Source organism: Giraffa tippelskirchi, chromosome 14 (assembly GCF_054371585.1).
Source record: "Giraffa tippelskirchi isolate mGirTip1 chromosome 14, T2T-mGirTip1v1.2.pri, whole genome shotgun sequence".
NCBI classification, from domain to species: Eukaryota; Metazoa; Chordata; class Mammalia; order Artiodactyla; family Giraffidae; genus Giraffa; species Giraffa tippelskirchi.
This window is the reverse complement of record NC_137288.1, coordinates 899817-1178016: the sequence shown is the minus strand read 5'-3', so window position 1 is coordinate 1178016 and position 278200 is coordinate 899817. Positions and strand designations below refer to the sequence as shown.

The window sequence follows — 278200 nt, the reverse complement described above, 5'->3', positions numbered from 1 at the left end:
GGCCCCATGTGCCATTGCGGTCTTCCTTGGGGATCTTTGGACTTGGGGCCGGAACTGCTGTCTTGGGGCCTCCTCTGGAGCATCAGGAGAAGGGACAGGCCTCCTCTTCAGGTGCGAAGGAAAGTAGGAATTCCAGTCGAGTGGAGGCAAAGCCGGCGGCCCCCCTCTCGAGAAGAGGTGGCGTAGGAGAGGCGGGGTCGCTGTCGAGCCGCGCCGGGAGACTCGGGGTTGCACTCGCGTGGGGACACGAGGATCTCGGGGAACCTTTGGGGCTGCCTAGACGGAGTCCAGCCTGCTTTGCAGGGCCAGAGAGCACTCAGGATGGCTCTCGAGTCGTTGCAGATACAAAGTGCCCCTTCTCGCAGGGAGGGGGGCCCACGGGACGCTCTCGCGCTGTGGCGGGAAGCCCTGCCTTCTTGGCGGGTTGGTACGGGTATCTCGGGGGAAACCTGGTGCCACCCGCACGGAGTCAAGCCCCGTTCTGAGCCGGGAGAGGTGCCGGGGCATGCTCTCCATGCCCTGCACGGGAAAAGTGCCTCCTCACGCAATGGGCGTGGCATCACGTGGGTTTTCTCGACTTGCGGTGGTGGGTTCTTGAGTTGTGGCGGGGCCCTGGCTCGTCTCCCCTGTTAGCCCACTGGGGTGGTGTTGCCTCCTTTGGAGCGGCGAGGGGAGGGAGCTGCCTCGGGATTCCCCAGGAGGCGCTGCAGCGCACAGGGTCCGCGGCACGGCACGCATAGGGCTAGGACCCTCGGGGTGCCCCTCGAGGTCGGATGGGCTTCTCGGGGCATCTCTGGGGTGGCATCAAGGGAGCCGCGGGGACTCAGCCTTTCTCTCGGGTCACAGTAAGGGGAAATCGGGCTTCATCTCGAATGCAGGGTCGAATGTCGTGCTTTTCCTGGAGTCGCAGCGGGAGGCGGGGGTTGCCTCTCTGGATCCCATGCCAGGCTCCTCAGGGAGCATCTCTTGTTGCCTCTGGGAAGTGCCGACCTCCTTTGCCATTGCCAGGGGCAGCTGGGCTTCCCGTCGATTCGCTGCGATGCAATGGGGCCCCATGTGCCATTGCGGTTTTCCTTGGGGACCTTCGTTCTTGGGGCCAGAACTGGTGTCTTGGGGCCTCCTCTGGAGCGTCAGGAGAAGTGACAGGCCTCCTTTTGAGGTGCGAAGGAAAGTAGGGATTCCAGTCGAGTGGAGGCAAAGCCGGCGGCCCCCCTCTCGAGAAGAGGTGGCGTAGGCGAGGCGGGGTCGCTGTCGAGCCGCGCCTGGAGACTCGGGGCTCCGCTCTCGTGGGGACACGGGGATCTCGGGGAACCTCTGGGGGCGCCGAGAGGGAGTCCAGCCTCCTTTGAGGGCCAGAGAGCACTCAAGATGGCTCTCGAGTCGCTGCAGATACAAAGGGCCCCTTCTCGCACGGAGGGGGGCCCACAGGACGCTCTCGCGCTGTGGCGGGAAGCCCTGCCTTCTTGACCGGTTGGCACGGCTATCTCGGGGGACACCTGGTGTCGGCCGCACGGAGTGAAGCCCCGTTCTGAGCCGGGAGAGGTACCGGGGCATGCTCTCCACGCCCTGCAAGGGAAAAGCGCCTCCTCACGCAGTGGGCGTGGCATCACGTGGGGTTTCTCGACTTGCGGCGGTGGGTTCTCGAGTTGCGGCGGGGACCCTGGCCCGTCGCCCCTATTAGCCCAGCGGGGTCGTGGTGCCTCCTATGGAGCGGCGAGGGGAGGGAGCCGCCTTGGGTTTCCCCAGGAGGCGCTGCAGCGCACCGGGTCCGCGGCAAGCATTGAGCTAGGACCCTCGGGGTGCCCCTCGAGGTGGGATGGGCATCTCGGGGCATCTCTGGAGTGGCATCAAGGGAGCCGCGGGGACTCAGCCTTTCTCTCGGGTCACAGTAAGGGGAAACCGGGCTTCATCTCGAATGCAGGGTCGAAGGTCGTGCTTTTCCTGGAGTCGCAGCGGGAGGCGGGGGTTGCCTCTCTGGATCCCATGCCAGGCTCCTCAGGGAGCTTCTCCTGTTGCCTCTGGGAAGTGCCGGCCTCCCTTGCCATTGCCAGGGGCAGCTGGGCTTCCCGTTGATTTGCTGCAATGGAATGTGGCCCCATGTGCCATTGCGGGCTTCCTTGGGGACCTTTGGCCTTGGGGCCGGATCTGGTGTCTTGGGGCCTCCTCTGGAGCGTCAGGAGAAGTGACAGGCCTCCTCTTGAGGTGCGAAGGAAAGTAGGGATTCCCGTCGAGTGGAGGCAAAGCCGGCGGCCCCCCTCTCGAGAAGAGGTGGCGTAGGGGATGTGGGATCGCTGTCTAACTGTGCCTGGAGACGCGGGGTTCCACTCGCGTGGGGACACGGGGATCTCGGGGCACCTCTGGGGCCGCCTAGACGGAGTCCAGCGTGCTTTGCAGGGCCAGAGAGCACTCAGGATGGCTCTCGAGTCGCTGCAGATACAAAGGGCCCCTTCTCGCAGGGAGGGGGGCCCACGGGACGCTCTCGCGCTGTGGCGGGAAGCCCTGCCTTCTTAGCGGGTTGGCACGGGTATCTCGGGGGACACCTGGTGTCACCCGCACGGAGTCAAGCCCCGTTCTGAGACGGGAGAGGTGCCGGGGCATGCTCTCCATGCCCTGCACGGGAAAAGTGCCTCCTCACGCAATGGGCGTGGCATCACGTGGGTTTTCTCGACTTGCGGCGGTGGGTTCTCGAGTTCTGGCGGGGCCCTGGCCAGTCTCCCCTGTTAGCCCAGTGGGGTGGTGTTGCCTCCTTTGGAGCGGCGAGGGCAGGGAGCCGCCTCGGTATTCCCCAGGAGGCGCTGCGGTGCACCGGGTCTCCGTCAAGCATTGAGCTAGGGCCCTCGGGGTGCCCCTCGAGGTGGAATGGGCATCTCGGGGCATCTCTGGAGTGGCATCAAGGGAGCCGAGGGGACTCAGCCTTTCTCTCGGGTCACAGCACGGGGAAACCGGGCTTCATCTCGAATGCAGGGTCGAAGGTCGTGCTTTTCCTGGAGTCGCAGCGGGAGGCGGGGGTTGCCTCTCTGGATCCGATGCCAGGCGCCTCAGGGAGCCTCTCTTGTTGCCTCTGGGAAGTGCCGGCCGGCCTCCTTTACCATTGCCAGGGGCAGCTGGGCTTCCCGTCGATTCGCTGCGATGCAATGGGGCCCCATGTGCCATTGCGGTCTTCCTTGGGGATCTTTGGACTTGGGGCCGGAACTGCTGTCTTGGGGCCTCCTCTGGAGCATCAGGAGAAGGGACAGGCCTCCTCTTCAGGTGCGAAGGAAAGTAGGAATTCCAGTCGAGTGGAGGCAAAGCCGGCGGCCCCCCTCTCGAGTAGAGGTGGCGTAGGAGAGGCGGGGTCGCTGTCGAGCCGCGCCGGGAGACTCGGGGTTCCACTCGTGTGGGGACACGAGGATCTCGGGGAACCTTTGGGGCTGCCTAGACGGAGTCCAGCCTGCTTTGCAGGGCCAGAGAGCACTCAGGATGGCTCTCGAGTCGTTGCAGATACAAAGTGCCCCTTCTCGCAGGGAGGGGGGCCCACGGGACGCTCTCGCGCTGTGGCGGGAAGCCCTGCCTTCTTGGCGGGTTGGTACGGGTATCTCGGGGGAAACCTGGTGCCACCCGCACGGAGTCAAGCCCCGTTCTGAGACGGGAGAGGTGCCGGGGCATGCTCTCCATGCCCTGCACGGGAAAAGTGCCTCCTCACGCAATGGGCGTGGCATCACGTGGGTTTTCTGGACTTGCGGCGGTGGGTTCTCGAGTTGTGGCGGGGCCCTGGCCAGTGTCCCCTGTTAGCCCAGTGGGGTGGTGTTGCCTCCTTTGGAGCGGCGAGGGCAGGGAGCCGCCTCGGTATTCCCCAGGAGGCACTGCGGTGCACCGGGTCTCCGTCAAGCATTGAGCTAGGGCCCTCGGGGTGCCCCTCGAGGTGGGATGGGCATCTCGGGGCATCTCTGGAGTGGCATCAAGGGAGCCGAGGGGACTCAGCCTTTCTCTCGGGTCACAGGACGGGGAAACCGGGCTTCATCTCGAATGCAGGGTCGAAGGTCGTGCTTTTCCTGGAGTCGCAGCGGGAGGCGGGGGTTGCCTCTCTGGATCCCATGCCAGGCTCCTCAGGGAGCTTCTCCTGTTGCCTCTGGGAAGTGCCGGCCTCCCTTGCCATTGCCAGGGGCAGCTGGGCTTCCCGTCGATTCGCTGCAATGGAATGTGGCCCCATGTGCCATTGCGGGCTTCCTTGGGGACCTTTGGCCTTGGGGCCGGATCTGGTGTCTTGGGGCCTCCTCTGGAGCGTCAGGAGAAGTGACAGGCCTCCTCTTGAGGTGCGAAGGAAAGTAGGGATTCCCGTCGAGTGGAGGCAAAGCCGGCGGCCCCCCTCTCGAGAAGAGGTGGCGTAGGGGAGGTGGGATCGCTGTCTAACTGTGCCTGGAGACGCGGGGTTCCACTCGCGTGGGGACACGGGGATCTCGGGGCACCTCTGGGGCCGCCTAGACGGAGTCCAGCCTGCTTTGCAGGGCCAGAGAGCACTCAGGATGGCTCTCGAGTCGCTGCAGATACAAAGGGCCCCTTCTCGCAGGGAGGGGGGCCCACGGGACGCTCTCGCGCTGTGGCGGGAAGCCCTGCCTTCTTAGCGGGTTGGCACGGGTATCTCGGGGGACACCTGGTGTCACCCGCACGGAGTCAAGCCCCGTTCTGAGACGGGAGAGGTGCCGGGGCATGCTCTCCATGCCCTGCACGGGAAAAGTGCCTCCTCACGCAATGGGCGTGGCATCACGTGGGTTTTCTCGACTTGCGGCGGTGGGTTCTCGAGTTGTGGCGGGGCCCTGGCCAGTCTCCCCTGTTAGCCCAGTGGGGTGGTGTTGCCTCCTTTGGAGCGGCGAGGGCAGGGAGCCGCCTCGGTATTCCCCAGGAGGCGCTGCGGTGCACCGGGTCTCCGTCAAGCATTGAGCTAGGGCCCTCGGGGTGCCCCTCGAGGTGGGATGGGCATCTCGGGGCATCTCTGGAGTGGCATCAAGGGAGCCGAGGGGACTCAGCCTTTCTCTCGGGTCACAGGACGGGGAAACCGGGCTTCATCTCGAATGCAGGGTCGAAGGTCGTGCTTTTCCTGGAGTCGCAGCGGGAGGCGGGGGTTGCCTCTCTGGATCCGATGCCAGGCGCCTCAGGGAGCCTCTCTTGTTGCCTCTGGGAAGTGCCGGCCGGCCTCCTTTACCATTGCCAGGGGCAGCTGGGCTTCCCGTCGATTCGCTGCGATGCAATGGGGCCCCATGTGCCATTGCGGTCTTCCTTGGGGATCTTTGGACTTGGGGCCGGAACTGCTGTCTTGGGGCCTCCTCTGGAGCATCAGGAGAAGGGACAGGCCTCCTCTTCAGGTGCGAAGGAAAGTAGGAATTCCAGTCGAGTGGAGGCAAAGCCGGCGGCCCCCCTCTCGAGAAGAGGTGGCGTAGGAGAGGCGGGGTCGCTGTCGAGCCGCGCCGGGAGACTCGGGGTTGCACTCGCGTGGGGACACGAGGATCTCGGGGAACCTTTGGGGCTGCCTAGACGGAGTCCAGCCTGCTTTGCAGGGCCAGAGAGCACTCAGGATGGCTCTCGAGTCGTTGCAGATACAAAGTGCCCCTTCTCGCAGGGAGGGGGGCCCACGGGACGCTCTCGCGCTGTGGCGGGAAGCCCTGCCTTCTTGGCGGGTTGGTACGGGTATCTCGGGGGAAACCTGGTGCCACCCGCACGGAGTCAAGCCCCGTTCTGAGCCGGGAGAGGTGCCGGGGCATGCTCTCCATGCCCTGCACGGGAAAAGTGCCTCCTCACGCAATGGGCGTGGCATCACGTGGGTTTTCTCGACTTGCGGTGGTGGGTTCTTGAGTTGTGGCGGGGCCCTGGCTCGTCTCCCCTGTTAGCCCACTGGGGTGGTGTTGCCTCCTTTGGAGCGGCGAGGGGAGGGAGCTGCCTCGGGATTCCCCAGGAGGCGCTGCAGCGCACAGGGTCCGCGGCACGGCACGCATAGGGCTAGGACCCTCGGGGTGCCCCTCGAGGTCGGATGGGCTTCTCGGGGCATCTCTGGGGTGGCATCAAGGGAGCCGCAGGGACTCAGCCTTTCTCTCGGGTCACAGTAAGGGGAAATCGGGCTTCATCTCGAATGCAGGGTCGAAGGTCGTGCTTTTCCTGGAGTCGCAGCGGGAGGCGGGGGTTGCCTCTCTGGATCCCATGCCAGGCTCCTCAGGGAGCTTCTCTTGTTGCCTCTGGGAAGTGCCGACCTCCTTTGCCATTGCCAGGGGCAGCTGGGCTTCCCGTCGATTCGCTGCGATGCAATGGGGCCCCATGTGCCATTGCGGTTTTCCTTGGGGACCTTCGTTCTTGGGGCCAGAACTGGTGTCTTGGGGCCTCCTCTGGAGCGTCAGGAGAAGTGACAGGCCTCCTTTTGAGGTGCGAAGGAAAGTAGGGATTCCAGTCGAGTGGAGGCAAAGCCGGCGGCCCCCCTCTCGAGAAGAGGTGGCGTAGGCGAGGCGGGGTCGCTGTCGAGCCGCGCCTGGAGACTCGGGGCTCCGCTCTCGTGGGGACACGGGGATCTCGGGGAACCTCTGGGGGCGCCGAGAGGGAGTCCAGCCTCCTTTGAGGGCCAGAGAGCACTCAAGATGGCTCTCGAGTCGCTGCAGATACAAAGGGCCCCTTCTCGCACGGAGGGGGGCCCACAGGACGCTCTCGCGCTGTGGCGGGAAGCCCTGCCTTCTTGACCGGTTGGCACGGCTATCTCGGGGGACACCTGGTGTCGGCCGCACGGAGTGAAGCCCCGTTCTGAGCCGGGAGAGGTACCGGGGCATGCTCTCCACGCCCTGCAAGGGAAAAGCGCCTCCTCACGCAGTGGGCGTGGCATCACGTGGGGTTTCTCGACTTGCGGCGGTGGGTTCTCGAGTTGCGGCGGGGACCCTGGCCCGTCGCCCCTATTAGCCCAGCGGGGTCGTGGTGCCTCCTATGGAGCGGCGAGGGGAGGGAGCCGCCTTGGGTTTCCCCAGGAGGCGCTGCAGCGCACCGGGTCCGCGGCAAGCATTGAGCTAGGACCCTCGGGGTGCCCCTCGAGGTGGGATGGGCATCTCGGGGCATCTCTGGAGTGGCATCAAGGGAGCCGCGGGGACTCAGCCTTTCTCTCGGGTCACAGTAAGGGGAAACCGGGCTTCATCTCGAATGCAGGGTCGAAGGTCCTGCTTTTCCTGGAGTCGCAGTGGGAGGCGGGGGTTGCCTCTCTGGATCCCATGCCAGGCTCCTCAGGGAGCTTCTCCTGTTGCCTCTGGGAAGTGCCGGCCTCCCTTGCCATTGCCAGGGGCAGCTGGGCTTCCCGTCGATTTGCTGCAATGGAATGTGGCCCCATGTGCCATTGCGGGCTTCCTTGGGGACCTTTGGCCTTGGGGCCGGATCTGGTGTCTTGGGGCCTCCTCTGGAGCGTCAGGAGAAGTGACAGGCCTCCTCTTGAGGTGCGAAGGAAAGTAGGGATTCCCGTCGAGTGGAGGCAAAGCCGGCGGCCCCCCTCTCGAGAAGAGGTGGCGTAGGGGAGGTGGGATCGCTGTCTAACTGTGCCTGGAGACGCGGGGTTCCACTCGCGTGGGGACACGGGGATCTCGGGGCACCTCTGGGGCCGCCTAGACGGAGTCCAGCGTGCTTTGCAGGGCCAGAGAGCACTCAGGATGGCTCTCGAGTCGCTGCAGATACAAAGGGCCCCTTCTCGCAGGGAGGGGGGCCCACGGGACGCTCTCGCGCTGTGGCGGGAAGCCCTGCCTTCTTAGCGGGTTGGCACGTGTATCTCGGGGGACACCTGGTGTCACCCGCACGGAGTCAAGCCCCGTTCTGAGACGGGAGAGGTGCCGGGGCATGCTCTCCATGCCCTGCACGGGAAAAGTGCCTCCTCACGCAATGGGCGTGGCATCACGTGGGTTTTCTCGACTTGCGGCGGTGGGTTCTCGAGTTGTGGCGGGGCCCTGGCCAGTCTCCCCTGTTAGCCCAGTGGGGTGGTGTTGCCTCCTTTGGAGCGGCGAGGGCAGGGAGCCGCCTCGGTATTCCCCAGGAGGCGCTGCGGTGCACCGGGTCTCCGTCAAGCAGTGAGCTAGGGCCCTCGGGGTGCCCCTCGAGGTGGGATGGGCATCTCGGGGCATCTCTGGAGTGGCATCAAGGGAGCCGAGGGGACTCAGCCTTTCTCTCGGGTCACAGCACGGGGAAACCGGGCTTCATCTCGAATGCAGGGTCGAAGGTCGTGCTTTTCCTGGAGTCGCAGCGGGAGGCGGGGGTTGCCTCTCTGGATCCGATGCCAGGCGCCTCAGGGAGCCTCTCTTGTTGCCTCTGGGAAGTGCCGGCCGGCCTCCTTTACCATTGCCAGGGGCAGCTGGGCTTCCCGTCGATTCGCTGCGATGCAATGGGGCCCCATGTGCCATTGCGGTCTTCCTTGGGGATCTTTGGACTTGGGGCCGGAACTGCTGTCTTGGGGCCTCCTCTGGAGCATCAGGAGAAGGGACAGGCCTCCTCTTCAGGTGCGAAGGAAAGTAGGAATTCCAGTCGAGTGGAGGCAAAGCCGGCGGCCCCCCTCTCGAGTAGAGGTGGCGTAGGAGAGGCGGGGTCGCTGTCGAGCCGCGCCGGGAGACTCGGGGTTCCACTCGTGTGGGGACACGAGGATCTCGGGGAACCTTTGGGGCTGCCTAGACGGAGTCCAGCCTGCTTTGCAGGGCCAGAGAGCACTCAGGATGGCTCTCGAGTCGTTGCAGATACAAAGTGCCCCTTCTCGCAGGGAGGGGGGCCCACGGGACGCTCTCGCGCTGTGGCGGGAAGCCCTGCCTTCTTGGCGGGTTGGTACGGGTATCTCGGGGGAAACCTGGTGCCACCCGCACGGAGTCAAGCCCCGTTCTGAGACGGGAGAGGTGCCGGGGCATGCTCTCCATGCCCTGCACGGGAAAAGTGCCTCCTCACGCAATGGGCGTGGCATCACGTGGGTTTTCTCGACTTGCGGCGGTGGGTTCTCGAGTTGTGGCGGGGCCCTGGCCAGTGTCCCCTGTTAGCCCAGTGGGGTGGTGTTGCCTCCTTTGGAGCGGCGAGGGCAGGGAGCCGCCTCGGTATTCCCCAGGAGGCACTGCGGTGCACCGGGTCTCCGTCAAGCATTGAGCTAGGGCCCTCGGGGTGCCCCTCGAGGTGGGATGGGCATCTCGGGGCATCTCTGGAGTGGCATCAAGGGAGCCGAGGGGACTCAGCCTTTCTCTCGGGTCACAGGACGGGGAAACCGGGCTTCATCTCGAATGCAGGGTCGAAGGTCGTGCTTTTCCTGGAGTCGCAGCGGGAGGCGGGGGTTGCCTCTCTGGATCCCATGCCAGGCTCCTCAGGGAGCTTCTCCTGTTGCCTCTGGGAAGTGCCGGCCTCCCTTGCCATTGCCAGGGGCAGCTGGGCTTCCCGTCGATTCGCTGCAATGGAATGTGGCCCCATGTGCCATTGCGGGCTTCCTTGGGGACCTTTGGCCTTGGGGCCGGATCTGGTGTCTTGGGGCCTCCTCTGGAGCGTCAGGAGAAGTGACAGGCCTCCTCTTGAGGTGCGAAGGAAAGTAGGGATTCCCGTCGAGTGGAGGCAAAGCCGGCGGCCCCCCTCTCGAGAAGAGGTGGCGTAGGGGAGGTGGGATCGCTGTCTAACTGTGCCTGGAGACGCGGGGTTCCACTCGCGTGGGGACACGGGGATCTCGGGGCACCTCTGGGGCCGCCTAGACGGAGTCCAGCCTGCTTTGCAGGGCCAGAGAGCACTCAGGATGGCTCTCGAGTCGCTGCAGATACAAAGGGCCCCTTCTCGCAGGGAGGGGGGCCCACGGGACGCTCTCGCGCTGTGGCGGGAAGCCCTGCCTTCTTAGCGGGTTGGCACGGGTATCTCGGGGGACACCTGGTGTCACCCGCACGGAGTCAAGCCCCGTTCTGAGACGGGAGAGGTGCCGGGGCATGCTCTCCATGCCCTGCACGGGAAAAGTGCCTCCTCACGCAATGGGCGTGGCATCACGTGGGTTTTCTCGACTTGCGGCGGTGGGTTCTCGAGTTGTGGCGGGGCCCTGGCCAGTCTCCCCTGTTAGCCCAGTGGGGTGGTGTTGCCTCCTTTGGAGCGGCGAGGGCAGGGAGCCGCCTCGGTATTCCCCAGGAGGCGCTGCGGTGCACCGGGTCTCCGTCAAGCAGTGAGCTAGGGCCCTCGGGGTGCCCCTCGAGGTGGGATGGGCATCTCGGGGCATCTCTGGAGTGGCATCAAGGGAGCCGAGGGGACTCAGCCTTTCTCTCGGGTCACAGGACGGGGAAACCGGGCTTCATCTCGAATGCAGGGTCGAAGGTCGTGCTTTTCCTGGAGTCGCAGCGGGAGGCGGGGGTTGCCTCTCTGGATCCGATGCCAGGCGCCTCAGGGAGCCTCTCTTGTTGCCTCTGGGAAGTGCCGGCCGGCCTCCTTTACCATTGCCAGGGGCAGCTGGGCTTCCCGTCGATTCGCTGCGATGCAATGGGGCCCCATGTGCCATTGCGGTCTTCCTTGGGGATCTTTGGACTTGGGGCCGGAACTGCTGTCTTGGGGCCTCCTCTGGAGCATCAGGAGAAGGGACAGGCCTCCTCTTCAGGTGCGAAGGAAAGTAGGAATTCCAGTCGAGTGGAGGCAAAGCCGGCGGCCCCCCTCTCGAGAAGAGGTGGCGTAGGAGAGGCGGGGTCGCTGTCGAGCCGCGCCGGGAGACTCGGGGTTGCACTCGCGTGGGGACACGAGGATCTCGGGGAACCTTTGGGGCTGCCTAGACGGAGTCCAGCCTGCTTTGCAGGGCCAGAGAGCACTCAGGATGGCTCTCGAGTCGTTGCAGATACAAAGTGCCCCTTCTCGCAGGGAGGGGGGCCCACGGGACGCTCTCGCGCTGTGGCGGGAAGCCCTGCCTTCTTGGCGGGTTGGTACGGGTATCTCGGGGGAAACCTGGTGCCACCCGCACGGAGTCAAGCCCCGTTCTGAGCCGGGAGAGGTGCCGGGGCATGCTCTCCATGCCCTGCACGGGAAAAGTGCCTCCTCACGCAATGGGCGTGGCATCACGTGGGTTTTCTCGACTTGCGGTGGTGGGTTCTTGAGTTGTGGCGGGGCCCTGGCTCGTCTCCCCTGTTAGCCCACTGGGGTGGTGTTGCCTCCTTTGGAGCGGCGAGGGGAGGGAGCTGCCTCGGGATTCCCCAGGAGGCGCTGCAGCGCACAGGGTCCGCGGCACGGCACGCATAGGGCTAGGACCCTCGGGGTGCCCCTCGAGGTCGGATGGGCTTCTCGGGGCATCTCTGGGGTGGCATCAAGGGAGCCGCAGGGACTCAGCCTTTCTCTCGGGTCACAGTAAGGGGAAATCGGGCTTCATCTCGAATGCAGGGTCGAAGGTCGTGCTTTTCCTGGAGTCGCAGCGGGAGGCGGGGGTTGCCTCTCTGGATCCCATGCCAGGCTCCTCAGGGAGCTTCTCTTGTTGCCTCTGGGAAGTGCCGACCTCCTTTGCCATTGCCAGGGGCAGCTGGGCTTCCCGTCGATTCGCTGCGATGCAATGGGGCCCCATGTGCCATTGCGGTTTTCCTTGGGGACCTTCGTTCTTGGGGCCAGAACTGGTGTCTTGGGGCCTCCTCTGGAGCGTCAGGAGAAGTGACAGGCCTCCTTTTGAGGTGCGAAGGAAAGTAGGGATTCCAGTCGAGTGGAGGCAAAGCCGGCGGCCCCCCTCTCGAGAAGAGGTGGCGTAGGCGAGGCGGGGTCGCTGTCGAGCCGCGCCTGGAGACTCGGGGCTCCGCTCTCGTGGGGACACGGGGATCTCGGGGAACCTCTGGGGGCGCCGAGAGGGAGTCCAGCCTCCTTTGAGGGCCAGAGAGCACTCAAGATGGCTCTCGAGTCGCTGCAGATACAAAGGGCCCCTTCTCGCACGGAGGGGGGCCCACAGGACGCTCTCGCGCTGTGGCGGGAAGCCCTGCCTTCTTGACCGGTTGGCACGGCTATCTCGGGGGACACCTGGTGTCGGCCGCACGGAGTGAAGCCCCGTTCTGAGCCGGGAGAGGTACCGGGGCATGCTCTCCACGCCCTGCAAGGGAAAAGCGCCTCCTCACGCAGTGGGCGTGGCATCACGTGGGGTTTCTCGACTTGCGGCGGTGGGTTCTCGAGTTGCGGCGGGGACCCTGGCCCGTCGCCCCTATTAGCCCAGCGGGGTCGTGGTGCCTCCTATGGAGCGGCGAGGGGAGGGAGCCGCCTTGGGTTTCCCCAGGAGGCGCTGCAGCGCACCGGGTCCGCGGCAAGCATTGAGCTAGGACCCTCGGGGTGCCCCTCGAGGTGGGATGGGCATCTCGGGGCATCTCTGGAGTGGCATCAAGGGAGCCGCGGGGACTCAGCCTTTCTCTCGGGTCACAGTAAGGGGAAACCGGGCTTCATCTCGAATGCAGGGTCGAAGGTCCTGCTTTTCCTGGAGTCGCAGCGGGAGGCGGGGGTTGCCTCTCTGGATCCCATGCCAGGCTCCTCAGGGAGCTTCTCCTGTTGCCTCTGGGAAGTGCCGGCCTCCCTTGCCATTGCCAGGGGCAGCTGGGCTTCCCGTCGATTTGCTGCAATGGAATGTGGCCCCATGTGCCATTGCGGGCTTCCTTGGGGACCTTTGGCCTTGGGGCCGGATCTGGTGTCTTGGGGCCTCCTCTGGAGCGTCAGGAGAAGTGACAGGCCTCCTCTTGAGGTGCGAAGGAAAGTAGGGATTCCCGTCGAGTGGAGGCAAAGCCGGCGGCCCCCCTCTCGAGAAGAGGTGGCGTAGGGGAGGTGGGATCGCTGTCTAACTGTGCCTGGAGACGCGGGGTTCCACTCGCGTGGGGACACGGGGATCTCGGGGCACCTCTGGGGCCGCCTAGACGGAGTCCAGCGTGCTTTGCAGGGCCAGAGAGCACTCAGGATGGCTCTCGAGTCGCTGCAGATACAAAGGGCCCCTTCTCGCAGGGAGGGGGGCCCACGGGACGCTCTCGCGCTGTGGCGGGAAGCCCTGCCTTCTTAGCGGGTTGGCACGTGTATCTCGGGGGACACCTGGTGTCACCCGCACGGAGTCAAGCCCCGTTCTGAGACGGGAGAGGTGCCGGGGCATGCTCTCCATGCCCTGCACGGGAAAAGTGCCTCCTCACGCAATGGGCGTGGCATCACGTGGGTTTTCTCGACTTGCGGCGGTGGGTTCTCGAGTTGTGGCGGGGCCCTGGCCAGTGTCCCCTGTTAGCCCAGTGGGGTGGTGTTGCCTCCTTTGGAGCGGCGAGGGCAGGGAGCCGCCTCGGTATTCCCCAGGAGGCGCTGCGGTGCACCGGGTCTCCGTCAAGCAGTGAGCTAGGGCCCTCGGGGTGCCCCTCGAGGTGGGATGGGCATCTCGGGGCATCTCTGGAGTGGCATCAAGGGAGCCGAGGGGACTCAGCCTTTCTCTCGGGTCACAGCACGGGGAAACCGGGCTTCATCTCGAATGCAGGGTCGAAGGTCGTGCTTTTCCTGGAGTCGCAGCGGGAGGCGGGGGTTGCCTCTCTGGATCCGATGCCAGGCGCCTCAGGGAGCCTCTCTTGTTGCCTCTGGGAAGTGCCGGCCGGCCTCCTTTACCATTGCCAGGGGCAGCTGGGCTTCCCGTCGATTCGCTGCGATGCAATGGGGCCCCATGTGCCATTGCGGTCTTCCTTGGGGATCTTTGGACTTGGGGCCGGAACTGCTGTCTTGGGGCCTCCTCTGGAGCATCAGGAGAAGGGACAGGCCTCCTCTTCAGGTGCGAAGGAAAGTAGGAATTCCAGTCGAGTGGAGGCAAAGCCGGCGGCCCCCCTCTCGAGAAGAGGTGGCGTAGGAGAGGCGGGGTCGCTGTCGAGCCGCGCCGGGAGACTCGGGGTTCCACTCGTGTGGGGACACGAGGATCTCGGGGAACCTTTGGGGCTGCCTAGACGGAGTCCAGCCTGCTTTGCAGGGCCAGAGAGCACTCAGGATGGCTCTCGAGTCGTTGCAGATACAAAGTGCCCCTTCTCGCAGGGAGGGGGGCCCACGGGACGCTCTCGCGCTGTGGCGGGAAGCCCTGCCTTCTTGGCGGGTTGGTACGGGTATCTCGGGGGAAACCTGGTGCCACCCGCACGGAGTCAAGCCCCGTTCTGAGACGGGAGAGGTGCCGGGGCATGCTCTCCATGCCCTGCACGGGAAAAGTGCCTCCTCACGCAATGGGCGTGGCATCACGTGGGTTTTCTCGACTTGCGGCGGTGGGTTCTCGAGTTGTGGCGGGGCCCTGGCCAGTGTCCCCTGTTAGCCCAGTGGGGTGGTGTTGCCTCCTTTGGAGCGGCGAGGGCAGGGAGCCGCCTCGGTATTCCCCAGGAGGCACTGCGGTGCACCGGGTCTCCGTCAAGCATTGAGCTAGGGCCCTCGGGGTGCCCCTCGAGGTGGGATGGGCATCTCGGGGCATCTCTGGAGTGGCATCAAGGGAGCCGAGGGGACTCAGCCTTTCTCTCGGGTCACAGGACGGGGAAACCGGGCTTCATCTCGAATGCAGGGTCGAAGGTCGTGCTTTTCCTGGAGTCGCAGCGGGAGGCGGGGGTTGCCTCTCTGGATCCCATGCCAGGCTCCTCAGGGAGCTTCTCCTGTTGCCTCTGGGAAGTGCCGGCCTCCCTTGCCATTGCCAGGGGCAGCTGGGCTTCCCGTCGATTCGCTGCAATGGAATGTGGCCCCATGTGCCATTGCGGGCTTCCTTGGGGACCTTTGGCCTTGGGGCCGGATCTGGTGTCTTGGGGCCTCCTCTGGAGCGTCAGGAGAAGTGACAGGCCTCCTCTTGAGGTGCGAAGGAAAGTAGGGATTCCCGTCGAGTGGAGGCAAAGCCGGCGGCCCCCCTCTCGAGAAGAGGTGGCGTAGGGGAGGTGGGATCGCTGTCTAACTGTGCCTGGAGACGCGGGGTTCCACTCGCGTGGGGACACGGGGATCTCGGGGCACCTCTGGGGCCGCCTAGACGGAGTCCAGCCTGCTTTGCAGGGCCAGAGAGCACTCAGGATGGCTCTCGAGTCGCTGCAGATACAAAGGGCCCCTTCTCGCAGGGAGGGGGGCCCACGGGACGCTCTCGCGCTGTGGCGGGAAGCCCTGCCTTCTTAGCGGGTTGGCACGGGTATCTCGGGGGACACCTGGTGTCACCCGCACGGAGTCAAGCCCCGTTCTGAGACGGGAGAGGTGCCGGGGCATGCTCTCCATGCCCTGCACGGGAAAAGTGCCTCCTCACGCAATGGGCGTGGCATCACGTGGGTTTTCTCGACTTGCGGCGGTGGGTTCTCGAGTTGTGGCGGGGCCCTGGCCAGTGTCCCCTGTTAGCCCAGTGGGGTGGTGTTGCCTCCTTTGGAGCGGCGAGGGCAGGGAGCCGCCTCGGTATTCCCCAGGAGGCGCTGCGGTGCACCGGGTCTCCGTCAAGCAGTGAGCTAGGGCCCTCGGGGTGCCCCTCGAGGTGGGATGGGCATCTCGGGGCATCTCTGGAGTGGCATCAAGGGAGCCGAGGGGACTCAGCCTTTCTCTCGGGTCACAGGACGGGGAAACCGGGCTTCATCTCGAATGCAGGGTCGAAGGTCGTGCTTTTCCTGGAGTCGCAGCGGGAGGCGGGGGTTGCCTCTCTGGATCCGATGCCAGGCGCCTCAGGGAGCCTCTCTTGTTGCCTCTGGGAAGTGCCGGCCGGCCTCCTTTACCATTGCCAGGGGCAGCTGGGCTTCCCGTCGATTCGCTGCGATGCAATGGGGCCCCATGTGCCATTGCGGTCTTCCTTGGGGATCTTTGGACTTGGGGCCGGAACTGCTGTCTTGGGGCCTCCTCTGGAGCATCAGGAGAAGGGACAGGCCTCCTCTTCAGGTGCGAAGGAAAGTAGGAATTCCAGTCGAGTGGAGGCAAAGCCGGCGGCCCCCCTCTCGAGAAGAGGTGGCGTAGGAGAGGCGGGGTCGCTGTCGAGCCGCGCCGGGAGACTCGGGGTTCCACTCGTGTGGGGACACGAGGATCTCGGGGAACCTTTGGGGCTGCCTAGACGGAGTCCAGCCTGCTTTGCAGGGCCAGAGAGCACTCAGGATGGCTCTCGAGTCGTTGCAGATACAAAGTGCCCCTTCTCGCAGGGAGGGGGGCCCACGGGACGCTCTCGCGCTGTGGCGGGAAGCCCTGCCTTCTTGGCGGGTTGGTACGGGTATCTCGGGGGAAACCTGGTGCCACCCGCACGGAGTCAAGCCCCGTTCTGAGACGGGAGAGGTGCCGGGGCATGCTCTCCATGCCCTGCACGGGAAAAGTGCCTCCTCACGCAATGGGCGTGGCATCACGTGGGTTTTCTCGACTTGCGGCGGTGGGTTCTCGAGTTGTGGCGGGGCCCTGGCCAGTGTCCCCTGTTAGCCCAGTGGGGTGGTGTTGCCTCCTTTGGAGCGGCGAGGGCAGGGAGCCGCCTCGGTATTCCCCAGGAGGCACTGCGGTGCACCGGGTCTCCGTCAAGCATTGAGCTAGGGCCCTCGGGGTGCCCCTCGAGGTGGGATGGGCATCTCGGGGCATCTCTGGAGTGGCATCAAGGGAGCCGAGGGGACTCAGCCTTTCTCTCGGGTCACAGGACGGGGAAACCGGGCTTCATCTCGAATGCAGGGTCGAAGGTCGTGCTTTTCCTGGAGTCGCAGCGGGAGGCGGGGGTTGCCTCTCTGGATCCCATGCCAGGCTCCTCAGGGAGCTTCTCCTGTTGCCTCTGGGAAGTGCCGGCCTCCCTTGCCATTGCCAGGGGCAGCTGGGCTTCCCGTCGATTCGCTGCAATGGAATGTGGCCCCATGTGCCATTGCGGGCTTCCTTGGGGACCTTTGGCCTTGGGGCCGGATCTGGTGTCTTGGGGCCTCCTCTGGAGCGTCAGGAGAAGTGACAGGCCTCCTCTTGAGGTGCGAAGGAAAGTAGGGATTCCCGTCGAGTGGAGGCAAAGCCGGCGGCCCCCCTCTCGAGAAGAGGTGGCGTAGGGGAGGTGGGATCGCTGTCTAACTGTGCCTGGAGACGCGGGGTTCCACTCGCGTGGGGACACGGGGATCTCGGGGCACCTCTGGGGCCGCCTAGACGGAGTCCAGCCTGCTTTGCAGGGCCAGAGAGCACTCAGGATGGCTCTCGAGTCGCTGCAGATACAAAGGGCCCCTTCTCGCAGGGAGGGGGGCCCACGGGACGCTCTCGCGCTGTGGCGGGAAGCCCTGCCTTCTTAGCGGGTTGGCACGGGTATCTCGGGGGACACCTGGTGTCACCCGCACGGAGTCAAGCCCCGTTCTGAGACGGGAGAGGTGCCGGGGCATGCTCTCCATGCCCTGCACGGGAAAAGTGCCTCCTCACGCAATGGGCGTGGCATCACGTGGGTTTTCTGGACTTGCGGCGGTGGGTTCTCGAGTTGTGGCGGGGCCCTGGCCAGTCTCCCCTGTTAGCCCAGTGGGGTGGTGTTGCCTCCTTTGGAGCGGCGAGGGCAGGGAGCCGCCTCGGTATTCCCCAGGAGGCGCTGCGGTGCACCGGGTCTCCGTTAAGCATTGAGCTAGGGCCCTCGGGGTGCCCCTCGAGGTGGGATGGGCATCTCGGGGCATCTCTGGAGTGGCATCAAGGGAGCCGAGGGGACTCAGCCTTTGTCTCGGGTCACAGGACGGGGAAACCGGGCTTCATCTCGAATGCAGGGTCGAAGGTCGTGCTTTTCCTGGAGTCGCAGCGGGAGGCGGGGGTTGCCTCTCTGGATCCGATGCCAGGCGCCTCAGGGAGCCTCTCTTGTTGCCTCTGGGAAGTGCCGGCCGGCCTCCTTTACCATTGCCAGGGGCAGCTGGGCTTCCCGTCGATTCGCTGCGATGCAATGGGGCCCCATGTGCCATTGCGGTCTTCCTTGGGGATCTTTGGACTTGGGGCCGGAACTGCTGTCTTGGGGCCTCCTCTGGAGCATCAGGAGAAGGGACAGGCCTCCTCTTCAGGTGCGAAGGAAAGTAGGAATTCCAGTCGAGTGGAGGCAAAGCCGGCGGCCCCCCTCTCGAGAAGAGGTGGCGTAGGAGAGGCGGGGTCGCTGTCGAGCCGCGCCGGGAGACTCGGGGTTGCACTCGCGTGGGGACACGAGGATCTCGGGGAACCTTTGGGGCTGCCTAGACGGAGTCCAGCCTGCTTTGCAGGGCCAGAGAGCACTCAGGATGGCTCTCGAGTCGTTGCAGATACAAAGTGCCCCTTCTCGCAGGGAGGGGGGCCCACGGGACGCTCTCGCGCTGTGGCGGGAAGCCCTGCCTTCTTGGCGGGTTGGTACGGGTATCTCGGGGGAAACCTGGTGCCACCCGCACGGAGTCAAGCCCCGTTCTGAGCCGGGAGAGGTGCCGGGGCATGCTCTCCATGCCCTGCACGGGAAAAGTGCCTCCTCACGCAATGGGCGTGGCATCACGTGGGTTTTCTCGACTTGCGGTGGTGGGTTCTTGAGTTGTGGCGGGGCCCTGGCTCGTCTCCCCTGTTAGCCCACTGGGGTGGTGTTGCCTCCTTTGGAGCGGCGAGGGGAGGGAGCTGCCTCGGGATTCCCCAGGAGGCGCTGCAGCGCACAGGGTCCGCGGCACGGCACGCATAGGGCTAGGACCCTCGGGGTGCCCCTCGAGGTCGGATGGGCTTCTCGGGGCATCTCTGGGGTGGCATCAAGGGAGCCGCAGGGACTCAGCCTTTCTCTCGGGTCACAGTAAGGGGAAATCGGGCTTCATCTCGAATGCAGGGTCGAAGGTCGTGCTTTTCCTGGAGTCGCAGCGGGAGGCGGGGGTTGCCTCTCTGGATCCCATGCCAGGCTCCTCAGGGAGCTTCTCTTGTTGCCTCTGGGAAGTGCCGACCTCCTTTGCCATTGCCAGGGGCAGCTGGGCTTCCCGTCGATTCGCTGCGATGCAATGGGGCCCCATGTGCCATTGCGGTTTTCCTTGGGGACCTTCGTTCTTGGGGCCAGAACTGGTGTCTTGGGGCCTCCTCTGGAGCGTCAGGAGAAGTGACAGGCCTCCTTTTGAGGTGCGAAGGAAAGTAGGGATTCCAGTCGAGTGGAGGCAAAGCCGGCGGCCCCCCTCTCGAGAAGAGGTGGCGTAGGCGAGGCGGGGTCGCTGTCGAGCCGCGCCTGGAGACTCGGGGCTCCGCTCTCGTGGGGACACGGGGATCTCGGGGAACCTCTGGGGGCGCCGAGAGGGAGTCCAGCCTCCTTTGAGGGCCAGAGAGCACTCAAGATGGCTCTCGAGTCGCTGCAGATACAAAGGGCCCCTTCTCGCACGGAGGGGGGCCCACAGGACGCTCTCGCGCTGTGGCGGGAAGCCCTGCCTTCTTGACCGGTTGGCACGGCTATCTCGGGGGACACCTGGTGTCGGCCGCACGGAGTGAAGCCCCGTTCTGAGCCGGGAGAGGTACCGGGGCATGCTCTCCACGCCCTGCAAGGGAAAAGCGCCTCCTCACGCAGTGGGCGTGGCATCACGTGGGGTTTCTCGACTTGCGGCGGTGGGTTCTCGAGTTGCGGCGGGGACCCTGGCCCGTCGCCCCTATTAGCCCAGCGGGGTCGTGGTGCCTCCTATGGAGCGGCGAGGGGAGGGAGCCGCCTTGGGTTTCCCCAGGAGGCGCTGCAGCGCACCGGGTCCGCGGCAAGCATTGAGCTAGGACCCTCGGGGTGCCCCTCGAGGTGGGATGGGCATCTCGGGGCATCTCTGGAGTGGCATCAAGGGAGCCGCGGGGACTCAGCCTTTCTCTCGGGTCACAGTAAGGGGAAACCGGGCTTCATCTCGAATGCAGGGTCGAAGGTCCTGCTTTTCCTGGAGTCGCAGCGGGAGGCGGGGGTTGCCTCTCTGGATCCCATGCCAGGCTCCTCAGGGAGCTTCTCCTGTTGCCTCTGGGAAGTGCCGGCCTCCCTTGCCATTGCCAGGGGCAGCTGGGCTTCCCGTCGATTTGCTGCAATGGAATGTGGCCCCATGTGCCATTGCGGGCTTCCTTGGGGACCTTTGGCCTTGGGGCCGGATCTGGTGTCTTGGGGCCTCCTCTGGAGCGTCAGGAGAAGTGACAGGCCTCCTCTTGAGGTGCGAAGGAAAGTAGGGATTCCCGTCGAGTGGAGGCAAAGCCGGCGGCCCCCCTCTCGAGAAGAGGTGGCGTAGGGGAGGTGGGATCGCTGTCTAACTGTGCCTGGAGACGCGGGGTTCCACTCGCGTGGGGACACGGGGATCTCGGGGCACCTCTGGGGCCGCCTAGACGGAGTCCAGCGTGCTTTGCAGGGCCAGAGAGCACTCAGGATGGCTCTCGAGTCGCTGCAGATACAAAGGGCCCCTTCTCGCAGGGAGGGGGGCCCACGGGACGCTCTCGCGCTGTGGCGGGAAGCCCTGCCTTCTTAGCGGGTTGGCACGTGTATCTCGGGGGACACCTGGTGTCACCCGCACGGAGTCAAGCCCCGTTCTGAGACGGGAGAGGTGCCGGGGCATGCTCTCCATGCCCTGCACGGGAAAAGTGCCTCCTCACGCAATGGGCGTGGCATCACGTGGGTTTTCTCGACTTGCGGCGGTGGGTTCTCGAGTTGTGGCGGGGCCCTGGCCAGTCTCCCCTGTTAGCCCAGTGGGGTGGTGTTGCCTCCTTTGGAGCGGCGAGGGCAGGGAGCCGCCTCGGTATTCCCCAGGAGGCGCTGCGGTGCACCGGGTCTCCGTCAAGCAGTGAGCTAGGGCCCTCGGGGTGCCCCTCGAGGTGGGATGGGCATCTCGGGGCATCTCTGGAGTGGCATCAAGGGAGCCGAGGGGACTCAGCCTTTCTCTCGGGTCACAGCACGGGGAAACCGGGCTTCATCTCGAATGCAGGGTCGAAGGTCGTGCTTTTCCTGGAGTCGCAGCGGGAGGCGGGGGTTGCCTCTCTGGATCCGATGCCAGGCGCCTCAGGGAGCCTCTCTTGTTGCCTCTGGGAAGTGCCGGCCGGCCTCCTTTACCATTGCCAGGGGCAGCTGGGCTTCCCGTCGATTCGCTGCGATGCAATGGGGCCCCATGTGCCATTGCGGTCTTCCTTGGGGATCTTTGGACTTGGGGCCGGAACTGCTGTCTTGGGGCCTCCTCTGGAGCATCAGGAGAAGGGACAGGCCTCCTCTTCAGGTGCGAAGGAAAGTAGGAATTCCAGTCGAGTGGAGGCAAAGCCGGCGGCCCCCCTCTCGAGAAGAGGTGGCGTAGGAGAGGCGGGGTCGCTGTCGAGCCGCGCCGGGAGACTCGGGGTTCCACTCGTGTGGGGACACGAGGATCTCGGGGAACCTTTGGGGCTGCCTAGACGGAGTCCAGCCTGCTTTGCAGGGCCAGAGAGCACTCAGGATGGCTCTCGAGTCGTTGCAGATACAAAGTGCCCCTTCTCGCAGGGAGGGGGGCCCACGGGACGCTCTCGCGCTGTGGCGGGAAGCCCTGCCTTCTTGGCGGGTTGGTACGGGTATCTCGGGGGAAACCTGGTGCCACCCGCACGGAGTCAAGCCCCGTTTTGAGACGGGAGAGGTGCCGGGGCATGCTCTCCATGCCCTGCACGGGAAAAGTGCCTCCTCACGCAATGGGCGTGGCATCACGTGGGTTTTCTCGACTTGCGGCGGTGGGTTCTCGAGTTGTGGCGGGGCCCTGGCCAGTGTCCCCTGTTAGCCCAGTGGGGTGGTGTTGCCTCCTTTGGAGCGGCGAGGGCAGGGAGCCGCCTCGGTATTCCCCAGGAGGCACTGCGGTGCACCGGGTCTCCGTCAAGCATTGAGCTAGGGCCCTCGGGGTGCCCCTCGAGGTGGGATGGGCATCTCGGGGCATCTCTGGAGTGGCATCAAGGGAGCCGAGGGGACTCAGCCTTTCTCTCGGGTCACAGTAAGGGGAAACCGGGCTTCATCTCGAATGCAGGGTCGAAGGTCGTGCTTTTCCTGGAGTCGCAGCGGGAGGCGGGGGTTGCCTCTCTGGATCCCATGCCAGGCTCCTCAGGGAGCTTCTCCTGTTGCCTCTGGGAAGTGCCGGCCTCCCTTGCCATTGCCAGGGGCAGCTGGGCTTCCCGTCGATTCGCTGCAATGGAATGTGGCCCCATGTGCCATTGCGGGCTTCCTTGGGGACCTTTGGCCTTGGGGCCGGATCTGGTGTCTTGGGGCCTCCTCTGGAGCGTCAGGAGAAGTGACAGGCCTCCTCTTGAGGTGCGAAGGAAAGTAGGGATTCCCGTCGAGTGGAGGCAAAGCCGGCGGCCCCCCTCTCGAGAAGAGGTGGCGTAGGGGAGGTGGGATCGCTGTCTAACTGTGCCTGGAGACGCGGGGTTCCACTCGCGTGGGGACACGGGGATCTCGGGGCACCTCTGGGGCCGCCTAGACGGAGTCCAGCCTGCTTTGCAGGGCCAGAGAGCACTCAGGATGGCTCTCGAGTCGCTGCAGATACAAAGGGCCCCTTCTCGCAGGGAGGGGGGCCCACGGGACGCTCTCGCGCTGTGGCGGGAAGCCCTGCCTTCTCAGCGGGTTGGCACGGGTATCTCGGGGGACACCTGGTGTCACCCGCACGGAGTCAAGCCCCGTTCTGAGACGGGAGAGGTGCCGGGGCATGCTCTCCATGCCCTGCACGGGAAAAGTGCCTCCTCACGCAATGGGCGTGGCATCACGTGGGTTTTCTGGACTTGCGGCGGTGGGTTCTCGAGTTGTGGCGGGGCCCTGGCCAGTCTCCCCTGTTAGCCCAGTGGGGTGGTGTTGCCTCCTTTGGAGCGGCGAGGGCAGGGAGCCGCCTCGGTATTCCCCAGGAGGCGCTGCGGTGCACCGGGTCTCCGTCAAGCATTGAGCTAGGGCCCTCGGGGTGCCCCTCGAGGTGGGATGGGCATCTCGGGGCATCTCTGGAGTGGCATCAAGGGAGCCGAGGGGACTCAGCCTTTCTCTCGGGTCACAGGACGGGGAAACCGGGCTTCATCTCGAATGCAGGGTCGAAGGTCGTGCTTTTCCTGGAGTCGCAGCGGGAGGCGGGGGTTGCCTCTCTGGATCCGATGCCAGGCGCCTCAGGGAGCCTCTCTTGTTGCCTCTGGGAAGTGCCGGCCGGCCTCCTTTACCATTGCCAGGGGCAGCTGGGCTTCCCGTCGATTCGCTGCGATGCAATGGGGCCCCATGTGCCATTGCGGTCTTCCTTGGGGATCTTTGGACTTGGGGCCGGAACTGCTGTCTTGGGGCCTCCTCTGGAGCATCAGGAGAAGGGACAGGCCTCCTCTTCAGGTGCGAAGGAAAGTAGGAATTCCAGTCGAGTGGAGGCAAAGCCGGCGGCCCCCCTCTCGAGAAGAGGTGGCGTAGGAGAGGCGGGGTCGCTGTCGAGCCGCGCCGGGAGACTCGGGGTTGCACTCGCGTGGGGACACGAGGATCTCGGGGAACCTTTGGGGCTGCCTAGACGGAGTCCAGCCTGCTTTGCAGGGCCAGAGAGCACTCAGGATGGCTCTCGAGTCGTTGCAGATACAAAGTGCCCCTTCTCGCAGGAGGGGGGCCCACGCGACGCTCTCGCGCTGTGGCGGGAAGCCCTGCCTTCTTGGCGGGTTGGTACGGGTATCTCGGGGGAAACCTGGTGCCACCCGCACGGAGTCAAGCCCCGTTCTGAGCCGGGAGAGGTGCCGGGCCATGCTCTCCATGCCCTGCACGGGAAAAGTGCCTCCTCACGCAATGGGCGTGGCATCACGTGGGTTTTCTCGACTTGCGGTGGTGGGTTCTTGAGTTGTGGCGGGGCCCTGGCTCGTCTCCCCTGTTAGCCCACTGGGGTGGTGTTGCCTCCTTTGGAGCGGCGAGGGGAGGGAGCTGCCTCGGGATTCCCCAGGAGGCGCTGCAGCGCACAGGGTCCGCGGCACGGCACGCATAGGGCTAGGACCCTCGGGGTGCCCCTCGAGGTCGGATGGGCTTCTCGGGGCATCTCTGGGGTGGCATCAAGGGAGCCGCGGGGACTCAGCCTTTCTCTCGGGTCACAGTAAGGGGAAATCGGGCTTCATCTCGAATGCAGGGTCGAAGGTCGTGCTTTTCCTGGAGTCGCAGCGGGAGGCGGGGGTTGCCTCTCTGGATCCCATGCCAGGCTCCTCAGGGAGCTTCTCTTGTTGCCTCTGGGAAGTGCCGACCTCCTTTGCCATTGCCAGGGGCAGCTGGGCTTCCCGTCGATTCGCTGCGATGCCTTGGGGCCCCATGTGCCATTGCGGTTTTCCTTGGGGACCTTCGTTCTTGGGGCCAGAACTGGTGTCTTGGGGCCTCCTCTGGAGCGTCAGGAGAAGTGACAGGCCTCCTTTTGAGGTGCGAAGGAAAGTAGGGATTCCAGTCGAGTGGAGGCAAAGCCGGCGGCCCCCCTCTCGAGAAGAGGTGGCGTAGGCGAGGCGGGGTCGCTGTCGAGCCGCGCCTGGAGACTCGGGGCTCCGCTCTCGTGGGGACACGGGGATCTCGGGGAACCTCTGGGGGCGCCGAGAGGGAGTCCAGCCTCCTTTGAGGGCCAGAGAGCACTCAGGATGGCTCTCGAGTCGTTGCAGATACAAAGTGCCCCTTCTCGCAGGGAGGGGGGCCCACGGGACGCTCTCGCGCTGTGGCGGGAAGCCCTGCCTTCTTGGCGGGTTGGTACGGGTATCTCGGGGGAAACCTGGTGCCACCCGCACGGAGTCAAGCCCCGTTTTGAGACGGGAGAGGTGCCGGGGCATGCTCTCCATGCCCTGCACGGGAAAAGTGCCTCCTCACGCAATGGGCGTGGCATCACGTGGGTTTTCTCGACTTGCGGCGGTGGGTTCTCGAGTTGTGGCGGGGCCCTGGCCAGTGTCCCCTGTTAGCCCAGTGGGGTGGTGTTGCCTCCTTTGGAGCGGCGAGGGCAGGGAGCCGCCTCGGTATTCCCCAGGAGGCACTGCGGTGCACCGGGTCTCCGTCAAGCATTGAGCTAGGGCCCTCGGGGTGCCCCTCGAGGTGGGATGGGCATCTCGGGGCATCTCTGGAGTGGCATCAAGGGAGCCGAGGGGACTCAGCCTTTCTCTCGGGTCACAGGACGGGGAAACCGGGCTTCATCTCGAATGCAGGGTCGAAGGTCGTGCTTTTCCTGGAGTCGCAGCGGGAGGCGGGGGTTGCCTCTCTGGATCCCATGCCAGGCTCCTCAGGGAGCTTCTCCTGTTGCCTCTGGGAAGTGCCGGCCTCCCTTGCCATTGCCAGGGGCAGCTGGGCTTCCCGTCGATTCGCTGCAATGGAATGTGGCCCCATGTGCCATTGCGGGCTTCCTTGGGGACCTTTGGCCTTGGGGCCGGATCTGGTGTCTTGGGGCCTCCTCTGGAGCGTCAGGAGAAGTGACAGGCCTCCTCTTGAGGTGCGAAGGAAAGTAGGGATTCCCGTCGAGTGGAGGCAAAGCCGGCGGCCCCCCTCTCGAGAAGAGGTGGCGTAGGGGAGGTGGGATCGCTGTCTAACTGTGCCTGGAGACGCGGGGTTCCACTCGCGTGGGGACACGGGGATCTCGGGGCACCTCTGGGGCCGCCTAGACGGAGTCCAGCCTGCTTTGCAGGGCCAGAGAGCACTCAGGATGGCTCTCGAGTCGCTGCAGATACAAAGGGCCCCTTCTCGCAGGGAGGGGGGCCCACGGGACGCTCTCGCGCTGTGGCGGGAAGCCCTGCCTTCTTAGCGGGTTGGCACGGGTATCTCGGGGGACACCTGGTGTCACCCGCACGGAGTCAAGCCCCGTTCTGAGACGGGAGAGGTGCCGGGGCATGCTCTCCATGCCCTGCACGGGAAAAGTGCCTCCTCACGCAATGGGCGTGGCATCACGTGGGTTTTCTCGACTTGCGGCGGTGGGTTCTCGAGTTGTGGCGGGGCCCTGGCCAGTCTCCCCTGTTAGCCCAGTGGGGTGGTGTTGCCTCCTTTGGAGCGGCGAGGGCAGGGAGCCGCCTCGGTATTCCCCAGGAGGCGCTGCGGTGCACCGGGTCTCCGTCAAGCATTGAGCTAGGGCCCTCGGGGTGCCCCTCGAGGTGGGATGGGCATCTCGGGGCATCTCTGGAGTGGCATCAAGGGAGCCGAGGGGACTCAGCCTTTCTCTCGGGTCACAGCACGGGGAAACCGGGCTTCATCTCGAATGCAGGGTCGAAGGTCGTGCTTTTCCTGGAGTCGCAGCGGGAGGCGGGGGTTGCCTCTCTGGATCCGATGCCAGGCGCCTCAGGGAGCCTCTCTTGTTGCCTCTGGGAAGTGCCGGCCGGCCTCCTTTACCATTGCCAGGGGCAGCTGGGCTTCCCGTCGATTCGCTGCGATGCAATGGGGCCCCATGTGCCATTGCGGTCTTCCTTGGGGATCTTTGGACTTGGTGCCGGAACTGCTGTCTTGGGGCCTCCTCTGGAGCATCAGGAGAAGGGACAGGCCTCCTCTTCAGGTGCGAAGGAAAGTAGGAATTCCAGTCGAGTGGAGGCAAAGCCGGCGGCCCCCCTCTCGAGAAGAGGTGGCGTAGGAGAGGCGGGGTCGCTGTCGAGCCGCGCCGGGAGACTCGGGGTTGCACTCGCGTGGGGACACGAGGATCTCGGGGAACCTTTGGGGCTGCCTAGACGGAGTCCAGCCTGCTTTGCAGGGCCAGAGAGCACTCAGGATGGCTCTCGAGTCGTTGCAGATACAAAGTGCCCCTTCTCGCAGGGAGGGGGGCCCACGGGACGCTCTCGCGCTGTGGCGGGAAGCCCTGCCTTCTTGGCGGGTTGGTACGGGTATCTCGGGGGAAACCTGGTGCCACCCGCACGGAGTCAAGCCCCGTTTTGAGACGGGAGAGGTGCCGGGGCATGCTCTCCATGCCCTGCACGGGAAAAGTGCCTCCTCACGCAATGGGCGTGGCATCACGTGGGTTTTCTCGACTTGCGGCGGTGGGTTCTCGAGTTGTGGCGGGGCCCTGGCCAGTGTCCCCTGTTAGCCCAGTGGGGTGGTGTTGCCTCCTTTGGAGCGGCGAGGGCAGGGAGCCGCCTCGGTATTCCCCAGGAGGCACTGCGGTGCACCGGGTCTCCGTCAAGCATTGAGCTAGGGCCCTCGGGGTGCCCCTCGAGGTGGGATGGGCATCTCGGGGCATCTCTGGAGTGGCATCAAGGGAGCCGAGGGGACTCAGCCTTTCTCTCGGGTCACAGTAAGGGGAAACCGGGCTTCATCTCGAATGCAGGGTCGAAGGTCGTGCTTTTCCTGGAGTCGCAGCGGGAGGCGGGGGTTGCCTCTCTGGATCCCATGCCAGGCTCCTCAGGGAGCTTCTCCTGTTGCCTCTGGGAAGTGCCGGCCTCCCTTGCCATTGCCAGGGGCAGCTGGGCTTCCCGTCGATTCGCTGCAATGGAATGTGGCCCCATGTGCCATTGCGGGCTTCCTTGGGGACCTTTGGCCTTGGGGCCGGATCTGGTGTCTTGGGGCCTCCTCTGGAGCGTCAGGAGAAGTGACAGGCCTCCTCTTGAGGTGCGAAGGAAAGTAGGGATTCCCGTCGAGTGGAGGCAAAGCCGGCGGCCCCCCTCTCGAGAAGAGGTGGCGTAGGGGAGGTGGGATCGCTGTCTAACTGTGCCTGGAGACGCGGGGTTCCACTCGCGTGGGGACACGGGGATCTCGGGGCACCTCTGGGGCCGCCTAGACGGAGTCCAGCCTGCTTTGCAGGGCCAGAGAGCACTCAGGATGGCTCTCGAGTCGCTGCAGATACAAAGGGCCCCTTCTCGCAGGGAGGGGGGCCCACGGGACGCTCTCGCGCTGTGGCGGGAAGCCCTGCCTTCTCAGCGGGTTGGCACGGGTATCTCGGGGGACACCTGGTGTCACCCGCACGGAGTCAAGCCCCGTTCTGAGACGGGAGAGGTGCCGGGGCATGCTCTCCATGCCCTGCACGGGAAAAGTGCCTCCTCACGCAATGGGCGTGGCATCACGTGGGTTTTCTGGACTTGCGGCGGTGGGTTCTCGAGTTGTGGCGGGGCCCTGGCCAGTCTCCCCTGTTAGCCCAGTGGGGTGGTGTTGCCTCCTTTGGAGCGGCGAGGGCAGGGAGCCGCCTCGGTATTCCCCAGGAGGCGCTGCGGTGCACCGGGTCTCCGTCAAGCATTGAGCTAGGGCCCTCGGGGTGCCCCTCGAGGTGGGATGGGCATCTCGGGGCATCTCTGGAGTGGCATCAAGGGAGCCGAGGGGACTCAGCCTTTCTCTCGGGTCACAGGACGGGGAAACCGGGCTTCATCTCGAATGCAGGGTCGAAGGTCGTGCTTTTCCTGGAGTCGCAGCGGGAGGCGGGGGTTGCCTCTCTGGATCCGATGCCAGGCGCCTCAGGGAGCCTCTCTTGTTGCCTCTGGGAAGTGCCGGCCGGCCTCCTTTACCATTGCCAGGGGCAGCTGGGCTTCCCGTCGATTCGCTGCGATGCAATGGGGCCCCATGTGCCATTGCGGTCTTCCTTGGGGATCTTTGGACTTGGGGCCGGAACTGCTGTCTTGGGGCCTCCTCTGGAGCATCAGGAGAAGGGACAGGCCTCCTCTTCAGGTGCGAAGGAAAGTAGGAATTCCAGTCGAGTGGAGGCAAAGCCGGCGGCCCCCCTCTCGAGAAGAGGTGGCGTAGGAGAGGCGGGGTCGCTGTCGAGCCGCGCCGGGAGACTCGGGGTTGCACTCGCGTGGGGACACGAGGATCTCGGGGAACCTTTGGGGCTGCCTAGACGGAGTCCAGCCTGCTTTGCAGGGCCAGAGAGCACTCAGGATGGCTCTCGAGTCGTTGCAGATACAAAGTGCCCCTTCTCGCAGGAGGGGGGCCCACGCGACGCTCTCGCGCTGTGGCGGGAAGCCCTGCCTTCTTGGCGGGTTGGTACGGGTATCTCGGGGGAAACCTGGTGCCACCCGCACGGAGTCAAGCCCCGTTCTGAGCCGGGAGAGGTGCCGGGCCATGCTCTCCATGCCCTGCACGGGAAAAGTGCCTCCTCACGCAATGGGCGTGGCATCACGTGGGTTTTCTCGACTTGCGGTGGTGGGTTCTTGAGTTGTGGCGGGGCCCTGGCTCGTCTCCCCTGTTAGCCCACTGGGGTGGTGTTGCCTCCTTTGGAGCGGCGAGGGGAGGGAGCTGCCTCGGGATTCCCCAGGAGGCGCTGCAGCGCACAGGGTCCGCGGCACGGCACGCATAGGGCTAGGACCCTCGGGGTGCCCCTCGAGGTCGGATGGGCTTCTCGGGGCATCTCTGGGGTGGCATCAAGGGAGCCGCGGGGACTCAGCCTTTCTCTCGGGTCACAGTAAGGGGAAATCGGGCTTCATCTCGAATGCAGGGTCGAAGGTCGTGCTTTTCCTGGAGTCGCAGCGGGAGGCGGGGGTTGCCTCTCTGGATCCCATGCCAGGCTCCTCAGGGAGCTTCTCTTGTTGCCTCTGGGAAGTGCCGACCTCCTTTGCCATTGCCAGGGGCAGCTGGGCTTCCCGTCGATTCGCTGCGATGCCTTGGGGCCCCATGTGCCATTGCGGTTTTCCTTGGGGACCTTCGTTCTTGGGGCCAGAACTGGTGTCTTGGGGCCTCCTCTGGAGCGTCAGGAGAAGTGACAGGCCTCCTTTTGAGGTGCGAAGGAAAGTAGGGATTCCAGTCGAGTGGAGGCAAAGCCGGCGGCCCCCCTCTCGAGAAGAGGTGGCGTAGGCGAGGCGGGGTCGCTGTCGAGCCGCGCCTGGAGACTCGGGGCTCCGCTCTCGTGGGGACACGGGGATCTCGGGGAACCTCTGGGGGCGCCGAGAGGGAGTCCAGCCTCCTTTGAGGGCCAGAGAGCACTCAGGATGGCTCTCGAGTCGTTGCAGATACAAAGTGCCCCTTCTCGCAGGGAGGGGGGCCCACGGGACGCTCTCGCGCTGTGGCGGGAAGCCCTGCCTTCTTGGCGGGTTGGTACGGGTATCTCGGGGGAAACCTGGTGCCACCCGCACGGAGTCAAGCCCCGTTTTGAGACGGGAGAGGTGCCGGGGCATGCTCTCCATGCCCTGCACGGGAAAAGTGCCTCCTCACGCAATGGGCGTGGCATCACGTGGGTTTTCTCGACTTGCGGCGGTGGGTTCTCGAGTTGTGGCGGGGCCCTGGCCAGTGTCCCCTGTTAGCCCAGTGGGGTGGTGTTGCCTCCTTTGGAGCGGCGAGGGCAGGGAGCCGCCTCGGTATTCCCCAGGAGGCACTGCGGTGCACCGGGTCTCCGTCAAGCATTGAGCTAGGGCCCTCGGGGTGCCCCTCGAGGTGGGATGGGCATCTCGGGGCATCTCTGGAGTGGCATCAAGGGAGCCGAGGGGACTCAGCCTTTCTCTCGGGTCACAGGACGGGGAAACCGGGCTTCATCTCGAATGCAGGGTCGAAGGTCGTGCTTTTCCTGGAGTCGCAGCGGGAGGCGGGGGTTGCCTCTCTGGATCCCATGCCAGGCTCCTCAGGGAGCTTCTCCTGTTGCCTCTGGGAAGTGCCGGCCTCCCTTGCCATTGCCAGGGGCAGCTGGGCTTCCCGTCGATTCGCTGCAATGGAATGTGGCCCCATGTGCCATTGCGGGCTTCCTTGGGGACCTTTGGCCTTGGGGCCGGATCTGGTGTCTTGGGGCCTCCTCTGGAGCGTCAGGAGAAGTGACAGGCCTCCTCTTGAGGTGCGAAGGAAAGTAGGGATTCCCGTCGAGTGGAGGCAAAGCCGGCGGCCCCCCTCTCGAGAAGAGGTGGCGTAGGGGAGGTGGGATCGCTGTCTAACTGTGCCTGGAGACGCGGGGTTCCACTCGCGTGGGGACACGGGGATCTCGGGGCACCTCTGGGGCCGCCTAGACGGAGTCCAGCCTGCTTTGCAGGGCCAGAGAGCACTCAGGATGGCTCTCGAGTCGCTGCAGATACAAAGGGCCCCTTCTCGCAGGGAGGGGGGCCCACGGGACGCTCTCGCGCTGTGGCGGGAAGCCCTGCCTTCTTAGCGGGTTGGCACGGGTATCTCGGGGGACACCTGGTGTCACCCGCACGGAGTCAAGCCCCGTTCTGAGACGGGAGAGGTGCCGGGGCATGCTCTCCATGCCCTGCACGGGAAAAGTGCCTCCTCACGCAATGGGCGTGGCATCACGTGGGTTTTCTCGACTTGCGGCGGTGGGTTCTCGAGTTGTGGCGGGGCCCTGGCCAGTCTCCCCTGTTAGCCCAGTGGGGTGGTGTTGCCTCCTTTGGAGCGGCGAGGGCAGGGAGCCGCCTCGGTATTCCCCAGGAGGCGCTGCGGTGCACCGGGTCTCCGTCAAGCATTGAGCTAGGGCCCTCGGGGTGCCCCTCGAGGTGGGATGGGCATCTCGGGGCATCTCTGGAGTGGCATCAAGGGAGCCGAGGGGACTCAGCCTTTCTCTCGGGTCACAGCACGGGGAAACCGGGCTTCATCTCGAATGCAGGGTCGAAGGTCGTGCTTTTCCTGGAGTCGCAGCGGGAGGCGGGGGTTGCCTCTCTGGATCCGATGCCAGGCGCCTCAGGGAGCCTCTCTTGTTGCCTCTGGGAAGTGCCGGCCGGCCTCCTTTACCATTGCCAGGGGCAGCTGGGCTTCCCGTCGATTCGCTGCGATGCAATGGGGCCCCATGTGCCATTGCGGTCTTCCTTGGGGATCTTTGGACTTGGTGCCGGAACTGCTGTCTTGGGGCCTCCTCTGGAGCATCAGGAGAAGGGACAGGCCTCCTCTTCAGGTGCGAAGGAAAGTAGGAATTCCAGTCGAGTGGAGGCAAAGCCGGCGGCCCCCCTCTCGAGAAGAGGTGGCGTAGGAGAGGCGGGGTCGCTGTCGAGCCGCGCCGGGAGACTCGGGGTTGCACTCGCGTGGGGACACGAGGATCTCGGGGAACCTTTGGGGCTGCCTAGACGGAGTCCAGCCTGCTTTGCAGGGCCAGAGAGCACTCAGGATGGCTCTCGAGTCGTTGCAGATACAAAGTGCCCCTTCTCGCAGGGAGGGGGGCCCACGGGACGCTCTCGCGCTGTGGCGGGAAGCCCTGCCTTCTTGGCGGGTTGGTACGGGTATCTCGGGGGAAACCTGGTGCCACCCGCACGGAGTCAAGCCCCGTTCTGAGCCGGGAGAGGTGCCGGGGCATGCTCTCCATGCCCTGCACGGGAAAAGTGCCTCCTCACGCAATGGGCGTGGCATCACGTGGGTTTTCTCGACTTGCGGTGGTGGGTTCTTGAGTTGTGGCGGGGCCCTGGCTGGTCTCCCCTGTTAGCCCACTGGGGTGGTGTTGCCTCCTTTGGAGCGGCGAGGGGAGGGAGCTGCCTCGGGATTCCCCAGGAGGCGCTGCAGCGCACAGGGTCCGCGGCACGGCACGCATAGGGCTAGGACCCTCGGGGTGCCCCTCGAGGTCGGATGGGCTTCTCGGGGCATCTCTGGGGTGGCATCAAGGGAGCCGCGGGGACTCAGCCTTTCTCTCGGGTCACAGTAAGGGGAAATCGGGCTTCATCTCGAATGCAGGGTCGAAGGTCGTGCTTTTCCTGGAGTCGCAGCGGGAGGCGGGGGTTGCCTCTCTGGATCCCATGCCAGGCTCCTCAGGGAGCTTCTCTTGTTGCCTCTGGGAAGTGCCGACCTCCTTTGCCATTGCCAGGGGCAGCTGGGCTTCCCGTCGATTCGCTGCGATGCAATGGGGCCCCATGTGCCATTGCGGTTTTCCTTGGGGACCTTCGTTCTTGGGGCCAGAACTGGTGTCTTGGGGCCTCCTCTGGAGCGTCAGGAGAAGTGACAGGCCTCCTTTTGAGGTGCGAAGGAAAGTAGGGATTCCAGTCGAGTGGAGGCAAAGCCGGCGGCCCCCCTCTCGAGAAGAGGTGGCGTAGGCGAGGCGGGGTCGCTGTCGAGCCGCGCCTGGAGACTCGGGGCTCCGCTCTCGTGGGGACACGGGGATCTCGGGGAACCTCTGGGGGCGCCGAGAGGGAGTCCAGCCTCCTTTGAGGGCCAGAGAGCACTCAGGATGGCTCTCGAGTCGTTGCAGATACAAAGTGCCCCTTCTCGCAGGGAGGGGGGCCCACGGGACGCTCTCGCGCTGTGGCGGGAAGCCCTGCCTTCTTGGCGGGTTGGTACGGGTATCTCGGGGGAAACCTGGTGCCACCCGCACGGAGTCAAGCCCCGTTTTGAGACGGGAGAGGTGCCGGGGCATGCTCTCCATGCCCTGCACGGGAAAAGTGCCTCCTCACGCAATGGGCGTGGCATCACGTGGGTTTTCTCGACTTGCGGCGGTGGGTTCTCGAGTTGTGGCGGGGCCCTGGCCAGTCTCCCCGGTTAGCCCAGTGGGGTGGTGTTGCCTCCTTTGGAGCGGCGAGGGCAGGGAGCCGCCTCGGTATTCCCCAGGAGGCACTGCGGTGCACCGGGTCTCCATCAAGCATTGAGCTAGGGCCCTCGGGGTGCCCCTCGAGGTGGGATGGGCATCTCGGGGCATCCCTGGAGTGGCATCAAGGGAGCCGAGGGGACTCAGCCTTTCTCTCGGGTCACAGGACGGGGAAACCGGGCTTCATCTCGAATGCAGGGTCGAAGGTCGTGCTTTTCCTGGAGTCGCAGCGGGAGGCGGGGGTTGCCTCTCTGGATCCCATGCCAGGCTCCTCAGGGAGCTTCTCCTGTTGCCTCTGGGAAGTGCCGGCCTCCCTTGCCATTGCCAGGGGCAGCTGGGCTTCCCGTCGATTCGCTGCAATGGAATGTGGCCCCATGTGCCATTGCGGGCTTCCTTGGGGACCTTTGGCCTTGGGGCCGGATCTGGTGTCTTGGGGCCTCCTCTGGAGCGTCAGGAGAAGTGACAGGCCTCCTCTTGAGGTGCGAAGGAAAGTAGGGATTCCCGTCGAGTGGAGGCAAAGCCGGCGGCCCCCCTCTCGAGAAGAGGTGGCGTAGGGGAGGTGGGATCGCTGTCTAACTGTGCCTGGAGACGCGGGGTTCCACTCGCGTGGGGACACGGGGATCTCGGGGCACCTCTGGGGACGCCTAGACGGAGTCCAGCCTGCTTTGCAGGGCCAGAGAGCACTCAGGATGGCTCTCGAGTCGCTGCAGATACAAAGGGCCCCTTCTCGCAGGGAGGGGGGCCCACGGGACGCTCTCGCGCTGTGGCGGGAAGCCCTGCCTTCTTAGCGGGTTGGCACGGGTATCTCGGGGGACACCTGGTGTCACCCGCACGGAGTCAAGCCCCGTTCTGAGACGGGAGAGGTGCCGGGGCATGCTCTCCATGCCCTGCACGGGAAAAGTGCCTCCTCACGCAATGGGCGTGGCATCACGTGGGTTTTCTGGACTTGCGGCGGTGGGTTCTCGAGTTGTGGCGGGGCCCTGGCCAGTCTCCCCTGTTAGCCCAGTGGGGTGGTGTTGCCTCCTTTGGAGCGGCGAGGGCAGGGAGCCGCCTCGGTATTCCCCAGGAGGCGCTGCGGTGCACCGGGTCTCCGTCAAGCATTGAGCTAGGGCCCTCGGGGTGCCCCTCGAGGTGGGATGGGCATCTCGGGGCATCTCTGGAGTGGCATCAAGGGAGCCGAGGGGACTCAGCCTTTCTCTCGGGTCACAGGACGGGGAAACCGGGCTTCATCTCGAATGCAGGGTCGAAGGTCGTGCTTTTCCTGGAGTCGCAGCGGGAGGCGGGGGTTGCCTCTCTGGATCCGATGCCAGGCGCCTCAGGGAGCCTCTCTTGTTGCCTCTGGGAAGTGCCGGCCGGCCTCCTTTACCATTGCCAGGGGCAGCTGGGCTTCCCGTCGATTCGCTGCGATGCAATGGGGCCCCATGTGCCATTGCGGTCTTCCTTGGGGATCTTTGGACTTGGGGCCGGAACTGCTGTCTTGGGGCCTCCTCTGGAGCATCAGGAGAAGGGACAGGCCTCCTCTTCAGGTGCGAAGGAAAGTAGGAATTCCAGTCGAGTGGAGGCAAAGCCGGCGGCCCCCCTCTCGAGAAGAGGTGGCGTAGGAGAGGCGGGGTCGCTGTCGAGCCGCGCCGGGAGACTCGGGGTTGCACTCGCGTGGGGACACGAGGATCTCGGGGAACCTTTGGGGCTGCCTAGACGGAGTCCAGCCTGCTTTGCAGGGCCAGAGAGCACTCAGGATGGCTCTCGAGTCGTTGCAGATACAAAGTGCCCCTTCTCGCAGGGAGGGGGGCCCACGGGACGCTCTCGCGCTGTGGCGGGAAGCCCTGCCTTCTTGGCGGGTTGGTACGGGTATCTCGGGGGAAACCTGGTGCCACCCGCACGGAGTCAAGCCCCGTTCTGAGCCGGGAGAGGTGCCGGGCCATGCTCTCCATGCCCTGCACGGGAAAAGTGCCTCCTCACGCAATGGGCGTGGCATCACGTGGGTTTTCTCGACTTGCGGTGGTGGGTTCTTGAGTTGTGGCGGGGCCCTGGCTCGTCTCCCCTGTTAGCCCACTGGGGTGGTGTTGCCTCCTTTGGAGCGGCGAGGGGAGGGAGCTGCCTCGGGATTCCCCAGGAGGCGCTGCAGCGCACAGGGTCCGCGGCACGGCACGCATAGGGCTAGGACCCTCGGGGTGCCCCTCGAGGTCGGATGGGCTTCTCGGGGCATCTCTGGGGTGGCATCAAGGGAGCCGCGGGGACTCAGCCTTTCTCTCGGGTCACAGTAAGGGGAAATCGGGCTTCATCTCGAATGCAGGGTCGAAGGTCGTGCTTTTCCTGGAGTCGCAGCGGGAGGCGGGGGTTGCCTCTCTGGATCCCATGCCAGGCTCCTCAGGGAGCTTCTCTTGTTGCCTCTGGGAAGTGCCGACCTCCTTTGCCATTGCCAGGGGCAGCTGGGCTTCCCGTCGATTCGCTGCGATGCAATGGGGCCCCATGTGCCATTGCGGTTTTCCTTGGGGACCTTCGTTCTTGGGGCCAGAACTGGTGTCTTGGGGCCTCCTCTGGAGCGTCAGGAGAAGTGACAGGCCTCCTTTTGAGGTGCGAAGGAAAGTAGGGATTCCAGTCGAGTGGAGGCAAAGCCGGCGGCCCCCCTCTCGAGAAGAGGTGGCGTAGGCGAGGCGGGGTCGCTGTCGAGCCGCGCCTGGAGACTCGGGGCTCCGCTCTCGTGGGGACACGGGGATCTCGGGGAACCTCTGGGGGCGCCGAGAGGGAGTCCAGCCTCCTTTGAGGGCCAGAGAGCACTCAAGATGGCTCTCGAGTCGCTGCAGATACAAAGGGCCCCTTCTCGCACGGAGGGGGGCCCACAGGACGCTCTCGCGCTGTGGCGGGAAGCCCTGCCTTCTTGACCGGTTGGCACGGCTATCTCGGGGGACACCTGGTGTCGGCCGCACGGAGTGAAGCCCCGTTCTGAGCCGGGAGAGGTACCGGGGCATGCTCTCCACGCCCTGCAAGGGAAAAAACGCCTCCTCACGCAGTGGGCGTGGCATCACGTGGGGTTTCTCGACTTGCGGCGGTGGGTTCTCGAGTTGCGGCGGGGACCCTGGCCCGTCGCCCCTATTAGCCCAGCGGGGTCGTGGTGCCTCCTATGGAGCGGCGAGGGGAGGGAGCCGCCTTGGGTTTCCCCAGGAGGCGCTGCAGCGCACCGGGTCCGCGGCAAGCATTGAGCTAGGACCCTCGGGGTGCCCCTCGAGGTGGGATGGGCATCTCGGGGCATCTCTGGAGTGGCATCAAGGGAGCCGCGGGGACTCAGCCTTTCTCTCGGGTCACAGTAAGGGGAAACCGGGCTTCATCTCGAATGCAGGGTCGAAGGTCGTGCTTTTCCTGGAGTCGCAGCGGGAGGCGGGGGTTGCCTCTCTGGATCCCATGCCAGGCTCCTCAGGGAGCTTCTCCTGTTGCCTCTGGGAAGTGCCGGCCTCCCTTGCCATTGCCAGGGGCAGCTGGGCTTCCCGTCGATTCGCTGCAATGGAATGTGGCCCCATGTGCCATTGCGGGCTTCCTTGGGGACCTTTGGCCTTGGGGCCGGATCTGGTGTCTTGGGGCCTCCTCTGGAGCGTCAGGAGAAGTGACAGGCCTCCTCTTGAGGTGCGAAGGAAAGTAGGGATTCCCGTCGAGTGGAGGCAAAGCCGGCGGCCCCCCTCTCGAGAAGAGGTGGCGTAGGGGAGGTGGGATCGCTGTCTAACTGTGCCTGGAGACGCGGGGTTCCACTCGCGTGGGGACACGGGGATCTCGGGGCACCTCTGGGGCCGCCTAGACGGAGTCCAGCCTGCTTTGCAGGGCCAGAGAGCACTCAGGATGGCTCTCGAGTCGCTGCAGATACAAAGGGCCCCTTCTCGCAGGGAGGGGGGCCCACGGGACGCTCTCGCGCTGTGGCGGGAAGCCCTGCCTTCTTAGCGGGTTGGCACGGGTATCTCGGGGGACACCTGGTGTCACCCGCACGGAGTCAAGCCCCGTTCTGAGACGGGAGAGGTGCCGGGGCATGCTCTCCATGCCCTGCACGGGAAAAGTGCCTCTTCACGCAATGGGCGTGGCATCACGTGGGTTTTCCCGACTTGCGGTGGTGGGTTCTCGAGTTGTGGCGGGGCCCTGGCCAGTCTCCCCTGTTAGCCCAGTGGGGTGGTGTTGCCTCCTTTGGAGCGGCGAGGGCAGGGAGCCGCCTCGGTATTCCCCAGGAGGCGCTGCGGTGCACCGGGTCTCCGTCAAGCATTGAGCTAGGGCCCTCGGGGTGCCCCTCGAGGTGGGATGGGCATCTCGGGGCATCTCTGGAGTGGCATCAAGGGAGCCGAGGGGACTCAGCCTTTCTCTCGGGTCACAGGACGGGGAAACCGGGCTTCATCTCGAATGCAGGGTCGAAGGTCGTGCTTTTCCTGGAGTCGCAGCGGGAGGCGGGGGTTGCCTCTCTGGATCCGATGCCAGGCGCCTCAGGGAGCCTCTCTTGTTGCCTCTGGGAAGTGCCGGCCGGCCTCCTTTACCATTGCCAGGGGCAGCTGGGCTTCCCGTCGATTCGCTGCGATGCAATGGGGCCCCATGTGCCATTGCGGTCTTCCTTGGGGATCTTTGGACTTGGGGCCGGAACTGCTGTCTTGGGGCCTCCTCTGGAGCATCAGGAGAAGGGACAGGCCTCCTCTTCAGGTGCGAAGGAAAGTAGGAATTCCAGTCGAGTGGAGGCAAAGCCGGCGGCCCCCCTCTCGAGAAGAGGTGGCGTAGGAGAGGCGGGGTCGCTGTCGAGCCGCGCCGGGAGACTCGGGGTTGCACTCGCGTGGGGACACGAGGATCTCGGGGAACCTTTGGGGCTGCCTAGACGGAGTCCAGCCTGCTTTGCAGGGCCAGAGAGCACTCAGGATGGCTCTCGAGTCGTTGCAGATACAAAGTGCCCCTTCTCGCAGGGAGGGGGGCCCACGGGACGCTCTCGCGCTGTGGCGGGAAGCCCTGCCTTCTTGGCGGGTTGGTACGGGTATCTCGGGGGAAACCTGGTGCCACCCGCACGGAGTCAAGCCCCGTTCTGAGCCGGGAGAGGTGCCGGGGCATGCTCTCCATGCCCTGCACGGGAAAAGTGCCTCCTCACGCAATGGGCGTGGCATCACGTGGGTTTTCTCGACTTGCGGTGGTGGGTTCTTGAGTTGTGGCGGGGCCCTGGCTCGTCTCCCCTGTTAGCCCACTGGGGTGGTGTTGCCTCCTTTGGAGCGGCGAGGGGAGGGAGCTGCCTCGGGATTCCCCAGGAGGCGCTGCAGCGCACAGGGTCCGCGGCACGGCACGCATAGGGCTAGGACCCTCGGGGTGCCCCTCGAGGTCGGATGGCCTTCTCGGGGCATCTCTGGGGTGGCATCAAGGGAGCCGCGGGGACTCAGCCTTTCTCTCGGGTCACAGTAAGGGGAAATCGGGCTTCATCTCGAATGCAGGGTCGAAGGTCGTGCTTTTCCTGGAGTCGCAGCGGGAGGCGGGGGTTGCCTCTCTGGATCCCATGCCAGGCTCCTCAGGGAGCTTCTCTTGTTGCCTCTGGGAAGTGCCGACCTCCTTTGCCATTGCCAGGGGCAGCTGGGCTTCCCGTCGATTCGCTGCGATGCAATGGGGCCCCATGTGCCATTGCGGTTTTCCTTGGGGACCTTCGTTCTTGGGGCCAGAACTGGTGTCTTGGGGCCTCCTCTGGAGCGTCAGGAGAAGTGACAGGCCTCCTTTTGAGGTGCGAAGGAAAGTAGGGATTCCAGTCGAGTGGAGGCAAAGCCGGCGGCCCCCCTCTCGAGAAGAGGTGGCGTAGGCGAGGCGGGGTCGCTGTCGAGCCGCGCCTGGAGACTCGGGGCTCCGCTCTCGTGGGGACACGGGGATCTCGGGGAACCTCTGGGGGCGCCGAGAGGGAGTCCAGCCTCCTTTGAGGGCCAGAGAGCACTCAAGATGGCTCTCGAGTCGCTGCAGATACAAAGGGCCCCTTCTCGCACGGAGGGGGGCCCACAGGACGCTCTCGCGCTGTGGCGGGAAGCCCTGCCTTCTTGACCGGTTGGCACGGCTATCTCGGGGGACACCTGGTGTCGGCCGCACGGAGTGAAGCCCCGTTCTGAGCCGGGAGAGGTACCGGGGCATGCTCTCCACGCCCTGCAAGGGAAAAAACGCCTCCTCACGCAGTGGGCGTGGCATCACGTGGGGTTTCTCGACTTGCGGCGGTGGGTTCTCGAGTTGCGGCGGGGACCCTGGCCCGTCGCCCCTATTAGCCCAGCGGGGTCGTGGTGCCTCCTATGGAGCGGCGAGGGGAGGGAGCCGCCTTGGGTTTCCCCAGGAGGCGCTGCAGCGCACCGGGTCCGCGGCAAGCATTGAGCTAGGACCCTCGGGGTGCCCCTCGAGGTGGGATGGGCATCTCGGGGCATCTCTGGAGTGGCATCAAGGGAGCCGCGGGGACTCAGCCTTTCTCTCGGGTCACAGTAAGGGGAAACCGGGCTTCATCTCGAATGCAGGGTCGAAGGTCGTGCTTTTCCTGGAGTCGCAGCGGGAGGCGGGGGTTGCCTCTCTGGATCCCATGCCAGGCTCCTCAGGGAGCTTCTCCTGTTGCCTCTGGGAAGTGCCGGCCTCCCTTGCCATTGCCAGGGGCAGCTGGGCTTCCCGTCGATTCGCTGCAATGGAATGTGGCCCCATGTGCCATTGCGGGCTTCCTTGGGGACCTTTGGCCTTGGGGCCGGATCTGGTGTCTTGGGGCCTCCTCTGGAGCGTCAGGAGAAGTGACAGGCCTCCTCTTGAGGTGCGAAGGAAAGTAGGGATTCCCGTCGAGTGGAGGCAAAGCCGGCGGCCCCCCTCTGGAGAAGAGGTGGCGTAGGGGAGGTGGGATCGCTGTCTAACTGTGCCTGGAGACGCGGGGTTCCACTCGCGTGGGGACACGGGGATCTCGGGGCACCTCTGGGGCCGCCTAGACGGAGTCCAGCCTGCTTTGCAGGGCCAGAGAGCACTCAGGATGGCTCTCGAGTCGCTGCAGATACAAAGGGCCCCTTCTCGCAGGGAGGGGGGCCCACGGGACGCTCTCGCGCTGTGGCGGGAAGCCCTGCCTTCTTAGCGGGTTGGCACGGGTATCTCGGGGGACACCTGGTGTCACCCGCACGGAGTCAAGCCCCGTTCTGAGACGGGAGAGGTGCCGGGGCATGCTCTCCATGCCCTGCACGGGAAAAGTGCCTCTTCACGCAATGGGCGTGGCATCACGTGGGTTTTCCCGACTTGCGGTGGTGGGTTCTCGAGTTGTGGCGGGGCCCTGGCCAGTCTCCCCTGTTAGCCCAGTGGGGTGGTGTTGCCTCCTTTGGAGCGGCGAGGGCAGGGAGCCGCCTCGGTATTCCCCAGGAGGCGCTGCGGTGCACCGGGTCTCCGTCAAGCATTGAGCTAGGGCCCTCGGGGTGCCCCTCGAGGTGGGATGGGCATCTCGGGGCATCTCTGGAGTGGCATCAAGGGAGCCGAGGGGACTCAGCCTTTCTCTCGGGTCACAGGACGGGGAAACCGGGCTTCATCTCGAATGCAGGGTCGAAGGTCGTGCTTTTCCTGGAGTCGCAGCGGGAGGCGGGGGTTGCCTCTCTGGATCCGATGCCAGGCGCCTCAGGGAGCCTCTCTTGTTGCCTCTGGGAAGTGCCGGCCGGCCTCCTTTACCATTGCCAGGGGCAGCTGGGCTTCCCGTCGATTCGCTGCGATGCAATGGGGCCCCATGTGCCATTGCGGTCTTCCTTGGGGATCTTTGGACTTGGGGCCGGAACTGCTGTCTTGGGGCCTCCTCTGGAGCATCAGGAGAAGGGACAGGCCTCCTCTTCAGGTGCGAAGGAAAGTAGGAATTCCAGTCGAGTGGAGGCAAAGCCGGCGGCCCCCCTCTCGAGAAGAGGTGGCGTAGGAGAGGCGGGGTCGCTGTCGAGCCGCGCCGGGAGACTCGGGGTTGCACTCGCGTGGGGACACGAGGATCTCGGGGAACCTTTGGGGCTGCCTAGACGGAGTCCAGCCTGCTTTGCAGGGCCAGAGAGCACTCAGGATGGCTCTCGAGTCGTTGCAGATACAAAGTGCCCCTTCTCGCAGGGAGGGGGGCCCACGGGACGCTCTCGCGCTGTGGCGGGAAGCCCTGCCTTCTTGGCGGGTTGGTACGGGTATCTCGGGGGAAACCTGGTGCCACCCGCACGGAGTCAAGCCCCGTTCTGAGCCGGGAGAGGTGCCGGGGCATGCTCTCCATGCCCTGCACGGGAAAAGTGCCTCCTCACGCAATGGGCGTGGCATCACGTGGGTTTTCTCGACTTGCGGTGGTGGGTTCTTGAGTTGTGGCGGGGCCCTGGCTCGTCTCCCCTGTTAGCCCACTGGGGTGGTGTTGCCTCCTTTGGAGCGGCGAGGGGAGGGAGCTGCCTCGGGATTCCCCAGGAGGCGCTGCAGCGCACAGGGTCCGCGGCACGGCACGCATAGGGCTAGGACCCTCGGGGTGCCCCTCGAGGTCGGATGGGCTTCTCGGGGCATCTCTGGGGTGGCATCAAGGGAGCCGCGGGGACTCAGCCTTTCTCTCGGGTCACAGTAAGGGGAAATCGGGCTTCATCTCGAATGCAGGGTCGAAGGTCGTGCTTTTCCTGGAGTCGCAGCGGGAGGCGGGGGTTGCCTCTCTGGATCCCATGCCAGGCTCCTCAGGGAGCTTCTCTTGTTGCCTCTGGGAAGTGCCGACCTCCTTTGCCATTGCCAGGGGCAGCTGGGCTTCCCGTCGATTCGCTGCGATGCAATGGGGCCCCATGTGCCATTGCGGTTTTCCTTGGGGACCTTCGTTCTTGGGGCCAGAACTGGTGTCTTGGGGCCTCCTCTGGAGCGTCAGGAGAAGTGACAGGCCTCCTTTTGAGGTGCGAAGGAAAGTAGGGATTCCAGTCGAGTGGAAGCAAAGCCGGCGGCCCCCCTCTCGAGAAGAGGTGGCGTAGGCGAGGCGGGGTCGCTGTCGAGCCGCGCCTGGAGACTCGGGGCTCCGCTCTCGTGGGGACACGGGGATCTCGGGGAACCTCTGGGGGCGCCGAGAGGGAGTCCAGCCTCCTTTGAGGGCCAGAGAGCACTCAAGATGGCTCTCGAGTCGCTGCAGATACAAAGGGCCCCTTCTCGCACGGAGGGGGGCCCACAGGACGCTCTCGCGCTGTGGCGGGAAGCCCTGCCTTCTTGACTGGTTGGCTCGGCTATCTCGGGGGACACCTGGTGTCGGCCGCACGGAGTGAAGCCCCGTTCTGAGCCGGGAGAGGTACCGGGGCATGCTCTCCACGCCCTGCAAGGGAAAAGCGCCTCCTCACGCAGTGGGCGTGGCATCACGTGGGGTTTCTCGACTTGCGGCGGTGGGTTCTCGAGTTGCGGCGGGGACCCTGGCCCGTCGCCCCTATTAGCCCAGCGGGGTCGTGGTGCCTCCTATGGAGCGGCGAGGGGAGGGAGCCGCCTTGGGTTTCCCCAGGAGGCGCTGCAGCGCACCGGGTCCGCGGCAAGCATTGAGCTAGGACCCTCGGGGTGCCCCTCGAGGTGGGATGGGCATCTCGGGGCATCTCTGGAGTGGCATCAAGGGAGCCGCGGGGACTCAGCCTTTCTCTCGGGTCACAGTAAGGGGAAACCGGGCTTCATCTCGAATGCAGGGTCGAAGGTCGTGCTTTTCCTGGAGTCGCAGCGGGAGGCGGGGGTTGCCTCTCTGGATCCCATGCCAGGCTCCTCAGGGAGCTTCTCCTGTTGCCTCTGGGAAGTGCCGGCCTCCCTTGCCATTGCCAGGGGCAGCTGGGCTTCCCGTCGATTCGCTGCAATGGAATGTGGCCCCATGTGCCATTGCGGGCTTCCTTGGGGACCTTTGGCCTTGGGGCCGGATCTGGTGTCTTGGGGCCTCCTCTGGAGCGTCAGGAGAAGTGACAGGCCTCCTCTTGAGGTGCGAAGGAAAGTAGGGATTCCCGTCGAGTGGAGGCAAAGCCGGCGGCCCCCCTCTCGAGAAGAGGTGGCGTAGGGGAGGTGGGATCGCTGTCTAACTGTGCCTGGAGACGCGGGGTTCCACTCGCGTGGGGACACGGGGATCTCGGGGCACCTCTGGGGCCGCCTAGACGGAGTCCAGCCTGCTTTGCAGGGCCAGAGAGCACTCAGGATGGCTCTCGAGTCGCTGCAGATACAAAGGGCCCCTTCTCGCAGGGAGGGGGGCCCACGGGACGCTCTCGCGCTGTGGCGGGAAGCCCTGCCTCCTTAGCGGGTTGGCACGGGTATCTCGGGGGACACCTGGTGTCACCCGCACGGAGTCAAGCCCCGTTCTGAGACGGGAGAGGTGCCGGGGCATGCTCTCCATGCCCTGCACGGGAAAAGTGCCTCCTCACGCAATGGGCGTGGCATCACGTGTGTTTTCTCGACTTGCGGAGGGTGGGTTCTCGAGTTGTGGCGGGGCCCTGGCCAGTCTCCCCTGTTAGCCCAGTGGGGTGGTGTTGCCTCCTTTGGAGCGGCGAGGGCAGGGAGCCGCCTCGGTATTCCCCAGGAGGCGCTGCGGTGCACCGGGTCTCCGTCAAGCATTGAGCTAGGGCCCTCGGGGTGCCCCTCGAGGTGGGATGGGCATCTCGGGGCATCTCTGGAGTGGCATCAAGGGAGCCGAGGGGACTCAGCCTTTCTCTCGGGTCACAGGACAGGGAAACCGGGCTTCATCTCGAATGCAGGGTCGAAGGTCGTGCTTTTCCTGGAGTCGCAGCGGGAGGCGGTGGTTGCCTCTCTGGATCCGATGCCAGGCGCCTCAGGGAGCCTCTCTTGTTGCCTCTGGGAAGTGCCGGCCGGCCTCCTTTACCATTGCCAGGGGCAGCTGGGCTTCCCGTCGATTCGCTGCGATGCAATGGGGCCCCATGTGCCATTGCGGTCTTCCTTGGGGATCTTTGGACTTGGGGCCGGAACTGCTGTCTTGGGGCCTCCTCTGGAGCATCAGGAGAAGGGACAGGCCTCCTCTTCAGGTGCGAAGGAAAGTAGGAATTCCAGTCGAGTGGAGGCAAAGCCGGCGGCCCCCCTCTCGAGAAGAGGTGGCGTAGGAGAGGCGGGGTCGCTGTCGAGCTGCGCCGGGAGACTCGGGGTTGCACTCGCGTGGGGACACGAGGATCTCGGGGAACCTTTGGGGCTGCCTAGACGGAGTCCAGCCTGCTTTGCAGGGCCAGAGAGCACTCAGGATGGCTCTCGAGTCGTTGCAGATACAAAGTGCCCCTTCTCGCAGGGAGGGGGGCCCACGGGACGCTCTCGCGCTGTGGCGGGAAGCCCTGCCTTCTTGGCGGGTTGGCTCGGCTATCTCGGGGGACACCTGGTGTCGGCCGCACGGAGTGAAGCCCCGTTCTGAGCCGGGAGAGGTACCGGGGCATGCTCTCCACGCCCTGCAAGGGAAAAGCGCCTCCTCACGCAGTGGGCGTGGCATCACGTGGGGTTTCTCGACTTGCGGCGGTGGGTTCTCGAGTTGCGGCGGGGACCCTGGCCCGTCGCCCCTATTAGCCCAGCGGGGTCGTGGTGCCTCCTATGGAGCGGCGAGGGGAGGGAGCCGCCTTGGGTTTCCCCAGGAGGCGCTGCAGCGCACCGGGTCCGCGGCAAGCATTGAGCTAGGACCCTCGGGGTGCCCCTCGAGGTGGGATGGGCATCTCGGGGCATCTCTGGAGTGGCATCAAGGGAGCCGCGGGGACTCAGCCTTTCTCTCGGGTCACAGTAAGGGGAAACCGGGCTTCATCTCGAATGCAGGGTCGAAGGTCGTGCTTTTCCTGGAGTCGCAGCGGGAGGCGGGGGTTGCCTCTCTGGATCCCATGCCAGGCTCCTCAGGGAGCTTCTCCTGTTGCCTCTGGGAAGTGCCGGCCTCCCTTGCCATTGCCAGGGGCAGCTGGGCTTCCCGTCGATTCGCTGCAATGGAATGTGGCCCCATGTGCCATTGCGGGCTTCCTTGGGGACCTTTGGCCTTGGGGCCGGATCTGGTGTCTTGGGGCCTCCTCTGGAGCGTCAGGAGAAGTGACAGGCCTCCTCTTGAGGTGCGAAGGAAAGTAGGGATTCCCGTCGAGTGGAGGCAAAGCCGGCGGCCCCCCTCTCGAGAAGAGGTGGCGTAGGGGAGGTGGGATCGCTGTCTAACTGTGCCTGGAGACGCGGGGTTCCACTCGCGTGGGGACACGGGGATCTCGGGGCACCTCTGGGGCCGCCTAGACGGAGTCCAGCCTGCTTTGCAGGGCCAGAGAGCACTCAGGATGGCTCTCGAGTCGCTGCAGATACAAAGGGCCCCTTCTCGCAGGGAGGGGGGCCCACGGGACGCTCTCGCGCTGTGGCGGGAAGCCCTGCCTTCTTAGCGGGTTGGCACGGGTATCTCGGGGGACACCTGGTGTCACCCGCACGGAGTCAAGCCCCGTTCTGAGACGGGAGAGGTGCCGGGGCATGCTCTCCATGCCCTGCACGGGAAAAGTGCCTCCTCACACAATGGGCGTGGCATCACGTGGGTTTTCTCGACTTGCGGCGGTGGGTTCTCGAGTTGTGGCGGGGCCCTGGCCAGTCTCCCCTGTTAGCCCAGTGGGGTGGTGTTGCCTCCTTTGGAGCGGCGAGGGCAGGGAGCCGCCTCGGTATTCCCCAGGAGGCGCTGCGGTGCACCAGGTCTCCGTCAAGCATTGAGCTAGGGCCCTCGGGGTGCCCCTCGAGGTGGGATGGGCATCTCGGGGCATCTCTGGAGTGGCATCAAGGGAGCCGAGGGGACTCAGCCTTTCTCTCGGGTCACAGGACGGGGAAACCGGGCTTCATCTCGAATGCAGGGTCGAAGGTCGTGCTTTTCCTGGAGTCGCAGCGGGAGGCGGGGGTTGCCTCTCTGGATCCCATGCAAGGCGCCTCAGGGAGCCTCTCTTGTTGCCTCTGGGAAGTGCCGGCCGGCCTCCTTTACCATTGCCAGGGGCAGCTGGGCTTCCCGTCGATTCGCTGCGATGCAATGGGGCCCCATGTGCCATTGCGGGCTTCCTTGGGGATCTTTGGACTTGGGGCCGGAACTGCTGTCTTGGGGCCTCCTCTGGAGCATCAGGAGAAGGGACAGGCCTCCTCTTCAGGTGCGAAGGAAAGTAGGAATTCCAGTCGAGTGGAGGCAAAGCCGGCGGCCCCCCTCTCGAGAAGAGGTGGCGTAGGAGAGGCGGGGTCGCTGTCGAGCCGCGCCGGGAGACTCGGGGTTGCACTCGCGTGGCGACACGAGGATCTCGGGGAACCTTTGGGGCTGCCTAGACGGAGTCCAGCCTGCTTTGCAGGGCCAGAGAGCACTCAGGATTGCTCTCGAGTCGTTGCAGATACAAAGTGCCCCTTCTCGCAGGGAGGGGAGCCCACGGGACGCTCTCGCGCTGTGGCGGGAAGCCCTGCCTTCTTGGCGGGTTGGTACGGGTATCTCGGGGGAAACCTGGTGCCACCCGCACGGAGTCAAGCCCCGTTCTGAGCCGGGAGAGGTGCCGGGGCATGCTCTCCATGCCCTGCACGGGAAAAGTGCCTCCTCACGCAATGGGCGTGGCATCACGTGGGTTTTCTCGACTTGCGGTGGTGGGTTCTTGAGTTGTGGCGGGGCCCTGGCTCATCTCCCCTGTTAGCCCACTGGGGTGGTGTTGCCTCCTTTGGAGCGGCGAGGGGAAGGAGCTGCCTCGGGATTCCCCAGGAGGCGCTGCAGCGCACAGGGTCCGCGGCACGGCACGCATAGGGCTAGGACCCTCGGGGTGCCCCTCGAGGTCGGATGGGCTTCTCGGGGCATCTCTGGGGTGGCATCAAGGGAGCCGCGGGGACTCAGCCTTTCTCTCGGGTCACAGTAAGGGGAAATCGGGCTTCATCTCGAATGCAGGGTCGAAGGTCGTGCTTTTCCTGGAGTCGCAGCGGGAGGCGGGGGTTGCCTCTCTGGATCCCATGCCAGGCTCCTCAGGGAGCTTCTCTTGTTGCCTCTGGGAAGTGCCGACCTCCTTTGCCATTGCCAGGGGCAGCTGGGCTTCCCGTCGATTCGCTGCGATGCAATGGGGCCCCATGTGCCATTGCGGTTTTCCTTGGGGACCTTCGTTCTTGGGGCCAGAACTGGTGTCTTGGGGCCTCCTCTGGAGCGTCAGGAGAAGTGACAGGCCTCCTTTTGAGGTGCGAAGGAAAGTAGGGATTCCAGTCGAGTGGAGGCAAAGCCGGCGGCCCCCCTCTCGAGAAGAGGTGGCGTAGGCGAGGCGGGGTCGCTGTCGAGCCGCGCCTGGAGACTCGGGGCTCCGCTCTCGTGGGGACACGGGGATCTCGGGGAACCTCTGGGGGCGCCGAGAGGGAGTCCAGCCTCCTTTGAGGGCCAGAGAGCACTCAAGATGGCTCTCGAGTCGCTGCAGATACAAAGGGCCCCTTCTCGCACGGAGGGGGGCCCACAGGACGCTCTCGCGCTGTGGCGGGAAGCCCTGCCTTCTTGACTGGTTGGCTCGGCTATCTCGGGGGACACCTGGTGTCGGCCGCACGGAGTGAAGCCCCGTTCTGAGCCGGGAGAGGTACCGGGGCATGCTCTCCACGCCCTGCAAGGGAAAAGCGCCTCCTCACACAGTGGGCGTGGCATCACGTGGGGTTTCTCGACTTGCGGCGGTGGGTTCTCGAGTTGCGGCGGGGACCCTGGCCCGTCGCCCCTATTAGCCCAGCGGGGTCGTGGTGCCTCCTATGGAGCGGCGAGGGGAGGGAGCCGCCTTGGGTTTCCCCAGGAGGCGCTGCAGCGCACCGGGTCCGCGGCAAGCATTGAGCTAGGACCCTCGGGGTGCCCCTCGAGGTGGGATGGGCATCTCGGGGCATCTCTGGAGTGGCATCAAGGGAGCCGCGGGGACTCAGCCTTTCTCTCGGGTCACAGTAAGGGGAAACCGGGCTTCATCTCGAATGCAGGGTCGAAGGTCGTGCTTTTCCTGGAGTCGCAGCGGGAGGCGGGGGTTGCCTCTCTGGATCCCATGCCAGGCTCCTCAGGGAGCCTCTCTTGTTGCCTCTGGGAAGTGCCGGCCGGCCTCCTTTACCATTGCCAGGGGCAGCTGGGCTTCCCGTCGATTCGCTGCGATGCAATGGGGCCCCATGTGCCATTGCGGGCTTCCTTGGGGACCTTTGGCCTTGGGGCCGGATCTGGTGTCTTGGGGCCTCCTCTGGAGCGTCAGGAGAAGTGACAGGCCTCCTCTTGAGGTGCGAAGGAAAGTAGGGATTCCCGTCGAGTGGAGGCAAAGCCGGCGGCCCCCCTCTCGAGAAGAGGTGGCGTAGGGGAGGTGGGATCGCTGTCTAACTGTGCCTGGAGACGCGGGGTTCCACTCGCGTGGGGACACGGGGATCTCGGGGCACCTCTGGGGCTGCCTAGACGGAGTCCAGCCTGCTTTGCAGGGCCAGAGAGCACTCAGGATGGCTCTCGAGTCGCTGCAGATACAAAGGGCCCCTTCTCGCAGGGAGGGGGGCCCACGGGACGCTCTCGCGCTGTGGCGGGAAGCCCTGCCTTCTTAGCGGGTTGGCACGGGTATCTCGGGGGACACCTGGTGTCACCCGCACGGAGTCAAGCCCCGTTCTGAGACGGGAGAGGTGCCGGGGCATGCTCTCCATGCCCTGCACGGGAAAAGTGCCTCCTCACGCAATGGGCGTGGCATCACGTGGGTTTTCTCGACTTGCGGCGGTGGGTTCTCGAGTTGTGGCGGGGCCCTGGCCAGTCTCCCCTGTTAGCCCAGTGGGGTGGTGTTGCCTCCTTTGGAGCGGCGAGGGCAGGGAGCCGCCTCGGTATTCCCCAGGAGGCGCTGCGGTGCACCGGGTCTCCGTCAAGCATTGAGCTAGGGCCCTCGGGGTGCCCCTCGAGGTGGGATGGGCATCTCGGGGCATCTCTGGAGTGGCATCAAGGTAGCCGAGGGGACTCAGCCTTTCTCTCGGGTCACAGGACGGGGAAACCGGGCTTCATCTCGAATGCAGGGTCGAAGGTCGTGCGTTTCCTGGAGTCCCAGCGTGAGGCGGGGGTTGCCTCTCTGGATCCGATGCCAGGCGCCTCAGGGAGCCTCTCTTGTTGCCTCTGGGAAGTGCCGGCCGGCCTCCTTTACCATTGCCAGGGGCAGCTGGGCTTCCCGTCGATTCGCTGCGATGCAATGGGGCCCCATGTGCCATTGCGGTCTTCCTTGGGGATCTTTGGACTTGGGGCCGGAACTGCTGTCTTGGGGCCTCCTCTGGAGCATCAGGAGAAGGGACAGGCCTCCTCTTCAGGTGCGAAGGAAAGTAGGAATTCCAGTCGAGTGGAGGCAAAGCCGGCGGCCCCCCTCTCGAGAAGAGGTGGCGTAGGAGAGGCGGGGTCGCTGTCGAGCCGCGCCGGGAGACTCGGGGTTGCACTCGCGTGGGGACACGAGGATCTCGGGGAACCTTTGGGGCTGCCTAGACGGAGTCCAGCCTGCTTTGCAGGGCCAGAGAGCACTCAGGATGGCTCTCGAGTCGTTGCAGATACAAAGTGCCCCTTCTCGCAGGGAGGGGGGCCCACGGGACGCTCTCGCGCTGTGGCGGGAAGCCCTGCCTTCTTGGCGGGTTGGTACGGGTATCTCGGGGGAAACCTGGTGCCACCCGCACGGAGTCAAGCCCCGTTCTGAGCCGGGAGAGGTGCCGGGGCATGCTCTCCATGCCCTGCACGGGAAAAGTGCCTCCTCACGCAATGGGCGTGGCATCACGTGGGTTTTCTCGACTTGCGGTGGTGGGTTCTTGAGTTGTGGCGGGGCCCTGGCTCGTCTCCCCTGTTAGCCCACTGGGGTGGTGTTGCCTCCTTTGGAGCGGCGAGGGGAGGGAGCTGCCTCGGGATTCCCCAGGAGGCGCTGCAGCGCACAGGGTCCGCGGCACGGCACGCATAGGGCTAGGACCCTCGGGGTGCCCCTCGAGGTCGGATGGGCTTCTCGGGGCATCTCTGGGGTGGCATCAAGGGAGCCGCGGGGACTCAGCCTTTCTCTCGGGTCACAGTAAGGGGAAATCGGGCTTCATCTCGAATGCAGGGTCGAAGGTCGTGCTTTTCCTGGAGTCGCAGCGGGAGGCAGGGGTTGCCTCTCTGGATCCCATGCCAGGCTCCTCAGGGAGCTTCTCTTGTTGCCTCTGGGAAGTGCCGACCTCCTTTGCCATTGCCAGGGGCAGCTGGGCTTCCCGTCGATTCGCTGCGATGCAATGGGGCCCCATGTGCCATTGCGGTTTTCCTTGGGGACCTTCGTTCTTGGGGCCAGAACTGGTGTCTTGGGGCCTCCTCTGGAGCGTCAGGAGAAGTGACAGGCCTCCTTTTGAGGTGCGAAGGAAAGTAGGGATTCCAGTCGAGTGGAGGCAAAGCCGGTGGCCCCCCTCTCGAGAAGAGGTGGCGTAGGAGAGGCGGGGTGGCTGTCGAGCCGCGCCTGGAGACTCGGGGCTCCGCTCTCGTGGGGACACGGGGATCTCGGGGAACCTCTGGGGGCGCCGAGAGGGAGTCCAGCCTCCTTTGAGGGCCAGAGAGCACTCAAGATGGCTCTCGAGTTGCTGCAGATACAAAGGGCCCCTTCTCGCACGGAGGGGGGCCCACAGGACGCTCTCGCGCTGTGGCGGGAAGCCCTGCCTTCTTGACCGGTTGGCACGGCTATCTCGGGGGACACCTGGTGTCGGCCGCACGGAGTGAAGCCCCGTTCTGAGCCGGGAGAGGTACCGGGGCATGCTCTCCACGCCCTGCAAGGGAAAAGCGCCTCCTCACGCAGTGGGCGTGGCATCACGTGGGGTTTCTCGACTTGCGGCGGTGGGTTCTCGAGTTGCGGCGGGGACCCTGGCCCGTCGCCCCTATTAGCCCAGCGGGGTCGTGGTGCCTCCTATGGAGCGGCGAGGGGAGGGAGCCGCCTTGGGTTTCCCCAGGAGGCGCTGCAGCGCACCGGGTCCGCGGCAAGCATTGAGCTAGGACCCTCGGGGTGCCCCTCGAGGTGGGATGGGCATCTCGGGGCATCTCTGGAGTGGCATCAAGGGAGCCGCGGGGACTCAGCCTTTCTCTCGGGTCACAGTAAGGGGAAACCGGGCTTCATCTCGAATGCAGGGTCGAAGGTCGTGCTTTTCCTGGAGTCGCAGCGGGAGGCGGGGGTTGCCTCTCTGGATCCCATGCCAGGCTCCTCAGGGAGCTTCTCCTGTTGCCTCTGGGAAGTGCCGGCCTCCCTTGCCATTGCCAGGGGCAGCTGGGCTTCCCGTCGATTCGCTGCAATGGAATGTGGCCCCATGTGCCATTGCGGGCTTCCTTGGGGACCTTTGGCCTTGGGGCCGGATCTGGTGTCTTGGGGCCTCCTCTGGAGCGTCAGGAGAAGTGACAGGCCTCCTCTTGAGGTGCGAAGGAAAGTAGGGATTCCCGTCGAGTGGAGGCAAAGCCGGCGGCCCCCCTCTGGAGAAGAGGTGGCGTAGGGGAGGTGGGATCGCTGTCTAACTGTGCCTGGAGACGCGGGGTTCCACTCGCGTGGGGACACGGGGATCTCGGGGCACCTCTGGGGCCGCCTAGACGGAGTCCAGCCTGCTTTGCAGGGCCAGAGAGCACTCAGGATGGCTCTCGAGTCGCTGCAGATACAAAGGGCCCCTTCTCGCAGGGAGGGGGGCCCACGGGACGCTCTCGCGCTGTGGCGGGAAGCCCTGCCTTCTTAGCGGGTTGGCACGGGTATCTCGGGGGACACCTGGTGTCACCCGCACGGAGTCAAGCCCCGTTCTGAGACGGGAGAGGTGCCGGGGCATGCTCTCCATGCCCTGCACGGGAAAAGTGCCTCCTCACGCAATGGGCGTGGCATCACGTGGGTTTTCTCGACTTGCGGTGGTGGGTTCTTGAGTTGTGGCGGGGCCCTGGCTCGTCTCCCCTGTTAGCCCACTGGGGTGGTGTTGCCTCCTTTGGAGCGGCGAGGGGAAGGAGCTGCCTCGGGATTCCCCAGGAGGCGCTGCAGCGCACAGGGTCCGCGGCACGGCACGCATAGGGCTAGGACCCTCGGGGTGCCCCTCGAGGTCGGATGGGCTTCTCGGGGCATCTCTGGGGTGGCATCAAGGGAGCCGCGGGGACTCAGACTTTCTCTCGGGTCACAGTAAGGGGAAATCGGGCTTCATCTCGAATGTAGGGTCGAAGGTCGTGCTTTTCCTGGAGTCGCAGCGGGAGGCGGGGGTTGCCTCTCTGGATCCCATGCCAGGCTCCTCAGGGAGCTTCTCTTGTTGCCTCTGGGAAGTGCCGACCTCCTTTGCCATTGCCAGGGGCAGCTGGGCTTCCCGTCGATTCGCTGCGATGCAATGGGGCCCCATGTGCCATTGCGGTTTTCCTTGGGGACCTTCGTTCTTGGGGCCAGAACTGGTGTCTTGGGGCCTCCTCTGGAGCGTCAGGAGAAGTGACAGGCCTCCTTTTGAGGTGCGAAGGAAAGTAGGGATTCCAGTCGAGTGGAGGCAAAGCCGGCGGCCCCCCTCTCGAGAAGAGGTGGCGTAGGCGAGGCGGGGTCGCTGTCGAGCCGCGCCTGGAGACTCGGGGCTCCGCTCTCGTGGGGACACGGGGATCTCGGGGAACCTCTGGGGGCGCCTAGAGGGAGTCCAGCCTCCTTTGAGGGCCAGAGAGCACTCAAGATGGCTCTCGAGTCGCTGCAGATACAAAGGGCCCCTTCTCGCACGGAGGGGGGCCCACAGGACGCTCTCGCGCTGTGGCGGGAAGCCCTGCCTTCTTGACTGGTTGGCTCGGCTATCTCGGGGGACACCTGGTGTCGGCCGCACGGAGTGAAGCCCCGTTCTGAGCCGGGAGAGGTACCGGGGCATGCTCTCCACGCCCTGCAAGGGAAAAGCGCCTCCTCACGCAGTGGGCGTGGCATCACGTGGGGTTTCTCGACTTGCGGCGGTGGGTTCTCGAGTTGCGGCGGGGACCCTGGCCCGTCTCCCCTATTAGCCCAGCGGGGTCGTGGTGCCTCCTATGGAGCGGCGAGGGGAGGGAGCCGCCTTGGGTTTCCCCAGGAGGCGCTGCAGCGCACCGGGTCCGCGGCAAGCATTGAGCTAGGACCCTCGGGGTGCCCCTCGAGGTGGGATGGGCATCTCGGGGCATCTCTGGAGTGGCATCAAGGGAGCCGCGGGGACTCAGCCTTTCTCTCGGGTCACAGTAAGGGGAAACCGGGCTTCATCTCGAATGCAGGGTCGAAGGTCGTGCTTTTCCTGGAGTCGCAGCGGGAGGCGGGGGTTGCCTCTCTGGATCCCATGCCAGGCTCCTCAGGGAGCTTCTCCTGTTGCCTCTGGGAAGTGCCGGCCTCCCTTGCCATTGCCAGGGGCAGCTGGGCTTCCCGTCGATTCGCTGCAATGGAATGTGGCCCCATGTGCCATTGCGGGCTTCCTTGGGGACCTTTGGCCTTGGGGCCGGATCTGGTGTCTTGGGGCCTCCTCTGGAGCGTCAGGAGAAGTGACAGGCCTCCTCTTGAGGTGCGAAGGAAAGTAGGGATTCCCGTCGAGTGGAGGCAAAGCCGGCGGGCCCCTCTCGAGAAGAGGTGGCGTAGGGGAGGTGGGATCGCTGTCTAACTGTGCCTGGAGACGCGGGGTTCCACTCGCGTGGGGACACGGGGATCTCGGGGCACCTCTGGGGCCGCCTAGACGGAGTCCAGCCTGCTTTGCAGGGCCAGAGAGCACTCAGGATGGCTCTCGAGTCGCTGCAGATACAAAGGGCCCCTTCTCGCAGGGAGGGGGGCCCACGGGACGCTCTCGCGCTGTGGCGGGAAGCCCTGCCTCCTTAGCGGGTTGGCACGGGTATCTCGGGGGACACCTGGTGTCACCCGCACGGAGTCAAGCCCCGTTCTGAGACGGGAGAGGTGCCGGGGCATGCTCTCCATGCCCTGCACGGGAAAAGTGCCTCCTCACGCAATGGGCGTGGCATCACGTGTGTTTTCTCGACTTGCGGAGGGTGGGTTCTCGAGTTGTGGCGGGGCCCTGGCCAGTCTCCCCTGTTAGCCCAGTGGGGTGGTGTTGCCTCCTTTGGAGCGGCGAGGGCAGGGAGCCGCCTCGGTATTCCCCAGGAGGCGCTGCGGTGCACCGGGTCTCCGTCAAGCATTGAGCTAGGGCCCTCGGGGTGCCCCTCGAGGTGGGATGGGCATCTCGGGGCATCTCTGGAGTGGCATCAAGGGAGCCGAGGGGACTCAGCCTTTCTCTCGGGTCACAGGACGGGGAAACCGGGCTTCATCTCGAATGCAGGGTCGAAGGTCGTGCTTTTCCTGGAGTCGCAGCGGGAGGCGGGGGTTGCCTCTCTGGATCCGATGCCAGGCGCCTCAGGGAGCCTCTCTTGTTGCCTCTGGGAAGTGCCGGCCGGCCTCCTTTACCATTGCCAGGGGCAGCTGGGCTTCCCGTCGATTCGCTGCGATGCAATGGGGCCCCATGTGCCATTGCGGTCTTCCTTGGGGATCTTTGGACTTGGGGCCGGAACTGCTGTCTTGGGGCCTCCTCTGGAGCATCAGGAGAAGGGACAGGCCTCCTCTTCAGGTGCGAAGGAAAGTAGGAATTCCAGTCGAGTGGAGGCAAAGCCGGCCGCCCCCCTCTCGAGAAGAGGTGGCGTAGGAGAGGCGGGGTCGCTGTCGAGCCGCGCCGGGAGACTCGGGGTTGCACTCGCGTGGGGACACGAGGATCTCGGGGAACCTTTGGGGCTGCCTAGACGGAGTCCAGCCTGCTTTGCAGGGCCAGAGAGCACTCAGGATGGCTCTCGAGTCGTTGCAGATACAAAGTGCCCCTTCTCGCAGGGAGGGGGGCCCACGGGACGCTCTCGCGCTGTGGCGGGAAGCCCTGCCTTCTTGGCGGGTTGGTACGGGTATCTCGGGGGAAACCTGGTGCCACCCGCACGGAGTCAAGCCCCGTTCTGAGCCGGGAGAGGTGCCGGGGCATGCTCTCCATGCCCTGCACGGGAAAAGTGCCTCCTCACGCAATGGGCGTGGCATCACGTGGGTTTTCTCGACTTGCGGTGGTGGGTTCTTGAGTTGTGGCGGGGCCCTGGCTCGTCTCCCCTGTTAGCCCACTGGGGTGGTGTTGCCTCCTTTGGAGCGGCGAGGGGAGGGAGCTGCCTCGGGATTCCCCAGGAGGCGCTGCAGCGCACAGGGTCCGCGGCACGGCACGCATAGGGCTAGGACCCTCGGGGTGCCCCTCGAGGTCGGATGGGCTTCTCGGGGCATCTCTGGGGTGGCATCAAGGGAGCCGCGGGGACTCAGCCTTTCTCTCGGGTCACAGTAAGGGGAAATCGGGCTTCATCTCGAATGCAGGGTCGAAGGTCTTGCTTTTCCTGGAGTCGCAGCGGGAGGCGGGGGTTGCCTCTCTGGATCCCATGCCAGGCTCCTCAGGGAGCTTCTCTTGTTGCCTCTGGGAAGTGCCGACCTCCTTTGCCATTGCCAGGGGCAGCTGGGCTTCCCGTCGATTCGCTGTGATGCAATGGGGCCCCATGTGCCATTGCGGTTTTCCTTGGGGACCTTCGTTCTTGGGGCCAGAACTGGTGTCTTGGGGCCTCCTCTGGAGCGTCAGGAGAAGTGACAGGCCTCCTTTTGAGGTGCGAAGGAAAGTAGGGATTCCAGTCGAGTGGAGGCAAAGCCGGCGGCCCCCCTCTCGAGAAGAGGTGGCGTAGGCGAGGCGGGGTCGCTGTCGAGCCGCGCCTGGAGACTCGGGGCTCCGCTCTCGTGGGGACACGGGGATCTCGGGGAACCTCTGGGGGCGCCGAGAGGGAGTCCAGCCTCCTTTGAGGGCCAGAGAGCACTCAAGATGGCTCTCGAGTCGCTGCAGATACAAAGGGCCCCTTCTCGCACGGAGGGGGGCCCACAGGACGCTCTCGCGCTGTGGCGGGAAGCCCTGCCTTCTTGACCGGTTGGCACGGCTATCTCGGGGGACACCTGGTGTCGGCCGCACGGAGTGAAGCCCCGTTCTGAGCCGGGAGAGGTACCAGGGCATGCTCTCCACGCCCTGCAAGGGAAAAGCGCCTCCTCACGCAGTGGGCGTGGCATCACGTGGGGTTTCTCGACTTGTGGCGGTGGGTTCTCGAGTTGCGGCGGGGACCCTGGCCCGTCGCCCCTATTAGCCCAGCGGGGTCGTGGTGCCTCCTATGGAGCGGCGAGGGGAGGGAGCCGCCTTGGGTTTCCCCAGGAGGCGCTGCAGCGCACCGGGTCCGCGGCAAGCATTGAGCTAGGACCCTCGGGGTGCCCCTCGAGGTGGGATGGGCATCTCGGGGCATCTCTGGAGTGGCATCAAGGGAGCCGCGGGGACTCAGCCTTTCTCTCGGGTCACAGTAAGGGGAAACCGGGCTTCATCTCGAATGCAGGGTCGAAGGTCGTGCTTTTCCTGGAGTCGCAGCGGGAGGCGGGGGTTGCCTCTCTGGATCCCATGCCAGGCTCCTCAGGGAGCTTCTCCTGTTGCCTCTGGGAAGTGCCGGCCTCCCTTGCCATTGCCAGGGGAGCTGGGCTTCCCGTCGATTCGCTGCAATGGAATGTGGCCCCATGTGCCATTGCGGGCTTCCTTGGGGACCTTTGGCCTTGGGGCCGGATCTGGTGTCTTGGGGCCTCCTCTGGAGCGTCAGGAGAAGTGACAGGCCTCCTCTTGAGGTGCGAAGGAAAGTAGGGATTCCCGTCGAGTGGAGGCAAAGCCGGCGGCCCCCCTCTCGAGAAGAGGTGGCGTAGGGGAGGTGGGATCGCTGTCTAACTGTGCCTGGAGACGCGGGGTTCCACTCGCGTGGGGACACGGGGATCTCGGGGCACCTCTGGGGCCGCCTAGACGGAGTCCAGCCTGCTTTGCAGGGCCAGAGAGCACTCAGGATGGCTCTCGAGTCGCTGCAGATACAAAGGGCCCCTTCTCGCAGGGAGGGGGGCCCACGGGACGCTCTCGCGCTGTGGCGGGAAGCCCTGCCTTCTTAGCGGGTTGGCACGGGTATCTCGGGGGACACGTGGTGTCACCCGCACGGAGTCAAGCCCCGTTCTGATCCGGGAGAGGTGCCGGGGCATGCTCTCCATGCCCTGCACGGGAAAAGTGCCTCCTCACGCAATGGGCGTGGTATCACGTGGGTTTTCCCGACTTGCGGTGGTGGGTTCTCGAGTTGTGGCGGGGCCCTGGCCAGTCTCCCCTGTTAGCCCAGTGGGGTGGTGTTGCCTCCTTTGGAGCGGCGAGGGCAGGGAGCCGCCTCGGTATTCCCCAGGAGGCGCTGCGGTGCACCGGGTCTCCGTCAAGCATTGAGCTAGGGCCCTCGGGGTTACCCTCGAGGTGGGATCGGCATCTCGGGGCATCTCTGGAGTGGCATCAAGGGAGCCGAGGGGACTCAGCCTTTCTCTCGGGTCACAGGACGGGGAAACGGGGCTTCATCTCGAATGCAGGGTCGAAGGTCGTGCTTTTCCTGGAGTCGCAGCGGGAGGCGGGGGTTGCCTCTCTGGATCCGATGCCAGGCGCCTCAGGGAGCCTCTCTTGTTGCCTCTGGGAAGTGCCGGCCGGCCTCCTTTACCATTGCCAGGGGCAGCTGGGCTTCCCGTCGATTCGCTGCGATGCAATGGGGCCCCATGTGCCATTGCGGTCTTCCTTGGGGATCTTTGGACTTGGGGCCGGAACTGCTGTCTTGGGGCCTCCTCTGGAGCATCAGGAGAAGGGACAGGCCTCCTCTTCAGGTGCGAAGGAAAGTAGGAATTCCAGTCGAGTGGAGGCAAAGCCGGCGGCCCCCCTCTCGAGAAGAGGTGGCGTAGGAGAGGCGGGGTCGCTGTCGAGCCGCGCCGGGAGACTCGGGGTTGCACTCGCGTGGGGACACGAGGATCTCGGGGAACCTTTGGGGCTGCCTAGACGGAGTCCAGCCTGCTTTGCAGGGCCAGAGAGCACTCAGGATGGCTCTCGAGTCGTTGCAGATACAAAGTGCCCCTTCTCGCAGGGAGGGGGGCCCACGGGACGCTCTCGCGCTGTGGCGGGAAGCCCTGCCTTCTTGGCGGGTTGGTACGGGTATCTCGGGGGAAACCTGGTGCCACCCGCACGGAGTCAAGCCCCGTTCTGAGCCGGGAGAGGTGCCGGGGCATGCTCTCCATGCCCTGCACGGGAAAAGTGCCTCCTCACGCAATGGGCGTGGCATCACGTGGGTTTTCTCGACTTGCGGTGGTGGGTTCTTGAGTTGTGGCGGGGCCCTGGCTCGTCTCCCCTGTTAGCCCACTGGGGTGGTGTTGCCTCCTTTGGAGCGGCGAGGGGAGGGAGCTGCCTCGGGATTCCCCAGGAGGCGCTGCAGCGCACAGGGTCCGCGGCACGGCACGCATAGGGCTAGGACCCTCGGGGTGCCCCTCGAGGTCGGATGGGCTTCTCGGGGCATCTCTGGGGTGGCATCAAGGGAGCCGCGGGGACTCAGCCTTTCTCTCGGGTCACAGTAAGGGGAAATCGGGCTTCATCTCGAATGCAGGGTCGAAGGTCGTGCTTTTCCTGGAGTCGCAGCGGGAGGCGGGGGTTGCCTCTCTGGATCCCATGCCAGGCTCCTCAGGGAGCTTCTCTTGTTGCCTCTGGGAAGTGCCGACCTCCTTTGCCATTGCCAGGGGCAGCTGGGCTTCCCGTCGATTCGCTGCGATGCAATGGGGCCCCATGTGCCATTGCGGTTTTCCTTGGGGACCTTCGTTCTTGGGGCCAGAACTGGTGTCTTGGGGCCTCCTCTGGAGCGTCAGGAGAAGTGACAGGCCTCCTTTTGAGGTGCGAAGGAAAGTAGGGAATCCAGTCGAGTGGAGGCAAAGCCGGCGGCCCCCCTCTCGAGAAGAGGTGGCGTAGGCGAGGCGGGGTCGCTGTCGAGCCGCGCCTGGAGACTCGGGGCTCCGCTCTCGTGGGGACACGGGGATCTCGGGGAAACTCTGGGGGCGCCGAGAGGCAGTCCAGCCTCCTTTGAGGGCCAGAGAGCCCTCAAGATGGCTCTCGAGTCGCTGCAGATACAAAGGGCCCCTTCTCGCACGGAGGGGGGCCCACAGGACGCTCTCGCGCTGTGGCGGGAAGCCCTGCCTTCTTGACCGGTTGGCACGGCTATCTCGGGGGACACCTGGTGTCGGCCGCACGGAGTGAAGCCCCGTTCTGAGCCGGGAGAGGTACCGGGGCATGCTCTCCACGCCCTGCAAGGGAAAAGCGCCTCCTCACGCAGTGGGCGTGGCATCACGTGGGGTTTCTCGACTTGCGGCGGTGGGTTCTCGAGTTGCGGCGGGGACCCTGGCCCGTCGCCCCTATTAGCCCAGCGGGGTCGTGGTGCCTCCTATGGAGCGGCGAGGGGAGGGAGCCGCCTTGGGTTTCCCCAGGAGGCGCTGCAGCGCACCGGGTCCGCGGCAAGCATTGAGCTAGGACCCTCGGGGTGCCCCTCGAGGTGGGATGGGCATCTCGGGGCATCTCTGGAGTGGCATCAAGGGAGCCGCGGGGACTCAGCCTTTCTCTCGGGTCACAGTAAGGGGAAACCGGGCTTCATCTCGAATGCAGGGTCGAAGGTCGTGCTTTTCCTGGAGTCGCAGCGGGAGGCGGGGGTTGCCTCTCTGGATCCCATGCCAGGCTCCTCAGGGAGCTTCTCCTGTTGCCTCTGGGAAGTGCCGGCCTCCCTTGCCATTGCCAGGGGCAGCTGGGCTTCCCGTCGATTCGCTGCAATGGAATGTGGCCCCATGTGCCATTGCGGGCTTCCTTGGGGACCTTTGGCCTTGGGGCCGGATCTGGTGTCTTGGGGCCTCCTCTGGAGCGTCAGGAGAAGTGACAGGCCTCCTCTTGAGGTGCGAAGGAAAGTAGGGATTCCCGTCGAGTGGAGGCAAAGCCGGCGGCCCCCCTCTCGAGAAGAGGTGGCGTAGGGGAGGGGGGATCGCTGTCTAACTGTGCCTGGAGACGCGGGGTTCCACTCGCGTGGGGACACGGGGATCTCGGGGCACCTCTGGGGCCGCCTAGACGGAGTCCAGCCTGCTTTGCAGGGCCAGAGAGCACTCAGGATGGCTCTCGAGTCGCTGCAGATACAAAGGGCCCCTTCTCGCAGGGAGGGGGGCCCACGGGACGCTCTCGCGCTGTGGCGGGAAGCCCTGCCTTCTTAGCGGGTTGGCACGGGTATCTCGGGGGACACCTGGTGTCACCCGCACGGAGTCAAGCCCCGTTCTGAGACGGGAGAGGTGCCGGGGCATGCTCTCCATGCCCTGCACGGGAAAAGTGCCTCCTCACGCAATGGGCGTGGCATCACGTGGGTTTTCTCGACTTGCGGCGGTGGGTTCTCGAGTTGTGGCGGGGCCCTGGACAGTCTCCCCTGTTAGCCCAGTGGGGTGGTGTTGCCTCCTTTGGAGCGGCGAGGGCAGGGAGCCGCCTCGGTATTCCCCAGGAGGCGCTGCGGTGCACCGGGTCTCCGTCAAGCATTGAGCTAGGGCCCTCGGGGTGCCCCTCGAGGTGGGATGGGCATCTCGGGGCATCTCTGGAGTGGCATCAAGGGAGCCGAGGGGACTCAGCCTTTCTCTCGGGTCACAGGACGGGGAAACCGGGCTTCATCTCGAATGCAGGGTCGAAGGTCGTGCTTTTCCTGGAGTCGCAGCGGGAGGCGGGGGTTGCCTCTCTGGATCTGATGCCAGGCGCCTCAGGGAGCCTCTCTTGTTGCCTCTGGGAAGTGCCGGCCGGCCTCCTTTACCATTGCCAGGGGCAGCTGGGCTTCCCGTCGATTCGCTGCGATGCAATGGGGCCCCATGTGCCATTGCGGTCTTCCATGGGGATCTTTGGACTTGGGGCCGGAACTGCTGTCTTGGGGCCTCCTCTGGAGCATCAGGAGAAGGGACAGGCCTCCTCTTCAGGTGCAAAGGAAAGTAGGAATTCCAGTCGAGTGGAGTCAAAGCCGGCGGCCCCCCTCTCGAGAAGAGGTGGCGTAGGAGAGGCGGGGTCGCTGTCGAGCCGTGCCGGGAGACTCGGGGTTGCACTCGCGTGGGGACACGAGGATCTCGGGGAACCTTTGGGGCTGCCTAGACGGAGTCCAGCCTGCTTTGCAGGGCCAGAGAGCACTCAGGATGGCTCTCGAGTCGTTGCAGATACAAAGTGCCCCTTCTCGCAGGGAGGGGGGCCCACGGGACGCTCTCGCGCTGTGGCGGGAAGCCCTGCCTTATTGGCGGGTTGGTACGGGTATCTCGGGGGAAACCTGGTGCCACCCGCACGGAGTCAAGCCCCGTTCTGAGCCGGGAGAGGTGCCGGGGCATGCTCTCCATGCCCTGCACGGGAAAAGTGCCTCCTCACGCAATGGGCGTGGCATCACGTGGGTTTTCTCGACTTGCGGTGGTGGGTTCTTGAGTTGTGGCGGGGCCCTGGCTCGTCTCCCCTGTTAGCCCACTGGGGTGGTGTTGCCTCCTTTGGAGCGGCGAGGGGAAGGAGCTGCCTCGGGATTCCCCAGGAGGCGCTGCAGCGCACAGGGTCCGCGGCACGGCCCGCATAGGGCTAGGACCCTCGGGGTGCCCCTCGAGGTCGGATGGGCTTCTCGGGGCATCTCTGGGGTGGCATCAAGGGAGCCGCGGGGACTCAGCCTTTCTCTCGGGTCACAGTAAGGGGAAACCGGGCTTCATCTCGAATGCAGGGTCGAAGGTCGTGCTTTTCCTGGAGTCGCAGCGGGAGGCGGGGGTTGCCTCTCTGGATCCCATGCCAGGCTCCTCAGGGAGCTTCTCTTGTTGCCTCTGGGAAGTGCCGACCTCCTTTGCCATTGCCAGGGGCAGCTGGGCTTCCCGTCGATTCGCTGCGATGCAATGGGGCCCCATGTGCCATTGCGGTTTTCCTTGGGGACCTTCGTTCTTGGGGCCAGAACTGGTGTCTTGGGGCCTCCTCTGGAGCGTCAGGAGAAGTGACAGGCCTCCTTTTGAGGTGCGAAGGAAAGTAGGGATTCCAGTCGAGTGGAGGCAAAGCCGGCGGCCCCCCTCTCGAGAAGAGGTGGCGTAGGCGAGGCGGGGTCGCTGTCGAGCCGCGCCTGGAGACTCGGGGCTCCGCTCTCGTGGGGACACGGGGATCTCGGGGAACCTCTGGGGGCGCCTAGAGGGAGTCCAGCCTCCTTTGAGGGCCAGAGAGCACTCAAGATGGCTCTCGAGTCGCTGCAGATACAAAGGGCCCCTTCTCGCACGGAGGGGGGCCCACAGGACGCTCTCGCGCTGTGGCGGGAAGCCCTGCCTTCTTGACCGGTTGGCACGGCTATCTCGGGGGACACCTGGTGTCGGCCGCACGGAGTGAAGCCCCGTTCTGAGCCGGGAGAGGTACCGGGGCATGCTCTCCACGCCCTGCAAGGGAAAAGCGCCTCCTCACGCAGTGGGCGTGGCATCACGTGGGGTTTCTCGACTTGCGGCGGTGGGTTCTCGAGTTGCGGCGGGGACCCTGGCCCGTCGCCCCTATTAGCCCAGCGGGGTCGTGGTGCCTCCTATGGAGCGGCGAGGGGAGGGAGCCGCCTTGGGTTTCCCCAGGAGGCGCTGCAGCGCACCGGGTCCGCGGCAAGCATTGAGCTAGGACCCTCGGGGTGCCCCTCGAGGTGGGATGGGCATCTCGGGGCATCTCTGGAGTGGCATCAAGGGAGCCGCGGGGACTCAGCCTTTCTCTCGGGTCACAGTAAGGGGAAACCGGGCTTCATCTCGAATGCAGGGTCGAAGGTCGTGCTTTTCCTGGAGTCGCAGCGGGAGGCGGGGGTTGCCTCTCTGGATCCCATGCCAGGCTCCTCAGGGAGCTTCTCCTGTTGCCTCTGGGAAGTGCCGGCCTCCTTTGCCATTGCCAGGGGCAGCTGGGCTTCCCGTCGATTCGCTGCAATGGAATGTGGCCCCATGTGCCATTGCGGGCTTCCTTGGGGACCTTTGGCCTTGGGGCCGGATCTGGTGTCTTGGGGCCTCCTCTGGAGCGTCAGGAGAAGTGACAGGCCTCCTCTTGAGGTGCGAAGGAAAGTAGGGATTCCCGTCGAGTGGAGGCAAAGCCGGCGGCCCCCCTCTCGAGAAGAGGTGGCGTAGGGGAGGGGGGATCGCTGTCTAACTGTGCCTGGAGACGCGGGGTTCCACTCGCGTGGGGACACGGGGATCTCGGGGCACCTCTAGGGCCGCCTAGACGGAGTCCAGCCTGCTTTGCAGGGCCAGAGAGCACTCAGGATGGCTCTCGAGTCGCTGCAGATACAAAGGGCCCCTTCTCGCAGGGAGGGGGGCCCACGGGACGCTCTCGCGCTGTGGCGGGAAGCCCTGCCTCCTTAGCGGGTTGGCACGGGTATCTCGGGGGACACCTGGTGTCACCCGCACGGAGTCAAGCCCCGTTCTGAGACGGGAGAGGTGCCGGGGCATGCTCTCCATGCCCTGCACGGGAAAAGTGCCTCCTCACGCAATGGGCGTGGCATCACGTGTGTTTTCTCGACTTGCGGAGGGTGGGTTCTCGAGTTGTGGCGGGGCCCTGGCCAGTCTCCCCTGTTAGCCCAGTGGGGTGGTGTTGCCTCCTTTGGAGCGGCGAGGGCAGGGAGCCGCCTCGGTATTCCCCAGGAGGCGCTGCGGTGCACCGGGTCTCCGTCAAGCATTGAGCTAGGGCCCTCGGGGTGCCCCTCGAGGTGGGATGGGCATCTCGGGGCATCTCTGGAGTGGCATCAAGGGAGCCGAGGGGACTCAGCCTTTCTCTCGGGTCACAGGACGGGGAAACCGGGCTTCATCTCGAATGCAGGGTCGAAGGTCGTGCTTTTCCTGGAGTCGCAGCGGGAGGCGGGGGTTGCCTCTCTGGATCCGATGCCAGGCGCCTCAGGGAGCCTCTCTTGTTGCCTCTGGGAAGTGCCGGCCGGCCTCCTTTACCATTGCCAGGGGCAGCTGGGCTTCCCGTCGATTCGCTGCGATGCAATGGGGCCCCATGTGCCATTGCGGTCTTCCTTGGGGATCTTTGGACTTGGGGCCGGAACTGCTGTCTTGGGGCCTCCTCTGGAGCATCAGGAGAAGGGACAGGCCTCCTCTTCAGGTGCGAAGGAAAGTAGGAATTCCAGTCGAGTGGAGGCAAAGCCGGCGGCCCCCCTCTCGAGAAGAGGTGGCGTAGGAGAGGCGGGGTCGCTGTCGAGCCGCGCCGGGAGACTCGGGGTTGCACTCGCGTGGGGACACGAGGATCTCGGGGAACCTTTGGGGCTGCCTAGACGGAGTCCAGCCTGCTTTGCAGGGCCAGAGAGCACTCAGGATGGCTCTCGAGTCGTTGCAGATACAAAGTGCCCCTTCTCGCAGGGAGGGGGGCCCACGGGACGCTCTCGCGCTGTGGCGGGAAGCCCTGCCTTCTTGGCGGGTTGGTACGGGTATCTCGGGGGAAACCTGGTGCCACCCGCACGGAGTCAAGCCCCGTTCTGAGCCGGGAGAGGTGCCGGGGCATGCTCTCCATGCCCTGCACGGGAAAAGTGCCTCCTCACGCAATGGGCGTGGCATCACGTGGGTTTTCTCGACTTGCGGTGGTGGGTTCTTGAGTTGTGGCGGGGCCCTGGCTCGTCTCCCCTGTTAGCCCACTGGGGTGGTGTTGCCTCCTTTGGAGCGGCGAGGGGAGGGAGCTGCCTCGGGATTCCCCAGGAGGCGCTGCAGCGCACAGGGTCCGCGGCACGGCACGCATAGGGCTAGGACCCTCGGGGTGCCCCTCGAGGTCGGATGGGCTTCTCGGGGCATCTCTGGGGTGGCATCAAGGGAGCCGCGGGGACTCAGCCTTTCTCTCGGGTCACAGTAAGGGGAAATCGGGCTTCATCTCGAATGCAGGGTCGAAGGTCGTGCTTTTCCTGGAGTCGCAGCGGGAGGCGGGGGTTGCCTCTCTGGATCCCATGCCAGGCTCCTCAGGGAGCTTCTCTTGTTGCCTCTGGGAAGTGCCGACCTCCTTTGCCATTGCCAGGGGCAGCTGGGCTTCCCGTCGATTCGCTGCGATGCAATGGGGCCCCATGTGCCATTGCGGTTTTCCTTGGGGACCTTCGTTCTTGGGGCCAGAACTGGTGTCTTGGGGCCTCCTCTGGAGCGTCAGGAGAAGTGACAGGCCTCCTTTTGAGGTGCGAAGGAAAGTAGGGAATCCAGTCGAGTGGAGGCAAAGCCGGCGGCCCCCCTCTCGAGAAGAGGTGGCGTAGGCGAGGCGGGGTCGCTGTCGAGCCGCGCCTGGAGACTCGGGGCTCCGCTCTCGTGGGGACACGGGGATCTCGGGGAAACTCTGGGGGCGCCGAGAGGCAGTCCAGCCTCCTTTGAGGGCCAGAGAGCCCTCAAGATGGCTCTCGAGTCGCTGCAGATACAAAGGGCCCCTTCTCGCACGGAGGGGGGCCCACAGGACGCTCTCGCGCTGTGGCGGGAAGCCCTGCCTTCTTGACCGGTTGGCACGGCTATCTCGGGGGACACCTGGTGTCGGCCGCACGGAGTGAAGCCCCGTTCTGAGCCGGGAGAGGTACCGGGGCATGCTCTCCACGCCCTGCAAGGGAAAAGCGCCTCCTCACGCAGTGGGCGTGGCATCACGTGGGGTTTCTCGACTTGCGGCGGTGGGTTCTCGAGTTGCGGCGGGGACCCTGGCCCGTCGCCCCTATTAGCCCAGCGGGGTCGTGGTGCCTCCTATGGAGCGGCGAGGGGAGGGAGCCGCCTTGGGTTTCCCCAGGAGGCGCTGCAGCGCACCGGGTCCGCGGCAAGCATTGAGCTAGGACCCTCGGGGTGCCCCTCGAGGTGGGATGGGCATCTCGGGGCATCTCTGGAGTGGCATCAAGGGAGCCGCGGGGACTCAGCCTTTCTCTCGGGTCACAGTAAGGGGAAACCGGGCTTCATCTCGAATGCAGGGTCGAAGGTCGTGCTTTTCCTGGAGTCGCAGCGGGAGGCGGGGGTTGCCTCTCTGGATCCCATGCCAGGCTCCTCAGGGAGCTTCTCCTGTTGCCTCTGGGAAGTGCCGGCCTCCCTTGCCATTGCCAGGGGCAGCTGGGCTTCCCGTCGATTCGCTGCAATGGAATGTGGCCCCATGTGCCATTGCGGGCTTCCTTGGGGACCTTTGGCCTTGGGGCCGGATCTGGTGTCTTGGGGCCTCCTCTGGAGCGTCAGGAGAAGTGACAGGCCTCCTCTTGAGGTGCGAAGGAAAGTAGGGATTCCCGTCGAGTGGAGGCAAAGCCGGCGGCCCCCCTCTCGAGAAGAGGTGGCGTAGGGGAGGGGGGATCGCTGTCTAACTGTGCCTGGAGACGCGGGGTTCCACTCGCGTGGGGACACGGGGATCTCGGGGCACCTCTGGGGCCGCCTAGACGGAGTCCAGCCTGCTTTGCAGGGCCAGAGAGCACTCAGGATGGCTCTCGAGTCGCTGCAGATACAAAGGGCCCCTTCTCGCAGGGAGGGGGGCCCACGGGACGCTCTCGCGCTGTGGCGGGAAGCCCTGCCTTCTTAGCGGGTTGGCACGGGTATCTCGGGGGACACCTGGTGTCACCCGCACGGAGTCAAGCCCCGTTCTGAGACGGGAGAGGTGCCGGGGCATGCTCTCCATGCCCTGCACGGGAAAAGTGCCTCCTCACGCAATGGGCGTGGCATCACGTGGGTTTTCTCGACTTGCGGCGGTGGGTTCTCGAGTTGTGGCGGGGCCCTGGACAGTCTCCCCTGTTAGCCCAGTGGGGTGGTGTTGCCTCCTTTGGAGCGGCGAGGGCAGGGAGCCGCCTCGGTATTCCCCAGGAGGCGCTGCGGTGCACCGGGTCTCCGTCAAGCATTGAGCTAGGGCCCTCGGGGTGCCCCTCGAGGTGGGATGGGCATCTCGGGGCATCTCTGGAGTGGCATCAAGGGAGCCGAGGGGACTCAGCCTTTCTCTCGGGTCACAGGACGGGGAAACCGGGCTTCATCTCGAATGCAGGGTCGAAGGTCGTGCTTTTCCTGGAGTCGCAGCGGGAGGCGGGGGTTGCCTCTCTGGATCTGATGCCAGGCGCCTCAGGGAGCCTCTCTTGTTGCCTCTGGGAAGTGCCGGCCGGCCTCCTTTACCATTGCCAGGGGCAGCTGGGCTTCCCGTCGATTCGCTGCGATGCAATGGGGCCCCATGTGCCATTGCGGTCTTCCATGGGGATCTTTGGACTTGGGGCCGGAACTGCTGTCTTGGGGCCTCCTCTGGAGCATCAGGAGAAGGGACAGGCCTCCTCTTCAGGTGCAAAGGAAAGTAGGAATTCCAGTCGAGTGGAGTCAAAGCCGGCGGCCCCCCTCTCGAGAAGAGGTGGCGTAGGAGAGGCGGGGTCGCTGTCGAGCCGTGCCGGGAGACTCGGGGTTGCACTCGCGTGGGGACACGAGGATCTCGGGGAACCTTTGGGGCTGCCTAGACGGAGTCCAGCCTGCTTTGCAGGGCCAGAGAGCACTCAGGATGGCTCTCGAGTCGTTGCAGATACAAAGTGCCCCTTCTCGCAGGGAGGGGGGCCCACGGGACGCTCTCGCGCTGTGGCGGGAAGCCCTGCCTTATTGGCGGGTTGGTACGGGTATCTCGGGGGAAACCTGGTGCCACCCGCACGGAGTCAAGCCCCGTTCTGAGCCGGGAGAGGTGCCGGGGCATGCTCTCCATGCCCTGCACGGGAAAAGTGCCTCCTCACGCAATGGGCGTGGCATCACGTGGGTTTTCTCGACTTGCGGTGGTGGGTTCTTGAGTTGTGGCGGGGCCCTGGCTCGTCTCCCCTGTTAGCCCACTGGGGTGGTGTTGCCTCCTTTGGAGCGGCGAGGGGAAGGAGCTGCCTCGGGATTCCCCAGGAGGCGCTGCAGCGCACAGGGTCCGCGGCACGGCCCGCATAGGGCTAGGACCCTCGGGGTGCCCCTCGAGGTCGGATGGGCTTCTCGGGGCATCTCTGGGGTGGCATCAAGGGAGCCGCGGGGACTCAGCCTTTCTCTCGGGTCACAGTAAGGGGAAACCGGGCTTCATCTCGAATGCAGGGTCGAAGGTCGTGCTTTTCCTGGAGTCGCAGCGGGAGGCGGGGGTTGCCTCTCTGGATCCCATGCCAGGCTCCTCAGGGAGCTTCTCTTGTTGCCTCTGGGAAGTGCCGACCTCCTTTGCCATTGCCAGGGGCAGCTGGGCTTCCCGTCGATTCGCTGCGATGCAATGGGGCCCCATGTGCCATTGCGGTTTTCCTTGGGGACCTTCGTTCTTGGGGCCAGAACTGGTGTCTTGGGGCCTCCTCTGGAGCGTCAGGAGAAGTGACAGGCCTCCTTTTGAGGTGCGAAGGAAAGTAGGGATTCCAGTCGAGTGGAGGCAAAGCCGGCGGCCCCCCTCTCGAGAAGAGGTGGCGTAGGCGAGGCGGGGTCGCTGTCGAGCCGCGCCTGGAGACTCGGGGCTCCGCTCTCGTGGGGACACGGGGATCTCGGGGAACCTCTGGGGGCGCCTAGAGGGAGTCCAGCCTCCTTTGAGGGCCAGAGAGCACTCAAGATGGCTCTCGAGTCGCTGCAGATACAAAGGGCCCCTTCTCGCACGGAGGGGGGCCCACAGGACGCTCTCGCGCTGTGGCGGGAAGCCCTGCCTTCTTGACCGGTTGGCACGGCTATCTCGGGGGACACCTGGTGTCGGCCGCACGGAGTGAAGCCCCGTTCTGAGCCGGGAGAGGTACCGGGGCATGCTCTCCACGCCCTGCAAGGGAAAAGCGCCTCCTCACGCAGTGGGCGTGGCATCACGTGGGGTTTCTCGACTTGCGGCGGTGGGTTCTCGAGTTGCGGCGGGGACCCTGGCCCGTCGCCCCTATTAGCCCAGCGGGGTCGTGGTGCCTCCTATGGAGCGGCGAGGGGAGGGAGCCGCCTTGGGTTTCCCCAGGAGGCGCTGCAGCGCACCGGGTCCGCGGCAAGCATTGAGCTAGGACCCTCGGGGTGCCCCTCGAGGTGGGATGGGCATCTCGGGGCATCTCTGGAGTGGCATCAAGGGAGCCGCGGGGACTCAGCCTTTCTCTCGGGTCACAGTAAGGGGAAACCGGGCTTCATCTCGAATGCAGGGTCGAAGGTCGTGCTTTTCCTGGAGTCGCAGCGGGAGGCGGGGGTTGCCTCTCTGGATCCCATGCCAGGCTCCTCAGGGAGCTTCTCCTGTTGCCTCTGGGAAGTGCCGGCCTCCTTTGCCATTGCCAGGGGCAGCTGGGCTTCCCGTCGATTCGCTGCAATGGAATGTGGCCCCATGTGCCATTGCGGGCTTCCTTGGGGACCTTTGGCCTTGGGGCCGGATCTGGTGTCTTGGGGCCTCCTCTGGAGCGTCAGGAGAAGTGACAGGCCTCCTCTTGAGGTGCGAAGGAAAGTAGGGATTCCCGTCGAGTGGAGGCAAAGCCGGCGGCCCCCCTCTCGAGAAGAGGTGGCGTAGGGGAGGGGGGATCGCTGTCTAACTGTGCCTGGAGACGCGGGGTTCCACTCGCGTGGGGACACGGGGATCTCGGGGCACCTCTAGGGCCGCCTAGACGGAGTCCAGCCTGCTTTGCAGGGCCAGAGAGCACTCAGGATGGCTCTCGAGTCGCTGCAGATACAAAGGGCCCCTTCTCGCAGGGAGGGGGGCCCACGGGACGCTCTCGCGCTGTGGCGGGAAGCCCTGCCTCCTTAGCGGGTTGGCACGGGTATCTCGGGGGACACCTGGTGTCACCCGCACGGAGTCAAGCCCCGTTCTGAGACGGGAGAGGTGCCGGGGCATGCTCTCCATGCCCTGCACGGGAAAAGTGCCTCCTCACGCAATGGGCGTGGCATCACGTGTGTTTTCTCGACTTGCGGAGGGTGGGTTCTCGAGTTGTGGCGGGGCCCTGGCCAGTCTCCCCTGTTAGCCCAGTGGGGTGGTGTTGCCTCCTTTGGAGCGGCGAGGGCAGGGAGCCGCCTCGGTATTCCCCAGGAGGCGCTGCGGTGCACCGGGTCTCCGTCAAGCATTGAGCTAGGGCCCTCGGGGTGCCCCTCGAGGTGGGATGGGCATCTCGGGGCATCTCTGGAGTGGCATCAAGGGAGCCGAGGGGACTCAGCCTTTCTCTCGGGTCACAGGACGGGGAAACCGGGCTTCATCTCGAATGCAGGGTCGAAGGTCGTGCTTTTCCTGGAGTCGCAGCGGGAGGCGGGGGTTGCCTCTCTGGATCCGATGCCAGGCGCCTCAGGGAGCCTCTCTTGTTGCCTCTGGGAAGTGCCGGCCGGCCTCCTTTACCATTGCCAGGGGCAGCTGGGCTTCCCGTCGGTTCGCTGCGATGCAATGGGGCCCCATGTGCCATTGCGGTCTTCCTTGGGGATCTTTGGACTTGGGGCCGGAACTGCTGTCTTGGGGCCTCCTCTGGAGCATCAGGAGAAGGGACAGGCCTCCTCTTCAGGTGCGAAGGAAAGTAGGAATTCCAGTCGAGTGGAGGCAAAGCCGGCGGCCCCCCTCTCGAGAAGAGGTGGCGTAGGAGAGGCGGGGTCGCTGTCGAGCCGCGCCGGGAGACTCGGGGTTGCACTCGCGTGGGGACACGAGGATCTCGGGGAACCTTTGGGGCTGCCTAGACGGAGTCCAGCCTGCTTTGCAGGGCCAGAGAGCACTCAGGATGGCTCTCGAGTCGTTGCAGATACAAAGTGCCCCTTCTCGCAGGGAGGGGGGCCCACGGGACGCTCTCGCGCTGTGGCGGGAAGCCCTGCCTTCTTGGCGGGTTGGTACGGGTATCTCGGGGGAAACCTGGTGCCACCCGCACGGAGTCAAGCCCCGTTCTGAGCCGGGAGAGGTGCCGGGGCATGCTCTCCATGCCCTGCACGGGAAAAGTGCCTCCTCACGCAATGGGCGTGGCATCACGTGGGTTTTCTCGACTTGCGGTGGTGGGTTCTTGAGTTGTGGCGGGGCCCTGGCTCGTCTCCCCTGTTAGCCCACTGGGGTGGTGTTGCCTCCTTTGGAGCGGCGAGGGGAGGGAGCTGCCTCGGGATTCCCCAGGAGGCGCTGCAGCGCACAGGGTCCGCGGCACGGCACGCATAGGGCTAGGACCCTCGGGGTGCCCCTCGAGGTCGGATGGGCTTCTCGGGGCATCTCTGGGGTGGCATCAAGGGAGCCGCGGGGACTCAGCCTTTCTCTCGGGTCACAGTAAGGGGAAATCGGGCTTCATCTCGAATGCAGGGTCGAAGGTCGTGCTTTTCCTGGAGTCGCAGCGGGAGGCGGGGGTTGCCTCTCTGGATCCCATGCCAGGCTCCTCAGGGAGCTTCTCTTGTTGCCTCTGGGAAGTGCCGACCTCCTTTGCCATTGCCAGGGGCAGCTGGGCTTCCCGTCGATTCGCTGCGATGCAATGGGGCCCCATGTGCCATTGCGGTTTTCCTTGGGGACCTTCGTTCTTGGGGCCAGAACTGGTGTCTTGGGGCCTCCTCTGGAGCGTCAGGAGAAGTGACAGGCCTCCTTTTGAGGTGCGAAGGAAAGTAGGGATTCCAGTCGAGTGGAGGCAAAGCCGGCGGCCCCCCTCTCGAGAAGAGGTGGCGTAGGCGAGGCGGGGTCGCTGTCGAGCCGCGCCTGGAGACTCGGGGCTCCGCTCTCGTGGGGACACGGGGATCTCGGGGAACCTCTGGGGGCGCCGAGAGGCAGTCCAGCCTCCTTTGAGGGCCAGAGAGCACTCAAGATGGCTCTCGAGTCGCTGCAGATACAAAGGGCCCCTTCTCGCACGGAGGGGGGCCCACAGGACGCTCTCGCGCTGTGGCGGGAAGCCCTGCCTTCTTGACCGGTTGGCACGGCTATCTCGGGGGACACCTGGTGTCGGCCGCACGGAGTGAAGCCCCGTTCTGAGCCGGGAGAGGTACCGGGGCATGCTCTCCACGCCCTGCAAGGGAAAAGCGCCTCCTCACGCAGTGGGCGTGGCATCACGTGGGGTTTCTCGACTTGCGGCGGTGGGTTCTCGAGTTGCGGCGGGGACCCTGGCCCGTCGCCCCTATTAGCCCAGCGGGGTCGTGGTGCCTCCTATGGAGCGGCGAGGGGAGGGAGCCGCCTTGGGTTTCCCCAGGAGGCGCTGCAGCGCACCGGGTCCGCGGCAAGCATTGAGCTAGGACCCTCGGGGTGCCCCTCGAGGTGGGATGGGCATCTCGGGGCATCTCTGGAGTGGCATCAAGGGAGCCGCGGGGACTCAGCCTTTCTCTCGGGTCACAGTAAGGGGAAACCGGGCTTCATCTCGAATGCAGGGTCGAAGGTCGTGCTTTTCCTGGAGTCGCAGCGGGAGGCGGGGGTTGCCTCTCTGGATCCCATGCCAGGCTCCTCAGGGAGCTTCTCCTGTTGCCTCTGGGAAGTGCCGGCCTCCCTTGCCATTGCCAGGGGCAGCTGGGCTTCCCGTCGATTCGCTGCAATGGAATGTGGCCCCATGTGCCATTGCGGGCTTCCTTGGGGACCTTTGGCCTTGGGGCCGGATCTGGTGTCTTGGGGCCTCCTCTGGAGCGTCAGGAGAAGTGACAGGCCTCCTCTTGAGGTGCGAAGGAAAGTAGGGATTCCCGTCGAGTGGAGGCAAAGCCGGCGGCCCCCCTCTCGAGAAGAGGTGGCGTAGGGGAGGTGGGATCGCTGTCTAACTGTGCCTGGAGACGCGGGGTTCCACTCGCGTGGGGACACGGGGATCTCGGGGCACCTCTGGGGCCGCCTAGACGGAGTCCAGCCTGCTTTGCAGGGCCAGAGAGCACTCAGGATGGCTCTCGAGTCGCTGCAGATACAAAGGGCCCCTTCTCGCAGGGAGGGGGGCCCACGGGACGCTCTCGCGCTGTGGCGGGAAGCCCTGCCTTCTTAGCGGGTTGGCACGTGTATCTCGGGGGACACCTGGTGTCACCCGCACGGAGTCAAGCCCCGTTCTGAGACGGGAGAGGTGCCGGGGCATGCTCTCCATGTCCTGCACGGGAAAAGTGCCTCCTCACGCAATGGGCGTGGCATCACGTGGGATTTCCCGACTTGCGGCGGTGGGTTCTCGAGTTGTGGCGGGGCCCTGGCCACTCTCCCCTGTTAGCCCAGTGGGGTGGTGTTGCCTCCTTTGGAGCAGCGAGGGCAGGGAGCCGCCTCGGTATTCCCCAGGAGGCGCTGCGGTGCACCGGGTCTCCGTCAAGCATTGAGCTAGGGCCCTCGGGGTGCCCCTCGAGGTGGGATGGGCATCTCGGGGCATCTCTGGAGTGGCATCAAGGGAGCCGAGGGGACTCAGCCTTTCTCTCGGGTCACAGCACGGGGAAAACGGGCTTCATCTCGAATGCAGGGTCGAAGGTCGTGCTTTTCCTGGAGTCGCAGCGGGAGGCGGGGGTTGCCTCTCTGGATCCGATGCCAGGCGCCTCAGGGAGCCTCTCTTGTTGCCTCTGGGAAGTGCCGGCCGGCCTCCTTTACCATTGCCAGGGGCAGCTGGGCTTCCCGTCGATTCGCTGCGATGCAATGGGGCCCCATGTGCCATTGCGGTCTTCCATGGGGATCTTTGGACTTGGGGCCGGAACTGCTGTCTTGGGGCCTCCTCTGGAGCATCAGGAGAAGGGACAGGCCTCCTCTTCAGGTGCAAAGGAAAGTAGGAATTCCAGTCGAGTGGAGTCAAAGCCGGCGGCCCCCCTCTCGAGAAGAGGTGGCGTAGGAGAGGCGGGGTCGCTGTCGAGCCGTGCCGGGAGACTCGGGGTTGCACTCGCGTGGGGACACGAGGATCTCGGGGAACCTTTGGGGCTGCCTAGACGGAGTCCAGCCTGCTTTGCAGGGCCAGAGAGCACTCAGGATGGCTCTCGAGTCGTTGCAGATACAAAGTGCCCCTTCTCGCAGGGAGGGGGGCCCACGGGACGCTCTCGCGCTGTGGCGGGAAGCCCTGCCTTATTGGCAGGTTGGTACGGGTATCTCGGGGGAAACCTGGTGCCACCCGCACGGAGTCAAGCCCCGTTCTGAGCCGGGAGAGGTGCCGGGGCATGCTCTCCATGCCCTGCACGGGAAAAGTGCCTCCTCACGCAATGGGCGTGGCATCACGTGGGTTTTCTCGACTTGCGGTGGTGGGTTCTTGAGTTGTGGCGGGGCCCTGGCTCGTCTCCCCTGTTAGCCCAGTGGGGTGGTGTTGCCTCCTTTGGAGCGGCGAGGGGAAGGAGCTGCCTCGGGATTCCCCAGGAGGCGCTGCAGCGCACAGGGTCCGCGGCACGGCACGCATAGGGCTAGGACCCTCGGGGTGCCCCTCGAGGTCGGATGGGCTTCTCGGGGCATCTCTGGGGTGGCATCAAGGGAGCCGCGGGGACTCAGCCTTTCTCTCGGGTCACAGTAAGGGGAAATCGGGCTTCATCTCGAATGCAGGGTCGAAGGTCGTGCTTTTCCTGGAGTCGCAGCGGGAGGCGGGGGTTGCCTCTCTGGATCCCATGCCAGGCTCCTCAGGGAGCTTCTCTTGTTGCCTCTGGGAAGTGCCGACCTCCTTTGCCATTGCCAGGGGCAGCTGGGCTTCCCGTCGATTCGCTGCGATGCAATGGGGCCCCATGTGCCATTGCGGTTTTCCTTGGGGACCTTCGTTCTTGGGGCCAGAACTGGTGTCTTGGGGCCTCCTCTGGAGCGTCAGGAGAAGTGACAGGCCTCCTTTTGAGGTGCGAAGGAAAGTAGGGATTCCAGTCGAGTGGAGGCAAAGCCGGCGGCCCCCCTCTCGAGAAGAGGTGGCGTAGGCGAGGCGGGGTCGCTGTCGAGCCGCGCCTGGAGACTCGGGGCTCCGCTCTCGTGGGGACACGGGGATCTCGGGGAACCTCTGGGGGCGCCGAGAGGCAGTCCAGCCTCCTTTGAGGGCCAGAGAGCACTCAAGATGGCTCTCGAGTCGCTGCAGATACAAAGGGCCCCTTCTCGCACGGAGGGGGGCCCACAGGACGCTCTCGCGCTGTGGCGGGAAGCCCTGCCTTCTTGACCGGTTGGCACGGCTATCTCGGGGGACACCTGGTGTCGGCCGCACGGAGTGAAGCCCCGTTCTGAGCCGGGAGAGGTACCGGGGCATGCTCTCCACGCCCTGCAAGGGAAAAGCGCCTCCTCACGCAGTGGGCGTGGCATCACGTGGGGTTTCTCGACTTGCGGCGGTGGGTTCTCGAGTTGCGGCGGGGACCCTGGCCCGTCGCCCCTATTAGCCCAGCGGGGTCGTGGTGCCTCCTATGGAGCGGCGAGGGGAGGGAGCCGCCTTGGGTTTCCCCAGGAGGCGCTGCAGCGCACCGGGTCCGCGGCAAGCATTGAGCTAGGACCCTCGGGGTGCCCCTCGAGGTGGGATGGGCATCTCGGGGCATCTCTGGAGTGGCATCAAGGGAGCCGCGGGGACTCAGCCTTTCTCTCGGGTCACAGTAAGGGGAAACCGGGCTTCATCTCGAATGCAGGGTCGAAGGTCGTGCTTTTCCTGGAGTCGCAGCGGGAGGCGGGGGTTGCCTCTCTGGATCCCATGCCAGGCTCCTCAGGGAGCTTCTCCTGTTGCCTCTGGGAAGTGCCGGCCTCCCTTGCCATTGCCAGGGGCAGCTGGGCTTCCCGTCGATTCGCTGCAATGGAATGTGGCCCCATGTGCCATTGCGGGCTTCCTTGGGGACCTTTGGCCTTGGGGCCGGATCTGGTGTCTTGGGGCCTCCTCTGGAGCGTCAGGAGAAGTGACAGGCCTCCTCTTGAGGTGCGAAGGAAAGTAGGGATTCCCGTCGAGTGGAGGCAAAGCCGGCGGCCCCCCTCTCGAGAAGAGGTGGCGTAGGGGAGGTGGGATCGCTGTCTAACTGTGCCTGGAGACGCGGGGTTCCACTCGCGTGGGGACACGGGGATCTCGGGGCACCTCTGGGGCCGCCTAGACGGAGTCCAGCCTGCTTTGCAGGGCCAGAGAGCACTCAGGATGGCTCTCGAGTCGCTGCAGATACAAAGGGCCCCTTCTCGCAGGGAGGGGGGCCCACGGGACGCTCTCGCGCTGTGGCGGGAAGCCCTGCCTTCTTAGCGGGTTGGCACGTGTATCTCGGGGGACACCTGGTGTCACCCGCACGGAGTCAAGCCCCGTTCTGAGACGGGAGAGGTGCCGGGGCATGCTCTCCATGTCCTGCACGGGAAAAGTGCCTCCTCACGCAATGGGCGTGGCATCACGTGGGATTTCCCGACTTGCGGCGGTGGGTTCTCGAGTTGTGGCGGGGCCCTGGCCAGTCTCCCCTGTTAGCCCAGTGGGGTGGTGTTGCCTCCTTTGGAGCAGCGAGGGCAGGGAGCCGCCTCGGTATTCCCCAGGAGGCGCTGCGGTGCACCGGGTCTCCGTCAAGCATTGAGCTAGGGCCCTCGGGGTGCCCCTCGAGGTGGGATGGGCATCTCGGGGCATCTCTGGAGTGGCATCAAGGGAGCCGAGGGGACTCAGCCTTTCTCTCGGGTCACAGCACGGGGAAAACGGGCTTCATCTCGAATGCAGGGTCGAAGGTCGTGCTTTTCCTGGAGTCGCAGCGGGAGGCGGGGGTTGCCTCTCTGGATCCGATGCCAGGCGCCTCAGGGAGCCTCTCTTGTTGCCTCTGGGAAGTGCCGGCCGGCCTCCTTTACCATTGCCAGGGGCAGCTGGGCTTCCCGTCGATTCGCTGCGATGCAATGGGGCCCCATGTGCCATTGCGGTCTTCCATGGGGATCTTTGGACTTGGGGCCGGAACTGCTGTCTTGGGGCCTCCTCTGGAGCATCAGGAGAAGGGACAGGCCTCCTCTTCAGGTGCAAAGGAAAGTAGGAATTCCAGTCGAGTGGAGTCAAAGCCGGCGGCCCCCCTCTCGAGAAGAGGTGGCGTAGGAGAGGCGGGGTCGCTGTCGAGCCGTGCCGGGAGACTCGGGGTTGCACTCGCGTGGGGACACGAGGATCTCGGGGAACCTTTGGGGCTGCCTAGACGGAGTCCAGCCTGCTTTGCAGGGCCAGAGAGCACTCAGGATGGCTCTCGAGTCGTTGCAGATACAAAGTGCCCCTTCTCGCAGGGAGGGGGGCCCACGGGACGCTCTCGCGCTGTGGCGGGAAGCCCTGCCTTATTGGCGGGTTGGTACGGGTATCTCGGGGGAAACCTGGTGCCACCCGCACGGAGTCAAGCCCCGTTCTGAGCCGGGAGAGGTGCCGGGGCATGCTCTCCATGCCCTGCACGGGAAAAGTGCCTCCTCACGCAATGGGCGTGGCATCACGTGGGTTTTCTCGACTTGCGGTGGTGGGTTCTTGAGTTGTGGCGGGGCCCTGGCTCGTCTCCCCTGTTAGCCCAGTGGGGTGGTGTTGCCTCCTTTGGAGCGGCGAGGGGAAGGAGCTGCCTCGGGATTCCCCAGGAGGCGCTGCAGCGCACAGGGTCCGCGGCACGGCACGCATAGGGCTAGGACCCTCGGGGTGCCCCTCGAGGTCGGATGGGCTTCTCGGGGCATCTCTGGGGTGGCATCAAGGGAGCCGCGGGGACTCAGCCTTTCTCTCGGGTCACAGTAAGGGGAAATCGGGCTTCATCTCGAATGCAGGGTCGAAGGTCGTGCTTTTCCTGGAGTCGCAGCGGGAGGCGGGGGTTGCCTCTCTGGATCCCATGCCAGGCTCCTCAGGGAGCTTCTCTTGTTGCCTCTGGGAAGTGCCGACCTCCTTTGCCATTGCCAGGGGCAGCTGGGCTTCCCGTCGATTCGCTGCGATGCAATGGGGCCCCATGTGCCATTGCGGTTTTCCTTGGGGACCTTCGTTCTTGGGGCCAGAACTGGTGTCTTGGGGCCTCCTCTGGAGCGTCAGGAGAAGTGACAGGCCTCCTTTTGAGGTGCGAAGGAAAGTAGGGATTCCAGTCGAGTGGAGGCAAAGCCGGCGGCCCCCCTCTCGAGAAGAGGTGGCGTAGGCGAGGCGGGGTCGCTGTCGAGCCGCGCCTGGAGACTCGGGGCTCCGCTCTCGTGGGGACACGGGGATCTCGGGGAACCTCTGGGGGCGCCGAGAGGCAGTCCAGCCTCCTTTGAGGGCCAGAGAGCACTCAAGATGGCTCTCGAGTCGCTGCAGATACAAAGGGCCCCTTCTCGCACGGAGGGGGGCCCACAGGACGCTCTCGCGCTGTGGCGGGAAGCCGTGCCTTCTTGACTGGTTGGCACGGCTATCTCGGGGGACACCTGGTGTCGGCCGCACGGAGTGAAGCCCCGTTCTGAGCCGGGAGAGGTACCGGGGCATGCTCTCCACGCCCTGCAAGGGAAAAGCGCCTCCTCACGCAGTGGGCGTGGCATCACGTGGGGTTTCTCGACTTGCGGCGGTGGGTTCTCGAGTTGCGGCGGGGACCCTGGCCCGTCGCCCCTATTAGCCCAGCGGGGTCGTGGTGCCTCCTATGGAGCGGCGAGGGGAGGGAGCCGCCTTGGGTTTCCCCAGGAGGCGCTGCAGCGCACCGGGTCCGCGGCAAGCATTGAGCTAGGACCCTCGGGGTGCCCCTCGAGGTGGGATGGGCATCTCGGGGCATCTCTGGAGTGGCATCAAGGGAGCCGCGGGGACTCAGCCTTTCTCTCGGGTCACAGTAAGGGGAAACCGGGCTTCATCTCGAATGCAGGGTCGAAGGTCGTGCTTTTCCTGGAGTCGCAGCGGGAGGCGGGGGTTGCCTCTCTGGATCCCATGCCAGGCTCCTCAGGGAGCTTCTCTTGTTGCCTCTGGGAAGTGCCGGCCTCCTTTGCCATTGCCAGGGGCAACTGGGCTTCCCGTCGATTCGCTGCAATGGAATGTGGCCCCATGTGCCATTGCGGGCTTCCTTGGGGACCTTTGGTCTTGGGGCCGGATCTGGTGTCTTGGGGCCTCCTCTGGAGCGTCAGGAGAAGTGACAGGCCTCCTCTTGAGGTGCGAAGGAAAGTAGGGATTCCCGTCGAGTGGAGGCAAAGCCGGCGGCCCCCCTCTCGAGAAGAGGTGGCGTACGGGAGGTGGGATCGCTGTCTAACTGTGCCTGGAGACGCGGGGTTCCACTCGCGTGGGGACACGGGGATCTCGGGGAACCTCTGGGGCCGCCTAGACGGAGTCCAGCCTGCTTTGCAGGGCCAGACAGCACTCAGGATGGCTCTCGAGTCGCTGCAGATACAAAGTGTCCCTTCTCGCAGGGAGGGGGGCCCACGGGACGCTCTCGCGCTGTGGCGGGAAGCCCTGCCTTCTTAGCGGGTTGGCACGGGCATCTCGGGGGACACCTGGTGTCACCCGCACGGAGTGAAGCCCCGTTCTGAGCCGGGAGAGGTGCCGGGGCATGTTCTCCATGCCCTGCACGGGAAAAGTGCCTCCTCACGCAATGGGCGTGGCATCACGTGGGTTTTCTCGACTTGCGGCGGTGGGTTCTCGAGTTGTGGCGGGGCCCTGGCCAGTCTCCCCTGTTAGCCCAGTGGGGTGGTGTTGCCTCCTTTGGAGCGGCGAGGGCAGGGAGCCGCCTCGGTATTCCCCAGGAGGCGCTGCGGTGCACCGGGTCTCCGTCAAGCACTGAGCTAGGGCCCTCGGGGTGCCCCTCGAGGTGGGATGGGCATCTCGGGGCATCTCTGGAGTGGCATCAAGGGAGCCGCGGGGACTCAGCCTTTCTCTCGGGTCACAGCACCGGGAAACCGGGCTTCATCTCGAATGCAGGGTCGAAGGTCGTGCTTTTCCTGGAGTCGCAGCGGGAGGCGGGGGTTGCCTCTCTGGATCCCATGCCAGGCGCCTCAGGGAGCCTCTCGTGTTGCCTCTGGGAAGTGCCGGCCGGCCTTCTTTACCATTGCCAGGGGCAGCTGGGCTTCCCGTCGATTCGCTGCGATGCAATGGGGCCCCATGTGCCATTGCGGTCTTCCTTGGGGATCTTTGGACTTGGGGCCGGAACTGCTGTCTTGGGGCCTCCTCTGGAGCATCAGGAGAAGGGACAGGCCTACTCTTCAGGTGCTAAGGAAAGTAGGAATTCCAGTCGAGTGGAGGCAATGCCGGCGGCCCCCCTCTCGAGAAGAGGTGGCGTAGGAGAGCCGGGGTCGCTGTCGAGCCGCGCCGGGAGACTCGGGGTTCCACTCGCGTGGGGACACGAGGATCTCGGGGAACCTTTGGGGCTGCCTAGACGGAGTCCAGCCTGCTTTGCAGGGCCAGAGGGCACTCAGGATGGCTCTCGAGTCGTTGCAGATACAAAGTGCCCCTTCTCGCAGGGAGGGGGGCCCACGGGACGCTCTCGCGCTGTGGCGGGAAGCCCTGCCTTCTTGGCGGGTTGGTACGGGTATCTCGGGGGAAACCTGGTGCTACCCGCACGGAGTCAAGCCCCGTTATGAGCCGGGAGAGGTGCCGGGGCATGCTCTCCATGCCCTGCACGGGAAAAGTGCCTCCTCACGCAGTGCGCATGGCATCACGTGGGTTTTCTCGACTTGCGGCGGTGGGTTCTCGAGTTGTGGCGGGGCCCTGGCTCGTCTCCCCTGTTAGCCCACTGGGGTGGTGTTGCCTCCTTTGGAGCGGCGAGGGGAGGGAGCTGCCTCGGGATTCCCCAGGAGGCGCTGCAGCGCACAGGGTCCGCGGCACGCATAGAGCTAGGACCCTCGGGGTGCCCCTCGAGGTCGGATGGGCTTCTCGGGGCATCTCTGGGGTGGCATCAAGGGAGCCGCGGGGACTCAGCCTTTCTCTCGGGTCACAGTAAGGGGAAATCGGGCTTCATCTCGAATGCAGGGTCGAAGGTCGTGCTTTTCCTGGAGTCGCAGCGTGAGGCGGGGGTTGCCTCTCTGGATCCCATGCCAGGCTCCTCAGGGAGCTTCTCTTGTTGCCTCTGGGAAGTGCCGACCTCCTTTGCCATTGCCAGGGGCAGCTGGGCTTCCCGTCGATTCGCTGCGATGCAATGGGGCCCCATGTGCCATTGCGGTTTTCCTTGGGGACCTTCGTTCTTGGGGCCAGAACTGGTGTCTTGGGGCCTCCTCTGGAGCGTCAGGAGAAGTGACAGGCCTCCTTTTGAGGTGCGAAGGAAAGTAGGGATTCCCGTCGAGTGGAGGCAAAGCCGGCGGCCCCCCTCTCGAGAAGAGGTGGCGTAGGCGAGGCGGGGTCGCTGTCGAGCCGCGCCTGGAGACTCGGGGCTCCGCTCTCGTGGGGACACGGGGATCTCGGGGAACCTCTGGGGGCGCCGAGAGGGAGTCCAGCCTCCTTTGAGGGCCAGAGAGCACTCAAGATGGCTCTCGAGTCGCTGCAGATACAAAGGGCCCCTTCTCGCACGGAGGGGGGCCCACAGGATGCTCTCGCGCTGTGGCGGGAAGTCCTGCCTTCTTGACTGGTTGGCACGGCTATCTCGGGGGACACCTGGTGTCGGCCGCACGGAGTGAAGCCCCGTTCTGAGCCGGGAGAGGTACCGGGGCATGCTCTCCACGCCCTGCAAGGGAAAAGCGCCTCCTCACGCAGTGGGCGTGGCATCACGTGGGGTTTCTCGACTTGCGGCGGTGGGTTCTCGAGTTGCGGCGGGGACCCTGGCCCCTCGCCCCTGTTAGCCCAGCGGGGTCGTGGTGCCTCCTATGGAGCGGCGAGGGGAGGGAGCCGCCTTGGGTTTCCCCAGGAGGCGCTGCAGCGCACCGGGTCCGCGGCAAGCATTGAGCTAGGACCCTCGGGGTGCCCCTCGAGGTGGGATGGGCATCTCGGGGCATCTCTGGAGTGGCATCAAGGGAGCCGCGGGGACTCAGCCTTTCTCTGGGGTCACAGTAAGGGGAAACCGGGTTTCATCTCGAATGCAGGGTCGAAGGTCGTGCTTTTCTGGGAGTCGCAGCGGGAGGCGGGGGTTGTCTCTCTGGATCCCATGCCAGGCTCCTCAGGGAGCTTCTCCTGTTGCCTCTGGGAAGTGCCGGCCTCCCTTGCCATTGCCAGGGGCAGCTGGGCTTCCCGTCGATTCGCTGCGATGCAATGGGGCCCCATGTGCCATTGCGGTCTTCCTTGGGGATCTTTGGACTTGGGGCCGGAACTGCTGTCTTGGGGCCTCCTCTGGAGCATCAGGAGAAGGGACAGGCCTCCTCTTCAGGTGCGAAGGAAAGTAGGAATTCCAGTCGAGTGGAGGCAAAGCCGGCGGCCCCCCTCTCGAGAAGAGGTGGCGTAGGAGAGGCGGGGTCGCTGTCGAGCCGCGCCGGGAGACTCGGGGTTGCACTCGCGTGGGGACACGAGGATCTCGGGGAACCTTTGGGGCTGCCTAGACGGAGTCCAGCCTGCTTTGCAGGGCCAGAGAGCACTCAGGATGGCTCTCGAGTCGTTGCAGATACAAAGTGCCCCTTCTCGCAGGGAGGGGGGCCCACGGGACGCTCTCGCGCTGTGGCGGGAAGCCCTGCCTTCTTGGCGGGTTGGTACGGGTATCTCGGGGGAAACCTGGTGCCACCCGCACGGAGTCAAGCCCCGTTCTGAGCCGGGAGAGGTGCCGGGGCATGCTCTCCATGCCCTGCACGGGAAAAGTGCCTCCTCACGCAATGGGCGTGGCATCACGTGGGTTTTCTCGACTTGCGGTGGTGGGTTCTTGAGTTGTGGCGGGGCCCTGGCTCGTCTCCCCTGTTAGCCCACTGGGGTGGTGTTGCCTCCTTTGGAGCGGCGAGGGGAGGGAGCTGCCTCGGGATTCCCCAGGAGGCGCTGCAGCGCACAGGGTCCGCGGCACGGCACGCATAGAGCTAGGACCCTCGGGGTGCCCCTCGAGGTCGGATGGGCTTCTCGGGGCATCTCTGGGGTGGCATCAAGGGAGCCGCGGGGACTCAGCCTTTCTCTCGGGTCACAGTAAGGGGAAATCGGGCTTCATCTCGAATGCAGGGTCGAAGGTCGTGCTTTTCCTGGAGTCGCAGCGGGAGGCGGGGGTTGCCTCTCTGGATCCCATGCCAGGCTCCTCAGGGAGCTTCTCTTGTTGCCTCTGGGAAGTGCCGACCTCCTTTGCCATTGCCAGGGGCAGCTGGGCTTCCCGTCGATTCGCTGCGATGCAATGGGGCCCCATGTGCCATTGCGGTTTTCCTTGGGGACCTTCGTTCTTGGGGCCAGAACTGGTGTCTTGGGGCCTCCTCTGGAGCGTCAGGAGAAGTGATAGGCCTCCTCTTGAGGTGCGAAGGAAAGTAGGGATTCCCGTCGAGTGGAGGCAAAGCCGGCGGCCCCCCTCTCGAGAAGAGGTGGCGTAGGGGAGGTGGGATCGCTGTCTAACTGTGCCTGGAGACGCGGGGTTCCACTCGCGTGGGGACACGGGGATCTCGGGGCACCTCTGGGGCCGCCTAGACGGAGTCCAGCCTGCTTTGCAGGGCCAGAGAGCACTCAGGATGGCTCTCGAGTCGCTGCAGATACAAAGGGCCCCTTCTCGCAGGGAGGGGGGCCCACGGGACGCTCTCGCGCTGTGGCGGGAAGCCCTGCCTTCTTAGCGGGTTGGCACGGGTATCTCGGGGCACACCTGGTGTCACCCGCACGGAGTCAAGCCCCGTTCTGAGACGGGAGAGGTGCCGGGGCATGCTCTCCATGCCCTGCACGGGAAAAGTGCCTCCTCACGCAATGGGCGTGGCATCACGTGGGTTTTCCCGACTTGCGGTGGTGGGTTCTCGAGTTGTGGCGGGGCCCTGGCCAGTCTCCCCTGTTAGCCCAGTGGGGTGGTGTTGCCTCCTTTGGAGCGGCGAGGGCAGGGAGCCGCCTCGGTATTCCCCAGGAGGCGCTGCGGTGCACCGGGTCTCCGTCAAGCATTGAGCTAGGGCCCTCGGGGTGCCCCTCGAGGTGGGATGGGCATCTCGGGGCATCTCTGGAGTGGCATCAAGGGAGCCGAGGGGACTCAGCCTTTCTCTCGGGTCACAGGACGGGGAAACCGGGCTTCATCTCGAATGCAGGGTCGAAGGTCGTGCTTTTCCTGGAGTCGCAGCGGGAGGCGGGGGTTGCCTCTCTGGATCCCATGCCAGGCGCCTCAGGGAGCCTCTCTTGTTGCCTCTGGGAAGTGCCGGCCGGCCTCCTTTACCATTGCCAGGGGCAGCTGGGCTTCCCGTCGATTCGCTGCGATGCAATGGGGCCCCATGTGCCATTGCGGTGTTCCTTGGGGATCTTTGGACTTGGGGCCGGAACTGCTGTCTTGGGGCCTCCTCTGGAGCATCAGGAGAAGGGACAGGCCTCCTCTTCAGGTGCGAAGGAAAGTAGGAATTCCAGTGGAGTGGAGGCAAAGCCGGCGGCCCCCCTCTCGAGAAGAGGTGGCGTAGGAGAGGCGGGGTCGCTGTCGAGCCGCGCCGGGAGACTCGGGGTTGCACTCGCGTGGGGACACGAGGATCTCGGGGAACCTTTGGGGCTGCCTAGACGGAGTCCAGCCTGCTTTGCAGGGCCAGAGAGCACTCAGGATGGCTCTCGAGTCGTTGCAGATACAAAGTGCCCCTTCTCGCAGGGAGGGGGGCCCACGGGACGCTCTCGCGCTGTGGCGGGAAGCCCTGCCTTCTTGGCGGGTTGGTACGGGTATCTCGGGGGAAACCTGGTGCCACCCGCACGGAGTCAAGCCCCGTTCTGAGCCGGGAGAGGTGCCGGGGCATGCTCTCCATGCCCTGCACGGGAAAAGTGCCTCCTCACGCAATGGGCGTGGCATCACGTGGGTTTTCTCGACTTGCGGTGGTGGGTTCTTGAGTTGTGGCGGGGCCCTGGCTCGTCTCCCCTGTTAGCCCACTGGGGTGGTGTTGCCTCCTTTGGAGCGGCGAGGGGAGGGAGCTGCCTCGGGATTCCCCAGGAGGCGCTGCAGCGCACAGGGTCCGCGGCACGGCACGCATAGAGCTAGGACCCTCGGGGTGCCCCTCGAGGTCGGATGGGCTTCTTGGGGCATCTCTGGGGTGGCATCAAGGGAGCCGCGGGGACTCAGCCTTTCTCTCGGGTCACAGTAAGGGGAAATCGGGCTTCATCTCGAATGCAGGGTCGAAGGTCGTGCTTTTCCTGGAGTCGCAGCGGGAGGCGGAGGTTGCCTCTCTGGATCCCATGCCAGGCTCCTCAGGGAGCTTCTCTTGTTGCCTCTGGGAAGTGCCGACCTCCTTTGCCCTTGCCAGGGGCAGCTGGGCTTCCCGTCGATTCGCTGCGATGCAATGGGGCCCCATGTGCCATTGCGGTTTTCCTTGGGGACCTTCGTTCTTGGGGCCAGAACTGGTGTCTTGGGGCCTCCTCTGGAGCGTCAGGAGAAGTGACAGGCCTCCTTTTGAGGTGCGAAGGAAAGTAGGGATTCCCGTCGAGTGGAGGCAAAGCCGGCGGCCCCCCTCTCGAGAAGAGGTGGCGTAGGCGAGGCGGGGTCGCTGTCGAGCCGCGCCTGGAGACTCGGGGCTCCGCTCTCGTGGGGACACGGGGATCTCGGGGAACCTCTGGGGGCGCCGAGAGGGAGTCCAGCCTCCTTTGAGGGCCAGAGAGCACTCAAGATGGCTCTCGAGTCGCTGCAGATACAAAGGGCCCCTTCTCGCACGGAGGGGGGCCCACAGGACGCTCTCGCGCTGTGGCGGGAAGCCCTGCCTTCTTGACCGGTTGGCACGGCTATCTCGGGGGACACCTGGTGTCGGCCGCACGGAGTGAAGCCCCGTTCTGAGCCGGGAGAGGTACCGGGGCATGCTCTCCACGCCCTGCAAGGGAAAAGCGCCTCCTCACGCAGTGGGCGTGGCATCACGTGGGGTTTCTCGACTTGCGGCGGTGGGTTCTCGAGTTGCGGCGGGGAACCTGGCCCGTCGCCCCTATTAGCCCAGCGGGGTCGTGGTGCCTCCTATGGAGCGGCGAGGGGAGGGAGCCGCCTTGGGTTTCCCCAGGAGGCGCTGCAGCGCACCGGGTCCGCGGCAAGCATTGAGCTAGGACCCTCGGGGTGCCCCTCGAGGTGGGATGGGCATCTCGGGGCATCTCTGGAGTGGCATCAAGGGAGCCGCGGGGACTCAGCCTTTCTCTCGGGTCACAGCACCGGGAAACCGGGCTTCATCTCGAATGCAGGGTCGAAGGTCGTGCTTTTCCTGGAGTCGCAGCGGGAGGCGGGGGTTGCCTCTCTGGATCCCATGCCAGGCGCCTCAGGGAGCCTCTCGTGTTGCCTCTGGGAAGTGCCGGCCGGCCTCCTTTACCATTGCCAGGGTCAGCTGGGCTTCCCGTCGATTCGCTGCGATGCAATGGGGCCCCATGTGCCATTGCGGTCTTCCTTGGGGATCTTTGGACTTGGGGCCGGAACTGCTGTCTTGGGGCCTCCTCTGGAGCATCAGGAGAAGGGACAGGCCTCCTCTTCAGGTGCGAAGGAAAGTAGGAATTCCAGTCGAGTGGAGGCAAAGCCGGCGGCCCCCCTCTCGAGAAGAGGTGGCGTAGGAGAGCCGGGGTCGCTGTCGAGCCGCGCCGGGAGACTCGGGGTTCCACTCGCGTGGGGACACGAGGATCTCGGGGAACCTTTGGGGCTGCCTAGACGGAGTCCAGCCTGCTTTGCAGGGCCAGAGGGCACTCAGGATGGCTCTCGAGTCGTTGCAGATACAAAGTGCCCCTTCTCGCAGGGAGGGGGGCCCACGGGACGCTCTCGCGCTGTGGCGGGAAGCCCTGCCTTCTTGGCGGGTTGGTACGGGTATCTCGGGGGAAACCTGGTGCCACCCGCACGGAGTCAAGCCCCGTTATGAGCCGGGAGAGGTGCCGGGGCATGCTCTCCATGCCCTGCACGGGAAAAGTGCCTCCTCACGCAATGGGCGTGGCATCACGTGGGTTTTCTCGACTTGCGGTGGTGGGTTCTTGAGTTGTGGCGGGGCCCTGGCTCGTCTCCCCTGTTAGCCCACTGGGGTGGTGTTGCCTCCTTTGGAGCGGCGAGGGGAGGGAGCTGCCTCGGGATTCCCCAGGAGGCGGTGCAGCGCACAGGGTCCGCGGCACGGCACGCATAGAGCTAGGACCCTCAGGGTGCCCCTCGAGGTCGGATGGGCTTCTCGGGGCATCTCTGGGGTGGCATCAAGGGAGCCGCGGGGACTCAGCCTTTCTCTCGGGTCACAGTAAGGGGAAATCGGGCTTCATCTCGAATGCAGGGTCGAAGGTCGTGCTTTTCCTGGAGTCGCAGCGGGAGGCGGGGGTTGCCTCTCTGGATCCCATGCCAGGCTCCTCAGGGAGCTTCTCTTGTTGCCTCTGGGAAGTGCCGACCTCCTTTGCCATTGCCAGGGGCAGCTGGGCTTCCCGTCGATTCGCTGCGATGCAATGGGGCCCCATGTGCCATTGCGGTTTTCCTTGGGGACCTTCGTTCTTGGGGCCAGAACTGGTGTCTTGGGGCCTCCTCTGGAGCGTCAGGAGAAGTGACAGGCCTCCTTTTGAGGTGCGAAGGAAAGTAGGGATTCCCGTCGAGTGGAGGCAAAGCCGGCGGCCCCCCTCTCGAGAAGAGGTGGCGTAGGGGAGGTGGGATCGCTGTCTAACTGTGCCTGGAGACGCGGGGTTCCACTCGCGTGGGGACACGGGGATCTCGGGGCACCTCTGGGGCCGCCTAGACGGAGTCCAGCCTGCTTTGCAGGGCCAGAGAGCACTCAGGATGGCTCTCGAGTCGCTGCAGATACAAAGGGCCCCTTCTCGCAGGGAGGGGGGCCCACGGGACGCTCTCGCGCTGTGGCGGGAAGCCCTGCCTTCTTAGCGGGTTGGCACGGGTATCTCGGGGGACACCTGGTGTCCCCCGCACGGAGTGAAGCCCCGTTCTGAGACGGGAGAGGTGCCGGGGCATGTTCTCCATGCCCTGCACGGGAAAAGTGCCTCCTCACGCAATGGGCGTGGCATCACGTGGGTTTTCTCGACTTGCGGCGGTGGGTTCTCGAGTTGTGGCGGGGCCCTGGCCAGTCTCCCCTGTTAGCCCAGTGGGGTGGTGTTGCCTCCTTTGGAGCGGCGAGGGCAGGGAGCAGCCACGGTATTCCCCAGGAGGCGCTGCGGTGCACTGGGTCTCCGTCAAGCATTGAGCTAGGGCCCTCGGGGTGCCCCTCGAGGTGGGATGGGCATCTCGGGGCATCTCTGGAGTGGCATCAAGCGAGCCGAGGGGACTCAGCCTTTCTCTCGGGTCACAGCACGGGGAAACCGGGCTTCATCTCGAATGCAGGGTCGAAGGTCGTGCTTTTCCTGGAGTCGCAGCGGGAGGCGGGGGTTGCTTCTCTGGATCCCATGCCAGGCTCTTCAGGGAGCTTCTCTTGTTGCCTCTGGGAAGTGCCGACCTGCTTTGCCATTGCCAGGGGCAGCTGGGCTTCCCGTCGATTCGCTGCGATGCAATGGGGCCCCATGTGCCATTGCGGTTTTCCTTGGGGACCTTCGTTCTTGGGGCCAGAACTGGTGTCTTGGGGCCTCCTCTGGAGCGTCAGGAGAAGTGACAGGCCTCCTTTTGAGGTGCGAAGGAAAGTAGGGATTCCAGTCGAGTGGAGGCAAAGCCGGCGGCCCCCCTCTCGAGAAGAGGTGGCGTAGGCGAGGCGGGGTCGCTGTCGAGCCGCGCCTGGAGACTCGGGGCTCCGCTCTCGTGGGGACACGGGGATCTCGGGGAACCTCTGGGGGCGCCTAGAGGGAGTCCAGCCTCCTTCGAGGGCCAGAGAGCACTCAAGATGGCTCTCGAGTGGCTGCAGATACAAAGGGCCCCTTCTCGCACGGAGGGGGGCCCACAGGACGCTCTCGCGCTGTGGCGGGAAGCCCTGCCTTCTTGACCGGTTGGCACGGGTATCTCGGGGGACACCTGGTGTCAGCCGCACGGAGTGAAGCCCCGTTCTGAGCCGGGAGAGGTACCGGGGCATGCTCTCCACGCCCTGCAAGGGAAAAGCGCCTCCTCACGCAGTGGGCGTGGCATCACGTGGGGTTTCCCGACTTGCGGCGGTGGGTTCTCGAGTTGCGGCGGGGACCCTGGCCCGTCGCCCCTATTAGCCCAGCGGGGTCGTGGTGCCTCCTATGGAGCGGCGAGGGGTGGGAGCCGCCTTGGGTTTCCCCAGGAGGCGCTGCAGCGCACCGGGTCCGCGGCAAGCATTGAGCTAGGACCCTCGGGGTGCCCCTCGAGGTCGGATGGGCATCTCGGGGCATCTCTGGAGTGGCATCAAGGGAGCCGCGGGGACTCAGCCTTTCTCTCGGGTCACAGTAAGGGGAAACCGGGCTTCATCTCGACTGCAGGGTCGAAGGTCCTGCTTTTCCCGGAGTCGCAGCGGGAGGCGGGGGTTGCCTCTCTGGATCCCATGCCAGGCTCCTCAGGGAGCTTCTCCTGTTGCCTCTGGGAAGTGCCGGCCTCCCTTGCCATTGCCAGGGGCAGCTGGGCTTCCCGTCGATTCGCTGCAATGGAATGTGGCCCCATGTGCCATTGCGGGCTTCCTTGGGGACCTTTGGCCTTGGGGCCGGATCTGGTGTCTTGGGGCCTCCTCTGGAGCGTCAGGAGAAGTGACAGGCCTCCTCTTGAGGTGCGAAGGAAAGTAGGGATTCCCGTCGAGTGTAGGCAAAGCCGGCGGCCCCCCTCTCGAGAAGAGGTGGCGTAGGGGAGGTGGGATCGCTGTCTAACTGTGCCTGGAGACGCGGGGTTCCACTCGCGTGGGGACACGGGGATCTCGGGGAACCTCTGGGGGCGCCTAGAGGGAGTCCAGCCTCCTTCGATGGCCAGAGAGCACTCAAGATGGCTCTCGAGTGGCTACAGATACAAAGGGCCCCTTCTCGCACGGAGGGGGGCCCACAGGACGCTCTCGCGCTGTGGCGGGAAGCCCTGCCTTCTTGACCGGTTGGCACGGGTATCTCGGGGGACACCTGGGGTCACCCGCACGGAGTCAAGCCCCGTTCTGAGACGGGAGAGGTACCGGGGCATGCTCTCCATGCCCTGCACGAGAAAAGTGCCTCCTCACGCAATGGGCGTGGCATCACGTGGGTTTTCTCGACTTGCGGCGGTGGGTTCTCGAGTTGTGGCGGGGCCCTGGCCAGTCTCCCCTGTTAGCCCAGTGGGGTGGTGTTGCCTCCTTTGGAGCGGCGAGGGCAGGGAGCCGCCTCGGTATTCCCCAGGAGGCGCTGCGGTGCACCGGGTCTCAATCAAGCATTGAGCTAGGGCCCTCGGGGTGCCCCTCGAGGTGGGATGGGCATCTCGGGGCATCTCTGGAGTGGCATCAAGGGAGCCGAGGGGACTCAGCCTTTCTCTCGGGTCACAGCACGGGGAAACCGGGCTTCATCTCGAATGCAGGGTCGAAGGTCGTGCTTTTCCTGGAGTCGCAGCGGGAGGCGGGGGTTGCCTCTCTGGATCCCATGCCAGGCGCCTCAGGGAGCCTCTCTTGTTGCCTCTGGGAAGTGCCGGCCGGCCTCCTTTACCATTGCCAGGGGCAGCTGGGCTTCCCGTCGATTCGCTGCGATGCAATGGGGCCCCATGTGCCATTGCGCTCTTCCTTGGGGATCTTTGGACTTGGGGCCGGAACTGCTGTCTTGGGTCCTCCTCTGGAGCATCAGGAGAAGGGACAGGCCTCCTCTTCAGGTGCGAAGGAATGTAGGAATTCCAGTCGAGTGGAGGCAAAGCCGGCAGCCCCCCTCTCGAGAAGAGGTGGCGTAGGAGACGCGGGGTCGCTGTCGAGCCGCGCCGGGAGACTCGGGGTTCCACTCGCGTGGGGACACGAGGATCTCGGGGAACCTTTGGGGCTGCCTAGACGGAGTCCAGCCTGCTTTGCAGGGCCAGAGAGCACTCAGGATGGCTCTCGAGTCGTTGCAGATACAAAGTGCCCCTTCTCGCAGGGAGGGGGGCCCACGGGACGCTCTCGCGCTGTGGCGGGAAGCCCTGCCTTCTTGGCGGGTTGGTACGGGTATCTCGGGGGAAACCTGGTGCCACCCGCACGGAGTCAAGCCCCGTTCTGAGCCGGGAGAGGTGCCGGGGCATGCTCTCCATGCCCTGCACGGGAAAAGTGCCTCCTCAACCAATGGGCGTGGCATCACGTGGGTTTTCTCGACTTGCGGCGGTGGGTTCTCGAGTTGTGGCGGGGCCCTGGCTCGTCTCCCCTGTTAGCCCACTGGGGTGGTGTTGCCTCCTTTGGAGCGGCGAGGGGAGGGAGCTGCCTCGGGATTCCCCAGGAGGCGCTGCAGCGCACAGGGTCCAAGGCACGCATAGAGCTAGGACCCTCGGGGTGCCCCTCGAGGTCGGATGGGCTTCTCGGGGCATCTCTGGGGTGGCATCAAGGGAGCCGCGGGGACTCAGCCTTTCTCTCGGGTCACAGTAAGGGGAAATCGGGCTTCATCTCGAATGCAGGGTCGAAGGTCGTGCTTTTCCTGGAGTCGCAGCGGGAGGCGGGGGTTGCCTCTCTGGATCCCATGCCAGGCTCCTCAGGGAGCTTCTCTTGTTGCCTCTGGGAAGTGCCGACCTCCTTTGCCATTGCCAGGGGCAGCTGGGCTTCCCGTCGATTCGCTGCGATGCAATGGGGCCCCATGTGCCATTGCGGTTTTCCTTGGGGACCTTCGTTCTTGGGGCCAGAACTGGTGTCTTGGGGCCTCCTCTGGAGCGTCAGGAGAAGTGACAGGCCTCCTTTTGAGGTGCGAAGGAAAGTAGGGATTCCCGTCGAGTGGAGGCAAAGCCGGCGGCCCCCCTCTCGAGAAGAGGTGGCGTAGGCGAGGCGGGGTCGCTGTCGAGCCGCGCCTGGAGACTCGGGGCTCCGCTCTCGTGGGGACACGGGGATCTCGGGGAACCTCTGGGGGCGCCGAGAGGGAGTCCAGCCTCCTTTGAGGGCCAGAGAGCACTCAAGATGGCTCTCGAGTCGCTGCAGATACAAAGGGCCCCTTCTCGCACGGAGGGGGGCCCACAGGACGCTCTCGCGCTGTGGCGGGAAGCCCTGCCTTCTTGACCGGTTGGCAGGGCTATCTCGGGGGACACCTGGTGTCGGCCGCACGGAGTGAAGCCCCGTTCTGAGCCGGGAGAGGTACCGGGGCATGCTCTCCACGCCCTGCAAGGGAAAAGCGCCTCCTCACGCAGTGGGCGTGGCATCACGTGGGGTTTCTCGACTTGCGGCGGTGGGTTCTCGAGTTGCGGCGGGGACCCTGGCCCGTCGCCCCTATTAGCCCAGCGGGGTCGTGGTGCCTCCTATGGAGCGGCGAGGGGAGGGAGCCGCCTTGGGTTTCCCCAGGAGGCGCTGCAGCGCACCGGGTCCGCGGCAAGCATTGAGCTAGGACCCTCGGGGTGCCCCTCGAGGTGGGATGGGCATCTCGGGGCATCTCTGGAGTGGCATCAAGGGAGCCGCGGGGACTCAGCCTTTCTCTCGGGTCACAGTAAGGGGAAAACGGGCTTCATCTCGAATGCAGGGTCGAAGGTCGTGCTTTTCCGGGAGTCGCAGCGGGAGGCGGGGGTTGCCTCTCTGGATCCCATGCCAGGCTCCTCAGGGAGTTTCTCCTGTTGCCTCTGGGAAGTGCCGGCCTCCCTTGCCATTGCCAGGGGCAGCTGGGCTTCCCGTCGATTCGCTGCAATGGAATGTGGCCCCATGTGCCATTGCGGGCTTCCTTGGGGACCTTTGGCCTTGGGGCCGGATCTGGTGTCTTGGGGCCTCCTCTGGAGCGTCAGGAGAAGTGACAGGCCTCCTCTTGAGGTGCGAAGGAAAGTAGGGATTCCCGTCGAGTGGAGGCAAAGCCGGCGGCCCCCCTCTCGAGAAGAGGTGGCGTAGGGGAGGTGGGATCGCTGTCTAACTGTGCCTGGAGACGCGGGGTTCCACTCGCGTGGGGACACGGGGATCTCGGGGCACCTCTGGGGCCGCCTAGACGGAGTCCAGCCTGCTTTGCAGGGCCAGAGAGCACTCAGGATGGCTCTCGAGTCGCTGCAGATACAAAGGGCCCCTTCTCGCAGGGAGGGGGGCCCACGGGACGCTCTCGCGCTGTGGCGGGAAGCCCTGCCTTCTTAGCGGGTTGGCACGGGTATCTCGGGGGACACCTGGTGTCACCCGCATGGAGTCAAGCCCCGTTCTGAGACGGGAGAGGTGCCGGGGCATGTTCTCCATGCCCTGCACGGGAAAAGTGCCTCCTCACGCAATGGGCGTGGCATCACGTGGGTTTTCCCGACTTGCGCCGGTGGGTTCTCGAGTTGTGGCGGGGCCCTGGCCAGTCTCCCCTGTTAGCCCAGTGGGGTGGTGTTGCCTCCTTTGGAGCGGCGAGGGCAGGGAGCCGCCTCGGTATTCCCCAGGAGGCGCTGCGGTGCACCGGGTCTCCGTCAAGCATTGAGCTAGGGCCCTCGGGGTGCCCCTCGAGGTGGGATGGGCATCTCGGGGCATCTCTGGAGTGGCATCAAGGGAGCCGAGGGGACTCAGCCTTTCTCTCGGGTCACAGGACGGGGAAACCGGGCTTCATCTCGAATGCAGGGTCGAAGGTCGTGCTTTTCCTGGAGTCGCAGCGGGAGGCGGGGGTTGTCTCTCTGGATCCGATGCCAGGCGCCTCAGGGAGCCTCTCTTGTTGCCTCTGGGAAGTGCCGGCCGGCCTCCTTTACCATTGCCAGGGGCAGCTGGGCTTCCCGTCGATTCGCTGCGATGCAATGGGGCCCCATGTGCCATTGCGGTCTTCCTTGGGGATCTTTGGACTTGGGGCCGGAACTGCTGTCTTGGGGCCTCCTCTGGAGCATCAGGAGAAGGGACAGGCCTCCTCTTCAGGTGCGAAGGAAAGTAGGAATTCCAGTCGAGTGGAGGCAAAGCCGGCGGCCCCCCTCTCGAGAAGAGGTGCGTAGGAGAGGCGGGGTCGCTGTCGAGCCGCGCCGGGAGACTCGGGGTTGCACTCGCGTGGGGACACGAGGATCTCGGGGAACCTTTGGGGCTGCCTAGACGGAGTCCAGCCTGCTTTGCAGGGCCAGAGAGCACTCAGGATGGCTCTCGAGTCGTTGCAGATACAAAGTGCCCCTTCTCGCAGGGAGGGGGGCCCACGGGACGCTCTCGCGCTGTGGCGGGAAGCCCTGCCTTCTTGGCGGGTTGGTACGGGTATCTCGGGGGAAACCTGGTGCCACCCGCACGGAGTCAAGCCCCGTTCTGAGCCGGGAGAGGTGCCGGGGCATGCTCTCCATGCCCTGCACGGGAAAAGTGCCTCCTCAACCAATGGGCGTGGCATCACGTGGGTTTTCTCGACTTGCGGCGGTGGGTTCTCGAGTTGTGGCGGGGCCCTGGCTCGTCTCCCCTGTTAGCCCACTGGGGTGGTGTTGCCTCCTTTGGAGCGGCGAGGGGAGGGAGCTGCCTCGGGATTCCCCAGGAGGCGCTGCAGCGCACAGGGTCCAAGGCACGCATAGAGCTAGGACCCTCGGGGTGCCCCTCGAGGTCGGATGGGCTTCTCGGGGCATCTCTGGGGTGGCATCAAGGGAGCCGCGGGGACTCAGCCTTTCTCTCGGGTCACAGTAAGGGGAAATCGGGCTTCATCTCGAATGCAGGGTCGAAGGTCGTGCTTTTCCTGGAGTCGCAGCGGGAGGCGGGGGTTGCCTCTCTGGATCCCATGCCAGGCTCCTCAGGGAGCTTCTCTTGTTGCCTCTGGGAAGTGCCGACCTCCTTTGCCATTGCCAGGGGCAGCTGGGCTTCCCGTCGATTCGCTGCGATGCAATGGGGCCCCATGTGCCATTGCGGTTTTCCTTGGGGACCTTCGTTCTTGGGGCCAGAACTGGTGTCTTGGGGCCTCCTCTGGAGCGTCAGGAGAAGTGACAGGCCTCCTTTTGAGGTGCGAAGGAAAGTAGGGATTCCCGTCGAGTGGAGGCAAAGCCGGCGGCCCCCCTCTCGAGAAGAGGTGGCGTAGGCGAGGCGGGGTCGCTGTCGAGCCGCGCCTGGAGACTCGGGGCTCCGCTCTCGTGGGGACACGGGGATCTCGGGGAACCTCTGGGGGCGCCGAGAGGGAGTCCAGCCTCCTTTGAGGGCCAGAGAGCACTCAAGATGGCTCTCGAGTCGCTGCAGATACAAAGGGCCCCTTCTCGCACGGAGGGGGGCCCACAGGACGCTCTCGCGCTGTGGCGGGAAGCCCTGCCTTCTTGACCGGTTGGCAGGGCTATCTCGGGGGACACCTGGTGTCGGCCGCACGGAGTGAAGCCCCGTTCTGAGCCGGGAGAGGTACCGGGGCATGCTCTCCACGCCCTGCAAGGGAAAAGCGCCTCCTCACGCAGTGGGCGTGGCATCACGTGGGGTTTCTCGACTTGCGGCGGTGGGTTCTCGAGTTGCGGCGGGGACCCTGGCCCGTCGCCCCTATTAGCCCAGCGGGGTCGTGGTGCCTCCTATGGAGCGGCGAGGGGAGGGAGCCGCCTTGGGTTTCCCCAGGAGGCGCTGCAGCGCACCGGGTCCGCGGCAAGCATTGAGCTAGGACCCTCGAGGTGCCCCTCGAGGTGGGATGGGCATCTCGGGGCATCTCTGGAGTGGCATCAAGGGAGCCGCGGGGACTCAGCCTTTCTCTCGGGTCACAGTAAGGGGAAAACGGGCTTCATCTCGAATGCAGGGTCGAAGGTCGTGCTTTTCCGGGAGTCGCAGCGGGAGGCGGGGGTTGCCTCTCTGGATCCCATGCCAGGCTCCTCAGGGAGTTTCTCCTGTTGCCTCTGGGAAGTGCCGGCCTCCCTTGCCATTGCCAGGGGCAGCTGGGCTTCCCGTCGATTCGCTGCAATGGAATGTGGCCCCATGTGCCATTGCGGGCTTCCTTGGGGACCTTTGGCCTTGGGGCCGGATCTGGTGTCTTGGGGCCTCCTCTGGAGCGTCAGGAGAAGTGACAGGCCTCCTCTTGAGGTGCGAAGGAAAGTAGGGATTCCCGTCGAGTGGAGGCAAAGCCGGCGGCCCCCCTCTCGAGAAGAGGTGGCGTAGGGGAGGTGGGATCGCTGTCTAACTGTGCCTGGAGACGCGGGGTTCCACTCGCGTGGGGACACGGGGATCTCGGGGCACCTCTGGGGCCGCCTAGACGGAGTCCAGCCTGCTTTGCAGGGCCAGAGAGCACTCAGGATGGCTCTCGAGTCGCTGCAGATACAAAGGGCCCCTTCTCGCAGGGAGGGGGGCCCACGGGACGCTCTCGCGCTGTGGCGGGAAGCCCTGCCTTCTTAGCGGGTTGGCACGGGTATCTCGGGGGACACCTGGTGTCACCCGCATGGAGTCAAGCCCCGTTCTGAGCCGGGAGAGGTGCCGGGGCATGTTCTCCATGCCCTGCACGGGAAAAGTGCCTCCTCACGCAATGGGCGTGGCATCACGTGGGTTTTCCCGACTTGCGCCGGTGGGTTCTCGAGTTGTGGCGGGGCCCTGGCCAGTCTCCCCTGTTAGCCCAGTGGGGTGGTGTTGCCTCCTTTGGAGCGGCGAGGGCAGGGAGCCGCCTCGGTATTCCCCAGGAGGCGCTGCGGTGCACCGGGTCTCCGTCAAGCATTGAGCTAGGGCCCTCGGGGTGCCCCTCGAGGTGGGATGGGCATCTCGGGGCATCTCTGGAGTGGCATCAAGGGAGCCGAGGGGACTCAGCCTTTCTCTCGGGTCACAGGACGGGGAAACCGGGCTTCATCTCGAATGCAGGGTCGAAGGTCGTGCTTTTCCTGGAGTCGCAGCGGGAGGCGGGGGTTGTCTCTCTGGATCCGATGCCAGGCGCCTCAGGGAGCCTCTCTTGTTGCCTCTGGGAAGTGCCGGCCGGCCTCCTTTACCATTGCCAGGGGCAGCTGGGCTTCCCGTCGATTCGCTGCGATGCAATGGGGCCCCATGTGCCATTGCGGTCTTCCTTGGGGATCTTTGGACTTGGGGCCGGAACTGCTGTCTTGGGGCCTCCTCTGGAGCATCAGGAGAAGGGACAGGCCTCCTCTTCAGGTGCGAAGGAAAGTAGGAATTCCAGTCGAGTGGAGGCAAAGCCGGCGGCCCCCCTCTCGAGAAGAGGTGCGTAGGAGAGGCGGGGTCGCTGTCGAGCCGCGCCGGGAGACTCGGGGTTGCACTCGCGTGGGGACACGAGGATCTCGGGGAACCTTTGGGGCTGCCTAGACGGAGTCCAGCCTGCTTTGCAGGGCCAGAGAGCACTCAGGATGGCTCTCGAGTCGTTGCAGATACAAAGTGCCCCTTCTCGCAGGGAGGGGGGCCCACGGGACGCTCTCGCGCTGTGGCGGGAAGCCCTGCCTTCTTGGCGGGTTGGTACGGGTATCTCGGGGGAAACCTGGTGCCACCCGCACGGAGTCAAGCCCCGTTCTGAGCCGGGAGAGGTGCCGGGGCATGCTCTCCATGCCCTGCACGGGAAAAGTGCCTCCTCAACCAATGGGCGTGGCATCACGTGGGTTTTCTCGACTTGCGGCGGTGGGTTCTCGAGTTGTGGCGGGGCCCTGGCTCGTCTCCCCTGTTAGCCCACTGGGGTGGTGTTGCCTCCTTTGGAGCGGCGAGGGGAGGGAGCTGCCTCGGGATTCCCCAGGAGGCGCTGCAGCGCACAGGGTCCAAGGCACGCATAGAGCTAGGACCCTCGGGGTGCCCCTCGAGGTCGGATGGGCTTCTCGGGGCATCTCTGGGGTGGCATCAAGGGAGCCGCGGGGACTCAGCCTTTCTCTCGGGTCACAGTAAGGGGAAATCGGGCTTCATCTCGAATGCAGGGTCGAAGGTCGTGCTTTTCCTGGAGTCGCAGCGGGAGGCGGGGGTTGCCTCTCTGGATCCCATGCCAGGCTCCTCAGGGAGCTTCTCTTGTTGCCTCTGGGAAGTGCCGACCTCCTTTGCCATTGCCAGGGGCAGCTGGGCTTCCCGTCGATTCGCTGCGATGCAATGGGGCCCCATGTGCCATTGCGGTTTTCCTTGGGGACCTTCGTTCTTGGGGCCAGAACTGGTGTCTTGGGGCCTCCTCTGGAGCGTCAGGAGAAGTGACAGGCCTCCTTTTGAGGTGCGAAGGAAAGTAGGGATTCCCGTCGAGTGGAGGCAAAGCCGGCGGCCCCCCTCTCGAGAAGAGGTGGCGTAGGCGAGGCGGGGTCGCTGTCGAGCCGCGCCTGGAGACTCGGGGCTCCGCTCTCGTGGGGACACGGGGATCTCGGGGAACCTCTGGGGGCGCCGAGAGGGAGTCCAGCCTCCTTTGAGGGCCAGAGAGCACTCAAGATGGCTCTCGAGTCGCTGCAGATACAAAGGGCCCCTTCTCGCACGGAGGGGGGCCCACAGGACGCTCTCGCGCTGTGGCGGGAAGCCCTGCCTTCTTGACCGGTTGGCAGGGCTATCTCGGGGGACACCTGGTGTCGGCCGCACGGAGTGAAGCCCCGTTCTGAGCCGGGAGAGGTACCGGGGCATGCTCTCCACGCCCTGCAAGGGAAAAGCGCCTCCTCACGCAGTGGGCGTGGCATCACGTGGGGTTTCTCGACTTGCGGCGGTGGGTTCTCGAGTTGCGGCGGGGACCCTGGCCCGTCGCCCCTATTAGCCCAGCGGGGTCGTGGTGCCTCCTATGGAGCGGCGAGGGGAGGGAGCCGCCTTGGGTTTCCCCAGGAGGCGCTGCAGCGCACCGGGTCCGCGGCAAGCATTGAGCTAGGACCCTCGGGGTGCCCCTCGAGGTGGGATGGGCATCTCGGGGCATCTCTGGAGTGGCATCAAGGGAGCCGCGGGGACTCAGCCTTTCTCTCGGGTCACAGTAAGGGGAAAACGGGCTTCATCTCGAATGCAGGGTCGAAGGTCGTGCTTTTCCGGGAGTCGCAGCGGGAGGCGGGGGTTGCCTCTCTGGATCCCATGCCAGGCTCCTCAGGGAGTTTCTCCTGTTGCCTCTGGGAAGTGCCGGCCTCCCTTGCCATTGCCAGGGGCAGCTGGGCTTCCCGTCGATTCGCTGCAATGGAATGTGGCCCCATGTGCCATTGCGGGCTTCCTTGGGGACCTTTGGCCTTGGGGCCGGATCTGGTGTCTTGGGGCCTCCTCTGGAGCGTCAGGAGAAGTGACAGGCCTCCTCTTGAGGTGCGAAGGAAAGTAGGGATTCCCGTCGAGTGGAGGCAAAGCCGGCGGCCCCCCTCTCGAGAAGAGGTGGCGTAGGGGAGGTGGGATCGCTGTCTAACTGTGCCTGGAGACGCGGGGTTCCACTCGCGTGGGGACACGGGGATCTCGGGGCACCTCTGGGGCCGCCTAGACGGAGTCCAGCCTGCTTTGCAGGGCCAGAGAGCACTCAGGATGGCTCTCGAGTCGCTGCAGATACAAAGGGCCCCTTCTCGCAGGGAGGGGGGCCCACGGGACGCTCTCGCGCTGTGGCGGGAAGCCCTGCCTTCTTAGCGGGTTGGCACGGGTATCTCGGGGGAAACCTGGTGCCACCCGCACGGAGTCAAGCCCCGTTCTGAGCCGGGAGAGGTGCCGGGGCATGCTCTCCATGCCCTGCACGGGAAAAGTGCCTCCTCAACCAATGGGCGTGGCATCACGTGGGTTTTCTCGACTTGCGGCGGTGGGTTCTCGAGTTGTGGCGGGGCCCTGGCTCGTCTCCCCTGTTAGCCCACTGGGGTGGTGTTGCCTCCTTTGGAGCGGCGAGGGGAGGGAGCTGCCTCGGGATTCCCCAGGAGGCGCTGCAGCGCACAGGGTCCAAGGCACGCATAGAGCTAGGACCCTCGGGGTGCCCCTCGAGGTCGGATGGGCTTCTCGGGGCATCTCTGGGGTGGCATCAAGGGAGCCGCGGGGACTCAGCCTTTCTCTCGGGTCACAGTAAGGGGAAATCGGGCTTCATCTCGAATGCAGGGTCGAAGGTCGTGCTTTTCCTGGAGTCGCAGCGGGAGGCGGGGGTTGCCTCTCTGGATCCCATGCCAGGCTCCTCAGGGAGCTTCTCTTGTTGCCTCTGGGAAGTGCCGACCTCCTTTGCCATTGCCAGGGGCAGCTGGGCTTCCCGTCGATTCGCTGCGATGCAATGGGGCCCCATGTGCCATTGCGGTTTTCCTTGGGGACCTTCGTTCTTGGGGCCAGAACTGGTGTCTTGGGGCCTCCTCTGGAGCGTCAGGAGAAGTGACAGGCCTCCTTTTGAGGTGCGAAGGAAAGTAGGGATTCCCGTCGAGTGGAGGCAAAGCCGGCGGCCCCCCTCTCGAGAAGAGGTGGCGTAGGCGAGGCGGGGTCGCTGTCGAGCCGCGCCTGGAGACTCGGGGCTCCGCTCTCGTGGGGACACGGGGATCTCGGGGAACCTCTGGGGGCGCCGAGAGGGAGTCCAGCCTCCTTTGAGGGCCAGAGAGCACTCAAGATGGCTCTCGAGTCGCTGCAGATACAAAGGGCCCCTTCTCGCACGGAGGGGGGCCCACAGGACGCTCTCGCGCTGTGGCGGGAAGCCCTGCCTTCTTGACCAGTTGGCAGGGCTATCTCGGGGGACACCTGGTGTCGGCCGCACGGAGTGAAGCCCCGTTCTGAGCCGGGAGAGGTACCGGGGCATGCTCTCCACGCCCTGCAAGGGAAAAGCGCCTCCTCACGCAGTGGGCGTGGCATCACGTGGGGTTTCTCGACTTGCGGCGGTGGGTTCTCGAGTTGCGGCGGGGACCCTGGCCCGTCGCCCCTATTAGCCCAGCGGGGTCGTGGTGCCTCCTATGGAGCGGCGAGGGGAGGGAGCCGCCTTGGGTTTCCCCAGGAGGCGCTGCAGCGCACCGGGTCCGCGGCAAGCATTGAGCTAGGACCCTCGGGGTGCCCCTCGAGGTGGGATGGGCATCTCGGGGCATCTCTGGAGTGGCATCAAGGGAGCCGCGGGGACTCAGCCTTTCTCTCGGGTCACAGTAAGGGGAAAACGGGCTTCATCTCGAATGCAGGGTCGAAGGTCGTGCTTTTCCGGGAGTCGCAGCGGGAGGCGGGGGTTGCCTCTCTGGATCCCATGCCAGGCTCCTCAGGGAGTTTCTCCTGTTGCCTCTGGGAAGTGCCGGCCTCCCTTGCCATTGCCAGGGGCAGCTGGGCTTCCCGTCGATTCGCTGCAATGGAATGTGGCCCCATGTGCCATTGCGGGCTTCCTTGGGGACCTTTGGCCTTGGGGCCGGATCTGGTGTCTTGGGGCCTCCTCTGGAGCGTCAGGAGAAGTGACAGGCCTCCTCTTGAGGTGCGAAGGAAAGTAGGGATTCCCGTCGAGTGGAGGCAAAGCCGGCGGCCCCCCTCTCGAGAAGAGGTGGCGTAGGGGAGGTGGGATCGCTGTCTAACTGTGCCTGGAGACGCGGGGTTCCACTCGCGTGGGGACACGGGGATCTCGGGGCACCTCTGGGGCCGCCTAGACGGAGTCCAGCCTGCTTTGCAGGGCCAGAGAGCACTCAGGATGGCTCTCGAGTCGCTGCAGATACAAAGGGCCCCTTCTCGCAGGGAGGGGGGCCCACGGGACGCTCTCGCGCTGTGGCGGGAAGCCCTGCCTTCTTAGCGGGTTGGCACGGGTATCTCGGGGGACACCTGGTGTCACCCGCATGGAGTCAAGCCCCGTTCTGAGACGGGAGAGGTGCCGGGGCATGTTCTCCATGCCCTGCACGGGAAAAGTGCCTCCTCACGCAATGGGCGTGGCATCACGTGGGTTTTCCCGACTTGCGCCGGTGGGTTCTCGAGTTGTGGCGGGGCCCTGGCCAGTCTCCCCTGTTAGCCCAGTGGGGTGGTGTTGCCTCCTTTGGAGCGGCGAGGGCAGGGAGCCGCCTCGGTATTCCCCAGGAGGCGCTGCGGTGCACCGGGTCTCCGTCAAGCATTGAGCTAGGGCCCTCGGGGTGCCCCTCGAGGTGGGATGGGCATCTCGGGGCATCTCTGGAGTGGCATCAAGGGAGCCGAGGGGACTCAGCCTTTCTCTCGGGTCACAGGACGGGGAAACCGGGCTTCATCTCGAATGCAGGGTCGAAGGTCGTGCTTTTCCTGGAGTCGCAGCGGGAGGCGGGGGTTGTCTCTCTGGATCCGATGCCAGGCGCCTCAGGGAGCCTCTCTTGTTGCCTCTGGGAAGTGCCGGCCGGCCTCCTTTACCATTGCCAGGGGCAGCTGGGCTTCCCGTCGATTCGCTGCGATGCAATGGGGCCCCATGTGCCATTGCGGTCTTCCTTGGGGATCTTTGGACTTGGGGCCGGAACTGCTGTCTTGGGGCCTCCTCTGGAGCATCAGGAGAAGGGACAGGCCTCCTCTTCAGGTGCGAAGGAAAGTAGGAATTCCAGTCGAGTGGAGGCAAAGCCGGCGGCCCCCCTCTCGAGAAGAGGTGCGTAGGAGAGGCGGGGTCGCTGTCGAGCCGCGCCGGGAGACTCGGGGTTGCACTCGCGTGGGGACACGAGGATCTCGGGGAACCTTTGGGGCTGCCTAGACGGAGTCCAGCCTGCTTTGCAGGGCCAGAGAGCACTCAGGATGGCTCTCGAGTCGTTGCAGATACAAAGTGCCCCTTCTCGCAGGGAGGGGGGCCCACGGGACGCTCTCGCGCTGTGGCGGGAAGCCCTGCCTTCTTGGCGGGTTGGTACGGGTATCTCGGGGGAAACCTGGTGCCACCCGCACGGAGTCAAGCCCCGTTCTGAGCCGGGAGAGGTGCCGGGGCATGCTCTCCATGCCCTGCACGGGAAAAGTTCCTCCTCACGCAATGGGCGTGGCATCACGTGGGTTTTCTCGACTTGCGGTGGTGGGTTCTTGTGTTGTGGCGGGGCCCTGGCTCGTCTCCCCTGTTAGCCCACTGGGGTGGTGTTGCCTCCTTTGGAGCGGCGAGGGGAGGGAGCTGCCTCGGGATTCCCCAGGAGGCGCTGCAGCGCACCGGGTCCGCGGCAAGCATTGAGCTAGGACCCTCGGGGTGCCCCTCGAGGTGGGATGGGCATCTCGGGGCATCTCTGGAGTGGCATCAAGGGAGCCGCGGGGACTCAGCCTTTCTCTCGGGTCACAGTAAGGGGAAACCGGGCTTCATCTCGAATGCAGGGTCGAAGGTCGTGCTTTTCCTGGAGTCGCAGCGGGAGGCGGGGTTGCCTCTCTGGATCCCATGCCAGGCTCCTCAGGGAGCTTCTCTTGTTGCCTCTGGGAAGTGCCGGCCTCCTTTGCCATTGCCAGGGGCAGCTGGGCTTCCCGTCGATTCGCTGCAATGGAATGTGGCCCCATGTGCCATTGCGGGCTTCCTTGGGGACCTTTGGTCTTGGGGCCGGATCTGGTGTCTTGGGGCCTCCTCTGGAGCGTCAGGAGAAGTGACAGGCCTCCTCTTGAGGTGCGAAGGAAAGTAGGGATTCCCGTCGAGTGGAGGCAAAGCCGGCGGCCCCCCTCTCGAGAAGAGGTGGTGTAGGGGAGGTGGGATCGCTGTCTAACTGTGCCTGGAGACGCGGGGTTCCACTCGCGTGGGGACACGGGGATCTCGGGGAACCTCTGGGGCCGCCTAGACGGAGTCCAGCCTGCTTTGCAGGGCCAGAGAGCACTCAGGATGCCTCTCGAGTCGCTGCAGATACAAAGTGTCCCTTCTCGCAGGGAGGGGGGCCCACGGGACGCTCTCGCGCTGTGGCGGGAAGCCCTGCCTTCTTAGCGGGTTGGCACGGGTATCTCGGGGGACACCTGGTGTCACCCGCACGGAGTGAAGCCCCGTTCTGAGCCGGGAGAGGTGCCGGGGCATGTTCTCCATGCCCTGCACGGGAAAAGTGCCTCCTCACGCAATGGGCGTGGCATCACGTGGGTTTTCTCGACTTGCGGCGGTGGGTTCTCGAGTTGTGGCGGGGCCCTGGCCAGTCTCCCCTGTTAGCCCAGTGGGGTGGTGTTGCCTCCTTTGGAGCGGCGAGGGCAGGGAGCCGCCTCGGTATTCCCCAGGAGGCGCTGCGGTGACCGGGTCTCCGTCAAGCACTGAGCTAGGGCCCTCGGGGTGCCCCTCGAGGTGGGATGGGCATCTCAGGGCATCTCTGGAGTGGCATCAAGGGAGCCGCGGGGACTCAGCCTTTCTCTCGGGTCACAGCACCGGGAAACCGGGCTTCATCTCGAATGCAGGGTCGAAGGTCGTGCTTTTCCTGGAGTCGCAGCGGGAGGCGGGGGTTGCCTCTCTGGATCCCATGCCAGGCGCCTCAGGGAGCCTCTCGTGTTGCCTCTGGGAAGTGCCGGCCGGCCTCCTTTACCATTGCCAGGGGCAGCTGGGCTTCCCGTCGATTCGCTGCGATGCAATGGGGCCCCATGTGCCATTGCGGTCTTCCTTGGGGATCTTTGGACTTGGGGCCGGAACTGCTGTCTTGGGGCCTCCTCTGGAGCATCAGGAGAAGGGACAGGCCTCCTCTTCAGGTGCGAAGGAAAGTAGGAATTCCAGTCGAGTGGAGGCAATGCCGGCGGCCCCCCTCTCGAGAAGAGGTGGCGTAGGAGAGGCGGGGTCGCTGTCGAGCCGCGCCGGGAGACTCGGGGTTCCACTCGCGTGGGGACACGAGGATCTCGGGGAACCTTTGGGGCTGCCTCGACGGAGTCCAGCCTGCTTTGCAGGGCCAGAGAGCACTCAGGATGGCTCTCGAGTCGTTGCAGATACAAAGTGCCCCTTCTCGCAGGGAGGGGGGCCCACAGGACGCTCTCGCGCTGTGGCGGGAAGCCCTGCCTTCTTGGCGGGTTGGTACGGGTATCTCGGGGGAAACCTGGTGCCACCCGCACGGAGTCAAGCCCCGTTCTGAGCCGGGAGAGGTGCCGGGGCATGCTCTCCATGCCCTGCACGGGAAAAGTGCCTCCTCACGCAGTGGGCGTGGCATCACGTGGGTTTTCTCGACTTGCGGCGGTGGGTTCTCCAGTTGTGGCGGGGCCCTGGCCAGTCTCCCCTGTTAGCCCAGTGGGGTGGTGTTGCCTCCTTTGGAGCGGCGAGGGCAGGGAGCCGCCTCGGTATTCCCCAGGAGGCGCTGCGGTGCACCGGGTCTCCATCAAGCATTGAGCTAGGGCCCTCGGGGTGCCCCTCGAGGTGGGATGGGCATCTCGGGGCATCTCTGGAGTGGCATCAAGGGAGCCGAGGGGACTCAGCCTTTCTCTCGGGTCACAGGACGGGGAAACCGGGCTTCATCTCGAATGCAGGGTCGAAGGTCGTGCTTTTCCTGGAGTCGCAGCGGGAGGCGGGGGTTGTCTCTCTGGATCCGATGCCAGGCGCCTCAGGGAGCCTCTCTTGTTGCCTCTGGGAAGTGCCGGCCGGCCTCCTTTACCATTGCCAGGGGCAGCTGGGCTTCCCGTCGATTCGCTGCGATGCAATGGGGCCCCATGTGCCATTGCGGTCTTCCTTGGGGATCTTTGGACTTGGGGCCGGAACTGCTGTCTTGGGGCCTCCTCTGGAGCATCAGGAGAAGGGACAGGCCTCCTCTTCAGGTGCGAAGGAAAGTAGGAATTCCAGTCGAGTGGAGGCAAAGCCGGCGGCCCCCCTCTCGAGAAGAGGTGCGTAGGAGAGGCGGGGTCGCTGTCGAGCCGCGCCGGGAGACTCGGGGTTGCACTCGCGTGGGGACACGAGGATCTCGGGGAACCTTTGGGGCTGCCTAGACGGAGTCCAGCCTGCTTTGCAGGGCCAGAGAGCACTCAGGATGGCTCTCGAGTCGTTGCAGATACAAAGTGCCCCTTCTCGCAGGGAGGGGGGCCCACGGGACGCTCTCGCGCTGTGGCGGGAAGCCCTGCCTTCTTGGCGGGTTGGTACGGGTATCTCGGGGGAAACCTGGTGCCACCCGCACGGAGTCAAGCCCCGTTCTGAGCCGGGAGAGGTGCCGGGGCATGCTCTCCATGCCCTGCACGGGAAAAGTTCCTCCTCACGCAATGGGCGTGGCATCACGTGGGTTTTCTCGACTTGCGGTGGTGGGTTCTTGTGTTGTGGCGGGGCCCTGGCTCGTCTCCCCTGTTAGCCCACTGGGGTGGTGTTGCCTCCTTTGGAGCGGCGAGGGGAGGGAGCTGCCTCGGGATTCCCCAGGAGGCGCTGCAGCGCACCGGGTCCGCGGCAAGCATTGAGCTAGGACCCTCGGGGTGCCCCTCGAGGTGGGATGGGCATCTCGGGGCATCTCTGGAGTGGCATCAAGGGAGCCGCGGGGACTCAGCCTTTCTCTCGGGTCACAGTAAGGGGAAACCGGGCTTCATCTCGAATGCAGGGTCGAAGGTCGTGCTTTTCCTGGAGTCGCAGCGGGAGGCGGGGTTGCCTCTCTGGATCCCATGCCAGGCTCCTCAGGGAGCTTCTCTTGTTGCCTCTGGGAAGTGCCGGCCTCCTTTGCCATTGCCAGGGGCAGCTGGGCTTCCCGTCGATTCGCTGCAATGGAATGTGGCCCCATGTGCCATTGCGGGCTTCCTTGGGGACCTTTGGTCTTGGGGCCGGATCTGGTGTCTTGGGGCCTCCTCTGGAGCGTCAGGAGAAGTGACAGGCCTCCTCTTGAGGTGCGAAGGAAAGTAGGGATTCCCGTCGAGTGGAGGCAAAGCCGGCGGCCCCCCTCTCGAGAAGAGGTGGTGTAGGGGAGGTGGGATCGCTGTCTAACTGTGCCTGGAGACGCGGGGTTCCACTCGCGTGGGGACACGGGGATCTCGGGGAACCTCTGGGGCCGCCTAGACGGAGTCCAGCCTGCTTTGCAGGGCCAGAGAGCACTCAGGATGCCTCTCGAGTCGCTGCAGATACAAAGTGTCCCTTCTCGCAGGGAGGGGGGCCCACGGGACGCTCTCGCGCTGTGGCGGGAAGCCCTGCCTTCTTAGCGGGTTGGCACGGGTATCTCGGGGGACACCTGGTGTCACCCGCACGGAGTGAAGCCCCGTTCTGAGCCGGGAGAGGTGCCGGGGCATGTTCTCCATGCCCTGCACGGGAAAAGTGCCTCCTCACGCAATGGGCGTGGCATCACGTGGGTTTTCTCGACTTGCGGCGGTGGGTTCTCGAGTTGTGGCGGGGCCCTGGCCAGTCTCCCCTGTTAGCCCAGTGGGGTGGTGTTGCCTCCTTTGGAGCGGCGAGGGCAGGGAGCCGCCTCGGTATTCCCCAGGAGGCGCTGCGGTGACCGGGTCTCCGTCAAGCACTGAGCTAGGGCCCTCGGGGTGCCCCTCGAGGTGGGATGGGCATCTCAGGGCATCTCTGGAGTGGCATCAAGGGAGCCGCGGGGACTCAGCCTTTCTCTCGGGTCACAGCACCGGGAAACCGGGCTTCATCTCGAATGCAGGGTCGAAGGTCGTGCTTTTCCTGGAGTCGCAGCGGGAGGCGGGGGTTGCCTCTCTGGATCCCATGCCAGGCGCCTCAGGGAGCCTCTCGTGTTGCCTCTGGGAAGTGCCGGCCGGCCTCCTTTACCATTGCCAGGGGCAGCTGGGCTTCCCGTCGATTCGCTGCGATGCAATGGGGCCCCATGTGCCATTGCGGTCTTCCTTGGGGATCTTTGGACTTGGGGCCGGAACTGCTGTCTTGGGGCCTCCTCTGGAGCATCAGGAGAAGGGACAGGCCTCCTCTTCAGGTGCGAAGGAAAGTAGGAATTCCAGTCGAGTGGAGGCAATGCCGGCGGCCCCCCTCTCGAGAAGAGGTGGCGTAGGAGAGGCGGGGTCGCTGTCGAGCCGCGCCGGGAGACTCGGGGTTCCACTCGCGTGGGGACACGAGGATCTCGGGGAACCTTTGGGGCTGCCTCGACGGAGTCCAGCCTGCTTTGCAGGGCCAGAGAGCACTCAGGATGGCTCTCGAGTCGTTGCAGATACAAAGTGCCCCTTCTCGCAGGGAGGGGGGCCCACAGGACGCTCTCGCGCTGTGGCGGGAAGCCCTGCCTTCTTGGCGGGTTGGTACGGGTATCTCGGGGGAAACCTGGTGCCACCCGCACGGAGTCAAGCCCCGTTCTGAGCCGGGAGAGGTGCCGGGGCATGCTCTCCATGCCCTGCACGGGAAAAGTGCCTCCTCACGCAGTGGGCGTGGCATCACGTGGGTTTTCTCGACTTGCGGCGGTGGGTTCTCGAGTTGTGGCGGGGCCCTGGCTCGTCTCCCCTGTTAGCCCACTGGGGTGGTGTTGCCTCCTTTGGAGCGGCGAGGGGAGGGAGCTGCCTCGGGATTCCCCAGCAGGCGCTGCAGCGCACAGGGTCCGTGGCACGCATAGAGCTAGGACCCTCGGGGTGCCCCTCGAGGTCGGATGGGCTTCTCGGGGCATCTCTGGGGTGGCATCAAGGGAGCCGCGGGGACTCAGCCTTTCTCTCGGGTCACAGTAAGGGGAAATCGGGCTTCATCTCGAATGCAGGGTCGAAGGTCGTGCTTTTCCTGGAGTCGCAGCGGGAGGCGGGGGTTGCCTCTCTGGATCCCATGCCAGGCTCCTCAGGGAGCTTCTCTTGTTGCCTCTGGGAAGTGCCGACCTCCTTTGCCATTGCCAGGGGCAGCTGGGCTTCCCGTCGATTCGCTGCGATGCAATGGGGCCCCATGTGCCATTGCGGTTTTCCTTGGGGACCTTCGTTCTTGGGGCCAGAACTGGTGTCTTGGGGCCTCCTCTGGAGCGTCAGGAGAAGTGACAGGCCTCCTTTTGAGGTGCGAAGGAAAGTAGGGATTCCAGTCGAGTGGAGGCAAAGCCGGCGGCCCCCCTCTCGAGAAGAGGTGGGGTAGGCGAGGCGGGGTCGCTGTCGAGGCGCGCCTGGAGACTCGGGGCTCCGTTCTCGTGGGGACACGGGGATCTCGGGGAACCTCTGAGGGCGCCTAGAGGGAGTCCAGCCTCCCTTGAGGGCCAGACAGCACTCAAGATGGCTCTCGAGTCGCTGCAGATACAAAGGGCCCCTTCTCGCACGGAGGGGGGCCCACAGGACGCTCTCGCGCTGTGGCGGGAAGCCCTGCCTTCTTGACCGGTTGGCACGGGTATCTCGGGGGACACCTGGTGTCGGCCGCACGGAGTGAAGCCCCGTTCTGAGCCGGGAGAGGTACCGGGGCATGCTCTCCACGCCCTGCAAGGGAAAAGCGCCTCCTCACGCAGTGGGCGTGGCATCACGTGGGTTTTCTCGACTTGCGGTGGTGGGTTCTTGTGTTGTGGCGGGGCCCTGGCTCGTCTCCCCTGTTAGCCCACTGGGGTGGTGTTGCCTCCTTTGGAGCGGCGAGGGGAGGGAGCTGCCTCGGGATTCCCCAGGAGGCGCTGCAGCGCACCGGGTCCGCGGCAAGCATTGAGCTAGGACCCTCGGGGTGCCCCTCGAGGTGGGATGGGCATCTCGGGGCATCTCTGGAGTGGCATCAAGGGAGCCGCGGGGACTCAGCCTTTCTCTCGGGTCACAGTAAGGGGAAACCGGGCTTCATCTCGAATGCAGGGTCGAAGGTCGTGCTTTTCCTGGAGTCGCAGCGGGAGGCGGGGTTGCCTCTCTGGATCCCATGCCAGGCTCCTCAGGGAGCTTCTCTTGTTGCCTCTGGGAAGTGCCGGCCTCCTTTGCCATTGCCAGGGGCAGCTGGGCTTCCCGTCGATTCGCTGCAATGGAATGTGGCCCCATGTGCCATTGCGGGCTTCCTTGGGGACCTTTGGTCTTGGGGCCGGATCTGGTGTCTTGGGGCCTCCTCTGGAGCGTCAGGAGAAGTGACAGGCCTCCTCTTGAGGTGCGAAGGAAAGTAGGGATTCCCGTCGAGTGGAGGCAAAGCCGGCGGCCCCCCTCTCGAGAAGAGGTGGTGTAGGGGAGGTGGGATCGCTGTCTAACTGTGCCTGGAGACGCGGGGTTCCACTCGCGTGGGGACACGGGGATCTCGGGGAACCTCTGGGGCCGCCTAGACGGAGTCCAGCCTGCTTTGCAGGGCCAGAGAGCACTCAGGATGCCTCTCGAGTCGCTGCAGATACAAAGTGTCCCTTCTCGCAAGGAGGGGGGCCCACGGGACGCTCTCGCGCTGTGGCGGGAAGCCCTGCCTTCTTAGCGGGTTGGCACGGGTATCTCGGGGGACACCTGGTGTCACCCGCACGGAGTGAAGCCCCGTTCTGAGCCGGGAGAGGTGCCGGGGCATGTTCTCCATGCCCTGCACGGGAAAAGTGCCTCCTCACGCAATGGGCGTGGCATCACGTGGGTTTTCTCGACTTGCGGCGGTGGGTTCTCGAGTTGTGGCGGGGCCCTGGCCAGTCTCCCCTGTTAGCCCAGTGGGGTGGTGTTGCCTCCTTTGGAGCGGCGAGGGCAGGGAGCCGCCTCGGTATTCCCCAGGAGGCGCTGCGGTGACCGGGTCTCCGTCAAGCACTGAGCTAGGGCCCTCGGGGTGCCCCTCGAGGTGGGATGGGCATCTCAGGGCATCTCTGGAGTGGCATCAAGGGAGCCGCGGGGACTCAGCCTTTCTCTCGGGTCACAGCACCGGGAAACCGGGCTTCATCTCGAATGCAGGGTCGAAGGTCGTGCTTTTCCTGGAGTCGCAGCGGGAGGCGGGGGTTGCCTCTCTGGATCCCATGCCAGGCGCCTCAGGGAGCCTCTCGTGTTGCCTCTGGGAAGTGCCGGCCGGCCTCCTTTACCATTGCCAGGGGCAGCTGGGCTTCCCGTCGATTCGCTGCGATGCAATGGGGCCCCATGTGCCATTGCGGTCTTCCTTGGGGATCTTTGGACTTGGGGCCGGAACTGCTGTCTTGGGGCCTCCTCTGGAGCATCAGGAGAAGGGACAGGCCTCCTCTTGAGGTGCGAAGGAAAGTAGGAATTCCAGTCGAGTGGAGGCAATGCCGGCGGCCCCCCTCTCGAGAAGAGGTGGCGTAGGAGAGGCGGGGTCGCTGTCGAGCCGCGCCGGGAGACTCGGGGTTCCACTCGCGTGGGGACACGAGGATCTCGGGGAACCTTTGGGGCTGCCTCGACGGAGTCCAGCCTGCTTTGCAGGGCCAGAGAGCACTCAGGATGGCTCTCGAGTCGTTGCAGATACAAAGTGCCCCTTCTCGCAGGGAGGGGGGCCCACAGGACGCTCTCGCGCTGTGGCGGGAAGCCCTGCCTTCTTGGCGGGTTGGTACGGGTATCTCGGGGGAAACCTGGTGCCACCCGCACGGAGTCAAGCCCCGTTATGAGCCGGGAGAGGTGCCGGGGCATGCTCTCCATGCCCTGCACGGGAAAAGTGCCTCCTCACGCAGTGGGCGTGGCATCACGTGGGTTTTCTCGACTTGCGGCGGTGGGTTCTCCAGTTGTGGCGGGGCCCTGGCCAGTCTCCCCTGTTAGCCCAGTGGGGTGGTGTTGCCTCCTTTGGAGCGGCGAGGGCAGGGAGCCGCCTCGGTATTCCCCAGGAGGCGCTGCGGTGCACCGGGTCTCCATCAAGCATTGAGCTAGGGCCCTCGGGGTGCCCCTCGAGGTGGGATGGGCATCTCGGGGCATCTCTGGAGTGGCATCAAGGGAGCCGAGGGGACTCAGCCTTTCTCTCGGGTCACAGGACGGGGAAACCGGGCTTCATCTCGAATGCAGGGTCGAAGGTCGTGCTTTTCCTGGAGTCGCAGCGGGAGGCGGGGGTTGTCTCTCTGGATCCGATGCCAGGCGCCTCAGGGAGCCTCTCTTGTTGCCTCTGGGAAGTGCCGGCCGGCCTCCTTTACCATTGCCAGGGGCAGCTGGGCTTCCCGTCGATTCGCTGCGATGCAATGGGGCCCCATGTGCCATTGCGGTCTTCCTTGGGGATCTTTGGACTTGGGGCCGGAACTGCTGTCTTGGGGCCTCCTCTGGAGCATCAGGAGAAGGGACAGGCCTCCTCTTCAGGTGCGAAGGAAAGTAGGAATTCCAGTCGAGTGGAGGCAAAGCCGGCGGCCCCCCTCTCGAGAAGAGGTGCGTAGGAGAGGCGGGGTCGCTGTCGAGCCGCGCCGGGAGACTCGGGGTTGCACTCGCGTGGGGACACGAGGATCTCGGGGAACCTTTGGGGCTGCCTAGACGGAGTCCAGCCTGCTTTGCAGGGCCAGAGAGCACTCAGGATGGCTCTCGAGTCGTTGCAGATACAAAGTGCCCCTTCTCGCAGGGAGGGGGGCCCACGGGACGCTCTCGCGCTGTGGCGGGAAGCCCTGCCTTCTTGGCGGGTTGGTACGGGTATCTCGGGGGAAACCTGGTGCCACCCGCACGGAGTCAAGCCCCGTTCTGAGCCGGGAGAGGTGCCGGGGCATGCTCTCCATGCCCTGCACGGGAAAAGTTCCTCCTCACGCAATGGGCGTGGCATCACGTGGGTTTTCTCGACTTGCGGTGGTGGGTTCTTGTGTTGTGGCGGGGCCCTGGCTCGTCTCCCCTGTTAGCCCACTGGGGTGGTGTTGCCTCCTTTGGAGCGGCGAGGGGAGGGAGCTGCCTCGGGATTCCCCAGGAGGCGCTGCAGCGCACCGGGTCCGCGGCAAGCATTGAGCTAGGACCCTCGGGGTGCCCCTCGAGGTGGGATGGGCATCTCGGGGCATCTCTGGAGTGGCATCAAGGGAGCCGCGGGGACTCAGCCTTTCTCTCGGGTCACAGTAAGGGGAAACCGGGCTTCATCTCGAATGCAGGGTCGAAGGTCGTGCTTTTCCTGGAGTCGCAGCGGGAGGCGGGGTTGCCTCTCTGGATCCCATGCCAGGCTCCTCAGGGAGCTTCTCTTGTTGCCTCTGGGAAGTGCCGGCCTCCTTTGCCATTGCCAGGGGCAGCTGGGCTTCCCGTCGATTCGCTGCAATGGAATGTGGCCCCATGTGCCATTGCGGGCTTCCTTGGGGACCTTTGGTCTTGGGGCCGGATCTGGTGTCTTGGGGCCTCCTCTGGAGCGTCAGGAGAAGTGACAGGCCTCCTCTTGAGGTGCGAAGGAAAGTAGGGATTCCCGTCGAGTGGAGGCAAAGCCGGCGGCCCCCCTCTCGAGAAGAGGTGGTGTAGGGGAGGTGGGATCGCTGTCTAACTGTGCCTGGAGACGCGGGGTTCCACTCGCGTGGGGACACGGGGATCTCGGGGAACCTCTGGGGCCGCCTAGACGGAGTCCAGCCTGCTTTGCAGGGCCAGAGAGCACTCAGGATGCCTCTCGAGTCGCTGCAGATACAAAGTGTCCCTTCTCGCAGGGAGGGGGGCCCACGGGACGCTCTCGCGCTGTGGCGGGAAGCCCTGCCTTCTTAGCGGGTTGGCACGGGTATCTCGGGGGACACCTGGTGTCACCCGCACGGAGTGAAGCCCCGTTCTGAGCCGGGAGAGGTGCCGGGGCATGTTCTCCATGCCCTGCACGGGAAAAGTGCCTCCTCACGCAATGGGCGTGGCATCACGTGGGTTTTCTCGACTTGCGGCGGTGGGTTCTCGAGTTGTGGCAGGGCCCTGGCCAGTCTCCCCTGTTAGCCCAGTGGGGTGGTGTTGCCTCCTTTGGAGCGGCGAGGGCAGGGAGCCGCCTCGGTATTCCCCAGGAGGCGCTGCGGTGACCGGGTCTCCGTCAAGCACTGAGCTAGGGCCCTCGGGGTGCCCCTCGAGGTGGGATGGGCATCTCAGGGCATCTCTGGAGTGGCATCAAGGGAGCCGCGGGGACTCAGCCTTTCTCTCGGGTCACAGCACCGGGAAACCGGGCTTCATCTCGAATGCAGGGTCGAAGGTCGTGCTTTTCCTGGAGTCGCAGCGGGAGGCGGGGGTTGCCTCTCTGGATCCCATGCCAGGCGCCTCAGGGAGCCTCTCGTGTTGCCTCTGGGAAGTGCCGGCCGGCCTCCTTTACCATTGCCAGGGGCAGCTGGGCTTCCCGTCGATTCGCTGCGATGCAATGGGGCCCCATGTGCCATTGCGGTCTTCCTTGGGGATCTTTGGACTTGGGGCCGGAACTGCTGTCTTGGGGCCTCCTCTGGAGCATCAGGAGAAGGGACAGGCCTCCTCTTCAGGTGCGAAGGAAAGTAGGAATTCCAGTCGAGTGGAGGCAATGCCGGCGGCCCCCCTCTCGAGAAGAGGTGGCGTAGGAGAGGCGGGGTCGCTGTCGAGCCGCGCCGGGAGACTCGGGGTTCCACTCGCGTGGGGACACGAGGATCTCGGGGAACCTTTGGGGCTGCCTCGACGGAGTCCAGCCTGCTTTGCAGGGCCAGAGAGCACTCAGGATGGCTCTCGAGTCGTTGCAGATACAAAGTGCCCCTTCTCGCAGGGAGGGGGGCCCACAGGACGCTCTCGCGCTGTGGCGGGAAGCCCTGCCTTCTTGGCGGGTTGGTACGGGTATCTCGGGGGAAACCTGGTGCCACCCGCACGGAGTCAAGCCCCGTTATGAGCCGGGAGAGGTGCCGGGGCATGCTCTCCATGCCCTGCACGGGAAAAGTGCCTCCTCACGCAGTGGGCGTGGCATCACGTGGGTTTTCTCGACTTGCGGCGGTGGGTTCTCCAGTTGTGGCGGGGCCCTGGCCAGTCTCCCCTGTTAGCCCAGTGGGGTGGTGTTGCCTCCTTTGGAGCGGCGAGGGCAGGGAGCCGCCTCGGTATTCCCCAGGAGGCGCTGCGGTGCACCGGGTCTCCATCAAGCATTGAGCTAGGGCCCTCGGGGTGCCCCTCGAGGTGGGATGGGCATCTCGGGGCATCTCTGGAGTGGCATCAAGGGAGCCGAGGGGACTCAGCCTTTCTCTCGGGTCACAGGACGGGGAAACCGGGCTTCATCTCGAATGCAGGGTCGAAGGTCGTGCTTTTCCTGGAGTCGCAGCGGGAGGCGGGGGTTGTCTCTCTGGATCCGATGCCAGGCGCCTCAGGGAGCCTCTCTTGTTGCCTCTGGGAAGTGCCGGCCGGCCTCCTTTACCATTGCCAGGGGCAGCTGGGCTTCCCGTCGATTCGCTGCGATGCAATGGGGCCCCATGTGCCATTGCGGTCTTCCTTGGGGATCTTTGGACTTGGGGCCGGAACTGCTGTCTTGGGGCCTCCTCTGGAGCATCAGGAGAAGGGACAGGCCTCCTCTTCAGGTGCGAAGGAAAGTAGGAATTCCAGTCGAGTGGAGGCAAAGCCGGCGGCCCCCCTCTCGAGAAGAGGTGCGTAGGAGAGGCGGGGTCGCTGTCGAGCCGCGCCGGGAGACTCGGGGTTGCACTCGCGTGGGGACACGAGGATCTCGGGGAACCTTTGGGGCTGCCTAGACGGAGTCCAGCCTGCTTTGCAGGGCCAGAGAGCACTCAGGATGGCTCTCGAGTCGTTGCAGATACAAAGTGCCCCTTCTCGCAGGGAGGGGGGCCCACGGGACGCTCTCGCGCTGTGGCGGGAAGCCCTGCCTTCTTGGCGGGTTGGTACGGGTATCTCGGGGGAAACCTGGTGCCACCCGCACGGAGTCAAGCCCCGTTCTGAGCCGGGAGAGGTGCCGGGGCATGCTCTCCATGCCCTGCACGGGAAAAGTTCCTCCTCACGCAATGGGCGTGGCATCACGTGGGTTTTCTCGACTTGCGGTGGTGGGTTCTTGTGTTGTGGCGGGGCCCTGGCTGGTCTCCCCTGTTAGCCCACTGGGGTGGTGTTGCCTCCTTTGGAGCGGCGAGGGGAGGGAGCTGCCTCGGGATTCCCCAGGAGGCGCTGCAGCGCACCGGGTCCGCGGCAAGCATTGAGCTAGGACCCTCGGGGTGCCCCTCGAGGTGGGATGGGCATCTCGGGGCATCTCTGGAGTGGCATCAAGGGAGCCGCGGGGACTCAGCCTTTCTCTCGGGTCACAGTAAGGGGAAACCGGGCTTCATCTCGAATGCAGGGTCGAAGGTCGTGCTTTTCCTGGAGTCGCAGCGGGAGGCGGGGTTGCCTCTCTGGATCCCATGCCAGGCTCCTCAGGGAGCTTCTCTTGTTGCCTCTGGGAAGTGCCGGCCTCCTTTGCCATTGCCAGGGGCAGCTGGGCTTCCCGTCGATTCGCTGCAATGGAATGTGGCCCCATGTGCCATTGCGGGCTTCCTTGGGGACCTTTGGTCTTGGGGCCGGATCTGGTGTCTTGGGGCCTCCTCTGGAGCGTCAGGAGAAGTGACAGGCCTCCTCTTGAGGTGCGAAGGAAAGTAGGGATTCCCGTCGAGTGGAGGCAAAGCCGGCGGCCCCCCTCTCGAGAAGAGGTGGTGTAGGGGAGGTGGGATCGCTGTCTAACTGTGCCTGGAGACGCGGGGTTCCACTCGCGTGGGGACACGGGGATCTCGGGGAACCTCTGGGGCCGCCTAGACGGAGTCCAGCCTGCTTTGCAGGGCCAGAGAGCACTCAGGATGCCTCTCGAGTCGCTGCAGATACAAAGTGTCCCTTCTCGCAGGGAGGGGGGCCCACGGGACGCTCTCGCGCTGTGGCGGGAAGCCCTGCCTTCTTAGCGGGTTGGCACGGGTATCTCGGGGGACACCTGGTGTCACCCGCACGGAGTGAAGCCCCGTTCTGAGCCGGGAGAGGTGCCGGGGCATGTTCTCCATGCCCTGCACGGGAAAAGTGCCTCCTCACGCAATGGGCGTGGCATCACGTGGGTTTTCTCGACTTGCGGCGGTGGGTTCTCGAGTTGTGGCGGGGCCCTGGCCAGTCTCCCCTGTTAGCCCAGTGGGGTGGTGTTGCCTCCTTTGGAGCGGCGAGGGCAGGGAGCCGCCTCGGTATTCCCCAGGAGGCGCTGCGGTGACCGGGTCTCCGTCAAGCACTGAGCTAGGGCCCTCGGGGTGCCCCTCGAGGTGGGATGGGCATCTCAGGGCATCTCTGGAGTGGCATCAAGGGAGCCGCGGGGACTCAGCCTTTCTCTCGGGTCACAGCACCGGGAAACCGGGCTTCATCTCGAATGCAGGGTCGAAGGTCGTGCTTTTCCTGGAGTCGCAGCGGGAGGCGGGGGTTGCCTCTCTGGATCCCATGCCAGGCGCCTCAGGGAGCCTCTCGTGTTGCCTCTGGGAAGTGCCGGCCGGCCTCCTTTACCATTGCCAGGGGCAGCTGGGCTTCCCGTCGATTCGCTGCGATGCAATGGGGCCCCATGTGCCATTGCGGTCTTCCTTGGGGATCTTTGGACTTGGGGCCGGAACTGCTGTCTTGGGGCCTCCTCTGGAGCATCAGGAGAAGGGACAGGCCTCCTCTTGAGGTGCGAAGGAAAGTAGGAATTCCAGTCGAGTGGAGGCAATGCCGGCGGCCCCCCTCTCGAGAAGAGGTGGCGTAGGAGAGGCGGGGTCGCTGTCGAGCCGCGCCGGGAGACTCGGGGTTCCACTCGCGTGGGGACACGAGGATCTCGGGGAACCTTTGGGGCTGCCTCGACGGAGTCCAGCCTGCTTTGCAGGGCCAGAGAGCACTCAGGATGGCTCTCGAGTCGTTGCAGATACAAAGTGCCCCTTCTCGCAGGGAGAGGGGCCCACAGGACGCTCTCGCGCTGTGGCGGGAAGCCCTGCCTTCTTGGCGGGTTGGTACGGGTATCTCGGGGGAAACCTGGTGCCACCCGCACGGAGTCAAGCCCCGTTCTGAGCCGGGAGAGGTGCCGGGGCATGCTCTCCATGCCCTGCACGGGAAAAGTGCCTCCTCACGCAGTGGGCGTGGCATCACGTGGGTTTTCTCGACTTGCGGCGGTGGGTTCTCCAGTTGTGGCGGGGCCCTGGCCAGTCTCCCCTGTTAGCCCAGTGGGGTGGTGTTGCCTCCTTTGGAGCGGCGAGGGCAGGGAGCCGCCTCGGTATTCCCCAGGAGGCGCTGCGGTGCACCGGGTCTCCATCAAGCATTGAGCTAGGGCCCTCGGGGTGCCCCTCGAGGTGGGATGGGCATCTCGGGGCATCTCTGGAGTGGCATCAAGGGAGCCGAGGGGACTCAGCCTTTCTCTCGGGTCACAGGACGGGGAAACCGGGCTTCATCTCGAATGCAGGGTCAAAGGTCGTGCTTTTCCTGGAGTCGCAGCGGGAGGCGGGGGTTGTCTCTCTGGATCCGATGCCAGGCGCCTCAGGGAGCCTCTCTTGTTGCCTCTGGGAAGTGCCGGCCGGCCTCCTTTACCATTGCCAGGGGCAGCTGGGCTTCCCGTCGATTCGCTGCGATGCAATGGGGCCCCATGTGCCATTGCGGTCTTCCTTGGGGATCTTTGGACTTGGGGCCGGAACTGCTGTCTTGGGGCCTCCTCTGGAGCATCAGGAGAAGGGACAGGCCTCCTCTTCAGGTGCGAAGGAAAGTAGGAATTCCAGTCGAGTGGAGGCAAAGCCGGCGGCCCCCCTCTCGAGAAGAGGTGCGTAGGAGAGGCGGGGTCGCTGTCGAGCCGCGCCGGGAGACTCGGGGTTGCACTCGCGTGGGGACACGAGGATCTCGGGGAACCTTTGGGGCTGCCTAGACGGAGTCCAGCCTGCTTTGCAGGGCCAGAGAGCACTCAGGATGGCTCTCGAGTCGTTGCAGATACAAAGTGCCCCTTCTCGCAGGGAGGGGGGCCCACGGGACGCTCTCGCGCTGTGGCGGGAAGCCCTGCCTTCTTGGCGGGTTGGTACGGGTATCTCGGGGGAAACCTGGTGCCACCCGCACGGAGTCAAGCCCCGTTCTGAGCCGGGAGAGGTGCCGGGGCATGCTCTCCATGCCCTGCACGGGAAAAGTTCCTCCTCACGCAATGGGCGTGGCATCACGTGGGTTTTCTCGACTTGCGGTGGTGGGTTCTTGTGTTGTGGCGGGGCCCTGGCTCGTCTCCCCTGTTAGCCCACTGGGGTGGTGTTGCCTCCTTTGGAGCGGCGAGGGGAGGGAGCTGCCTCGGGATTCCCCAGGAGGCGCTGCAGCGCACCGGGTCCGCGGCAAGCATTGAGCTAGGACCCTCGGGGTGCCCCTCGAGGTGGGATGGGCATCTCGGGGCATCTCTGGAGTGGCATCAAGGGAGCCGCGGGGACTCAGCCTTTCTCTCGGGTCACAGTAAGGGGAAACCGGGCTTCATCTCGAATGCAGGGTCGAAGGTCGTGCTTTTCCTGGAGTCGCAGCGGGAGGCGGGGTTGCCTCTCTGGATCCCATGCCAGGCTCCTCAGGGAGCTTCTCTTGTTGCCTCTGGGAAGTGCCGGCCTCCTTTGCCATTGCCAGGGGCAGCTGGGCTTCCCGTCGATTCGCTGCAATGGAATGTGGCCCCATGTGCCATTGCGGGCTTCCTTGGGGACCTTTGGTCTTGGGGCCGGATCTGGTGTCTTGGGGCCTCCTCTGGAGCGTCAGGAGAAGTGACAGGCCTCCTCTTGAGGTGCGAAGGAAAGTAGGGATTCCCGTCGAGTGGAGGCAAAGCCGGCGGCCCCCCTCTCGAGAAGAGGTGGTGTAGGGGAGGTGGGATCGCTGTCTAACTGTGCCTGGAGACGCGGGGTTCCACTCGCGTGGGGACACGGGGATCTCGGGGAACCTCTGGGGCCGCCTAGACGGAGTCCAGCCTGCTTTGCAGGGCCAGAGAGCACTCAGGATGCCTCTCGAGTCGCTGCAGATACAAAGTGTCCCTTCTCGCAGGGAGGGGGGCCCACGGGACGCTCTCGCGCTGTGGCGGGAAGCCCTGCCTTCTTAGCGGGTTGGCACGGGTATCTCGGGGGACACCTGGTGTCACCCGCACGGAGTGAAGCCCCGTTCTGAGCCGGGAGAGGTGCCGGGGCATGTTCTCCATGCCCTGCACGGGAAAAGTGCCTCCTCACGCAATGGGCGTGGCATCACGTGGGTTTTCTCGACTTGCGGCGGTGGGTTCTCGAGTTGTGGCGGGGCCCTGGCCAGTCTCCCCTGTTAGCCCAGTGGGGTGGTGTTGCCTCCTTTGGAGCGGCGAGGGCAGGGAGCCGCCTCGGTATTCCCCAGGAGGCGCTGCGGTGACCGGGTCTCCGTCAAGCACTGAGCTAGGGCCCTCGGGGTGCCCCTCGAGGTGGGATGGGCATCTCAGGGCATCTCTGGAGTGGCATCAAGGGAGCCGCGGGGACTCAGCCTTTCTCTCGGGTCACAGCACCGGGAAACCGGGCTTCATCTCGAATGCAGGGTCGAAGGTCGTGCTTTTCCTGGAGTCGCAGCGGGAGGCGGGGGTTGCCTCTCTGGATCCCATGCCAGGCGCCTCAGGGAGCCTCTCGTGTTGCCTCTGGGAAGTGCCGGCCGGCCTCCTTTACCATTGCCAGGGGCAGCTGGGCTTCCCGTCGATTCGCTGCGATGCAATGGGGCCCCATGTGCCATTGCGGTCTTCCTTGGGGATCTTTGGACTTGGGGCCGGAACTGCTGTCTTGGGGCCTCCTCTGGAGCATCAGGAGAAGGGACAGGCCTCCTCTTCAGGTGCGAAGGAAAGTAGGAATTCCAGTCGAGTGGAGGCAAAGCCGGCGGCCCCCCTCTCGAGAAGAGGTGCGTAGGAGAGGCGGGGTCGCTGTCGAGCCGCGCCGGGAGACTCGGGGTTGCACTCGCGTGGGGACACGAGGATCTCGGGGAACCTTTGGGGCTGCCTAGACGGAGTCCAGCCTGCTTTGCAGGGCCAGAGAGCACTCAGGATGGCTCTCGAGTCGTTGCAGATACAAAGTGCCCCTTCTCGCAGGGAGGGGGGCCCACGGGACGCTCTCGCGCTGTGGCGGGAAGCCCTGCCTTCTTGGCGGGTTGGTACGGGTATCTCGGGGGAAACCTGGTGCCACCCGCACGGAGTCAAGCCCCGTTCTGAGCCGGGAGAGGTGCCGGGGCATGCTCTCCATGCCCTGCACGGGAAAAGTTCCTCCTCACGCAATGGGCGTGGCATCACGTGGGTTTTCTCGACTTGCGGTGGTGGGTTCTTGTGTTGTGGCGGGGCCCTGGCTCGTCTCCCCTGTTAGCCCACTGGGGTGGTGTTGCCTCCTTTGGAGCGGCGAGGGGAGGGAGCTGCCTCGGGATTCCCCAGGAGGCGCTGCAGCGCACCGGGTCCGCGGCAAGCATTGAGCTAGGACCCTCGGGGTGCCCCTCGAGGTGGGATGGGCATCTCGGGGCATCTCTGGAGTGGCATCAAGGGAGCCGCGGGGACTCAGCCTTTCTCTCGGGTCACAGTAAGGGGAAACCGGGCTTCATCTCGAATGCAGGGTCGAAGGTCGTGCTTTTCCTGGAGTCGCAGCGGGAGGCGGGGTTGCCTCTCTGGATCCCATGCCAGGCTCCTCAGGGAGCTTCTCTTGTTGCCTCTGGGAAGTGCCGGCCTCCTTTGCCATTGCCAGGGGCAGCTGGGCTTCCCGTCGATTCGCTGCAATGGAATGTGGCCCCATGTGCCATTGCGGGCTTCCTTGGGGACCTTTGGTCTTGGGGCCGGATCTGGTGTCTTGGGGCCTCCTCTGGAGCGTCAGGAGAAGTGACAGGCCTCCTCTTGAGGTGCGAAGGAAAGTAGGGATTCCCGTCGAGTGGAGGCAAAGCCGGCGGCCCCCCTCTCGAGAAGAGGTGGTGTAGGGGAGGTGGGATCGCTGTCTAACTGTGCCTGGAGACGCGGGGTTCCACTCGCGTGGGGACACGGGGATCTCGGGGAACCTCTGGGGCCGCCTAGACGGAGTCCAGCCTGCTTTGCAGGGCCAGAGAGCACTCAGGATGCCTCTCGAGTCGCTGCAGATACAAAGTGTCCCTTCTCGCAGGGAGGGGGGCCCACGGGACGCTCTCGCGCTGTGGCGGGAAGCCCTGCCTTCTTAGCGGGTTGGCACGGGTATCTCGGGGGACACCTGGTGTCACCCGCACGGAGTGAAGCCCCGTTCTGAGCCGGGAGAGGTGCCGGGGCATGTTCTCCATGCCCTGCACGGGAAAAGTGCCTCCTCACGCAATGGGCGTGGCATCACGTGGGTTTTCTCGACTTGCGGCGGTGGGTTCTCGAGTTGTGGCGGGGCCCTGGCCAGTCTCCCCTGTTAGCCCAGTGGGGTGGTGTTGCCTCCTTTGGAGCGGCGAGGGCAGGGAGCCGCCTCGGTATTCCCCAGGAGGCGCTGCGGTGACCGGGTCTCCGTCAAGCACTGAGCTAGGGCCCTCGGGGTGCCCCTCGAGGTGGGATGGGCATCTCAGGGCATCTCTGGAGTGGCATCAAGGGAGCCGCGGGGACTCAGCCTTTCTCTCGGGTCACAGCACCGGGAAACCGGGCTTCATCTCGAATGCAGGGTCGAAGGTCGTGCTTTTCCTGGAGTCGCAGCGGGAGGCGGGGGTTGCCTCTCTGGATCCCATGCCAGGCGCCTCAGGGAGCCTCTCGTGTTGCCTCTGGGAAGTGCCGGCCGGCCTCCTTTACCATTGCCAGGGGCAGCTGGGCTTCCCGTCGATTCGCTGCGATGCAATGGGGCCCCATGTGCCATTGCGGTCTTCCTTGGGGATCTTTGGACTTGGGGCCGGAACTGCTGTCTTGGGGCCTCCTCTGGAGCATCAGGAGAAGGGACAGGCCTCCTCTTCAGGTGCGAAGGAAAGTAGGAATTCCAGTCGAGTGGAGGCAATGCCGGCGGCCCCCCTCTCGAGAAGAGGTGGCGTAGGAGAGGCGGGGTCGCTGTCGAGCCGCGCCGGGAGACTCGGGGTTCCACTCGCGTGGGGACACGAGGATCTCGGGGAACCTTTGGGGCTGCCTCGACGGAGTCCAGCCTGCTTTGCAGGGCCAGAGAGCACTCAGGATGGCTCTCGAGTCGTTGCAGATACAAAGTGCCCCTTCTCGCAGGGAGGGGGGCCCACAGGACGCTCTCGCGCTGTGGCGGGAAGCCCTGCCTTCTTGGCGGGTTGGTACGGGTATCTCGGGGGAAACCTGGTGCCACCCGCACGGAGTCAAGCCCCGTTATGAGCCGGGAGAGGTGCCGGGGCATGCTCTCCATGCCCTGCACGGGAAAAGTGCCTCCTCACGCAGTGGGCGTGGCATCACGTGGGTTTTCTCGACTTGCGGCGGTGGGTTCTCCAGTTGTGGCGGGGCCCTGGCCAGTCTCCCCTGTTAGCCCAGTGGGGTGGTGTTGCCTCCTTTGGAGCGGCGAGGGCAGGGAGCCGCCTCGGTATTCCCCAGGAGGCGCTGCGGTGCACCGGGTCTCCATCAAGCATTGAGCTAGGGCCCTCGGGGTGCCCCTCGAGGTGGGATGGGCATCTCGGGGCATCTCTGGAGTGGCATCAAGGGAGCCGAGGGGACTCAGCCTTTCTCTCGGGTCACAGGACGGGGAAACCGGGCTTCATCTCGAATGCAGGGTCGAAGGTCGTGCTTTTCCTGGAGTCGCAGCGGGAGGCGGGGGTTGTCTCTCTGGATCCGATGCCAGGCGCCTCAGGGAGCCTCTCTTGTTGCCTCTGGGAAGTGCCGGCCGGCCTCCTTTACCATTGCCAGGGGCAGCTGGGCTTCCCGTCGATTCGCTGCGATGCAATGGGGCCCCATGTGCCATTGCGGTCTTCCTTGGGGATCTTTGGACTTGGGGCCGGAACTGCTGTCTTGGGGCCTCCTCTGGAGCATCAGGAGAAGGGACAGGCCTCCTCTTCAGGTGCGAAGGAAAGTAGGAATTCCAGTCGAGTGGAGGCAAAGCCGGCGGCCCCCCTCTCGAGAAGAGGTGCGTAGGAGAGGCGGGGTCGCTGTCGAGCCGCGCCGGGAGACTCGGGGTTGCACTCGCGTGGGGACACGAGGATCTCGGGGAACCTTTGGGGCTGCCTAGACGGAGTCCAGCCTGCTTTGCAGGGCCAGAGAGCACTCAGGATGGCTCTCGAGTCGTTGCAGATACAAAGTGCCCCTTCTCGCAGGGAGGGGGGCCCACGGGACGCTCTCGCGCTGTGGCGGGAAGCCCTGCCTTCTTGGCGGGTTGGTACGGGTATCTCGGGGGAAACCTGGTGCCACCCGCACGGAGTCAAGCCCCGTTCTGAGCCGGGAGAGGTGCCGGGGCATGCTCTCCATGCCCTGCACGGGAAAAGTTCCTCCTCACGCAATGGGCGTGGCATCACGTGGGTTTTCTCGACTTGCGGTGGTGGGTTCTTGTGTTGTGGCGGGGCCCTGGCTCGTCTCCCCTGTTAGCCCACTGGGGTGGTGTTGCCTCCTTTGGAGCGGCGAGGGGAGGGAGCTGCCTCGGGATTCCCCAGGAGGCGCTGCAGCGCACCGGGTCCGCGGCAAGCATTGAGCTAGGACCCTCGGGGTGCCCCTCGAGGTGGGATGGGCATCTCGGGGCATCTCTGGAGTGGCATCAAGGGAGCCGCGGGGACTCAGCCTTTCTCTCGGGTCACAGTAAGGGGAAACCGGGCTTCATCTCGAATGCAGGGTCGAAGGTCGTGCTTTTCCTGGAGTCGCAGCGGGAGGCGGGGTTGCCTCTCTGGATCCCATGCCAGGCTCCTCAGGGAGCTTCTCTTGTTGCCTCTGGGAAGTGCCGGCCTCCTTTGCCATTGCCAGGGGCAGCTGGGCTTCCCGTCGATTCGCTGCAATGGAATGTGGCCCCATGTGCCATTGCGGGCTTCCTTGGGGACCTTTGGTCTTGGGGCCGGATCTGGTGTCTTGGGGCCTCCTCTGGAGCGTCAGGAGAAGTGACAGGCCTCCTCTTGAGGTGCGAAGGAAAGTAGGGATTCCCGTCGAGTGGAGGCAAAGCCGGCGGCCCCCCTCTCGAGAAGAGGTGGTGTAGGGGAGGTGGGATCGCTGTCTAACTGTGCCTGGAGACGCGGGGTTCCACTCGCGTGGGGACACGGGGATCTCGGGGAACCTCTGGGGCCGCCTAGACGGAGTCCAGCCTGCTTTGCAGGGCCAGAGAGCACTCAGGATGCCTCTCGAGTCGCTGCAGATACAAAGTGTCCCTTCTCGCAGGGAGGGGGGCCCACGGGACGCTCTCGCGCTGTGGCGGGAAGCCCTGCCTTCTTAGCGGGTTGGCACGGGTATCTCGGGGGACACCTGGTGTCACCCGCACGGAGTGAAGCCCCGTTCTGAGCCGGGAGAGGTGCCGGGGCATGTTCTCCATGCCCTGCACGGGAAAAGTGCCTCCTCACGCAATGGGCGTGGCATCACGTGGGTTTTCTCGACTTGCGGCGGTGGGTTCTCGAGTTGTGGCGGGGCCCTGGCCAGTCTCCCCTGTTAGCCCAGTGGGGTGGTGTTGCCTCCTTTGGAGCGGCGAGGGCAGGGAGCCGCCTCGGTATTCCCCAGGAGGCGCTGCGGTGACCGGGTCTCCGTCAAGCACTGAGCTAGGGCCCTCGGGGTGCCCCTCGAGGTGGGATGGGCATCTCAGGGCATCTCTGGAGTGGCATCAAGGGAGCCGCGGGGACTCAGCCTTTCTCTCGGGTCACAGCACCGGGAAACCGGGCTTCATCTCGAATGCAGGGTCGAAGGTCGTGCTTTTCCTGGAGTCGCAGCGGGAGGCGGGGGTTGCCTCTCTGGATCCCATGCCAGGCGCCTCAGGGAGCCTCTCGTGTTGCCTCTGGGAAGTGCCGGCCGGCCTCCTTTACCATTGCCAGGGGCAGCTGGGCTTCCCGTCGATTCGCTGCGATGCAATGGGGCCCCATGTGCCATTGCGGTCTTCCTTGGGGATCTTTGGACTTGGGGCCGGAACTGCTGTCTTGGGGCCTCCTCTGGAGCATCAGGAGAAGGGACAGGCCTCCTCTTCAGGTGCGAAGGAAAGTAGGAATTCCAGTCGAGTGGAGGCAATGCCGGCGGCCCCCCTCTCGAGAAGAGGTGGCGTAGGAGAGGCGGGGTCGCTGTCGAGCCGCGCCGGGAGACTCGGGGTTCCACTCGCGTGGGGACACGAGGATCTCGGGGAACCTTTGGGGCTGCCTCGACGGAGTCCAGCCTGCTTTGCAGGGCCAGAGAGCACTCAGGATGGCTCTCGAGTCGTTGCAGATACAAAGTGCCCCTTCTCGCAGGGAGGGGGGCCCACAGGACGCTCTCGCGCTGTGGCGGGAAGCCCTGCCTTCTTGGCGGGTTGGTACGGGTATCTCGGGGGAAACCTGGTGCCACCCGCACGGAGTCAAGCCCCGTTATGAGCCGGGAGAGGTGCCGGGGCATGCTCTCCATGCCCTGCACGGGAAAAGTGCCTCCTCACGCAGTGGGCGTGGCATCACGTGGGTTTTCTCGACTTGCGGCGGTGGGTTCTCGAGTTGTGGCGGGGCCCTGGCTCGTCTCCCCTGTTAGCCCACTGGGGTGGTGTTGCCTCCTTTGGAGCGGCGAGGGGAGGGAGCTGCCTCGGGATTCCCCAGCAGGCGCTGCAGCGCACAGGGTCCGTGGCACGCATAGAGCTAGGACCCTCGGGGTGCCCCTCGAGGTCGGATGGGCTTCTCGGGGCATCTCTGGGGTGGCATCAAGGGAGCCGCGGGGACTCAGCCTTTCTCTCGGGTCACAGTAAGGGGAAATCGGGCTTCATCTCGAATGCAGGGTCGAAGGTCGTGCTTTTCCTGGAGTCGCAGCGGGAGGCGGGGGTTGTCTCTCTGGATCCCATGCCAGGCGCCTCAGGGAGCCTCTCTTGTTGCCTCTGGGAAGTGCCGGCCGGCCTCCTTTACCATTGCCAGGGGCAGCTGGGCTTCCCGTCGATTCGCTGCGATGCAATGGGGCCCCATGTGCCATTGCGGTCTTCCTTGGGGATCTTTGGACTTGGGGCCGGAACTGCTGTCTTGGGGCCTCCTCTGGAGCATCAGGAGAAGGGACAGGCCTCCTCTTCAGGTGCGAAGGAAAGTAGGAATTCCAGTCGAGTGGAGGCAAAGCCGGCGGCCCCCCTCTCGAGAAGAGGTGCGTAGGAGAGGCGGGGTCGCTGTCGAGCCGCGCCGGGAGACTCGGGGTTGCACTCGCGTGGGGACACGAGGATCTCGGGGAACCTTTGGGGCTGCCTAGACGGAGTCCAGCCTGCTTTGCAGGGCCAGAGAGCACTCAGGATGGCTCTCGAGTCGTTGCAGATACAAAGTGCCCCTTCTCGCAGGGAGGGGGGCCCACGGGACGCTCTCGCGCTGTGGCGGGAAGCCCTGCCTTCTTGGCGGGTTGGTACGGGTATCTCGGGGGAAACCTGGTGCCACCCGCACGGAGTCAAGCCCCGTTCTGAGCCGGGAGAGGTGCCGGGGCATGCTCTCCATGCCCTGCACGGGAAAAGTTCCTCCTCACGCAATGGGCGTGGCATCACGTGGGTTTTCTCGACTTGCGGTGGTGGGTTCTTGTGTTGTGGCGGGGCCCTGGCTCGTCTCCCCTGTTAGCCCACTGGGGTGGTGTTGCCTCCTTTGGAGCGGCGAGGGGAGGGAGCTGCCTCGGGATTCCCCAGGAGGCGCTGCAGCGCACCGGGTCCGCGGCAAGCATTGAGCTAGGACCCTCGGGGTGCCCCTCGAGGTGGGATGGGCATCTCGGGGCATCTCTGGAGTGGCATCAAGGGAGCCGCGGGGACTCAGCCTTTCTCTCGGGTCACAGTAAGGGGAAACCGGGCTTCATCTCGAATGCAGGGTCGAAGGTCGTGCTTTTCCTGGAGTCGCAGCGGGAGGCGGGGTTGCCTCTCTGGATCCCATGCCAGGCTCCTCAGGGAGCTTCTCTTGTTGCCTCTGGGAAGTGCCGGCCTCCTTTGCCATTGCCAGGGGCAGCTGGGCTTCCCGTCGATTCGCTGCAATGGAATGTGGCCCCATGTGCCATTGCGGGCTTCCTTGGGGACCTTTGGTCTTGGGGCCGGATCTGGTGTCTTGGGGCCTCCTCTGGAGCGTCAGGAGAAGTGACAGGCCTCCTCTTGAGGTGCGAAGGAAAGTAGGGATTCCCGTCGAGTGGAGGCAAAGCCGGCGGCCCCCCTCTCGAGAAGAGGTGGTGTAGGGGAGGTGGGATCGCTGTCTAACTGTGCCTGGAGACGCGGGGTTCCACTCGCGTGGGGACACGGGGATCTCGGGGAACCTCTGGGGCCGCCTAGACGGAGTCCAGCCTGCTTTGCAGGGCCAGAGAGCACTCAGGATGCCTCTCGAGTCGCTGCAGATACAAAGTGTCCCTTCTCGCAGGGAGGGGGGCCCACGGGACGCTCTCGCGCTGTGGCGGGAAGCCCTGCCTTCTTAGCGGGTTGGCACGGGTATCTCGGGGGACACCTGGTGTCACCCGCACGGAGTGAAGCCCCGTTCTGAGCCGGGAGAGGTGCCGGGGCATGTTCTCCATGCCCTGCACGGGAAAAGTGCCTCCTCACGCAATGGGCGTGGCATCACGTGGGTTTTCTCGACTTGCGGCGGTGGGTTCTCGAGTTGTGGCGGGGCCCTGGCCAGTCTCCCCTGTTAGCCCAGTGGGGTGGTGTTGCCTCCTTTGGAGCAGCGAGGGCAGGGAGCCGCCTCGGTATTCCCCAGGAGGCGCTGCGGTGACCGGGTCTCCGTCAAGCACTGAGCTAGGGCCCTCGGGGTGCCCCTCGAGGTGGGATGGGCATCTCAGGGCATCTCTGGAGTGGCATCAAGGGAGCCGCGGGGACTCAGCCTTTCTCTCGGGTCACAGCACCGGGAAACCGGGCTTCATCTCGAATGCAGGGTCGAAGGTCGTGCTTTTCCTGGAGTCGCAGCGGGAGGCGGGGGTTGCCTCTCTGGATCCCATGCCAGGCGCCTCAGGGAGCCTCTCGTGTTGCCTCTGGGAAGTGCCGGCCGGCCTCCTTTACCATTGCCAGGGGCAGCTGGGCTTCCCGTCGATTCGCTGCGATGCAATGGGGCCCCATGTGCCATTGCGGTCTTCCTTGGGGATCTTTGGACTTGGGGCCGGAACTGCTGTCTTGGGGCCTCCTCTGGAGCATCAGGAGAAGGGACAGGCCTCCTCTTCAGGTGCGAAGGAAAGTAGGAATTCCAGTCGAGTGGAGGCAATGCCGGCGGCCCCCCTCTCGAGAAGAGGTGGCGTAGGAGAGGCGGGGTCACTGTCGAGCCGCGCCGGGAGACTCGGGGTTCCACTCGCGTGGGGACACGAGGATCTCGGGGAACCTTTGGGGCTGCCTCGACGGAGTCCAGCCTGCTTTGCAGGGCCAGAGAGCACTCAGGATGGCTCTCGAGTCGTTGCAGATACAAAGTGCCCCTTCTCGCAGGGAGGGGGGCCCACAGGACGCTCTCGCGCTGTGGCGGGAAGCCCTGCCTTCTTGGCGGGTTGGTACGGGTATCTCGGGGGAAACCTGGTGCCACCCGCACGGAGTCAAGCCCCGTTATGAGCCGGGAGAGGTGCCGGGGCATGCTCTCCATGCCCTGCACGGGAAAAGTGCCTCCTCACGCAGTGGGCGTGGCATCACGTGGGTTTTCTCGACTTGCGGCGGTGGGTTCTCCAGTTGTGGCGGGGCCCTGGCCAGTCTCCCCTGTTAGCCCAGTGGGGTGGTGTTGCCTCCTTTGGAGCGGCGAGGGCAGGGAGCCGCCTCGGTATTCCCCAGGAGGCGCTGCGGTGCACCGGGTCTCCATCAAGCATTGAGCTAGGGCCCTCGGGGTGCCCCTCGAGGTGGGATGGGCATCTCGGGGCATCTCTGGAGTGGCATCAAGGGAGCCGAGGGGACTCAGCCTTTCTCTCGGGTCACAGGACGGGGAAACCGGGCTTCATCTCGAATGCAGGGTCGAAGGTCGTGCTTTTCCTGGAGTCGCAGCGGGAGGCGGGGGTTGTCTCTCTGGATCCGATGCCAGGCGCCTCAGGGAGCCTCTCTTGTTGCCTCTGGGAAGTGCCGGCTGGCCTCCTTTACCATTGCCAGGGGCAGCTGGGCTTCCCGTCGATTCGCTGCGATGCAATGGGGCCCCATGTGCCATTGCGGTCTTCCTTGGGGATCTTTGGACTTGGGGCCGGAACTGCTGTCTTGGGGCCTCCTCTGGAGCATCAGGAGAAGGGACAGGCCTCCTCTTCAGGTGCGAAGGAAAGTAGGAATTCCAGTCGAGTGGAGGCAAAGCCGGCGGCACCCCTCTCGAGAAGAGGTGCGTAGGAGAGGCGGGGTCGCTGTCGAGCCGCGCCGGGAGACTCGGGGTTGCACTCGCGTGGGGACACGAGGATCTCGGGGAACCTTTGGGGCTGCCTAGACGGAGTCCAGCCTGCTTTGCAGGGCCAGAGAGCACTCAGGATGGCTCTCGAGTCGTTGCAGATACAAAGTGCCCCTTCTCGCAGGGAGGGGGGCCCACGGGACGCTCTCGCGCTGTGGCGGGAAGCCCTGCCTTCTTGGCGGGTTGGTACGGGTATCTCGGGGGAAACCTGGTGCCACCCGAACGGAGTCAAGCCCCGTTCTGAGCCGGGAGAGGTGCCGGGGCATGCTCTCCATGCCCTGCACGGGAAAAGTGCCTCCTCACGCAGTGGGCGTGGCATCACGTGGGTTTTCTCGACTTGCGGCGGTGGGTTCTCGAGTTGTGGCGGGGCCCTGGCTCGTCTCCCCTGTTAGCCCACTGGGGTGGTGTTGCCTCCTTTGGAGCGGCGAGGGGAGGGAGCTGCCTCGGGATTCCCCAGCAGGCACTGCAGCGCACAGGGTCCGTGGCACGCATAGAGCTAGGACCCTCGGGGTGCCCCTCGAGGTCGGATGGGCTTCTCGGGGCATCTCTGGGGTGGCATCAAGGGAGCCGCGGGGACTCAGCCTTTCTCTCGGGTCACAGTAAGGGGAAATCGGGCTTCATCTCGAATGCAGGGTCGAAGGTCGTGCTTTTCCTGGAGTCGCAGCGGGAGGCGGGGGTTGCCTCTCTGGATCCCATGCCAGGCTCCTCAGGGAGCTTCTCTTGTTGCCTCTGGGAAGTGCCGACCTCCTTTGCCATTGCCAGGGGCAGCTGGGCTTCCCGTCGATTCGCTGCGATGCAATGGGGCCCCATGTGCCATTGCGGTTTTCCTTGGGGACCTTCGTTCTTGGGGCCAGAACTGGTGTCTTGGGGCCTCCTCTGGAGCGTCAGGAGAAGTGACAGGCCTCCTTTTGAGGTGCGAAGGAAAGTAGGGATTCCAGTCGAGTGGAGGCAAAGCCGGCGGCCCCCCTCTCGAGAAGAGGTGGGGTAGGCGAGGCGGGGTCGCTGTCGAGGCGCGCCTGGAGACTCGGGGCTCCGTTCTCGTGGGGACACGGGGATCTCGGGGAACCTCTGAGGGCGCCTAGAGGGAGTCCAGCCTCCCTTGAGGGCCAGACAGCACTCAAGATGGCTCTCGAGTCGCTGCAGATACAAAGGGCCCCTTCTCGCACGGAGGGGGGCCCACAGGACGCTCTCGCGCTGTGGCGGGAAGCCCTGCCTTCTTGACCGGTTGGCACGGGTATCTCGGGGGACACCTGGTGTCGGCCGCACGGAGTGAAGCCCCGTTCTGAGCCGGGAGAGGTACCGGGGCATGCTCTCCACGCCCTGCAAGGGAAAAGCGCCTCCTCACGCAGTGGGCGTGGCATCACGTGGGGTTTCTCGACTTGCGGCGGTGGGTCCTCGAGTTGCGGCGGGGACCCTGGCCCGTCGCCCCTATTAGCCCAGCGGGGTCGTGGTGCCTCCTATGGAGCGGCGAGGGGAGGGAGCCGCCTTGGGTTTCCCCAGGAGGCGCTGCAGCGCACCGGGTCCGCGGCAAGCATTGAGCTAGGACCCTCGGGGTGCCCCTCGAGGTGGGATGGGCATCTCGGGGCATCTCTGGAGTGGCATCAAGGGAGCCGCGGGGACTCAGCCTTTCTCTCGGGTCACAGTAAGGGGAAACCGGGCTTCATCTCGAATGCAGGGTCGAAGGTCGTGCTTTTCCTGGAGTCGCAGCGGGAGGCGGGGGTTGCCTCTCTGGATCCCATGCCAGGCTCCTCAGGGAGCTTCTCTTGTTGCCTCTGGGAAGTGCCGGCCTCCTTTGCCATTGCCAGGGGCAGCTGGGCTTCCCGTCGATTCGCTGCAATGGAATGTGGCCCCATGTGCCATTGCGGGCTTCCTTGGGGACCTTTGGTCTTGGGGCCGGATCTGGTGTCTTGGGGCCTCCTCTGGAGCGTCAGGAGAAGTGACAGGCCTCCTCTTGAGGTGCGAAGGAAAGTAGGGATTCCCGTCGAGTGGAGGCAAAGCCGGCGGCCCCCCTCTCGAGAAGAGGTGGCGTAGGGGAGGTGGGATCGCTGTCTAACTGTGCCTGGAGACGCGGGGTTCCACTCGCGTGGGGACACGGGGATCTCGGGGAACCTCTGGGGCCGCCTAGACGGAGTCCAGCCTGCTTTGCAGGGCCAGAGAGCACTCAGGATGGCTCTCGAGTCGCTGCAGATACAAAGTGTCCCTTCTCGCAGGGAGGGGGGCCCACGGGACGCTCTCGCGCTGTGGCGGGAAGCCCTGCCTTCTTAGCGGGTTGGCACGGGTATCTCGGGGGACACCTGGTGTCACCCGCACGGAGTGAAGCCCCGTTCTGAGCCGGGAGAGGTGCCGGGGCATGTTCTCCATGCCCTGCACGGGAAAAGTGCCTACTCACGCAATGGGCGTGGCATCACGTGGGTTTTCTCGACTTGCGGCGGTGGGTTCTCGAGTTGTGGCGGGGCCCTGGCCAGTCTCCCCTGTTAGCCCAGTGGGGTGGTGTTGCCTCCTTTGGAGCGGCGAGGGCAGGGAGCCGCCTCGGTATTCCCCAGGAGGCGCTGCGGTGACCGGGTCTCCGTCAAGCACTGAGCTAGGGCCCTCGGGGTGCCCCTCGAGGTGGGATGGGCATCTCAGGGCATCTCTGGAGTGGCATCAAGGGAGCCGCGGGGACTCAGCCTTTCTCTCGGGTCACAGCACCGGGAAACCGGGCTTCATCTCGAATGCAGGGTCGAAGGTCGTGCTTTTCCTGGAGTCGCAGCGGGAGGCGGGGGTTGCCTCTCTGGATCCCATGCCAGGCGCCTCAGGGAGCCTCTCGTGTTGCCTCTGGGAAGTGCCGGCCGGCCTCCTTTACCATTTCCAGGGGCAGCTGGGCTTCCCGTCGATTCGCTGCGATGCAATGGGGCCCCATGTGCCATTGCGGTCTTCCTTGGGGATCTTTGGACTTGGGGCCGGAACTGCTGTCTTGGGGCCTCCTCTGGAGCATCAGGAGAAGGGACAGGCCTCCTCTTCAGGTGCGAAGGAAAGTAGGAATTCCAGTCGAGTGGAGGCAATGCCGGCGGCCCCCCTCTCGAGAAGAGGTGGCGTAGGAGAGGCGGGGTCGCTGTCGAGCCGCGCCGGGAGACTCGGGGTTCCACTCGCGTGGGGACACGAGGATCTCGGGGAACCTTTGGGGCTGCCTCGACGGAGTCCAGCCTGCTTTGCAGGGCCAGAGAGCACTCAGGATGGCTCTCGAGTCGTTGCAGATACAAAGTGCCCCTTCTCGCAGGGAGGGGGGCCCACAGGACGCTCTCGCGCTGTGGCGGGAAGCCCTGCCTTCTTGGCGGGTTGGTACGGGTATCTCGGGGGAAACCTGGTGCCACCCGCACGGAGTCAAGCCCCGTTATGAGCCGGGAGAGGTGCCGGGGCATGCTCTCCATGCCCTGCACGGGAAAAGTGCCTCCTCACGCAATGGGCGTGGCATCACGTGGGTTTTCTGGACTTGCGGCGGTGGGTTCTCGAGTTGTGGCAGGGCCCTGGCTCGTCTCCCCTGTTAGCCCACTGGGGTGGTGTTGCCTCCTTTGGAGCAGCGAGGGGAGGGAGCTGCCTCGGGATTCCCCAGGAGGCGCTGCAGCGCACAGGGTCCGTGGCACGCATAGAGCTAGGACCCTCGGGGTGCCCCTCGAGGTCGGATGGGCTTCTCGGGGCATCTCAGGGGTGGCATCAAGGGAGCCGCGGGGACTCAGCCTTTCTCTCGGGTCACAGTAAGGGGAAATCGGGCTTCATCTCGAATGCAGGGTCGAAGGTCGTGCTTTTCCAGGAGTCGCAGCGGGAGGCGGGGGTTGCCTCTCTGGATCCCATGCCAGGCTCCTCAGGGAGCTTCTCTTGTTGCCTCTGGGAAGTGCCGACCTCCTTTGCCCTTGCCAGGGGCAGCTGGGCTTCCCGTCGATTCGCTGCGATGCAATGGGGCCCCATGTGCCATTACGGTTTTCCTTGGGGACCTTCGTTCTTGGGGCCAGAACTGGTGTCTTGGGGCCTCCTCTGGAGCGTCAGGAGAAGTGACAGGCCTCCTTTTGAGGTGCGAAGGAAAGTAGGGATTCCAGTCGAGTGGAGGCAAAGCCGGCGGCCCCCCTCTCGAGAAGAGGTGGGGTAGGCGAGGCGGGGTCGCTGTCGAGCCGCGCCTGGAGACTCGGGGCTCCGTTCTCGTGGGGACACGGGGATCTCGGGGAACCTCTGAGGGCGCCTAGAGGGAGTCCAGCCTCCCTTGAGGGCCAGACAGCACTCAAGATGGCTCTCGAGTCGCTGCAGATACAAAGGGCCCCTTCTCGCACGGAGGGGGGCCCACAGGACGCTCTCGCGCTGTGGCGGGAAGCCCTGCCTTCTTGACCGGTTGGCACGGGTATCTCGGGGGACACCTGGTGTCGGCCGCACGGAGTGAAGCCCCGTTCTGAGCCGGTAGAGGTAACGGGGCATGCTCTCCACGCCCTGCAAGGGAAAAGCGCCTCCTCACGCAGTGGGCGTGGCATCACGTGTGGTTTCTCGACTTGCGGCGGTGGGTCCTCGAGTTGCGGCGGGGACCCTGGCCCGTCGCCCCTATTAGCCCAGCGGGGTCGTGGTGCCTCCTATGGAGCGGCGAGGGGAGGGAGCCGCCTTGGGTTTCCCCAGGAGGCGCTGCAGCGCACCGGGTCCGCAGCAAGCATTGAGCTAGGACCCTCGGGGTGCCCCTCGAGGTGGGATGGGCATCTCGGGGCATCTCTGGAGTGGCATCAAGGGAGCCGCGGGGACTCAGCCTTTCTCTCGGGTCACCGTAAGGGGAAACCGGGCTTCATCTCGAATGCAGGGTCGAAGGTCGTGCTTTTCCTGGAGTCGCAGCGGGAGGCGGGGATTTCCTCTCTGGATCCCAAGCCAGGCTCCTCAGGGAGCTTCTCTTGTTGCCTCTGGGAAGTGCCGGCCTCCTTTGCCATTGCCAGGGGCAGCTGGGCTTCCCGTCGATTCGCTGCAATGGAATGTGGCCCCATGTGCCATTGCGGGCTTCCTTGGGGACCTTTGGTCTTGGGGCCGGATCTGGTGTCTTGGGGCCTCCTCTGGAGCGTCAGGAGAAGTGACAGGCCTCCTCTTGAGGTGCGAAGGAAAGTAGGGATTCCCGTCGATTGGAGGCAAAGCCGGCGGCCCCCCTCTCGAGAAGAGGTGGCGTAGGGGAGGTGGGATCGCTGTCTAACTGTGCCTGGAGACGCGGGGTTCCACTCGCGTGGGGACACGGGGATCTCGGGGAACCTCTGGGGCCGCCTAGACGGAGTCCAGCCTGCTTTGCAGGGCCAGAGAGCACTCAGGATGGCTCTCGAGTCGCTGCAGATACAAAGTGCCCCTTCTCGCAGGGAGGGGGGCCCACGGGACGCTCTCGCGCTGTGGCGGGAAGCCCTGCCTTCTTAGCGGGTTGGCACGGGTATCTCGGGGGACACCTGGTGTCACCCGCACGGAGTGAAGCCCCGTTCTGAGCCGGGAGAGGTGCCGGGGCATGTTCTCCATGCACTGCACGGGAAAAGTGCCTCCTCACGCAATGGGCGTGGCATCACGTGGGTTTTCTCGACTTGCGGCGGTGGGTTCTCGAGTTGTGGCGGGGCCCTGGCCAGTCTCCCCTGTTAGCCCAGTGGGGTGGTGTTGCCTCCTTTGGACCGGCGAGGGCAGGGAGCCTCCTCGGTATTCCCCAGGAGGCGCTGCGGTGCACCGGGTCTCCGACAAGCACTGAGCTAGGGCCCTCGGGGTGCCCCTCGAGGTGGGATGGGCATCTCGGGGCATCTCTGGAGTGGCATCAAGGGAGCCGCGGGGACTCAGCCTTTCTCTCGGGTCACAGCACCGGGAAACCGGGCTTCATCTCGAATGCAGGGTCGAAGGTCGTGCTTTTCCTGGAGTCGCAGTGGGAGGCGGGGGTTGCCTCTCTGGATCCCATGCCAGGCGCCTCAGGGAGCCTCTCGTGTTGCCTCTGGGAAGTGCCGGCCGGCCTCCTTTAACATTGCCAGGGGCAGCTGGGCTTCCCGTCGATTCGCTGCGATGCAATGGGGCCCCATGTGCCATTGCGGTCTTCCTTGGGGATCTTTGGACTTGGGGCCGGAACTGCTGTCTTGGGGCCTCCTCTGGAGCATCAGGAGAAGGGACAGGCCTCCTCTTCAGGTGCGAAGGAAAGTAGGAATTCCAGTCGAGTGGAGGCAATGCCGGCGGCCCCCCTCTCGAGAAGAGGTGGCGTAGGAGAGGCGGGGTCGCTGTCGAGCCGCGCCGGGAGACTCGGGGTTCCACTCGCGTGGGGACACGAGGATCTCGGGGAACCTTTGGGGCTGCCTAGACGGAGTCCAGCCTGCTTTGCAGGGCCAGAGAGCACTCAGGATGGCTCTCGAGTCGTTGCAGATACAAAGTGCCCCTTCTCGCAGGGAGGGGGGCCCACGGGACGCTCTCGCGCTGTGGCGGGAAGCCCTGCCTTCTTGGCGGGTTGGTACGGGTATCTCGGGGGAAACCTGGTGCCACCCGCACGGAGTCAAGCCCCGTTCTGAGCCGGGAGAGGTGCCGGGGCATGCTCTCCATGCCCTGCACGGGAAAAGTGCCTCCTCACGCAATGGGCGTGGCATCACGTGGGTTTTCTCGACTTGCGGCGGTGGGTTCTCGAGTTGTGGCGGGGCCCTGGCTCGTCTCCCCTGTTAGCCCACTGGGGTGGTGTTGCCTCCTTTGGAGCGGCGAGGGGAGGGAGCTGCCTCGGGATTCCCCAGGAGGCGCTGCAGCGCACAGGGTCCGCGGCACGCATAGAGCTAGGACCCTCGGGGTGCCCCTCGAGGTCGGATGGGCTTCTCGGGGCATCTCTGAGGTGGCATCAAGGGAGCCGCGGGGACTCAGCCTTTCTCTCGGGTCACAGTAAGGGGAAATCGGGCTTCATCTCGAATGCAGGGTCGAAGGTCGTGCTTTTCCTGGAGTCGCAGCGGGAGGCGGGGGTTGCCTCTCTGGATCCCATGCCAGGCTCCTCAGGGAGCTTCTCTTGTTGCCTCTGGGAAGTGCCGACCTCCTTTGCCATTGCCAGGGGCAGCTGGGCTTCCCGTCGATTCGCTGCGATGCAATGGGGCCCCATGTGCCATTGCGGTTTTCCTTGGGGACCTTCGTTCTTGGGGCCAGAACTGGTGTCTTGGGGCCTCCTCTGGAGCGTCAGGAGAAGTGACAGGCCTCCTTTTGAGGTGCGAAGGAAAGTAGGGATTCCAGTCGAGTGGAGGCAAAGCCGGCGGCCCCCCTCTCGAGAAGAGGTGGCGTAGGCGAGGCGGGGTCGCTGTCGAGCCGCGCCTGGAGACTCGGGGCTCCGCTCTCGTGGGGACACGGGGATCTCGGGGAACCTCTGAGGGCGCCTAGAGGGAGTCCAGCCTCCTTTGAGGGCCAGAGAGCACTCAAGATGGCTCTCGAGTCGCTGCAGATACAAAGGGCCCCTTCTCGCACGGAGGGGGGCCCACGGGACGCGCTCGCGCTGTGGCGGGAAGCCCTGCCTTCTTGACCGGTTGGCACGGGTATCTCGGGGGACACCTGGTGTCGGCCGCACGGAGTGAAGCCCCGTTCTGAGCCGGGAGAGGTACCGGGGCATGCTCTCCACGCCCTGCAAGGGAAAAGCGCCTCCTCACGCAGTGGGCGTGGCATCACGTGGGGTTTCTCGACTTGCGGCGGTGGGTTCTCGAGTTGCGGCGGGGACCCTGGCCCGTCGCCCCTATTAGCCCAGCGGGGTCGTGGTGCCTCCTATGGAGCGGCGAGGGGAGGGAGCCGCCTTGGGTTTCCCCAGGAGGCGCTGCAGCGCACCGGGTCCGCGGCAAGCATTGAGCTAGGACCCTCGGGGTGCCCCTCGAGGTGGGATGGGCATCTCGGGGCATCTCTGGAGTGGCATCAAGGGAGCCGCGGGGACTCAGCCTTTCTCTCGGGTCACAGTAAGGGGAAACCGGGCTTCATCTCGAATGCAGGGTCGAAGGTCGTGCTTTTCCTGGAGTCAGAGCGGGAGGCGGGGGTTGCCTCTCTGGATCCCATGCCAGGCTCCTCAGGGAGCTTCTCTTGTTGCCTCTGTGAAGCGCCGGCCTCCTTTGCCATTGCCAGGGGCAGCTGGGCTTCCCGTCGATTTGAGGCAATGGAATGTGGCCCCATGTGCCATTGCGGGCTTCCTTGGGGACCTTTGGTCTTGGGGCCGGATCTGGTGTCTTGGGGCCTCCTCTGGAGCGTCAGGAGAAGTGACAGGCCTCCTCTTGAGGTGCGAAGGAAAGTAGGGATTCCCGTCGAGTGGAGGCAAAGCCGGCGGCCCCCCTCTCGAGAAGAGGTGGCGTAGGGGAGGTGGGATCGCTGTCTAACTGTGCCTGGAGACGCGGGGTTCCACTCGCGTGGGGACACGGGGATCTCGGGGAACCTCTGGGGCCGCCTAGACGGAGTCCAGCCTGCTTTGCAGGGCCAGAGAGCACTCAGGATGGCTCTCGAGTCGCTGCAGATACAAAGGGCCCCTTCTCGCAGGGAGGGGGGCCCACGGGACGCTCTCGCGCTGTGGCGGGAAGCCCTGCCTTCTTAGCGGGTTGGCACGGGTATCTCGGGGGACACCTGGTGTCACCCGTACGGAGTGAAGCCCCGTTCTGAGCCGGGAGAGGTGCCGGGGCATGTTCTCCATGCCCAGCACGGGAAAAGTGCCTCCTCACGCAATGGGCGTGGCATCACGTGAGTTTTCTCGACTTGCGGCGGTGGGTTCTCGAGGTGTGGCGGGGCCCCGGCCAGTCTCCCCTGTTAGCCCAGTGGGGTGGTGTTGCCTCCTTTGGAGCGGCGAGGGCAGGGAGCCGCCTCGGTATTCCCCAGGAGGCGCTGCGGTGCACCGGGTCTCCGTCAAGCACTGAGCTAGGGCCCTCGGGGTGCCCCTCGAGGTGGGATGGGCATCTCGGGGCATCTCTGGAGTGGCATCAAGGGAGCCGCGGGGACTCAGCCTTTCTCTCGGGTCACAGCACGGGGAAACCGGGCTTCATCTCGAATGCAGGGTCGAAGGTCGTGCTTTTCCTGGAGTCGCAGCGGGAGGCGGGGGTTGCCTCTCTGGATCCCATGCCAGGCGCCTCAGGGAGCCTCTCGTGCTGCCTCTGGGAAGTGCCGGCCGGCCTCCTTTACCATTGCCAGGGGCAGCTGGGCTTCCCGTCGATTCGCTGCGATGCGATGGGGCCCCATGTGCCATTGCGGTCTTCCTTGGGGATCTTTGGACTTGGGGCCGGAACTGCTGTCTTGGGGCCTCCTCTGGAGCATCAGGAGAAGGGACAGGCCTCCTCTTCAGGTGCGAAGGAAAGTAGGAATTCCAGTCGAGTGGAGGCAATGCCGGCGGCCCCCCTCTCGAGAAGAGGTGGCGTAGGAGAGGCGGGGTCGCTGTCGAGCTGCGCCGGGAGACTCGGGGTTCCACTCGCGTGGGGACACGAGGATCTCGGGGAACCTTTGGGGCTGCCTAGACGGAGTCCAGCCTGCTTTGCAGGGCCAGAGAGCACTCAGGATGGCTCTCGAGTCGTTGCAGATACAAAGTGCCCCTTCTCGCAGGGAGGGGGGCCCATGGGACGCTCTCGCGCTGTGGCGGGAAGCCCTGCCTTCTTGGCGGGTTGGTACGGGTATCTCGGGGGAAACCTGGTGCCACCCGCACGGAGTCAAGCCCCGTTCTGAGCCGGGAGAGGTGCCGGGGCATGCTCTCCATGCCCTGCACGGGAAAAGTGCCTCCTCATGCAGTGGGCGTGGCATCACGTGGGTTTTCTCGACTTGCGGCGGTGGGTTCTCGAGTTGTGGCGGGGCCCTGGCTCGTCTCCCCTGTTAGCCCACTGGGGTGGTGTTGCCTCCTTTGGAGCGGCGAGGGGAGGGAGCTGCCTCGGGATTCCCCAGGAGGCGCTGCAGCGCACAGGGTCCACGGCACGCATAGAGCTAGGACCCTCGGGGTGCCCCTCGAGGTCGGATGGGCTTCTCGGGGCATCTCTGGGGTGGCATCAAGGGAGCCGCGGGGACTCAGCCTTTCTCTCGGGTCACAGTAAGGGGACATCGGGCTTCATCTCGAATGCAGGGTCGAAGGTCGTGCTTTTCCTGGAGTCGCAGCGGGAGGCGGGGGTTGCCTCTCTGGATCCCATGCCAGGCTCCTCAGGGAGCTTCTCTTGTTGCCTCTGGGAAGTGCCGACCTCCTTTGCCATTGCCAGGGGCAGCTGGGCTTCCCGTCGATTCGCTGCGATGCAATGGGGCCCCATGTGCCATTGCGGTTTTCCTTGGGGACCTTCGTTCTTGGGGCCAGAACTGGTGTCTTGGGGCCTCCTCTGGAGCGTCAGGAGAAGTGACAGGCCTCCTTTTGAGGTGCGAAGGAAAGTAGGGATTCCAGTCGAGTGGAGGCAAATCCGGCGGCCCCCCTCTCGAGAAGAGGTGGCGTAGGCGAGGCGGGGTCGCTGTCGAGCCGCGCCTGGAGACTCGGGGCTCCGCTCTCGTGGGGACACGGGGATCTCGGGGAACCTCTGGGGGCGCCTAGAGGGAGTCCAGCCTCCTTTGAGGGCCAGAGAGCACTCAAGATGGCTCTCGAGTCGCTGCAGATACAAAGGGCCCCTTCTCGCCCGGAGGGGGGCCCACGGGACGCGCTCGCGCTGTGGCGGGAAGCCCTGCCTTCTTAGCGGGTTGGCACGGCTATCTCGGGGGACACCTGGTGTCGGCCGCACGGAGTGAAGCCCCGTTCTGAGCCGGGAGAGGTACCGGGGCATGCTCTCCACGCCCTGCAAGGGAAAAGCGCCTCCTCACGCAGTGGGCGTGGCATCACGTGGGGTTTCTCGACTTGCGGCGGTGGGTTCTCGAGTTGCGGCGGGGACCCTGGCCCGTCGCCCCTATTAGCCCAGCGGGGTCGTGGTGCCTCCTATGGAGCGGCGAGGGGAGGGAGCCGCCTTGGGTTTCCCCAGGAGGCGCTGCAGCGCACCGGGTCCGCGGCAAGCATTGAGCTAGGACCCTCGGGGTGCCCCTCGAGGTGGGATGGGCATCTCGGGGCATCTCTGGAGTGGCATCAAGGGAGCCGCGGGGACTCAGCCTTTCTCTCGGGTCACAGTAAGGGGAAACCGGGCTTCATCTCGAATGCAGGGTCGAAGGTCGTGCTTTTCCTGGAGTCACAGCGGGAGGCGGGGGTTGCCTCTCTGGATCCCATGCCAGGCGCCTCAGGGAGCCTCTCGTGTTGCCTCTGGGAAGTGCCGGCCGGCCTCCTTTACCATTGCCAGGGGCAGCTGGGCTTCCCGTCGATTCGCTGCGATGCGATGGGGCCCCATGTGCCATTGCGGTCTTCCTTGGGGATCTTTGGACTTGGGGCCGGAACTGCTGTCTTGGGGCCTCCTCTGGAGCATCAGGAGAAGGGACAGGCCTCCTCTTCAGGTGCGAAGGAAAGTAGGAATTCCAGTCGAGTGGAGGCAATGCCGGCGGCCCCCCTCTCGAGAAGAGGTGGCGTAGGAGAGGCGGGGTCGCTGTCGAGCCGCGCCGGGAGACTCGGGGTTCCACTCGCGTGGGGACACGAGGATCTCGGGGAACCTTTGGGGCTGCCTAGACGGAGTCCAGCCTGCTTTGCAGGGCCAGAGAGCACTCAGGATGGCTCTCGAGTCGTTGCAGATACAAAGTGCCCCTTCTCGCAGGGAGGGGGGCCCACGGGACGCTCTCGCGCTGTGGCGGGAAGCCCTGCCTTCTTGGCGGGTTGGTACGGGTATCTCGGGGGAAACCTGGTGCCACCCGCACGGAGTCAAGCCCCGTTCTGAGCCGGGAGAGGTGCCGGGGCATGCTCTCCATGCCCTGCTCGGGAAAAGTGCCTCCTCATGCAGTGGGCGTGGCATCACGTGGGTTTTCTCGACTTCCGGCGGTGGGTTCTCGAGTTGTGGCGGGGCCCTGGCTCGTCTCCCCTGTTAGCCCACTGGGGTGGTGTTGCCTCCTTTGGAGCGGCGAGGGGAGGGAGCTGCCTCGGGATTCCCCAGGAGGCGCTGCAGCGCACAGGGTCCACGGCACGCATAGAGCTAGGACCCTCGGGGTGCCCCTCGAGGTCGGATGGGCTTCTCGGGGCATCTCTGGGGTGGCATCAAGGGAGCCGCGGGGACTCAGCCTTTCTCTCGGGTCACAGTAAGGGGACATCGGGCTTCATCTCGAATGCAGGGTCGAAGGTCGTGCTTTTCCTGGAGTCGCAGCGGGAGGCGGGGGTTGCCTCTCTGGATCCCATGCCAGGCTCCTCAGGGAGCTTCTCTTGTTGCCTCTGGGAAGTGCCGACCTCCTTTGCCATTGCCAGGGGCAGCTGGGCTTCCCGTCGATTCGCTGCGATGCAATGGGGCCCCATGGGCCATTGCGGTTTTCCTTGGGGACCTTCGTTCTTGGGGCCAGAACTGGTGTCTTGGGGCCTCCTCTGGAGCGTCAGGAGAAGTGACAGGCCTCCTTTTGAGGTGCGAAGGAAAGTAGGGATTCCAGTCGAGTGGAGGCAAAGCCGGCGGCCCCCCTCTCGAGAAGAGGTGGCGTAGGCGAGGCGGGGTCGCTGTCGAGCCGCGCCTGGAGACTCGGGGCTCGGCTCTCATGGGGACACGGGGATCTCGGGGAACCTCTGGGGGCGCCTAGAGGGAGTCCAGCCTCCTTTGAGGGCCAGAGAGCACTCAAGATGGCTCTCGAGTCGCTGCAGATACAAAGGGCCCCTTCTCGCACGGAGGGGGGCCCACGGGACGCGCTCGCGCTGTGGCGGGAAGCCCTGCCTTCTTGACCGGTTGGCACGGGTATCTCGGGGGACACCTGGTGTCGGCCGCACGTAGTGAAGCTCCGTTCTGAGCCGGGAGAGGTACCGCGGCATGCTCTCCACGCCCTGCAAGGGAAAAGCGCCTCCTCACGCAGTGGGCATGGCATCACGTGGGGTTTCTCGACTTGCGGCGGTGGGTTCTCGAGTTGCGGCGGGGACCCTGGCCCGTCGCCCCTATTAGCCCAGCGGGGTCGTGGTGCCTCCTATGGAGCGGCGAGGGGAGGGAGCCGCCTTGGGTTTCCCCAGGAGGCGCTGCAGCGCACCGGGTCCGCGGCAAGCATTGAGCTAGGACCCTCGGGGTGCCCCTCGAGGTGGGATGGGCATCTCGGGGCATCTCTGGAGTGGCATCAAGGGAGCGGCCGGGACTCAGCCTTTCTCTGGGGTCACAGTAAGGGGAAACCGGGCTTCATCTCGAATGCAGGGTCGAAGGTCGTGCTTTTCCAGGAGTCGCAGCGGGAGGCGGGGGTTGCCTCTCTGGATCCCATGCCAGGCTCCTCAGGGAGCTTCTCTTGTTGCCTCTGTGAAGTGCCGGCCTCCTTTGCCATTGCCAGGGGCAGCTGGGCTTCCCGTCGATTCGCTGCAATGGAATGTGGCCCCATGTGCCATTGCGGGCTTCCTTGGGGACCTTTGGTCTTGGTGCCGGATCTGGTGTCTTGGGGCCTCCTCTGGAGCGTCAGGAGAAGTGACAGGCCTCCTCTTGAGGTGCGAAGGAAAGTAGGGATTCCCGTCGAGTGGAGGCAAAGCCGGCGGCCCCCCTCTCGAGAAGAGGTGGCGTAGGGGAGGTGGGATCGCTGTCTAACTGTGCCTGGAGACGCGGGGTTCCACTCGCGTGGGGACACGGGGATCTCGGGGAACCTCTGGGGCCGCCTAGACGGAGTCCAGCCTGCTTTGCAGGGCCAGAGAGCACTCAGGATGGCTCTCGAGTCGCTGCAGATACAAAGTGCCCCTTCTCGCAGGGAGGGGGGCCCACGGGACGCTCTCGCGCTGTGGCGGGAAGCCCTGCCTTCTTAGCGGGTTGGCACGGGTATCTCAGGGGACACCTGGTGTCACCCGCACGGAGTGAAGCCCCGTTCTGAGCCAGGAGAGGTGCCGGGGCATGTTCTCCATGCCCTGCACGGGAAAAGTGCCTCCTCACGCAATGGGCGTGGCATCACGTGGGTTTTCTCGACTTGCGGCGGTGGGTTCTCGAGTTGTGGCGGGGCCCTGGCCAGTCTCCCCTGTTAGCCCAGTGGGGTGGTGTTGCCTCCTTTGGAGCGGCGAGGGCAGGGAGCCGCCTCGGTATTCCCCAGGAGGCGCTGCGGTGCACCGGGTCTCCGTCAAGCACTGAGCTAGGGCCCTCGGGGTGCCCCTCGAGGTGGGATGGGCATCTCGGGGCATCTCTGGAGTGGCATCAAGGGAGCCGCGGGGACTCAGCCTTTCTCTCGGGTCACAGCACGGGGAAACCGGGCTTCATCTCGAATGCAGGGTCGAAGGTCGTGCTTTTCCTGGAGTCACAGCGGGAGGCGGGGGTTGCCTCTCTGGATCCCATGCCAGGCTCCTCAGGGAGCCTCTCGTGTTGCCTCTGGGAAGTGCCGGCCGGCCTCCTTTACCATTGCCAGGGGCAGCTGGGCTTCCCGTCGATTCGCTGCGATGCGATGGGGCCCCATGTGCCATTGCGGTCTTCCTTGGGGATCTTTGGACTTGGGGCCGGAACTGCTGTCTTGGGGCCTCCTCTGGAGCATCAGGAGAAGGGACAGGCCTCCTCTTCAGGTGCGAAGGAAAGTAGGAATTCCAGTCGAGTGGAGGCAATGCCGGCGGCCCCCCTCTCGAGAAGAGGTGGCGTAGGAGAGGCGGGGTCGCTGTCGAGCCGCGCCGGGAGACTCGGGGTTCCACTCGCGTGGGGACACGAGGATCTCGGGGAACCTTTGGGGCTGCCTAGACGGAGTCCAGCCTGCTTTGCAGGGCCAGAGAGCACTCAGGATGGCTCTCGAGTCGTTGCAGATACAAAGTGCCCCTTTTCGCAGGGAGGGGGGCCCACGGGACGCTCTCGCGCTGTGGCGGGAAGCCCTGCCTTCTTGGCGGGTTGGTACGGGTATCTCGGGGGAAACCTGGTGCCACCCGCACGGAGTCAAGCCCCGTTCTGAGCCGGGAGAGGTGCCGGGGCATGCTCTCCATGCCCTGCACGGGAAAAGTGCCACCTCACGCAATGGGCGTGGCATCACGTGGGTTTTCTCGACTTGCGGAGGTGGGTTCTCGAGTTGTGGCGGGGCCCTGGCTCGTCTCCCCTGTTAGCCCAGTGGGGTGGTGTTGCCTCCTTTGGAGCGGCGAGGGCAGGGAGCCGCCTCGGTATTCCCCAGGAGGCGCGGCGGTGCACCGGGTCTCCGTCAAGCATTGAGCTAGGGCCCTCGGGGTGCCCCTCGAGATGGGATGGGCATCTCGGGGCATCTCTGGAGTGGCATCAAGGGAGCCGAGGGGACTCAGCCTTTCTCTCGGGTCACAGCACGGGGAAACCGGGCTTCATCTCGAATGCAGGGTCGAAGGTCGTGCTTTTCCTGGAGTCGCAGCGGGAGGCGGGGGTTGCCTCTCTGGATCCGATGCCAGGCGCCTCAGGGAGCTTCTCTTGTTGCCTCTGGGAAGTGCCGACCTCCTTTGCCATTGCCAGGGGCAGCTGGGCTTCCCGTCGATTCGCTGCGATGCAATGGGGCCCCATGTGCCATTGCGGTTTTCCTTGGGGACCTTCGTTCTTGGGGCCAGAACTGGTGTCTTGGGGCCTCCTCTGGAGCGTCAGGAGAAGTGACAGGCCTCCTTTTGAGGTGCGAAGGAAAGTAGGGATTCCAGTCGAGTGGAGGCAAAGCCGGCGGCCCCCCTCTCGAGAAGAGGTGGCGTAGGCGATTGGGTCGCTGTCGAGCCGCGCCTGGAGACTCGGGGCTCCGCTCTCGTGGGGACACGGGGATCTCGGGGAACGTCTGGGGGCGCCTAGAGGGAGTCCAGCCTCCTTTGAGGGCCAGAGAGCACTCAGGATGGCTCTCGAGTCGCTGCAGATACAAAGGGCCCCTTCTCGCACGGAGGGGGGCCCACAGGACGCTCTCGCGCTGTGGCGGGAAGCCCTGCCTTCTTGACCGGTTGGCACGGGTATCTCGGGGGACACCTGGTGTCGGCCGCACGGAGTGAAGCCCCGTTCTGAGCCGGGAGAGGTACCGGGGCATGCTCTCCACACCCTGCAAGGGAAAAGCGCCTCCTCACGCAGTGGGCGTGGCATCACGTGGGGTTTCTCGACTTGCGGCGGTGGGTTCTCGAGTTGCGGCGGGGACCCTGGCCCGTCGCCCCTATTAGCCCAGCGGGGTCGTGGTGCCTCCTATGGAGCGGCGAGGGGAGGGAGCCGTCTTGGGTTACCCCAGGAGGCGCTGCAGCGCACTGGGTCCGCGGCAAGCATTGAGCTAGGACCCTCGGGGTGCCCCTCGAGGTGGGATGGGCATCTCGGGGCATCTCTGGAGTGGCATCAAGGGAGCCGCGGGGACTCAGCCTTTCTCTCGGGTCACAGTAAGGGGAAACCGGGCTTCATCTCGAATGCAGGGTCGAAGGTCGTGCTTTTCCTGGAGTCTCAGCGGGAGGCGGGGGTTGCCTCTTTGGTTCCCATGCCAGGCTCCTCAGGGAGCTTCTCCTGTTGCCTCTGGGAAGTGCCGGCCTCCCTTGCCTTTGCCAGGGGCAGCTGGGCGTCCCGTCGATTCGCTGCAATGGAATGTGGCCCCATGTGCCATTGCGGGCTTCCTTGGGGACCTTTGGCCTTGGGGCCGGATCTGGTGTCTTGGGGCCTCCTCTGGTGCGTCAGGAGAAGTGACAGGCCTCCTCTTGAGGTGCGAAGGAAAGTAGGGATTCCCGTCGAGTGGAGGCAAAGCCGGCGGCCCCCCTCTCGAGAAGAGGTGGCGTAGGGGAGGTGGGATCGCTGTCCAACTGTGCCTGGAGACTCGGGGTTCCACTCGCGTGGGGACACGGGGAACTCGGGAACCTCTGGGGCCGCCTAGACGGAGTCCAGCCTGCTTTGCAGGGCCAGAGAGCACTCAGGATGGCTCTCGAGTCGCTGCAGATACAAAGGGCCCCTTCTCGCAGGGAGGGGGGCCCACGGGATGCTCTCGCGCTGTGGCGGGAAGCCCTGCCTTCTTAGCGGGTTGGCACGGGTATCTCGGGGGACACCTGGTGTCACCCGCACGGAGTCAAGCCCCGTTCTGAGCCGGGAGAGGTGCCGGGGCATGTTCTCCATGCCCTGCACGGGAAAAGTGCCTCCTCACGCAATGGGCGTGGCATCACGTGGGTTTTCTCGACTTGCGGTGGTGGGTTCTCGAGTTGTGGCGGTTCCCTGGCCAGTCTCCCCTGTTAGCCCAGTGGGGTGGTGTTGCCTCCTTTGGAGCGGCGAGGGCAGGGAGCCGCCTCGGTATTCCCCAGGAGGCGCGGCGGTGCACCGGGTCTCCGTCAAGCATTGAGCTAGGGCCCTCGGGGTGCCCCTCGAGGTGGGATGGGCATCTCGGGGCATCTCTGGAGTGGCATCAAGGGAGCCGAGGGGACTCAGCCTTTCTCTCGGGTCACAGCATGTGGAAACCGGGCTTCATCTCGAATGCAGGGTCGAAGGTCGTGCTTTCCTGGAGTCGCAGCGGGAGGCGGGGGTTGCCTCTCTGGATCCGATGCCAGGCACCTCAGGGAGCCTCTCTTGTTGCCTCTGGGAAGTGCCGGCCGGCCTCCTTTACCATTGCCAGGGGCAGCTGGGCTTCCCGTCGATTCGCTGCGATGCAATGGGGCCCCATGTGCCATTGCGGTCTTCCTTGGGGATCTTTGGACTTTGGGCCGGAACTGCTGTCTTGGGGCCTCCTCTGGAGCATCAGGAGAAGGGACAGGCCTCCTCTTCAGGTGCGAAGGATAGTAGGAATTCCAGTCGAGTGGAGGCAAAGCCGGCGGCCCCCCTCTCGAGAAGAGGTGGCGTAGGAGAGGCGGGGTCGCTTTCGAGCCGCGCCGGGAGACTCGGGGTTCCACTCGCGTGGGGACACGAGGATCTCGGGGAACCTTTGGGGCTGCCTAGACGGAGTCCAGCCTGCTTTGCAGGGCCAGAGAGCACTCAGGATGGCTCTCGAGTCGTTGCAGATACAAAGTGCCCCTTCTCGCAGGGAGGGGGGCCCACGGGACGCTCTCGCGCTGTGGCGGGATGCCCTGCCTTCTTGGCGGGTTGGTACGGGTATCTCGGGGGAAACCTGGTGCCACCCGCACGGAGTCAAGCCCCGTTCTGAGCCGGGAGAGGTGCCGGGGCATGCTCTCCATGCCCTGCACGGGAAAAGTGCCTCCTCACGCAATGGGCGTGGCATCACGTGGGTTTTCTCGACTTGCAGCGGTGGGTTCTCGAGTTGTGGCGGGGCCCTGGCCAGTCTCCCCTGTTAGCCCAGTGGGGTGGTGTTGCCTCCTTTGGAGCGGCGAGGGCAGGGAGCTGCCTCGGTATTCCCCAGGAGGCGCTGCGGTGCACCGGGTCTCCGTCAAGCATTGAGCTAGGGCCCTCGGGGTGCCCCTCGAGGTGGGATGGGCATCTCGGGGCATCTCTGAAGTGGCATCAAGGTAGCCGAGGGGACTCAGCCTTTCTCTCGGGTCACAGTAAGGGGAAACCGGGCTTCATCTCGAATGCAGGGTCGAAGGTCGTGCTTTTCCTGGAGTCGCAGCGGGAGGCGGGGGTTGCCTCTCTGGATTCCATGCCAGGCGCCTCAGGGAGCCTCTCTTGTTGCCTCTGGGAAGTGCCGGCCGGCCTCCTTTACCATTGCCAGGGGCAGCTGGGCTTCCCGTCGAGTCGCTGCGATGCAATGGGGCCCCATGTGCCATTGCAGTCTTCCTTGGGGATCTTTGGACTTCGGGCCGGAACTGCTGTCTTGGGGCCTCCTCTGGAGCATCAGGAGAAGGGACAGGCCTCCTCTTCAGGTGCGAAGGAAAGTAGGGATTCCCGTCGAGTGGAGGCAAAGCCGGCGGCACCCCTCTCGAGAAGAGGTGGCGTAGGGGAGGTGGGATCCCTGTCTAACTGTGCCTGGAGACGCGGGGTTCCACTCGCGTGGGGACACGGGGATCTTGGGGCACCTCTGGGGCTGCCTAGCCGGAGTCCAGCCTGCTTTGCAGGGCCAGAGAGCACTCAGGATGGCTCTCGAGTCGCTGCAGATATAAAGGGCCCCTACTCGTAGGGAGGGGGGCCCATGGGACGCTCTCGCGCTGTGGCGGGAATCCCTGCCTTCTTTGCCGGTTGGCACGGGTGTCTCGGGCGACACATGGTGTCGACCACACGGAGTCAAGCCCCGTTCTGAGCCGGGAGAGGTACCGGGGCATGCTCTCCACGCCCTGCACAGGAAAAGCGTCTCCTCACGCAATGGGCGTGGCATCACGTGGGGTTTCTCGACTTGCGGCGGTGGTTTCTCGAGTTGCGGCGGGAACCCTGGCCGGTTGCCCCTATTAGCCCAACGGGGTCGTGGTGCCTCCTATGGAGCGGCGAGGGGAGGAAGCCGCCTTGGGTTTCCCCAGGAGGCGCTGCAGCGCACCAGGTCAGCGTCAAGCATTGAGCTGGGACCCTCGAGGTGCCCCTCGATGTGGGATGGGCATCTCGAGGCATCTCTGGGGTGGCATCAAGTGAGCCGAGGGGACTCAGCCTTTCTCTCGGGTCACAGCAAGGGCAAACCGGGCTTCATCTCGAATGCAGGGTCGAAGGTCGAGCTTTTATGCCAGTCGCAGTGGGAGGCGAGGGTTGCCTCTCTGGATCAGATGCCAGGCTCCTCAGGGAGCCACTCTTGTTGCCTTTGGGAAGTGCCGGCCTCCTTTGCCATTGCCAGGGACAGCTGGGCTTCCCGTCGATTCGCTGCAATGGAATGTGGCCCCATGTGCCATTGCGGTCTTCCTTGGGGACCTTTGGTCTTCGGGCCGGAACTCGTGTCTTGGGGCCTCCTCTGGAGCCTAAGGAGAAGTGACAGGCCTCCTCTTGAGGTGGGAAGGAAAGTAGGGATTCCCGTCGAGCGGAGGGAAACCCGACGGCCCCCCTCTCAAGAAGAGGTGGCGTAGGGGAGGCGAGGTCGCTGTCGAGCCGCGCCTGGAGACTCGGGGTTCCGCTCACGTGTGGACACGGGGATCTCGGGGAACCTCTGGGGGCGCCTAGAGGGAATCCAGCCTCCTTTCCAGGGCCAGAGAGCACTCTGGGTCGCTCTCGAGTCCCTGCAGATACAAAGTGCCCCTTCTCGCAGGGAGGGGGGCCCACGGGGCGCTCTCGCGCTGTGGCGGGAAGCCCTGCCTTCTTGGCGGGTTGGCAAGGGTATCTCGGGTTACACCTGGTGTTGCCCGCACGGAGTCAAGCCCCGTTCTGAGCCGGGAGAGGTACCAGGGCATGCTCTCCACGCCTTGCACGGGAAAAGCGTCTCGTCACGCAATGGGCGTCGCATCACGTGGGTTTTCAGGACTTGGGGCGGTGGGTTCTCGAGTTGCGGCGAGGACCCTGGCCCATTGCCCCTGTTAGCCCAGACAGTTCTTGGTGCCTCCTTTGGAGCAGCGAGGGGAGGGAGCCGACTCCGGATTCCCCAGGATTCTCTGCAGTGCACCGGGTCCAGGGCAAGCATTGAGCTAGGACCTTCGGTGTGCCCCTCGAGGTGGGATGGGCATCTCGGGGCATCTCTGGAATGGCATCAAGGGAGCCGAGGGGACTCAGACTTTCTCTCAGGTCACAGCAAGGGGAAACCGGGCTTCATCTCGAATGCAGGGACGAAGGTCTTGCTTCCCCACCCCCCACCCCAACCCACCCCCGCCTGTCGCAGCGGGAGTCGGGGGTTGCCTCTCTGGTTCAATGTGAGGTGCCTCACGGAGCCTCTCTTGTTGCCTCAGGGAAGTGCCCGGCTCGTTTGCCATTGCCAGGGGCAGCTGGGCTTCCCGCCGATTCGCTGCAATGCAATGGGGCCCCATCTGCCATTGCAGGCTTCCGTGGGGACATTTGGTTTGGGGCCGGAACTGGTGTCTTGGGGCCTCCTCTGGAGCGTCAGGAGAAGTGACAGGCCTCCTACTGAGGTGCCAAGGAAAGTAAGGATTTCCGTCGAGTGGAGGCAAAGCCGGCTGCCCCCTCTCGAGAAGAGGTGGCGTAGGGGAGACGGGGTCGCACTCGAGCCGCGCCTGGAGACTTGGGGTTCCGCTCGCTTGGGGACACGGGGATCTCGGGGATCCTCTGGGGGCGCCTAGAGGGAGTCCAGCCTCCTTTCCAGGGTGAGAGGGCACTCAGTATGGCTCTCGAGTCGCTGCAGATACAAAGGGCCCCTTCTCGCAGGGAGGGGGGCCCTGGGGACGCTCTTGCGCTGTGGCTGTAAACCGTGCTTTCTTGGCGGGTTGGCACTGGTATCTCCGGGGACACGTGGTGTCGCCCGCACGGACTCCAGCCCCGATCTGAGCCAGGAGAGGTGCCGGGGATGCCCTCCATGGCCTGCAGGGGAAAAGCGCCTCCTCAAGCAATGGGCATGGCATCACGTGGGTTTTCTCGGCTTGCTGCTGTGAGTTCTTGATTTGTGGTGGGGACCCTGGCCAGTCTCCCCTGTGAGCCCAGCGGGGTCATGGTGCCTCCTTTGGAGCGGCGAGGGGAGGGAGCCGCCTCCGGATTCCCCAGGAGTCTCTGCAGTGCATGGGGTCCGGGGCAAGCATTGAGCTAGGACCCTCGGGGTGCCCCTCGAGGTGGGATGGGCATCTCGGGGCATCTCTGGAGTGGAATCAAGGGAGCCGAGGGGACTCAGCCTTTCTCTCGGGTCACAGCAAGGGGAAATTCGGCTTCATCTGGAATGCAGGGTCAAAGGTCGTGCTTTTCCACCAGTCGCAGTGGGAGGCCGGGGTTGCCTCTCTGGATCCCATGGAGGCCGCTCAGGGAGCCTCTCTTGTTGCCTCTTGGAAGTGCTGGCCTCCTTTGCCATTGCCAGGGGCAGCTGGGCTTCCCCTGGAGTTGCTGCAATGCAATGGGGCCCCATGTGCCATTGCGGGCTTCCTTGGGGACCTTTGGTCTTGGGGCCAGAACTGGTGTCTTGGGGCCTCCTCTGGAGCGTCAGGAGAAGTGACAGGCCTCCTCTTGAGGTGCCAAGGAAAGTAGGCATTCCCGTCGAGTGGAGGCAAAGCCGGCGGCCCCCCTCCGAGAAGAGGTGGCGAAGGGGAGGCAGGGTCGCTGACGAGCCGCGCCTGTAGGCTCGGGGTTCCGCTCACGTGGGGACACGGGGATCTCGGGGAACCTCTGGGGGCTCCTAGAGGGAGTCCAGCCTCCTTTGCAGTGCCAGAAAGCACTCAGGATGGCTCTCCATTCGCTGCAGACACAAAGGGCCCCTTCTCGCAGGGAGGGGGGCCCACGAGACGCTCTCGCACTGTGGCAGGAGGCCCTGTCTTCTTGGCGGGTTGGCACGGGTATCACGGGGGACACCTGGTGTCGCCCACACGGAGTCAAAGCCCGTTCTGAGCCGGGAGAGGTGCCGGGGCATGCTCTCCATGCCCTGCACGGGTAAAGCGCCTCCTCATGCAATGTGCGTCGCATCACGTGGGTTTTCAGGACTTGCGGCGGTGGGTTCTCGAGTTGCGGCGGGGACCCTGGCCCGTTGCCGCTGTTAGCCCAGAGGGGTCGTGGTGCCTCCTTTGGAGCGGCGAGGGGAGGGAGCCGCCTCCGGATTCCCCAGGATTCTCTGCAGTGCACCGGGTCCGGGGCAAGCATTGAGCTAGGACCCTCTGGGTGCCCCTCGAGGTGGGATGGGCATCTCGGGGCATCTCTGGAATGGCATCAAGGGAGCCGAGGGGACTCAGCCTTTCTCTGGGGTCACAGCAAGGGGAAACCGGGCTTCATCTCGAATGCAGGGACGAAGGTCTTGCTTCCCCACCCCCCCCCCCGCCTTTCGCAGCGGGAGTCGGGGGTTGCCTCTCTGGTTCAATGTGAGGCGCCTCAAGGAACCTCTCTTGTTGCCTCAGGGAAGTGCCGGCCTCCTTTGCCATTGCCAGGGGCAGCTGGGCTTCCCGCCGATTCGCTGCAATGCAATGGGGCCCCATCTGCCATTGCAGGCTTCCTTGGGGACATTTGGTCTTGGGGCCGGAACTGGTGTCTTGGGGCCTCCTCTGGAGCGTCAGGAGAAGTGACAGGAAGCCTCCTGTGGTGCCAAGGAAAGTAAGGATTTCCCTCGAGTGGAGGCAAAGCCGGCTGCCCCCTCTCGAGAAGAGGTGGCGTAGGGGAGGCTGGGTCGCTGTCGAGCCGCGCCTGGAGACTTGGGGTTCTGCTTGCTTGGGGACACGGGGATCTCGGGGATCCTCTGGGGGCGCCTAGAGGGAGTCCAGCCTCCTTTCCAGGGCGAGAGGGCACTCAGTATGGCTCTCGAGTCGCTGCAGATACAAAGGACCCCTTCTCGCAGGGAGGGGGGCCCTGGGGACGCTCTCGCGCTGTGGCGGTAAACCGTGCTTTCTTGGCGGGTTGGCACTGGTATCTCGGGGGACACGTGGTGTCGCCCGCACGGAGTCAAGCCCCAATCTGAGCCGGGAGAGGTGCCGGGGATGCCCTCCATGGCCTGCAGGGGAAAAGCGCCTCCTCAAGCAATGGGGATGGCATCACGTGGGTTTTTTCGACTTGCTGCTGTGAGTTCTCGATTTGCGGCGGGGACCATGGCCCATCTCCCCTGTGAGCCCAGCGGGGTCGTGGTGCCTCCTTTGGAGCAGCGAGGGGAGGAAGCTGCCTCCGGATTCCCCAGGAGTCTCTTCAGTGCATGGGGTCCGGGGCAAGCATTGAGCTCGGACCCTCGGGGTGCCCCTCGAGGTGGGATGGGCATCTCGGGGCATCTCTGGAGTGGAATCAAGGGAGCCCAGGGGACTCAGCCTTTCTCTCGGGTCACAGTAAGGGGAAATCCCGCTTCATCTGGAATGCAGGGTCGAAGGTCGTGCTTTTCCCCCAGTTGCAGCGGGAGGCCGCTGTTGCCTCTCTGGATCCAATGGAGGCGGCTCAGGGAGCCTCTCTCTTTGCCTCTTGGAAGTACCGGCCTCCTTTGCCATTGCCAGGGGCAGCTGGGCTTCCCCTCGAGTCGCTGCAATGCAATGGGGCCCCATGTGCCATTGCGGGCTTCCTTGGGGACCTTTGGTCTTGGGGCTGGATCTGGTGTCTTGGGGCCTCCACTGGAGCGTCAGGAGAAGTGACAGGCCTCCTCTTTAGGTGCGAAGGAAAGTAGGGATTCCCGTAGAATGGAGGCAAACCCGGCGGCCCCCCTCTCGAGTAGAGGTGGCGTAGGGGATATGGGGTCGCTGTTGAGGCGCGCCTGGCGACTCGGGGTTCCGCTCACGTGGGGACACGGGGATCTCGGGGAAACTCTGGGGGCGCCTAGAGGGAGTCCAGCCTCCTTTCCATGGCCAGAGAGCACTCAGGATGGCTCTCGAGTCGCTGCAGACACAAAGGGCCCCTTCTCGCAAGGAGGGGGGCCCACGGGACGCTCTCGCGCTGAGGCAGGGGCCCTGCCTTCTTGGCGGGTTGGCACGGGTATCTCGGGGGACACCTGGTGTCGCCCGCACGGAGTCAAGCCCCGTTCTGAGCCGGGAGAGGTGCCGGGGCAAGCTCTCCATGCCCTTCAAGGGAAAAGCGCCTCCTCACGCAATGGGCGTGGCATCACGTGGGTTTTCTCGACTTGCGGCGATGGGTTCTGGAGTTGTGGCGGGGCCCTTGCCCGTCTCCCCTGTTAGCCCAGTGGGGTCGTGTTGCCTCCTTTGGAGTGGCGAGGGGAGGGAGCCTCTTCGGGATTCCCCAGGAGGCGCTGCAGTGCACCGGGTCCACGTCAAGCATTGAGCTAGGACCCTCGGGGTGCTCCTCGAGGTGGGATGGGCATCTCGGGGCATCTCTGGAGTGGCATCAAGGGAGCCCAGGGGACTCAGACTTTCTCTCGGGTCATAGCAAGGGGAAACCCGGCTTCATCTGGAATGCAGGGTCGAAGGTCGTGCTTTTCTGCCAGTCACAGCGGGAGGCGGGGGTTGCCTCTCTGGATCTGATGCAAGGCGCCTCAGGGAGCCTCTCTTGTTGCCTCTGGGAAGTCCAGGCCTCTTTTGCCATTGCCAGGAGCAGCTGGGCTTCCCGTCGATTCCCTGAAATGCAATGGGGCTCCATGTGCCTTTGCGGGCTTCCTTGGGGACGTTTGGTCTTGGGGCCAGAACTGGTGTCTTGGGGCCTCCTCTGGAGCGACAGGAGATGTGACAGGCCTCCTCTTGAGGTGCCAAGGAAAGTACGCATTCCCGTCGAGTGGAGGCACAGCCGGCGGCCCCCCTCTCGAGAAGAGGTGGCGTAGGCGAGGCGGGGTCGCTGTGGAGCCGCGCCTGGAGACTCGGGGTTCCACTCACGTGGGGACACGGGGATCTCTGGGAACCTCTGGGGGCGCCTAGAGGGAGTCCAGCATCCTTTCCAGGGCCAGAGAGCACTCAGGATGGCTCTCAAGTCGCTGCAGAGACAAAGGGCCCCTTCTCGCAGGGACAGGTGCCCACGGGACGCTCTCCCGCTGTGGCGGGAAGCCCTGCCTCCTTTGCCGGTTGGCACGGTTATCTCGGGGGACACCTGGTGTCGCCCACATGGAGTCAAACCCCGTTCTGAGCCGGGATACGTGCTGGGGCATGCTCTCCATGCCCTGCACGTGAAAAGCGCCTCCTCACGCAATTGGCGTGGCATCACTTGGGTTTTCTCGACTTGCGCCGGTGGGTTCTCGAGTTGCGGCGGGGACCCTGGCCCGTCGCCCCTGTTAGCCCTGCGGGGTCGTGGTGCCTCCTTTGGAGCGGCGCGGTCAGGGAGCCCCCGCGGATTTCCCCAGGAGGCGCTGCAGTGCACCGGGTCCTCGTCAAGCATTGAGCTAGGACCCTCGTGGTGCCCCTCGGGGTAGCCATGGGCATTGCCTCTCCTTGGAACTTCCCATGTTTTTCTCTTTTTTATGGAACAGTGATTTTCTAGAGGGGTTCTGGGCCACAAGGATGTTGGGTCATTTTCTAGCCTTCTGTCATGAAGAACGCTTTCCTGGCTGTTCGGGTGGTTTGTTGTTCCAGCTCCATTTCTTGGCTTCTTTTGGGAGCTGGTGCAACAAGAGGAGCTCAGCCTCTGCCTTCTGGCTGACATGTCACCCTTCAAACAGCAATGCCTGCCTGGAGATAATGATGGCATTTGCAAAAAGGGGTTCGTTCGGCACGTGGTATCTTGAAAGGACGTACACCGTCCTTTCAGCTATCAAAGGCTAGTTCAAATGACATAAAAATGAGAACTCTCCAATGGAGTCTTACAGTAGGTGGTGAGTCCGAAAAAAACTCCCTCAGTCATTTCACTGAGAGTCATTGATTGGGGACCCCAAGAATATAGGAAGGAATGCAGAAAGAAAAGATGAAATTGTGTTCAGGATCGGGGGGAGGGATGAACAGGGCGTGCTTGCCTTGAATCCAGGCTTTGTTAGGGGGTGGGACATAAAGATCGAACGGGTCTGAAACTACAAAGTGGTGATGGTAACACAGTGTCACCAGAGTTACACAACAGTGTTCCCAAATTGCAACAATGATGAAAAAGTTTACTAATCCCAACTTAACCAACAAAAATACAGGAAACCATACAAAAAAGAAAACATCACCAGAAAGGTGGAAACAAACCAATTGCAAAGCAGTTCCGGGGAAAGGAACTCCATGTCCCCTGGGGGCAGACCGAGTTGCCAACGTCCACGGTGAGCAGACAGGGATGGAGGCTGCAGAGCCGACCGCTCCCCTGGACGTGGTGTTTCCGGCAAGGGCTCTGGGTCTCTGTCCAGAGCGGGGGCTCGTTCTCCCTGCAGGGGTGGGTGAGTCATCGCGGGCATCTGGGTGTTGCGCGGGAGCCAGGGCAGGCTCTCCCTGCCGAGGCGGTGACTCCTCCTCTGCCTCGGGTTCTCCTGCCAAAGCCCGAGCAGGTACAGGTGCACGTGGAGGTGGAGGTTCTCGCTGAGGGGGTGGGACATCAGTGCCTGGGGCTGGGGGGCTCCTGCAGGCACGGAGATCCGATCTGCCCGGTGTGCTGGCCAGTACCCAGCTGGCCTGGTGTCTCTGCGAGGGCAAGTCTCGGTTCTCCATCTGCCCTCGGTGGATCCCTGGGTCCTGCACCTGGAGCCACCACCTCTGTAGGGACAGGTCTGGGAAGTGGAGCCTGGTTCCAGTTGGAGGCCAGTGCTAGAGCTGGGGGAGAAGCAAAGTTTGCCCACAGGCAAGCCTTGGCATGTGCGTATCCTAGGACAGAAAGCTTCCAAGAGATTCCCAAAGAATACCCAGCATCGGATGTCTTTGGGGGCTGAAGTGTGCAAGATCGGGGGCGGGGAGTGTGAGGCCAGCGCTTGCTGCAGGCCCAGCAGCAGCTTTCGGGGACTCGTCCCTGTGTAGCTCAGCACCCCCTCCCCACACACTCCCGTGCACCAGCCCCAGCGTCCTCACCTCTGTGCTCTGGCGTGCTGGGCTCCAGGTCCTCCTGCTGCCTCAGAGGCCAGGGTTCTCGGGACTCTGGGTCGGAGCCGGGTGTGCTGAGCTCCGTGGCAGCCTCAGACTGGGCCGCCGGGTGTATCCTGGGCGTTGTCTCGGCAGCAGCCCTCCCCGCCTCCGCTTCTCCCCCGGTGGGGCTGATGCCTCCGTGGGCATGCTCACCTGGAGCCTGCACTGGGCCTCACGGGCGGGGGGGTGGTGCTCTGACCCCTCCCTCCGGGAGCTGGATGGGGTGTCCCCGTCCTCGGCCTCATCACGTGGGAAGCTCTGCAACGACAGTGACCGTCAGCCAGCCATGCTGGGAGTTTTCCGAGCTGGGCCTGGCCAGTGGAGCCGCTGCTTCTGCCTGCTCAAACTTCTCTTCCCAGAAGGGTCAGAGACGTGTGTCTGCTCAGATCCCCACCCGGGAGGAAAGAGACCCACCTGAGGGTGTGAGGTCAGCCTGGGTGGCCGGCACTGCCTGCACGCTCCCCATCCCGCCCAGCCTGCTCTCCCCTGGGGTGTGGACACAACTTGTCCGCAGGCTTCTGACCCCACATCCGCCTGGGCTTCCTTGAGGGAGACACACCCCGAGAAACCCGCATCCACACACAGAGGCAAAGGACCCGGTGTTTCCGGGTGGCATGGGAGAGGTGGCCTGGCCCGGCCTGGGGCTCCCCGTGTTACCTTTCTGTTTCTCCGGGCAAAGGGCCAGAGGCCTCTCGGGGGGGCCCTGAGCCAACGTCGACAGGGTGCCCACGCACACTGCCTGGGAGCTCTCCCGAGGCCCCGGCCTCTGGGCAGGGGCAAACAGCAGAACATCTTGGCAGCAAGTGATCTGGCCGGGGGCTCCTCTCCGCTCTGGAGGCCTGGATACCCGGGTTGCGGGTTCTGTTGGGTTCTGTTGCTGGCAGGTGACATCATTCCCTGGGGTTCGTGCTGAGGTCCCTTCCCCAAAACTTCCCAAGGGAATCTCTGGGTTTCTGACTGCTCGAGCACCCCCCTGAGGCCATGTGCAGGCACAGTGACACCCACACAGCCCAGCCCACAGCCCTGGGGAGGCCTGGGTGCAGCCAGGGCCTGAGCTCCGAGGACCACACTGCTCTCAGACCAGGCTCCTTCTTCTCTTAAGTGGTGTGGCCCTGGACAAGCATATGCCCCTCAGGGTTTCCCCAGTCTCTCCATCTGCAGAGTGGTGGTCATTCTCCCATCTGCTTCCTAGGTCTGTCGGCCTACGAGGAGCTCAATGCCTTTCCACCTGGGGCCATACCACGTGGAGCTTGTCTGCTGAGACTTCAGAAAGAAAGATTCCTTCCAGGGCTGACACAGCACAGAATGGGGCAGAACGAGGCCTGGATGCGCCGTGGTACCCAGGAAAAGGCACTCCCCCTCCTGACTGTTTTGAGACCCCGCATCCAAGTTGGAGGCCCGAAAGGAAGACTCGAAGGTCTCCCTCTCTTATAGAAAAGAGTAGCCGACTTTCTGGTCCTCTGTTTCCATTGAGATTCTCTTCAAGTGTCCCAGCTCGGCTTCTGCGGGTGGCTGAGCTTCTAATGGCTCCCTGCGTTCTTGTCTTTTCCTCTCCAAACCTTCCGTCCTTTTCCACCTTCTGGGGTGGACGGGCGCTGTCATTGCTTCCACCTTCGAGACAGATTGATGAAAAGTCTGGACCATCGACTCCTTTCCTCTCTTTGGTTCCGTGTCTCTCTCTGGCTGTGTCCCTCTCTTTTCCTTTCTCAATTCCGTCTGTGTCTTCCTCTTTCTCTCTCGTGTGTGGATGGATGGATGCTAGGAATGCACATGTATATGATTAGATGAGGGTTATGTTTTAGGGATAGGTTAGACGGAGAGAAAGGCTTTAGGTCGGAGTTGGTCATGGGGGAAGGGTCAAGGGTGGTGGTGGTGTTTCTTGGAATCTGAGTGCTGTGCATTCTTCGTCTCTTTCCATATGAACCCCTTCTCAGATACACCACTTGCAAGGAGTCTCTCGTGTTCCGTTTCCTATCTTTTGCATTTCTGAATGCTTAGCTTCTCTGTTGTGAAGAGGTTCCATTGGATGGAAACCCATTGGTGTACTTCGTTTACCTCTTTCGCTTACTTGAAGAGACCCATTTCTACCTCCGCCCAGCAAATGGCAAGGAGACTCTGATGTTAAGGAGCCTTTGACCTACGCTTCTTTCTAGCTATTTCATGACATCAGTCCTTAGGGTGAGGTTTTTCCCCGATATTGAGGTGGTCTGAGATCAAAACCAATAGTGTTCTTCAGATGTAGCTGTCTGGCTTTCCCATGGAGATTTATTGAAGAGGCTTTCTTGTTCCCATTTGGATATTCTCCCCTTCTGTGTCAGAGATGAGTTGACCATGGATGCTGGGGTTTGTTTCTGGACCCTCCACTTTATTCCATCGATCTGGATCTGTGTGTGTTGTTGTATTCCCAATAGCATACTGTCCTGCTGCTGCTGCTGCGGCTAAGTCACTTCAGTCGTGTCTGACTCTGCGCGACCCCATGGCCTGCAGCCTACCAGGCTCCTCCGTCCAGGGCATTTTCCAGGCAAGAGTACTGGAGTGGGTCGCCATTGCCTTCTCCGATACTCTCCTGAGGATCCTAGTTTGGTCGTCTAATTTCCTTTCACACAACCTTGGATGTCCGTATCGGGGCTTTTTCGTCGGATTGGATTGACAATTTAGGCTCTTTTCTGTTTCCATACCCCTTTTGCAATTCTTTGTTCGGTGCGAAAATGCATTGGCATTTTGGGAAGGAATAGCATCGAAGCTGTGGATTGCCTTGTGGGGCTGTGACATCATTTTCCCAATAGGAATTCTTTCAAGCCCTGAGCACAGCTTCTCTTTCCAGTGATTGGTGTGGGCTTGATCTTCCTTCTTCCATCTCTCGCCGTTTTGTGAGAACAGGTCCTTCCTTCCCTTCTGGGTTAGATGGACTCGTGGGTATCACTTCAGTGAATGGCATTGTCAGTGGGGGTGATAATTCCCTTCTCATTGGAAGACTTTGCTGTGAGTGTTAGAAATGCAAGTGATTTCTCTTCCCCTTCCTCCCTGTCCAACTCTCAGAGCCACTGGGAAACAGAGGCCTCATCCACGGTCACACAGGCCTGAGGGGGTGCAACTAGACTGTTGTTTCTTCAGGCCCTCAGTGCTGGACATCATCCGGGATACTCTGTGTGTGTCTTCCTCAGTCTGGTGTCCCTTCAGACCTTTCCCTAGTTTTCACAGGCTTGTTGTGTTGGTGTTCTTTGTCTGTTTGGAGACACATCCTTGATAAGCTTTGTGTTTCCACTCATTCGTCTCGTGATGTATGACCTGTCTTTTGCTTTTGTAATGAGGTCTTTCCCACAGTAGATATCTTTGATTTTGCAAAGTCCACTGTATTTTCTGGGTTTTTTTGTGGACTGCCTTTTAGTTTTGTGTGTGAAGACTGAAAGCACGTGTCCAGTTTCTGCTCATTGTTCTTCTAGATTTGTGACAAGTTTTCATGGGAAGTTTGTCTAGGGATAACTGGAAGTGAACTCGGTGTAAGGTGTCAAGTCTCCATCTCCATTCATGTCATCCCCTGCAGTTTCCAATTCCCTGTTCCTCAGTGGTTTCGGAGACCTTGTGGGAAGTTTGGTTGCATTGGAGTTTGCATTTCCACCTTGATTCGATTCACACTGTTCTGCCTTCAGGGACACTGTCAAGGGGGAGTGAGGAGCAGCCTGCACTTCCAGCAGTGACCACACGGTGGGGCGAGTGCTGCTCTCCCCTCTGGGAGCCCCAGGCCACAGGCATCCCAGTGAGGAACCAGCTCTGTGCTCAGCTGAAAGGAGTTAGTCTCTCAGGAGCCTCTGAGCCCTTGCCTTTGGATCACCCAGGGTGGGCCTTTAGTGTGACGGAAAAAATTGCCCTGAATTCCATGGATGGAAGAGCCTGGCTGTGTAGAGTTCGTGGGTTGCCGTGAATCGGACACAACTGAGGACACAAAAATTCAATAGATTAAAACACTTTTTGAGGGTGGGGGGGAGTGAAAGGGGGTGATGTGGGTTTTTTTGTCTTATATAATAGCCAAGGGAAAGCTAGTTTAAACCTAAATTCACATAGATGCGAAAGGTACAGCTCTCCGTCACCCTATTAAAAAAAAAAAAAAAACTACTAAACTTTTCTGAAAGTTTATTTAGTAGCTTCCTTGAGCAGTTCATTTTGAAGCATTTTTTTTTTTTCTGTGACATTGGCCTCATTAAAAAGTACGGTTTACCTTTACTGGATAATTTTGTTCATTGGTTTCTTAGGGAACCTTGGTAAAATTTGAGTTTCCTGGGGAGTATGGTCACATGACCTGGCCCTGGCCAATCGGTGCGTTCCACCTCCCTGGCCACTGTGATTAGCTCCGGGCTGGGGCAGTGCCCAATCGGGACTCAGGGCCGGGCCTCACCTTGGAAACAAGGAGAAGAAGAGCTCTCGTCCTGCTGGGGTAGGGGAAGGGGTGGGGCTGGTGGAGGTCAGGCTCCAGCAGTGGGAGGGGCGTGAGGTCCGCCTGCGGCAATTGGTGACCTTCCTGCTCCCCTCAGGGCAGAGCCGCCGGCCTGAGAATGAGGGCGCTGCTGAGCCCAGGGGCTGGGATGGCCCGTTGCTGCTGTGGTCCCAGAGCTCCACCCAAGACCTGAGGGAAGCCGTCTGCCCGTGAGTCCTCTCCCACTTGTCTGTCAGCTTGTTTGAACCATGCTGGGTTTTCTGCCCAGCTGGCTAAGGGGAGTCCCTGGAAATGCAAGGGTGTGGGTTTTGGCAGACTTCAGGGAAGTCATGCCAGATGAGCCTTGGAGATTCCGGCTTAATCTGGATTCAGGAGATATCTCTTCCGGCCAGCTAGTAATTGTAGGATAAGCCTAATGAGTCTTCACAGGTTGAAGAGAGTAACGTGCCAAGGTAGCAATCGATGTCCTCATTCGAGAGGATGAAGCTGGTGCTCAGAGGAGGGGGGAACTTGGCCACAGCAAGGAGGTGTGCACCCAGACAGAACCCCCAGATCCGGCCATTGGAGCTCAGGGAGGCCACTGGTGTGGCTTGTCTCTGAGGCAGCGGCCGAGGCACGCAGCCCACCCTGATTCCTGCGGGGGCCTGACTTGTGAAGTGCCATCTGGTAGCTTTGAGACTCACCAAACCAAATTGCACTGGAGAGAGGAAGGACACCTTCCTTCATCCACCCCCCACCCCCGCCGGATTCCCACATACCCTGACCCCTTTCTCTCGATTTCGGAGCCATTTCCAGAGTCCCGCTCATATGACCTCATTCGAAGTGCACTGTGGACGAGCTGCCATCCACAGCTGCTACCACAGCAGCCAAGGGCTTTAGCTCCCGAGTACCTCCCTTCCTTTGGAACTTGGGGGCTCTCTACTCCCCACTTGCACACCACAGACCTTTGCTGAGGATTGTGGGGACCCTCACTCAGTTTGCAGCACGTTGTAGCCATCCCTGTCCTCTCAATACCTCCCTTGAAACTCAGCTTGTGAGCTCCTTTGGAGCAGCGTGGCCCACCTGGCTGCAACGAAAGAGATACAGCTGACAGTGAAACAACAGCTTAGATCTGACAGCCGGAAAGCTCTGTCAAAGGGACCTCCCTCTTCACACCGTAGAGGCTGTAGGAGCCGCCAGTGTTTCGGAACCAGTGCTGGGGCCAAAATGACTCCACAGCTGTTTTTCCTCCTTGGGAGGGTTCTGGCTCGAGTGGGAATGGCTCAAGTCTCCTAAGGTTCTGCAAGCCCACTGTGTGCAGATTCACCGTACACAGAGAGGAGAAGGTGGAGTCCTGCCCTGGAGGAGGTCACAGCTCACGGATGAGCCAGGCAGGCAGGCAGGCAGGGCATGAGAACACCTGAGCTGCCTTCATGAGTGAATGGTGTGGGGGCAGTGGAAGAGAAGCTGGTCTGCTCCCTCCTATGGTGCCCAGGGCAGGTTGTCCCCAGAGGAAACCCTTACGACGGTGAGGACTATCACTGCTGTTTCCCAAGGGGTTCCGTCGGTGCGTATCTTCCCCGGAGTGGTCAGGCCGTCTCTCAAGTACACTGGCCATGGGCATTGCCTCTCCTTGGAACTTCCCATGTGTTTCTCTTTTGTATGCAACATTGATTTTCTAGAGGGATTCTGGGCCACAAGGATGTTGGGTCATTTTCTAGCCTTCTGTCATGAAGAACACTTTCCTGGGTGTTGGGGTGGTTTGTTGTTCCAGCTCCCTTTCTTGGCTTCTTTTGGGAGCTTGTGCGACAAGAGGAGCTCAGCCTCTGCCTTCTGGCTGAGATGTCACCCTTCAAACAGCAATGCCTGCCTGAAGATAATGATGGCATTTGCCAAAAGGGGTTCATTTGGCACATGGTATCTTGAAAGGACGTACACCGTCCTTTCAGCTATCAAAGGCTAGTTCCAATGACATAAATATGAGAACTCTCCAATGGAGTCTTACAGTAGGTGGAGAGTCCAAAAAAAACTCCTTCAGTCATTTCACTGAGAGTCATTGATTGGGGACCCCAAGAATATAGGAAGGAATGCAGAAAGAAAAGATGAAATTGTGTTCAGGATCGGGGGGAGGGATGAACAGGGCGTGCTTGCCTTGAATCCAGGCTTTGTTGGGGGGTGGGGCATAAAGATCGAACGGGTCTGAAACTACAAAGTGGTGATGGTAACACAGTGTCACCAGAGTTACACAACAGTGTTCCCAAATTGCAACAATGATGAAAATGTTTACTAATCCCAACTTAACCAGCAAATATACAGGAAACCATACAGAAAAGAAAACATCACCAGAAAGGTGGAAACAAACCAATTGGAAAGCAGTTCAGGGGAAAGGAACTCCATATCCCATGGGGGTGGACCGAGTTGACGGCGTCCACGGTGAGCAGACAGGGATGGAGGCTGCAGAGCTGACCGCTCCCCTGGACGTGGTGTTTCCGGCAAGGGCTCTGGGTCTCTGTCCAGAGCAGGGGCTCGTTCTCCCTGCAGGGGTGGGTGAATCATCGTGGGCGTCTGGGTGTTGCGCTCAGGGTTCCGCTCGCGTGGTGACATGGGGATCTTTGAGAACCTCTGGGGGCACCTATTGGGAGTCCAGCCTCCTTTGCAATGCCAGAGAGAACTCAGGATGGCTCTGGAGTCGGTGCATATCCAAAGGGGCCCGTCTTGCAGGTAGAGGGGTCCAGGGGACGCTCTCGCGGTGTGGCGGGAAGCCCTGCCTTCTTTTCAGGGTGGCACGGGTATGTCGGGGGACACCTGGGGTCGCCCGCAAGGAGTCAAGCCCCGTTCTGAGCCAGGAGCGGTGTTGGGGCCTGCTCTTAATGCCCTGCAAGGGAAAAGCGCCTCCTCACGCAATGGGCGTGGCATCACGTCGGTTTTCTGGACTTGCGGCGGTGTGTTCTTCAGTTGCTGCGGGTACCCTGGCCCGTCTCCCTTGTGAGCCCAGCGGGGTCGTGGTGCCTCCCTTCGAGCGGGGAGGGGAGCGAGCAGCCCCGGGATTCCCCAGAAGGCCCTGCAGCGCACTGGGTCCGCGTCAAGCATTGAGCTAGGACCCTCGGGGTGGGGAGGGGACAGGTATAGCGGGCTCCTGTGGAGTGGCATAAAGGGAGTCGAGGGGACTCAGCCTTTCTCTCGGGTCACAGCAAGGGGAAATAGGGCTTCATCTCGAATGCAGGGTTGAAGGTCGTGCTTTTCCGCGAGTCGCAGCGGGAGGCGGGGGTTGCCTCTCTGGATCCGATGCGAGGCGCCTCAAGGAGCCTCTCTTGTTGCCTCTGGGAAGTCCCGGCCTCCTTTGCCATTGCCAGGGGCAGCTGGGCTTCCCCTCGAGTCGCTGCAATGCAGTTGGGCCCCATGTGCCATTGCGGGCTTCCTTGGGGACCTTTGGTCTTGGGGCCGGATCTGGTGTCTTGGGGCCTCCTCTGGAGCGTCAGGAGAAGTGACAGGCCTCCTCTTGAGGTGCGAAGGAAAGTAGGGATTCCCGTGGAGGGGACGCAAAGCCGGCGGCCCCCCTCTCGAGAAGAGGTGGCGTAGGGGAGGCGGGGTCTCTCTCGAGCCGCGCCTGGAGACTCAGGGTTCCGCTCGTGTGGGGACACGGGGATCTCGGGGAGCCTCTGGGGCCGCCTAGAGGGAGTGCAGCCTCCTTTCAAGTGCCAGAGGGAACTCCGGATGGCTCTCGAGGCACTGCAGCTGCAAAGGGCCCCGTCTCGCGTTGAGGGGGGCATCCCGTGCTTGTTCTCGGGTTGTGGCGGGAAGCCCTGACTTCTTTGCAGGGTGGCCCGGGTATCTCGGGGGGCACCTGGGGTCTCCCGCAACGAGTCAAGCCCCGGTCCGAGCTGGGAGATGTGCCGGGGCTTTGCTCTCCACGCCCTGCATGGGAAAAGGGCCTCCTCTCGCGATGGGCATGGATTCAGGTGGGTTTTCTCAACATGCTGCAGGGGGCTCTCGAGTGGCGGCGGGTACCCCTGCCAGTCTTCCCCGTTAGCCCAGCGTGGTCGTGGCGCCTTCTTTCGAGCGGCGATGGGAGGGGGCAGCCTCGGGATCCCTCAAGAGCCACTGCAGCGCACATGTCCTCGTCAAGCGTTGAGGCAGGACCCTCGGGGTGCCCCTCGAGGTGGGATGGGGCATCTCGGGGCATCTCTGGAGTGGCATCAAGGGAGTGGAGGGGACGCAGCCTTTCTCTCAGGTCACTGCAAAGGGAAATCAGTCTTCATCTCGTGTGGAGAGTCGAAGCTGGTGCTTTTCCGTGAGTTGCAGCAGGAAGCTGGCTGCGCCTCGGGCGTTCCGGGGTGGGGGGTCTCCTCAGGGAGCCTCTCTTCTTGCCTCTGCGAAGTGCAGGCCTCCTTTGGGGTTGCCAGGGGGCAGCTGGGCTTCCCCTCGAGTCGCTGCACCTGAATTGGACTCGTTTGCCGATGGGGGCTTCCTCGGGGACTTTTCGTCTTGCGGCCGGAACCAGCCTCTTGGGGCCTCTTTTCGAAGCTCAGGAGAGGCGACAGGCCCGCTCTGGAGGTGCGAGGGAATGTAGGGATTCCAGTTGAGTTCAGGTAGGGGATTCGACCCCACTTTCGAGAGGCGGTGGCGAGGGCGACGGGGGGCCCCTCTTGAGCTGCGTCTGCAGGCTCAGGGTTCCGCTCGCCTGGGGACACGGGGATCTCTGGGAACCTCTGGGGGCACCTAGAGGGAGTCCAGCCTCCTTTCCAGTGCTGCAATACAAATGCGTATTTTCAAATCAAAGTCTCTTTATTTGTGCCATTGCTGAACTTGGCTTTTGCTGATAGAGCCGTCGTCTGGGTCACAAACGGGCTTTCTCCTGGCATGCCCAAAGCTGGTGACAGGGACACGGACGGGGATCCTGGCGAGTTATTGTTTTGGAGCGGGTGCTCACACCGTCTGACGTGGGCCTGCGGTCCCCCTCGGATGGGAGTGCATTCCGCTGCTCCGTCGGTGGGGAGTCAATAATCCTTCCTGTCCCCTCCCGTCCGTCCGTCCGTCATCCCTCTCCCAGGCAGGTTCTCAAGAAGTGTGGGCGGGTCCCCTCTCCTGTTTGCGCGGTTGACTCAGCGAAGAAACGCGCACTACGATGGGCTCCGTCTGGCAACGAGTCCCCGTCGGTCGCCCACTAAGCTCCTATGCTGGGGCTGGCTCACTGGATAGCTGATTGGGGGTCGGGCGCCACCTGCCTGTCGGTCGCTTTTTCAGATGGTCTTGGGGCGGGGCGACCACGGATGGAGCCGGCCCGGGCTGGCTAACTCTTGAATGCCTTGAGGCTGTGGAAGGAGGCAGTGTCGGATGGGCACCTTGGGACAGAGATCAAGGGGGCGGGGATGGGTAGCCACTTCGGCTTTTCGGTTTGGGTTGGAAATCTTCTTTTCGTAACTTGATGGATTTGAGAAAATGGGCATTGGAACCCAAGGGAATCGACTTCCTTCTTTCTGGCCTTATCACTTCACATGGGGCAATCCTATTTCTCCCGCCGAGGATGTTGAAACCAAGACATGACAGATCACGCGGGCCCATTTGCTCCAGTGAGTTTCAGGGGCAGAACGCAAGGATCAAAGCTCGCCTCTTGACAGCAAAACCCTGTGCACCCACCCACCCCCCTCCCCCCCCCGGCCAAATTGGAACACTCCTTTGTCTGCCAAAGACAAGTGCTGGCTGGTGGTGGCTGAGGTGAGGGTGGCAGACTCCCGTTTCACGGGAGCGAGCTTGATCCCGGAGGTGATGAGCTCAGAAAACACAAGCAAATATTCAGAAGAATATCCGTGCATGTTGTCCTTTGCCTGACTGTGTCTTTCCGTCTCTGCCCGCACCACCTACACATGCTGCCCACGCCCCCAACGCGTACAGACACGGCACACGCACTCCCCCACAGCCCTACACAGCACCCGCACACACACCGGCCACATCCCGCACACCCACTCACACACACACAGAATTGTCCTTGGCCTGGCTGTCTCTCTGCCCACCCTCCCCACACTCACACCCGCACCCACAGGCGCACACACCCACGTGGCACCCACACACAGCACAGGCACACCTCCCCCACCCAACACTGCCCCCCTACACACACGGTCTTATGCACCACCCCACACAGGCACACACCCCACACGCTCACTCCCACCTCCCACCGCTCCCCCACACACAACCTGTGTTGTCCTTGGCCTGGCTGTGTCTCTCTGCCTCTGTCTCTGCCCGTCTCCCCTCACACCCGCACCCACAGGCGCACACACCCACGTGGCACCCACACACGGCACAGACACCCCACACACACACACACACTGTGTGGTGTCCCTGTCCCTCACTTTCTCCTTCCCTTCCTCATCGTCCCTCTGCCCTTCCCTCCCCTCCCTCCAGCTTCACAGGACAGGGTCCCTCTAAGATGCGTCTGCCTGTTAATACACCCTTGACATGAAGATTTCTACAGTCTGACCCGTCACACCTGTCACCTGGGAGACGGGGGGAGGGTGGTGGTCAAGCATCCTTGGTATGCTAGGTAGAGCTTTCTCTGTGGAAGCTGGAAGCAAACACTGTGTGCCACTTGGGGCATACCTTCCACGGTCTCTAGTGGTTGACACGCCACCCACTTCACTGAGCAAATCCTAGGAGCCTTCACCGAATCTCTTGCAAAATTCTTCAGAACTGTCAGTCTTCCGGTCACCCCCCATCATCAGGGGAGGTGTAGAGGACCGATGGAAAAACGGGAGGATTGACTTCTTCCATGGGATTGGATGAACTGAGGAGTAGGATGCTAAAATGGATGCCTGACTTCTTGATGAAAATACGGTGGGGACGAGACAGGCAGGACGGTCAACTTAGGAGGTCGGGTTGAACGTGTACACATACGACATGTACATCATGTACATCAAACAATCCACAAGCACCTACTAAGCAGCACAGGAAATGTAGGCTTCCTACTTTGGATTAACCTCTAAGGGAAAAGAATCTGAAAACCCGAAATGAGCACGACTTTGTAAACCCACTCTATACTTCATTTCTGCCATAAGAGTGGTGTCATCTGCATATCTGAGGTGATTGCTATTTCTACCAGCCATCTTGATTCCAGCTTGTGCTTCATCCAGCCCAGCGTTTCTCATGATGCTGTACTCAGCATATAAGTTAAATAAGCAGGGTGACAATAGACAGCCTTGATGGACTTCTTACCCTATTTGGAACCAGTCTGTTGTGTTCCATGTCTAGTTCTTACCTGTTGCTTCCAGACCTGCAGAAATACACATTTCTCACTACTTTTGTTGTTGTTGTTGTTGTTGTTAATTCCCTAACCTGAGTGAAAAGCGCGAGAGACAGAGAGAAGAGGGGGAGGGACAGGCAGACAGGCAGGGGGGAAAAATAATCATAATCATAATCATAATCATAAAAAAAAGGACCTTACCGTTAAATCTGTTGCTTTCCAGATCCAAAGAGACCATAAAGGACCGGAAAGGACATAATGTTTAAAATGTGAATTGGAAAAGACGGACATCCACTTGGTCACTTCAAACAATAATACCCCTGTCAGCAGAATAGAATCGTTTCTCTTTTTCTCTCTACCTGGTCCTTCCAGATTTCAGAAACTCTCAGTGAGGATTCTTATCTCCTTGGCTATAGAGTGATTTCCACACGTTCCTTAGGGGCCCAGAGGATGTTTCCATGAAACGGGGATACAAACTTCTGGGTAGGAGATTCCTGGGCTACGCGTGTTTGTTCCTTTGCCTGTTGTGCTTCCCCCGAAAGTGGGACTGGATCCTGAAGTTTTCTGAGTTGCCTCCGATATTGGGGGACAACCCTCTCTGGGGGGACATTTCCCACCATCTCTTGCCCTTCTGACGGAGAACTCAAAAGGTCCTGTGCCTGAAGCTCTGCAGATGGAAGCTAGAGTGAAGGAGGAAACAGACAGAGCTGGACTCCATCTTAGGCCAGGCTGCGAACATGAGGCTACACGCACGGTCACCCTCCCAATGGACTCTGAACTTTGTGCCCAGTGTCTATACAAAGGGCATACCAATGGAAAACCGGACACACACACACACACACACACACACACGGATAAAACAGCCTTTAGGGCTTGTACTTGGACTCTCCATGGCCTAAAAGAATATGCTAATTATCTCTGTCACAGAACAAAGTCATCAATTCCATTATGTGTATCAGGATATGACCACAGGCCTATGGATAAATGTCCACTGTGTATCTAGTCTTATAACACATGAATGATGGGGTTATTGGGATTGTCTTTACCCTTCCTTTGTTTAGGTAAGTCTCAAGGAATTTGGGGTGGTGGGTTCAGACACATACCCCTGAGGTATAAAAGATTTTCACGAATGCTGGTCAGGGTCCTTGGCTAAGAGAAGACTCTGCCTTGGGCCTGCCGGTGTAATAAACTGCGCTCCACTACCTGCATGGTCCTTCTGAGTGGGTTTGTTTCCCAGAACGCGTGGCTACAACAAGAGAACTTGGTGAACATTTCTGACAGAGCTTCCTTGGTGGCTCACACGGTCAAGAGTCTGCCTGCGATGCAGGAGACCCGGGTTCCATCCCCGGGCCAGGAAGTTCTCCTGGAGAAGGACATGGCAACCCGCTCCAGGACCCGACCCTGACATCTAGAAATCTCCTTTACTGACTCCCCTTCCACCGACTGGTTTCGAATCCGCTCCAGGGATGAACCTGTGTGTTTCCTTGGTTTCCTTGCAAGTGCCTCTGGGGAAATACCTGATTGCTTGCACACCAGGCCTGCTTTCCTGAACCCGTCCATCGACATCACAGCCTCCTGAGAGGAGATATGAGAACTGGTTCACTGAACGGAGGATCTGTGCTCAGAAACTCTTTCCACGACAGGGAGGCCCATAATAACTAACTTATTTGGTCCCTCCCTCCTTCCCTCGTTCCTTCCTTCTTTCCTTCTGGATTTTCTTTTCTTTCTTTCATTCATTCATTCTTTCTGTCTTTCTTTCTTTTTTTCTTTCTGTCTTTCTCTCTTTCTTTCTTTCTCTCTTTGTCTTTCTTTCTTTCTCTGTCTCTCTCTATTTCTTTCTATCTTTCTCTTTCTTTCTCTCTCTCTCTCTTTCTTTTTCTCCTTCCTTTTTCTCTTTTTCTCTCACGCACACCTGCCGTCTCTCACATACACGTGTACACACACACATTCACACACACACTCAGTCACCAGCTCAGCTTTTCATGGGTTCCAGACAAGTGTCAGAGGAGGGAACTTCTGGGATCCAGAGTAGGCTGCTTCCCCCACCCCACACCACCCCACCTCACGCACACACCCCTCCTTGCCCTGTGGAGTGTTTTGGATTCAAGTGACTTAAGAACCGGCCAGCGCCAAAGGAATGCTCTGCCCCTCCCTCCTTTTCTGTCTCTCTGAAGGCAGGCAGGAAGGAAAAACTCCTCCCACGGAGGAAGATGTCAAGTGATGATGGCTGCTTTGACGCACGTCCGTGATCCTCACATGCATTAGCGGGGTTTCCTGGGTTACGAAAAGGAGGAGACTCCTTTGGCCTGACACAAGGCGAGTTTGTCCCTCAGCCTCCCTCCCCACCCCCCAGCACCTTTCCTCCGCCGGTGCTGAAGGGGCAGACTCAAGGTGGAGAAATGGGGGTGGGGTCGGCGTGGATCACCATTCAATAGAGAGAAGCTTGAAGCAAAGTCCAAAGGCTCTTCCTTGACTGGAAAGCTTTCTGCATTTGAATGAAGCTATCCAAGAGGGGCCCTGCAGGGGGAGCGGGAGCGGGAGGGGGAGAGGGGAGGGTGGCGGTGGGGGTGGGGCCCAGGCTGAGGAAGCCCTCTGGAGGGGGCGGGGTCATGCCCCCAACTCCTGCAACTCGACCCCTTCAAGGAAACTTCTGCAGTGTCTCCTGTCCAGGGGAATCATCAAAGTTGGCCTGTTTCTGAAAAAGGCCCAAGTCACAGCTGTGATGGATTCTCTGGATCTCTTGACACATGGATTGACCTGCACCCTCCCATCCTGGCAGATCCTTTGGACATGCCTGAAGAGGTCTTTGGCCTCTGCCAGAAAACAAGCCAAGATAGACAAACAAATACTTTCTTGTCTAGTTTTGTTGAACAGGTCGAAAACGATGCATCGCCTTGGATTGGAGAGAAATCTGCTCCTCTCGCACGCCTGAAGGCAGGAAGTTCTCAGTGGGACAGAACCTGCCTTCACGTCTCAGCGGGACCACCGGGGGACGGTCCCCTGGCCCTGCGCACCCCCAAATGCTAGCCCAGATCCCCTGTATCCTCTCCCCAAAGCCCCCACCTCCCCAAGCCCCCAGCCACTGAGGGGGAGCCAGGGAGGGATAGCAGTCTCAGCCCCAGTTCTGAGATGTCACTTATGAAACCACCCTAGCTAGGCCGAGATGCCAGATGTGGCTGCCCTTCTGCTTCATGTCCATCTCCATCAGCCATGCCCAAAAGGCAAGTGAAATAATTGACAGCAAAGAGCGCACCCAGAAAATGCAAAACGATCCTCCTGAACACCAAACTACCATTTTTATTGATCCACGGTAGAGGTTGTTGATATCCCCACATGATGCATGAATAGTATTCACATGGACTCAATTTCTTTTCACTTTTCCTGGGTGTCCTATCCAGACAGATCACGTGGGCCAGAAAGCAAACACAGAAGAGAACAAAACCCAAAACCACAGCCAAGGCAAGGGTGTGCTGAACCACAGGAACTCACAGATCCTATGAGGTGACCCAGATTCTGAAGAAGCGTTTGTGCTCACGTATTTCTGTGGAGGTTGAAAGGGACACTCACCAGCGATGCAGATGCCACGCGAGTGGCCAGAGATGTTTCTTCATAAGATCTCTTGGGATGTCGCGTGGTGCCGGTTGCAGGGGCACCCTGGGAGGCCCGATCTAGCAAAAAGTCCAAAAAGTCGTCATGTGGGGCAGGCAAAGAATGGTTTCTTGCAGGGCCGGGCGAGGAGAATTCAGGGGCCCATGCCTCCAAGTCCCACACGCCTTGAAAGGGTTCCACGTAGCGTTCTGAAAGGCCAGGTGATGGAGGGAAGGGTTTTGTGGCTGCAAAAAACATCTAGCTGGAGGAATTCTTTTTCTTTGGTGATGGTTCACCCCGTAGGTCAGGTCATGAGGTTCCTAGACACTTTCCATGGGGCAGATGTTCACAGGAGGAGTGGGAACAGGAGGGTGGTGGACTCGCAAGCCACCCTCCTGTTCCCACTGCTCCCCTCCGATAACTGGAGGTCGAACTAGATGGGCCTCTGACCACACACATCGCTGGGTTTACATCATGCCGGTTTGACCTTTGGTTCTCACAACCTGGCACTCTTGCTGCTTCTAGAAGTGTCCTAGAGAAGAAGACGTCGGGTTCCGTATTAGATCAGCTTCTTTGACGTGATCCTTTGGAGTCTGTGGCTTTGGCTTCAGATGAAGCATGCTGCCTGTGGTATAGCCTGGCCAGGAAGCTCATCCAAGGATTCCTAAGGATTTCGCAAGCCTCCAGGATTTTGTTTACGAAAGGCGTTTTCTGGAACCAGGCAACTTGGGAGAACGTGTCACTGGTCTGGAAAAAGGAAGGCCACTGTCAGAGGGTTCAGTGACCTTTACTCTCCCTCCTTTCATTTGAAAGGTTTCTTCTTTTTTCTCTCCCGCCCCCAAAACGCACAGGCGCCAGCACCCGGGTAGGGCTCCCACAGGGTCTGGGAATGTCAGGGCACCCTCCACATGGCTATTCTGTCACGTTTGCTCTGCAGGAGAGAGCTTGCGAGACTAGGCCTGGCCTGACTCGGGAATTAAGGCACTGGCATCAGCCCCATTGTCCTGGCATCTGAAGAGCCCCACACTTGCTGCGAGAGGGAGGAGTGAAAACCCACTCTCTGAGGCTGCCTTCCTCCCTCCAAGGAAGAGAGCCTGCCAGGCCGCCTTCAGGCTGAAAGTCACATGGGGCTGGGAAGTGCTAGCTGGGAATTCAGTTTTTAGGAGCCGTAGCGAATAGGCCCCAGCACATGAGCAGGGCTCCCACAGTGCCCCTGAATGTCAAGACACCCTCCATAAGGCTGTTCCGATACGTTTACCCTGCAACAGAGAGCTCGTGAGACTGGGCCTGGCCTCACTGGGGAATTGAGGCCCTGGGAGCAGCCCCATTGTTCTGGCGTCTGAACAGCCCCACAATTGCTGTGCGAGGGAGGACTGAAAACCCACTCTCTGGGGCTGCCTTTCCTCCCTCCACGGAAGAGATCCTCCCAGGCTGCCTTCGGGCTGAAAGTCACATGGGGCTGGGAAGTGACAGCTGGGAAGTTAGTTTTTAGGGGCCATGGCCGCTGGGCACACGTGCCCTTTAAGGGCTCCCACACTGCCCGGAAATGTCAAGGCACCCTACATACGGCGGTTCTGTCACATTTGCTATGGAGGAGAGAGCTCGAGAGACTAGGCCTAGCTTGACTCTGGAATTGAGGTAGTGGTTGCAGACTTTTGTTCTGGGGTCTGAAGAGCCCCACACTTGCTGTGCGAGGGAGGACTGAAAACCTACTCTCAGGGGCTGCCTTTCCTCCCTCCAAGGAAGAGAGCCTGCCAGGCCGCCTTCAGGCTGAAAGTTACATCAGGCTTGGAAGTACTAGCTGAGAAGTCAGTTTTTAGGGCCCATGGCCGCTGGGCCCATGCGTCCGGGTAGGGCTCCCACACTGCCCTGGAACATCAAGGCCCTCTCCAAACAGATGTTCCATCATGTTTGCTCTGCTGGAGAGAGGTTGCAAGACTAGGCCTGGCTTGACTCCAGAATTGAGGTAGTGGTTGCAGACTTTTGTTCTGGCGTCTGAAGAGCCCCACACTTGCTGCACGAGGGAGGACTGAAAACCCACTCTCAGGGGCTGCCTTTCCTCCCTCCAAGGAAGAGAGACTGTCAGGCCACCTTCAGGCTGAAAGTCACATGGGGTAGTGAAGTGCTAGCTGGGAAGTCAGTTTTTATGGTCCATGGCCCCTGAGCACATGCGCACAGGAAGGGCTCCCACACGGCCCAGGAACATCAAGGCACCCTCCACACGGCTGTTCCAACATGTTTGCTCTGCAGGAGAGAGCTCGCGAGACTAGGCCTGGTGTGACTCGGGAATTGAGGCCCTGGGAGCAGCCCCATTGTTCTGGCGTCTGAAGAGTCCCACATTAGCTCTGTGAGGGAGGACTGAAAACCCACTCTCTGGGGCTGCCTTTCCTCCCTGCACGGAAGAGAGCCTGCCAGGCCGCCTTCGAGCAGAAAGTCACATGGGGCTGGGAAGTGCTAGCTGGGAAGTCAGTTTTTAGGGGCCATAGTGCATAGGCCCCAACGCCCGGGTAGGGCTCCCACCCTGCCCGGGAACGCCCAGGCACCCTCCACAGGGCTGATCCGTCATGTTTGCTCTGTCGGAGAGAGCTCGCTAGAGTAGGCCTGACCTGACTCGTGAATTGAGGCCGTGGGAGAAACCCCGGAATTCTGGCGTCATGGGACCCGAGGCCATGATCTTAGCTTTCTGAATGTTGAGCTTTAAGCCAACTTTTTCACACTTCTCTTTCACTTTCATCAAGTGACTCTTTAGTTCTTCTTTACTTTCATGCCATAAGGGTAGTGTCATGTGCATATTGGAGGTTATTGAGACTTCTCCCGGCATTCTTGATTCCAGCTTCTGCTTCTTCCAACCCATCGTTTCTCATGATGTACTCTGCATAGAAATGAAATAAGCAGGGTGACAATATACACCCTGGAACACTCCTTTTCCTATTTGGAAGCAGTCTGTTGTTCCATGTTCAGTTCCAACTAGCTTCCTGACCTGCACTGCATGCGGGTTGCTCAAGAGGCAGATCAGGTCGTCTGGTATTCCCATCTCTTGAATTTTTCACAGTTTATTGCGATCCACACAGTCAAAGGCTCTGACATCGTCAGTAAAGCAGAAATAGATATTTTATCTGGAACTCTCTTGCTCTTTTGATGATTCCACGAATGTTAGCATTTTGATCTCTGATTGCTCTGCCTTTTCTAAATCAAGCTTGAACATCTGGAAGTTCACGGTTCACGGTCCAGGCTCCAGTGTGATGTGGTGCTGCTCCCTGAGTTCTTCCCATCTCCACCAGGAAAAGAGCTCTCGGGAGCTGCAGGTCTATTAAACCACAGGTGCCTGATTGTCAGAATGACACAAGGGCTAACAACATTCATCATGAAATATATTGAACAAAATGACAGAAGTACAGATGAGGCAGGGAATGGGAAGCAGTAGGATTGACTGCTTTTCAGGACTTTAGCAGAAATGTATCCGAAATATCTCCACAGCAGCTCAGGAGAGCCCACATGGAGGAAATACAATGGACAACCAGGCTGTGGGTCTAATTTGCTGAGGAGATGAATCTACACTGTCCAGGCCCCAGAGACCAAAGTCCCCATCCACCAACCTTACTGTGAGCATGCAGACTCCAAAGGAAGAAACACAGACCTTGCCTTTGGAAGTCGTAGCCAGACTGAATGTTGGACTTGCTCAGCATGGTCAGTGGTCACTATGGACCCAGTCCCTCCTCCATGCTCAGATCCTCTGTCCTCACTGTAACACACATGGTTCACTACAGAGAACTTTCCAGGGGTACTTGTGTCCATGGCTGCTGCTGCTGCTGCTGCTACATCGCTTCAGTCGTGTATGACTCTGTGGGACCCCATAGACGGCAGCCCACCAGGCTCCTCTGTCCACAGTATTCTCCAGGCAAGAATACTGGAGTGGGTCGCCATTTCCTTCTCCTCTTGTGTATACTAGAATCTCCCAAAAGTCAAATATGACGAGAAGATGCAGAAAACGACACCTGCCTCTGGGGTGCTTAACAAATTACAGAAGATCTGAAGTCCTTGATACTTGGGATTTTAGGAAATGCTTCTTAATATGTAAATAGAGAAAGGAGGCCCACTGGAACTCTTTGGTATCCATTGGGTGAGTAATTAAATTGGATCCTTACCTCACAAAACATGACCAAAGCAATTAGACACATAAGAAGAATGAACAATTGAAAGAAAAACTTGAGAAATTTTACAACAATTTTTGAGTCGTGAATATCTTTTTTTTTAATTGAAGTATTGTTGCTTTTTAATGTTGTGTTAGTTTCATGTGTACAGCAAAGTGAGTCAGTGATTCCCTGTTTCCATTGCTTCTGGGCCATGTCATCTACTCAGAACTGCCAACACTCCTGAAAACATGGAGCAGAACGTGGCGGTGCTCGTGGGTGGTTTTTGGCTGAATACGTTATTCTAATATGACACAAACAACAAGCCTAGAGCCTGGGAGAGGATCTCCAAACCTATCTTCAAACAGGAAGACTTGCTCCCCTGAACCTGGGTGCGTAAAACAGGGCTTGGAAGGGAAAAGGTGTGTCCAGAATATTTTATCTGTAAAGGACAGTGTGGTGTGCAGAGAGGATGCACAGACATGTCCCAAGACCCAGAGCATGTGGACACCATGACTGGACCCTCAGCCCTGCTCTTGGGGCATCGCATAGTCACCAGCCCTGGCACAGGGTGAGCAGCTTAGGAGTTTCCTGGAGAGTATGGTCACATGAGCTGGCCCTGGCCAATTGGTGTGTTCCACCTCCCTGGCCCCTGTGATTGGCTCCAGACTGGGGCAGTGCCCAATCGGGGCCCAGGGCCGGGCCTCTCATTGGAACCAAAGGGAAGACAAGCTCTCGTCCTGCTCGGGTAGGAGTAGGGGTGTGGCCGGGGGAGGTCAGGCTCCAGCAGTGGGAGGGGCGTGAGGTCCGCCTGGGGCAGTTGGTGACCTTCCTGCTCCCTTCAAGGCAGAGCCGCTGGCCTGAGAATGAGGGCACTGCTGAGCCCAGGGGCTGAGATTGCCAGTTGCTGCTGTGGTCCCAGAGCTCCACCAGAGACCTGAGGGAAGCCATCTGCCCGTGAGTCGTCTCCTGCTTGTCTGTCAGCTTGTTTGAACCATGCTGGGTTTTCTGCCCAGCTGGCTAAGTGGAGTCCCTGGAAATGCAAAAGTGTGGGTTTGGGCTGACTTCAGGGAAGAAATGCCAGATGACCCTGGGAGACTCCAGCTGAATCTGGATTCAGGGGATATCACTTCGGGCCAGATATTAATTGTAGGATAACCCTAATGAGTCTTCATAGGATGAAGACAGTAACCTGCTAAGGTAGCAATAGATATCCTCATTTGAGATGATGAACCTGGTGCTCAGAGAAGGGGGTAACTTCGTAAGAGCAAGTAGGTGTGTATACAGACAGAACCCCCAGATCCAGTCATTGAGCTCAGGGAAGCCACTGGTGTAGCTTGTCCCTGTGGCAGGGGCCAAGGAATGCAGCCCACCCTGGTTACAGTCGGGGCCTGCCTTGGTAACTGCCATCTGGTAGCTTTCAGACTCAGAAAACATAATTGCACTGGAGAGAGAAAGGACACCGCGCTTCATCCACCTCACCATCCCCTCCGGTTTCCTACATACCCTGACCCTTTTCTCTTGATTTCTGAGCCATTTCCAGAGTCCTGCTCATGTGACCACATTTGATGTACAGTCTTCAAGAGCTGTCATCTGGAGCTGCTACAACAGCAGCCAAGGGCCTTTGTCCCTAGAATCTCTCTTCCTTTGGAACGTGGGGGCCCTCTACTTCCCACTTTCACATCACAGACCTTTTCTGAATATTGTGGGGTCCCTCACTCACTTTGCAGCACATTGTAGCCATCACTGTCCTTTCAATACCTCCTGTGAAACTCAGCTTGTGAGCTCTTTGCAGCAGCGTGGTCCACCTGGCTGCACTGGAAGAGAGAGAGCTGACAATGAAACAACAGCTAAGATCTGACAGCCGAAAAGCTCTGTAAAACAGGACCTGATTCTTCACACCATAGACGCTGTAGGAGCCGCCAGAGTTTCAGAACCAGTGCTTGGGCCAAAATGACTCCACAGCTGTTTTGATTCCTGGGGAGGGTTCTGGCTCCAGTGGGAACAGCTCAAGTCTCCTGAGGTGCTGAAAGCTCACTGTGTGCAGATTCACGATACACAGAGAGGAGAAAGTGGAGTCCTGCCCTGGCGGTGGTTACAGCTAATGGATCAGCCAGGCAGGCAGGCAGGGCATGATAACACCTGAGCTGCCTTCATGAGTGAATGGTGTGGGGGCAGAGGACGAGAAGCCGGTCTGCTCCCTCATGTGGTGCCCAGGGCAGGTTGTCACCAGAGGAAACACTTACGACTGTGAGGACTATCGCTGCTGTTTCCAAAGGGTTTCCATTGGTGCATGTCTTCCTCTCAGTGGTAAAGCCGTCTCTAAAGTACACTGGCCATGGGCATTGCCTCTCCTTGGAACTTCCCATGTGTTCTCTTTTTTATGGAACATTGATTTTCCAGAGGGTTTCTGGGCCACAAGTGTGTTGGGTCATTTTCTAGCCTTCTCTCATGAGGAATGCTTTACTGGGTGTTGGGGTGGTTTGTTTTCCCAGCTCCCTTTCTTGGCTACTTTTGGGGACTTGTGCAACAAGATGAGCTCAGCATCTGCCTTCTGGCTGAGATGTCACCCTTAAAACAGGAATACCTGCCTGGATATTATGATGGCATTTGCCAAAAGGGCTTCGTTTGGCACATGATATCTTGAATGGACGTACACCATCCCTTCAGATATCAAAGGCTAGTTGAAATGACATAAAGAGGAGAATTCTCAAATGTAGTATTACAATATGTGGAGAGTCTGAATAAAAAAGTCTTCAGTCATCTCATTGATAGTCATGATTGAGGACACCCAGAATATAGGAAGGAACGAAGAAAGAAATAATCATGTGTGTTCAGGATTGGGGGCACGGATGAAGAGTGCGTGCTTGCTGTGAATACAGGATGTGTTGGGAGGTGGGGCATAAAGATTGAAAGGGTCAGAAACTACAATGTGGTGATGGTAACACAGCATCACCACAGTTACACAACAGTGACCCCATAGTGCAAAAATTATGATAAAATTTACTAATCCAAATTTAACCAAAAAAAAAAAAATACAGGAAGCCATAAAAAAAAATCACAAATGCAAAGAATTTCCAGGGAAAGGAACTCAATCTCCCCTGGGTGGAACCAAGTTGATAGCATCGACAGTGCCAGACAGGGATGAAAGCTGCAGAGCCGACCACTGCCCTGGACATGGTGTTTCCAGCAAGGGGTCTGGGTCTCTGTCCAGAGCGGGGGCTCGTTCTCCCTGCAGGGGTGGGTGAGTCATCATGGGTGTCTGGGTGTTGCTCAGGAGCCAGGGCCGGCTCTCCCTGCCGAGGCAGTGACTCCTCCTCTTCCTCGGGTTCTTCTGCCAAAGCCCGAGCAGGTGCAGGTGCACATGGAGGTGGAGGTTCTCGCTGAGGGGGTGGGACATCAGTGCCTGGGGCTGGGGGTCCTGCAGGCACGGAGATCCGATCTGCCCGGTGTGCTGGCCAGTACTCAGCTGGCCTGGTGTCTCTGCGAGGGCAAGTCTCGGTTCTCCATCTGCCCTCAGTGGATCCCTGGGTCCTGCACCTGGAGCCACCACCTCTGTAGGGACAGGTCTGGGAAGTGGAGCCTGGTTGAAATTGGAGGCCAGTGCTAGAGCTGGGAGAGAAGAAAATTTTCCCCACAGGCCAGATTTGTCATGTTCATATCCAGGGACAGAAATATTCCACGAGATTACCAAAGAATACCCAGGGTAGGATGTCTTTTCTGACTGACGTGTGCGAGATGGGTGCTGTGAGGCTAGACTTTGCTCCAGGCCCAGCACCGACTTTCAGGGACTCGTCGCTGTGTAGCTCAGCACCCCTCGCCACACACTCCCATGCACCAGCCCCAGCGTCCTCACCTCTGTGCTCTGCTGAGTTGTGCTCCAGGTCCTCCTGCTGCCTCAGAGGCCGGGGTTCTCGGGGCTCTGGCTCAGAGCCAGCTGTGCTGAGGTCCGTGGCAGGCTGGGAACGGGCCACTGGGTGTATCCTGGCTGGTGTCTGGGCAGCAGGCCTTCCCTGCTTCCTCTTCATCCTCATTTCGGCTGAACCCTCTGTGGGCACGCTCACCTGCAGCCTGCACTGGGCCTCACGGGCAGGGAGGTGGTGCTCCGACCCCTCCCTCGGGGAAGTGGATGGGGTGTATTGTCATTGGCCTAATGATGTGGGAAGCTCTACAATGACCATGACCGTCAGCCAGCCCTTCTTGGAGTTTTGTGAGCTGGGCCTAGCCAGTAGAGCTGCTGCTTCTGCCCGTTCGAAATTCTCTTTCCAGAAGGGGCAGAGACGTGTGTCTGCTCAGATCCCCACCTGGGAGGAAGGAGACCCACCTGAGGGCGTGAGGTCAGCCTGGGCGGCCAGCGCTGCCTGCACTGTCCCCATCCTGCCCAGCCTGCTCTCCCCTGGGGTGTGGACACAACTTGTCCACAGGCTTCTGACCCCACATTCACCTGGGCTTCCTTGAGGGAGACACACCCTGAGAAACCCGCATCCACACACAGGCAAAGGACCCAGTGTTTCCGGGTGGCATGGGAAAGGTGGCCTGGCCTGGCCCGGCCTGTGGCTCCCCGTGTTACCTTTCTCCTCCTTCGGGCAAAGGGCCAGAGGCCTGTCAAGGGGCCCTGAGCCAGCGTCAACAGGGTTCCCACACACTCTGCCTGTGAGCTCTCCTGAGGCCCCGGCCTCTGGGCAGGGGCAAACAGAACATCTTGGCAGCAAGCGATCTGGCTGGGGGCTCCTCTCCACTCTGAAGGCCTGGATAACCCGCGTTCCAGGTTCTGTTTGGTTCTGTTGCTGGGAAGTGACATCATTTCCTGGGTTTTGTGTTGAGGTCCCTTACACAAAGCTCCCTAAGAGAGTCTCTGTGTTTCTGACTGGTCAACCACCCCCTTAGGCCATGTGCAGGCACAGTGACACCCACACAGCCCATGCCACAACCTTGGGGAGGCCTGGGTGCAGCCAGGGCCTGAGCTCGGAGGACCCCGCTGCTTTCAGTCCAGGTTCCTCCTTCTTATAAGTGATGTGGCCCTGGACAAGCATATGTCCCTCAGGGTTTACCCAGTCTCTCCCTCTGCAGAGTGGGTGTCATTCTCCCATCTGCCTCCTAGGTCTTTCGGCCTAGGATTACCTCCATGCCTTTCCACCTGGGGCCGATATCCCATGGAGCTTCTGTGCTGAGACTTCAGAAAGAAAGATTCCATCCAGGGCTGACATAGCACAGAATGGGCCATAACAAGGCCTGGATGGGCTGTGGTACCCAGGAAAAGGCACTCCCCCTCCTGTTTTGAGACTGCGCATCCAAGTTGGAGGACCAAATAGAAGACTCGAATGTCTCCCTCTGTTACAGAAAAGAGTAGCCAACTTTCTGGTCCTCTGTTTCCATTGAGATTCTGTTGAAGTGTCCCAGCTCGGCTTCTGTGGTTGGCTGACCTGTTAATGGATCCCTGCGTTCTTGTCTTTTACTCTCATAACCTTGGGTCATTTTCCCCCTTCTGGGGTGGATGGGCACTGTCATTGCTTCTAACTTTCAGATAGATTGATGAAAAGTCTGGACAATCTACTCCTTTCCTCCCTTTTCTTCCCTGTCTCTCTCTGGATGTGTCTCTCTTTTTTCTTTCTAAATTCAGTCTATGTCTTCCTCTTTTTCTCTCGTGTGTGGATGGATGGATGCCTATGGATGCACATGTATATTATTAAATTAGGGTGATTTTTTAGGGGTAGGTTAGTGTGAGATAAAAGCTTTAGGTTGGAGTTGGTATTGGTGAAAATGTCAAGGGTGGTTGTGGTGTTTCTTGGAGACTGAGTGCTGTGTGTTCTTAGTCTCATTACATATGAACCCCTTCTCAGATACACCACTTGTAAGAAGTCTCTCATGTTCAGTTTACTATCTTTTGGATTTGTGAATGCTTAGCTTTTCTGTTGCGAAGATGTTCAGTTGGTTGGAAACCCATTGGTGTACTTCTTTTTCCGTTTCCTTTACTTGAAGAGAGCGATTTCTGCTTCCACCCACGAAATGTGAAGGTGACTCTGATGTTAAGGAGCCTTAGACCTACGCTTATTTGTAGCTATCTCATAACATCAGTCTTTAGGTTGACGTTTTTCACCGATATTGAGGTGGTCTGAGATAAAAACCAATAGAATTCTTCAGATGTAGCTGTCTGGTTTTCCCATGTACATTTATTGAAGAGGCTTTCTTGTTCCCATTTGGATATTCTCCCCTTCTGTGTCAGAGATGAGTTGACCATGGATGCTGGGGTATATTTCTGGACTCTCAATTTTATCGCATTGATCTGGATCTGTGTGTTGTTGTATATTACCAGTAGGCTACTGTCATGCTGCTGCTGCTAAGTCGCTTCAGTTGTGTCTGACTCTTTGCTACCCCATGGCCTGCAGCCTACCAGATTCCTCCGTCAAGGGTATTTCCCAGGCAAGAATATTGGAGTGGGTTGCCATTGCCTTCTCCAATAGTGTCCTCAGGATCCTACTTTTGTAGTCTAATTTCCTTTCACACAACCTTGTATGGCCATCTTGGGGCTTTTTCGTCGGATTGTATTGAATATTTAGGCTCTTTTCTCTTTCCATATACCTTTAGGAGTTCTTTGTTCACTGTGAAAATCCATTGGTATTTTGGGAGGCATAGCATCGAAACTATGGATTACCTGTGGGGGTGTGACTTCATTTTTTCAACAGGAATTCTTTCAATCCATGAGCACAACCTATCTTTCCACTGGTTTGTGTGGATTTCATCTACTTTCTTCCATCTCTTGCAGTTTTCTAGAACAGAACCTTCCTTCCCTTCTGAATTAGATGGACTCGTGGGTATTTCACTTCACTGAAAGGCATTGTCAATGGGGGTGATAATTCCCTTCTCATTGGAAGACTTTGCTGTGAGTATTAGAAATGCAAGTGATTTCTCTTCCCCTTCCTCCCTGTCCATCTCTCAGAGCCACCGGGAAACAGAGGCCTCATCCAGGGTCACACAGGACTGAGGGAATGCAACTAGACTGTTGTTTCTTCAGGCCCTCAGTGCTGGACGTCATCCAGAATACTCTCTGTGTGTCTTCTTTGGTCTGGTGTCTCTTCAGACCTTTCCCTAGTTTTAACAGGCTTGTTTTGTTAGTGTTCTTTGTCTGTTTGGAGACAAATCCTTGGTAAGCTATGTGTTTGCAATTATTTTTCTCAAGGTGTATGACCTGTCTTTTGCTCTTGTAATAAGGTCTTTCCCACAGTAGATATCTTTGATTTTACAAAGTCCACTGTATTCTCTGGGATTTTTTTGTTTGTTTGTTTGTTCGTTTTTGTCTCCTTAGTTTGCCTATCTTTCTCTTTCTATACACTAACATTAGGTAGATGAAGTATGTCACCCTGATGAATTAGTGGACTTATGTACAGTGTCTCCTCTGTGGCTCAGAAGAACAGTTGTCCCAGGTCACCAGAGACAGGAAATACAGCGTGTCTCCTGTGTAGGCTGAATGTGGTGTACTGTTGGATGTACCATCGTTGCTGTGGGCATGCTTTTGGGTCTGGTTGACCACCAGTGCAGCTGACCTTGAGCCCCACCTCAACAGTTGCAGATGTGTTTCTGGCTGGAGCTGATCTGGAGTGGGAACCACCTTGAGGGGATGCAAGTCATGGCAGAGTCCACCCACTGTTTGTGGTAGGGATGGAGTCTATTGTGGGGGAATCCAAGCCCTCGGGGGGAAGCCATTTTGGAGGTGCGTTGTGGGCATGGCTGGGTTGGATATGTGGTGTTTCACTGGGAACAGAGAGACTGGCAGGGCAAGCAGTGCCAGCAAGGTAAGTGGGGAATGTCAGAAATATCTCCTGCTAGCACTGGGCCAGCTGTGTACAGGGAGGATTTTTTAAAAAGTCAGTGATTTTTCATCCCTAGAGAAAGTTCCAACAAATCCTTGCCCCTTTGGCACTTGTCCTAAAATCAGTCCATGATTCTTTTTCCCATATTACCCATGTACTTTTAAAGCTGCTGCCTGTGAGCTGATTTTCAGCATGAGTACTTTGGCATAAGCATATTACGTGCTAGGGCCCACATGGGATCTCATTGATAAGATGGCTCGTTATGATGATCTCACAAAGAATAAATCACAGTGATCTGTGAAACTGACCAAATTGCCCAAATGGCATCCTGTAATCTCACTGGTGCCTATCTTCTCAAAGCTGTGAGACCACAAGATTCCAGACCTCTGGCTATGTGATAATCCCTTCAGAGAATTTTCCACTGGTAGGGTATAAGAAGGACTCCATCAGAAAGGGAGAAGCCTGGTTCTCCTTAAGAGCCACTCACCCTCTTTTTTCCCTCTGATAAATTTCCTTTTCTTGTCTGACTGCCTGGCTTGCTCTCTTTTTCTCTGCACTCGCCTTACATTTTGGTGCCAAAACCCTGGAAGAAAGAATCATGGCAACTGGGTGGGCTCCTCTTACGAGCCCATGTCCGGTGGTCTCCTCCCTTGGACCTTGCCGAGAAACTGAGACGATCTCCATCCGGGACTCTCCACTTGCCTTGCTGGACTGACATCCACACACCGGCCCACTTGTCATCCATAGGTTACAAAGGTGAGTGAAATCCCGTTCTCTCGGATCCTCTCTCTCTCACTGGGCGGGAGGATTTCCATGGCCCTTGCATTCCATCTGACTTTGAAATAGGAGACGCCCATTTCAAAGCAGACTGTTACTACTCTCTGAGAAAGTCCAGAGAACAGGGAAGCCTTTTCTCTCGGAACTTTCTCCTCGCTTTCTCTCACCCTTGTCTAACCTCCCTATTCAGTGGCAATGGCAAAATCTCAACCCCAGCCCTCAAAACCTACTCCTTTAGGATGCCTTCTCCATAACCTAACAGCCTTGGGCTTCCAAGGGGAGATAAGACCAAAAAGACTTATTTACCATTCTAACACTGTCTGGCTGCAATACAGACTTGATAACATGTCTCAATGGCAAGAAAATGGAACTCTTGATTATGATACTATACTGGACCTCAATAACTTCTGCCACCACAATGGCAAGTGGTTAGAAATCTCTTATGTTCAGGCTTTCTTTGCTTTTCGCTCTCACCCCTCTCTCTGTGAATCCATTCTGGTGCTCCAAACACAATGTCTCTTGATCCCTGTTCAGACTTTTCTTCTTCTTCCTTCGACCCTTCTGACCACAGCCCACCCTCTATAGCTCCTGATCCCCTTGCAGCAGCTCCAGATCCAGTTTCACCATCTCCACCTTACACCCCCTACTCCCTCCCTCATTCTCAGGCTGCAGCTCCCAATCCCCCTCCCCAGCCTGTGCCTGAGATAAGCTCTGAGACCTCAGCCCCACCCTCTACACAGAGGGTCCCAAGGCATTACCCCACCTCCTTAGATCCCTTCCCCAGTACCCTGTCCCAAACACCTTTAAAACAGGAAACTTCACCACAGGAGCCCACTCCTTTCTCTGCTCCACTCCTCCCTTTAGGGGAAGTAGCTGGGACAGAAGACATTGTTGGGGTTCGTGCCCCATTCTTCTTCTCTGATCTATCTCAGATTGAAAAGCGTTTTTACTCCTTCTCCTCAGGGCTTGATAATTATCTAAAAGAATTCAAGCATCTTACCCAGTCTTACAACTGAGCCTGGCATGATATTTATATCATCCTTTCCTCCACTCTTCTCCCAGAAGAGAAGGAACGAGTATGGCAAGGGTCTCAGGCATGTGCTGATGAGATACAGAGGACAGACGACATTAAGCCCATATGGGCAACAGCTGTCCCCCGAGAAGATCCCAACTGGGATTATCAGGCACGGAGATCTGGACGAGCAGCCTGTAATCACTCGGTTTCTTGCTTCATTGTGGGCTTCCAAATGGCAAGGCATAAAGCTGTCAACTTTGATAAGCTCTCAGAAATAACTCAAGGGCTAGATGAAAGCCCAGCACAATTTCTAGCCAGGTTAACAGAAGTGTTACAAAAATACACAACATTAGACCCCACTTCAGCAGAGGGCACCATTGTCCTTAATAACCATTTTATCTGCCAGTCGTCCCCAGATATCTGAAAGAAACTATAAAAGGCAGAAGGTCCTCAAACCCCTCAACGAGACCTTTTAAATTTAGCCTTTAAGATTTTCTATAACCAGGAAGGACAGGCTAATCTAGAGAAGGGCCAACGAGATCAGGCCAAATGCCACCTTTTAGCCACTGCTCTGCATGGCTCCAAGCCTCCATCAACCAACAAAGAAAGGAAGCCACCTGGGCCCTGCTTCAAATGCGACAAAGAAGGCCACTGGGTCCACTCATGCCTAAAGCCAAGGCCCCCTCCAGGTCCATGTCCCAGCTGTGGCAAAAAAGGACATTGGGCCCCTCTAGCGAACCAGACATCCCCTCCTGGTCCTGAGCAGGAGTTCTCTGACCCAGCTCTGCCCAGACACCTCAGGCTCAGCGCTGAAATACTGGAGGTGCCCAGGGCCCCAGGCCCCAACTCTCATCACCTCTGTGGAGCCTAGGGTAATTTTACAGTGGCAGGTGTAGACTAAAAAAAGATGTACAACTTGAGAGTTGTGAGTTAAGTTTTATTTGGGACAAAATGAGGACTGCAGCCCAGAAGGCAACATCTCAGATAGCTCTGAGAGGCTGCTCTCAAGCAGCAGTGGGGGAAAGACAATATATAAGGTTTGGGGGAAGTAGTAGTAGTAGTAGTCGTTTAGTCGGTAAGTCATGTACAACTCTTGTGACCCCATGGACTGTAGCCCACCGGCTCCTCTGTCCATGGGATTCTCCAGGAAAGAATACTGGAGTGGATTGCCATTTCCTTCTCCAGGGGATCTTCCCGACCCAGGAATTGAACCCAGGTCTCCTGCACTGCAGGCAGATTCTTTACCAAAGGGGGGGTTCAATACCATGAAGTACTCATTTTATAAAGGCTTTTTGTTAGTCATGAGGATCTCATATCACCATGAAGGGATTTAGTGTTTCTCTAGATATGAGGAGAGGCAAGGATTGAGATCATAAAATCTGTTCCTAAAAACATCCAATTATCTAAAGACCTGTCCCACCAGATTCCCTGGAGCACAGAGTGCCTCACTCCACCCTGAACTCCATCAGGGGTTGTTGAAGGTCAACAGCTATAGCAGCGTGGGGTTCAGTCTCTGTAGACGCTTTCATTGTTCAGTCATTGACAATGCTCTGGGTACATGCCAATTTGTAGTTGACACGGCCCCCATGTGGTCATAAATCCGATCATACTTTGGGGGTCATTTCATGACCATTTTGTTCCACGTTGCTGGGAAGGCTCGTTCCCACTTCTGAAGGTTTTGGTTGATAAGACACTCAATGTGCTATTACTGGACTAGGTCTTAATAGTCAAAGATCTTTGGACACCTGTCTTCTAGTTATGGTCCAGGAAAGTATTCCCTCTCGTTGCATCTGTTCAAACCTAGAGTTACACTATTACAATCATTGATCATATATCGAGCTATACATTTGATCAACTGCTTCAAGTCTAGTCATCATTTTCGTTGGAGGTTCATACACTTGGTAATAGAAGAAAAAATAATATTGTGAAACAAGCAAAATACAAATGGTATAGTTAATAACACTAGTGGAATTAAAAGAAAATATTTTAGCCATGAACCTCCCACACCAGTTTTCTTAAAAGATCGTCAAGATTAGGGAATGGGTCACTTAAAGCAGAAATCTGATTTTTCATATGGTTCAAATGCGTTACATTAAAGGATTTACCAGGTATGAAAATATAGCATTCAGTTTGCATTAAGCACAGATATCTCCCTGAGATGTTTTAAGGTGTCAAGGGCCTTGAAGTTGTTTAGAACTGCCTCTCTCATCATAGAGATCTCAGAATTCAATAGGCTAATAGCTCGGTTACTCTCACTTAAAGCTTATGAAAGATGTTAAGGCTTATATATGGCCAATTACATCCTCCAGCCCCATTGAAGGCACACACACACATACACACAAGCTGCTAAATGGTCATACCAATAAAATACAGATCTTTGACCCATTGGGATCATACCAATGGTAGATTGGTTAGGGTTCTCTCTAATTCGTTAACATGTATGACCTAAAATTCATGGGAATCCCAGGCCACACCTTCGTATCCAACTCTGTAGATGTGAAGGCCATAAATTAGTGCCACAAATCCACCGAGTCCCATACCAATCAGTCTCTCTAAGGGTAATAAGAGACATAGATCATAAAGCACCCAGCCTTGTCTCATAATTACCAAGTTGATGATTTTTAGTATGATTTGACCCTTCCCAACATAGAGGAGCTTTTAAATTTAAATGACCATAGCCTGGTGTTAACCATATAGATCCACCCCACAATTGTGGGAATTGTCCTTTTCACAGATGAGAGGTTAATTTTTTTAACTGAGACTTAGCTCATCACTCTGATTGAGTTAAAATGACCCTAAGATAAAACTTAAATCTATGGCCAGCATCCCCAGAGCAGGTATTATTAATTGGTCAGGGGAGGGAATCCCATCTGTAATATCATGAAGATAGGCCAAGACTGAACACTCACCTAAAATAAATTTCCTAGTGGGTATCCCTAGAGAACAGAAATCCACCAAGGAAACCCAGAAGTATTAGACATAGGTAATTGACCACAATCAGACAATTGGATTGAGTTTTAAACTAGCATAGAATCGTGTCCATGATAGAAAAGATTTGATTGGTAGTCATAGGTCCAAGGAATCAAGAAAACATGATAAATGATCATAAAACTCAGATCAGCATCTTGGGCACACTGTCTACTTCTGATGTCCTCCTCTTCTCGTCCTAGTGTAGTGCAGTTTCCTCTGTTTGAGCATTGTTTTAAGGTGCGTTTGAGGTCAGCAGGCCTCTCTATAGACCAGTCCAGCTTAGGGGCCTTTGGAAGTGGGAGCTAACCCAAGAGTCAATTTTCCTTCAATTTCACTGGGCATGAGCTAGTTAAGAGTATCTGATAGAAAGGTCCATCCATCCAGGTTGGAAAGTTCCTTAAATTATGTCTTCTTTCAGTCTTGATTGCAGGTCATGCCTGAGGCATCTGATCTTCATCCAAAGACAGATTACTAAAATAAGCTTCAGAAACAACCCCAGAGTGTCCTTTAATATTGCAATTAAATTTTACATTAATATACCCTAACAACAAAGAACTATCCAGGAAATGAGTCTTAGTAGATACGGACCTCCATTAACAAACTGGGATTTAACATTCCTTGAAACATCTTTTTCTCCCTAAAATCACCGTCATTTTTACCAAATATAGCCAAATTAAGACTTGTTTGTAATATAGGTCTGGTCACAATGAACTTTGCCTGATGATTTGGATAACCATAATTGAACATAGACTTTTTTGCTTTGCTGAGACTATAAAAGTCTCAGACTGAATTTTAAAATAAAACCTTTCAGGGCTAGGAAAGTCATGCCAAACGTTTATCACAGATTTTGCCTAACAGATTCTACGTGAATTCCTCCTCTCTCAAGGTCTCAGATTCCTTCAAGTTCCTTCAGATTTCTGTATCTGTTAGTGAAATCATCTTCCTAACTTATCTGATAAAATTACTGGAAACTAAGAGTTTCCAATCTCTGGAGGGTTCAGATAGAGAGAAAAGGTAAATGTTTCAATTTGTTTATAAAGTATAATTTGACCAAATTACCATCATAATTAGTTTGAGGGGAAGGTTTTTCTTAAGCCTGGAAAACTAGAAACCATTAAAGTGATAAGCATATTCACCAGTTCATTCAGTCCTTTTGTTAACCTTTGTGAAGTCAGCAGATTTTTCATTAGAATCTTTCCTCAGTTCAGAAACTGGTATTTATCTAAAAGTCGTTTTTTATAAATCTTGAAGAGGAAGCATTTTTGTGATATTTGGTTAGTGCTATGACAATATTTTGAGATAGTAACAAAATTATGCCTGATAACATTTTACCCAAACATATCAAAACTTTAGGAACTCCATACAGTTTCTAGGATATCTATATTAGTAACATATTACCACACAATATAACCTGAGACTTATTACTCACTTGACAATGCTTCCCATGTAATTCTGTATACAAAACGAACCTAATTAGTGTAATATCTCTCTTTGGGATATTTCAGGAGCCATCTGAAGCATCCCAGAGTTAGGCTATAAATCTTCTTCATTAGAATGATTTAAGAAGCTTTGTCAACAAATAGCAAAAAGGTTTAGAACAACTCAGTCAGATAGGACTACAGGTCATTGAGAAACAGTACTGTTCAGCTAGCCAAAGTCACAATAAAGAATTTCAGAACAGATCATTTAAGAGATATAGAAACTTAAATCTATTGTCAAAGGCAGTTCTTTATCTGAAGAAAATGTGTCCTCTTAACAGAGAGAAAAAGATAAATTCAAGTGTTTGCACCAGTTTACTTTACTTAAAAGGTAAACTTAGTTAACTTTATTTTAAACTTAGTCTTAACCATATATATATATCTCTTTCCTCATGATTCACTTTTCACAAACCTTATCACTTTCTGTACCCATTACTGTGTTCTTCTATCCTAAAAAGTCACCTGTAAGTCAGACTTACTTCCTTTTCCCTTCACAAAATGCAATTCTATTCCTCATACCTTCCTTACTGAAAACACACTTGCTACTTCCCTTAAGCAACCAAGAACTGACTTTTATATTAGCATTTTATAGATAAATAAACACCAGTGATCATTTCTAAAACCTTTGTTTTCTTGGAGAACATTTTAGAATGTCACTAAACATCATTTATGTTTATGTTAATCTCAAATCTCTTTAGTTTCTCGGTAAGAGGTAATTAGTGTTTAGTAGTAAATGTTTCAAAATCTTATTTTATTTGGAAATAACTTAGCTATTCAATAGACTTCCAGCACTTAGTTTAGCACAACCCTTAGAAGTTCAAGTTACCCCAATCTGGAGAGACTATTTTAGACACATTTTCCTAAAGAGCATAATTATTTTTAATAGTGTCTATCTAAAGGCTCATAGCTCATCTACATTGTTTAGAAGCCTTTTCACTCGAGGTCTTTTCCTTGCTGACATACTTGTAACAGATAAAATAATATTTAACTTATATTAAACCTAGGTACAATGGAAATATTCTGCTTAATATTAAGTACTCTTAGACATGTTTACATTATTTAGATCAACAAATAAACATTAATATCAGGTATTTAACATTGAATGTTTCCCATTTCACATGAACCTGAAATTGATTTAGGTTAATATGTCTTGTATTTAGAATTATTGATTTGTAAGCGTTTACTTCTTTTTTTTTAGGGTCAATTGAATTAGAGCTCATTTACAAACTTATCTCAGCAATCACCAATATTATCAAAAAAAGCAAAGACACGCACTGAGACATATATACATCCAAATAGATACAAGAGATCCTATAGCTTTGTTTTTGAAACTTAGTTATGAATAAAAAAAACTGTTTGGAGTAAGATTTTTAAAGGCTTTTCCCCCCTTTATGTTCCTTTTGGTTTCAGGAATTAGATATGGTCTAGATGTATAGGAGGAGTTATTTCCTCAGGGCAAGAACTCTTAAAGAGATAATTTTTTCTTCAAGCTTCCTCTGGAGTCTAAATATTGTGACCACATTGTCAAAAATTGTATTTTTTGTTACCATAGCTTTATAGCTGAAATTTAGACCAGATAGTGCCCAACTTGGCCCTGATAACAAGGGCAGATTGGTCCCAGCAGGGATTGTCCCTCTGGGGAAGTAGGGGTCTCAGTTTGATCAGCCCCTGGCTGTTGATTACAGGAGGAAGTCCTGGAAGTAAGGGAACTTCAGTCCATTTTCCTATCCTATGCCAATAAAGATCTAATATTTTAGGCCATTTTTCTTGGAATCAGATCATAGCTATAGATTGACCAGTCATTGAAAAACTTTCCCCAAGCGGTTCCCAGGTGGGGTGTAGAACCTTAGAGTGAGCAATTCACATATTAGCTTCAACAGTTTGTACCAGATATCTGTGCACTCAAACCAAACCAACAAACCAGACTGAACCAGAACTTCGCCAGCCAGGAGTCACACTCCAAATGAAACAAAAAGCAAAGAGATGGCCAGAAATCAAAAGCTAAGTGGGAAGAGTGCCCCAAAAAACAAAAACCAAATGGCATAAATGCCAAACGTGACTTCCCAGTTTCACTATACCTGTGAACTGGCAAAGTCAGTGCTAGCAGCCTTTTTAGTTCTGATAGTTTCAAGCAATTTCTTGTTGATTTTCTGCAAAGAAGTGACTCTACCAGTTTCTGTTTTACAAGCTTCTAGATACCAGTCAAAGCACAGCTGGCGTTTTTTAACTGTGCACCAAAAAATATCAATTTTAGAATATCAAAAGAGCTCCAATTTGGCCATTTTAGGTTGAGAACCCTTTTAGTATAATTTCTCCAATTAACTATGTACTTGCAAGTATGAGCTCCATATGGATTGTACATGAAGCTAGCTAGAGTGTTAGTCAGAGGCTGACATTCTGACACCCGTTTGTTTCTGTTTTTGAGAGATTCTATTTCCCATTTTAATCTGAATTTTTCAGGAATAAAAATCACTAGTGAACTTATGTAGTGGGCCCATGTGCTGCTTGTGAGCTTAACTCCTCCAGGAGTCACCCCAGAGTCATTTCACCTCATCTTACATGTCTTGGATTCTGCCTCCGGCAATCTAGGAACACCGTGGCTGCTCAGTGGGCTGAATGGCCAGTCCTCATGTGCGACCCCCAGACGAGCCGGTATTTTAATTAATGAGTGGGTTGCCTATGGGACCATTGAACGGTATGAGGACTAGGCCTCCACCACTCCCGTAAATTTCTCAGTCACCCGACAAAACCGAAACTGGCTGGGAGGAGTCTTGTCCCTTTTCTTCAGAGCAAAGCTCTCATGTATTTTTCTCACTTTTATCCTGTCATATTCTATAATGGCAGTCACATTGAGGAAAAGTGTCAGATCAGCCTCTTACTTGACCACTCAGCCAAGACCATTCAGTCCCCTACAACGGAGCTACCTCGGCATCTTTCAGCCAAGCCCCGGGTATTCGTTGATTTTTTTTCCCAGTCAAGCCCCCCTACCCAGTACCTTTCCATTGCATGGGCAATTCTCCTGGCACCTTTCAGCCATCCCCCTCACCCAGTATCTTTTGACTGGGTGGGAATTCCTCTGTATCTTTGAACCGAGCCCCACTCAGTGTCTAGACCATGAGTGGGTATGCCCCAGATGTTTCACCAGGGGCCCCTCTTAGTATTTTCCTCCTAGGAGGGGGCAGGTAATCTGCTCCTATTTGCTATTGATTTCAGCTGTTGTCTTCTTACTCCTGGAATATTTTTCTTTTGTGGAACCACTACTTATTTATGTCTTCTTACTAACTGGACAGGAACATGCACCCTGGTATATCTGGCCCCAGATATGTCTATTGCTCCTAACACTCAAACCCTTCTTATCCCACTAACTCGCAACTGACCCAGATGGGCAATTCAATTCATTCCTCTATTAATCAGTTTAGGAATAGCCACTGGGATTGGGACAGGGACCACTGGACTCACAACCTCTTTAAATTACTATCAAAGCCTTTCTAAAGACCTCAGTGACAGCCTAGAAGAAACAGCTAACAGCCTTATCACTGTCCAAAACCAGCTAGATTCCCTAATAACCATGGTCCTCCAAAACAAAAGAGGATTAGACTTCCTCATAGCAGACAAAGGAGGGCTATGCCTATTTTTGGAGGAAGCCTGCTGATTGTACGCCAATAAATCAGGCAGTGTAAAGGAAGCAGCAAGAAATAGGGGACACCAACACACCAGTAATTCATGGGAAAACTGGTAAAGTAATTGGAATTGGATACCTTTTCTAGGCTCTCTCCTTCTACTTACCATTATTCTAACTTTAAGTTCAGTTCAGTCACTGGGTCATGTTCGACTCTTTGTGACCCCATGAACCACAGCACGCCAGGCCTCCCTGCCCATCACCAACTCCCAGAGTTTACCCAAACTCATGTCCATTGAGTCGGTGATGCCAGCCAAACATCTCATCCTCTGCCATCCCCTTCCTCTCCTGACTTCAATCTTTTCCAACATCAAGGAAATGACTCATCTTTCCAAATGAGCTCTTTGCATCAGGTGGCCAAAGTATTGGAGTTTCAGCTTCAGCAACAGTCCCGCTAAAGAACACCCAGGACCAATTTCCTTTAGGATGGATGGGTTGATTCTCCTTGCAGTCCAAGGGACTCTCAAGAGTCTTCTCCAACACCACAGTTCAAAAGCATCAATTCTTCAGTGCTCAGCTTTCTTTATAGTCCAACTCTCACATCCATATGTGACTACTGGAAAAACCATAGCCTTGACTAGATGGACCTTTGTTCACGAAGTAATGTCTCTCTTTTTTAACATGCTGTCTAGGTTGGTCATAACTTTCCTTCCAAGGAGTAAGCACCTTTTAGTTGCCTAGCTACAGTCACCATCTGCAGTGATTTTGTAGCCCCCTAAAATAAAATCAGCTTCTGTTTCCACTGTTTCCTCATCTGTTTGCCATGAAGTGATGGGACCGGATGCCATGATCTTAGTTTTCTGAATGTTGAGCTTTAAGCCAACTTCTTCACTCTCCTCTTTCACTTTCATCAAGAAGCTCTTTAGTTCTTCACTTTCTGCTATAAGGGTGGTGTCAGTTGCATATCTGAGGTTGTTGATATTTCTCCCGGCAATCTTGATTCCAGCTTGTACTTCATCCAGCCTGGCATTTCTTATGATGTATTCTGCATATAAGTTAAATAAGTAGGGTGACAATATACAGAATTTGCATACTCCTTTTCCTATTTGGAACCAGTCTATTGTTCCATGTTCTAACTGTTGCTTCCTGACCTGCATACAGGTTTCTCAAGAGGCAGGTCAGGTCGTCTGGTATTCACATCTCTTGAAGAATTTTCCACAGTTTATTGTGATCCACCCAGTCAAAGGCTTTGGTATAGTCAATAAAGCAGAAATAGATGTTTTTTCTGGAACTCTCTTGGTTTTTTGATGATCCAGGAATGTAGTCAATTTGATCTCTGGTTCCTCTGCCTTTTCTAAAACCAGCTGAAACATCTGGAAGTTCACGGTTCACATATTTCTGAAGACCGGCTTGGAGAATTTTGAGCATTACTTTACTAGCATGTGAGATGAGTGCAATTGTGTGATAGTTTGAGCATTCTTTGGCATTGCCTTTCTTTGGGATTGGAATGAAAACTGACCTTTTCCAGTCCTGTGGCCACTGCTGAGTTTTCCAGATTTGCTGGCATATTGAGTGCAGCACTTTCACAGCATCATCTTTTAGGATTTGAAGTAGCTCAACTGGAATCCCATCACCTCCACTAGCTTTGTTCGTAGTGATGCTCTCTAAGGCCCACTTGACTTCACATTCCAGGATATCTGGCTCTAGGTGACTGATCACACCATCGTGATTATCTGGGTCCTGAAGATCTTTTTTGTATAGTTCTTCTGTGCACACTTGCCACCTCGTCTTAATATCTTCTGCTTCTGTTAGGTCCATACCATTTCTGTCCTTTATTGAGCCCATCTTTGCATGAAATATTCCCTTGGTATCTCTAATTTTCTTGAAGCGATCCTGTTGTTTTCCTCTATTTCTTTGCATTGATCTCTGAGGAAGGCTTTCTTATCTCTCCTTGCTATTCTTTGGAACTCTGTATTTCAATGGGCATATCTTTCCTTTTCTCCTTTCCTTTTCACTTCTCTTCTTTTCACAGCTGTTGGTAAGGCTTCCTCAGACAGCCATTTTGCTTTTTTGCATTTCTTTTTCTTGGGGATGATCTTGATCCCTGTCTCCTGTACAATGTCACAAACTTCTGTCCTTAGTTCATCAGGCACTATGTCTATCAGATCTAGTCCCTTAAATCTATTTCTCACTTCCACTGTGTAATCATAAGGGATTTGACTTAGGTCATACCTGAATGGTCTAGTGGTTTTCCCCACTTTCTTCAATTTAAGTCTGAATTCGGCAATAAGGAGTTCATGATCTGAGCCACAGTCAGCTCCCAGTCTTGTTTTTGCTGAATGCATCTTTTTTCAAAATTTCTTCAGGACCACTTTTAAGCCTTCACCAATTGAACTATCCATGAGTTACTTCTAACTACTCAGGTTATCAGGAACTTCCACTCCACACAAATCCCCATGACCTGCATTGCAGCCTTTTCTTATCTTACCCCCATGACACCCCTGTCCCACAGGAAGCAGTTACAGAAGACTGACCTTCAGCCCTTATCCTAAATCAAACGGCTGGAATGATAGGGCCCACATGGGGGCTCATTGATAAGATGGATCGTTATGTCGACCTCACAGACAAAGAATAAATCACAGTGATCTGTGAGCATGATCAAATTGCCCAAATAGCATCCTGTTATCTCACTGGCGCCTGTCTTCTCAAAGCTGTGAGACCACCAGATTCCAGACCTCTGGCTACGTGACCATCCCTTCAGAGATCTGTCAGAAAGGGAGAACGCTGGTTCTCCTTAAGAGCTGGTCAACCTCTCTTTTCCCTCTAATAAATTTCTTTTTTTTTCTTTCTTGCCGGACTGCCTATTGCCCTTTTTTTTCTGCACTCGCCTTAGAGTTGGCAGCCATTTTAGGGGCAGCCTCCCCATCCACTAGAGGCAGAGAAGGGGCACTTGAAGTAGAATCTCAATGGAACAGGAGGATGAGGAAGGTACGAGAGAGGGTAATGTCTGAATCTTTCTGTCGATCTTCCCAGTGGAGGGTCTCGAAATAGGCAGGAAGGGGAGTGCCTTTTCCTAGGTCCCAGAACCCAATGCAGGTCTGTTTCTGCCCCATTCTGTGCTATGTCAGCCCTGTATTGAATCCTTCCTCTGTGACGTCTCAGGGCATGAGCTCCACGTGATCAGTCCATGGGTTGAACAGGCACTGGAGCTGTTCATAGGCCAAGAAACCTATGCAGTACATGGAAGAATGACTCCCACTCAGCAGATTGAGAGACTGGGGAAACCCTGAGGAGTACATGGCTTGTCCAGGGCCACATGATTTATGAGAAGAAGGAGCCTGGTCTGAAAGCAGCTGTGTCCTCAGAGTTCAGGCAATGGCTACACCCAGGTCTCCCTAAGGTTGTGGGGTGGGCTGTGTGGGTGTTCCTGTGCCTGCACATGGCCAAAGGGGTGCTTGAACAGAGGTTCCCTTGGGGAGCTTTGTGTAAGGGACCTCGGCAATGAACCCCAGGAAATGATGTGACTTCCTGGCACAGAACCCAACAAAACCCGGAACCCGGGTATTCAGGCCTCCAGAGTGGAGAGGAGCCCCCAGCCAGATCACTTTCTGCCACGATGTTATGCTGTTTGCCCCTGCCCAGAGGCCGGGGCCTCAGGAGAGCTCAAAGGCAGAGTATGTGTGAACGCGGTCCATGCTGGCTCCCCCGAGAGGCCTCTGGCCCTTTGCCCAAAGGAACAGACAGGTAACACGGGGAGCCCCAGGCTGGGGCAGGACACCTCTCCCATCCCACCTGGAAACAGTGTGTCCTTTCCCTGTGTGTGTGGATGGGGGTTTCTTGGGGTGTGTCTGCCTCAAGCAAGCCGAGGCAGATGTGGGGTCAGAAGCCTGTGGGCCGGTTGTGTCCACATCCCAGGGGAGAGCAGGCTGGGTGGGATGAGGACAGTGTAGGCAACACCAGCCCCCCAGGCTGACCTGACACCCTCAGGTGGGTCTCCATTCTCCCGGGTAGGTATCTGAGCAGACACACGTCTCTGTTCGTTCTGGGAGCAAAAGTGTGAGTAGGCAGAAGCAACAGCCATACTGACCAGGCCCAGCTCAGAAAACTCCAAGCAGGGCTGGCTGATGGTCACTGTCATTGCAGAGCTTCCCACTGGATATGCCAATGAGGGGGACACCCCATCCACCTCCCCGAGAGAGGGGTCGGAGCACCACCCCCCACCCTTGAGGCCCAGTGCAGCCTCCAGGTGAGCGAGCCCACAGAGGGTTCAGCCCAAATGGGAATGAAGAGGAAGCGGGGAAGGCCTGCTTCCCACTCACCACCCAAGACACACCCGGCGGCCCAGTCTCAGGCTGCCACGGAGCTCAGCACACCCGGTTCCGACCCAGAGCACTGAGAACCTCTGCCTCTGAGGCAGCAGGAGGACCAGGAGCCCAGCGTGGTGAGCACAGAGGTGAGGAGGTGCTGGTGCATGTGACTGTGTGGGGAAGGAGTCCTGAGCTACACAGGAGGAGTCCCCCAAAGCTGTGCTGGGCCTGGAGCAAAGGCTGGCCTCAGACCATCCGCTTGGTGGACTGCAGTCAGGACGACATCCTATTGTGACTTCCTAAACTGAGAATTGTCTCAAAAGCTCAGGGTAGAATTGTCTCCAGAGAGGCAAAGGGCAAAGGCAGGCCTGTGGGTAAACTTTTCTTCTCTCACAGCTCCAGCACCAGCCCCCAGGTTCAACCAGGCTCCACTTCCCAGACCTGTCTGTACAGAGGTGGCTGCTACATGTCCAGGACTCAGGGATCCACTGAGGGGAGATCAAGACCTGAGACATGCCTTCCCATAGACACCAGGCCAACTGGGTATTGGCCAGCACACTGGGAAGATCAGATCTCTGTGCAAGCAGGACCCCCAGGCCCAGGCACCAATGCTCCAATCCCCAGGGGAGAACCTCCACCTCCACCTACATGTTCTGTTATGCCTGCCCATGCTCGGATTTTGGTAGGAGAACCTGAGTCAGGGATAAGAGAACACCTCTGAAAGGAGAGCCTGCCCTGGCTTCTGCCCAAAACCCAGATGCCCATGATGAGTGACCCACCTCTGCAAGGAGAATGGGCCCCTGCTTTGGACAGAGACTCAGAGCCCTTTCCAAATTTTCATTTCTGGAAACACCGTGTCCAGGGGAGGGTTTGGCTTTGCATCCTCCATCTCTCTCTGTCCCCCGTGGATGCCATCAACTAGCTTTCTACCCAGTGGAGATTGAATTCACTTCCCCTGAGCTTTACATTCAGTTTTTCTGTATTTTATTTTCTTGATTTATATTTTGTTTGTCACAGATTTGTGAATTTTTCCTTAAATTTTTAATCAATAAAATTGATGTTAGGTGGTACATTTCTGGAGCATTAAGGACCTTCACAATCTTCTGCAACAATCACCACTTTCTAGTTTGGGACCCTTTCATTCTCCACAACCAACACTCCCTCACCCCCTGCAAATTCTGTATTCACCTCAAGCACTCCTTGTTGCTCCCTTGCCCCTGACAACCTTTAATTCTCTCATATGTCAGTGTCTTCCAATATTCTGGATGTCCCCAGTTAATGCCTACCAATGAAATCATAGAAAAGGTGGTTTCATTAGACAACCCACATATTTTAGGACTATACTTGGGACTTCTTGTTTTTTATTTCTTTAATGCAGCCTTTGTGTATCAGAAAGGGCAGTGCAGGTGATTTCAAGATGTCATCTGCAAAACGAGGCCCTTTTGGCAACTAATCTCCAGGTAGGCATTACTGTTGTGTGATGTCTCAGCCAGAAGAGAAATGCTGAGCTCTTCCTCAGGCACAAACAAAGTCACAAAAAGAAGCCAGGAAAGAGAATGGGCAAAACAGCGCACACCAACAACCAGAAACAATGTGGTTGCCTCAACTTCATGAGACAAGGCTAGAGAAAGACCCAACATCCTTGTGGCCCAAACACACTCTTGAAAATCAATGTGCAGTAAAGAAGAGAAGAAAGCTGTGAAGTTGCGAGGACAGGCAATGCACTTGGCTAGTGTAGCCTAGTCCTACAAGTTAGACCTGAGAGTTCTAGCCTAGGAGCCCTGGCCTAGAAGTTGCAAGGAGAGGCAGTGCACATGGCCTGACTGCTCAGATGAGGATATGCACCAATGAAAACCCTTTGGAGACAGCAGGGCCGGTCATCACCATGGTCCATGTCTGGACTGGTGAGAGCCTGCCCTCGGCAGCCCACGAGAGAACAGAGTCTCCAGCATGCCCACTAAAGAGCTCTCTGTGCAGGACCTTCAAGGGGCCTCAAGTGCATCTCTTTAGGAGCAGTGGCGGATGTCATATGGGTTCTCACTTCACTTGCAGTTCAATGGTTCCTGTCACTGTAAACTCCCACCCTGGGTGACCCAAAGGCAATCTCACAGAGGCTCCTGAGAGACTAACTCCTTTCAGCTGCGAACAGAGCTGGCTACTCACTTGGATGCCTGTGGCCTGTGGCTCCCAGAGGGGAGAGCAACACTCACCCCACAGTGTGGTCAGTGCTGGGAGTGCAGGCTGCCCCTCCCTCCGCCTTTACCATGTCCCTGCTGGCAGAACTGGGTGACTCTATTAAAGAGCAGAAATTCAAACTGAAAGGCAACCAAACTTCTCACAAGGTCTCCAAAAGAGTTCAGGAGCGATGAATTGAAAACCAGAGGGGATGACATGAATGAGGATGGAAACTTGACACCTTACACCAAATTCGTTTCAAATTTTTCTGAGACATATTTTCTATGCCAAACATCTCACAAATCCAGCAGAAAATCGAGCAGAGGCTAGACATGAGCTTTGAGTCTGTACACACTATAGAGAAAGGCAATGCACAAAACGGCAATACTGTGGACTGTGCAAAATCAAAGGTCTCCACTCTGGTAAAGACCTTATGAAAAAAAGCAAAGGACACGTCACACACTGGCAGACAAATACTTGCAAAAACACAGCTGATGAAGGATGTGTCTCCAAAGAGACAAAGAACACAAGCAAGGTTATTAAAACTAGGAGAAGGTCTGAAGGGACACCAGACCAAGGAAGGTTCATGGAGAGTATACCGAATGATGCCCAGCACTGAGGGCCTGAGAAACACAGTCTAGCTGCACTCCCTGAGCCCCGTGTGACCCTGACTAGGCCTGTTCTACCTCGTGGCTCAGAGAGATGGACAGGGAGGAAGGAAGGAAAATCGTTTGCATTTCCAATGCTCACCGCAAACTCTTAGAATGAGAAGGTAAGTATCAACCCCATTGACAATGACATACACTGGGAGGAAATACCCAGGAGTCCATCTAACCCAGGAGGGAAGGACCTGGTCTCAGAAAACTGCAAGAGATGGATGAAAGAAGATGATATCCACACGATCCAATGGAAAATAAGCTGAGCTCATGGATTGGAAGGATTCCTATTGGTAAAATGATGTCACATCCCCAAAGGCAATCCAGAGGGTCCATGCTATTCCTCTCAAATTGCCAAGGGATGTTCTCAGGGCACTAAACCAAGGAACTCCAAAATGGGTATGGCAACACAAAGGAGCCTATATTGTCTGTACAGTCTAAGGAAAGAAGGCCTGATATGGGCCTACCAGGATGCCTGACAGCCAACTAGACTGCAACACTAGGATCATCTGGACAGTATGGTGTTGGGTACACAATAGAGTTGAGAGTCCAAGAAAAAAAAACCAAGCTTCTATGGTCAATTCACCTACTACAAAGGAGGGGAGAATATGCAAATGGGAACACAAAAGCCTCTCAAGAAAGGGCCATGGCAAAACTGGATGGCTGCATCTGAAGAATCACATTGGCTTTTGTTCTCATAGCACCTCAAAATCAGTGAAACACGTCAACCCAAAGCTAGAAGTTATGAGTGAAAGTGAAAGTCGCTCAGTTGTGTCTGACTCTTTGCAACCCCATGGACTATACAGGCCATTGGATTCTCCAGGTCAGAATACTGGAGCGGGTAGCTTTTCCCTTCTCCAGGGGATTTCCCAACCGGGGAATCGAACCCTGGTCTCCCGCTTTGCAGGCGGATTCTATACCAGATGAGCCACAAGGGAGGTTTGAAACTCCTTGAAATAAGCATGTGCCTTAGGCTCCTTAACATTTGGTGTGGGAAGCAAAAATGGGTCTCTTCAAGTAAGTGGAAAAGGAAACCAAAGAACACCAGGGGCTTCCATGCAATTGAACAGCTTTGCAACAAAAAAGCTAAGCATTCACAAATAAAAAAGGTAGCAAACTGAACATGAGGGACTATTTGCAAGTGGTGTCTATGAGGAGGGGTTCATATGAAAAACAGACTAAGAACTCACACCACTCAGTGAACCAGAAACAACAGCATCACCCCTATCCCTTCCCCTCACAGCAACTCCAACCCCAATCCTTTATCTCACTGAAAACTAAATCCTAAAACTTAACCCTAGGCTAACAATAGACATGCATACATATATTCATAGGCATGCATACAGAGAAGAGACACAGAGAGAGGGAAAAACTGATAGACTGAATTTAGAAAGGTTAAGAAACAGACACATTTAGAGAGAGAGACTGAAAAAGGAGAGAGGAAATGAGAAGATTTCACAGAATTTGCATGAATCAATCTCAAGTTTTGAAATAATGAGAGGCTCCATTCACACTGAAAGGGGGGAAATGACCCAAGGGGATGAGAGTAAAAGAGAGTGGGCTGGGAGGCATTGTAGGGGAAACCTCGATCTCCCCTAGAGACTGAGGTGGGACACTTGAGCCAGAATCTCAGTGGAACAGGAGGGTGACGAAGGTTGCTGTATATTAGAGGGGAGAGGTCTGAAACTTACCTCAAGATCTCCCAGTGTGCGGGGGGTGGTGGGATCTTGAAATAGTCAGGAAGGCCATACGACTGCCTTTTCCTAGGTCCAGAGCCCATCCAGGCAACGTTCTGCCCCATTCGGTGGTATGTCAGCCCTATATTGAATTCTTCTTTCGGAAGTCTCAGTGCACAAACTCCATGAGATATCAGCACCAGGTTGAAAGGCATGGAGGTGCTCATAGGCTGACAGACCTAGGAGGAAGATGGGAGAATGATCCATACTCTGCAGATGGAGAGACTGGGGAAAACCTGAGGGGCATATGCTTGTCCAGGGCCACATCATTTATGAGAAGAAGGAGCCTGGTCTGAGAGCAGCGGGGTCCTCCGAGCTCAGGTCCTGGCTGCACCTAGGCTTCCCCAAGGCTGTGGGGTTGGCTGTGGGGGTGTCACTGTGCCTGCACATGGCGTAAGGGGGTGATCAAGCAGTCAGAAACCCAGAAACCCAGAGATTTCCTTGGGGAGTTTTGGGGAAGGGACCTCAGCATGAACCCCAGGAAATGATGTCACTTGCCAGCAACAGAACCCAAAAGAATCCGCAACCCGGGGATCCAGGCCTCCAGAGCAGAGAGGGGCCTCCAGAGCAGAGAGGAGCCCCCAGCCAGATCCCTTGCTGCCAAGATGTTCTGCTGTTTGCCCCTGCCCAGAGGCCGGGGCCTCAGGAGAGCTCACAGGCAGAGTGTGTGGGAACCCTGTCGACGCTGGCTCAGCTCCCCCCACCACGAGAGGCCTCTGGTCCTTTGCCAGAGAAACAGAAAGGTAAAATGGGGAGCCCCAGGCTGGGCCAGGTCACCTCTCCCATGCCATCTGGAAACACTTGGTCCTTTGCCTGTGTGTGTGGATGCGGGTTTCTTGGGGTGTGTCTCCCTCAAGTAAGCCCAGGTGGATGTGGCGTCAGAAGCCTGTGGACAAGTTGTGTCCACACCCCAGGGGAGAGCAGGCTGGGCGGGATGAGGAGAGTGCAAGCAGCGCCGGCCACCCAGGCTGACCTGACACCCTCATGTGGGTCTCTTTCCTCCCGGGTGGGGATCTGAGCAGACACACGTCTCTGACCCTTCTGGGAACAGAAGTTCGAGCAGGCAGAAGCAGCAGCTCCACTGGCCAGGCCCAGCTCAGAAAACTCCAAGCATGGCTGGCTGACGGTCACTGTCATGGCAGAGCTTCCCACGTGATGAGGCCGAGGACGGGGACACCCCAACCACCTCCTGGAGGGAGGGGCCAGAGCACCACCCCTCCGCCTGTGAGGCCCAGTGCAGGCTCCAGGTGAGCGTGCCAGGAGGCTTCAGCCCAATGGGGGAGAAGGGGAGGCAGGGAAGGCCTGCTGCCAAGACACCACCCAGGATACACGCAACGGCCCAGTCTCAGGCTTCCACGGAGCTCAGCACACCCAGCTCCGACCCACATGCCCAAGAACCCCGGCCTCTGAGGCAGCAGGAGGACCTGGAGCCCAGTACAGCAGAGCACAGAGGTGAGGACCCTGGGGCTGGTGCTTGGGAGTGTGTGGGGAGGGGGTGCTGAGCTACACAGGGACAAGTCCCTGAAAGCTACTGCTGGGCCTGGAGCAAGCGCTGGCCTCACACCAACCATCTTGCACACTTCAGTCCTAAAAGACATCTGACACTGGGTATTCTTTGGGAATTTCTTGGAAGCTTTCTGTCCTGGGATACGCACATGCCAAGGCTGGCCTGTGGGCAAACTTTTCTTCTCTCCCAGCTCTAGCATTGGCCCTCCAACTGGAACCGGGCTCCACTTCCCAGATCTGTCCCTGCAGAGGTGGTGGCTCCAGGTGCAGGACCCAGGGATCCACTGAGGGGAGATGGAGAACTGAGACTTGCTCTCGCAGAGACAGCAGGCCAGCTGGGTACTGACAAGCACACTGGGCAGATCGGGTCTCTGTGCCTGCAGGACCCCCAGACCCAGGCACTGATGTCCCACCCCCTCAGCGAGAACCTCCACCTCCACGTGCACCTGCACCTGCTCGGGCTTTGGCAGGAGAACTCGAGGCAGAGGAGGGGTCACCGCCTCGGCAGGGAGAGGCGCAACACCCAGAGGCCCACAATTACTCACCCACCCCTGCAGGGAGAACAGGCCCCCGCTCTGGACAGAGACCCAGAGCCCTTGCCGGAAACACCACGTCCAGGGCAGCGGTCAGCTCTGAAGCCTCCATCCCTGTCTGCTCACCGTGGACGCTGTCAAGGGCCCCCAAGTTCCAATGGAAGGGAGGTACTCGGGAGCCGAAGCCCTTGGCTGCTGTGGTAACAGCTGCAGATGGCAGCTCATCCACAGTGCACTTCGAATGAGGTCACATGAGCGCGACTCTGGAAATGGCTCCGAAATCAAGAGAAAGGGATCAGGGTATGTGGGAATCTGGAGGGGATGGTGGGGTGGATGAAGGGAGGTGTCCTTCCTCTCTCCAGTGCAATTTGGTTTTGTGAGTCTCAAAGCTACCAGATGGCACTTCCCAAGTCAGGCTCCTGCAGGAATCAGGGTGGGCTGCGTAACTCGGCCCCTGCCACAGGGACAAGCCACACCAGTGGCTTCCCTGAGCTCAAATGGCCGGATCTGGGTTTTCTGTCTGTGTACACACCTCCTTGCTGTTGCCAGGTTCCACTCTTCTCTGAGCAACAGCTTCATCCTCTTGAATGAGGACATCGATTGCTACCTTAGCACGTTACTCTCTTCATCCTATGAAGGCTCATTAGCATTCTCCTACAATTACTAGCTAGCCCAAAGAGATATCCCCTGAATCCAGATTAAGCTGGAGTCTCCCAACGTCATCTGGCATGTCTTCCCTGAAGTCAGCCCAAACCCACACCCTTGCATTTCTAGGGACTCCCCTTAGCCAGCTGGGCAGAAAACCCAGCATGGTTCAAACAAGCTGACAGACAAGCAGGAGAGGACTCACGGGCAGACGGCTTCCCTCAGGTCTCGGGTGGAACTCTGGGACCACAGCAGCAACTGGCAATCTCAGCCCCTGGGCTCAGCAGCGCCCTCATTCTCAGGCCGGCAGCTCTGCCCTGAGGGGAGCAGGAAGGTCACCAACTGCCCCAGGCGGACCTCACCCCCCTCCCACTGCTGGAGCCTGACCTCCCCCGACAACACACCTTCCCCTACCTGACCAAGACGAGAGCTCCTCTTCTCCTTGGTTCCAAAGTGAAGCGCGGCCCTGGGCCCCGATTGGGCACTGCCCCAGTCTGGAGCCAATCACAGTGGCCAGGGAGGTGGAACACACCGATTGGCCAGGGCCAGGTCATGTGACCATACTCACCAGGAAACTCCTGAGCTTCTCACCCTGTGCCAGGGCTGGTGACTATGCGATGCCCCAAGAGCAGGGCTGAGAGTCCAATCACGGTGTCCACACGCTCAGTGTCCTGCGAAGTGCCTGCGCTTCCTCTCTACACACCACGCTGTCCGTTGCAGACAAAATATTCTGGACACACCTCTTCCATTCCAAGCCCTGTTCTACGAGCCCAGGTTCAGGGGAGCAAGGCCCCCTGTTTGGAGATAGGTTTGGAGATCCTCTCCCAGCGTCTAGGCTTCTTTTTGGTGTCCTATTAGCATAACGTATTCAGCTAAAAAACACCCACGTGCACCGCCAAATGCCGCTCTGTGTTTTCAGGATTGTTGGCTGTTCTGAGTAGACGACACGGCCCAGGGGCCTCCCAGAGGGATTGTATTTTGTCCAGAGAAGCACCTGAGACAGGGAATCACTGAATCACTTTGCTGTACACATGAAACTAACACATCATTAAAAAGCAACCATACTTCAATTAAAAAAAAAAATCACGCCTCAAAAATTGTTGCAAAATTTGTTAAGTTTTTCTTTCAAGTGTTCATTCTTCTTATGTGTCTAATTGCTTTGGTGGTGTTTTGTGAGGTAGGGATCCAACTTACTTACCCGTTGGATACCAAATAGTCCCAGTGGGCCTCCTTTCTCTATTTACATATGAAGAAGCATTTTCTAAAATCCCAACTATCAAGGACTTCAGACCTTTTGTCATTTGGAAAGTACCCCAGAGGCAGGTGTCCTTTTCTGCGTCTTCTCCTCGCAATTGTCTTTTGGATGTTTCTAGCATACACAAGAACCCCCGGAATGTTCTCTGTAGTGAACCCTGTGTGTTACTTTGAGGACAGAGGATCTGAGCATGGAGGAGGGACTAAGTCCATAGTGACCACTGCCCATGGTGAGCAAGCCCAACATCCAGTCTGGCTACGACTTCCAAAGGCAAGGTCTGTGTTTCTTCCTTTGGAGTCTTCATGCACACAGTAAGGTTGGTGGATGGGGACTTTGGTGTCTGGGGCCTGCAGAGTGGACCTTCATCTCCTCAGCAGGTTAGACCCACAGCCTGATTTTCCATTGTATTTCCTCCATGTGGGCTCTCCTGAGCTGCTGTGGAGATATTTCAGGTACATTTCTGCTAAAGTCCTGAAAGGTAGTCAATCCTTCTGCTTTCCAACCCCTGCCTCGTCTGTACTTCTGTCATTTTTGTAAATATATTTCATGATCAATGTTGTTAGCCCTTGTGTCATTCTGACACTCAGGCACCTGTGGTCTAATAGACCTGCAGCTCCCTAGAGCTCTTTTCCTGGTGGAGACGGGAAGAACTCAGGCAGCAGCACCACATCCCAGTGGAGCCTGGACCAGACAGAAACTTCTTAGAAGGAAGGCTCCATCCCTGCTGTGGGGGGATTCCAAGTTATCCCTTCTGATTTGGCATCCCCCGCTCCTTGGTTCAGGCCCCACTCTGAGATCTGGAAAGGAGGTGGCCTCCCTCCCTGACCCACAACTCGTATCATCTTTGCCCTGGTCCTCGTCCAGCCCCATCTGGCTGCCCAGCTGCACACTTGACCGTCGACCACAGGATGAGGAGAGTCCAGTTCCAGAAAAGTTTCACACAAGGAGAGCCTGCTGGAGAACCTCCAACCCCCTGGTATCAAGAAGCATTTCTTTTTAGTTTCACAACCCTGGGAGGAGGTACTGGTTTGGTGCCCATTTGGCAGTTGCAATGCTTGAGCCTCAGGTCATTGTGTGATTTTCCCAGGGTCACACAGCAGGTTAGCGAGGGAGTGGGGATTTCAACCCAGACTTCCTGGCTTGGAACCCTTGACACTTTACAAGTATTTCAGCTCCTGGTGTACATTGATTTCAAGGTATTTTATTACTTGGGATGCATTTCTAAATGGGACTGTTTTCTTCATTTCTCTCTCTGATGTTTCATCTCTTGTTATCTTGAGGAATTTATTAGTTCTAACAGCGTTTTCTGGGGTAGTTTGTAGGGTTTCCGATAATATCATCTCATAATCGCGTCATGACAGTTTTACTTCTTCTGGTCTAATGGGGATGCCTTTTGAGTTCCTTTTCAGGCCTAACTGCTCTAGGGAGGACTTCCAATACTCTGTTGAAGAAAATTGGTGAGAGCTGGCATCCTTCTTCTCTTCCTGATCTTTTAGGGAAAACCTTCAACTCTTCACCACTGAGTCTGATGTTAGATGTGGTCTTGTCTTCTATAGCCTTTCCTATGTTCCGTGTGTAAACACTTTAGTGAAAGCTTGAATCATATAGAGAGATTACATTTGATCAAGAGCTTTTTTTGCAACTAGTGGGGTGATCATACGGTTTGTATTCTTTAGTTTGCGTATATTCTCTACCGCATAGTTTGATTTGCAGATAATGTCATCCTTGCATCCTTAGAAATAGTTCCATTTGATTAGAGTGGAAGATTCTTTTAATGTATTATTGAATTTGGTTTGCTAATATTCTCTTGGGAATTTTTGCATCCATTGACACCATGGTCGGGCTTCTCCGGTGGTTCAGATGTTAGCGAATCTGCCTACAATGCCGGAGACCCAGCATTCCTGGTCAGAAAGGTACCCTGGAGGACGGAATGGCTACCCACTCCAATATTCTTGCCCAGAGAATTGTTTGGACAGAGGAGCCTGGCAGGATACAGCCCGTGGGTCATAAACAATCGAACACGACTGCATGAGTAACACACACAAGTGTCCCTCTTGACATTCATTACATTTCAATTGAAAATGTTATTTCAGGGAAAAACTACACTCAAAGGAAAAATTACACAAGGGAACGAGTCCTTAGAAGCAAGTGACAATAAGGCAAAACAGATGAAAACACTATTCCAAATAACTTACTTTTCATATGGCTTTTACATTTTCAGGGCAATTCTCTCTAAACTGAATTGAACAGGAAAGCTTTAAGTTTCAATATAAACCTATTTTGGCATTCTATTTCTAGGATGAGACTGACATTTTTCTAATTTATGTAAGTTATTGAGGAAGAGTGTGGAGCTATGAAAATCATACTTTGCTAACCTTTAAGGAATGAAGAAGCACTAATATATAGTGGAAAGGGAGCTAGGAATAGAGGATGATTCCATAGAGTTTCGATGAAAGTACAGACGTATGAGTGAGAATGTTCAAATTTGTTTCTTTCTAATTGAGGAAGAACTGCTTTACACTGTTTAGTTTCCCTCCCTCATACAATAACATGAATCCGTTTTAAGTATATACATATATCCCCTTCTTGGGGATCCAGGAATGTGAACTCAAGTGGGCATTAGGAAGCATCAGTACGCACAAAGCTAGAGGAGGTGATGGACATTCCTGTTGAGCTATTTCAAATCCTAAAAGATGATGCTGTGAAAGTGCTGTCCTCAATATGCCAGCAAATTAGGAAAACTCAGCAGTGGACCCAGAACTGGAGAAGGCTGGTTTTCATTCCAATCACAAAGAAAGGCAATGCCAAAGAGTGCTCTACCTACGGCACAATTCCCCTCAGCTCACATGCTAGTAAAGTCATGCTCAAAATTCTCCAAGCCAGGCTTCAGCAATACGGGAACTGCGAACTTCCAGACGTTCAAGCTGGATTTAGAAAAGGCAGAGGAACTAGAGATCAAATTGCTAACATTCGTTGCATCATCAAAGAGCAAGAAAGTTCCAGATCAAACATATATTTCTGCTTTACTGACGATGCCACAGCCTTTGACTGTGTGGATCACAATAAACTGTGGAAAATTCTTCAAGAGATGGGAATCCCAGACCATCTGACCTGCCTCTAGAGAAACCTGTGTACAGGTCAGGAAGCTACTTGGAAATGAACATGGAACAACAGACTGGTTCCAAATAGGAAAAGGAGTGTTCCAAGCTGTATATTGTCACCCTGCTTATTTAACTTCTATGCAGAGTACATCCTGAGAAACACTGGCTTGGGTGAAGCACAAGCTGGAATCAAGAATGCTGGGAGAAGTCCCAACAACCTCCAATATGCAGATGACACCACCCTTATGGCATGAAGGTAAAGAAGAACTAAAGAGCCTCTTGATGAAAGTGAAAGAGAAGAGTGAAAAAGTTGGCTTAAAGCTCAACATTCAGAAAGCTAAGATCATGGCCTCGGGTCCCATCACATCATGGCAAATGGATTGTTAACGAGTGGCAGACTTTACTTTTGGGGGCTCCAAAATCACTGCAGATGGTGACTGCAGCCATGAAATGAAACGACGCTTAATCCTTGGAAGGAAAGTTATGACCAACCTTGACAGCATTTTCAAAAGCAGAGACACTACTTTGCCAACCAAAGTCCGTCTAGTCAAGGCTATGGTTTTTCCAGGAGTCATGGATGGATGTGAGAGTTGGACTTCAAGAAAGCTGAGTGCCAAAGAATTGATGCTTTTGAAGTGTGTTGCTGGAGAAGACTCTTGAGAGGCCCTTGGGCTGCAAGGAGGGCCAACCAGTCCATCGTAAAGGAGATCAGCCTTAGTATTCTTTGGAAGGACGGATGCTGAAGCTCCAATACTTTGACCACCTGATGGAAAGAACCGACTCATTGGAAAAGGCCCTGATGTCGGGAAAGATGGAAGGTGGGTGGACAAGGGGAAGACAGAGGATGAGCTGAGGGGATGGCATCACTGACTCGATGGCCATGAATTTGAGGAAGCTCCAGGAGTTGCTGATGGACACCAAAGACTGTTGTGCTATGGTACATGGGGTTTCAAACAGCTGGACAAGACTGAGCGAAACAACTGAACAAAACAACTTGCAATGAATCACCAAGAATTTAAATCAAAGGTCAATTTTCATTAATGATTCGTTAAAAGGCCAATTTCAATTATGAATTCAAAGGCCAAAGAAAAGTACAATGGGAAAAATGCATAAAATTCATAAGATATAAATAATAACTCAAAGAAGCTTATAACTAAGTCCAAAGTACCAACATACACATTTGTGGGCTCTTTCAAGTAACACTGTGCAATTATAGGGTCAGCATATGGCCATTTTGCATGAGAGACAAAAATAATACAAGAAGATTAAAACTTTATTATGAATCAAACATTACCAAGATTCCCTAAGAAACCAATGAACAAATTTATCCAGTAAAGGCAAACCGTGCTTTTTAATGAGGCCAATTTCACAGAAAATAAAAATGCTTCAAAATGAACCACTCAAGGAAGCTACTAAATAAATTTTCAGAAAAGTTTAATAGTTGTTTGTTTGTTTGTTTTTTAAAGGTGACGGAGAGCTATGCCTTTCCCATCTATGTGAATTTAGGTTTAAACTAGATTTCCCTTGGCCACTATATACGGCAAAAAAACCCCACAACCCCCTTCCCCTCCCCCCACGAAAAAGTGTTTTTATATATTGAATTTTTGTGTGCTCAGTTGTGTCTGATTCACAGCAACTCACGAACTCTACACAGCCAGGCTCTTCCGTCCATGGAATTCAGGGCAATTTTTTCTGTCACAGTAAATACCCACCCTGGGTGATCCAAAGGCAAGGGCTCAGAGGCTCCTGAGAGACTAACTCCTTTCAGCTGAGCACAGAGCTGGCTCCTCACTGGGATGCCTGGGGCCTGGGGCTCCCAGAGGGGAGAGCAGCACTCGCCCCACCGTGTGGTCACTGCTGGAAGTGCAGGCTGCTCCTCACTCCCCCTTGACAGTGTCCCTGAGGGCAGAACAGTGTGAATCGAATCAAGGTGGAAATGCAAACTCAAATGCAACCAAACTTCCCACAAGGTCTCCAAAACCACTCAGGAACAGGGAATTGGAAACTGGAGGGGATGACATGAATGGAGATGGAGACTTGACACCTTACACTGAATTCACTTCCAATTATCCCTAGACAAACTTTCCATGAAAACTTGTCACAAATCTAGAAGAACAAGGAGCAGAAATCGGACACGTGCTTTGAGTCTTCATGCACAAAACTAAAAGGCAGTCCACAAAAAAACCCAGAGAATACAGTGGACTTTGCAAAGTCAAAGATATCTACTGTGGTAAAGACCTTATTAAAAAAGCAAAAGACAGGTCATACATCGCCAGACGAATGAGTGGAAACACAAAGCTTATCAAGGATGTGTCTCCAAACAGACAAAGAACACCAACACAACAAGCCTGTGAAAACTAGGGAAAGGTCTGAAGGGACACCAGACCAAGAAAGACACACACAGAGTATCCCGGATGATGTCCAGCACTGAGGGCCTGAAGAAACAACAGTCTAGTTGCACCCCCTCAGGCCTGTGTGACCCTGGATGAGGCCTCTGTTTCCCGGTGGCTCTGAGAGATGGACAGGGAGGAAAGGGAAGAGAAATCAGTTGCATTTCTAATACTCACAGCAAAGTCTTCCAATGAGAAGGGAATTATCACCCCCACTGACAATGCCATTCACTGAAGTGATACCCACCAGTCCATCTAACCCAGAAGGGAAGGATGGACCTGTTCTCACAAAACGGCAAGAGATGGAAGAAGGAAGATCAAGCCCACACCAATCACTGGAAAGAGAAGCTGTGCTCAGGGCTTGAAAGAATTCCTATTGGGAAAATGATGTCACAGCCCCACAAGGCAATCCACAGCTTCGATGCTATTCCTCCCAAAATGCCAATGCATTTTCGCACCGAACAAAGAATTGCAAAAGGGGTACGGAGACAGAAAAGAGCCTAAACTGTCAATACAATCCGACGAAAAAGCCCCGATACGGACATCCAAGGTTGTGTGAAAGGAAATTAGACTACAAAACTAGGATCCTCAGGAGAGTGTCGGAGAAGGGAATAGCAACCCCCTCCAGTACTCTTGCCTGGAAAATGCCCTGGATGGAGGAGCCTGGTAGGCTGCAGGCCATGGGATCACGCAGAGTCAGACATGACTGAAGTGACTTAGCCGCAGCAGCAGCAGCAGGACAGTATGCTTTTGGTAATACAACAACAAACACAGATCCAGATCGATGGAAAAAATTTGAGAGTTCAGAAACAAACCCCAGCATCCATGGTCAACTCATCTCTGACACAGAAGGGGAGAATATCCAAATGGGAACAAGAAAGCCTCTTCAATAAATCTCCATGGGAAAGCCAGACAGCTACATCTGAAGAATGCTATTGGTTTTTATCTCAGACCACCTCAATATCACTGAAAAACCTCAACCTAAAGGCTGATGTTATGAGATAGCTAGAAAGAAGTGTAGGTCAGAGGCTCATTAACATCAGGGTCTCCTTGACATTTGGTGGGTGGAAGCAGAAATGGATCTCTTCAAGTAAGGGAAAGAGGAAAACGAAGTACACCAATGGGTTTCCATCCAATGGAACCTCTTCACAATGGAAAAGCTAAACATTCACAAATCCAAAAGATAGGAAACGGAAATGAGAGACTCCTTGCAAGTGGTGTATCTGACAAGGGGTTCATACGGAAAGTGACTAAGAATGCACAGCGCTCAGATTCCAAGAAACACCACCACCACCCTTGACCCTTCCCCCATGACCAACTCCAACCTAAAGCCTTTCTCTCCCTCTAACCTATCCCTAAAAGTTAACCCTCATCTAATCATATACCTGTGCATTCATAGGCATCCATCCATCCACACACGAGAGAGAAAGAGGAAGACACAGACTGAATTTAGAAAGAAAAAGAGAGGGACACAGCCAGAGAGAGACATGGAACCAAAGAGAGGAAAGGAATAGATTGTCCAGACTTTTCATCAATCTATCTCGAAGTTAGAAGCAATGACAGCACCCATCCACCCCAGAAGGGGGAAAAGGACGAACGGTTATGAGAGTAAAAGACAAGAACGCAGGGAGCCATTAGAAGCTCAGCCACCCGCAGAAGCCGAGCTGGGACACTTGAACAGAATCTCAATGGAAACAGAGGACCAGAAAGTTGGCTACTCTTTTCTATAAGAGAGGGAGACCTTCAAGTCTTCCTTTTGGTCCTCCAACTTGTATACGGGGTCTCAAAACAGTCAGGAGGGGGAGTGCCTTTTCCTGGGTCCCACAGCACATCCAGGCCTCGTTCTGCCCCATTCTGTGCTATGTCAGCCCTGTATGGAATCTTTCTTTCTGAAGTCTCAGCGCACAAGCTCCATGTGATATCGACCCCAGGCGGAAAGACATGGAGGTGCTCGTAGGCCAACAGACCTAGGAAGCAGATGGGAGAATGACCCCCACTCTGCAGATGGAGAGACTGGGGAAACCCTGAGCGGCATATTCTTGTCCAGGACCACATCACTTATGAGAAGAAGGAGCCTTGTCTGAGAGCTGTGGGGTCCTCCAAGCTCAGTCCCTGGCTGCACCCAGGCCTCCCCAAGGCTGTGGAGTGGGCTGTGTGGGTGTCACTGTGCCTGCACATGGCCTAAGGGGGTGGTCGAGCAGTCAGAAACCCAGAGATTCCCTTGGGAAGCTTTGGGGAAGGGACCTCAGCACGAACCCCAGGAAATGATGTCACTTGCTGGCAACAGAACCCAACGGAACCCACAACCTGGGTATCCAGGCCTCCAGAGTGGAGAGGAGCCCCCAGCCAGATCACTTGCTGCCAAGATGTTCTGCTGTTTGCCCCTGTCGAGTTGTGAAGGACTTCACTCAACTTACTTTAGGGAGCTTGTCTTTATTTGTGGCAGAAGAGCATCTTTCTATTTGTTATATCCTGGAGGACTCCTATCTAGTTGTGCTGGGGGAATTCTCTTCAGTTTCAGCTGGAGATCCCCTCCGTCATTTTTGCCTGTCCCCTCTTTTCTTGTTCCAGCCTAGAGCTCCTGTCAAATTGCAGCAGGGAACCCACAGTGCCTCTTGAGTTGCAGCAGGTGACTTGAAGTTCCTTTAGAGTTGTGGTGGAGCCTCCTCTTGAGCTGAAGTGGGGCAAGTATTCTCTAGTAGCGATGTGCTGGCTTTCCCCAGTCTAAGTGCAATGTGTGGGAGGATACTCTCTAGTTGTGGCATGGGGCTCCATTCTAATTGCCGTGAGGGTCCACTCTTTATTTGTGGTGGATTGGCTCCTCTCTAGCTGTCATTTGCAGACTCCTCTCTAGTTTTGGCAGAGGGGCTCCTTCTTGTGGTAGCCTTGCTCCTCTCTAGTTGTAGTAGAACTTTCTTCTCAAACTGTGATTGGGATGACTTCTCTCTGGTTGTGATGAGAAGGGACACTTTTTCTAGTTCTGATGTGCAGGAGGCTACACTCTCGTTGTGGCAGTGGGAGTACCCTTTAGTTGTAGCATGGTGGGCTCCTCTCTACTTGTGGCGGGTGGCTTCTGTCTAATTGTGCTGTATGGGTATGCTCCTCTCTAATGGCTATATTCGGGGGGGATTAGCTCCAACTGCAGCAGGGGTCTCCTCTCTAGTTGTGATCTTGGCCTCCTCTTTCATTATGATCCATGTGGGAGTTCCGCTCTAGTTTTGATGTGCATGGGCACTTTTCTCTAATTGTGATGTGTGGGGCAGGCTCCTATCTACCTGTAGCAGGTGTGTCCACTCTAGTTGTGGCAGTGGTTCTCCACTCTAGATGTGAGGTACAGGAGGGGTTGGGCACCTATGTAGTTACAGCCTTGTGCTCCTCACTATTTGTGCCTGAGAGTCAACTATCTAATTGTGGCATGTATTCAACTCTCTAGTTTTGGCGTGTGGGCTTCTCTCAAGTTGTGTTGTGCCAGAGTGCTCCTCCCTAGTTGTGCTGTTCCTGGGGAAGTCCTCTCTAATTGTGGATGGGATCTCCTGTCTTGTTGCATCATGTTGTGTGGCTCTTCTCTAGGTGCAGTTTTCTGGCTCATCTCTATTTGTGGTTTGAGGGGCTACTCTCTAGGAGTGGTGTGGAGCCTCCTCTCTCGATGTGGTGTACAAGATTGCTCCACTCTAGGGGCAGGGTGTGGGGCCTCCTTTCTTAATGCAGTGTCCGGGTGGGTTCTTCTCTAGTTGTGGTGCAGGACTCCTCTCGAGTTGAGGTGGGGCCTCCTCAAGTTTTGGTGGGGTGGCTCCCCTCTAGTAGCATTGTGCAGAGTGGCTTCTGTTTAGTTGTGATGTGTGGGTGGCTAATCTCCCTGCGGCATGGGGTACTCTCTAGTTGATGTGGGGGGTCAACTCTTAGTTGTCTCGAGTGGGCTCCTCTCTAGTTGTGGTGTTCAGTCTCAAGTTTTAGGGGGCTTTTCTCTAGTTGTGGTGTGTGTGGGGGGCACCTCTAGTGTTGTAGTGCACTGTTCCTCTTGAATTGTTGAGGGGGTTTCCTCTCTGATAGCGATGTGCACAGGCAATCTTTCCAGGTGCAATATGTGTGAGCCTGCTCTTGAATTTTGGCATGGATCCTGCTCTTTAGTTGTCCCATGGGAGCCTCCTCTCTAGCTGTGGAAGGAGGATTCTGTGTAATTTCAAAGTGTGGAAATGCTCCTCTCAAATGGCGATGTTCAAGGGGCTGCTCTCTAGGTGTGACGAGGTTACTCCTCTCTGACGGTGGTAGGGGGATCTATTCGACTTGCAGCATAGCGTTCATCACTATTTGCATTGGAGGGGACCCTCTGTAGGTGCGATGTCTGGGGTCTCCTCTCCCATTGGAGTGGTGGAACACTCTCTAGTTCTGGTCAGTGGGCTCCTCTCTCGTTGTTGCCATGGGCTTCTCTTGAGTTTTGGCATAGGCCCCCTCTCAAGTTTAGGAGGGGACTCAGGGCATGTCTCTAGTTATGGTGTCACCTCCTCTGAGAGTTCTCTGTGGGGAGGCTGTTCTCTCTACTTGTGGCATTGGGGGCTCCTCACTCATTTTCCAGAGAAGGCGATGGCACCCCACTCCAGTACTCCTGCCTGGAAAATCCCATGGATGGAGGAGCCTGGTAGGGTGCAGTCCATGGGGTTGCAAAGAGTTGGACACGACTGAGCGACTTCACTTTCACTTTTCACTTTCATGCATTGGAGAAGGAAATGGCAACCCGCTTCAGTGTTCTTGCCTGGAAAATCCCAGGGATGGGGGAGCCTGGTGGGCTGCCATCTATGGGGTCGCACAGAGTCGGACATGACTGAAGTGACTTAGCAGCAGCAGCAGCAGCAACAGCAGCACTAGTTTGCACAGGGTTGCTCCACTCTCAGTTTTTAGAGGCTCGTTTTGAGTTACTTCAGGGGCCTCATCTCTGTTTGCAGCAGAGGGGATCCTCTCTCAGCACAATGTGCTGTAGGGCTCCTCTCTAGTTTTGGCAGGGCAATCCTCTCAAGTTATGGCATGGCACTCCTCTGTTTGTTGCTGGGGGCTCCTTCCTTGTGATGGCACAGGACTCCTGTCAGGTTGTGGTGGGCGACTCGGGGTTCCTCTCGAATTGGGACAGGTGACTTGGGGTTCATTTAGAGTTGTGGTGGGTCCTCCTCTTGAGCTGAGTGGGGCAGCTCCTCTCTAGTAGTGATTAGTAGGCTGGCTCCTGTCTAGTTGTGATGTGCGGCAGGCTACTGTATTTTTATTGCATGGGGCTCCACTCTAGTTGCAGTGGGGTCAACTTATTTTTTTTTTCCTGCACCTCTCTTGTTGTGGTTTGCAGACTCCTCTATAGTTGTGGCGGGGTGGGGGTTCTCCTCTTTAGTTATGGTATGGGGCTTCTTTTCTTGTTGTGGTGGCATGCTCCTCTCAAATTGTGTTTGGGGTGGCTCCTCTTGGGAATCCTCTGGAGTTGCATCTGGGGTCTTGGGGCTCATCTCGAGTTGCTCTCTCATGCCCTTGCACCCACTTGCACTCTTTGGCACATCCTCGCACACACTTGCACTCTCTGACACATCCTCATATGTCCTTTGCATACCCTTGCACGCCCTCAGATGGCCTTGTAGACTCTTGCACGCCCTCTCCCTACCTCCCATGCTCTCATATGTCCTTGCACGTCTTGATACATTCTAGCACACCCACCCACGACCTGGCATGTCTTTGCATGAACTCGCATGCCATGGCATGTCCTGGCACAACTTCAAACGCCTTCGCACATCCTTGCATGAACTCACATGCTCTTGCACATTTCACACACTCTCATGGCATTCCATGCCCTCAAACGCCCTCACACACCCTCCTGCATCCTCACACAAACTCACATGCCCTTGAACACGTTCACAGGAACTTGCATGACCTTGCACATCCTCTCACCCTCTCACAAGCCCTCCCATTCCCTCACATTGCCTCATACACTCTTGCAAGACCTCACACGCCTTCACATACCCTCGTGCATCCTTGCATGCCATCACATGGCATTGGACACTCTCACACACCCTCACATGCCCTTGCACGTTCTTTCATGGACTCGCCTGCTCTTGTCCCCCATGCATACTCTTGTACTCCCTTGCATGGCCTTGCACACTCGTTCACATACCCACACGTCCTTGAATGATGCTGCACGTGCTCACAAGGCCTCACATGGCCACTATGATCTTGCACACCCTTGCACACCCTAGCACGTCTTTGCAAAACCTTGCACACCCTTACACACTCTCTCACATCATCACACTCCCTCTCATGTGTTCCTCACACATCCTTGCACAGCCTGGATGCCCCCGCACATCCTCACACACCCTCGCATGTCCTCAAACACAATTGCACGGCCTCATTCGACCTTGCACGGCCTCACATACTCTTGCATTCCCTCCCAAGTTTTTGCACTTCCTCACACGACCTCACACATCCTCACACACCCTTGCACGTTCTCCCATCCCCTGCCATGCTCTCACATGTCCTCACATGCCTTTGCACATCCTAGTATACCCGCCCACACCTTCACACGTCCTAGATCACCCTCTCACAGAATCATATGACCTTTCTTGCTCTCTCACACTCTCACACATTTTCGCACACCCTTACACGCTCTCACACAAACTTGCACACTTTTGCAGGTCCTCACACGCTCTCGCATCGTCTCAAATGGCCTCACATGTCCTTGCACACCCTCTCATGCCCTCGAATGCTCTCATATGGCCTTGCACACCATCACACGCCCTTGCATATCCTCGCATGCCCTCCAACGCCCTTGCACATCTTTGCACACCCTCACATGCCCTTGCAAACTCCCACATGTTCTTGCATGATCCTGCACACACTTGCACGGCATTATCACACATCCTCACATGAACTCAAACAACTTTGCACGTCCTGGCACACCCCCACACATTCTCGCAAGTCCTCACATGCCCTCACAAACTCTAGCATGCCCTTGGACACCCTCAGACGAATTTGCATGCCCTCACATGCCCTCCCACATTCTCGCACAAACTGGCCCACCATTTCACATCCTCGTACAACCTTGCATGCCCTTGTACGTCCTCACACAAACTCGCACACACTTACATGTCCTCAAACACTCTTGCATGCTCTCGTACAGTCTCGCACGTCCTTGCATATCCTTGCATGCCCTCAAACACCCTCACACGCCCTCGAATGCTCTCCCATGACCTCACATCATTGCACATCCTCCCAAGCCCTTGCACGCCCTTGCATGACCTCACACATCTTTGCTGGCTCTTGAATGTTCTCTTACACCCTCACACACCCTCGCATGCCCTTGCATGTCCTCACACACTGTCGCACATCCTTGTTCAGATTCGCACATCCTCACATACCCTTACATGCCGTCCCACGCTCTCCCACATCTTCTCACATTCTCACACACCCTCACATGGTCTCATAGACCGTCGTATGCTCTTGCACGCTCTTGCAAGTCTTTGCACTCCCTTGCATGCTCTCACACATTCTCGCATGCCCTCGTATGCTTATGCAAGCCCTCGCATGCCATCACATGCTCTCGCCCCCCATTGCATGCTCTCATGCCCTCACTCACCTTCTCACCTCCTCGCATGCCCTGACAAGATATTGCACAGCATCAGACGACCTGACATGCTCTTGCATGCTCTCGTATATCCTCACCTTTCTCATACATACTCACATGCTCTTGCAAGCTTTCTCATGACCTTGCACCCCCTCACTCGCCCTCACACACCCTAGCACAACCTCACCCACACTAGCATATTCTCCAACACTCTCGCATGTCCACTCATGCTTTCACATGTCCTCGCATGCGATCACATGCCTTCATATGCTCTTGAACATCTTCACACGCCCTTGCACAACCTCACACGCTCTTCCACACCCTCTCATGCCCCTGCATGCTCTCGCATGACCTCGAAGGCCCTCGCACACCCTCACACGCTCTTGAATGCCCTAGCATGCCCTCTCATGTGATCACGTTCTTGCACATCCTCGCACACTCCTGTACGTCCTAGAATGCTCTCAAACGCCCTTGCATGCATTCGTCTGCTCTTGCATGCCATCACACAGCCTCACATATCCTCACAAACCCTTGCAAATGCTTGCAGGCCTTTGCATGCCTTCACAGGGCCTTACACACTCTCGAACTCCTTTGTATGGTCTCAAACGTCCTCACATACCCTTGCAGGTCCTTGCACGCTCTCTAACTTCCTCACACACTCTTGCATGCCCTCACCTGCTCGTGCATGACCCTACATTCCCTTGCACATGCTCGCATACCCTTGCACACTCTTACACAGCTACACATACACTTGCATATCCTTGCATACCCTGGCACGCCATCACACACCATTGCACATTCCTGCACGTCCTCCCATGCCTTTGTATACTCTCACATGGACTCACATGATCTTTATGCCCTCACATGTGCTCACCCACTCTCACACATTTTCACCTACACTCACACACCCTCGCATGGGGTTGCACATCCTCGCACTTCCTTGCATGCCCTTGCAAGCCCTTGCATGCCCTTGAACATCCTAGCATGCTCTCACATGCGCCCACACACTCGTGCACACCCCCGGGCAGCCTTGCACATCCTCTCACACACTCAGATGCCCTCAAAAGCTCTTGCACTCACACACATATCTCGAACAGCCACATACCTCCTCACACACACTTGCACACCCTCGCACATCCTCCCACAACCTAACATGTCCTCAAATGCCCTCACATACCCCTTCATGCCCTTGTGCTCTCACACACTGTTGAATGCTCTCACACGTCCTCGCACAGCCTCACATGCCCTCGCATGAACTCGCACGTCCTCATATGCCCTCGAATGCTTTCACACGCCCACGAACACTCTCACACAGCCACACACCTCCTTGCATGCGCTTGCACGTCCTACCACCTTTCCCCATGCCCTAACACACCCTCAAATGCCCCCACACACCCCTGCATACCCTTGCACTCTCTTGCACATTGTCCAATGCTCTTGCACATCTTCACACACCCTTGCATGACCTCACATGCTATTGCATGCCTTTGCACACCCTCGCATGTCCTCGTACACTCTTTCACATTCTCCCATGCACTCACATACCCTTGCACACTGTCACACAGTCTTGCACTCCCGCACACATCATTACACCCTCTCGCACATCCTTGCACCCTCTTGCAGTCCTCGCATGTTCTCACATGCTCTCATAAGCTCTCCCACACTTTTATCCACTCTCACACGTCCTCACACGCCTTTGCATGTCCTCGCACACCCTCACATGCTCTTGCCCGTACTCACACACACTCACACACCCTCAGATGACCTCACACGCCCTCATATGCCCGTGTATGCTCTAGCACACACTTGCGCATGCTCGCAGATCCTCACACACTCTCGCACGTCCTGGCACGCCCTCACATGCCCGCACACATTCTAGAATGCCCTTTCCTGTGCTCACATATTCTCGCACGTCCTCACATGCTCTTGCACATCTTTGCATGCCCTCACATGTCCGTGCATGCCCTAGCATGCCCTCACACATTCTTGCACATCCTCACATGCTTTCACACAGCTTCACATGCACTCAAATGTCCTTGCTCACTCTCACAAGTCCCGCATGCCACCTCACGCCCTTGCACGGCATTGCACACCCTCGCACATTCTCGTAAGCTCGGACATATCATGGCATGCTCTCTCACATCCTCATACGCCCTTGTAGATTCTCGCACATCCTTGCATGCCCTCATAGACTCTCCCACGGACTCACATGCACTCTCACATCCTCGTACACCCTCGCACATCCATCCCCACAAGCCCTCACACACTCTTGCACAGCCTCACATGCTCTTGCATACCCTTGCACATGCTCACCTGCTCTCACACAGCCTTGCACATTCTCGCACACACTCACATGGCCTCTCACGTCCTCACATGACATTACAAATAATCGCACGTCCTCCCACTCCCTTGCAAGCCCTCACACAGCCTCCAACATCTTCATATGCTTTTGCATGCCCTCACATGCCCTTGCACAGCCTCGCACACCCTCGTTCGCCCTCAAGCTCTCTCACAGCCACAAATGTACTCCCAAGCCTTCACATGACCACACACACCCTCACACACCCTTTCAGGGCCTACCACACTCTTGCCCATGTTTGCACATTCTCATACATCCTGGCATGCACTTGTGTGACCTCAAATGGCCTCTCATGCCCTCACACTCTCCCACATGCCCTTGCACATCCTCGTATGCCCTCTCAAGTGCTCACACGCCCTCACTCTTGAACATCCTCATACATGCCTTCACATGACCTCCTGCACCCTTGCACACCCTCCACGATCTTGCATGCTCTCGCACATTATTGGACGCACTGCCACACCCTCACATGCACTTGAACACCTTAGCATGCCCTCACGTCCCCTCACACATCCTTGCACCCTCTTGCATGCACTCACATGCCCTCACGTGCTCTCACATGGCCTCACACTTCCTCGCATGTCCTCGCACACACTTGCATGCCATCACACAGCCTCGCACACCTATGCACATTCTCACACGGCCTTGCATGTCCTCCCATGCCCTCGTCTCCCCTTGCATGTCCTTGCACCCTCTCGCATGTGCTTGCATGCCCTCACACACTCTCACATGGCCTCACACTCTCTCGAGTGTCCTCACACACTCTCGCAATTCCTTGCATGACCTCACACGCTCTTGCATGCCCTCGCATCCCCTTACACCTACTCACATACTCTCACACCCACTTGAACTACCTCATAGGCCCTCCCACGCCCTCTCACCCTCTTACAGGCCCTCACATGCCCTTGCACTCCCTAACACGCCCTCACACACTCTGGCACACCATCACATGGTCTCGCTCACCCTTGCACACTCTTGCTCGACCCCACATGCTCTCACACACCCTTGGAAACCCTCGCATCGCTTCACCTGCCCTCGCAGTCTCTCACAGGGCCTCGCATGCTCTCTCACTCCCTCTGTGTCCTCGCATGTCCTCACATCCCTTGCATGTCTTCGCACACTCTCACACGTCCTCAGACTTGCTTGCTTTCATACACCATTGAACGGCCTCTTACAGGCCCACATACTCTCCCACGTCCTTGCACACCCTCTCACGCTATTTCCTGTCCTCGCACGCCCTCACAAACCCTCGCACTCTCTCACATGTCTGTGGATGCTCTCACACGCCTTCACACACCCTCATACTCACATGGCCACACACACCCTCCCATGTCCTCACATGCTCTTGCATCCCCTCATACACTCTTGCTTAACCTTGCACATCCTTGAACATCCTTGTATGCTCTCACGTCCTCATACATCCTCAAATGAAACCGCCTGCCCTTGCACACCATCACACACTCTTGCACATCCTTGCATGCTCTTGCACACCCTCATACACTCTTACAGTCACTCGCACACACTTACACACTATTACACTCCCTCCCACTACCTCACACATTGTTACACTCCTCTCACACCTTTGCAGTCTTACACCTCCTCATTCACCCTTACACTCCCTCACACCATGTCACACAATCTTGCACTCCATTGCACACCCTCACACACTTACACTCCCTTGCTCGCTTTTACACTCCTTGCACACCCTCACACATTCTTATCCTTCCTCCTATGTTCTTACAATCCCTGAAACAACCACTAGTTCCAGGGTGACTCCCAACCTATCCTGCACCTGGGATCTCTCTTAAACTCCCTGGAACACCCTCTCACACTCTTACATTCCATCTCACACCCTAGCACACTCTTACACTACCTCGCAGCACTCTCACACACTCTTATACTCCCTTGCATACCTTCCCACATTCTTACATACCCTCTTATGCTCTTCCACTCCCTGGCACACCCTCTCACACTATTACACTCCATCTCACACCCTAGCACACCCTCACACACTCTTATACTCCCTTGCAGACCCTCACATGCTCTTACACTCCCTTACATGCTCTTCCACTCCCTCGCACAGCATCCCCCACTCTTACACTCTCTCACATAGTACTACACTGCCTCACACCCTCCTACACTCCCTTGCACACCCACACACTTACACTCCCTCACTCATCTTCGCACACTCTTTACACTCCTTTGCATGCTCTGACACTTCCTCGCCCAACCTCACACACGCTTACACTTCATCACACACCCTTGCACACTCTTACACTACTTCACATGCTATTACACTCCTTTGCACACCTCTCACACTCTTACACTCCCTCACACACCATCATACACTCTTACACTCCCTTGCATGCTATTACACTCCATTGCATACCCTCACACACTGTTACAGTCCCCCACACGCTCTTACACACTTTCCCACAACCTTGCACACTCGTGCGCTCCCTATCATGCTCTTATACTCCCTCTCACAACCTTAAATGCTCTTACACTTCCTTGCAGGCTCTTACAGTCCCTTGCACACCTTCGATCACCCTTACACTCCGTCGGACACCCTCACACACTCTTACACTCCCTTGCATGCTCTTACACTCCGTGGCACAACCTGACAGACTTACAATCCTTTGCACACCCTTGCACACTCTTACACTCCCTCACATGCTCTTATACTCTCCTGCACACCCTCACACACTCTTACATTCCATCACACATCCTCACACATTGTTACACTCCCTCACACACCCTTGCATACTCGTACATATTCTCACACACCCTTGCACACTATTACGTTCCTTCACACAGTCTGACACTCCCTCACACACCCTCACACACTCTTTCACTCCATCATACACCCTCGCACACTTTTACACTCCCTCATACACTTTACACTCCCTCGCACATCCTTGCACACTCTTACACTCCCTCACATGCCCTCATGCACTCTTACTGACATACCCTCACACACTCTTACACTCCCTCGCATGTCCTCATGCACTATTACTCACACTCTCTTACATTCTCTTGCACACTCTTATATTCCCTCTCACACCTGCATACACTCTTACACTCCTTCACAAACCTACACCTGTGGTCACATGTACATAGTCTCAGGGTTAACCATTCTCAGACCATATACATGTTGTTACAAGTTCACAGTCTCCCTGGTTATCCCACCTACCAGACCGTGTACCTGGAGTCACATTTCCAGTTTCCCTGGTAATCCCCACACCCAGACCCTATACTTTGTGTCACTTGTCCACAGACTCCAAAGTGAACCCCTCCCAGACCCTCACCTAGTGTCACATGTCCAGTCTCCACAGTGACCTTATACTACCTACCCTGTACCTGGGGTAATGGTAACCCTCCTTCCAGACCCTGTACCTGGGGTCACATGTCCACAGTCACCAGGGTGAACCCCTTTCCAGACACTGTACATGGGGTCACACGTACACAGTCTCCATGGTGACCCCTTATCCCAGACTCTGTCTATTTATTTTCTATTTACTAACCCCTCACCCCTTAACAGTCCTTAGTGGCGGTGGTTTAGTCACTAAGTCGTGTCCAACTCTTGTGACCCCATGGACTGTAGCCAGCGAGGTTCCTCTATCCATGGGATTCTCCAGGAATAATACTGGAGTGGGTTGCCATTTCCTTCTCCAGAAAATCTTCTCGACCCAGGAATCGAACCCAGGCCTCCTGCATTGCAGGTAGATTCTTTACCGACTGAGCTATGGGGGAAGCTTTTGAGCTATCAGGGAATGCTCAGACCCTGTGTCTGGGGTCACACTTTGACAATATCCAGGGTGTCCCTCCTGCCCATAACCTGTACTTGGGGTCACACATTCAGTCTCCAGGGTGATCCCCCTCCAAGACCCTGCACCGGTGGTCACACATCCACAGTCCAGGGTGACACCCTCCCAGAAACTGTACTTGGGGTCACACTTCCACAATCTCCAGGGTGACCCCCCTCCAAGACCCTGCACCTGGGTCACATTTCCACAGTCTCCAGGGTGATCCAACTCCCAAACAATGTACTTGGAATCTGATGTCACAGTCTCCAGGGTGAGCCACCTCCCAGACCCTGCACCTGGGATCCTATGTCCACAATCTCCAGGGTGACTCTGGACCGGGGTCACATGTCTACAGTCTAAAGTGTGATCCCCCCTCCTATACCATATGTGTGGAGTCATGCATCCACAATCTCCAGTGTGACACCCTCCCAGACCATGCACGTGAATCACGCATTCAGTCTTCAGGGTTAGACCTCTCCCCAGACCCTATACTTTGGGTCAGATGTCCACATTACCTATGTTGACCCCACCTCCCAGATGCTGTACCTGGGGTCACATGTCCACAGTCTCCAGGGTGACCCTGTCCCCAAGACCCAGTACCTGGGGTCACACATCCAGAGTGTTCATGGTGACCTCCTCCCAGACTCTGCACCTAGTGTAAGAAATCCATGGTATCTACAGAGGCCCCTTTCCAGACCCTGCACGTGGGATCACATGTCCATAGTCCATAGGGTGACCCCATCACTCTGACCCTGTACCTACTGCCACATGTCCACAGTCCCCAGGGTGACAGCACCCCCCAGACCCAGTACCTGAAGTCAAAGGTGCACCATCTCCAGGGTGACAAACATCCCAGACCCTGAAACATACATGCACAGTCTCCAGGGTGACTGCAGCCCACATCCAAACACCTTGTGTGCATGTCCACAGTCTTCATGCTGACACCCCTCTTCAGACACTATACCAGGTGTCACATGGCCACAGTCTCCCTGGTGAACACTTTTTCAGACCCTGTACATGGAATCACATGTCCACATTCTACAGGCTGAACCTGCCTCAAGACCCTACCCCTGGGGTTGCATGTCCAGAGTCTCAAGGGTGACCCCACATCCCAGACCCTTGCCCTGGGTTCACACATCCACAGGCTCCATGTTGACTACTTCAAAGTACCTGCACCTGGGGTCACATGTCCACAGTCTCCAGGGTGACCACCTTACCAGGTTCACAAGTCCACATTCATCAGAGTGACACCCTCTCAGAGACTGTATGTGTGGTCACACATCCACAGTCTCCTTGGTGAGACCCCTCCCCAGACCTGGGATCTTGGGTCACATGTCCACTGTCCCCAGGGTAACCCCACCTCCCAGACCCTGCACCTGGGGTCACATGTAAACAGTCTCCAGGATGAGACCACCTCCAGACTATGTACCTGGGGTCACATGACCACAGTGCCCAGTGTGACATCTCTTCCCAGTTTCTGCACCTAGGGTCGCCCATCCACAGTCTCCAGGGTGAACCCCTCCCAGATCATTCATCTGGAGTAACATGTCCACAATCCCCAGAGTGACACCACTTCCCAGACCCTGCACCTAAGGTCCTATGTCCACAAGATACAGCGTGACCCCCTCCCACACCCTGGACCAGGATCACATGTCTACAGTCTGAAGTGTGACTCCACCTCCCAGAAACTGCACATGGGGTCACACATAAACAGTCTCCAGGGTAACCCCCTCTTGACCCTGTACCTGGGGTCAAATTTCTGTAGTATCCAGGGTGACTCCCTCCCAGACCATATACAGGAGATCACATGTCCATAGTCTCTAGTATGAGCCAACATCCAGACTCTGTACCTGAGGTCTCATGACCAGTGTCCTGGGTGACACCACCTCCCAGTCCCTGCACTTAGGGTAACACGTCCAGAGTCTCCAGGGTCATCCCCATCCAGACCATTCACCTGATGTAACATGTCCACAATCCCCAGAGTGACCCCACGTCCCAGATCCTGCATCTGGGATCACACATCCACAGTATGCAGGGAGAGCCCCCTTCCCAGACCCTGCACTTTGGGTCACACGTCCATAGTCCTCAGGGTGACCCCACCACCCAGACCCAGTAACCAGAAACACCTGCACACAATCTGCATGGTAACTTCACCTCCCAGACCCTATAACTGGAATTTCACATCCATAATCTCCATGATGAACCCCTCCCAGACCATGCACCTGGGTCACACACCCACACTTTCCAGGGTGACCCCCTTCACCCTGCACCAGGGGTTATATGACCACAGTCTCCATGTTCACACCCACATCAGATCCTTTACCTGGTGTCACATGGCCACAGTTTCTCTGGTGAACCCCTTCATAGACCCTATTCATAGGGTCACATGTCCATAGTCTTCAGGGTGAACATTCTCCCAGATCCTTCACCTGGGTTTACACGTCCACAGTCTCCACAGTGACCCCACCTCCCAGACACTTCACCTGGCTTTACTCATCCACAGGCTCCAGGGTCAGCCTCTACCCCAGACACTGCATTTTGGGTCACCCGTCCTCTTTCTCCAGAGAGAAAACACCTCAAAGAACCTGCATCTGGGGTCACATGTCCACAGTCTCCACAAATAGCCCTCTCCCCAGACCCTGCACCTGATGTTAGATGTCCACACTCCAGGGTGACCCCTACTCCCAGACATTTCACCTGGGATCACACATCCACTGGCTAAAGGGTGACCCCTTTGAAAGACAAGCACCTGGGGTCAAAGGTCCACAGTCTCCTTGGTGACACCTCACCCAGACCCTGTACCTGGGATCACATTTTCAGTTTCCAGGGTAACCGCCTATTCCAGACTCTACACCTGGGATCACACGTCCACATTCTCCATGGTGACCCCACCTCACCAGAACTTTTACCTCTGGTCACATGTATACAGTCTCCAGGGTGACCACCACTCCCAGATTTTGAACTTCTGGTCACATTTCCAGCCTCCAGGGTGACACCCCCCTCCCAGACCCGTACCTGTGGACACAGTCCACAGACTTCAGGGTGACACTACCACATCAGTCCGAGCATCTGGGATGATACGACCACAGTTTCCATTGTGAACTCCCCTCCCAGACCATACCCTCGTGTTACATGTCCACAGTTCCCAGGGTGACACCCTCCCAGATCCTGTATCTGAGATCACATGTCTTCTGTCCCCAGGGTGACCTCTCCCAGGCACTGTATTTGGGGTCACATATCCACACTCTCTACCATGTGCATTCTCCCAGACCCAGCACCTGGTGACACATGTCCATAGTCTCCGGGGTGATGTCATTTCCCAGACCTTGTACCTGGGTCACATGTCTACAGTCTTAAGTGTGAACCCCTACCCATACCGTGTACCTGGGGTCAAATATCTGCCATCTTCAGAGGACACCCTTCATAACCTGTACCTGAGGTCACACTTACAAAATATTCAGGATGACATCCCCGCCCAAATCCTGCACCTGGTGTCACCTGTGCACAGTCTCCAGTGTGACCACCCTCACAGACCCTGTACCTAGGTTCACATATCTGCAGTTTACAGGCTAACACCCTCTCTGACCCTGTACCTGGGAACACACATCCATGTATCCCAGGGTGACCCCTCCTTCCAGACTCTGTCCCTGGTGTCACATATGCACACTCACCAGTGTGATTTCCCTCCCAGACCATGTCCTGGGGTCACACGTCCAGTCTCCAAGGTGACCCCTCTCACATACCCTGCACCTGGAGTCACACATGAATAGTCTCTAGGGTGACACCCTTCCCAGACCCTGTACCTGGGGTCACATATTCAGTCTTCAGGGTGATGACTCCCTAACACTGCACCTGAGTTCACACATCCAAAGTCTCCTGTGTGACCCCATCCAGATCCTGCACTTCAGTTCACAGGTCCACAGTATCCAGGGTGACACCCCTATCAGACCCTGCACCTCAGTTCACAGGTCCACAGTATCCAGGGTGACACCCCTCTCAGACCCTGCACCTCAGTTCACAAGTCCACAGTATCCAGGTTGACACCCTTCCCAGACCCTGCACCTGGGGTCATATGTCCACAGTCTCCATTGTGACACCCCCTGCCAGACCCTGCCCCTGCTGTCCACATGTCCACAGTCTCCAGGGTGACAATGTTCCCCAGATTGTATACTTGGGGTCACACGTCCACATTTTCCAGGGTGACCCAACCTCACTGACCCTGGTCTGGGGCATCAGGACCACAGTCTTGAGGTGACCTAACCTTACAGACTCTGCCCCTGGGTTCTCACGACCACAGTCTCCAGGGTAAACCCCTCCCAGAACCTGCATCTGAGGTAACATATTTACAGTCTCCAGGGTGAACGCATATCACTGACCATGTATCTGGGGTCATATGTCCACAATCTCCTGGGTGAGACCCTCCCCATAACCTGCACCTTGGGTCTCCAGGCTTACCCCACCCCAAGACCCTGCACCTGGGGTGGCACATCTACAAGCTCCAAGGTGTCCCCTTCCCACCCTCCCAGAACCTGCATCTGAGGTAACATGTCCACAGTCTCCAGGGTGACCCCACCTCCCCGACCCTGTACCTGGGGTCAAATGTCCATAGTTTCCAGGGTGATCCCAGCTCTCAGACTCTGCACCTGGGTTCTCACATCTACAGTCTCAAGGTGACACACTTCCCAAACCTACACCTGTGGTCACAAGTACATAATGTCCAGGGTTACCCCCTCCCAGACTATATACATATTGTCATAAGTCCACAGTCTCCAAGGTCAGCCTCTCCCCCAGACACTGCACTTTGGGTCACACGTCCACAGTCTCCTAATGAACCCACCTCCCAGAACCTGTACTGTACATGTGTACAGTCTCCAGGGAAACCCCAGCTCAGAGATTCTGCATCTGGGGTCACATGTCCAAAGTCTCCAGTGTGACCCCACCTCCTAGACCCTGCACCTGGGGTCACATGTCCACAATATCTAGGGTGCACCCTCTCGACTCTGGACCTGGGTCACATTTCCAGTTTCTAAGGTGACACCCCTCCTCAGACACTGTACCTGGGGACACACATCCACAGTCGTCAGGGTGACTCCACACCTCAGAGCGAAAAACTAGGAGTATATACCCACAGTCCAGGGTAACCCCAAAGCCTAAACCTGTAGGCACACATCCATAGTATCCATGGTGACTCTCTCCTAGACCATGCATCGAGGATCACAAGATGACTATCTCCAGGGTGACCCCCACCCAGCCCTGCACCTGGGGTCACATTCCACAGTCTCTAGGGTGACACTTCTCCCTAGACCCTGTACCTGGGGTCATACAGGCACAGTCTCCAGGATGACCCCACCCCCCAGACCCTGCCCCTGTAGAAACATGTCCACAATCGGGAGGGTAACACTACTTCCTAGACCCTATACCTGGAGTTGCACATCCAGTTTCTATGGTGACCCCCTCCTAAAGCATGCACCTTGGATCACATGTCCACAGTCTCCAGGGAGAGCACCCTCCCCTAAATCTGCACTTTGAATCACACATCCACAGTCCTCAGGGTGACCCCACCTCCCAGATGGATGAAAGGCATAAAAACAGAGTGCTTTTTAGACATCTATCTCTCAGCAACTGTCTAGATTCTAAGATGTGAGAACTCCAGATTTGCAAGAGGCCTTAATTTCCAGAGTCATAGGCAGTATATTTCCCTGCATTTCCTGAGCCTTGTGAACCCATTGCTAGCTCATATTGGGTCTGCCCCTGAGGAAACAGGCTTGGGAAATTGTCTAAGAGTGCTGAGTGCCATACTGTTCTTACCTTGATTAGCTGACATTCTAATGGAAATGATCCTGCAGCAAGGAGTAGCAAGCTGTCTGCTTGCACCAGAAATCGAAAAAGTTTGACCAACGTCATTTGAATGGATTATCAGGCAGCTGCCAGCCCACATCCTTTTAGCGCCAACAGAGAGAAAATGCTAATTTTGCCAACAAGGTTTAATAACAAGGTTCACACTCAGTATTTGTCCCTGCAGTATCCAAGAATTTTCCAAACAGACCTAGAATCACTGGATCTCTCCTACAGAGATAAGTTGATGGAACTTTTACTCTGAAGGGTGAGTCTTGCTGAGGTGAGTCCTTCCCCAAGGCCACAGCTGGGAGGCCTCACACCACGGCCACAGACATGGAGCCCACAATGAAAGTCACCTGTGAATCTGACTGAGTCCATTTGCAACTATTGCCAAAAGCCCCTGATCATCACTAACAAGCTTCCTGACTCCCTACCAGGTCAAGAGGCCCACTCCAGTAAACACCCTATGGTGCCCCAAGCAATCACCTAACATCAACCTTCCAGCAGGAATTTTCTTCGTCTTGAAGCCACAAAACATGTCGACTTTCCCTAGTCTGTCAGCAGGTTGGCCTGCTGCGCTCACTGTGCCCTCTGTATCTCTGCTCTTTGTTCCCTTCTGAAACACTCTATGTCTGGACATTCTTTTCCAACTCATGCTCAGACTGCCTCAACAAGTCTCCCATCACCAGGGCCGCTTTCCTGGATCACACTCACCATCTGTTGTCCACTCCCAGCTCAGAACAGAAAGGCGCCCTCGGCCTGGTCCTTCCCTCTCACATCCCATGCCTGGTCACCAGGAGCTCCTACTGTCCCTGGCCAGGCTGCCTTCTGTGTCCTGGAGAGGCCTCTGTGGTGTCAGGTGGAAGAAACAAGAGGTACCCATGAGGTACCCACACCAGCACAGCAACCAGTACCCCTCTACTGACCTCTTCACTCTGAATGGGCCTTGGGGTGTTTCTGGGGACGTCCCCCAGCATGTCCTTGTTCTCATCTAATCCCAGCACTGCCCATGTGAGAGTTGCTAAGCTATTCTGTGATGACTGCACAGAGAGAATAGTTGTTCACTCACACCTCCCAGGAGCACGGGATTCTTATGGGCAGGCACCCCCCAAGATATGGAGTTCACCTGGGCAGGTATTCCACAGGGCTCAGCACCCAGGAACTGCCCACAAAACCCTCATTGCAGAGCACCCCCAGCCCCTCTGTTGGACAGATCTTTCCTTGAGCCCCTCAGAGCAGGACCTGAGATAACAAACAGCTGCTTCTGGACAGGTCTGTGACCCTGGGCTTCACTGTGTGCAGCCTCCTTCCAGCAGGTTTTCCAGAGGCTTCCATTGCACCTGGGCACTGAGCCTGTCTCCACCTACCACCACCCCCCAACACCTGGGTTACTCTCATTAGAAAAAGGTCTTCCTGAAATTCTCTCTCTTGTGGACCAGATAAAATGATTAGAAAACAAGTCAGAGCTGCAGCCCCATAACCATCCTCACACTCAGGACTCACAGGTGCTCCTGGAACCTTGGCCAGCACAATGAGGCCCATTTTCTGAAACCACAAGCCCAGATGGGCAGTGATTGACTGACCTGGCTGGCCTGCCCTTTGTACGTGTGCGTGGGTTGAGATCTATATAAACCCCATCAAGTGCCTGCAGCTGTACTTGATGCCGTCTTTTCTGCTTAGAAGTTGCAGGGATGGTTTGGCGAGAGAGAGTGAGGGGCCATGGTGTTTCAGGGGATCTGGTCTTTGTGGGGCTCTGCTGGACCTTCTTCAGGAGGCGCTAGGCTGTCACTTGCTAAGGATGGGCTGTTTTGCCTGTTTCTGCTGTTGGAAATCTTCTCAGGCAGAGGTGAGGAAGCAAGAAAACAGCCAGTGGGAGCAGGGCAGGAGGAGTAACTCAGGTAGGAAAGTGGAAAGTTTCCAGAAGATCACCCAGGCCAGGACCATCCTGCCTGACCTACAGGAGCCAACTTGGTAAGCATGCTGTCGCTGGAGTGGCTCCAAACACTTTTCTCCAGCCTGTGAGGTCTTTGCACATATTCAAGTGTTTTACCTGTGAGGTGTGGATGAGGTTCGGGAGTGGCTGTCCTGGGGGTCAGCCAGCATTTACTTAGAGATGACTCCGTGGGTTCTCCCAGCTACCCACTGAAGACCCTTGTTGGGAGGGGAGGGGTAGGGAGTGTGGAAGGGCTGCTGGCTACACATGAGTAAGTCACCACACCTGACTACCTTCAGAATTACTCATCCCTTGAGCAAGTGTCCTAATTGGGTTTTCACCTGTGTAACTAGCGGCTTCTTAATTAGCAATAGGAACAGTGATAAAAAATGTCCTCAGTCAGGACTGAGATGTTACACCACACGTACCAGTGTAAGAACCTGAGGAGGCGTGTGCAGCCAGTACCCCTAGGGACAGGCTTCAGACTTGAACCCTCAACATTCTGAAGTACAGCTACTGCTTTAGCATTTCTGAGGGCCCAGTGATGACTCTAAGGGTTCTGTAATCCAGGCTGTATCTGCCTTTAGTGAGACCCACACTTCTAGGATCTTACAGAGCAGGGTCTGTGTGGCTGCTCTGTAGCTTCTCTAACAAATGATCACAAGCTGGGTGGGTTAAAACAACAGGAGTTCATCCTCCCCTAGTCCTGGAGACCAGACACCTGAGATCAAGGTGGCACAGGGCTGAGGTCCCTCCAGAGCCTCCAGGATAGGGTCCTTCCTGCCTTTTGCAGCTTCAGGGGCTCCAGGGGTCCCTGGGCTTGTGGCCTCCTCCCTCCCATCTCTGCTTTTAAGAGGCTTCTCTTCTGTGTCCTCTTTCGTCTCTTCGAAGGACTCTGTCAGTTGGATTGAAGGTCACCCTAACCCTAGATGACCTTACCTTGATATCCTTAACTACATCTACAAAGATCCTTTTCCCAGATACGGCCCTGTTCTGCAGGGACACATCTTTGGTGGCCACCATTCATCCTATTCTCTGTGTATCAAACAACCCTCATTTTAGGGGATCACCACAGACCCATATAGATGGGTGCAGACAGTGGCCACACACGTGGAGTCTGGAGAGAATGAGGCCCTTGGAGTCACCTGGAATGGATGAAGGCCTGGTTTCATCAGGAAAGGGAAATCACGGGGAGAAGAGGGGCATGGTCTTGTTCAGGCTTCAAAAAGACCACGTTGGGATGGGATGTGAGATGCACCGTGGGGGCAGGGAGCTTTGTCAGGGCCTAATGGAGGGGTTAGGCTTGGGCCAGGACTGTGGGTGTCGAGGGGACTTAGTGTGGGGGTTGGCCATACACACTGGAGGAGGAGCTCACAGTCACTGGAGCACGAGGAACTGGGAACCTGGGAGGCCTCCGTGTTCCTGTACCTGAAGAGGAAACGTTAAAATTTTAGATCACCTCCTGCTCCTTCCACCTCTGTAACTCAGCTTGCTCCTTGCAAAGTCTGGATCACGTAGGTCACACAGTCTCAGAAAGTAGGGACTTACAATACTTGGAGCTGGAGCTTGCCTCCTTCACCCTGTCCTAGCCCCTGCAAACCTGCTTGATCATTTCTGTCCATGATAATGCAGAGCCCACCTCCCTGACACCCCCACCCCCCACCACAAGGGGAACTCCTCGCTCTGCTAGAGCGCTTCCAGTGGCTGTGAGTGGCCACTGACAGGACACTCGTCTCCTCAGGACCTGCTGGGGCTTCAGATTCAGGACAGTGTGAGGTTCAGTTCAGGCTGACAGGAGATAGGTCACTACAGGACCTGCATGGTTTCAGCTTTGGGACATTGTGGGGTTCAGCTCAGGCTGACAGGAGATGGATCACCACAGGACCCATGTGGTTTTGGCTTTGAGACGTTGTGGGGTTCAGTTCAGGCTGATGGAATCTGGTCTCCTCAGGACCCACTTGGGCTTCAGTTTGGGGGCATTGTGGGGTTCAGTTGAGGCTGACGGGAGTCTAGTTTCCTCAAGCTCTGCAAGGATGTGGTGCTGCTGAAGGAAAATGTGAGGAAAATTGGGAAGAAGCTTTCTGTGTGCAGCTGTTGCTGAAAGTCTGCCTTAAGAGGACCCAGGACTGTTAGGGTCTGATGTGGAAAGTTGTGGGATTTTAGTCAGTTTTTGTCTGTGGTATAAGATGGTGTCCTGTATTGCTCCTTGGTGTGTGGTTTCCATTTCTCCCAACATGGTTTATTGGGAGGGACTGTCCTTTCCTGCGTGTATATTCTTAGTTCCTTTATTGTAAATTAATTACCATGTACCTGTAGGTTTACTTCTGAGCTCTCATCTCTGTGCCTATTTCTGTGCCAATTCCACACGTCTTGTGGTGACTTTAGGTGCATACTCTAGATTGAAGTCAAGAATAGACATGCCACCAGCCTGGTCTGCTTTCTTTGGATCTTCTGGTTCTTTTGTGGCTCCACACAGATGTGAAGATTGCTGTTGCTTTTGTGAAAAATATCATTGAATTGTTGGCAGTGATTGCATGAATGTGTATGTTGCTTTGGTTAGAATGGATATTTTAATGGTATTTTCACCCACAAACATGGGCTATCATTTTACTTGTGTCCATTCAGTTTCTTTGATCATTGTCTTGTAGTTTTTAGCTTGCAGGTCTTTCAAGTCCTTGGTTAGATTTCTAGTTGTTTGGCAGGGGTGGGGGATGCAATTGTAAAAGGGATTATTTTCTTAATTTCTCTTTCTAATAGTCCATTATTAGTGTAGAGAATCACAAATGATCTTGCAGTTCTACTGATTTTTTTTTTTTGGCCCTGCAGCTCGACATGTTGGATGACATGTTCCCTGACAAAGGATCAAACTCGTACCCCCTGCAGTGGAAGTTCAGAGTCTTAACCACTGGGCTGTCAGGCAAGTCCATGAATTTGCTTTTACGTTCTGACAGTTGCTTTGGTGTAGTGTTATGTGGAAAACTAGAATTAAGACATCTCATAGTTTCAGTTCCATCTGGGTCATTCACAGCACCCAAGGCATGGTGTCTACGAATATACTCTTCCTACGGTGTCTTTTAATACCATGTGGATTAGTACAGGGCAATTCGCATCATTACTTTAGATATTAAGAAGAGGTGGCAAGAATACACAGAAGAACTGTACAAAAAAGATCTTCACGACCCAGATAATCACGATGGTGTGATCACTCACCTAGAGCCAGACATCCTGGAACGTGAAGTCAAGTGGGCCTTGGAAAGCATCACTACAAACAAAGCTAGTGGAGGTGATGAAATTCCAGTTGAGCTATTTCAAATCCTGAAAGATGATGCTGTGAAAGTGCTGTACTCAATATGCCAGCAAATTTGGAAAACTCAGCAGTGGCCACAGGACTGGAAAAGGTCAGTTTTTGTTCCAATCCCAAAGAAAGGCAATGCCAAAGAATGCTCAAACTACAGCACAATTGCACTCATCTCACATGCTAGTAAAGCAATGCTCAAAATTCTCCAAGCCAGGCTTCAGCAAGACGTGAACCATGAACTTCCAGATGTTCAAGCTGGTTTTAGAAAAGGCAGAGGAACCAGAGATCAAATTGTCAATATCTGCTGGATCGTCAAAAAAGCAAGAGAGTTCCAGAAAAATATCTATTCTGCTTTATTGACTATGCCAAAGCCTTTGACTGTGCACAGTTTTCACAATAAACTGTGGAAAATTCTGAAAGAGATGGGAATACCAGACCATCTGACCTGTCTCTTGAGAAATCTGTATGCAGGTCAGGAAGCAACAGTTAGAACTGGACATGGAACAACAGACTGGTTCCAAATAGGAAAAGGAGTCCGTCAAGGCTGTATATTGTCACCCTGCTTATTTAACTTATATGCAGAATACATCATGAGAAACGCTGGGCTGGAAGAAACACAAGCTGGAATCAAGATTGCCGGGAGAAATATCAATCAAGTCAGATATGCAGATGACACCAGCCTTATGGCAGAAAGTGAAGAACTAAAGAGCCTCTTGATGAAAGTGAAAGAGGAGAGTGAAACAGTTGGCTTAAAGCTCAACATTCAGAAAACTAAGATCATGGCATCTGGTCCCATCACTTCATGGGAAATAGATGGAGAAACAGTGGAAACAGTATCAGACTTTATTTTGGGGGGCTTTAAAGTCACTGCTGATGGTGATTGAAGCCATGAAAGTAAAAGACGCTTACTCCTTGGAAGGAAGGTTATGGGCACCCTAGATAGCATATTTAAAAGCAGAGACATTACTTTGCCAACAAAAGTCCATCTAGTCAAGGCTATGGTTTTTCCAGTGGTCATGTATGGGTGTGAGTGTTGGACAGTGAAGAAAGCTGAGCGCCGAAGAATTGATGTTTTTGAACTGTGGTGTTGGAGAAGACTCTTGAGAGTCCCTTGGACTGTAAGGAGATACAATCAATCCATCCTAAAGGAGATCAATCCTGGGTGTTCATTGGAAGGGCTGATGTTGAAGCTGAAACTCCAATACTTTGGCCACCTCATGTGAAGAGTTGACTCATTGGAAAAGACCCTAATGCTGGGTGGGATTGGGGGCAGGAGGAGAAGGGGACGACAGAGGATGAGATGGTTGGATGGCATCACTGAGTCAATGGACATGAGTTTGGGTAGACTCCGGGAGTTGGTGAAGGACAGGCCTGGTATGCTGCAATTCATGGGGTCACAAAGAGTTGGACATGACTGAGCGACTGAACTGAACTAAACTTTAGTTGAATTTGGTTTGATTAAGTCTTGGCCTCTGTTGCAATGTTCAATGTCATCTCTGATTTTCTGGCATGTGACTTACATTGTTGTATTGAAAATTAATTTACTTTCTTGTAAAATTTCAAATGCTTCGACTTTAAATAGTGGTACAAAGTTTTCTACATTCACATCAAATACTGCAATGTGTTTTACCCAAAACAGAGTCACTTTCCTGGGGAACCAGCCCATAACCCCAAAATGGGGGATAATTATGGTTTCCACATTACAATCCTATCCATAGGACCAATTCAACTTTCATCAGCTGCCCAAGCTTCATGCAAATGACTTTCTCCATTCTAATGCAGTTTGCTTTTTCTGGAGCCATCACTGGGGCTTTCCCTCATATTAAAAACCTTCGTGGATTTAAAGTGACAAGATGACTATGATCTGGGTGGCTTTTTCTGTGTGGTTTCTTTCACTGGGGATGTTTTCAGTGCTTTTCCACGTTGTTCCATGTGTTATTTGTTCATTGTGCTTACAAACATATAACAACATTTATCATTTGAGTCCTTTTAAGTATGCACTTCTATAGCATTAACTGCACTCACATTGTTGTAAAAATTTTCCCCACCATTCATCTCCAGAATCTTTTCCTTTTCCTGATGTGACACTGTAACCATTAACCACTCACCACCCTCAATCCCTGGCCATCTTATTCTACTTGGAATTTGTCTTGTATGGATATCTCATAATAGTGGATCATAGCACATTTTTCCTTTTGTGTCCGGCTTGTTTCACTTCGCATAATGACTTGAGGTTTCATCCACATTATAGCATGTGTGAGAGTTATCGTGTTTTTAGAGGTTGAATCATATTCCATTGTGTTTTCACTACATTGTGCTTATCCAGTCATCTGTTGAACACTTGTGTTGCTTCCACCTTTTGGCTACTGTGAATAATGCTGCTATGAATATGGAGTTTGAATATCTGTTCCAGTTCTTGGTTTTAAATAGTTTGAGTGTATAACCTGGACCAGAATTGGTAGATTTCATGTTAACTCTGTGTTTAAGTTTTTGAGAATCCCCCTACTGTTTTCTGCAGCTGTGGCACTATGTTACTATATTCCTTTACATGGCAAAATAACACATGGATGGATTACTGTGGATGGATCTACCCTATTTCCTCTTCCATTCACCTGTTGGTGGACATTTTCATCGTTTTTAACTTGGGCTCTCAAGAACACTGCTGCTGTGAATATTGGTGTGCAAGTTTATATTTGAACACCTGTTTTAAATTCTTTGGATGTATATCTAGGAGTGGAGTTGCCAAAACATATGATAATTCAGTTCAGTCACTCAGTTATGTCCGATTCTTTGTGACCCCATGGAATGCAGCACACCAGGCTTCCCTATCCATCACCAACTCCCGGAGCTTGCTCAAACTCATGTCCATCGAGTTGGTGATGCCATCCAACCATCTCAACCTGTTATCCTCTTCTGCTTCTGCCTTCAGTCTTACTCAGCATCAAGGTCTTTTCCAATGAATCAGTTCTTCACATCAGGTGGCCAAAGTATTGCAGTTTCAGCTTCAGCATCAGTCCTTCCAATGAATATTCAGGGATGATTTCCCTTAGGATTGACTGGTTGGATCTCCTTGCAGTTCAAGAGGTTCTCAAGAGTCTTCTCCAACGCCACAGTTCAAAAGCATCACTTCTTAGGCATTTGGTTTTCTTTGTAGTACAGCTCTAACATCGATACATGACTAGTGAAAAAAACATAGCTTTGTGTACACAGATCTTTGTTGGGAATGTCTCTGCTTTTTAATATGCTGTCTAGATAGGTCATAACTTTTCTTCCAAGGAGCAGGTGTCTTTTAATTTCATGGCTGCAGTCACCATCTGCAGTGATTTTGGAGCCTCCCAAAATAAAGTCTGTCACTGTTTCCATTGTTTCCCCATCTATTTGCCATAAAGTGATGGGACCAGATAACATGATCTTAGTTTTCTGAATACTGAGTTTTAAAACAACTTTTTCACTCTCCTCTTTCACTTTTCATCAAGAGGCTATTTAGTTCTTCTTTGCTTTCTACATAAGAATGGTGTCATCTGTGTATCTGAGATTATTGATATTTCTTCCGGCAGTCTTGATTCCAGCTTGTGCTTCATCCAGCCCCAGGATTTCACATGATGTACTCTGCATATAAGTTAAATAAGCAGGGTGACAATATACATCCTTGCCGTAATCCTTTCCTGATTTGGAACCAGTCCATTGTTCTATGTCCAGTTCTAGCTGTTGCTTCTTCACATGCATACAGATTTCTCAGGAGGCAGGGAAGGTGGTCTGGTATTCCCATCTCTAAGAATATTCCACAGTTTGTGGTGATCCACACAGTCAAAGGCTTTGGGTTGTAAATGAAGCAGAAGTAGATGTTTTTCTGGTGATCCACACAGTCAAAGGCTTTGGGTTGTAAATGAAGCAGAAGTAGATGTTTTTCTGGATGTTTTTCTCTCTTGCTTTTTCAATGATCCAACGGATGTTGGCAATTTGATCTCTGGTTCCTCTGCCTTTTCTAAATCCAGCTTGAACATCTGGAAGTTCATGGTTCACGTACTGTTGAAGCCTGGCTTGGAGAATTTTGAGCATTACTTTGCTAACGTGTGAGATGAGTGCAACTGTGCAGTAGTTGGAACATTCTTTGGCATTGCCTTTCTTTGGAATTGGAATGAAAACTGACCTTTTCCAGTCCTGTGGCCACTGCTGAGTGTTATAATTATATTTTCATGTTTTTGATAAAATGCTGGTTCACACATAGATCGCACCATTTTACATCTTCACAAGGAAAGTTTGAGTTCCAATTTCTGTACAGTTTCGCCAACATTTGTCATTAGTCTTTATTGTTGATTTCCCCCACATCCATCCTGACTGCCTTATTAAGGAGGAAGTCATAATGTAGGACCCACATTTGAGGAGAGGGGAGTTAGCTTCACATGCTTGATGGACAGCTGAGTGTCCGTGTCAATTATTTAGAATCTTTCTGCATAGAATTTTTTATTCAACACTACTCTTATAACCTATGTTTTTTTTTAACCTGTTTGGACACCTGAAAATTATTTTAAACTTTTGAGAGCTTCCCTGGTGGCTCAGACTGTAAAAGCATCTGCTTGCAATGTAGGAGAACTGGGTTTGATCCGTGGGTGGGGAAAATGCCCTGGAGAAGGAAATGGCAACCCATTTCAGTACTCTTGCCTGGAAAACTTCATGGATGGAGCAGTCTCTTAGGCTGCAGTCCATGGGGTCGCAGAGAGTCAGACATGACTGAGAGACTTCACTTTCACTTTCTTTTGACTATAATCCAGCCAATTAGAGTTCTTAGTTCATTCTTGCTTTGGCTATTGAGAGCTTTTTCCATGCTATCTTGATTTTATTTTTACACAATTCAGCTTTCATGGGGTTTTTTGGTTCTTTTTTCTCATATTTTAAGATTATACTGATTTTCATATTTACTGTCTCAGTCCTAGTATCAGCCACATATTTAAAGTGTTCTTGTTCCTTTTGATTAAAAAAATGATAATAAAAATTTGCATGTGGGAACTTAATAATCTCACCAGAAAATGAATGGAAATACATATGGATGTATCCCAGACTATGCCTACACACAGTTATGAAGATTTTCACATGGAGCTCTGTGTTTTTGTATTAGGCTAAAGATAGTTTATAATGATGTCTCCAACCTGATCTCTTATGACACAGGTATTATAACCTTTCCCCTTTGTCTGCCTGTAACTTCCCACTCCAGTGGTAAGAAACCTGGCTTCCACTACTTGTCATTTATCAAATTCAGTGCTTGCTCCATTAGATGACTGATACGGTAGTTTCAGTTCTGTTACATACAACACCCTGAAGAAAGAACTTACAGAGCCCATTGCTTATGTTTCATACATTTTGCCTTTGGCCTGCAGATTCTATTCATTTCCACAGTGAACTTAGGTCAGATAATTTTGTCTTCCTAACACTAAGAGTGTCTTTTGAAAAAATTTCTTCTTCTTTTTTAATCTCTTGGCTGTGCTGTGGCATGTGGGATTTTAGATCCCTGACCAGGAACTGAACCCACCTCTCCCTCATTGGTAACGTGGAATCTTAACCACTGGCCCACCAGGGAAGTCTGAAGTTTTTCATATATTTTGCAATCTGTTAGATTCTTTGTTAAATTCTGCATTCCAGTCTTTGACACTCCCATACCATAAATAAATAAATGTTAATAGGTAATAATTTACTTGTTGGGTTCTGAAAACAAACATCTATGTGCTTAGACAAATGCACAGTGTCAGGTATTCATCATTAAAATACCATGTGAAATATTTCAGCCACATATTCCATAAACTGTTTATCATGTCTGTTTTACCTTTTCTAAAATGTCTTATAAGGTCATACAGTGTATAGCACTTGAGGCTGGATTCCTTCACTTAGTAATGTAAGTGTTAGATTTATGCTTTTCTTTTTCTTTTTTAATAAATGTGTTGGTCGTTCATTCCTTTATATCTCTGAATACTATTGTATTGCATTATATGAGAGGAAAAATAATTTTCCCTCTACCCTCAATGTTCTTCATTGAGATTCTCGTAATGAAAGGGAGACGGACTGGAGAAAAACAATCAGAAGTTTAATATATGCCATGCATACCCTCTGTATAGTTGAAAGATACCTGGGAAAACAGTCACTTCCTGAAATGGTCCAAGACTTTACCTTAAATGCTATCATCAGCTAAGAATGAAAGAAGGAGGCTAGGGAATGGAAGAAGCCATTTAAGGGAGATTATTACGTGAAGCACAGTAAACAAAGGTATGGTGGTTATGCAGATTAACATCCAGGTCCATTCCATAGATCTTGATATTTAGTCAAGTCATTTAGTCAAGCCAAGTCATTATTGATATTTAGTCATCCTCCATTTCCTTGTTCAGAGAGGCACACACCTTTACAGATGGAGATATCCTTAATAAATGTAAATCTACTTCATAAAATGGCATTTCTACTTGGTTTTCAAAGATTCCCCGAGGGTTGCTCCTTTTTAAATTAATCAGTCTAAAATAATCCTTTTGTCAAATGGGCATATTTTGGGTGTGCTCTTTTGTGCTCCCCTTGAAATGTCTGTGCCCTAATTTACCTATGAATACACATCTATGGGAAGATATCCTGATATTTTCAAGTTTTTAATTATTATGAATTATGAATCGAGCTCTCGTACATTACTTGATGCTAGATTTTATTTCAGTTTCCCAAAGCAGTTGTCTAAATACAAGAGGTGCACTTGTTGATTCCTAAGGTGAGACTCTTTAGATTTGGAGAAATGTGCCAAACTGTCTTCCAAAGTTGACTGTACATGCATTCCACCAGCATCTTGAGTATACTCTTGTATGCTTATTTACAATCTCTTTATCTTCTTTGGCCAGGTGTGTGTTTCAATCTTCATCAAATTTAGATGCTGTGGAGACAATCTTGAATAATTGAACTTTTCTAAGAATCTTTCCATTTCTTCCATTTATTGATTTTACTGACATATAGTTGTTCATAATAGTCGAATATAATCCATTTATCTCTGCATTGTCTGTTGTAACCACTACCCAGGTGCAGGTTCTGGGAGGTGGGTTCACCATGGGGACTGTGGATGTGTGACCCCAATAGAAGGTCTACGAGGTGGGGTCACCCTTGAGACTGTGGACATGTGACCCCAGATACAGTACTGGGAGGTGGGGTCAACCTGGAGACTGTGGATGTGTGAGCCTAGGTGTGGAGTCTGGGAGGTGGGGTCACCCGGGAGTGTGGACTTGTGAAGCCAGGTACAGGGTCTTGAGGGTGGGATCACCCTGGAGACTGAACATGTGATCTCTGGTACAGGATGTGGGGAGGGGTGTCATCTTTGAGACTGTGGATATGTGACCCCAGGTACAGGTCTAGAGGGTGAGGTCACCCTGGAGACTGTGGACGTGTGACCCCAGGTACAGGGCCTGGGGAGGGTTTCACCATGGAAAATAAATGTGTGACCCTAGGAAAAGGGTCTGGAGTGTGGTGTCACCCTTGAGACTGTGGACGTGTGTACAGGGTCTGGGAGGGTGTAACCCTGAAGACTGGAAATTGGACCTCAGGTGGAGGCACTGTGAGGTGTTGTCACCCCAGAGACTGAGGACATGTGACTCTAGGTTCAGGGTCTAGGAGGGGTGTCACCCTGGAAACAGTGGACATCAGACCCTGGGTTCAGGATCTGGGTGGTGGAGTCACCCTGGAGACTGTGGATGTGTGAACCCACAAACAGGGTCTTGAGTGTGGGGTCACTCTGGAGACTGTGGATGTGCGATCCCAGTTGCAGGGTGTAGGGAGCGTGTTCACCATGAAGACGGTGGATGTGTGACCCCAGGTTCTGGTCTGGAGGGTGCAGTCACCCTGGAAACTGTGGACATGTGACCCCAGTTTCAGGGTATGAAAGGGTATCACCCTGGAAAGTGTGTATGTGTAACCCCAGATTCAGGGTCTGGGGAGGAGTGTCATCCTGAAGACTGTGGCTATGTGACCCCATGGACAGGGACTGGGGTGGTCACCCTGGAGAATGTGGATATGTGACCCCAGGGGAACGGACAGGAAGAGGTACCCTGGGGAATGTGGACGTGTGACTCCAAGTACAGTGTCTGGGAGGGATCACCCAGGGGACTGTAGCTGTGTGACCCTAGGTATAGGGTTTGGGAGAGTGTCACCTTGCAGATTGTGGACATGTGACCCCAGGTGCAAGATCTGGGGTGAGGTCGCTCTGGAGACTGTGGACAGGTGACAAATGTGCAGGGATAGGGGATGGGGTCACCTTGAAGACTGTGGACATGTGACCCCAGGTGCACTGTCTGGGAGGGACATCATACTGGAGACTGGACATGTGACCATAGATACAGCGTATGAATGGGGTCACCCTAGACACGTGGATATCTTAACCCAGCTACAGGGTCTGGGGCGGGAATGACCCAGGAGTCTCTGGACATGTGACCCTGACAGAGTCATTTCCTAGGCAGGTTGATAAGAAGTCCAGGGGTCCCCAAGAAGAGAGGGGTCTGGAATTCTCAAGGAGGAAGAAAGGACAAACTTTTTTTCCCCTCTACATTCCTTAGGAATATATAACAATAATGTATCCTGCTTGAGGACAGTCTCTGGAAAAAACCTTCTGGATAATCCTGTTATCTTAAAATGTAAATTGTGGGAGTGGGTCTGGTGAGGTCTTTACAACCTCCAGACATTCTTTTGATTCAGTGTAATAACTAATTAGAGAGTATATAGTTCCATCGCTAACACTAACAAGGGGGTAATATTTCTGCCCCCTTCTGATGCCTATGTCAGAAGCTTTCTCTATCTCCTTTATACTTTAATAAAGCTTTATTACACAAAAGCTCTGAGCGATCAAGCCTCGTCTCTGGCCCCGTATTGAATTCTTCTCCTCCGGAAGCCAAGAATCCCTGCGTCTCTTCGTGGTTCTGCAACAACCTTTCAACCCCAGGTACAGTGTATGGAGGTTCACTCTGGAGACAGCAGACTTTTAACCACAGGTAAAGGGTCTTCAAGGAGTGTCACCCTAGAGAATGTGGACGTGTGAGCCCAGGTGCAGTGTGTGAAATGGAGTTCACGCTGGAGACTGTGGACATGTGAATCCAGCTGCAGGGTAGCAGAAGGCAGTCATCCTGGAGACTGTGGACGTGTGGAAACAAGTACAGGGTCTGGAGGGAAGGGGGTCACCCTGGAAACTGTGGACAACTCACCCCAGGTACAGATTATGAGAGGTAGGGTCACACTGGAAACTGAGGACATGTGATCTCAATTACAGAGTCTGGCAAGGGAGTTACACTGGAGCCTGTGGACATGTGACCACAGGTTCAGTGTCTGGGAAGTGACATCATACAGGAGACTGTGGACACGTGACCCCAGGTGCAGGGTCTGGGAGGGAGTCCCCCTGGAGACTAAACGTGTGACCCCAGGTACAGGATTTTGGATGAGTCACTCTGGAGACTGTGGATATGTGATTCCAGGGGGAGTGTCTGCGAGGGGCTCACCTTGGAGACTGTGTATGTGTGACCCCAGGTACAGGGTCTGGAAGTTGGGGTAACCCTGGCGACTGTGCCCATGTGACACTGGTACAGCATCTGGGGAGGGTTGTCATCCTGGCCACCATGAAAATATGACCCCAGGTACAAGGTCTGAGATATGGGGTCACCCTGGAGACTGAGGCCAAGTAAACCGAGGTACAAAGTTTGGTGAGGGGGGTTACATGGGAGACTGTGGATGTGTAACCACAGCTGCAGTGTCTGGGAGGGGTGTCACCCTGGAATCTATGGATGTGTGACCCCAGATGGAAGAGGGGAGTCACATTGGAGACTGTGGCCATGTGACCCAAGGTGCAGAGCCTGAGACATGGTGTCACACTGAAGACTGTGGACGTGTGAGCCAGGTACAAGAAATGGGAGGGGTGTTAACCTGGAGACTGTGGATGTGTGAGACCAGGTGCACGAACTGGGAGGGGTTATAACCTGGTGAACATGGACGTGTGACCCCGCTTCAGGGTGTGTGAAGGGTGTTACTCTGGAGAATGTGGAAATCTGATTCCAGGGTTCCTCTAGAGTTGAAGTGGGGAACATGGGGTTCCTCTCAAGTTGTGGCGGGAAACTCAGGATTTCTCTTGAGTTGGATCAGGGGTCTCAAAGCTCCCCTCTAGTTGCCACGGGAACTCAGTGTTCTCTCCAATTGCAGCGTGGAACTTAGGGTTCCACTCGAGGCGTGGCAGGGAACTTGGGTTCCTCTTGAGTTGGGGGTTTACTCAGGGTTCTTCTCGACTTGTGGTGGGGCCTCCACTCGAGTTTCCTTGGGGCAATTCATCTCTAGCAGGGATGTGCAGGGTGGCTCCTTTCTTGTTGCAATGTGCGGGTGACTACTCACTAGTTTTGGCATGGGATTTCCTAGGTGTGGTCAGGGTCAACTCTATAGTTCTGGTGGGCTCGATTCTCTCTAGTTGTGGTGTGGGGTTCGTCTCTATTAGCAGCAGAAGGGCTTATCTCAGTGTTTGATGTCCATTGGGTTCCTCTCGAGTAGTGGTGGAGGGCTCCTCTCAAGTTGACGAGTCCTTTCTGGTTGGGGTGTGGATGGCTCCATGGGGAAGGTCCTCTATTTTTGGCGATAGGGGTTCCTCACTAACATTAGTGGGATTGCTTCTCTCTAGTTGTGAAGGATACCACTCAACTTATTTCAGGGAGCTCATCTCTCTTTGTGGCAGAGCAGCTTCTCTCTAGGTGTGATGTCCTGGGTGAATCCACTCTAGTTTTTCTGGGGGAATCCGCTTCAGTTTTATCCAGGGAGCCCCAGTATCAGTATGGCCAGAGGCCCCTTTTCTTTTTATTGCCTAGGGCTCCTGTCAAATTGCAACAGGGAACTCTGCGTGCCTCTTGAGTTACAGCAGGTGACTCAGGATTCCTTTAGTTGTGGTGGAACCTCCTCTCGAGCTTCAGTGGGGCAGATCCTTTCTAGTAGCGCTGAGCAGGCTAGTCCCTGTCTACCTCCATTGTGTGGGAGGCTACTCTCTAATTGTGGCATGAGGCTCCACTCTAGTTGCAGTGGGGGTCCACTCTTTATTTGTGGTGGATCAGCTCCTCTCTACTTGTCATTTGCAGACGCCTCTCTAGTTGTGTCAGGGGGGCTCTTTAGTTGTGGTAGTTGGGCTCCTCTCTAGTTGTGGTAGAGTGCTCTCCTCAAACTGTGATGGGGATGGCTACTGTCTGGTTGTGATGCGAAGGGGCACTTTTTCTAGCTTTAATGTGCAGGAGGCTACTCTCTAGTTGCGGCAATGGGAGGCCTCTTTAGTTGTAACATGGTGGGCTCCACTCTACTTGTGGAAGGAGGCTTCTGTCTAATTGTGATGTGTGGGTATGAGCCTCTCTAATGGCAATGTTAAGGAGGGATTATCTCTCATTGTAACAGGGGTCTCCTCTCTAGCTGAAGTGTTGGCCTCCTCTTTGGTTTTGATCCGTATAGGAATTCCACTCTAGTTGTGATGTGCATGGGCACTTTTTTCTAATTGTGATGTGTGAGATGCGCTCAGATCTACCTGTGGGAGGGGTGTCCACTCTAGTTGTGGCAGTGGTTCTCCACTCTAAATGCAATGTAAGGGAGGGCAGGGTACCTCTCTAGTTTCGGTGGTGTGCTCCTCTAGTTGTGCCTGAGGGTAAACTATCCAGTTGTGGTGTGTATTCAACTCTCCAGTTTTGGCAGTTGGACTTCTCTCTAGTGGTAATGTGCTGAGGCGCTCCTCCCTAGGTGTGCTGTGCCTGGGGAAATTCTCTTTAGCTGTGGAGTGGGAACTCCTTTCTTGTTGCATTAAACTGTGTAGCTCTTCTCTAGATGAAGTTTTCTGGCTCATCTCTATTTGTGATTTGATGGGCTACTCTCTAGTAGTGGTGTAGAGCCGCCTCTCTAGATGAGGTGTAGGAGATTGCTCCTCTTTTGGGGCAGGGTGTGGGGCCTCCTTTCTTCATGTGGTGTCTGGGTGGGCTCCTTTCTTGTTGCAGTATATGGGATCCTCTCTAGTTGTGGTGGGGGAGACTTGATGTTTCTCTCGAGGTGAGGTGGGGCCTCCACTCGAGTTTTGGTGGGGGGTGGCTTCTGTTTAGTTGTGATGTGTAGATGGCTAAACTCCCTGCGGTATGGGACTCCTCTCTAGTAGGTGTGGGGGGTCAACTCTTAGTTGTGTTGGTTTGGCTTCCCTCTAGTTGTGGTCTGCAATCTCCTTTCAAGTTGTGATAGGGATCTCTTCTCTATTTATGCTGTTTGGGGGGCACCTCTAAAGCTGCAGTGGAATGTTCCTCTCCAATTGGGAAGGGGGTTTTGTCTCTGGTAGCAATGTGCACAGGCACTCTTTCCAGGTGTGATATTTGCGAGCCTACTCTAATTTTGGCACAGCCCCTCCTCTTTAGTTGCGGCATGGGAGCCTCCTCTCTAGTTGTGGAAGGAGGCTTCTGAGTAATTGTGATGTGTAGAAATGCTCCTCTCAAGTGGCAATGTTCAAGGGGCTGCTCTCTAGTTGTGGCATGGGGTCTACTCTATAGATGTCGTGAGGTTACCCCTCTCTGATTGTGGTAGGGGAATGTGCTCGACTTGCAGCAGAGGATCATCTCTATTTGTGGTGGAGGGGACCCTCTCTAGGTGCAATGTCCAGGGTTTCGTCTCCTGTTGTGGTGGTGGGACACTCTCCAGTTTTGGCGGGTAGGCTCTTTTCTCGTTGTGACCATGAGCTTCTCTTGAGCTGCAGCATAGGCCTCCTCTCAAGTTTACCAGGGGCCTTGGGGCTCCTCTCTAGTTGGGGTGGTGATTCCTCTGAGGGTCCTATGTGGGGAGTTTGTTCTATCTACTTGTGGCATTGGGGGTTCTTCACTAGTTTTCACGGGGTTCCTCCACTCTAGTTGTGGCAGGCTCATCTCAAGTTACTTCAGGTTCCTCATCTCTATTTGCAGCAGAGGGGCTCCTTCCTAGGTGCAATGTGCTGGAGGGCTCCTATCTAATGTTGGCAGGGGAATCCTCTCCAGTTTTGGTGGAGGTGCTCCTAGCTTTGTCACTGGGGGCTCTTTCCTTATGATGGCATAGGGCTCCTCTCGAGATGTGGTGGAGGACTCGGGGTTCCTCTCAAGTTGGGACAGGTGACTTGGGGTTCCTTTAGAGTTGTGGTGGGGCCTCCTCTTGAGCTGCATGGGGCAGCTCCTCTCTAGTAGCGATTAGCAGGCTGCCTCCTGTCTACTTGTGATGTGAGGTAGGCTATTGTATAGTTAGAGCATGGGACTCCACTCTAGTTGCAGTGGGGTCAACTGACGTTTTTGTTTCCACTCCTCTCTAGCTGTGATTTGGACTCCTCTCTGGTTGTGGTTTGCAGATTCCTCTTTAGTTGTGGCAGGGTAGGACTCCTCTTTAGTTGTGGTATGACACTACCTCTCTTGTTGCAGTAGAGTTCTCCTCTCGAATTATGGTGGAGGTGGCTCCTCTTGGGAATCCTCTCGAGTTGCCTCAGTGCTTGGGGCTGGTCTCGATTTGCGACAGGGAACTCAGTGTTCCTCTTGAGTCGCAGTAGAGGAATTGGGTCTCTTCTCCAGTTGAGGTGGGTAATTCAGGGTTCTTCCCAAGTTTCAGCGGGAAACTCAGGATTCCTCTTGAGTTGTGATGGGGAAACTCGGTGTTCACCTCAAGTTGCAACAGGGGAGTCAGGTCTCCTCTCGAGTTGAGGCGAGAAACTTGGGTTTCCTCTCGAGTTGCAGCAGAGGAGTCAGGCCTCCTCTCAAGTTGTGAGAGGCAACTCAGGGTTCCTCTCTAGTGGCAACAGGGGACTTGGGTTTCCACTCGAGTTGTGGCTGGTAACACTGGGTAGCTCTCAAGTTGCAACATTAATCTTGGAGTTCCTTTCGACTTACAGCAGGGTACTCAGAGTTCCTCTCGAGTTGTGGCAAGAACTCTGGGTTCCTCTTGAGTTGCAGTGCGGGCCTCAGGGTTCCACTTGAGCCGTGGTGGGGAACTCAGTTTTCTTCTCAAGTTGGGGGACTATACATGGTTCCTCTTATGTTGTGATGGGGCCTCCTCTTGTGATGTCTTGGGGTGACTGGTCTCTAGTAGGGATGTGCAGGTTGGCTTCTCTCTTGTTACAATGTGTGGGTGACTACTCACTAGTTTTGGCATGGGACTTCTCTCTAGATATGGTCCGGGTCAACTCTGTAGTTGTGGTGGGTTCAATTCTCTCTGGTTGTGGTCTGCAAGCTCCTGTCTAGTTGTGTTGTGAGGGTGTCTCTATTAGCAGCAGAAGAGATCCTCTCTATGTGTGATGTCCAGCAGGCTCCTCTCAAGTTGCCAGGCTGTGTCCTCTCTGGTTGGGGTGTGGGTGGCTCCATGTGAAAGGTCCGCTCTACTTTTGGCACTAGAGGTTCCTAATATTAGTGGACTTGCTTCTGTCTAGTTGTGAGTGACTCCACTCGATTTAATTCAGGGAGCTTATTTCTATTTGCTGCATAGGGACTTCTCTCTAGATGTGATGTCCTGGGGGACTCCACTCTATTTCTGCCTGGGGAATCCACTACATTTTTGCCAGGGAAGCTCCTCTGTCATTTGGCCAGGTTATCCTTTCTTGTTACAACATAGTGTTCCTGTCAGATTGCAGTGGGGAACTTGGCATTTCTCTTGAGTTTCAGCAGGGGACTCAGGGTTCCTTGAAGTTGTGGGGGAGCCTCCTCTTGAATCGCACTGGGGCAGATCCTCTAGAAGTGATGTGCAGGCTGGCTCCTGTCTTGTTGCAATTTGTGGGACTCTACTCTCTAGTTGCAGCATGGGGCTCCACTCCAGTTGCAGTGGGGATCCACTCTTTATTTGTGGTGGGTCAGCTCCTCTCTAGTTGTCATTTCCAGACTCCTCTCTAGCTTTGGCAGGGGGGCTCCTCCTCTCTAGTTGTGGCAGGGGAGGGGGTCCTCCTTAGTTGTGTAGTTGGGCTCCTCTCTAGTTGTGGTAAAGAGCTCTTCTCAAATTGTGATGGGTGCGGCTCCTCTCTGGTTGTGGTGTGAAGGGGCCTTTTTCTACTTGCAATGTGCAGGAGGCTACTCTCTAGTTATGGTAGTGGGTGTTTTCTTTAGTTGTGGCATGGTGGTCTCCTTTCTACTCGTGGCAAAGGGCTTCTGTCTAATTGTGATATGTGGGTGTGCTCCTCTCTAATGGCAATGTTCAGGGGGGCTTATCTCTAGTTGTGGCAGAGGTCTCCTCTTTAGTTGCAGTGTTGGCCTCCTCCGTGTGGGAGTTCCACTCTAGTTTTCTCTAATTGTGATGTGTTGGACACACTCCTATCTAGCTGTGTAAGGGTTATTCACTCAGGTTATGGCAGTGGTGCTACACTCTAGTTGTGATTTAAGGCGGGGGTGGCACCTCTGTAGTTGCAGCAATATGCTCCTTCCTATGTAGTTGCAGCGATATGCTCCTTACGCCTGAATGTCAGTTATCTATTTGTGGCATGTATTCAACTCCAGTTTTGGCAGTTGGGATTCACTCTAGTGGTGAAGTGCTGTGGTGTTCTTCCCTAGTTGCATTCTTCCTGGGGTTGTCCTCTCTAGTTTTGGAGTGGGAACTCCTGTTTGTTGCATTATGCTGTGCTGCTCCTCTCTAGGTGCAGTTTGCTGGCTCATCTCTATTTGTGGTTTGAGTGTCTACTCTCTAGTATTGGAGTGGATCCTCTTCTCTAGATGTGGTGTTCAAGACTGCTTCTGTCTAGGGGAGGGGTGTAGGTCCTCATTTCTACATGCAGTGTCCAGTTTGGCTCCTCTCTTGTTGCAGTGTTGGGCTCCTCCCAAGTTGTGGTGGGGGACTCCAATCGAGTTGCGTTGGGGGACTTGTTGTTCCTTCGAGTTGAGGTAGGGCCTCCACTCAAATTTTGGCGGGGTGGCTCCTCTCTAGTAGCAGTGTGCAGGGTTGCTTCTGTTTAGTTTCGATGTGTGGGTGGCTAAACTATCTGTGGCATGGGGCTCCTCTCTAGTTGGTGTGGGGGGTCAACTCTTAGTTGTGTTGGGTGGGCTCCTCTCTAGTTGTGGTGTGCAGGCTCCTCTCGAGTTGTGTTAAGGGAGGTCTTCCCTAGTTGTAGTGTTCGGAGGGCACCTCTAGAGTTGTGGTGGAGTGTTCCTCTCGAATTGTGGTGAGGGTTTGCTGTCTGGGAGTGATGTGCACAGTCATTCTTTCCAGGTGTGATATCCATGAGCCTACTAATTTTGACATGGCCCCTCGTCTTTAGTTGTGGCGTCTGTGCCTCCTCTCTTGTTTTGGCAGGAGACTTCTGTCTGATTGCATTGTGCTGAAATACTCCTCTCAAGTGTTGATGTTCAGGGAGCTGCTCTCTATTTGTGGCGTGTGGTCTACTTGCTAGTTTTGGCTAGTTTGTTCCCCTCTGACATTTGCAGGGGCATCTACTCGACTTGCAGGAGTGGGTTCGTCTCTTTTTGCTGTGGAGGTGACCCTGTCTAGGTGCAATGTCAGAGGTCTCCTCTCTAGCTGTGGTAGGGGTGATACTCTCCAGTTTTCATGAGTGGGCTCCTCTCTCATTGTGGCCATTGGCTTCTCTCGAGTTGTGGCATAGGCCTCCTCTCAAATTCAGGAGGGGTTTGGGGCTCCATTCTCATTGCAGGGTTCCTCATCTAGGGGTTCTCTGTGGAGTGAGTATTCACTCTACTTGTTGTTTGGGGGCTCCTAACTTTTTTTTTCATGCGGTTGCTCCACTCTAGTTGTGATGGGCTTCTCTCGAGTTACTTCAGTGGCTTCATCACTGTTTGCGGCACAGGGCCTCCTCTCTAGGTGCAATGTGCCAGAGGGCTCCTCTCTAGTTTTGGCAGGGAAATTCTCTCCAGTTTTGAGGGGGTGGCTCCTAGTTTCATCGCTGAGGGCTCCTTCCTTGTGATGGCAAAGGACTCCAGTTGAGTTGTTGTGGAGGACTTGGTGTTCCTCTCGAGTTGTGACAGGTGACTTGGGGTTCCTTTAGATTTGTGGAGGGGCATCCTCTCAAGCTGCATGGGGTAGCTCCACTCTAGTAGCAATTAGTAGGCTGGCTCCTGTCTAGTTGTGATGTGTGGTATGCTACTGTATAGTTACTGTATAGGGTTCCACTCTAGTTGCAGTGGAGGTCAACTGACATCTTTGTTTCTGCTCCCCTCTAGTTGTGGTTTGCAGGCTCATCTACAGTTGTGGCAGCAGAGGGGTGGGCTCCTCTTTAGTTGTGGTGTGGGGATTCCTCTCTAGATGTGGTAACATACTCTTCTCGGACTGTGGTGAGGGTGCCTCTTCTCAGCTTGTGATGTGAAAGGGCACTTTTTCCAGTTGTGAGTTGAAGGAATATACACTCTAATTGTAGCAAGGGACATCCTCTTTTGTTGTGGTGTGTTGGCCTCTTCTCTACTCATAACTGGGAGCTTATGTTTAGCTGTGGGCTTATGTTTAGCTGTGATGTGTTGATGTGCTTCTCTCTAGTGGAAATGATCAGCAGGGCTAATTCTCCCCTCTAGTTGTGGTGTGGGGCTCCCTCTTATTACGATCTGAGTGAAAGGTCCTCTCTAGTTGTGGAGCCCTTTTCTCTAGTTGTCTTGTGTAGGCTCCTCTCTAGTTGTGGAAGGGTGCTCCTTTCTAGTTGTGACAGGAGGCTCTGAGCTAGCTGCAGGGTTCACGAGGCTCTCAAATTGTGGCTGGGACTCCTCTCCAGTTGTAGCATGAGTCACCTCTCGAGTTGTTGCAGGAGGCACCTCTCGAGTTTTGGTGAGGGGCTCATCTGAAATTGGAGATGGAAATGGCAACCAACTCCAGTACTCACGCCTGGAAAATCCCATGGATGGAGGAGCCTGCTAGGCTACAGTCCATGGGGTTGCAAAGAGTCAGACACTACTGAACGAATTAACTTTCACTTTTCATCATAGGCCCACGGTGGCTGAGATGGTAAAGAATCTGCCTGGGATGCAGGAGACCTGCGTTTGATCCCTGGGTCGGGAAGATCTCCTGGAGAAGTGCATGGCAACCCACTCTGGTATTCTTGCCTGTAGAATCCTATGGACAGAAGAGCCTGGCTAGCTACACAGTCCATGGGGTCACAAAGAGTCAGAGACGACTGAGCAGCTAACACACAATCATCTGTAATTGTGGTGGGGGACTCCATTCTATCTGTGGCATGGTGCCTCCTTTCTAGTTGTGTTGTGCTGGTGAGCTCCACTTAAGTTTCAGTGGGCAGCTCCTCTCTAGGTGTGATGGTGGACTCATCTATAGCTGTAATATGGGGGACTCTTTCTAGCTGCAGTGCACAGGGTCCTCTCCAGTCGTAGTGAAGTGCCCTTCTTTAGTTGTGATGTCTGTGGGGATTCCTCTCTCATTGCGATGTGCAGGGGGTCTCCTCTCTAGTTGTGATGTGAGGCTTGTCTCTCTTTGCGGTGAATGGGCTCCTCTCTAGATGTGATGTCCAGAGGGCTCCTCTCCCGTTGTGGACGGGGGCTTCTCTTGAGTTGGGTCGAAGATCTCCTCTAGAGTTTTCACAGGGTACTTGGAACTCCTCTTGAGATGTGGTTGTGCCTCCTCTAGCATTTGTCATGTGGGGAGCTACATGGCAAGGGGTCATCTCTACTTTTTGCGCTATGGTTCCTCACTCATTTTGGTGTGGTTGACTCCCTCTAGTTGTGACGGGTGGTCAACTCTCTAGTTGTGGTGAGGGAACTCCTCTCCGGTTGCATCGGGCGGGGCTTTTCCTCAATAGTTGTGGTTTGTCTGGGGGTCTTCTCCACATGAGGAATGCAGGCTCTTCTGCAGTTTCAGTGGGATGCTTGTCTATTGTTGTCAAGGCGGGCTCCACTCTAAGTCTAATTCCAGGTTCTCCTGTTGAGTTGTGGGGGACTTCTCTCTAGTTGTGTTGTGTGGGCTTCTCTCTAGTGGTGGCAGGATGCAACTTTCTTATTGTGGCAAAGGACTCCAAGATAATTGCGTTGTTCGTGGGTCTCTCTAGTTGTGGTGGGGGTATCTCTGTATTTGCAGTCGTGGACTCCTCCTTATTTGTCTCAGGAGACAGATATCATTTTGCTGTTGGAGCTCTGGGCTCCTCTAAAAGGAGGCAGAGGATCCTGTCGAGATGAAGCAGGAGGCTCCTCTGGAGTTCCTTTGGGGGGCTCCTCTCTAATGGTGGTTGGGGACTCCTCTCTACCTGTGGCATGGGGGTTTCTTTCTAGTTGTGGTGTGCTGGTGAGCTCCTCTCGAGTATCAGTGGGGGCTCTTCTCTAGTTGTGGGTGATAATCTCTAGCTGCGGTGTGGCTGCTCCCTTCTATTTGTGGTGTGCTTGTGGGCTACTCTCTAGATGCAATGTGCAGGCTCCTTTCTAGTTATGATGAGGATCTCTTTAGTTGCAATATCTGATGGGAGTCCTCTCTCATTGCAATGTGCAAATGCTTCCTTTCTTATGGTGGGGTAGCTCATCAATATTTGCCACAGTATGACTCCACTCTAGGTATAATGTGTGGTGACATCGTCTCACATTTTGTCCAGTGGCTTTTCTCGAGTGGCGGTGGAGTTCTTTTCTTGAGTTGTGGCAGTATACTCAGGGCTCCTCTCGAGTTGCAGTAGCCCCTCCTCTTAGGTTGTGATGGGGGGCTCTTCAGGTGGTTCTGCTCTTCTTTTGACACTAGGTGTTCCTTACAAATTTTCGCATGGTTACTCCTCTCTACTTGTGAGGACCTCCTCTCAATTGACTTCAGGTTGGTCCTCTCTGTTTGCAGCAGAGGAGCTCTTCTCTACATGTTATGTCTTGGTGAACTCCTCTCTACATATGGTGGGGGAAATCTGTCCAGTTTTGGTGGAGGTCACCTCTGTCATTGTGGCCAGTGACTCCTCTCGTGTTGCAGCAAATAACTTTGTGGTACCTCTCTAGTTGCCTTGGCAGTGGTGTTTCTCAATCGTTGCAGTATGCAGGGGACTCTATACATATGCAGTGTGCAGACTCCTCTCTCATTTTGGCGTGTGGTCAACAAGCTAGCTGTGGCCAGGGGCTCTATCTAGTTGCACTATACTAGGGGTTTCGTTCTAGTTGTGTGGTGGCTCTTTCAAGTTGTTGCAGTCGTTACTCTAGTTGCTGTGAGAAAGGCACTACTCTCTAGTTGAGGTGGGATATCCAATCCAGTTTTATCGAGAAGGCTCCTCTCTAGTTGCAGTGGAGGTCAACACTCTGTTTCTGGTTAGGGTGTCTGGTGTCGGGTTAGGGTTAGGGTTAGAGTTAGGCTTAGGGTGTCGGGTTAGGGTTAGTGTGTCATGTTAGGGTTAGGTTTAGGGTTATGGTTAGGGTTAAGGATAGGGATAGGGTTAGGCTTAGTGTTAGGGTTAGGGTTAGGATATCGGGTTAGGGTGTCAGGTTAGTGTGTCAGGTTAGGGTTAGGGTGTCTGGTGTCGCGTTAGGGTTAGGGTTAGGGTGTCTGCTGTCGGGTTAGGGTTAGGGTTAGGGTGTCTGGTGTTGGGTTACGTTTAGGGTTAGGGTTAGGGTTTGGTTGTCTTGTTAGGGTTAGGGTTAGGGTGTCTGGTGTCGGGTTAGGGTGAGGGTGAGGGTTAGGGTTAGGTTTAAGGTGTAGGATTAGGCTTAGGGTTACTGTGTCGTGTTAGGGTTAGGGTTACGGTTAGGGTTAGGGTTAGGGTGTCGTGTTAGGGTTAGGGTAAGGGTTAGGGATAGGGTTAGGGTTAGGGTTAGGATTTGGTTTAGGGTTAGATTTAGGTTGTTGGGTTAGCATTAAGGTTAGGGTTAGGGTTAGGATGTCATGTTAGGGTTAGGGTGTCAGGTTAGGTTTAAGGTTAGGGTGTCGTGTTAGGGTTAGGGTTAGAGTTAGGGATAGGTTTAGGGTTAGGGTTAGGGTTACAGTTTGGGTGTTCCCTTTGTGTTATTGTTAGGGTTAGGTTTAGGGTTACGGCTTGATTTAGGGCTAGGATATCGGGTTACAGTGTCGGTTTAGGGTAGTGGGTTAGTGTGTCGGGTAAGGGGTAGGGTTTCGTGTAAGAATTGGGTTAGGTTTTGGGTGTCGGGTTAGGGTTAGGGTGTATGGTGTTGGGTTAGGGTTAGGGTGTCTGCTGTCGTGTTAGGGTTAGGGTTAGGGTGTCTGTTGTCGGATTAGGGTTAGGGTTTCGGGTAAGTGTTAGGGTTAGGGTTTGGGTGTCGGGTTCGGGTGTCTGGTGTCGGGTTATGGTTAGGGTGAGGGTTAGGGTTAGGGTTTGGGTGTTGGGTTAGGTTTAGAGTGCCTGCTGTCATGTTAGGGTTAGTGTTAGGGTTAGGGTTAGGATGCCAGGTTAGGGTTAGGATTAGGGTTAGTGTTAGAGTTAGGGTTAGGTTTAGGGTGTTTGGTGTCGGGTTGGAGTTAGGGTTAGGGTTAGGCTTAGACTTAAAGTGTAGGGTTAGGTTTAGGGTTAGTGTTAGGGTTAGGGTTAGGGTTAGAGTTACGGTTAGGGTTGGGGTTAGGTTTAGGGTGGCGGGTTAGGGCTTGGGTTAGGGTTAGTGTGGCGTGTTAGGTAGTCGGGTTAGCGTTTCGGATTAGCGTGTTGGGTTAGGGTTAGAGTATCGTGTAAGGCTTAGTGTGAGGGTTAGGGTTAGGGTAAGGGTCAGGGTGTCTGGTGTCGGGTTAGGGTTAGGGTTAGGGTTAGAATGTCAGGATAGTGTTAGGGTTAGGGTTAGGGTTAGAGTGTCAGGATAGTGTTAGGTTTAGGGTTAGGGATAGGTTTAGCATTAGGATTACCGTTAGGTTAGGGTTAGGGTTAGGGTTACGGTTACGGCTTGGGCTAGGTTTAGGATGTTGGGGAAGGATGTCAGGTTAGGGTGTCGGGTAAGGGTTAGGATTACGGTTTGGGTGTAGGGTTAGGGTGTCTGGTGTCGGATTAGTGTTAGGGTTAGTGTTAGGTTTAGCTTTAGGGTTAGGTTTAGGGTTAGGGTTAGGGTTTGGATGTCAGCTTATGGTTAGGGGTATATTTAGGGTTAGGGTTAGGGATTTGGGTTAGCATTAGGGTTAGGGTTAGCGTTGGGTTAGATTTTGGGTGTCTGGTTAGTGTTAGGGTTAGGGTTAGGGTTAGGGATTGGGTTAGCGTTAGTGTTAGGGTTAGAGTTATGCTTAGGGATTGTGTTAGGGTTTCGGTGTCATGATAGGGTTAGGGTTAGAGTTAGGGTTATGGTTAGGGATCGGGTTAGGGTTAGTGTTAGTGTTAGGGTTACAGTTAGGGATCGGGTTAGGGTTAGTGTTAGGGTTAGGGTTAGGGTTTCGGTGTCATGATAGGGTTAGGGTTAGGGTGTTTGGTGTCAGGTTAGGGTTAGGGTTAGGGTTAGGGTGTGGCGTTAGGGTTAGGGTTATGGTTACGGTGTCTGTTTAGGTTTAGGGTGTCGAGTTAGGGTTAGGTTTAGGGATAGGGATAGGGTTAGGGTTCGGGTTAGGGGTTGGGTGTCGGGTTAGGGTTAGGGTGAGGGTGTCTGGTTTTCTGGTTAGGGTTAGGTTTAGGGTTAGGTTTAGCGTGTCAGGTTACGGTTAGGGTTAGGGATAGGTTTAGCATTAGGGTTAGGGTTTGTTTGGGTGTCGGGTTATGGTTAGGGTTAGGTTTACGGTTAGGTTTAGGGTTAGCGTTAGGGTTAAAGTGTATGGTTAGTGTTAGAGATAGGGTTAGGGTTAGAGTGTACGGTTAGTGTTAGAGTTAGGGTTTGGGTTAGGGTTAGGGTTACGGCTTGGGTTAGGGTTAGGATGTCGGGATAGGGTGTCGGGTGAGGGTATCTGGCTAGCGTGTCGTGTTAGGCTTAGGGTGTTGGGTAAGGATTAGAGTTAGGGTTTGTGTGTCAGTTTAGGGTTAGCGTTAGGGTGTCTGGTGTTGGGTTAGGATTAGGGTTAGGGTTAAGGTTAGTGTGTCGGGTTAGGTTCAGGGTTAGGGTGTCGTGTTAGGGTTAGGGTTAGGGATAGGGTTAGGGTTAGAGTTTGGGTGTCCGGTTAGGGTTAGGGTTAGGGTTACGGCTTGGATTAGGGTTAGGATGTCGGGTTAGGGTTAGGGTTAGGCTGTTTGGTTAGCGTGTCGGGTTAGGGTTAGGGTATTGGGGAAGGGTTAGGTTTAGGGTTTGGGTGTCGGGTTAGGCTTAGAGTTAGGTTGTCTGGTGTCGGGTTATTGTTAGGGTTAGGGTGTCGGGTTAGTGTTAGGTTGTCTGGTGTCGGATTATGGTAAGGGTTAGTGTTAGGGTGTCATGTTAGGGTTAGATTTAAGGTTAGGTTTAGGGCTAGGGAAAGGGTTATGTTTAGGGTTAGGGTTAGGGTTAGGGATACAGTTAGGGTTAGGGTTAGGTTTACAGCTTGGGTTAGGGTTAGGGTTAGAATGTACGTTTAGTGTTAGTGTTAGGGTTAGGGTTTGGGTTAGGGTTAAGGTTACGGCTTGGGTTAGGGTTAGGTTGTCTGGATAGGGTGTCGGATTATGGTGTCTGGTTACCGTGTCGGGTTAGGGTTAGGGTTTGAGTGTCAGGTTAGGGTTATGGTGTCTTGTGTCGGTTTAGGGTTAGGATTAGGGTTAGGTTTAGTGTTAGGGTGTCGGGTTAGGTTTAGGGTTAGGGTGTCGTGTTAGGTTTAGGGATAGGGTTAGGGTTAGAGTTTGGGTGTCCGGTTAGTGTTAGGGTTATGGTGTAGGGTGTAGGGTGTAGGGTTAGGGTTAGAGTTAGGGTGTAGGGTGTAGGGTGTAGGGTTAGGGTTAGAGTTATGGTTAGGGTTAGGGATCGGGTTAGGGTTAGGGTTAGGGTGTCGTTTAGGTTTAGGGATCGGGTTAGGGTTAGGGTGTCATGTTAGCGTTAGTGTTAGAGTTAAGCTTAGGGTTAGGGTTAGAGATAGGTTTAGGTTTAGGGTTAGTGTTAGGGTTAGGGTTAGGGTTTGGGTGTTGTGATAGGGTTTGGGTTAGGGTGTCTGGTGTCGGGTTAGGGTTAGGGTTATGGTTAGGGTTAAGGATAGGGATAGGGTTAGGCTTAGTGTTAGTGTTAGGGTTAGGGTTAGTGTTAAGGTTAGGGCTTGGGTGTCGGGTTAGGGTTTAGGTTAGGGTGTCTGGTGTCTGGTTAGGGTTTGGGATAGGGTTAGCAACAGAGTGTCAGGTTAGGGTTAGCGTTAGGGTTAGGGATAGGTTTAGCGTTAGGGTTACGGTAACGGTTAGGGGTTGGGTGTCGGGTTAGTGTTAGGGTTATGGTTTCTGGTGCCGGGTTGGGGTTAGGGTTAGGTTTATGATGTCATGTTAGGGTTAGGGTAAGGGTTAGGGATAGGGTTAGGGTTAGGTTTTGGGTTAGGGTTATGTTTAGGGTGTCGGGTTAGCGTTAAGGTTAGAGTTACGGTTAGGGTTAGGGTTAGGATGTCAGTTTAGGGTTAGGGTTAGGGTTTCAGGTTAGGTTTAAGGTTAGGTTGTCGTGTTAAGGTTAGGGTTAGGGTTAGAGTTAGGGATGGGTTACAGTTAGGGTTAGGGTTAGGGTTAGTGTTAGAGTTTGGGTGTCCGGTTAGTGTTAGGATTAGGGCTAGGGTTAGGGCTAGGGTTAGGTTTAGTTTTACAGCTTGGGTTAGGGTTAGGATATCGGGTTAGGGTGTCGGGTTAGTGTGTCGGGTTAGGGTTAGGGTTTCAGGTAAGAGTTAGGGTTAGGGTTTGGGTGTCGTGTTAGGGTTAGGGTTAGGGTGTCTGGTGTTGGGTTAGGGTTAGGGTTAGGGTGTCTGCTGTCGGGTTAGGGTTAGGTTTAGGGTTAGGGTTAGGGTGAGGGTTTTGGTGTCATGTTAGGGTTAGTGTTAGGGTGTCTGGTGTCGGGTTAGGGTTAGGTTGAGGGTTAGGGTTAGGCTTAAGGTGTAGGGTTAGGCTTAAGGTTAGTGTGTCATGTTATGGTTAGGGTTAGGGTTACGGTTAGGGTTCAGGTTAGGGTGTCATGTTAGGGTTAGGGTAAGGGTTATGGATAGGGTTAGTGTTAACGTTAGGTTTTGGGTTAGGGTTAGGTTTAGGTTGTTGGGTTAGCGTTAAGGTTGCGGTTACGGTTAGGGTTAGGTTGTCGGGTTAGGGTTAGGGTTAGAGGTAGGGATAGGGTTAGGGTTAGGGTTAGGTTTAGGGTTAGAGTTTAGGTGTTCCCTTAGTGTTAGTGTTAGGGTTAGGGTTAGGGTTACGGCTTGGTTTAGGGCTAGGATATCGGGTTAGAGTGTCGGTTTAGGGTGGTGGGTTAGTGTGTCAGATTAGGGGTAAGGTTTCGGGTAAGAGTTAAGGTTAGGTTTTGGATGTTGGGTTAGGGTTAGGGTGAGTATTAGGGTTAGGGTTTGGGTGTCTGGTTAAGGTTAGGGTGTCTGCTGTCATGTTAGGGTTAGTGTTAGGGTTAGGGTTAGGATGTCAGGTTAGGGTTAGGATTAGGGTTAGGGTTAGGTTTAGGGTGTTTGGTGTTGGGTTAGACTTAGGGTTAGGGTTAGGGTTAGACTTAAGGTGTAGGGTTAGGTTTAGGGTTAGTGTATCGTGTTAGGGTTAGGGTTACGGTTAGGATTATGGTTTGTGTTAGGGTTAGGTTTACGGCTTGGGTTAGGGTTAGGATGTCGGGATAGGGTGTCGGGTTATGGTGTCTGGTTAGCGTGTCGGGTTAGGGTTAGGGTGTTGGGTAAGGATTAGGGTTAGGGTTTGGGTGTCGGTTTAGGGTTAGCGTTAGGGTGTCTGGTGTTGGGTTAGGATTAGGGTTAGGGTTAAGGTTAGGGTGTCGGGTAGGTTTAGGGTTAGGGTGTCGTGTTAGGGTTAGGTTTAGGATTAGGGATAGGGTTAGGGTTAGGGTTAGAGTTTGGGTGTCTGGTTAGTGTTAGGGTTAGGATTAGGGTTACGGCTTCGATTAGGATTAAGATTTCGGGTTAGTGTGTCAGGTTAGGGTGTCCGGTTAGCGTGTCGGGTTAGGGTTAGCGTATTGGGGAAGGGTGAGGTTTAGGGTTTCGGTGTCGTGTTAGGCTTAGGGTTAGGGTGTCTGGTGTTGTGTTAGGCTTAGGGTTAGGGTTAGTGTTAAGGTGTGGCGTTAGGGTTTGTGTGTAGGTTAGGGTGTCGGTTTAGTGTTAGGGTGTCGAGATAGGGTTAGGAATAGGAATAGGGATAGGGATAGGGTTAGGGATAGGGTTAGAGCTTGGGTGTCGGGTTAGGGTTGGGTTTAGGGTTAGGGTGTCTGGTGTCAGGTTTGTGTTGGGGTTAGGGTTTGGGTGTCGGGTTAGTGTTAGGGTGTCTGGTGTCGGGTTATGGTAAGGGTTAGTGTTAGGGTGTCGTGTTAGGGTTAGAGTTAGGGTTAGGTTCATGGTTAGGGATAGGGTTAGGGTCAGAGTTAGCGTTAGGGTGTCGGGTTAACGTTAGGGTTATGGTTAGGTATAGGGTTAGGTTCACCGTTAGGGTTAGGGTTAGGGTTAGAATGTACAGTTAGTGTTTGTGTTAGAGTTTGGGTTAGGGTTAGGGTTAGGGTTACGGCTTGGTTTAGGGTTAGGATATCGGGATAGGGTGTTGGGTTATGGTGTCTGGTTACCGTGTCGGATTAGGGTTAGGGTTTGCGTGTCGGGTTAGGGTTGGGGTGTCTGGTGTCGGTTTAGGGTTAGGATTAGGGTTAGGTTTAAGTTTAGGGTGTCGGGTTAGGTTTATGGTTTCGGGTAAGTGTTAGGGTTAGGTTTTGGGTGTTGGGTTAGGGTTAGGGTTATGGTTAAATTGTCTGTTTTCGGGTTAGGGTGAGGGTTAGGGTTAGGGTTTGGGTGTCGGGTAAGGGTTGCGGTGTTTGCTGTCGTTTTAGGGTTAGGATTAGTGTTAGGGTTAGCATGTCGTCTTATGGTTAGGATTTGGGTTAGGGTTAGGTTTAGGGTGTTTGGTGTTGGGTTCGGGTTAGGGTGGTGGGTTAGGGCTTGGTTTAGGGTTAGGGTGTCGGTTTAGGGTGTCAATTTAGGGTTTCGGGTTAACGTGTCAGGTTAGGGTTAAAGTATCATGTAAGGCTTAGTGTGAGGGTTAGGTTTAGTGTTAGGGTTAGGGTGTCTGGTGTCGGATTAGGGTTAGGGTTAGAGTGTCAGATTAGGGTTAGGTATAGTTTTAGCGTTATGGTTACCGTTAGGTTTTGGGTTAGGGTTAAGGTTTGGGTTAGGGTTAGGGTTAGGGTGTCTGGTGTCGGGTTAGGGTTAGGATTAGGGTTAGGGTTAGGGTGTCTGCTGTCGTGTTAGGCTTAGGTTTAGGGTTAGGGTTAGGGTAGGGTGTCGGTTTAGGTTTAGGGTTAGGGTTAGGGTGTCTGCTGTCGTGTTAGTGTTAGTGTTAGAGTTAGGTTTAGAATGTCAGGTTAGGGTTAGTTGTAGGGTTAAGGTTAGGGTTAGGTTTAGGGTGTTTGGTGTCGGGTTAGGGTTAGGGTTAGGCTTAAGGTGTTGGGTTAGGGTTAGGGTTAGTTTGTCGTGCTAGGGTTAGGGTTAGTGTTAGGGTTAATGTTACAGATAGGGATAGCGTTAGGGTTAGTGTTAGGGTTAGGGTTATGGTACGGTTCGGGTTTGGGTTAGGGTGGCTGGTGAGGGCTTGGGTTAGGGTTAGGGTGTCGGGTTAGGTTGTCGGGTTAGGGCTTCAGTTTATCGTGTCGGGTGAGGGTTAGTGTATCATTTAAGATTTAGTGTGAGGGTTAGGGTTAGGTTTAGAGTTAGGGTTAGGATTAGGGATAGGGTTAGGGTTAGGGTTTGGGTGTCGTTTTATGGTTAGGGTGTCTGGTGTCGTGTTAGGGTTAGGGTTAGTGTTAGGGTTAGGGCCAAGGTGTCCGGTTAGGGTTAGGGAGTCTGGTGTCGAGTTAGGTTTAGTGATAGGGTTAGTGATACAGTGTCAGGTTAGGGTTAGTGTTAGGGATAGGTTTAGCGTTAGGGTTAGGTATAGGGTTAGGGTTAGGGTGTCTTGTTAGGGTTAGGGTTAGGGTTAGGGTGTCATGTTAGGTTTAGGCTTAGGGATAGGTTTAGGTTTAGGGTTAGTGTTAGGGTTAGTGTTAGGGTTGGGGTTAGGGTTTGGGTGTCGAGTTAGGGTTAGGGTGTCTGGTGTCGGGTTAGGGTTAGGGTTTCGGGTTAGGGTTAGGGTTAGGGTGTCAGGTTATGTTTAGGGTTAGGGTGTCATGGGTTAGGGTTAGGGTGTTGGGTTCACATGTCTAGTTAGGGTTATGGTGTCGTGTAAGACTTAGGGTCAGGTTTAGGGTTAGGGTTTGGGTGTCGGGTTAGAGTTAGGTTTAGGGTTAGGGTGTCGCGTTAGGGTGAGGGTGTCGGGTTAGGGTGTTGAATTAGTATGTCGGGTTAGGGTTAGGTTTAGGGTTAGGGAGTCTTGTTAGGGTTAGTGTTAGGATATCAGGTTAGGGATCGGGTGTCGTGTTAGGGTTAGGGATAGGGTGTCTGGTGTCGGGTTAGGGTTAGGGTTAGTGTGTCGTGTTAGGGTTAGGCTTAGGGATAGGTTTAGGTTTAGGGTTAGTGTTAGGGTTGGGGTTAGGGTTTGGGTGTCGTGTTAGGGTTAGGGTTAGGGTGTCTGGTGTCGGGTTAGGGTTAGGGTTTGGGTGTCGGGTTAGCATGTCAGGTTAGGTTTATGGTGTCCTGTAAGGCTTAGTGTGAGGTTTAGGTTTAGGTATTGGGTGTCGGGTTAGGGTTAGCGTTAGGGTGTCTGGTGTCATGTTAGGGTTAGGGTTAGGATTAGGGTGTTGGTTTAGGGTTAGGGTGTCGAGTTAGGGTTAGGGTAAGGGTTAGGGTTTTTGTGTCGTGTTAGGGTTAGGGTTTGGGTATCTGGTGTCGGGTTCGGGTTAGGGTTTGGGTGTCAGGTTAGGTTGTCGGGTTAGGGTGTCGGGTTAGCGTTTCAGGTTCCAGATAGGGTGTCGTGTAAGGCTTAGGGTGAGGGTTAGGGTTAGGGTTTGGGTGTCGGGTTAGGGTGTCTGGTGTCATGTTAGGGTTAGGGTTAGGGTTAGGATGTCGTGTTAGAGTTAGGGTTAGGGTTAGTGTTAAGGTTGGGGATAGGGTTAGGATTAGGGTTAGTGTTAGTGTTAGGATTAGGGTTAGAGTTAGGGTTAGGGTTAGAGATAGGGTTAGGGTTAGGGTTAGGGCTAGGGATTTGTTTAGCGTTAGGGTTATGGTTAATGTTAGGGTTAGGGTTTGGGTGTCGTGTTAGGGTTAGGGTGTCTCGTGTCTGGTTGGGGTAAGGGTTAGGGTAAGTGTTAGGGTTAGGGTTAGCTTTAGAGTTAGGGTTCTGATTAGGGTTAGGGTTAGGGTTATTGTTAGGGTTAAGTTTAGGGTTAGGATTAGGGTTTGGGTGGCGTGTTAGGGTTAGGTTTAGTGTTAGGGTTAAGGTTAGAGTTAGAGTTTGGGTGTCGTGTTAGGGTTAGGCTGTCTCCTGTCGGGTTGGGTTAAGGGATAGGTTTAGGGCTAGGATGTCCAAAGGGGTTAGGTTTAGGGTGTCGTTTTAGGGTTAGGGTATCCTGTAAGGTTTAGCATGTAGGGTTAGTGTTAGGGTGTTGGATTAAGGTGTTGAATTAGCGTGTCGGGTTAGTTTGTCAGGTTACAGTTAGGGTGTCACATTATGTTTTGGTTTAGGGTGTCGGGTTAGGGTTAGCGTTAGCATGTCATGTTACGGTTATGGTGTCGGGTAAGGGTTAGGGTTAGTGTTAGGGATAGGGTTACGGTTAGGGTTAGAGTCAGGGTTAGGGTTAGGGTTAGGGATAGGGTTAGGGATAGGTTTAGGGTTAGGGTTAGGGTTAGGGTTAGTGTTTGTGTGTCGTGTTAGGGTTAGGTTTAGGGTTAGGGTTAGATTTAGGGTTAGGGTTAGGGTTAGGGTGTCGGGTTATAGTTAGAGTGCTGTGTTAGGTTTAGTGTTAGGGTTAGGGTTAGTGTGTCGGGTTAGGGTTAGGGTGTCAGTTTAGGATTTCAGGAAAGGGTCAGGGTTAGGGTTAGGGTTTGTGTGTCAGGATAGGATTAGGGTGTCTGGTGTCGTGATAGGGTTAGAGTTAGGTTTAGGGTTAGGGTTAGGGTTTGGGTGTCGTGTTAGGGTTAGGGTTACGGATAGGGTTAGGGTTAGAAAGTCGGGTTAGGGTTAGGGTGTTTTGTGTCGGGTTAGGGTTAGGGTTAGGGTGTCGTGTTAGGGTGAGGGTTAGGGATAGTTTGAGGGTTAGGGTTAGGATGTCGGGTTAGGTTAGGGTTAGGGTTAGGGTTAGGGTTAGGGTTATGGATAGGGTTAGGGTTACAGATAGGGTTAGGGTTAGGGTTAGGGTTAGGCTTAGGGTTCGTGTTAGGGTTAGGGTTAGGGTTCGTGTTAGGGTTAGGGTGTCGGTTTAGGGCTTGGGTTAGGGTTAGGGTGTCAGGTTAGTTTGTCGGGTTTGGGTGTCGGGTTAGGGTTAGGGTGTCTGGTTAGTGTTAGGGTTAGGTTTCGAGTTAGCCTTAGGGTAGCGTGTTAGGGCTTGGGTTAGGGTTAGGGTGTCAGGTAAGGGTTAGGGTTAGGGTTTAGGTGTCGGTTATGTTGTCGGGTTAGGGTGTCAGGTTAGCGTGTCAGATTAGCGTTAGTGTGTCGTGTAAGGCTCAGGGTGAGGGTTAGGGTTTCGGGTTTCTGTGTCGGGTTAGGGTTAATGTTAGGGTGTCTGGTGTCGTGTTAGGGTTAGGGTTAGGGTTTGGGTGTCAGGTTAGTGTTAGGGATAGATTGTCTGGTGTCGAGTTAGGGTTAAGGTTAGGGATATGGTTAGGGTTGTGGTTAGGGTGTCGTGTAAGGCTTAGGGTGAGGGTTAGGGTTAGGGTTGGCTGTCGGGTTAAGTTTAGCGTTAGAGTGTCTGGTGTCTTGTTAGGGTTAGGATTAGGGTGTCGCGTTAGCGTTAGGATTTGGATAAGTGTGTCGGTTTAGGGGATAGGGTGTCGAGTTAGGCTTAGGGTTTGGTTGTCAGGTTAGGGTTAGGGACAGGGTGTCTGGTGTCAGGTTAGGGTTAGGGTTAGGGTTAGGGATAGGGTTAGGGTTACAAATAGGGATAGGGTTAGGGTTAGGGTTACGGAGTCTGGTGTTGGGATAGGTTTAGGGTTAGTGTGTCATGTTAGGGTTAGGGTTAGGGATAGGGATAGGGATAGGGTTAGTGTTAGGGTTAGGGTTAGGGATAAGGTTAGGTTTAGGGTTAGGGTTAAGGTTAGGTATAGGGTTAGGGTTTAGGTGTCGTTTTAGGGTTAGGGTGTCTCATGTCATGTTGGGGTTAGGGTTAGGGTGTCAGATTAGGGTGTCGGATTAGGGTCAGGGTTAGGGGTAGGGTGTCCGGTTAGTGTTAAGGTTAGTGTTAGGGTTAGGGTTAAGTTTAGGGTTAGTGTTACAAATTGGGATAGGGTTAGGGTTAGGGTTAGGGTTACGGTGTCTGCTGTCTGGATAGGGTTAGGGTTAGTGTGTCACGTTAGGGTTAGGGTAAGGGTTAGGGTTAGTGTTACGGATAGAGATAGGGTTACGGTTAGTTTTGGGGTTTCGGTTAGGGTTAGGGTTCGTGTTAGGGTTAGGGTGTCGGTTTAGGGCTTGGGTTAGGGTTAGGGTGTTGGGTTAGTTTGTTGGGTATGGGTGTCGGGTTAGGGTTAGGGTGTCTGGTTTCGGGTTAGGGTTAGGGTTAGGTTTCGAGTTAGGGTTAGGGTCCGTGTTAGGGCCTGGGTTAGGGTTAGGGTGTCGGGTTAGGTTGTCAAGTTACGGTGTCGTGTAAGGCTTAGGGAGAGGGTTAAGGTTAGGATTTGGGTGTCGGGTTCGGGTGTCTGGTGTCATGTTAGGTTAGGGTTAGGGTTAGGGATAGGGTTAGGTTTAGGGTTAGGGATAAGGTTAGGTATAGCGTTAGGGTTTGTGTGTCATGTGAGGGTTAGGGTATCTCGTGTCGTGTTGGGGTTAGGGTTAGGATTAGGGTGTCCGATTATTGTTAGGTTAGGGTTAGGGTTCGGGTTAGGGTTCGGGTTAGAGTTAGGGTGGCGGGTTAGGGCTTGGATTTTCATTAAGGTGACGGGTTAGGGTGTCAGATTGGGGTTTGGGTGTCGGGTTACGGTTAGGCTTAGGGTGTCGGGTTAGGGTGTCAGGTTAGCGTTAGGGTGTCAGAATAGTGTGTCGGATAAGGGTCAGGGTTAGGGTTAGGGTGTCCGGTTAGTGTTAGTGTTAGGGTTAGGGTTAGGGTTAAGTTTAGGGTTAGGGTTACAAATAGGGATAGGGTTAGGGTTTGGGTGTCATGTTAGGGTTAGAGTGTCTCGTCTCGTGTAGGGGTTAGGGTTAGGGTTAGAGTGTTCAGTTAGTGTTAGATTAGGGTTAGAGTCAGGGTTCGAGTTAGGGTTAGGGTGGCGGGTTAGGGCTTGGATTAGGGTTAGGGTGTCAGGTTAGTGTCTCGGATTGGTGTTAGGGTGTCAGATTAGGGTGTCGGGTTACGGTTAGGCTTAGGGTGTCGGGTTAGTGTTAGGGTGTCAGATTAGGGTGTCGGATTAGGGTCAGGGTTAGTGTTAGGGTGTCCGGTTAGTGTTAGGGTTAGTGTTAGAGTTAGGGTTAAGTTTAGGGTTAGGGTTACAAATAGGGATAGGGTTAGGGTTAGGGTTAGGGTTACGGTTAGGGTTAGGCATAGGGTTAGGGTTACGAATAGGGGTAGGGTTAGGGTTAGGGTTAGGGTAAGGGATTAGGGTTAGGGTTAGGGTTATGGATAGGGTTAGGGTTACGGATAGGTTTAGAGTTAGGGTGTCATGTTACAGTGTCTGGTAAGGGTCAGGGTTCGGGTTAGGGTGTCGGGTTCTGGTGTCAGGTTAGGGCTTGAGTTAGGGTTAGGGTGTCGTGTTAGGGTTAGGGTTAGCCTTAGGGTGTCACGTTAGTTTTAAGGTTAGGGTGTCGTGTTAGGGTTAGGGTTAGGGTTTGTGTGTCTTGTTAGGGTTAGGGTTAGTGTGTATGGTGTCGGGTTAGAGTTAGGGTTAGTGTGTCGGGTTAGGGTTAGGGTGAGGGTGTTGGGTTAAGGTTAGGGTGTCGCGATAGGGTTAGGGTTAGGGTTTTGTGTTAGGTTTAGGGTTAGGATTGGGGTTAGGGTTAGGGTGTTGGGTTAGGTTGTTGGGTTCGGGTGTCGGGTTAGCGTGTTGGATTAGGCTTAGGGTTTCGTGTAAGGCTTAGTTTGAGGGTTAGGTTTAGGGTTAGGGTGTTGCATTAGGGGTAGAGTTAGGTTTAGGGTGTCTGTTTAGGGTTATGGTGTCGAGTTAGGGTTAGGGTAAGTGATAGGGATAGGTTTTGGTTTAGGGTTAGGTTTAGGGTTAGAGTGTCAAGTTAGGGTTAGGGATAGGTTTAGTGTAAGGTTTAGTGTTTGGGTGTCATGGTAGGGTTAGGGTTAGGGTTTCTGGTGTCAGGTTAGGGTTAGGGTGTCAGGTGTTGGTTAGGTTTTCGGGTTAGGGCTAGGGTTAGGGTTAGGGTTTGGGTGTCAGGTTAGGGTTAAGGTTAGGGATATGGTTAGGGTTAGGGTTAGGGTGTCGTGTAAGGCTTAGGGTGAGGGTGAGGGTTAGGGTTGGCTGTCGGGTTAAGTTTAGCGTTAGAGTGTCTAGTGTCTTGTTATGGTTAGGGTTAGGATTAGGGTGTCGTGTTAGCGTTAGGATTTGGATAAGTGTGTCGGTTTAGGGATAGGGTGTCGAGTTAGGCTTAGGGTTAGGGTAAGGGTTAGGGTTTGGTTGTCAGGTTAGGGTTAGGGATAGGGTGTCTGGTGTCAGGTTAGGGTTAGGGTTAGGGATAGGGTTAGGGTTACAAATAGGGATAGGGTTAGGGTTAGGGTTAGGGTTACGGTGTCTGGTGTCGGGATAGGGTTAGGGTTAGTGTGTCATGTTAGGATTAGGGTTAGGGTTAGGGATAGGGATAGGGATAGGGTTAGTGTTAGGGTTAGGGATAGGGATACGGTTAGGTTTAGGGTTAGGGTTAAGGTTAGGTATAGGGTTAGGGCTTAGGTGTCGTTTTAGGGTTAGGGTGTCTCATGTCGTGTTGGGGTTAGGGTTAGGGTGTCAGATTAGGGTGTCGGATTAGGGCCAGGGTTAGGGGTAGGGTGTCCGGTTAGTGTTAAGGTTAGTGTTAGGGTTAGGGTTAAGTTTAGGGTTAGTGTTACAAATTGGGATAGGGTTAGGGTAAGGGTTAGGGTTACGGTGTCTGCTGTCTGGATAGGGTTAGGGTTAGTGTGTCACGTTAGGGTTAGGGTAAGGTTTAGGGTTAGTGTTACAGATAGAGATAGGGTTAGGGTTAGTTTTGGGGTTTCAGTTAGGGTTAGGGTTAGGGTTCGTGTTAGGGTTAGGGTGTCGGTTTAGGGCTTGGGTTAGGGTTAGGGTGTCGGGTTAGTTTGTCGGGTTTGGGTGTCGGGTTAGGGTTAGGGTGTCTGGTTTCCGGTTAGGGTTAGGGTTAGGTTTCGAGTTAGGGTTAGGGTAGCGTGTTAGGGCTTGGGTTAGTGTTAGGGTGTCGGGTTAGGTTGTCTGGTTACGGTGTCGTGTAAGGCTTAGGGAGAGAGTTAAGGTTAGGATTTGGGTGTCGGGTGAGGGTTAGGGTGTCTGGTGTCATGTTAGGGTTAGACTTAGGTGTTGTGTTAGGGTTAAGGTGTCGGTATAGGGTTAGGGTGTCAAGTTAGGTTTAGGGTTAGGGATAGGGATATGGTTAAGGTTAGGGTTTGGGTGTCGGGTTAGGGTTAGGGTGTCTGGTGTCGGCTTAGGGTAAGAGTTAGGGTTTGGGTTAGGGTTTGGGTGTCGGGTTAGGGTTAGGATTGGGGTGTCTGGTGTCGGGTTAGGGTTAGGGTTATGGTGTAGTGTTAGGGTTAGGGTTAGGTATAGGGTTCGGTGTAGGGTTAGGGTTAAGGTTAGGTATAGGGTTAGGGTTTGTGTGTCATGTGAGGGTTAGGGTATCTTGTGTCGTGTTGGGGTTAGGGTTAGGATTAGGGTGTCCGATTATTGTTAGGTTAGGGTTAGGGTTCGGGTTAGGGTTCGGGTTAGAGTTAGGGTGGCGGGTTAGGGCTTGGATTTTCATTAAGGTGACGGGTTAGGGTGTCAGATTGGGGTTTGGGTGTCGGGTTACGGTTAGGCTTAGGGTGTCGGGTTAGGGTGTCAGGTTAGCGTTAGGGTGTCAGAATAGTGTGTCGGATAAGGGTCAGGGTTAGGGTTAGGGTGTCCGGTTAGTGTTAGTGTTAGGGTTAGGGTTAGGGTTAAGTTTAGGGTTAGGGTTACAAATAGGGATAGGGTTAGGGTTTGGGTGTCATGTTAGGGTTAGAGTGTCTCGTCTTGTGTAGGGGTTAGGGTTAGGGTTAGAGTGTTCAGTTAGTGTTAGATTAGGGTTAGAGTCAGGGTTCGAGTTAGGGTTAGGGTGGCGGGTTAGGGCTTGGATTAGGGTTAGGGTGTCAGGTTAGTGTCTCAGATTGGTGTTAGGGTGTCAGATTAGGGTGTCGGGTTACGGTTAGGCTTAGGGTGTCGGGTTAGTGTTAGGGTGTCAGATTAGGGTGTCGGATTAGGGTCAGGGTTAGTGTTAGGGTGTCTGGTTAGTGTTAGGGTTAGTGTTAGAGTTAGGGTTAAGTTTAGGGTTAGGGTTACAAATAGGGATAGGGTTAGGGTTTGGGTGTCATGTTAGGGTTAGAGTGTCTCGTCTCGTGTAGGGGTTAGGGTTAGGGTTAGAGTGTTCAGTTAGTGTTAGATTAGGGTTAGAGTCAGGGTTCGAGTTAGGGTTAGGGTGGCGGGTTAGGGCTTGGATTAGGGTTAGGGTGTCAGGTTAGTGTCTCGGATTGGCGTTAGGGTGTCAGATTAGGGTGTCGGATTAGGGTCAGGGTTAGGGTTAGGGTGTCCGGTTAGTGTTAGGGTTAGGGTTAGGGTTGGGGTTAAGTTTAGGGTTAGGGTTAAAAATTGGGATAGGGTTAGGGTTAGGGTTACGGTTAGGGTTAGAGATAGGGTTAGGGTTACGAATAGGGTTAGGGTTTGGGTTAGGGTTAGGGATTAGGGTTAGGGTTAGGGTTATGGATAGGGTTAGGGTTATGGATAGGTTTAGAGTTAGGGTGTCATGTTACAGTGTCTGGTAAGGGTCAGGGTTTGGGTTAGGGTGTCGAGTTCTGGTGTCAGGTTAGGGCTTGAGTTAGGGTTAGGGTGTCATGTTAGGGTTAGGGTTATGGTTAGGGTGTCGGGTTAGGTTTAAGGTTAGGGTGTCGTGTTAGGGTTAGGGTTAGGGTTAGGGTTAGGGTTTGGTTGTCAGGTTAGGGTTAGGGATAGGGTGTCTGGTGTCAGGTTAGGGTTAGGGTTAGGTTTAGGGATAGGTTTAGGGTTACAAATAGGGATAGGGTTAGGGTTAGCGTTAGGGTTACGGTGTCTGGTGTCAGGATAGAGTTAGGGTGAGTGTGTCATGTTAGGGTTAGGGTTAGGGTTAGGGTTAGGGATAGGGATAGGGTTAGTGTTAGGGTTAGGGATAGGGATACGGTTAGGTTTAGGGTTAGGGTTAAGGTTAGGTATAGGGTTAGGGTTTAGGTGTCGTTTTAGGGTTAGGGTGTCTCATGTCGTGTTGTGGTTAGGGTTAGGGTGTCAGATTAGGGTGTCGGATTAGGGCCAGGGTTAGGGGTAGGGTGTCCGGTTAGTGTTAAGGTTAGTGTTAGGGTTAGGGTTAAGTTTAGGGTTAGTGTTACAAATTGGGATAGGGTTAGGGTTAGGGTTAGGGTTACGGTGTCTGGTGTCTGGATAGAGTTAGGGTTAGTGTGTCACGTTAGGGTTAGGGTAAGGGTTAGGGTTAGTGTTACGGATAGAGATAGGGTTACGGTTAGTTTTGGGGTTTCAGTTAGGGTTAGGGTTAAGGTTCGTGTTAGGGTTAGGGTGTCGGTTTAGGGCTTGGGTTAGGGTTAGGGTGTCGGGTTAGTTTGTCGGGTTTGGGTGTCGGGTTAGGGTTAGGGTTCGGTTTCGAGTTAGGGTTAGGGTAGCGTGTTAGGGCTTGGGTTAGGGTTAGGGTGTCGGGTTAGGTTGTCAGGTTAGGGTGTTAGGGTTAGGGTTAGGGTTAGGGATTAGGGTTAGGGTTAGTGTTATAGATATGGTTAGGGTTACGGATAGGTTTAGAGTTAGGGTGTCATGTTACAGTGTCTGGTAAGGGTCGGGGTTTGGGTTAGGGTGTCGGGTTCTGGTGTCATGTTAGGGCTTGAGTTAGGGTTAGGGTGTCGTGTTAGGGTTAGGGTTAGGGTTAGGGTGTCGGGTTAGGTTTAAGGTTAGGGTGTCGTGTTAGGGTGTCATGTTAGGGTTAGGGTTAGGGTTAGTGTGTATGGTGTCGGGTTAGAGTTAGGGTTAGTGTGTCAGGTTAGGGTTAGGGTGAGAGTGTTGGGTTAAGGTTAGGGTGTCGCGTTAGGGTTAGGGATAGGGTTTCATGTTAGGTTTAGGGTTAGGACTAGGGTTAGGGTTAGGGTGTTGGGTTAGGTTGTTGGGTTCGGGTGTCGGGTTAGGCTTAGGGTTTCGTGTAAGGCTTAGTTTGAGTGTTAGGCTTAGGGTTAGGGTGTTGCATTAGGGGTAGAGTTAGGTTTAAGGTGTCTGTTTAGGGTTATGGTGTCGAGTTAGGGTTAGGGTAAGTGATAGGGATAGGTTTTGGTTTAGGGTTAGGTTTAGGGTTAGAGTGTCAAGTTAGGGTTAGGGATAGGTTTAGCGTAAGGTTTAGTGTTTGGGTGTCATGGTAGGGTTAGGGTTAGGGTTTCTGGTGTCGGGTTAGGGTTAGGGTTAGTGTGTCGGGTTAGGGTTAGGGTGTCGGGTGTTGGTTAGGTTTTCGGGTTATGTTTAGGGTGTTGGATTAGGGTTAGGGTTAGCTTTAGGATGTCCGGTTAGGGTTAGAGTGTCTCGTGACTGTTAGGGTGTCAAGTGACGGTTAGGTCTAGGGTTAGGGTTATGATTAGGTTTATGATTAGGTTTAGGGTTAGGGTTAGGGTTTGGGTGTCTGGTTAGGGTGTCTGGTGTTTGGGTTAGGGTTAGTGTTAGGGTTAAGTTTAGGGATAGTGTTTCAGTTTAGGTTATAATGTAAGGGTCAGGGTTAGGGTTAGGGTTTCGGGTTAGGGTTAGTTTCAGGGTTAGGGTGTCGCATTAGTGTTAGGGTGTCATGTTAGGTTTAGTGTTATGGTTAGGGTTAGTGTTACGGATAGAGATAGGGTTAGGGTTAGTGTTAGGGTTATGGTTAGAGTTAGGGTTCGGGTTCGTGTTAGGGTTAGGGTGTTTGGTGCCATGTTATTGTTAATGTTAGGTCTCGCGTTAGGGTTAGGGTGTCGGTATAGGGTTAGGGTGTCGAGTTAGGGTTAGGGTTAGGGATAGGGTTAGGGTTAGGGTTAGGGTTAGGGTTTGGGAAGGGTTAGTGTTATGGATAGGTTTAGGGTTGTTTAGGGTTAGGGTTAGGGTTAGGGTTAGGGAAGGGTTAGTGTTAGGGATAGGGTTAGGGTTGGTTTTAGGGCTAGGGTTAGTTTTACAGTTAGGGTTAGGGTTAGGGTGGTGGGATAGGGCTTGTGTCAGCCTTAGGGATTCGGGTTAGGGTGTCGGGAAAGTGTCGTGTTAAGCTTAGGGTGACAGGTAAGGCTTAGTGTGAGTGCTGGGTTAGGATTTGGGTGTCAAGTTAGGATTAGGGTTAGGTTGACTGGTGTCGGGTTAGGGTTAGGTTTAGGGTGTCAGGTTATGGTGTCGGGTTAGGGGTAGGGTGTCACATGAGTGTTAGGGTGTCAAGTTACGGTTACGGCTAGGGTTTGGGTTACGGTTGGGTTAGGGTTAGGGTTAAGGTTAGGGTTTGGGTGTCAGGTCAGGGTGTCAGGTAAGGGTCAGGGTTAGGTTTAGGTTGTCGGGTTAAGGTGTCAGGTTAGGGCTTGGGTTAGCGTTAGGGTGTCGTGTTAGGGATAGGGTTTGGGTTAGGCTTACGGTTAGGGTTAGGGTTAAGTTTAGGATATCGGGTTAGAGTTAGAGTTAGGGTTAGGGTTATTGTTAGGGTGTCTGGTTTTGGTTTAGTGTTAGGATGTCGTTTTATGGTTAGGGCTACGGTTAGGGATAGGGCATCAGCTTAGGGCTTTGGTTAGGGTTAGGTTGTCGTGTTAGGGTTAGGTTTAGGGTGTCATCTTAGGGTTAGGGTTAGGGTGTCGTGTTAGGTTTATGGTGTGAGGTTAGGGTGTGGGATTAGGGTGTTGAATTAGCATGTCGTGTTATGGTGTCGGGTTACGGTTAGGGTGTTGGGTTAGGGTTAGGCTTAGGGTGTCGGGTTAGGGTTAGGGTGTCAGATTAGGGTGTCGGGTTGGGGTCAGTGTTAGGGTTAGGGTGTCTGGTTAGTATTAGGGTTATGGTTATGGTTATGGTGAGGGTTACGGCTTGGGTTAGGGTTAGGATGTCCGGTTAGCATGTCGGGTTAGGGTTAGGGTGTCAGGTAAGGGTTAGGGTTAGGGTTTAGGTGTCGGTTATGTTGTCGGGTTAGGGTGTCAGGTTAGCGTGTCAGATTAGCGTTAGTGTGTCGTGTAAGGCTCAGGGTGAGGGTTAGGGTTTCGGGTTTCTGTGTCGGGTTAGGGTTAATGTTAGGGTGTCTGGTGTCGTGTTAGGGTTAGGGTTAGGGTTTGGGTGTCAGGTTAGGGTTAGGGATAGAGTGTCTGGTGTTAGGGTTAGGGTTAGGGTTAGGGTTAGGGTTAGGGAGTCGTGTAAGGCTTAGGGTGAGGGTTAGGGTTAGGGTTGGCTGTCGGGTTAAGTTTAGCGTTAGAGTGTCTGGTGTCTTGTTAGGGTTAGGGTTAGGATTAGGGTGTCGCGTTAGCGTTAGGATTTGGATAAGTGTGTCGGTTTAGGGATAGGGTGTCGAGTTAGGGTTAGGGTTAGGGTTAGGGTTTGGTTGTCAGGTTAGGGTTAGGGATAGGGTGTCTGGTGTCAGGTTAGGGTTAGGGTTAGGGATAGGGTTAGGGTTACAAATAGGGATAGGGTTAGGGTTAGGGTTAGGGTTACGGTGTCTGGTGTCAGGATAGGGTTAGGGTTAGTGTGTCACGTTAGGGTTAGGGTAAGGTTTAGGGTTAGTGTTAGGGTTAGGGTTAGGGATAGGGATAGGGATAGGGTTAGTGTTAGGGTTAGGGATAGGGATACGGTTAGGTTTAGGGTTAGGGTTAAGGTTAGGTATAGGGTTAGGGTTTAGGTGTCGTTTTAGGGTTAGGGTGTCTCATGTCGTGTTGGGGTTAGGGTTAGGGTGTCAGATTAGGGTGTCGGATTAGGGCCAGGGTTAGGGGTAGGGTGTCCGGTTAGTGTTAAGGTTAGTGTTAGGGTTAGGGTTAAGTTTATGGTTAGTGTTACAAATTGGGATAGGGTTAGGTTTAGGGTTAGGGTTACGGTGTCTGCTGTCTGGATAGGGTTAGGGTTAGTGTGTCACGTTAGGGTTAGGGTAAGGTTTAGGGTTAGTGTTACGGATAGAGATAGGGTTACGGTTAGTTTTGGGGTTTCAGTTAGGGTTAGGTTTAGGGTTCGTGTTAGGGTTAGGGTGTCGGTTTAGGGCTTGGGTTACGGTTAGGGTGTTGGGTCAGTTTGTCGGGTTTGGGTGTCGGGTTAGGGTTAGGGTGTCTGGTTTCGGGTTAGGGTTAGGGTTCGGTTTCGAGTTAGGGTTAGGGTAGCGTGTTAGGGCTTGGGTTAGGGTTAGGGTGTTGGTTAGGTTGTCAGGTTAGGGTGTCGTGTAAGGCTTAGGGAGAGGGTTAAGGTTAGGATTTGGGTGTCGGGTTAGGGTGTCTGGTGTCATGTTAGGTTAGGGTTAGGGAAGGGGTTAGGGTAGAGTTAGGGATAAGGTTAGGTATAGGGTTAGGGTTTGGGTGTCATGTGAGGGTTAGGGTGTGTCGTGTCGTGTTGGGGTTAGGGTTAGGATTAGGGTGTCCGATTCTTGTTAGGTTAAGGTTAGGGTTCGGTTTAGAGTTAGGGTGGTGGGTTAGGGCTTGGATTTTCATTAAGGTGACGGGTTAGGCTGTCAGATTGGGGTTCGGGTGTCGGGTTACGGTTAGGCTTAGGGTGTCGGGTTAGGGTGTCAGGTTAGCGTTAGGGTGTCAGATTAGGGTGTCGGATTAGGGTCAGGGTTAGGGTTAGGGTGTCCGGTTAGTGTTCGGGTTAGGGTTAGGTTTAGGGTTACGGTTAGGGTTAGGGATAGGGTTAGGGTTAGGGTTAGGGTTACGGTTAGGGTTAGGGATAGGGTTAGGGTTAGGGTTAGGGTTAGGGTTAGGGTGTCGGTTAGGTTGTCAGGTTAGGGTGTTGTGTAAGGCTTAGGGAGAGGGTTAAGGTTAGGATTTGTGTGTCGGGTTAGGGTGTCTGGTGTCATGTTAGGGTTAGGGTTAGGTGTCATGTTAGGGTTAGGGTGTCGGTATAGGGTTAGGGTGTCAAGTTAGGTTTAGGGTTAGGGATAGGGATAGGGTTAGGGTTAAGGTTAGGGTTTGGGTGTCGGGTTAGGGTTAGGGTGTCTGGTGTCGGGTTAGGTTTAGGGTAAGAGTTAGGGTTTGGGTTAAGGTTTGGGTGTCGGGCTAGGGTTAGGATTGGGGTGTCTGGTGTCGGGTTAGGGTTAGGGTTATGGTGTAGTGTTAGGGTTAGGGTTAGGTATAGGGAAAGGGTTAGGGTTAGGGATAGGGTTAGGTTTAGGGTTAGGGATAAGGTTAGGTATAGTGTTAGGGTTTGGGTGTCGTGTGAGGGCTAGGGTGTCTCGTATCGTGTTGGGGTTAGGGTTAGGATTAGGGTGTCCAATTATTGTTAGGTCAGGGTTAGGGTTCGAGTTAGGGTTACGGTGGCGGGTTAGGGCTTGCATTTTCGTTAGGGTTTCGGGTTACGGTTAGGCTTAGGGTGTCGGGTTAGGGTGTCAGGTTAGCGTTAGCGTGTCAGATTAGGGTGTCGGATTAGGGTCAGGGTTAGTGTTAGGGTGTCCGGTTAGTGTTAGGGTTAGGGTTAGGTTTAGGGTTATGGTAAAGTTTAGGGTTAGAGTTACAAATAGGGATAGGGTTAGGGTTTGGGTGTCATGTTAGGGTTACAGTGTCTCGTCTCATGTAGGGGTTAGGGTTAGGGTTAGAGTGTTCAGTTAGTGTTAGATTAGGTTTAGGGTTAGGGTTCGGGTTAGGGTTAGGGTGGCGGGT

At 58.1% G+C, this 278200-nt stretch overlaps 1 long non-coding RNA gene across 1 annotated transcript; it reads right to left on the bottom strand.

Annotated features, from left to right (window-relative positions):
* Window positions 1-175497: 175497 nt before the first annotated feature.
* Window positions 175498-180151, bottom strand: LOC145534204 (uncharacterized). Its single transcript, XR_014074339.1, has 4 exons — window positions 179973-180151; window positions 179259-179706; window positions 177126-177219; window positions 175498-176435 (listed from the first exon to the last, which is right to left on the bottom strand). It is a non-coding gene; the product is annotated as an uncharacterized LOC145534204 (long non-coding RNA).
* Window positions 180152-278200: the final 98049 nt, after the last annotated feature.